The 288,358-nt window shown below is 46.0% G+C and overlaps 1 pseudogene; it reads left to right on the top strand.

Moving 5' to 3' along the window:
- The first annotated feature begins 98,457 nt into the window (after positions 1 to 98,457).
- Positions 98,458 to 225,686, top strand: LOC143803868 (piwi-like protein 1; annotated as a pseudogene).
- The last annotated feature ends 62,672 nt before the right edge of the window (positions 225,687 to 288,358 follow it).

Raw genomic sequence — 288,358 nt, 5'->3', positions numbered from 1 at the left:
ACATGTCAAAAAACTAATTATTTATTTATGACACCTTACCTGGTGAGTAGAGAACTGCCTTGTATAACCTCCAATTTCTCTTCAGTCTACGTAATCTATTTCACACAAACTGAAGAGATGATGGAGGTCATACAAGGCATATCTATACTCACCTGGACAAGTGTCAGAAATAGTGAATTCATGAGGCTGGGTTTTGTGCTCATGAAGACATTATTTCTCACACATGACTTGGTGAGTATAGATCTTCTTTGTATTATACCTCCATGATCTCTTCAGTCTGCGTCCAATAGATACTGCAGAACAGAATCAGGATGTAATGACGTTAACTACCTTACCAGTAGCAACCCAACTGGTTTTTAGAGGAAATACATAGGAGACTCGGTACAGATATCAAAACATGTTTATTGACAAAAAATATTAGTAACATTTAAAACATAACTGGTACAGACCCAAACCCAAAAGCACATTTTACACAATATTATTTTGCCATGCCACACATCCAATATCAGAAACAAAAAAACAGTAAATTGGTTCCGCATGTGGCCAACTTCAACAGTTGATCGCAGCAGGTGATGCTGGTTATCTGGCAATGGGTTTGCAACTGGTTCATCCAGTTCAATGTTGGGTTGCTCCTTAGCCATTATGTAAGGTGGAGAACCACACAGGCTTTGACAACCTCATCAACTGTCTCCAGTTTAAGATTAATGGCTGTCCCAAGAATGCTCCATTTTGAGACAAGAATCCCAAAGATACACTCAACTGTTCTTCAGGCCCTGGTCAGTCTGTAATTATAAATCCTTTTAGTGTGGTTTACGGCCCGACTGTAATATGGCTTCAGTACGTTTTCAAACATCTGAAAGGCCTCATCCCCAACCTTAACAAATGGCATCGGTGGGCCTTGAATGTTGGGGAGAGGTCGTGGCTGGGGAAAATTAAAATTTTTGCCATACAAATGTCGGCCCAAGTCCGATTTCTTGAAAGTCTGGGAGTCATTGCCACGGCCAAAGGCTCCAATATCCACGGTGATAAAGTGACAGTCCGCATCTGCTATTGCCATGAGCACCACAGAAAAATATTTTTTGTAGTTGAAGTACTCAGATCCAGATCTGCCGGGTTTGGTAATCCATATGTGCTTTCCATCCGCCGCTCCCAAACAGTTGGGAAAATTACACACACTCCAGAATTTTTCGGCAATTTCCATCCACATGTCCTCGGTGGGTAGGGGTATAAATTCATCCCGGAGAACTTTCCACAAAGCCTGGCAAGTGTCCGCCACTTTTTCAGACAAGGTGGAAATTCCAAGCCGGTACTAAAAGTGGAGCGATGATAAGCTCTCTCCGGTAGCCAGGAATCTGAAAGAAACAAAGAAAAAAAATTAAGAAAAATTCTATTTATGGTGGTGTTTAGCTAAAGACATAAAGGAAAATAAAAGAATACATGGCAGATCAATAATAATTATGACAGGCATTTGTTTAGAATTATTACATACCTTAGTGTGACCAGGAGATGTTCCTCTGCAGGGAATCGCTCTATGGAGCTGGGTGTCCTGTCTCCAGATGGCTCCTTGGACACGACTAAGTAAATCCCGAAATGTCTCTTGAGACATCCTGGTTTATTCCGGGAATTTGTCTGGGTTGGCATTAAGCTCACCATATAGCGTGTGGTAGGCTCCACGGCTCTCCCGGAGTTCAATAATGGGGCGTCTCCAAAAACGCAGACGCTGTGTCCTTCTCTGTTTTTCTCGATTTCTTTGTTGCTCCCAAGCAAACGCACAGGCAAGAATCAGCTTGATACTTAAATCCAAGTTGAAATAGAAGCTCTCCATGCGAAGATCCATCATGACACAGGATACAGTAGCAATCTGTGAAGATTTCACCAGTCCAAGGGTCTATATAAAGATATCCCATTATACACACCCACTGTAGTCCCAATGGTGTTGTCTATCTAGATTTTTCTCCTGTTAAATTTTCCAGCATGCGCACAGAAACCGCAAATGCATGCAAAACGCATAAAAAAGTGTAAACGTTGCGGTTTTTTAACGCATGCATTACATTATGCGTCTAAAAAAGCACTGCGTTTGCACACGATTGCATGCGGTTTATCGTGCGTTTCAGGTTGCGGATTAAACGCTGTGGATTCTAACGCAAATGTGAAACTAGCCTAATATGGCCACTCTTTCTTCTTAATCAGTAATGTTGAATTTCTCTAGAAAATGCATTGAACAATTCTCTATTTTAAAGAGGACCAGACTTAATGTTGGAAGAGCAGAGAAAAAACGTTTTGCTTATCTCTAATTCAATGCTATTCTATTTATTAGAACCTCAATAATTATAAAATATTAACAGCCACAACTAAAGGGAGTATGCTGCGTTTTGTTTCTACATTTATCTCAATAATGCTACAATATACCGTATCTTCCCTTTTGTAGTCGCTTTAGAAATTTATGGTTTGATGTTTCTACACTTGTGATTAATCCATACAGAAATGTGGATTGAAAATAACAAGAGATCAGTGGATTGATCCTCGAGTGATCGAGTTTGAGTCAAATTTCTTGAAATTCAGTTTCATGTGAATTCGAATATTTTGAGATTCGATTTGCCAATAGCAAAAAATAAAAAACTTGTCCCGTACAATTTCTAACATAGCTGAAGCATCAGAGAGCAGGCTATATGGCTGTGCAGGCCTCCTCATAATGTCCTACAGTTATGACTTCTACTTAGTGATGCGCGAGCACTAAAATGCTTTGGTGCTCATTGATTGAATTGAGCAAATCGCAATGTTCGGATGCTCATTTCGAGTAAGTAGCATAATGTTAGTCAAAGGAAACTCAAGCATTTTTTTACGGTAGACCCTCCCAGGTAGTTTGGGGGGGCGGAGAATCACTGAAATGGATGGAAACACCTCTAAAATGGAAAATGAACAGCATGGAGAAGATACATGGAGGCATTACTGACTCCCAGGTCACTGCTGAGAACAGTGTTGTTAGTTAGAGTATTAATCCATTTTTATGGACTGATAGTAAAACATACAAAACCAGAGATGGTATGGATTTTACAGGAAAAAATGTTAGGAAACATTCTTTCCTGTGTAATGGCTTGTATATAAGGCAAAATAAAAAAGAGAAGAAGAAAAAATTCAATTTTTCACTGTATTTCCCTGTAATTTATAGCAATAAATAAATCATTTTAAAAAATTACATGGGGGTTCCCCTATTTTTAATAACCAACTAAGGCAAAGCAGACTGCTGCAGGCTGCTATTATCAGGCTGGTAAGGGCCATGGTTATTGGCCCCTTCCCAGCTGAAAAATACCAGCCAGCAGTCACCCCAGAACTGGCACATCACATTAGATACACTAATTCTCGCACATTGCCTCAGCTTTTCCTGATTGCCCTGGTACAAAAGGAATTGGGGTAATGAGATGTGGAGTTGGTGACAGTTGTGATTTGCCAAGAATCACAGCTGGAAAAAAATCACAGCGGGTCTCACAGCAGTCTCTCGGAAGCTGTGAGGCCCGGAAAACTTAAAGGAGCCTTTCAGGGTGATTTTAAGGTTACTGGAGTACCCAGCTGCAGGAACACCTGGAGACTGTGAACTCTGGCAACTTTAGTTCAAAGCCTCCATGTGACCTAGTAGCTGGGAACTCCAGTAACTTTAAAATCTCCCTTTATAGCTTCCTTAGGTTTTCCAGGTCTCACAGCTGCCCAAAGACCAAGTGGATGTGAACTGTAACCAGAGTTCACAGCCACTAGGTCTCCTGGCACCTGAGAGGCTCAAAAATCTTAAAGGAGCCTTTAAGGGAGACTCTAAGGATACTGGTGCTCCCAGATACTGGAACACCTGGAGGCTGTGAACTCTGGTAAGCTTACTTAACAGTCTCCAGGTGTCTCATCAGCTGGGAACTCCGATAATCTGAAAGTCTTAAAGGCTCCTCTATGTTTTCTGCGCCTCATAAATGCCAGGAGACCCGGTGACTGTGAACTGTGGTAGGGATCTGGACTGTTTTGCCTTGTTTCTGTCCCTGAAGACAAAAGATTCTTTGTGTGAATACTGTTGTGCAGCTTTATATGTAAAAGTGATGTATATCTTATGTAATGCATTATGGTGATGTACAGTATGTGAAGTGCTACTGGATAATGTGAGTCGAATATAGTACAGGAAAAGATTAGGATAGCATAAGTGCAGCTTATACAGCAACTAGTTTAGTAATAGCATATGAGATAAAGAAAAGGTTAATGATAAAACTAGCCCAGTTGGAGATCACTAGTGTTAATAAAAAAGGGTGCACTTCCTTACAATGGGAGTTCAGTGAGAGACAGTGAATTGCTAAGTGATGGCAAAATTCGGGTGCAGTGGTTTGCTAGAGGCAGCATGTGTCACTTATTCCAGGCATTGGGTGGCATTATTGGAATCCCAAGCAGTCGCTCCTGCCACGTCCAGAGCCTAAGGTCTGGCATAAGGGCTGCTGGACCCATTGCATCATCTGGCATACAGTGGAAGATGGACAAAGACCCGCATAGACAGAAAGTGATTGCAGCTCCCGCGTGCACTGCAGAGGTGGATGATAAATCCCTGAGAATGACAGAATCAATGGGCTTAGGGGTAGTCCAGGCCAAGATAGCAACAGGACTGAAGAGGAGATGTGCTTGGACTGTTTAATAAAATTTGACTCATGAAAGAGAACTTGGTGTCTCATGCATTGTGTGCAGCAGCTCCTGAGGATGGAAGCCTGGAGACAGCGGAGGCCTGTGGTGTACAAGTGAGTGTGATGCACCCCATATCCTACAGCACAATGGGTCACCGCTAGTGTTGAGCATTCCGATACCGCAAGTATCGGGTATCGGACAATACTTGCGGGTATCAGAATTCCAATACCGAGATCCAATACTTTTGTGATATCGGGAATCGGTATCGGGATTAATAGCAATGTGTAAAATAAAGAATTAAAATAAAAAATATTGCTATACTCACCTCTCCGACGCAGCCTGCACCTCACCGAGGGAACTGGCAGCCTTCTTTGCTTAAAATGCGCGCGTTTACTGCCTTCCGTGACGTCACGGCTTCTGATTGGTCGCGTGCCGCCCATGTGACCGCGACGCGACCAATCACAAGCCGTGACGTAATTTTCAAATCCTGAATGCCTAGAATTAGGCATTCAGGACCTGAAATTATGTCACCGCTTGTTGTGATTGGTCGCGTCGCTGTCACATGGGCGGCACGCGACCAATCAGAAGCCGTGACGTCACGGAAGGCAGTAAACGCGCGCATTTTAAGCAAAGAAGGCTGCCGGTTCCCTCGGTAAGGTGCAGGCTGCGTCGGAGAGGTGAGTATAGCAATATTTTTTTATTTTAATTCTTTATTTTACACAGTAATATGGATCCCAGGGCCTGAAGGAGAGTTTCCTCTCTTTCAGACCCTGGGAACCATCAGGGATACCGTCCGATACTTGAGTCCCATTGACTTGTATTGGTATCGGGTATTGGTATCGGATTAGATCCGATACTTTGCCGGTATCGGCCGATACTTTCCGATACCGATACTTTCAAGTATCGGACGGTATCGCTCAACACTAGTCACCGCTTGTCTATAAAGTGCCGGAGTGAAAACGGACAGCAGTCCAGTCATGACTACTACTCTTTTACTAGAGTTCACAGGCACTGGGTCTCCCGTTAGCTGTGAGGTCTGGAAACCTTAAGAGAGCCTTTAAGGAAGACTTTTAGGTTACCGGAGCTCTCAGCTGCTGGAACACCTGAAGGCTGTGAACTCTGGTAGCCTTCAGAGAGCAGGGCTTCATGGGCTGTCACACCAGCACACACTGTCAAATCTCATAGCGCTCCATGATACCTGGCAGTGTCTGTGGTCAGCAGTAACCTTACTGATGTCACTGTCGGTGAGAAAGCCATGTTCTCTGAACTGGGCTCCATGTGCTGGAATTTTGAATGAGGGTCGTCGTGGGACATCGATGCGGATTACGGCAAATGTATTGGACTATCTATCTATCTATCTATCTATCTATCTATCTATCTATCTATCTATCTAACTATCTATCTCTTTCAGCTATCTTTTCTTTTAATTAGTTTTAATAAGCTACAAACAGTATTCATTGCTTTACAAAAATGTTTGAAAAACCACAAGTAAAAATGAACTAAAAAACAAGTCAAAAATGCACATATTGTAAGCTGGGTTTTTCCTGCAAAAAGAGATGCAAAAATGTAAGCCAAAACCAGTGGAAGTGAAATAGTCAGAGGAAAAGTATAATAGAACCACATCACCACTTCTGCATTTTGTACCCACTTCTGGTTTTGGATTGCAAATACTGTGGTAAAAAACTCACCAAATACTCAACAGATCCATGTGGCCTCTTGTATGAATGAATGGGGAAATCTGCATCAAACTTGCTTGTAATAGATGCATAAAAAAACTGTAAAAACACATAACATATTTGACTATTTTAAGCAGCATTTTTCCTGAGAAGAGACAGAGAAATGGTGCAGAAATTTCAGCATCAAAAACTTTGTGTCTGCACAGGTATGTTTTTGCTGCAGATTTCACTGATCCTATTGAGTGGGGAAATCTGCACTAAAAATGCATGTTAGGCTACGTTCACATTTGCGTTGTGCGCCGCAGCGTCGGCGCCGCAACGCACAACGCAAACAAAAACGCAGCAAAACGCATGCACAACGCTGCGTTTTGCGCCGCATGCGTCCTTTTTTTAATTGATTTTGGACGCAGCAAAAATGCAACTTGCTGCGTCCTCTGCGCCCGGACGCGGGCACCGCAGGGACGCATGCGGTGCAAAACGCAAGTGCGACGCATGTCCATGCGCCCCCATGTTAAATATAGGGGCGCATGACGCATGCGGCGACGCTGCGGCGCCCGACGCTGCGGCGCAGACCGCAAATGTGAACGTAGCCTTAAAAACGCATCAAAAATGCAAACAGGGTAAATAGGATTTGTGCACACAGTATTTGGTGCAGAAATTTCTGCACCACTTCTGCTTCTGTTGGCATGAAAATCTCAGCATTTTTTATGCATTTCCGTTGCCTTTTTTGTTCAGTTTTTACCTGGATGTTCTTTCCAAGTGTTTTTTGTAAAGCAATGACTGCCATTTTTAGCTTATTAATCCTAGTTGAAAAAAAGGGAAGAAAGTTTATATATACAGACAAACAGATAGATAGATAGATAGATAGATAGATAGATAGATAGATAGATAGATAGATAGATAGATAGATAGATCGATAGATAGATAAACGGTTAGTAGCTGACCAGCAATTTCTCATTTTTCCAGCAAAATTTACAAAACCATTTTTTTGGGGACCATATCATATTTGAAGGGACTTTGAGCGATCTATGTGACAGAAAATACCCAAAAGTGATGCTATTCTAAAAAGTGCACCCCTGAAGGTGCTCAAAACCACATTCAAAAAGATTAATAACCCTCCAGGTGCTTCACAGGAACTGAATCAATGTCGAAGGAATAAATGAATATTTAACTTTTTTCACTAAAATTTTAATTAAGACACATTTTTTTTTTTTTTTCACAAAGGTAACGAAACAGATGGAGCACGGTTTGGCTTTTTGAATGTAAAATTGGATGGAATTGAGCGGATGCTATGATGCGTTTGGAGAGCCCCTGATGTGCCTTAACAGTGGAAACCCTCAAGAAGTGACCCCATTTTGGAAACTAGACTCCTAAAGTAATTTATCAAGATGTGTGGTGAGCACCATGAACCTTTAGGTGCTTCATAGAAGGTTATAACGTAGAGCTTTGAAAATAAAAAATCACATTTTTTCCACAGAAATTATTTTTAGTCCCAATTTTTAAATTTTCACGAAAGTAACAGGAGAAATTAGATCCAATACATTTTTGTTTAATTTCTTCAGTACACTGATACCCCATATGTGGGGAAAAATCACTGTTTGGGTGCACAGCGGGGCTTGGAAGAGAAAGAGCACTGTTTGACTTTTTGAAACCAAAACTGGCTGGAATTGGGAGAGGATGCCATGTCAAGTTTGGAGAGCCCCTGATGCACCTATAGTCTGTGGAAACTCCTCATAAAAGGTCCATTTTGGAAAATAGACCCCTCAAGGAACTTATCGAGATGCCAGGTGAGAACATTGAACCCCAAGGTGCTTCACAAAACTTTATAATGTAGAGCCATGAACATAAAAAAATCATATTTTTTCCACAAAAATGATTTTTAACCCAATTTTTTTTTATTTTGACAAGGCAGGATAAATTGGACCCCAAAAGTTGTTATGCAATTTCTTTTAAGTATGCTGATACCCCAAGTGTGGAGGAAAACCACTGTTTGGGAGCACGGCAGGGCTCGGAAGAGATGGAACACCGCTTGACTTTTTGAAAGCAGATCTGGCTGGAATTGCCAGGGGACAGAATGCCGGGTTTGTAGAGCCCCTGATGTGCCTAAACAGTATAAATCCCCCACAAGTCAACCCATTTGGAAAGTAGATCCCCCAAGGAATTTATTTAAATGTGTGGTGAGCATCTTGAACCCCCAGATGCTTCACAAAAAATTATAACTTTGAGTTCCATTTGGAGAGCCCCTCAAGTGCCTAAACAGTGAACCCCCTATAAGTGGTCATATATTGGAATTGATCTTGTGTGTCCTGGTGTGTGAATTGTATAATGTTGTGGCATTCATAAATTGTCTATAGGGCATCAGGTTGGCATATGTGAGTTATGTAGTATACGTCAGTTTGGCAAACATAATTTGTGTAGTGTAGCTCAGGTTGGCATAAGCCAGTGGTGTAGTGTATGTCGGAAATTAATTTAGTCGTTCATGGATGTGTGGTACAGTTTAAAGCATTCTTTTATACACAGACCAGATTTGTCGGGGCAAGTGTCTCATCGATAAGTGGTGTCCTTGCTTTTCCCCCATCTGTAACACACTCGGCACCTCTTTTGCGACCTACCTTTTTTTGTGATTTGAGGGACCTCTCCTGGGTAATATGGACCTTGGACGATACGAGCACCTTCAGTTTTGGAAGTATTGGGGCACGCTCATTCCTGGTCTCCAAACATTAGGGCCTTGATTACTACCTTCTGGAACTGAAGGTACTTCATTTCGGTCTGGCCTGCACATCGTGATAGCACAAATTCATTGAACATTGCCATCTGTATGATGTGCATGGACAGCTTCTTGTACCACACCTTGGCTTTTCTAATCACACTGTATGGCTGGAGGACTTGATCAAAGATATCAACTTCCCCCATGTTCTTGTTGTACCCCAGTACCCAGTTTGGTTTGCAGAACTTAGTAGGGATACCTCGTACAGTGCTTGGGGTGCTGCCATCACCATGTATGGTGGTCAGGAAAAGGGCATCCCTCTTGTCCTTGTATTTGACCACCAGCATATTGTCACTACATTGGGCTTTGCTCTCACCACTTCTGAGCGGCTGCTCAATTAGCATCTTAGAGAGACCTCTCTGATTCTTGCAGACAGTACAACAGGCTGCGGCAGCTCGTGCAGAGAGGAACTTGAACAGTGGAATGCTGGTATTAAAATTATCTACATAGAGGTGATAACCTTGATCCAGTAGTGCACCAATTCCCACCCAATTCTCCCACTCACTCCCATGACAGGGGGTTGTTCAGGGGGTTCAATCCAGGTGTCCTTCCCTTCATAAACTCTAAACTTGTGAGTGTACCCTGAGGTACTCTCACACAGTTTGCACAGCTTAATACATACCTGGCCCTTTTACTGTAGATTAACGACTCATCTACACAGATGTCCCTTTGGGCCATGTACACCTCAGCAAACTTGTTGCTGAAGTGTTCAATGACCGGTCAAACATTATAAAGACAGTCAAAGTTGGAGTCATCTCAGGGAGCACACCGTGCATTATCACTATAATAAAGAATTTGCGGATTGCCTCAAAACATTTATGGGTCATGGCTAGGGTTGAGCGACTTTCATTTTTTTAAGATCGAGTCGGGTTTTGTGAAACCCGACTTTGTCCAGAGTCGAGTCGAGTGCAGTCGGCCGATTATCGCTAAAAGTCGGGGATCGACCGAAACACGAAACCCAATGCAAGTCAATGGGGAAGCATAGTCGGCAGTGAGTGGAGGCCAGGAAAACACCTACAGTGCCCATTTTAATGCCAAAAACATCCATTCTTGTTTCTGAAGCTTGTCAATCTTAATTAACTTTATAATAATAGTTGTTCAATGGAACTTGGGGGTCATTTGGCAAATTTGTGGGGGGTAGGGCTGGTTCGAGGTTTTAGTGGGCCCAGGAATCGTGGACTACGTCACGGCGGTGGAGCAGGGAGAGGAAAGTATTTCAACGTTGCAAGTGCTGTGATCCTGAGCAAGCAGGGGGGCACACTTGTTCGCATTGGCACTGGCACAGGGCCCCTCAAAGTACAGCGGTGTGTTTGCATGGCGGGGGCGCCTCCCACCAGCAGCGACACTTTTGCGTACTCTGAGGGGCCCTGTGCCAGTGACGTCACCAACGAGTATGCCCCCCCCACCTGATGAAGGAACCTGCACTTTCATCTGCACCTTCCTCTTTGTCCCTGTGTAAGGTGGTATAACATGCAGGAAGGGGAACCTTACTTTCAGCAGGGTCAGATTCTGGCTGTGTAGAGTGCAAGGGGAATGTAGTGGTCTAGGTCAATGTACCAGCAGACTCATCTAGCAGTGGCTGGGCAATGGGCAGGATGAGGAGGAAACAGATATAGGGCCAAAGAATAAAGTAGGCTAAATGCAGTTCAAAATTGGTAACAGGACAGGACTAAACAGGCGGCATTGCTTTGTTCAGTGGAGTAGCAAACCCAGGAGCAGCAGACACTGTTTTAAGGACCTAACCACACTAGTAGGCTAAATGCAGTTTAATATCTGATACTATAGGCCCAAAGCCAGAAGGTTGAAGCTCAGCTTTATTCAGTTGAGGAAAAACACCAGGGAGGGGCAGACACCGTTAGTAGGCCCTAACCACCAATTTTTAAAAACACAGCACTTAATGAGAGCCAGAAGGATGAAGCTCAGCTTTATTCAGTTGAGGACAAACACCAGGCAGGGGCAGACACCGTTAGTAGGCCGTAACCAAAGTTGAAGGCCAAATGCAGTTTAATATCTGATACTATAGGCCCAAAGCCAGAAGGTTGAAGCTCAGCTTTATTCAGTTGAGGAAAAACACCAGGCAGGGGCAGACACCGTTAGTAGGCCCTAACCACCAATTTTTGAATACACAGCACTTAATGAGAGCCAGAAGGTTGAAGCTCAGCTTTATTCAGTTGAGGAAAAACACCAGGGAGGGGCAGACACCGTTAGTAGGCCCTAACCACCAATTTTTAAAAACACAGCACTTAATGAGAGCCAGAAGGATGAAGCTCAGCTTTATTCAGTTGAGGGCAAACACCAGGGAGGGGCAGACACCGTTAGTAGGCCGTAACCAAAGTTGAAGGCCAAATGCAGTTTAATATCTGATACTATAGGCCGAAAGCCAGAAGGTTGAAGCTCAGCTTTATTCAGTTGAGGGCAAACACCAGGGAGGGGCAGACACCGTTAGTTGGCCGTAACCAAAGTTGAAGGCCAAATGCAGTTTAATATCTGATACTATAGGCCGAAAGCCAGAAGGTTGAAGCTCAGCTTTATTCAGTTGAGGAAAAACACCAGGCAGGGGCAGACACCGTTAGTAGGCCCTAACCACCAATTTTTGAAAACACAGCACTTAATGAGAGCCAGAAGGTTGAAGCTCAGCTTTATTCAGTTGAGGAAAAACACCAGGGAGGGGCAGACACTGTTAGTAGGCCCTAACCACAAATTTTTGAAAACACAGCACTTAATGAGAGCCAGAAGGTTGAAGCTCAGCTTTATTCAGTTGAGGAAAAACACCAGGGAGGGGCAGACACCGTTAGTAGGCCCTAACCACAAATTTTTGAAAACACAGCACTTAATGAGAGCCAGAAGGTTGAAGCTCAGCTTTATTCAGTTGAGGACAAACACCAGGCAGGGGCAGACACTGTTAGTAGGCCGTAACCAAAGTTGAAGGCCAAATTCAGTTTAATTTCTGATACTATAGGCCGAAAGCCAGAAGGTGGAAGCTCCGATTTAGACAGTGGAGGACAATTTGAATTAGGGACTGCAGACAGACTTAGTAGGCTGTCCCCTGTGGACCATGCATCCAACACATTAACCCATTGCGCCGTAATGGACACGTAATCTTCCGTGGCCATGCCTACAGGTCCATGCGTCTGTTGTCAGGTGCACCTTTGTACTCACAGATTGCCAGAGTGCATGGACAATGCGGTCTTCTACATGCTGGTGGAGGGTTGGGATGGCTTTTCTCGCAAAAGAAGTGTCGACTGGTTAGCTTGTAGCGTGGTACAGCGTAGTCCATCATGGCCTTATTAATAGTAAATAAAATATATAACTAGGCTCTATGAACTTTTAAATAGGTTCCAGGGGTACACGGGCAGCATTGGTGTGGTCAGTGGAGAAGTATTGCAAGTAGGGGCCGCAGACAGGCTCACAAAGGCCTAAAATAACAAACAGTAGGCAGTCATGGCAGTTTGAAATCGGTTACATGGATACACAGGCAGGCACTCCAGGCAGCATTGTGGTCAGTGGAGGAGTATTGCAAGTAGGGGCCGCAGACAGGCTCACAAAGGCCTAACATAACAAACAGTAGGCAGTCATGGCAGTTTTATATCGGTTACATGGATACACAGGCAGGCAGCATTGTGGTCAGTGGAGGAGTAATGCAAGTAGGGACGGCAGACAGGCTATCAAAGGCCTAAAATAACAAACAATAGGCTCATGGCAGTTTTATATCGGTTACATGGATACACGGGCAGGCAGCATTGTGGTCAGTGGAGGAGTATTGCAAGTAGGGGCCGCAGACAGGCTCACAAAGGCCTAACATAACAAACAGTAGGCAGTCATGGCAGTTTTATATCGGTTACATGGATACACAGGCAGGCAGCATTGTGGTCAGTGGAGGAGTAATGCAAGTAGGGACGGCAGACAGGCTATCAAAGGCCTAAAATAACAAACAATAGGCAGGCATGGCAGTTTTAAATCGGTTACATGGATACACAGGCAGGCACTCCAGGCAGCATTGTGGTCAGTGGAGGAGTATTGCAAGTAGGGACAGCAGACAGGCTATCAAAGGCCTAAAATAACAAACAATAGGCTCATGGCAGTTTTATATCGGTCACATGGATACACGGGCAGGCAGCATTGTGGTCAGTGGAGGAGTATTGCAAGGAGTGTCTGACACAGTTAGTACTCCAAAAAAATAAATAGATGTTAATGTCTCGCAAAACAACTATAAGTAAAAAAAGGGTGGCATGCTTAGGTACAGGGGTGGGCTCATCTGCAGAGTTTATGACAAAGTAATTTGGCAGTAAATTAGTATTTACTGGTGTCAATATAGGACACTGACCCAGACTACTTTAACTAGCATCATAGATGCAAACAAATTGGTATTGTTTGTCAGTGCCAGGCATTGAATGATGTCAGTGCATAGACTAAACATTGGTGGAGCTGTGCAAGATAATTTTGCACGTGGTACAGCACAGTTTGAGATGGGGGGGGAACTCTCTTGTGGCCAGCGGTACCGCCCCAGGGCCCCTCATGTTACAACGGCGTGTCTGACGTTGGGTGCGCACCACCACCGCCAGAGACACTACATTCTACTATGAGGGAGCCAGTGGCAATGCCGTCTACCAAAAGCGGGCACACCCGCCTCTTCAGACAATCAGCACTGTAACGGGTGCTTGCGCCAAGTGGCGAGACAACGGCCCCGTGGGGGGATTTTTCCCATTGGGGGAGGTGTAAACATGTCGTATGCTGGACAAACAGCTGCTGCAAATTAACAGATTGGAACACTCAGTAAGACCAGTCCACAAGCAAGACCTTTAGAAAGCTAGGTGTCAGCCGGGAAAGGTGGGGCAAAATAATTTGAAATCCAGGAGTGGTTCATTTTAATGAAGGTCAGATCATCCACATTTTGGGTAGCCAGACGAGTCCTTTTTTCGGTTAATATTGAACCAGCAGCACTGAATACTCTTTCTGATAGCACACTAGCTGCTGGGCAAGCAAGCTCCTGCAACGCATATTCTGCCAATTCAGGCCAGGTGTCTAATTTTGATGCCCAGTAATCAAATGGGAATGACGGTTGAGGGAGAACATCGATAAGGGAAGAAAAATAGTTAGTAACCATACTGGACAAATGTTGTCTCCTGTCACTTTGAATAGATGCTGCAGTATCTGTCCTGTCTGCGGTCATTGCAAAATCACTCCACAACCTGGTCAGTAGTGTTGAGCATTCCGATGCTGCAAGTATCGGGTATCGGCCGATACTTGCTGTATCGGAATTCCGATACCGGGATTCCGATACTCTTGTGGTATCGGGTATCGGGTATCGCAACAACATTAATGTTAAAATGTGTAAAAGAGAGAATTAAAATAAAAAATATCGCTATACTCACCTCTCCGACGCAGCCGGGACTTCAGCGAGGGAACCGGCAGCGTTGTTTGTTTAAAATTCGCGCTATTACTTGGTTACGTGAATTCCCGGCTTGTGATTGGTCAGGTCGGCCATGTTGCCGGGACGCGGACCAATCACAGCAAGCCGTGACGAAATTACGTCACGGCTTGCTGTGATTGGTCCGCGTCCCGGCAATATGGCCGCCCTGACCAATCACAAGCCGTGACGTCACGGGAGGCTGGACACGCGCCCATTTTAAAATGAGCGCGTCCAGCCTCCCGGCTTGTGATTGGTTGACCGCGGCGCAACCAATCACAAGCCGTGACGTCACGGGAGGCTGGACACGCGCCCATTTTAAAATGAGCGCGTCCAGCCTCCCGGCTTGTGATTGGTTGACCGCGGCGCAACCAATCACAAGCCGTGACGTCACGGGAGGCTGGACACGCGCCCATTTTAAAATGTAATTTCGTCACGGCTTGCTGTGATTGGTCCGCGTCCCGGCAACATGGCCGACCTGACCAATCACAAGCCGGGAATTCACGTAACCAAGTAATAGCGCAAATTTTAAACAAACAACGCTGCCGGTTCCCTCGCTGAAGTCCCGGCTGCGTCGGACAGGTGAGTATAGCGATATTTTTTATTTTAATTCTTTCTTTTACACATTTATATGGTTCCCAGGGCCTGAAGGAGAGTTTCCTCTCCTTCAGACCCTGGGAACCATCAGGAATACCGTCCGATACATGAGTCCCATTGACTTGTATTGGTATCGGGTATCGGTATCGGATTGGATCCGATATTTTGCCGGTATCGGCCGATACTTTCCGATACCGATACTTTCAAGTATCGGACGGTATCGCTCAACACTACTGGTCAGAAAACCCCTCTGTCCAACGCCACTTCTGATCTGTGCACCCCTAACACCTCTGCCATGTAGCCCCCTGCAGCTTGTCTGAGAACCATCACCGGCGCTGTGTGCTGGGAATGCCTGAATCAAACGGTCTACAAGAGTAGCTTGTTTGGTTGCTAAGATTTGTTCGAGGTTCTCATGTGGCATAATATTTTGCAATTTGCCTTTATAGCGAGGGTCAAGGATGCAGGCCAACCAGTAATCGTCATCGCTCATCATTTTAGTAATGCGTGGGTCCTTTTTGAGGATACGTAAGGCATAATCTGCCATGTGGGCCAAAGTTCCTGTTGGCAAATCTGCGGTTGTGCTGGTCCCGGCCTTGCAACGCCACTAATTTCTGTTGGCCCAGGAGAAGCTTCCTCATTAAAAAAGTACTCATCCCCATCATCCTCCTCGTCCTCCTCCTCCTCGCCCGCTACCGCGTCCTCTACACGGCCCTGACCAGACAATGGCTGACTGTCATCAAGGCTTTCCTCTTCCTCGGCTGCAGACGCCTGCTCCTTTATGTGCGTCAAACTTTGCATCAGCAGACGCATTAGGGGGATGCTCATGCTTATTATGGCGTTGTCTGCACTAACCAGCCGTGTGCATTCCTCAAAACACTGAAGGACTTGACACAGGTCTTGTAGCTTCGACCACTGCACACCTGACAACTCCATGTCTGCCATCCAACTGCCTGCCCGTATATGTGTATCCTCCCACAAAAACATAACAGCACGCCTCTGTTCGCACAGTCTCTGAAGCATGTGCAGTGCTTGTTGAAATGTCGATGATTAGGCGATGCTGGGGAAGGTTCAAAGACAGCTGATAGTTCTGCATACGGCTGGAGTGTACGGGCGAACGGTGGATATGCGAGCAAAGTCTGCGCACTTTGAGGAGCAGGTCAGGTAACCCCGGATAACTTTTCAGGAAGCACTGCACCACCAGGTTTAAGGTGTGAGCCAGGCAAGGAATGTGTTTCAGTTGGGAAAGGGCTATGGCAGCCATGAAATTCCTTCCGTTATCAGTCACAACCTTGCCTGCCTCAAGATGTACAGTGCCCAGCCATGACTGAGTTTCATTCTGCAAGAACTCGGACAGAACTTCCGCGGTGTGTCTGTTGTCGCCCAAACACTTCATTGCCAATACAGCCTGCTGATGCTTGCCACTAGCTGTCCCATAATGGCACACCTGGTGTGCAACAGTGGCAGCTGCGGATGGAGTGGATGTGCGACTGGGGTGTGTGGACGAGCTCTCGCTTCTGCATGAGGAGGAGGAAGAGGAGGACGGGGGGCGAACGCCTACAGCCAACTCTTTCCTTGACCGTGGACTAGGCAAAACTGTCCCAATATTGCTGTCCCCTGTGGACCCTGCATCCACCACATTCACCCAGTGTGCCGTGATGGACACGTAATGTCCCTGGCCATGCCTACTGGTCCATGCATCTGTTGTCAGGTGCACCTTTGTAGTCACAGACTGCCTGAGTGCATGGACGATGCGGTCTTTAACATGCTGTTGGAGGGCTGGGATGGCTTTTCTAGAAAAGAAGTGCCGACTGGGTAGCTCGTAGCGTGGTACAGCGTAGTCCATCAGTGCTTTGAAAGCTTCGCTTTCAACTAACCGGTAGGGAATCATCTCTAATGAGATTAGTCTAGCAATGTGGGCGTTCAAACCCTGTGTACGCGGATGCGAGGATGAGTACTTCCTTTTCCTAACAAGAGTCTCATGTAGGGTGAGCTGGACTGGAGAGCTGGAGATCGTGGAACTAGCGGTGGTGCCGGTGGACATGGGTGACTGAGAGAGGGTTGGAGATGGTATTCTTGCCGGTGCCCTACATGCAGTGTTTCCTACTACTAACCTGGTGATTCCCTGACTGCTTTGGCCTGGCGACGAAAGCTGCACAGATACTGCAGGTGGTGTGGGAAATGGTCGGCTTACAGGGAGGGAAGGGATGTAGCGTTGCTGACTAGTTTCATTGGCCGAGGGTGCTGCAACCTTTAGGGACGTTTGGTAGTTAGTCCAGGCTTGCAAATGCATGGTGGATAAATGTCTATGCATGCAACTTGTATTTAGACTTTTAAGATTCTGACCTCTGCTTAAGGTTGTTGAACATTTTTGACAGATGACTTTGCGCTGATCATTTGGATGTTGTTTAAAAAAATGCCAGACTGCACTGTTTCTACTATCGGATACCTTTTCAGGCATTGCAGACTGAGCTTCTTTAACCGGATGGCCACGCTGTCCTCCAACTGGTTTTGGTTTTGCCACGCGTTTTTGGCCAGATACGGGCCCGGTAGATGGAACCTGTTGTGATGTTGATGCCTGCTGCGGCTCCTCCTCCTCCGCTTCAGAACTACTGCCGCCTGCACCCTGTTCCCCCAATGGCTGCCAATCGGGGTCCACAACTGGGTCATCTATGACCTCCTCTTCTATGTCATGTGCGATTTCGTCTGTGTCACCGTGTAAGCCGGTGGTATAGCGTCCGTGACGGGGCACCATAGTCTCCGCTGGGTTTGATTCTGCCTCAGTACACTGCGAGGGCAATGTTCTGGTCTGAGTCAAAGGAACAGCATAGTAATCTGGCTGTGGCTGTGCATCTGTGCACTCCATGTCCGATTCAACTTCTAATGGACATGGCCTGTTAACTGTTTCACTGTCTAACCCAGGAACGGTATGTGTAAAGAGCTCCATGGAGTAACCCGTTGTGTCTCCTGACGCATCCTTCTCTCTTGTTCTGGGTGAAGAAGACAAGGAAGCGACTTGTCCCTGACCGGGAGCATCCACTGACGATGCACTGCTCTGACATTTGGCACTTTCCGAGGAGGAGGTGAAAGAGCTAGAGGCAGAGTCAGCAATGAAAGCCAATACTTGTTCCTGCTGCTCCGGCTTCAAAAGTGGTTTTCCTACTCCCAGAAAAGAGAGCGTTCGAGGCCTTGTGTAGCCAGACAAGGAACCTGGCTCAACAACTCGAGACTTAGGTGCTGTACTGCTTTTACCACGACCACCTGATGCTCCACCACCACTACCATCATTACCAGCTGACAATGACCGCCCACGGCCACAACCTCTTCCACTAGACTTCCTCATTGCTTGCAAAACGTAACCAAAGTAACACTATTTGTTACTGTAAAACAACTTATAAGGTGAACTCAAACTTCTGTAGGATTTATATATACCTTTATAGGTGCCTGACACTGAAAGGAAAATCAGGCCCAATGTTACACACTAGGTTTTCTGTGGCCCAATAATTTGAGACAGATGGCACACACAGGCCCAGCACTCAAGAAGAAATGCCAATCTTAATCTCCCACTATTTTTTTTTTTTTCTGGGAGAATTTACCCCTCCCCCCCCAAAAAAAAAGGCCCAGTATTACACAGTGTTTTCAGTGGCACACAATGAGAGAGAGATGCCACACACAGCAATGGCACGGAGTCAGACTTGACAATATTTATCTCCCACTAATTTTTTTTGGGAAAAGGGAGAATTTAGAAAAAAAAAAGGAGGACAAGTATTACACAGTGTTTTCAGTGGCACACAATGAGAGAGAGATGCCACACACAGCAATGGCACGGAGGCAGACTTGCCAATATTTATTCCCCAATAATTTTTTTTTTTTTGAAAAGGGAGACTGTACCCCCCCCAAAAAAAATGGCCAAGTATTACACAGTGTTTTCAGTGGCACACAATGAGAGAGAGATGCCACACACAGCAATGGCACGGAGTCAGACTTGACAATATTTATCTCCCACTAATTTTTTTTGGGGAAAAGGGAGAATTTAGAAAAAAAAAAAAAAGACCAAGTATTACACAGTGTTTTCGGTGCCACACAATGAGAGAGAGATGCCACACACAGCAATGGCACGGAGTCAGACTTGACAATATTTATCTCCCACTAATTTTTTTTTGGGAAAAGGGAGAATTTATAAAAAAAAAAAAAAAAAGGACAAGTATTACACAGTGTTTTCAGTGGCACACAATGAGAGAGAGATGCCACACACAGCAATGGCACGGAGGCAGACTTGCCAATATTTATCTCCCAATAATTTTTTTTTTTTTGAAAAGGGAGAATGTGCCCCCCCACAAAAAAATGGCCAACTATTACACAGTGTTTTCAGTGGCACACAATGAGAGAGAGATGCCACACACAGCAATGGCACGGAGTCAGACTTGACAATATTTATCTCCCACTAATTTTTTTTTTGGAAAAGGGAGAATTTAGAAAAAAAAAAAAAGGCCAAGTATTACACAGTGTTTTCAGTGGCACACAATGAGAGAGAGATGCCACACACAGCAATGGCACGGAGGCAGACTTGACAATATTTATCTCCCACTAATTTTTTTTTGGGAAAAGGGAGAATTTAGAAAAAAAAAAAAAAAAGGACAAGTATTACACAGTGTTTTCAGTGCCACATAATGAGAGAGATGCCACACACAACAATGGCACGGAGGCAGACTTGACAATATTTATCTCCCACTAATTTTTTTTTTTGGAAAAGGGAGAATTTAGAAAAAAAAAAAAAAGGACAAGTATTACACAGTGTTTTCGGTGCCACACAATGAGAGAGAGATGCCACGCACAGCAATGGCACAGAGGCAGACTTGACAATATTTATCTCCCACTAAATTTTTTTTGGGGAAAAGGGAGAATTTAGAAAAAAAAAAAAAAGACCAAGTATTACACAGTGTTTTCGGTGCCACACAATGAGAGAGAGATGCCACACACAGCAATGGCACGGAGTCAGACTTGACAATATTTATCTCCCACTAATTTTTTTTGGGGAAAAGGGAGAATTTATAAAAAAAAAAAAAAGGACAAGTATTACACAGTGTTTTCAGTGGCACACAATGAGAGAGAGATGCCACACACAGCAATGGCACGGAGGCAGACTTGCCAATATTTATCTCCCAATAATTTTTTTTTTTTTGAAAAGGGAGAATGTACCCCCTAAAAAAAATGGCCAAGTATTACACTGTGTTTTCAGTGGCACACAATGAGAGAGAGATGCCACACACAGCAATGGCACGGAGTCAGACTTGACAATATTTATCTCCCACTCATTTTTTTTTTGGAAAAGGGAGAATTTAGAAAAAAAAAAAAAAGGCCAAGTATTACACAGTGTTTTCAGTGGCACACAATGAGAGAGAGATGCCACACACAGCAATGGCACGGAGGCAGACTTGACAATATTCAATATTTATCTCCCAATATATATATTTTTTTTTGAAAAGGGAGAATGTGCCCCCCCACAAAAAAATGGCCAACTATTACACAGTGTTTTCAGTGGCACACAATGAGAGAGAGATGCCACACACAGCAATGGCACGGAGGCAGACTTGACAATATTTATCTCCCACTAAATTGTTTTTTTGGAAAAGGGAGAATTTAGAAAAAAAAAGAAAAGGACAAGTATTACACAGTGTTTTCGGTGCCACACAATGAGAGAGAGATGCCACACACAGCAATGGCACGGAGGCAGACTTGACAATATTTATCTCCCAATATTTTTTTTTTTGAAAAGGGATAATGTACCCCCCCCAAAAAAAATGGCCAACTATTACACAGTGTTTTCAGTGGCACACAATGAGAGAGAGATGCCACACACAGCAATGGCACGGAGGCAGACTTGACAATATTTATCTCCCACTAATTTTTTTTTTGGAAAAGGGAGAATTTAGAAAAAAAAAAAAAAAGGACAAGTATTACACAGTGTTTTCAGTGCCACACAATGAGAGAGAGATGCCACACACAGCAATGGCACGGAGGCAGACTTGACAATATTTATCTCCCACTAATTTTTTTTTGGAAAAGGGAGAATTTAGAAAAAAAAAAAAAAAGGACAAGTATTACACAGTGTTTTCGGTGCCACACAATGAGAGAGAGATGCCACACACAGCAATGGCACGGAGTCAGACTTGACAATATTTATCTCCCACTAATTTTTTTTTTGGAAAAGGGAGAATTTAGAAAAAAAAAAAAAAAAAGGACAAGTATTACACAGTGTTTTCAGTGGCACACAATGAGAGAGAGATGCCACACACAGCAATGGCACGGAGGCAGACTTGCCAATATTTATCTCCCTGCAGTTATCTCAGAAAAGTATGGCAGGCAGCTGTAAAAGGACTGCTGCACACAAAAGTGTGGACAAACACACAAGATAGCTATGCAGAAAGGAAGGAAAAACAGGATTTGTGCTTTGAAAAAAGCAGTTGGTTTACACAGCGGCGTACACACAAAACAACGCAGCTATCAGGGAGCCTTCTAGGGCAGCCCAATGAGCTACAGCGCTGAGGAAAAAAAATGCAGCTTCCACTGTCCTGCAAACAAAAGGTGGTATTGGACAGTGGAAATCGCTACAGCACAAGCGGTTTGTGGCTTTATGTACCCTGCCTATCACTATCCCTGCTTACGAAGAAGCTGCAGCAACCTCTCCCTACGCTCAGATCAGCAGCAGTAAGATGGTGGTCGGCGGGAACGCCCCTTTATAGCCCCTGTGACGCCGCAGAAAGCAAGCCAATCACTGCAATGCCCTTCTCTAAGATGGTGGGGACTGAGATCTATGTCATCACGCTGCCCACACTGCGTCCACCTTCATTGGCTGAGAAATGGCGCTTTTAGCGTCATTGAAACGCGACTTTGGCGCGAAAGTCGCGTACCGCATGGCAGACCCCACACAGGGATCGGCTCGGTTTCATGAGACGCCGACTTTGCCAAAAGTCGGCGACTTATGAAAATGAACGATCCGTTTCGCTCAACCCTAGTCATGGCAATTTGGAATAGTGGAGTGTAATACAAAATGTCAACACTCAAAAATTGCCAAAGCTCTGGCTTCTTCACTAGCCCCATGTGAAGGACCAGGCCCTAAAACCCCATCATTTCTACTGCATTTACAGAAGACCAGTTAGAAAATGAGGAAGGGCAGTTTTGTGGAAAAAAATGCTGGGCATACAAATTGGTCTTAGCCACAATGAGCTTTACAATATCCTCAGAGAAAAAGAATTTGGCAAAGTCAATTCCTGTGAGGTTGATGGTGTCAAATTTGATTTCTGACTGTGCCAAAAAATCAGGAATCACAGCGACTCATAATCTTTGGGAGGTGAAGTCCATATTGGGTTAGTAACATCGGACACTGGTTCAGTTTCAGTCCTGGGGCTTCTGCGTGGCGGTTCGGTATCACCAGAGGAAGAGGATGAGAAGGATGAAAAATAAAGGAAGGTGGGATCCTTTCCCTCACTGTCAGTGTTGGAGGTAGGGAAAGCATATGCCTCCTTCTCTGAATACCAGGTTTGGGACGAATGGGATGTTATTTTTCACGCATGCGGTGTGTGCCAAATTTTATTCAGGTGTATGTGTATGTGAGTGTTCAGTGTAAACTTTTTTTAATTTATTTTCTGCTCAGACAGGAACACTAACTCAATTTTTTTCATGTTTTTGCTGCCCTATTCTAATCCTATAAACTAGTCTAATTTTTTTAAATAGTTTTTTCACAACTAGAGGTTATTCACTGATGTGCGTCAGTGACCAGCACTCGACGGCTGTACTAAGGACGCACAGATGTAACTCTTTCTGGGCTATCTGACATTAACACTAACTCAATTCAGTTAAAAATACCATAGTAGATGAAGATTACTATGAATAGTTTTACTGTCTCTAATATAATCCTATCAACTAATCAACATTTTTTTTTTATTATTTTTTTACATACAAAAATAAAAAAGCAACTGCTTGAATGTGATTCTTTTTCCGTACTGACACTAACACTAACTCAATTCAGTAAAAAATTCCATAGTACATGACAATCACTATGGTATATTTTTTCTTTAGTCTAAAGTTTGTTTTTTTCACTCTTTACTGACACTAACCCTAACTCAGTTCAGTAAAAAATACCACAGTAGATGACGATTACTACAGTATATTTTTACTTTCCCTAATCTAGTCATATCAACTAATCTAAATTATTTTATTAGATCCTTTTTTGACAAAAAAACAACAATCAGAGGGCTGTCAGTGATATTAGTAATGACCAGCGCTCAACAGCTGTAAGACGCACGCACGGATGTGGTGCATAAAGGGGAGAAAAATAGGTGGAAAAAGGTCTTGCAAAAAGCAAGCGTTGGTACCACTTAGTGGTGTGCATCTGATCAGAGGTTCAGCAGCTGTAGGATGCACTCATGGAGGTGGTGCAAAGTGTGGATGAGTAATTAGTGACAAAAAATGTCCTGAAAAGCAGCGAGCATGAGTACAGAGTGGTGCAAAGGAGGGGAGAAAAATAGGGAAAAAAGTGTGGAAAACTGCGAGCACGAGTGTGTATCAGTGATTTGCGTCACTTATCAGCACTCGACACCTACAGGATTAATGCTAAACCTACTAAAAATGGAGCGATCAAGTACTGATCAGTGATCAAGTACTGATCAGCGCTCAGGGAGAAAGGAGGGATAAAGCGGTGAAAAGAGGGAAAAAGTGGGGAGAGGGGAGTTGGGGTGGATTAGTAAAGATCAGCAATGAATCAATGAGGAATCAGGAACTCTTTCTTCTTCATCATTCTTTCTTCACCAGCAGCAGCACAATTAGCAATGGTGGCAAATGATTTAAAAAGTCTTTTGTACCACAAGGCCAAGCACACCACATAGCAGCACAGTAGATCTCTATCAGTGACTCAGTGGTCATTGAGAGTTCAGATCGCGTCCATGCACTCTGATTGCTACGATCAATGTTAACATCGATGGCAACAATAAGAACTGGCTAGGCACCAGCCTATGTTTGGTGTCGCATTAAAGATATGACGTATCTATATGACCAAGGTTGGTAAGTACCAGCCAACTTGGACATATGGATTTGTCACAGGTCGTGAAGGAGTTAAAAGGCAATAATACAATAATTATAGAGGACAAAGAAAAGGTTGATATATTAAACAGGCACTTTTCATTGGAGGTCACAAATGAACTGACTGTTCCAGGGATTACTCAACAATGCAAAAAATCAAAGTTCACCACCTGATATACAGTGGGGGAAAAAAGTATTTAGTCAGCCACCAATTGTGCAAGTTCTCCTACATAAAAAGATGAAAGAGGCCTGTAATTGACATCATAGATAGACTACAACTATGAGAGCCAAAATGGGAAAACAAATGCAGAAAATCACCTTGTCTGATTTGGCAAGATCTTTTTTTCAAAATATGGTGGAAAATAAGCATTTGGTCACCTAAAAACATGCAAGATTTCTGGCTCTCAAAGACCTGTAACTTCTCCTTTAAGAGGCTCCTCTGTCCTCCACTCATTACCGGTAGTAATGGCACCTGTTTGAACTTGTTATCAGTATAAAAGACACCTGTCCACAACCTCAAACAGTCACACTCCAAACTCCACTATGGTGAAGACCAAAGAGCTGTCGAAGGACACCAGGAACAAAACTGTAGCCTTGCACAAGGCTGGGAAAACTGAATCTGCAATAAAACAAGAAGAAGTACCCCTGCATCTGAGAAAATTAAACATTTGTCAAATCCTAACATGTTGGGTTTCTATGAGGAGGTAAGTGCAAATCTGGATGTTGCTAATGCTGCTGATGTGATTTATCTGGACTTTACAAAGGCATTTGATACTGTACCACATAACAGCCTTAGGGCTCATACCCATTTGCAAGAAAAAAAACGGTTCGTAATCTGGACCGAAAAAATTGGATGCAAACTATGCGATTGTCATGCAAGTTCAATGCGATTTTTAATCGCACCATCCGTTTTACATCCGTATAACATCCGTTTGCAATGATGTTTTTTACTCAGCAACTATTTTTATACAATCATTTACAGGACCATTTACAATGTTGTATGCCACAGAATGGTAAGGTATCTGTAAAAAACGGACGGAAAATGGATGGTCCGTATTCCGTCCGTTTTTTTTCTCTCACCTAGTGACTTGCATTGGCGAGTCTCGTCCGAGACTCACAGCAAATTGCAGCATGTGATTTCTTTCTCAGTCCGATTTCAGCTGAGAAAAAAATCGCAAATGACATGTCACCTATTGAATAACATTGGTCCGAGCGCAATCCGATTTTTTATCGGATTGCACTCGTCCGTTTTGCTCGCAAATGTGTATAAGCCCTAATACTGAAGCTAAAAAAGCAAGGACTGGGGGAATATATGCAGATAGGTAAGGAATTGGCTAAATGACAGGAAACAGAGTCATCATAAATGGTATGTTCTCTAAATTAAATATAGCCAGTAGGGTTGAGCGAAACGGATCAGTCATTTTCATAAATCGGCGACTTTTAGGCAAAGTCGGGTTTCATGAAACCTGAACCGATCCTAGTGTGGGATTGGCCATGCGGTACACGATCAGAGCGCCAAAGTCGCGTTTCATATGACGCTGTCACCGCCGTTTTTCATCCAATGAAGGAGGACGCAGAGTGTGGGCAGCGTGATGACATAGGTCTCGGTCCCCACCATCTTAGAGAAGGGCATGGCAGTGATTGGCTTGCTGTCTGCGGCGTCACAGGGGGTATAAAGGGGCGTGCACGCCGACCGCCATCTTACTTCTGCCGATCTGAGCATAGGGAGAGGTTGCTGCAGTTAGTCAGAAGCAGGGACAGCGTTAGGGAGGAAATATAAACCCCCAAACCGCTTGTGCTGGAGCGATTTTCACTGTCACACACTACCTTTTTGTGCAGGGACAGTGGAGGTCGTATTTTAGTGCAGCAGCTGCATAGCTGTGTGCACGGTGCTGTGCAAACCAACTGCTTTTTTAAAAGCAAAATTCCTGTTGCTACTTTCTGCACAGTTACCTATCTTGTTTATTTGTCCACATTTTTGTGTTCAGCAGTCCTTTTTATTGCTGCCATACTTGTCCTGAGCTCATTGTAGGGAGCTTGTTATTTATTTTTTTTTAAATAATAATTCCAGCCACTTTCTGGCACGTTCATAGTGTTGTGTTATACCACTGGGCCAGAGTTAGGGTTCAGTGTCTCCCCCCAAAAAAAGGGAGAATAAAATTCACACACAGTGTATATTCTGCTGTAATGCTAGTGTGTCGTATATATCAGGCAGCCACTTTCTGCCACATTCATAGTTTACTGTTATACCACTGGTCCAGAGTTGTGGTTCTGTGTCTCCCCCCAAAAAAAAGGGAGAATAAAATTCGCACACAGTGTATATTCTGCTGTACTGCTAGTGTGTCGTATATATCAGGCAGCCACTTTCTGCCACGTTCATAGTTTACTGTTATACCACTGGGCCAGAGTTGTGGTTCTGTGTTCATAGTGTTGTGTTATCCCACAGGGCCAGAGTTAGGGGTCAGTGTCTTCCCCCCAAAAATGGAGATTCAAATTCTCACACAGTGTATATTCAGCTGTACTGCAAGTGCGTCGTATATCAGGCAGACACTTTCTTACACGTTCGCAGTGTTGTGTTATCCCACAGGGCCAGAGTTAGGGTTCAGTGTCTCCCCCCCAAAAATGGAGATTCAAATTCTCACACAGTGTATATTCAGCTGTACTGCTAGTGTGTCGTATATCAGGCAGACACTTTCTTACACGTTCACAGTGTTGTGTTATCCCACAGGGCCAGAGTTAGGGGTCAGTGTCTCCCCCCAAAAAATGGAGATTCAAATTCTCACACAGTGTATATTCAGCTGTACTGCTAGTGTGTCGTATATATCCTTTATTGGATGCTGCCCTTCCCGTGGTTGTTCCTTCCCGGGGAAAGGTCTGGCTATTCACTGCTTGCGTTGAGAAACACGTGATGGTGTCTTCGCAGCTATCCTACATGCGTTTGCATATTTCCCATAAGGGATGGGGGCAGTGTTCTGGATCACTGCGTTGAGAAACACGTGATGGTGTCTCCGCGGTGTTGGATGTTTTGGTATCCTCGAGGCCAATCATCTGTGCCTTTACAGCCTTTTACTAGGCACTGCTCCTAATAGCCAGATTCCTACTCCACACTGATGAGGGGCAAACACCCCGAAACAGCTGTCTGTGGATGGATACCATGCTTGGCATAGGTGGTTTTCCTGTATTGGATATTTTCCTTTATTGGATGCTGCCCTTCCTGTGGTTGTTCCTTCCCGGGGAAAGGTCTGGCTATTCACTGCTTGCGTTGAGAAACACGTGATGGTGTCTCCGCAGCTATCCTACATGCGTTTGCATATTTCCCATAAGGGATGGGGGCAGTGTTCTGGATCACTGCGTTGAGAAACACGTGATGGTGTCTCCGCGGTGTTGGATGTTTTGGTCTCCCCGAGGCCATTCATCTGTGCCTTTACAGCCTTTTACTAGGCACTGCTCCTAATAGCAAGATTCCTACTCCAAACTGATGAGGGGCAAACACCCCGAAACAGCTGTCTGTGGATGGATACCATGCTTGGCATAGGTGGTTTTCCTGTATTGGATGTTTTCCTTTATTGGATGCTGCCCTTCCCGTGGTTGTTCCTTCCCGGGGAAAGGTCTGGCTATTCACTGCTTGCATTGAGAAACATGTGATGGTGTCTCCGCAGCTATCCTACATGCGTTTGCATATTTCCCATAAGGGATGGGGGCAGTGTTCTGGATCACTGCGTTGAGAAACACGTGATGGTGTCTCCGCGGTGTTGGATGTTTTGGTCACTCCGAGGCCAATCATCTGTGCCTTTACAGCCTTTTACTAGGCACTGCTCCTAATAGCCAGATTCCTACTCCACACTGATGAGGGGCAAACACCCCAAAACAGCTGTCTGTGGATGGATACCATGCTTGGCATAGGTGGTTATCCTGTATTGGATGTTTTCCTTTATTGGATGCTGACCTTCCCGTGTTTGTTCCTTCCCGGGGAAAGGTCTGGCTATTCACTGCTTGCTTTGAGAAACACGTGATGATGGTGTCTCCGCAGCTATCCTACATGCGTTTGCATATTTCCCATAAGGGATGGGGGCAGTGTTCTGGATCACTGCGTTGAGAAACACGTGATGGTGTCTCCGCGGTGTTGGATGTTTTGGTCTCCCCGAGGCCAATCATCTGTGCCTTTACAGCCTTTTACTAGGCACTGCTCCTAATAGCCAGATTCCTACTCCACACTGATGAGGGGCAAACACCCCGAAACAGCTGTCTGTGGATGGATACCATGCTTGGCATAGGTGGTTTTCCTGTATTGGATATTTTCCTTTATTGGATGCTGCCCTTCCTGTGGTTGTTCCTTCCCGGGGAAAGGTCTGGCTATTCACTGCTTGCGTTGAGAAACACGTGATGGTGTCTCCGCAGCTATCCTACATGCGTTTGCATATTTCCCATAAGGGATGGGGGCAGTGTTCTGGATCACTGCGTTGAGAAACACGTGATGGTGTCTCCGCGGTGTTGGATGTTTTGGTCTCCCCGAGGCCATTCATCTGTGCCTTTACAGCCTTTTACTAGGCACTGCTCCTAATAGCAAGATTCCTACTCCAAACTGATGAGGGGCAAACACCCCGAAACAGCTGTCTGTGGATGGATACCATGCTTGGCATAGGTGGTTTTCCTGTATTGGATGTTTTCCTTTATTGGATGCTGCCCTTCCCGTGGTTGTTCCTTCCCGGGGAAAGGTCTGGCTATTCACTGCTTGCATTGAGAAACATGTGATGGTGTCTCCGCAGCTATCCTACATGCGTTTGCATATTTCCCATAAGGGATGGGGGCAGTGTTCTGGATCACTGCGTTGAGAAACACGTGATGGTGTCTCCGCGGTGTTGGATGTTTTGGTCACTCCGAGGCCAATCATCTGTGCCTTTACAGCCTTTTACTAGGCACTGCTCCTAATAGCCAGATTCCTACTCCACACTGATGAGGGGCAAACACCCCGAAACAGCTGTCTGTGGATGGATACCATGCTTGGCATAGGTGGTTATCCTGTATTGGATGTTTTCCTTTATTGGATGCTGACCTTCCCGTGTTTGTTCCTTCCCAGGGAAAGGTCTGGCTATTCACTGCTTGCTTTGAGAAACACGTGATGATGGTGTCTCCGCAGCTATCCTACATGCGTTTGCATATTTCCCATAAGGGATGGGGGCAGTGTTCTGGATCACTGCGTTGAGAAACACGTGATGGTGTCTCCGCGGTGTTGGATGTTTTGGTCTCCCCGAGGCCAATCATCTGTGCCTTTACAGCCTTTTACTAGGCACTGCTCCTAATAGCCAGATTCCTACTCCACACTGATGAGGGGCAAACACCCCGAAACAGCTGTCTGTGGATGGATACCATGCTTGGCATAGGTAGTTTTCCTGTATTGGATGTTTTCCTTTATTGGATGCTGCCCTTCCCGTGGTTGTTCCTTCCCGGGGAAAGGTCTGGCTATTCACTGCTTGCATGGAGAAACACGTGATGGTGTCTCCGCAGCTATCCTACATGCGTTTGCATATTTCCCATAAGGGATGGGGCAGTGTTCTGGATCACTGCATTGAGAAACACGTGATGCTGTCTCCGCGATGTTGGATGTTTTGGTCTCCCCGAGGCCAATCATCTGTGCCTTTACAGCCTTTTACTAGGCACTGCTCCTAATAGCCAGATTCCTACTCCACACTGATGAGGGGCAAACACCCCGAAACAGCTGTCTGTGGATGGATACCATGCTTGGCATAGGTGGTTTTCCTGTATTGGATGTTTTCCTTTATTGGATGCTGCCCTTCCCATGGTTGTTCCTTCCTGGGGAAAGGTCTGGCTATTCACTGCTTGCGTTGAGAAACACGTGACGGTGTCTCTGCAGCTATCCTACTTTGCATCAGCAGACGCATAAGTGGGATGTTAATGCTTATGATGGCGTTGACCACTGCACAACAAACAACTCCATGTCTGCCATCCAAGTGCCTGCCCGTGTATCCTCCCACAAATTTATAACAGCATGCCTCTGTTCGCACAGCCTCTGAATCATGTGCAGTGTGGAGTTCCACCTTGTTGCAACATCGATTATTAGGCGGTGCTGAAGAAGATTCAGCGATCGCTGATGGTTCAGCATACGGCTGGAGTGTATGCGCATCCGGCGGATGTGCGAGCAAAGTCTTCGCACCTTCAGGAGCAGGGCTGGTAACTTTGGATAATTTTTGAGGAAGCCCTGCACCACCAGGTTAAAGGTGTGAGCAAGGCAAGGTATGTGTTTCAGTTCTGAAAGGGCTATGGCAGCCATAAAATTCCTTCCGTTATCACTGACTACCTTGCCTGCCTCAAGATGTACACTGCCCAGCCATGACTGAGTTTGTTGCTGCAAGTACTCCACCAGTACTTCCGCGGTGTGTCTGTTGTCGCCCAAACACTTCATTTGAAACACAGCCTGCTGACGCTTACCACTAGCTGTTCGATAATGGGACACCCCGTGTGCAACACTGGCAGCTGCGGATGGAGTGGTAGGGCGACTGCGCTCTGTGCACGAGCTTTCGCTTCTGGAGGAGGAGGAGGAGGAGGAGTGGCGAACGCCGTATGCCAACTTTTTCCTGAGACTGTGGGATAGGCTGAACTGTCGCACTATGGCAGCCCCCTGTGGACCCTGCATCCTACACATTAACCCAGTGCGCCGTGATGGACACGTAACGTCCCCGGCCATGCCTACTGGTCCATGCATCTGTTGTGAGGTGCACCTTTCCACTGACTGATTGCCTCAAGTCATGGACAATGCGGTCTTTGACATGCTGGTGGAGGGCTGGGATGGCTTTTCTCGCAAAGAAGTGTCGACTGGGTAGGTCATAGCGTGGTACTGCGTGGGCCATCAGGTCTTTGAAAGCTTCGCTTTCAACCAAATGGTAGGGCATCATCTGTAATGAGATTAGTATAGCAATGTGGGCGTTCAAATCCTGTGTACGCGGATGAGAGGATGAGTACTTTCTTTTCCTAACGAGAGTCTCTTGTAGGGTGAGCTAGACTGGAGAGCTGCATATGGTGGAACTAGCGGTGGTGGTGGTGGTGGACATGGCGGATTGAGAGAGTTTGTTATGGTATTCTTGTTGTTGGCTAACATAGAGTCTTTCCTACCAATAACCTTGTGATTCCCTGACTGCTTTGGCCTTACGATGATACCTCCACATTTGCTGCTGGTGGTGTCCTATCCGGTGGGCTTACAGTGAGGGAAGCAATGTAGCATTGCTGACTACCTTCACTCCGAGCAGGTGCACCAATGGTATGGGACGTTTCGTAGTTAGTCCAGGCTTGCAAGTGCATGGTGGTTAAATGTCTAAGCATGCACATTGTATTTAAACTTTGAAGATTCTTCTCTCTGATAAAGGTCTTGGAGCATTTCTTACAGATAACTCTTGACTGATCATTCTGATCTTGGTTAAAAAATTGCTACACTACACTCTTCCTACTATCAAAAACCTTTTCAGGCATTGTGCGCTGTGCTACTTTCACCGAATGGCCACGCTCTCCTAAAACTGTTTTTGTTTTTCGCAAACATTTTTGGCCTGATACGGGCCTGCCAGATGACAGCTGTGGCAAGGTAGATGGCTGATGCGGATCATCCTCCTCCACTTCTGAGCTAGTGGCAGCGGCACCCTCTTCCCCTAATGGCTGCCAATCTGGGTCAACAACTGGGTCATCTATCACCTCCTCCCCAATGTCATGTGCACCTTCCTCTGTGTCACCGTGTAAGGTGCTATAGCGTTCGGGACAGGGAACAATAGTCTCATCAGGGTCACATTCTGGCTCAGTAAACTGCGAGGGCAATGTAGTGATCAGAGTCAGTGGAAAAGCATCACAATCTAACTGTGGCTGTGCATCAGTGCACTCCATCTCCTATTCTTCTTGTAATTGGCAGTGTAAAATTTCCCTTTTGAACCCAGGCACGGTATGTGTAAAGAGCTCCATGGAGTAACCTGTAGTGTCGCCTGCTGCATCCTTCACTTTTGGTTTGGGAGAAGGATACAAGGAAACGTCTTTTTCCTGACCGGGAGCATCCACTGACGACTGGCTGCTCTTACATTTAGAACTTTGGGAAGAGGAGGCGAAAGAGCTAGAGGGTAAGTCAGCAAGGAAAGACAAAACTTTTTCCTGCTTCTCCGGCTTTAAAAGCTGTTTTCCTACTCCCAGGTAAGGGAGCCTTCAAGGCCTTGTGTAGCCAGACGATGACGCAGGTTGAACACCTCCTGCCTTAGGTGCTACTGTGCTTTTGCCACTACCACGAGATGCAGCACAACCAGCACCATCAGTACCAGCTGGCAACCCCCGCCCACCGCATCTTCCACCAGACTTCCTCATTTTTTGGTTATATGAGGGGCCCTGTGCCAGTACCGCCGCCCACGAGAGAGTGTTCCCCCCCCCAGATTGAACTGTGCTCTACCACTTGCAATACTACCTCTCCCAGCTCCACCACTGTGTAGTCTGTGCGGGTAAAACCTGAAATGGCACTGCCAATACGAATTATTTGAAATTATAGATGATAGTTAAAATATACAGAGGCCCTGGACTCCATTTAATACTTTGCGCCTACTACCACTGTCTTTATTATTTGGGCATAATAACGGTGTCTGCCGCTGCATCTTTTTTTTCCTTCACTTAACAAAGCTGAACTTCAACTGTTGTCCGTTTCAAATATTAAACTGCATTTGGCCTACTTGTTGGGTTGGGGCCTACTAACGCTGTCTGCCGCTCCTTGGTGTTCTCCTGGTTTATTTTTCTTGCGCTTCAATCTTCAGGCTTTCATTTAAATATTTTTTATATTAAACTGCATTTGGCCTACTTGTTGGGTTGGGCCTAGTAACATTGTCTGCTGCCGCCTCTTGTTTTCCTCTACTAAACAAAGCTGAGCTTGAAGCTTCAGGCTTTCGGCCTGTAACAACAATATGAAACTACATTTGGCCTAGTTCTTGGTTTGGGCCTAGTAACATTGTCTGCTGCCGCCTCTTGTTTTCCTCTACTACACAAAGCTGAGCTTCAATCTTCAGGCTTTCGGCCTATATTTAGAATATGAAACTGCATTTGGCCTACTTGTTTGGTTGGGCCTACTAACAGTGTCTGCCGCTGATTGTTGTTCTCCTCCACTGAACAAACCAATGCCGCCTGTTTACTCCTGTTACCAATTTTTAACAGCTTTTAGCCTACTTTTTTATTTTGGGCCTATATCTGTGTTTCCTCTTCATTCCTGCCCATTGCCCAGCCACTGCTAGATGAGTCTGCTGGTACATTGACACAGACCACTACATTCCCCTTGCACTCTACACAGCCTGAATCTGACCCTTCTGAAACTCAGGTTCCCCTTCCCGCATACTATACCACCTTACATGGGGACAAAGAGGAAGCTGCAGATGAAAGTGCAGGTTCCTTCAACAGGTGGGGGGGCATACTCATTGGCGACGGCACTGGCACAGGGCCCCTCATAGTATGCAAAAATGTCTCTGCCGGTGGGAGGCGCCCCCGCCGTCAATCACAACGCCGTACTTTGAGGGGCCCTGTGCCAGTGGCAATGCGAACGTGTGTGCCCCCCCTGCTTGCTCAGGATCACAGCACTTGCAAAGTTGAAATACTTACCTCTCCCTGCTCCACCGCCGTGACGTATTCCACATTTCCAGGGCCCAAGAAAAAATTGAGCCAGCCCTCCCCCACAACTTTAACCAAATGACCCCCAATTTTCAATACCTAACTATTATTATAAGGTTAATTAACCCCTTACTGACCTCGGACGGGATAGTACGTCCGAGGTCAGCTCCCCTGCTTTGATGCAGGGCTCCGCGGTGAGCCCGCATCAAAGCCGGAACATGTCAGCTGTTTTGAACAGCTGACATGTGCCCGCAATAGCGGCGGGTGAAATCGCGATTCACCCGCCGCTATTAACTAGTTAAATGCCGCTGTCAAACGTAGACAGCGGCACTTAACTACCGCATCCGGCCGGGCGGCCGGAAATAACGTCATCGCCGACCCCCGTCACATGATCGGGGGTTGGCGATGTGTCAGGACAGTAACCATAGAGGTCCTTGAGACCTCTATGGTTACTGATCGCCGGTAGCGATTGTAGGTCGCCGGTAGGTTGTGCCTGCTTCTAGCCTCCTATGGAGGCTATAGAAGCATAGCAAAAGTAAAAAAAAAAGTAAAAAAAAATGTGAAAAAAATAAAAAATATATAAAAGTTTAAATCACCCCCCTTTCGCCCCATTCAAAATAAATCAATAAAAAAAAAATCAAATCTACACATATTTGGTATCGCCGCGTTCAGAATCGCCCGATCTATCAACAAAAAAAAAAGCATTAACCTGATCGCTAAACGGCGTAGCGGGAAAAAAAATCGAAACGCCAGAATTACGATTTTTTGGTCGCCGTGACATTGCATTAAAATGCAATAATGGGCGATCAAAAGAACGTATCTGCACCAAAATACTATCATTAAAAACGCCAGCTCGGCACACAAAAAATAAGCCCTCAACCGACCCCAGATCATGAAAAATGGAGACGCTACGAGTATCGGAAAATGGCGCAATTTTTTTTTTTTTTTAGCAAAGTTTGGAATTTGTTTTCACCACTTAGGTAAAAAATAACCTAGTCATGTTAGGTGTCTGTGAACTGGTAGTGACCTGGAGAATCATAATGGCAGGTCAGTTTTAGCATTTAGTGAACCTAGCAAAAAAGCCAAGCAAAAAACAAGTGTGGGATTGCACTTTTTTTTGCAATTTCACCGCACTTGGAATTTTTTTCCCGTTTTCTAGTACACGACATGGTAAAACCAATGATGTCGTTCAAAAGTACAACTCGTCCCGCAAAAAATAAGCCCTCACATGGCCAAATTGACGGAAAAATAAAAAAGTTATGGCTCTGGGAAGGAGGGGAGTGAAAAACGAACACGGAAAAATGAAAAATCCCAAGGTCATGAAGGGGTTAAGATTGACAAGCTTAAGTAACAATAATTGATGTTTTTGACATTAAAATGGGCTCTGTAGGTGTTTTCCTGTCCTCCACTCACTGCCGACTTTTATTCCCCATTGACTTGCATTGGGTTTCGTGTTTCAGTCGGCCCCCGACTTTTCGCAATGATCGGCCGATTTCACCCGACCCGACTTTTGACAAAGTCGGGTTTCGCGAAACCCGACTCGATCCTGAAAAAGTAAATGTCGCTCAACCCTAAGAGCCAGCAGTAGGGACCACAGAGATTGGTGCTAGGACTGATTCTTTTTATCCTCTTTATTAATGACCTAGTGGATGAGATTAAGAGTAAAGTGCCACTCTTTGCTGACTACAACACAAAACTATGTAGGATATTAAAATCTGATCTTGACATTACAATATTGAAAACGATCTGAATGAGATGTCTGAATGGGCAAACAATTGGCAAATTGGGTTTAATGTACATAAATATAGACTAATGCATCTAGGACAGAGTAATCCTATAGCGGAATATACAGCGGGTACAGAAAGTTTTCAGACCTCTTTAAATTTTTCAATCTTTGTTTAATTGCAGCCATTTGGTAAAATAAAAAAAAATAAAAAATCTCATTAATGTACACTCTGCATCCCATCTGAAAAAAACAGAAATGTAGAATGTTTTGCAAATTTAATAAAAAAGAAAAACTGAAATATCACATGGTCATAGACTCTTGTCTCAGACACTCATATTTATGTCACATGCTGTCTATTTCCTTGTGATCCTCCTTAAGATGGTTCTACTCATTCATTGGAGCCCAGCTGTGTTTAATTAAACTGATAGGACTTAATTTGGAAATGCACACATCTGTCTATATAACACTTCCCAGCTCATAGTGCATGTCAGACCAAATGAGAATCATGAGGTCAAAGGAATTGGCCAATGAGCTCAGAGACAGAATTGTGGCAAGGCACAGCTCTGGCAAAGGTTACAACAGAATTTCTACAGTACTCAATATTCCTAAGAGCACACTGGCCTCAGTAATCAATAAATGGAAGAAGTTTGGGACCACCAAAAGAATTCCTGACCTGACCATACAGCCAAACTGAGCAATTGTAGGAGAAGAGCCTTGGTGAGAGAGGTAAAGAAGAACCCCAAGATCAATGTGGCTGAGCTCCCGAGATGCAGTAGGGAGATGGGAGAAAGTTTATCAAAGTCAACTATCACTGCAGCCCTCCACCAATCGGGCCTTTATGACAGAGTGGCCTGACGGAAGCCTCTCCTCAGTGCAAGACATATGAAAGCCCACATAAAGTTTGCTAAAAAATACATGAAGGACTCCCAGACTATGAGAAATAAGATTCTCTGGACTGAGGAGACAAAGATAGACATTTTTAGTGATAATTCTTAATGGTATGTGTGGAGAAAACCAGACACTGCTCATCACCTGTGTGCTGTTCAGTTTATTCTGATAGACTTTCAGTCATACATGGACATTTATGTAGTGCTAATACACCTAGTTCTTTCATTTATTGTATTTGTTATACTTTGCTGCCATCTACTGGCCATTGCTGTATCACACTGTAATATTCCTTATGGAACTTTCCCACAATGCCTTTCTGTCTTTAGCTCCTCCTATCTTCTTGCTTCTTTTCCTGTTTTGTACTCCGTGCCATCTTAGATCTCACATGTGCTGCAGAGCTGGAGAAAGGATTCTCTTGTTACCTCTAACCTGGAGCTTCTACTATCTCTATCTGGTGATCCTGTAATACCTCTAACCTACAGTCCTCATCTCACCAAGGTACTGTAAATAAAACCTGTTGAATGTATCACTGCATCATCCTTCTGGATCACCACGCACAGCTGATAAGGACTAGGAGCACAGTTAGTGAGTAACGCTGTTCGCCATTGTTTATATAGCGATTTGTGATCACATCCCTCAGACACATCTCATCCACGTATATCGGTGGCAGAACAGTAACAAGAGACCTAAGTCTACAGTGTCTGTGTGCATATACATTGTCTGCTAGCAAGTCTTAACCGTCCGCCATCCTAGCTAAAACATGTCCACAAAGGGCACCGTGGACCCATTTGCAAGTGAAGCACATCATGTTCCCCACACCATAGATGCTGCAGGAGCAGAGTCCACACTTACTACAGAGCAGGACGTACGACCCAGACGTGTAACCAAGCCGACACATAAGGCCAGAGAGAACTTTGAAACTATTAGAGACGAGTTCCATGATAACCTAGAACATTTATGGGGCAGAGTTGATCACTATTTAGCAGCTCTTCCGCGCTATCACAGTGACGCCGCAGGTTTAACCGCCACATTGAAGAGTTTATCTGCCGCCTATGATCGCTACCAGAGACTGTCTGTAAAGTACATCACATTCCTGAGTAACTGTGACATGGAAGATGCCCCAGCAGAACTAACTGAAAGGGAAACTCTTCTCCAAGAAAAGACCTCATTAGTCCGAGATGCTCAGGATAAAGCAGAACTCCGCATCGCTCACCTCCAAGAGGTTAGGTCACATCGCACAACATCGACCAAAATCACAGCTCGGTCTTCCAGATCATCTCACTCCAGGAAGTCGACATTGTCCAACAAGCTACTGGAGATCCGTGCGGCTGCAGAAGAAGCTAGACTAAAAAGCTCCTTTGCTAAGAGGGAGGCTGAAGTGGAAGTAGAAGCCCAAATGGAAGCTCAAAGAAATGAAATGGAAGCTCAAAGAAACAAAATGGAAGCTCAAAGGAAATTAAAAATACTCCAAGCAGAAAGGGAAGAAGCAACAGCCCTTGCTAAACTGAAGGTCCTTGAACAAGCACTGGGACAAGATGATAATTCGGATTGTCTTATTCCAGAAGAAATGGAAGACGCAGCTGATCGCACTACTGACTACGTGCTAAGACATTCAACATCTGCACCAGCGCCACCTCCAGTTTCTAACACGGATGTGCCCGCAAGTCAAGAAATGTCGCCACCTACTGCCGACAAGGTAACTTCCAGCACTAACCCACAATTTAGGCAACAGCCAACAGAACCTTTAGAGACTAAACCGCAGTTTAACCCTTATGCCGCATCATTTCGTCCTGATTTGTCGCAGTCATATAAGCCAGAGAACTTACATTACCTACGGATACCACAAGTTCATCCTGCAACAATGACTGGGAGATCGGACATGTCTGACTTCGCCAGATACATGATTCGCTGGGAGTTAATAAACATTAGTCTCTCAAAGTTTGATGATCGTGCTGAGAATTATAGAGCCTGGAAATCCACCTTCCAAGCAGTGATCCAAGACCTTAATCTCACCGGCAAGGAACAACTGGATTTGCTTGTTAACTGGTTAGGCCCTGAATCAGCAGAGCGCATAAAGACAATAAGGGCAGTTCATGTAGACTATTCAGATGCAGGTCTTATTGCAGCCTGGGAGAGACTGGAACAAACCTACGGCAGCTCAGAAGCAATAGAAAGTGCCTTATTTAAAAGACTGCAAACCTTCCCAAAGATAACTAACAAGGACAATAGAAAACTTCAAGATTTGAGCGACCTGCTAAAGGAAATAGAATTGGCAAAATTAGACCCACGCCTTTCAGGACTGAGCTACCTAGATACTGCTCATGGCGTTAATCCAATAGTGTCCAAGTTGCCACACGGCATGCAGGATAAATGGGCAGACCACGGCTCACGGTTTAAAAGGCAGTATGATGTGTCCTTTCCCCCCTTTTCATATTTTTCCAGGTTCATCAGTGACCAAGCTCGGAAGAAGAATGATCCCAGCTTCGACTTCACTGAGCCTACTTCACCAGCATCATCATCATCTACAAGGTATGATAACATTGCCAAACGTAGAGATTCAAGGAACACAGTATCTGTGAGAAAGACTGACGTTCCACTTACTACACCTGCCTTCACTAAAACAAATAATGTCGCTCCTAAAGTCATGGACAGTAACCGTATGTGCCCTATCCACAAAAGGCCTCACCCACTCAAAGAATGCCGTGGATTCAGAGCAAGAACTCTGCAGGAGCGTAAAGACACCCTCAAGGAGCTAGGGATATGTTATAAGTGTTGCACCTCCTCAGACCACCTCGCTAAGGACTGTAAGGCCGCCATTAAGTGCACTGAATGCAGCAGTGATAAACACGTCACAGCCATGCATCCCACGCCAGCTCCACACAACTCACAACCTTCTGCAGCATCCGACCCTGCTCAAAAGCATGGCGGGGAGCCACAAGTCCCTGACCCAACTGCAACTGCTGTTTCCTCCTCATGCACTGAGGTATGTGGAGAAGGGATTGTTCCTAAATGCTGTGCCAAGGTATGTCTGGTTAAGGTCTATCCAGAAGGACAACCCGACAAGGCCTCAAAAATGTATGCCATAATAGATGAGCAAAGTAACCGATCTCTAGCAAGGCCCAAATTCTTTGAGATCTTCAACATAAAGGGACAAATGACTCCATACACCCTCAACACCTGCTCTGGTCGCATTGAGACTTCTGGCAGGAGAGCCTCTGGGTACAGAGTCTCTTCAATCAAGGGAAACATGCATATACCCTTGCCAACCATAATTGAATGTGACCAGATACCTGATAACAGGCAGGAGATTCCCACTCCGGAAGCCGCACTTCATCATCGCCACTTGAGGCACCTGACTAATGAAATTCCTCCTCTGGACATGAATGCTGATATTCTAATCCTACTCGGAAGGGACATTCTGAAGGTCCACATGGTATGCCAACAATGCAACGGACCAGATGATGCTCCATACGCCCAAAGACTCGACCTAGGCAGGGTAATCGTGGATGTCTGGATAGGAGTCATAAGGCATCTGAAGTCAACGCCTGTAAAACGTATGTGCTCCAAAATGGTCGCGCAACTCACTTTAAGCCATGCCTTCATCACTACGAAGTGAAAGAAAGGTTCTCTGATTGCATCCAGGAGCCTGACATCATCCCCACTCCCTACGGTGATGACTTAGGGAGAACAGTGTTTCACACAACAAAAGATGATAACAAAGTCGCCTTATCCATAGAAGACAAGGAGTTTCTTAAAATCATGGACAGTGGATTCTTCAAAAATGAATCTGACCGCTGGGTTGCTCCCTTACCCTTCAAGGCTTCAAGGACCAGGCTTCCTAACAACAGAGAACAGGCCTTATCTAGATTCATCTCACTGCAGAGAACATTAAAGAACAAGCCTGAAATGAAGGAACATTTCATAGCTTTTATGGACAAGATTTTTCTCAATGATCACGCAGAGCCAGCTCCACCATTGCAAGCTGATGAAGAATGCTGGTATCTACCTTTCTTTGGAGTGTATCATCCAAGAAAGCCGAAACAAATCAGAGTGGTGTTCGATTCTAGCGCCAAACATGACGGCGTATCTCTGAATGACGTTCTCCTCACTGGTCCGAACCTGACTAATAACCTGGTGGGAGTGCTCATGAGATTCAGAAAGGAACCTGTCGCCATTACCGCTGACATCGAACAAATGTTCCATTGTTTCATCGTGCAACAAGATCACAGAAATTATCTCCATTTTCTATGGCACCGAGACAACGACACCAACAAGGAAATGATCGAATACCGCATGAAGGTGCACGTTTTCGGAAACAGTCCCTCTCCTGCAGTCGCTACATACGGCCTACGTAGGACCGCCTCCGATGGCGCCGCAGAGTTCGGGAAGGATGCCCAACAGTTCGTTGAAAAGGACATCTACGTGGACGACGGTCTTAAATCCATGCCTACAGCAGAGGAAGCCATAGATCTGCTCAAAGGGACACAAGGTATGCTTTCTAAAGCTCATTTAAGATTGCATAAAATTGCCTCCAATAGTGCTGTTGTCATGAAGGCCTTTCACCCTAATGATCATGCCGCAGAATTTAGGGACTTGAACCTAGGCTCAGACAATCCACCAGTACAGAGAAGCCTAGGCCTGAGGTGGAATTTGCTAAAGGACTCCTTCAGCTTTCAGGTTAATGGTGCAGAAAAACCATTTACTAAGCGTGGGGTTCTGTCAGTGGTGAACAGTCTATATGATCCACTTGGGTTTGTCGCACCCCTGACTATACAGTACAAGGCAAGCTCCTGCTGAGACAACTCTCAGAGTGCATTAAGGACTGGGATATACCACTCCCTGCGGACAAACAACTAAAGTGGAAGTCGTGGAGAGAATCTCTTTGCGCCTTGGATAAGATCCACATACCACGTTGTTACACTCCGGCATCCCTAACTATGAGTCAAAGGAAAGAGATTCATGTATTCGCTGATGCCTCCACTGAAGCTATTGCCGCTGTCGCTTACTTGAAGGTTGTAGACTCTAATAATGAAGCCCATGTTGGATTTCTGTTTGGAAAGGCTAAACTGGCTCCTAAACCCGAGCACACCATACCCAGACTTGAGCTCTGCGGGGCTGTACTAGCCATAGAGATTGCAGACTTCATACAGAGTGAACTAGCTATTCACGTGGATGACACAAAATTCTACACAGACAGTAAGGTAGTTCTGGGCTACATATACAACCAGACGAAACGCTTCTACGTCTATGTCAGTAACCGAGTGGAAAGAATCAGGAAATCCTCCAAACCCCAGCAATGGCAGCACGTCCCATCCCATCTTAACCCTGCGGACCTTGCTACTAGACCAGTGTCTATTGGTGCCTTCGCAAGCTCTTCTTGGTTGACAGGACCAGAGTTCCTTCACGAACAGTGCGAAGAGACTGCCGTTGAAGACAGCTTCAGCTTTCAGGATCCAGATGTCGACCCAGAGATCCGTCCTGATGTCAGCACCTTCATCACCAAATTCAAGGAGAAGGTTGGCATGGACTGTCGGCGTTTTGATCGCTTCTCAAGATGGACGAGACTGGTTCGTGCCATTGCAAGGTTAGTACACATTGTACAATGCTATCGCAATAAGGACAGTAACACTGATTGTCACGGTTGGCATATCTGCCATAAGCCTCTCTCTGCAGAAGACATTTCTCTGAGTGAACTCATTGTGATACACAATGTGCAGCAGAATGTTTTTTCACAAGGAACTTCAACCTTTGGATTACAAATGGGTTGGAGACAGTTTGGCCTAGCGCGGCTTCTCCAATCTGAAGATGGGTTACCCGTTGGATTACTTCAGGAACTCGTTATAGACATTTGTCTATCTTGTTATACAATATGTTATTGTTGCATTGCATGCATTGTTTTTATCTTACAGGTTGAGGTATCCCTCCATGCACTTCTGGTTAACACTCCCAATTCGAGACTTATGGTATAGTGAAATCCAAGGATTTCAGACGGGGAGTGTGCTGTTCAGTTTATTCTGATAGACTTTCAGTCATACATAGACATTTATGTAGTGCTAATATACCTAGTTCTTTCATTTATTGTATTTGTTATACTTTGCTGCCATCTACTGGCCATTGCTGTATCACACTGTAATATTCCTTATGGAACTTTCCCACAATGCCTTTCTGTCTTTAGCTCCTCCTATCTTCTTGCTTCTTTTCCTGTTTTGTACTCTGTGCCATCTTAGATCTCACATGTGCTGCAGAGCTGGAGAAAGGATTCTCTTGTTACCTCTAACATGGAGCTTCTACTATCTCTATCTGGTGATCCTGTAATACCTCTAACCTACAGTCCTCATCTCACCAAGGTACTGTAAATAAAACCTGTTGAATGTATCACTGCATCATCCTTCTGGATCACCACGCACAGCTGATAAGGACTAGGAGCACAGTTAGTGAGTAACGCTGTCCGCCATTGTTTATATAGCGATTTGTGATCACATCCCTCAGACACATCTCATCCACGTATATCGGTGGCAGAACAACCTGCCCAATACAATCCCAACAGTGAAACATGGTGGTGGCAGCATCATGCTATGTGGGTGTTTTTCAGCTGCAGGGACAGGACGACTGGTTGTTATGGAAGGAAACATGAATACGGCCAAGTACAGAGATATCCTGGATGAAAACCTCTTCCAGAGTGCTCTGGACCTCAGATTTGGCCGAAGGTTCAGCTTCCAACAATACAATGACCCTAAGCACACAGCTAAAATAACAAAGGAGTGGCTTCAGAACAACTCTGTAACCATTCTTGACTGGCCCAGCCAGAGCCCTGACCTAAATCCAATTGAGCATCTCTGGAGAGACCTGAAATGGCTGTCCACCAACGTTCACCATCCAACCTGATGGAACTGGAGAGGATCTGCAAGGAAGAATGGCAGAGGATCCCCAAATCCATGTCTGAAAAACTTGTTGCATCATTCTCAAGAAGACTCATGGCTGTACTAGCTCAAAAGGGTGCTTCTACTCATTACTGAGCAAAGGGTCTGAATACTTACGACCATGTGATATTGCAGTTTTTCTTTATAGATAAATGAGCAAAAATTTCTACATTTCTGTTTTTTTTTTTTATTCAAGACGGGGTGCAGAGTGTACATAAATGAGAAAAAAAAGAACTTTTTTGAATTTACCAAATGGCTGCAATGAAACAAAGAGTGAAAAGTTTACAGGGGTCTCAATATTTTCCGTACCCACTGTATATACTGTATATACTGTGTGTGTGTGTGTGTGTGTGTATGTGTGTATGTGTGTGTGTGTGTGCATACAGTATGTGTGTGAACATATTTGGTTTGGTTTTGGTTCATGTATGGTACTGTAATTGTAAAAAATAGGAAAATCAACCAGGTTCTTTAAAGGGTTATTCACCAAATAATCAAGTTGTCTTCAATCCAACCACTGCCACCCCCTACCCCCCACCAGAGATTCTGAGAACAGGGGTCAGAAGACTCGTTTTGAGTGGAGCAGAGTTGTGCCTCTGCTTTCTTCATTATCTATAGAACTGCTGAGCTCTACACTCGGCTATTTCTATCAGTTCCATAGACAATGAATAAAGCAGAAGCAGTAGTGTAGCTACCACACTCAGAGGGGGCCCACCCGGAGCTACGCTACTGTAACTGTATCGGTGTGTGTACAGAGCGCTGATACAGTTACATTCTGCGGCAAAGCAGGGAGAATCGATCTATCTTCTCCGCCGCCCGGCCGCTACAGGGCCCCTGAGCAGGAGGGGGTCCCTGATGCCAGCAGTGGACCCTCCGCCTGTCATCGCAGTTTCAGCTGTATCGGCTACATGCCAAAACAGCTGACCGCATTGATGAGAGTAGGAGCGCTACGCTACTTCTCCCATCATCCGCTGTCAGTGTCTGACATCACCGACACTGACAGCGGGCGCTCGGAGCAGCGAATGAGCCAGAAAGAAGAGAGGTGAGTATTTATTTTTATGGGGGCTGCCTTATACTAACAGAGTGTGCCTATGCGGGGCTTTCTTAAACTACATTCTGCCTATGGGGGCTGCCTTGTGCTATAGAGTCTGCCTATGGGGCTACCTTATGCTATAGAGTCTGCTTATGGGGCTGCCTTATGCTATAGAGTCTGCCTATGAGGGTGCATTATACTATATGGAGGCCTATGGGGAGTGCATTATACTATATGGAGGCCTATGGGGAGTGAATTATACTATATGGAGGCCTATGGGGAGTTCATTATACTATATGAAGGCCTATGGGGAGTGCATTATACTATATTGAGGACTATCTGGTGCATTATACTATATGGAGGCTATTTAGGGGGCCATCCACAGTTTGTGGGCTACTAACGGGTCATTATACTGTGTGGATGGTTCTATACAGTGAAGGGGCATTATACTGTGTATAAGAGAGCATCATACTGTGTATAGGGGAGCTGTTCAGGGGGGAGACTTGGGACATTATTAATAGTAACGTGGGCACTATCAAAGGAGCACACAGGGCATTATTACTTTCTAGGGGGCAAAATATGAGCTCTATTTTCTAGGGCACTTGCACCCGGCATTACTATATTATAGAAGGTTGCTTTAGAATTTAGAAGGCACAGAAAACCACAAAGCAGGTGCAGTAATAGCGACACATACGGTAGCAGTGGCTCAGTATTGGGATATCAGCAGGATGAGGAGTTTGTACAGGTTGGGAATACATACATGGTGATGGGGCTGGAATATGAGAAGTGAAATATATGTCTTTGTTGTATTCTCTGCAGGTGAGTCGTGGCTGGAAGAAGTTGTCATGTCGGTCTGGGCCAGTTGGTAAAGACGGGAAAAATGAACGATTCCATCAGAAAGAATGTCAGCAGTAAGACATTATCTGTAGCTGTGCTGTGATCTCTTATATGTTCTGTAGGACTGGTATCTACCACTGACCATATGGCGGTAATATCCATGTTGGTCGTTATATAGAGACTATCTTCACTAACAGCTCGGTCATCTGCTGAGGTTCTCCTCCACTATTAGGGTGCGTCACCCAGTTGCAATCAAGGTTAACTGGTTAGGGGCCTACTCAGAAACTTCCCCCTCCAAACCAAAACCCTAGCTACGTCTCTGAGCAGAAGTCTAACATACGCGCCCCTACAATCCATTCATGGCTGAGCTGTAGATGATTGCGGGGGCTCCCAATTGTCAGTCCCCCAAAAGTCAGTAGGTTGTCCCTCATCATTGGGATTGTGGATAACTTTATTTATATGGGGAATAACCCTTTATCAGATACCAGAGATGTAATGTAATGTAATATATACAGGTTTGGACTCAGCAGAGCCGAATCCTAATGGAGATATACACTCACCGGCCACTTTATTAGGTACACCATGCTAGTAACGGGTTGGACCCCCTTTTGCCTTCAGAACTGCCTCAATTCTTCGTGGCATAGATTCAACAAGGTGCTGGAAGCATTCCTCAGAGATTTTGGTCCATATTGACATGATGGCATCACACAGTTGCCGCAGATTTGTCGGCTGCACATCCCAAAGATGCTCCATACAAGGCAGGATGGATCCATGCTTTCATGTTGTTTACGCCAAATTCTGACCCTACCATCCGAATGTCGCAGCAGAAATCGAGACTCATCAGACCAAGCAACGTTTTTCCAATCTTCTACTGTCCAATTTCGATGAGCTTGTACAAATTGTAGCCTCAGTTTCCTGTTCTTAGCTGAAAGGAGTGGTACCCGGTGTGGTCTTCTGCTGCTGTAGCCCATCTGCCTCAAAGTTCGACGCACTGTGCATTCAGAGATGCTCTTAGGCCTACCTTGGTTGTAACAGGTGGCGATTTGAGTCACTGTTGCCTTTCTATCAGCTCGAACCAGTCTGCCCATTCTCCTCTGACCTCTGGCATCAACAAGGCATTTCCGCCCACAGAACTGCCGCTCACTGGATTTTTTTTCTTTTTCGGACCTGTCACGATTCACACCGTGACTGTCAAGATCCCTTAGCCGCTGCCCACAATATGTCACGGATTGGGGTGACTTTAGACCAGCAGACGGCTATCACATGTGCAGGGGGGCTTATCCTAGTTATCCCACCGCTGCCACCAATTTGTCACGATTCACACCGTGACTGTCAAGATCCCTTAGCCGCTGCCCACAATATGTCACGGATTGGGGTGACTTTAGACCAGCAGATGGCTATCACATGTGCAGGGGGGCTTATCCTAGTTATCCCTCCACTGCCACAATGTGATGAAAAAACACACACGAGGCTATTGACCTCTTGTTTACAGCAGGGGCTTATTTTAGGTATCCCACTGCTCTTCAATATACCATGAACTGCAGGGATTTGTGTCTATCCCGCTTACAGTTCCACTTAACACTTGCAGCTCTCTGGCGCCCCCCCTTACTCTCAGGTCAGATTAGGTACTGCACCTGGGGTAATTAGTCGCCAGAAAGGCTGCCTGCTATGTACTGGCTATTGGGCGCACTACAGCAACGCGATAACTACTCCCACTCAGGCAGGAACAATAATTATCAAGCCGCAGTCGCTACAGTGACCCCCCAACAGCCGGCACACGGTAAGCTGCCACCAGCGCCGATTAACCGGGTTCGGCTGCTAACCCCCAAAATAGTAGCGTAATTCCCTTCAGAGACAGGGTACGGTTTAGGGCAGGAAGAACGAACTAGTATTAAAGAGTATACCCCATAAATGATTTTTAGGCAGTGTTTATAAAATATTTTACAAATATGTTACAAATGAGACAATTGCAAATATGTACAAGGTAATTATGAAAATAAGAGGATTAAATGAAGAAAAGATAACACTCACATATTCTCAGATCATTGCATTGCAGGCAACCAGACATCCCAGCTCATTTGTCGTGCTGCTCAGGCCTCACAGGAAAAGACAAGAAGCAGGAGCTGGGGATCTGGCCACAAACTTAAGACCTACAGCTAGTGACATCACAGAAAGGGCTGGCTTTTCCAGATCCTCCTACCTTTCAGTCTGAGTACTTTGAATACAAATTGGTCTAATGCTTATAACTCCGTTCCAGTACATATCAGAATCATAGCACACCCAGCATTCAGCTTGTATTAACATGAGCTTTCTTATGAGATCAAATATGTCCTATTATTTACAGAGCAATCCCTACTTCTTCACCAGAGGGAGCTACAAGCCTGTGATTAGAGTCATTGATAGATCCACCGAGAGAGAATAAGAACATCTATTTTCGTGTTTTTAACGTAAACGGTTTGCGTAATATCTTACAAAAATGGAACAAAAGACTTTCATGATTCTAGAAGTTTCTCTAACAGTTCCTGCTAACACAAATTTCCCTTGCAGCTATGACCGTCGTAAATACCTTCCGTCAATAAAACTCCCCCACAAGGCAAGCTCTGCTACACAGACAGTTAGAAACACAGGGAAGGAAAGAGAACCAGAGAGAGGGGGGGTTTAGCCCCCGCATGCTAGCAAGAAAACTAACTTATGATATTTCATACCATATCGTGACACCTCCCCCTTTTGGCGTGCGCTACGGCGGCAGGACCTCTCGGTATGCCTCCATGCGCACCTCCGTGGGTTCACCCTGGCGGGAGAGTCCATCTGCATTACCATGCTCTTTGCCCGCTTTGTGTTTAATGGTGAAGTCAAATTGCTGAAGGGCAAGGCTCCAGCGTAGCAACCTGCCATTGGTTCCACACATGGTGCTTAGCCAGCGCAGAGGGTCGTGGTCGGTCACCACAGTGAAGGTGCGCCTGTACAAGTAGGGCTGCAAGCGCTGCAGGGCCCAGACTATGGCCAGGCACTCCTTCTCAATGGTGGAGTAGGCCACTTCCCCCGGCAAAAGTTTCCGGCTCAGGTACAACACGGGGTGCTCTTGGTCCTCCGAGTCCACCTGGCTGAGCACAGCACCAAGGCCAAACTCGCTGGCGTCGGTCTGTACCAAGAATGGTCGACTGCTGTCGACTGCTTTCAACACAGGGGCGTTGCACAGTGCGGTTTTCAACGCCTGGAAGGCCCCCTCACAGCCATCTGTCCAGTTGACGATGTGGGGTAGCTTCTTCCTGGTGAGGTCCGTCAAAGGTTTTGCCAGGCTACTATAGTGCTGCACGAAGCGCCTATAGTACCCTGCAGTGCCCAGGAAGGACATCACCTGTTTCTTGTTCCTGGGAGTGGGCCAGTTCACGATCACGCCCACTTTGTCAGGCTCTGGCTTTAGGGTGTTTCCACCTACCCGGTGCCCCAGGTAGTGAACCTCCCTCATGCCCATCTGGCACTTTCCCGGCTTGATAGTCAGTCCTGCTCGGTGAATTCGCCCGAGCACCTCCTCGAGATGCTGCAGGTGTTCATCCCAGGAGGGACTGAAGATGGCAATGTCATCTAAGTACGCCACAGCGTACTTCTCCAGTCCCTGAAGCAGGAGATTGACCATCCGCTGGAAAGTGGCAGGGGCATTCTTCATGCCGAAGGGCATGACCGTGGACTCGTACAGTCCAAAGGGTGTGATAAAGGCGGACTTCTCCTGCGCCTCGGGGCTCAGGGGAATCTGCCAGTATCCGCGACTCAGATCCATTATTGTTAGGTATTCTGCGCCAGCTAACTTCTCAAGCAGCTCCTCGATGCGCGGCATTGGGTGCGCGTCAGAGGCTGTAATGGCGTTGAGCCCCCTGTAGTCCACGCAGAACCGGGTGGTCCGGTCCTTCTTTGGCACGAGAACTACAGGTGAGGCCCACGCGCTCTTTGACCGTCGAATCACCCCCAGCTGTAACATCTCATCGATCTCCTGGCGCATAATCTGCTGCACCTGGTCAGAGATTCGATAGGGTGTTCGCCGTAGTGGGGCATGATTCCCGGTGTCCACCTCATGGACCGCTAACTCAGTCCTTCCAGGCCGGTTGGAGAACACGACCCGGAAGGGTTCCAGTGTGGTTTGCAACTGCAACCGCTGTGGTTCATCTAGCGAGGCGCTCACCTCCACGTCCTCAATGGACCCACGGGCCTTGGCTTGGGCCAGCATGTCCAGGAGGGTGTCTTCCTCCCCGTCTTTGGGTAAGCTGCAGACCGGTAGGACGAAAGGTTCACGTTCGTGATGAGCCTTCATCATGTTGACGTGAAAGGCCTTTCGCCTACCCCGCGCGTGGTCAAGCGTGACCACGTAGGTGACCGGGTTGAGCTGTTGGTGGACGACGTACGGGCCCTCCCAGGCTGCCTGAAGCTTATCCGTTGGTACAGGAACCAGCACCCACACCTTTTGACCCACGTGGTAGGTCCGCTCCCGGGCGTTCTGGTCGTACCAGTGCTTCTGATCAGCCTGAGCCTGCGTCATGTTGTCATGCACCAACTGCGTCAAGGTCTGCATCTTGTCACGGAAGCGCATGACATACTCCACTATGGACACTTCAGAAGGGTTTGGCTCCTCTTCCCAGGATTCTCTTACCAACCCAAGGGGTCCCCGGACTCGCCTGCCGTACAGGAGCTCGAAGGGGGAGAACCCCGTCGAGGCCTGCGGAACCTCTCGGTAAGCGAATAGCAGGTGTGGGAGGTACCGCTCCCAGTCGCGCCCTTGAGTCTCAACCAGCATGCGTAGCATCTGTTTGAGGGTACCATTGAAACGTTCACACAAGCCATTGGTCTGTGGGTGATACGCACTCGATACCAGGTGCTTCACCTGCATTTTCTTACAGAGAGCCTCCATTAGGTGAGACATAAATTGGGTCCCTCGATCAGTAAGCATTTCCCTGGGAAATCCTACACGTGAAAAGATGGCCAACAGGGCATCCGCCACCTTATCTGCCCTAGTTGACGACAGAGCTACTGCCTCTGGGTACCGGGTAGCGTAGTCTACCACAGTAAGAATAAATCGCTTTCCAGAGCTGCTGGAGACGGCCAGCGGGCCCACAATGTCCACCGCAATCCTCTGGAAAGGCTCCTCTATCACTGGCAAAGGGATCAGGGGAGCCTTAAGAGCAGGCCCCGCCTTCCCCACTCTTTGACAGGTGACACAGGAGCGGCAGTAGTTTGACACATCTGTCCCCATCTTAGGCCAATAGAAGTGTTGAGACAGCCGGGCCTTAGTTTTGCTGATACCCAAGTGTCCAGCTAGCGGGATCTCATGGGCAATCCGCAACAACTCACCCCGGAATTGCTGTGGGACGACCAGCTGTCTTTCCCTCAACCACTCCTTTTGTGATTCTCCGGGTACTGTCTCCCGGTACAACCTTCCTCCTTCCCAGAACACCTTCTCCTTATCAGTCTCGGAGAAGCGCGTCCCGGCGAGTTGTCTCAAACTCTCTAGGCTCGCATCTGTGTGCAGAGCGGCCTGAAACTCCTGGCTAGGGGAAGCCAAAAGCGATGTCAGGGTCCCTTCCCCACGGGAGCCCTCTGGGACCTGCACTGGGTCCACCTCTGGTTCAGTCACACTGATGACTGAGGAGGGTCCGGAAGGCAGACAGGTATCTGCGTTCCGGGCACTCTGACTGCGGGTGACAGCAGCTACGTAGGCTGTCTCCCCGGGGATTTCTACAGACCCAACAGCCGACGCTGCTATGGGCTCTACCTCCTCATCCACCCCCATTACCTCAGGAGCATTGCTACTTATGGGCCAGTTACCTTCCTCGGTGGCACTGGTCAATTGCATGGCATCACCTTGCTCACGGTTCCCATGTATCTCCCCATTTCTTGTAGCACCGACACTTGCCCCTGCTAGGGGTTCCTCAGCCGTCTCACTCCGCAGAGCGACGTGGCTGAGCACTCCTGTACCTATGGACACATCAACTTTCACAGAAACATTATTATCAGATACAGTTGGCACAGGTACAACATTTTCACCATCAATCCTAGGGAAAAAATGGTTAACAGATGCATGACTACAAGATAAAGCATGGTCAGGTAACACATGCGATTTCCCATCATCATCATCATCATCATCATCAGGGTTAACTTTACCCTCATTAGTAGATTGGGGAGGAGGGTCATCCACGAAGTATGCAACCAACCTCCCCAAATCAGTCCCCAACAAAACATCAGTGGGCAAATTATCAGACAGCCCCACTTCCTTCACCCCGCTCCCGGCACCCCAATCAATAAAAACCCGGGCCATCGGTAAGGGACAGCTGATGCCCCCAATCCCAGTGACAGTTAGGGTTTTCCCCGGAATGATTTCTTCAGGGGCCGCCAGTTCGGGTCGGATGAGGGTTCGTTCAGCCCCGGTGTCCTTGAGGCCTGTAGCAACACGACCTCCCACAGTGACGGGCTGTACGTTGTCACACACCCTCCCAACCACACCACCCACCAAAAGAACAGCTGCATTAGGCCCTGGGGCCTGGGATGAGGGGTTCTTCTGCTTGGCTGGACATTGGTGACTGAGGTGGCTGGTGGTGACTGGCTTCCGCACTTCCGATCTACGGTTGGCCTCATAGGCATCGGCAATCTGCACTGCTTTCGTCACGTCTTCGGGTTCTCTGTCCATCACAAACTGTCGCACCTCAGTTGGGCAAAGACGGAAGAACTGGTCTTTGATCATCAGGTCTCGCAGCTGTACAAAGGTGGTCACTGACAGTCCTTGGGTCCACTGGTCAAAGTGGGTCCCCAGTCCATGCACCACATCACTGTAACTGTCGTGTGGGCCACGTTGGAGGGTCCGGAACTTTTTACGGTACACCTCGGGTGTAAGCTGGTACTTGGCTATCAGAGCCTGCTTGATGGCCTCATAGTCACCATCTTGTTCTTGAGGGAGTGCAGCAAACGCTTCCAGAGCTTTTCCTCTCAGCCCTGGTGTCAGGTACCGTGCCCATTCTTGTGTAGGCAGCTGGTACTGCCTGCAGGCTTTCTCAAAGGCCCGCAGAAAAGTGTCCAAGTCCCCATCCTTTTCCATAACAGGAAAGTGGTCGGGCCGGGGCTTTGGCGTCTGAGCGCTGCTGGGCTCACGGCTGGACTGGGACGACCCCTGCATTTGCAGTTGGGCCATCTGCAGCTGGTACTCCCGCTCCGCTTGGGCCTCTCGCTCGGCTCGCTGGGCCTCTCGCTCAGCTCTCTCGGCCTCTCGCTGGGCCTCTCGCTCGGCTCTCTCGGCCTCTCGCTGGGCCTCTCGCTCGGCTAGGGCCTCAGCCTCCTGCCGGTATTGCTGAATCAGCTGCCGACGTCCCTCATGGTCGTCAGTGGGGAATTCTTTCAAGGCTGCCTGCAGGTGGGGGTCCAATTCGCCCGGATTGCTAACGGGGCGAGCATTCAGTGGTTGGACCTCTGCTGCAGCACCATGTTCGCTGGTGCTGGCATCTGCGGCTTCTGGGCTCTGTGAGTGGTCTAGAGCAGCTTCCCATTGCATCAGGACTGCGACCAGTTGGCTTTTGTTTTTGTTTGCATAGTCAATGTGCTGTGACTTGCACAAGGCCACAAGGGTGTCTTTGGTCTGCTGCTCATAAAAGGTTTCTCCCAGCACAACCATGGTTGCCAAATAAAAGATAGGATAGAAAAACGAAAAAAAAGGGAAGGGATAATTACCAGTACACAATTGTCTCACAACTAATAAACACTGAGTTCGTTCTCCAAACTTATTTGTGCAGAGTTCTCGCACGAACTTTCTGCAAGTTTTTAGTGAGAGGAATGATTGCTCAAACCAAATCACTAATGCTCTAATATCCCACCGCCTTGCCACCAATTTGTCACGATTCACACCGTGACTGTCAAGATCCCTTAGCCGCTGCCCACAATATGTCACGGATTGGGGTGACTTTAGACCAGCAGACGGCTATCACATGTGCAGGGGGGCTTATCCTAGTTATCCCACCGCTGCCACCAATTTGTCACGATTCACACCGTGACTGTCAAGATCCCTTAGCCGCTGCCCACAATATGTCACGGATTGGGGTGACTTTAGACCAGCAGACGGCTATCACATGTGCAGGGGGGCTTATCCTAGTTATCCCTCCACTGCCACAATGTGATGAAAAAACACACACGAGGCTATTGACCTCTTGTTTACAGCAGGGGCTTATTTTAGGTATCCCACTGCTCTTCAATATACCATGAACTGCAGGGATTTGTGTCTATCCCGCTTACAGTTCCACTTAACACTTGCAGCTCTCTGGCGCCTCCCCTTACTCTCAGGTCAGATTAGGTACTGCACCTGGGGTAATTAGTCGCCAGAAAGGCTGCCTGCTATGTACTGGCTATTGGGCGCACTACAGCAACGCGATAACTACTCCCACTCAGGCAGGAACAATAATTATCAAGCCGCAGTCGCTACAGTGACCCCCCAACAGCCGGCACACGGTAAGCTGCCACCAGCGCCGATTAACCGGGTTCGGCTGCTAACCCCCAAAATAGTAGCGTAATTCCCTTCAGAGACAGGGTACGGTTTAGGGCAGGAAGAACAAACTAGTATTAAAGAGTATACCCCATAAATGATTTTTAGGCAGTGTTTATAAAATATTTTACAAAGATGTTACAAATGAGACAATTGCAAATATGTACAAGGTAATTATGAAAATAAGAGGATTAAATGAAGAAAAGATAACACTCACATATTCTCAGATCATTGCATTGCAGGCAACCAGACATCCCAGCTCATTTGTCGTGCTGCTCAGGCCTCACAGGAAATGACAAGAAGCAGGAGCTGGGGATCTGGCCACAAACTTAAGACCTACAGCTAGTGACATCACAGAAAGGGCTGGCTTTTCCAGATCCTCCTACCTTTCAGTCTGAGTACTTTGAATACAAATTGGTCTAATGCTTATAACTCCGTTCCAGTACATATCAGAATCATAGCACACCCAGCATTCAGCTTGTATTAACATGAGCTTTCTTATGAGATCAAATATGTCCTATTATTTACAGAGCAATCCCTACTTCTTCACCAGAGGGAGCTACAAGCCTGTGATTAGAGTCATTGATAGATCCACCGAGAGAGAATAAGAACATCTATTTTCGTGTTTTTAACGTAAACGGTTTGCGTAATATCTTACAAAAATGGAACAAAAGACTTTCATGATTCTAGAAGTTTCTCTAACAGTTCCTGCTAACACAAATTTCCCTTGCAGCTATGACCGTCGTAAATACCTTCCGTCAATAAAACTCCCCCACAAGGCAAGCTCTGCTACACAGACAGTTAGAAACACAGGGAAGGAAAGAGAACCAGAGAGAGGGGGGGTTTAGCCCCCGCATGCTAGCAAGAAAACTAACTTATGATATTTCATACCATATCGTGACAGGACCATTCTCTGTAAACCCTAGAGATGGTTGTGCGTGAAAATCCCAGTAGATCAGCAGTTTCTGAAATACTCAGACCAGCCCTTCTGGCACCAACAACCATGCCACGTTCAAAGGCACTCAAATCACCTTTCTTCCCCATACTGATGCTCGGTTTGAACTGCAGGAGATTGTCTTGACCATGTCTACATGCCTAAATGCACTGAGTTGCCGCCATGTGATTGGCTGATTAGAAATTAAGTGTTAACAAGAAGTTGGACAGGTGTACCTAATAAAGTGGCCGGTGAGTGTATATCTCCATTTCAGCAAAAAATATATAAATATATATATTTTTTTAAAGGTGTGGGGGACTATAAATAGAACTTTTGCAATGGGACCCTGTGAAGTCTATGTACACCCCTGTTTGCAGTTAGAGAGCGGTATTAGTGAGGGGAATCTGGTCTGTTGCTCAGACCCCAAGGCTTCGGGGGTCCCATGGCCAGATTGTCCTCACCATAAGCGGGGGAGGAAGCGGAGTCCCAACATATTTCTTGCACAGGGGCCCCAAGCTGTCTGTGTCTGCCCCTGTGTGTATATATATGCACAATGTATACATTATGTAAGTCTATAGTAATTTGTCTTTCCTTTCCTGACTCTTCTCGCCACTCATTGATCTTTGCTACTAAATATAGTAACTCATTTAAAGTGGATCTGTGCATGAACACAACACTGCTAAATTTCAAAAGATTAACGGAAACTCTAATACAGTGTCCCAATTAATCCCTTCACTGCTGGGGAGGCAGCCACGGATGGCACAGGGATTAAACTTTTCAACATGTTGTAATCTTTGATATTTGATCTTCTACTAGAATTACAGCTTCCTTGTCATAAAGCCATAATGAATATCCAGTACAATTTCCAATGCTGTGCTGCATAAAGCCTTAAAACCAATGTAGTTTGTTCCGTAGTGATTTATTGGTGACAACATTTTATTCCTGTATTTTATTAATTCTGCTAATTTAATAGAATTCCAATAACACTGAGTCAGAAGTTTATCAGTGGAAGCCTAAATGCCTAGAATCCCCCTAAACTAAAGCTGCCATAAGATGCCTAAAATAAATATAATACACTGGCAACCATAGATTCTCATTGTAAAAAATATGTACTTTTTTTTACTGAATATTATTGCATCTGATAACATAGTCTACTATACTACTCTATACCCTTTGTGGTATGCTGATGCTGACATGTCAACCATGTACTGTATGACAGGAGCTTTCCAGAAATGTAATAATAGGGAAGTTTAGCAAATTTGATAGCATTGTTATTAATTTCATTTATTTTACTTGCACATACAGCCCTTTTAAATTCAACAGCGCTCTACAGACATCATCACTGTCCCCATTGGGGATCACAAACAAAATTCCCTATCAGTATGTCTTCCAAGTGTGAGAAGAAATGAGAGGAAACCCACAATAACAGAGGGAAAACATAAGTAGCAAGCCTGTACTGCCCTGCAGACTTACCCGATAGACTGATCACTAATAGGGAAGAGCGAACCTGAACTGGAAAGTTCGGGATCCATACCGAACACCTATGGTCCGTTACCGAACCCCGAACACTGACTTTTTACCAGGTCCGGATTGCTAATCAGCTGGAATGGGCAGATGCCTATTGGGCTGGTGGCTCTGTAATACAAAGTGGGCCGCTGGCCCTTTAAATCATCTTACTAAAGGCCTGATGTGTGCGTGCTCTCTTGCTTGCACTTGCTCACAAGGGCCACTGTGGCACTTGACAGTATGTACTTGCGGCGTCCCTTGTCAGCGTGTGTGTGTGCACGGCTGCGGCCCCATCAGTGTGTGCAAGCATGAGAGTAATAAGTAACAAGTTTAGGGCCTCCGCGGCATGCACAGGGCTCTTCTGTCTGACGCTGGCTGGTACCAGCATCAGAGCAGCTTTTCTTTTTGTTTCCTGTGCTACTACTGTGTAGGCAGGATGATGGGCAGTGAGACGCGGATGTACCCCGGAGGACCGGCGCCGAGAGAATTGCACTGCTTTCCGGCTGGGGCCGGCCTACAGACACACATTGTGAGTATAGGGCCCCTGGAGTGCGGCGCCGGTATAATGGGAGGAATACCAGCACCGCCCTCTGCCCGGACCCCTTATAAACCTGCTTGGCCCCATTAATGCTGCATGTGTGCTCCACAGAGGCCACTGTGCCCTGTCATCCCCTCATCATCATCATTCACTGCTTTCAGTTTCATTTTCTGATGCCCTCCTGTGTGCAGGGCCCCTTGCACCCCCTCCCCTCCTTTGCACAGGGCACCATGCACCCCCCTCCTGTTTGCAGGGCCCTGTGATCTCCTCCCCTCCTGTGTGCTGCTCCCCATGCACCCCCTCCCTTTCTGTACGCAGGGCCCCATGCACCCCTTCCCCTCCTGTGCACTACGTCCCATGCACCCCCTCCCTTCCTGTGCGCAGGTCTCTGTACACGCCCTCCCCTCCTGTGCGCAGGGCTCCATGTACCCACTTCCCTCCTGTGCACAGGGCCCCCGTGCACTCCCTCGACTCCTGTGGGCAGGGCCCCAGGCACCCCCTCCCCTCCTGTGTGCAGGGCCCCCTGCACCACTCCTCCTAAGCGCAGGGCCCCTTGGACCCCCTCTCCTCCTGTGTGCAGGGCCTCTTGCACACTCTCCTCTCCTGTGCGCAGGGCCCCTTACACCCCCTCCTGAGTGCAGGGCCCCTTGCACCCCCTTTCCTTCTGCGTGCAGGGCCTCTTGCACCCTCTCCCCTCCTGTGCGCAGGGACCCATGCACCCCCCTCCTGTTCGCAGGGCCCCGTGACCCCCTCATGTGTGCAGCTCCCGGTGCACCCCCTCCCTTCCTGTGTGCAGGGCCCTGTATACCCTCTATCCTGTGCACAGGGCCCCTTGCACCCCCTCTCCTCCTGTGTGCAGGGCCTTTTGCACACCCTCCCCTCCTGTGCGCAGGGTCCCTTGCACCCTCTCCCCTACTGTGTGCAGGGCCCCTTGCAGCCCCTCCCCTCTTGAGCGCAGTGCCCCATGCACCTCCCCTCCTGTTTCCAGGGCCCTGTGCATCCCCTCCCCTCCTGTGAGCTGCGCCCTGTGCACCCCCTCCCCTCCTGTGCGCAGGGCCCCGTGCATCCCTTCCCCTCCTGTGTGCTGCATCCCATGCACCCCCTTCCCTCCTGTGCGCAGTGCCCCATGCACCCACTCCCCTCCTGTGTGCTGCTCCACGTGCATCCCCTCTCCTCCTGTGCTCTGCACCTTGTGCACCCCTCCCCTCCTGTGCACAGGGCCCCGTGCACTCCCTCCCCTCCTGTGTGCATTATATAGGGGATACTGTGACTTATAAATACAATATATCGGTGATACTGCTGTATGTATGTTACATAGGTCACAGTATCACCTATATAATGTATATACAGTAATATCACCTATGTGATGTATGCAACATAATATAGGATATAGTATAATGCTGTCTTAATGTAGAGTATAATGTAGAGTTGAGTGTGTATATGTATAGCACTGTTTGACAATCAATTTCACATTCTATTGTTCAAATGGAATAGACAACATATGGAAATTATTGGCAATTACCAAGACACACTCAATAAAGGAGTAGTTCTACTGGTGGGGTGTTATAGACCTGGTGGTTAGGAGCACCCGGAATGACCTGATGAGTAAACTCAAAATCGGGACTAGCTCTGGGGAAGTGGGAACTCTGCTGACCGCAAACCCTACTCCTATCACACACACTAGAAATAGCCGTGGAGCGTACCTAACTCTCCCTAGACGCCTCTTCACAGCCTAAGAGCTAACTACACCTAAAGATAGAAATAGAAGCCTTACCTTGCCTCAGAGAAATTCCCCAAAGGTAAAGGCAGACCCCCACATATATTGACTGTGAGTTAAGAAGAAAGTCACAAACACAGGAATGAAACAGGTTTTAGCAAAGGAGGCCAGATTTCACTAAATAGTCAGAGGATAGAAAAGGGAACTATGCGGTCAGCACAAAAGACTACAAAAAAACACGCAGAGTAAGCAAAAAGACTCCCCACACCGACTCACGGTGTGGAGGTGCTACTCTGCACCCCCAGAGCTTCCAGCTAGCAAGGGAATATCATGATAGCAAGCTGGACTAGAAATTAGCAGTACTAAGAAATATATTCAGGAAGCAGTAACAACAAATGAACTAGCAAAGACTTAGCTTCTGCTGGAGTAGACAGGTCCTCAGAGAAGTCCAAGAGAGATCTGAACCAATACTGAGACATTGACAGCTGGCATGAAGTAACGATCTGAGTGGAGTTAAATAGGGAAGTCAGCATAGCAATAAACGAGAGCAGCTGATAAAGCCAACCTCAGTGACCAGCAGTTCCGTTCGAAGCCACCAGAGGGAGTCCAAGAGCAGAACTAACCAAAGTACCATTCATGACCACAGGAGGGAGTCCGAGAACGGAATTCACAACAGTGGGGACCACAGACACATCTCAGTACCAATACTTTCTGGCTAATGTTTTGGTCACTTTTGAATGTTCGTTGTGCTTTCACACTTGTGGTAGCATGAGACGGACTGTACAACCCACACAACTGTCTCAAGTAGTGCAGCTCATCCAGGATGGCACATCAATGCAAGAAAGTTTTCTGTGCCTGTCAACGCCTTTCCTGCAACATTGATTACAGCTGTGACCTGGGAGTCAGGAATGCTTCCGGGGTGATCTCCATGAGGTTCCGGTGTCATTTGTGCAGTGTTTCCATCATTTTCAGATGTTTTTAGACCTTAAAAGGACCCCCGGGGGGGATCGCAGTAAAAATGCTTGGGTTTCCCCATTCACTTACATTGGGCTCGTTGATCTGTCTGAGTACTCGACTATTACAAATTGCTCGACCGGAGCAACGAGCACCCAAGCATTTTTGTGCTCGCTCATCACTAGCGGCAATGAACCCTGAGGATTGGACCATCACAACTGGGTACACATTGTCATGGTGAGATGGCTTTTACACTTTTTTGATCAATTTAGTGTTAACTAAGAACCCTATGTTATTTACATGTACTATTACTATTTACTTACTGTCGGGTATATGCTGTTTTTGTATTTTTTTTCTTGGGTTTTGTACACTGGCGCATTGCACGTATACCAACTTATGCTCTGACTTATTTGTTTGGTTTAGCTGTAGTTTCTGTTGTGAATTTGGTTTCTGGGCTCCCCCGGTAGTCACTGGTGGTACTGAACTTGTGTGCTTCATCGCCTCTGTTCACCTGTTTCCATCAGGATGTGGGAGTTGTCTATTTAGCCTTGCTCCTCAGTCATTTCTATGCCGGCCAACAATGTTACCAGAAGCCTTTCTGTTGCATGTTCCTGCTCCTAGACTACTATCAGCTAAGTTGGACTTGTAGTCCTAAGTTTGTTTTGCATTTTTGTTCCAGTTCTCTGTGTTTGAATATTTCTGAGGCTGGAAGCTCTTGTGAGCTGAAATTGCCACTCTGGTGTCATGAGTTGATATTAGAGTCTTAAAGTAATTTCAGGATGGTGTTTTGAAAGGGTTTTCAGCTGACTGTGTAGTTCCCTTTTCTGTCTTCCTACTATCTAGTAAGCGGACCTCAATTTGCTAAACCTATCTTCATACTTCGTATGTCAATTTCCTCTAACATCACCGACATTATATGTGGGGGCTACTGTCTGCCTTTTGGGGAAAATTTCTCTAGAGGTAAGCCAGGTCTGTATTTTCCTCTGCTAGGGTCAGTCAGTTCTCCGGCTGGCACTGGGCGTCTAGGGATAAAACGTAGGCACGCTACCCGGCCACTGTTAGTTGTGCGGTAGGTTTAGCTCACAGTCAGCTCGAGTTCCCATCTTCCAAGAGCTAGTCCTTTTGTATGCTTTACTACGGTCTCTTGCCATTGAGAACCATGACAGTTTGGCTGGCCAAGGGTTAAAATAATTGGCAGAAGAAAGGAGAGAAAAGAAGTCTGCAGAGAATTTTTTTTTTATTTATTTTTTTTTCCCTGAGTTTGCTCATTAGTTGATTCACTAGCATCTCTGCTTACTGCAGCCTTCGTCTCTCTCTCCTTCTAATCCTTGAATGGTTCTGATTTCACCTGATGAAAATGGATCCTCAGAGTTTAGCTACAGGTTTGAATAATCTCGCTATGAAGGTTCAAAGTTTACAGGATTTTGTAATTCATGCTCCTATATCTGAACCTAGAGTACCTTTGCCTGAATTTTTCTCCGGGGATAGATCTCGCTTCCAGAATTTCAAACATAATTGTAAATTATTTTTGTCTCTGAGATCTCGTTCCACTGGAGATCCTGCACAGCAGGTCAGGATTGTAATTTCCTTGCTCCGGGGCGACCCTCAGGATTGGGCATTTGCTTTGGCACCAGGGGATCCTGCGTTGCTCAATGTGGATGCGTTTTTCCTGGCTTTGGGGTTGCTTTATGATGAACCTCATTTAGAGATTCAGGCTGAAAAAGCCTTGATGGCCCTGTCTCAAGGGCAAGATGAGGCTGAAATATACTGCCAAAAATTTCGTAAGTGGTCTGTGTTTACTCAGTGGAATGAGTGCGCCCTGGCGGCGAATTTCAGAGAGGGTCTCTCTGATGCCATTAAAGATGTTATGGTGGGGTTCCCTGTGCCTGCAGGTCTGAATGAGTCCATGACAATGGCTATTCAGATTGATCGGCGTTTGCGGGAGCGCAAACCTGTGCACCATTTGGCGGTGTCTACTGAGAAGGCGCCAGAGATTATGCAATGTGATAGAATTCTGTCCAGAAGCGAACGACAGAATTTTAGGCGAAAAAATGGGTTATGCTTCTATTGTGGCGATTCAACTCATGTTATATCAGCATGCTCTAAACGTACTAAGAAGGTTGATAAGTCTGTTTCAATTGGTACTTTACAGTCCAAGTTTATTCTGTCTGTGACCCTGATTTGCTCTTTATCGTCTATTACCGCGGACGCCTATGTCGACTCTGGCGCCGCTTTGAGTCTTATGGATTGGTCCTTTGCCAAACGCTGTGGGTTTAATTTAGAGCCTCTGGAAGTTCCTATACCTCTGAAGGGTATTGACTCCACGCCATTGGCTAGTAATAAACCACAATACTGGACACAAGTAACTATGCGTATTAATCCGGATCACCAGGAGATTATTCGCTTCCTTGTGTTGTATAATCTACATGATGTGTTGGTGCTTGGATTGCCATGGCTGCAATCTCATAACCCAGTCCTCGACTGGAAAGCAATGTCTGTGTTAAGCTGGGGATGTCAGGGGACTCATGGGGACGTACCTTTGGTTTCCATTTCGTCATCTATTCCCTCTGAGATTCCGGAATTTTTATCTGATTATCGTGACGTTTTTGAGGAGCCTAAACTTGGTTCACTACCTCCGCACAGAGATTGCGATTGTACAATAGATCTGATTCCGGGCAGTAAGTTTCCAAAGGGTCGTTTATTTAATCTATCTGTGCCTGAACATGCTGCTATGCGGGAATATATTAAGGAGTCCTTGGAAAAGGGACATATTCGTCCTTCGTCATCTCCCTTAGGAGCCGGTTTTTTCTTTGTATCTAAAAAAGATGGCTCTTTGAGGCCGTGTATTGATTATCGGCTTTTGAATAAAATCACGGTTAAATATCAGTATCCTTTGCCACTGCTTACTGATTTGTTTGCTCAAATAAAGGGGGCCAAGTGGTTCTCTAAGATTGATCTTCGTGGGGCGTATAATTTAGTGCGAATTAAGCAGGGGGATGAGTGGAAAACCGCATTTAATACGCCTGAGGGCCATTTTGAGTATTTAGTAATGCCTTTTGGTCTTTCAAATACCCCTTCAGTCTTTCAGTCTTTTATGCATGACATTTTCCGTGAGTATTTGGATAAATTTATGATTGTGTATCTGGATGATATTTTGATTTTTTCGGATGACTGGGACTCTCATGTCCAACAGGTCAGGAGGGTTTTTCAGGTTTTGCGCTCTAATTCCTTGTGTGTAAAGGGTTCTAAGTGCGTTTTTGGGGTTCAAAAGATTTCGTTTTTGGGGTACATTTTTTCCCCCTCTTCCATTGAGATGGACCCTGTCAAGATTCAGGCTATTTGTGATTGGACGCAACCCTCTTCTCTTAAGAGCCTTCAGAAGTTTTTGGGCTTTGCTAATTTTTATCGTCGATTTATAACTGGTTTTTCTGATGTTGCTAAACCGTTGACTGATTTGACTAAGAAGGGTGCTGATGTTGCTGATTGGTCCCCTGCTGCTGTGGAGGCCTTTCTGGAGCTTAAGCGCCGCTTTTCTTCCGCCCCTGTATTGCGTCAGCCTGATGTTACTCTTCCTTTTCAGGTTGAGGTCGACGCTTCAGAAATCGGAGCTGGGGCGGTTTTGTCGCAGAAAAGTTCCGACTGCTCCGTGATGAGACCTTGCGCGTTCTTTTCTCGTAAATTTTCACCCGCTGAGCGAAATTATGATATTGGTAATCGGGAGCTCTTGGCTATGAAGTGGGCTTTTGAGGAGTGGCGTCATTGGCTTGAGGGGGCTAGACATCAGGTGGTGGTATTGACCGACCACAAGAATTTGATTTATCTTGAGTCTGCCAGGCGCCTGAATCCTAGACAGGCGCGCTGGTCGTTATTTTTCTCTCGGTTTAATTTTGTGGTTTCTTACCTACCGGGTTCTAAAAATGTGAAGGCGGATGCCCTTTCTAGGAGTTTTGAGCCTGATTCCCCTGGTAATTCTGAACCTACAGGTATCCTTAAGGATGGAGTGATATTATCTGCTGTTTCCCCAGACTTGCGACGGGTCTTGCAGGAGTTTCAGGCGGATAGACCTGATCGTTGCCCGCCTGGTAGAATGTTTGTTCCTGATGATTGGACCAGTAGAGTCATCTCGGAGGTCCATTCTTCTGCATTAGCTGGTCATCCTGGAATCTTTGGTACCAGGGATTTGGTGGCTAGGTCCTTCTGGTGGCCTTCCTTGTCGCGAGATGTGCGAGGTTTTGTGCAGTCTTGTGATGTTTGTGCTCGGGCCAAGCCTTGTTGTTCTCGGGCTAGTGGATTGTTGTTATCTTTGCCTATTCCGAAGAGGCCTTGGACTCACATCTCCATGGATTTTATTTCTGATCTCCCTGTTTCTCAGAAGATGTCTGTCATCTGGGTGGTGTGTGACCGTTTCTCTAAGATGGTCCATTTGGTTCCCTTGCCTAAATTGCCTTCCTCATCCGAGCTGGTTCCTCTGTTTTTTCAAAATGTGGTTCGCTTGCATGGTATTCCGGAGAATATCGTGTCTGACAGGAGAACCCAATTCGTGTCTAGATTTTGGCGAGCGTTCTGTGCTAGGATGGGCATTGATTTGTCTTTTTCGTCTGCTTTCCATCCTCAGACTAATGGCCAGACCGAGCGAACTAATCAGACCTTGGAGACTTATTTGAGGTGTTTTGTGTCTGCGGATCAGGATGATTGGGTTGCCTTTTTGCGCTTGGCGGAGTTTGCCCTCAATAATCGGGCTAGTTCTGCCACCTTGGTTTCTCCTTTCTTCTGTAATTCTGGGTTTCATCCTCGTTTCTCTTCCGGTCAGGTGGAGTCTTCGGATTGTCCTGGAGTGGATGCTGTGGTGGAGAGGTTGCATCAGATTTGGGGGCATGTGGTGGACAATTTGAAGTTGTCCCAGGAGAAGACTCAGCATTTTGCCAACCGCCGTCGTCGTGTTGGTCCTCGTCTTTGTGTTGGGGACTTGGTGTGGTTGTCTTCTCGTTTTGTCCCTATGAAGGTTTCTTCTCCTAAGTTTAAGCCTCGGTTCATCGGCCCGTACAAGATATTGGAGATTCTTAACCCTGTGTCCTTTCGTTTGGACCTCCCTGCATCTTTTTCTATTCATAATGTCTTCCATCGGTCATTGTTGCGCAGGTATGAGGTACCGGTTGTGCCTTCCGTTGAGCCTCCTGCTCCGGTGTTGGTTGAGGGTGAGTTGGAGTACGTTGTCGAGAAGATCTTGGACTCCCGTGTTTCCAGACGGAGACTTCAGTATCTGGTCAAGTGGAAGGGCTACGGTCAGGAGGATAATTCTTGGGTGACAGCCTCTGATGTTCATGCCTCCGATTTGGTCCGTGCCTTTCATAGGGCTCATCCTGATCGCCCTGGTGGTTCTGGTGAGGGTTCGGTGCCCCCTCCTTGAGGGGGGGTACTGTGGTGAATTTGGTTTCTGGGCTCCCCCGGTGGTCACTGGTGGTACTGAACTTGTGTGCTTCATCGCCTCTGTTCACCTGTTTCCATCAGGATGTGGGAGTTGTCTATTTAGCCTTGCTCCTCAGTCATTTCTATGCCGGCCAACAATGTTACCAGAAGCCTTTCTGTTGCATGTTCCTGCTCCTAGACTACTATCAGCTAAGTTGGACTTGTAGTCCTAAGTTTGTTTTGCATTTTTGTTCCAGTTCTCTGTGTTTGAATATTTCTGAGGCTGGAAGCTCTTGTGAGCTGAAATTGCCACTCTGGTGTCATGAGTTGATATTAGAGTCTTAAAGTAATTTCAGGATGGTGTTTTGAAAGGGTTTTCAGCTGACTGTGTAGTTCCCTTTTCTGTCTTCCTACTATCTAGTAAGCGGACCTCAATTTGCTAAACCTATCTTCATACTTCGTATGTCAATTTCCTCTAACATCACCGACATTATATGTGGGGGCTACTGTCTGCCTTTTGGGGAAAATTTCTCTAGAGGTAAGCCAGGTCTGTATTTTCCTCTGCTAGGGTCAGTCAGTTCTCCGGCTGGCGCTGGGCGTCTAGGGATAAAACGTAGGCACGCTACCCGGCCACTGTTAGTTGTGCGGTAGGTTTAGCTCACAGTCAGCTCGAGTTCCCATCTTCCAAGAGCTAGTCCTTTTGTATGCTTTACTACGGTCTCTTGCCATTGAGAACCATGACAAGTTTCTATACTTTGTAAATACAGGGGCATAGCCCTTCTTTTTGAGCCAGTTATTTCAATTACATAGCTTCCCATTGACAGGTGACCAAACAGTTGGGCCCCTGTTCTGCTCTGCCCCTATCAACATTGAGGTCTGCTGATATAAGGTAAAGTTTTAATACCAGAGACAGGACAGGACCATCCCCGTTCAGTAGACCTTGTCGCCGTGGGATATCTTTTACTCTTTATTTATTAAAATAGAGTCAACTATGTACCATATGTTACTTATATGTATATACTATTTATTTATTTACCATAGAGAATATGCTCATTTTATTTTTTCTTGGGTTTTGTCTCTGGAATGTCCACAGTTTAAATGTACTCGTACACGATGCACCCATTTTTGGGGTTTTGCATTTACAGTATACCTGCCCCTTGTTTATAGTCCCCCTATTTTATTACTATCTTAAAGGGAAGTAGTTTGACTATACAGAGGTGAGTAAAGTTGAGCGAAAAAGTTTGGAAATGATCGCCAAATCCGAATTTGCCATATTTGTGCCATATTGTTACCCTATTCTTGCTGAATTTATGTTCGACAATTGCTTCCGAACATTTTTGCTAATTTCTACTCCCATTGACTCCAATGGCGTTCGGTTGTCTTCGGCAAATATTGCATATACAGTACAATATTCGGTGGTGGTCATAATTCGAACCGAATATTGAAAAATGTGCTCAAATCTAGAGGTGAGTCATAAGAACAGTGGACACCCCGGCAATGACATTTTTCTTCTATTCTACGGATCAGTGCTAAATGCATTGGTCATCCATTATGTGGATCAATAGATCAAAGATAAATTATAGTATCACTTTAAAGAGACAGGAAAACATTAGGTAAAAAGATTGCATTTTTGTTTAAGAAAACACATAATCTTTGTTCGTAGGCTTTGACATATCTGAATATGTGCATCTTAATGCACACACCTATTTTTCCTTTATACATTTTATATATATGTATATTTTTCACCTGTTTATATTCCTTATATTTTTTATTTTTTTCTATTGAATTTACATCTTGACTGATGTGTATGTGCATCCACGTGACTAATTACTAATTAATTAACCGCACATCCAAGCTCTCTCCACCTCCTGTTGCCTCCAGCTCAAAAATATCTCCAGAATCCGCCCTTTCCTCAATCGTCAATCTACTAAAATTCTTGTGCATGCCCTCATCATCTCCCGCCTTGACTACTGCAACATCCTTTTCTGTGGCCTCCCTGGTAACACCCTTGCACCTCTCCAGGCCATCCTTAACTCTTCTGCCCGACTAATTCATCTCTCTCCTCGCTACTCATCTCTTCACTGGGTCCCATTCCCTCAGCGTATCCAGTTCAAATTACTAATACTGACCTACAAAGCCATCCATAACCTTTCTCCCCCATATATCTCAGAACTAATTGTTATGATCCCTAGTGGCTGAGGATCACAAATAGATCAGCAAGTGATCAAACTAAGGACGAGCTCTAGGGAGATGGTAACTGGACTGATCGCAAATCTGAACCTATCCAAAACAACTAGAGGTAGCCGGTGAACGTGCCTAAAAAATTCCTAGACGTCTCGAGCCAGCCTGAGGAACTAGCTACCCCTAAAGAGAAAGAAAGACCTCGCTTGCCTCCAGAGAAATAATCCCCAAAGATATAGAAGCCCCCAACAAATATTAACGGTGAAGTAAGAAGAAGGCACATACATAGGGATGAAATCAGATTCAGCAAAAGAGGCCCACTAGTACTAGAAAGCAGAAAATAGAGCAGGGGTCTATGCGATCAATAAAAAACCCTTACAAAATATCCATCCAGAGATTTCAAGAACCCACACACCAACTAACGGTGTGTGGGGAGAAACTCAGCCCACTAGAGCAACCAGCAAGAGAGGGAATTACATTTTAGCAAGCTGGAACAGAAAACATGATAAACACTGCTGATCAAAAAATGAGCAAACAAAACTTAGCTTATCCTGGATGGACTGGGAGCAAGGTAGTCAGAAGGAATCTGAGTAGCACTGATTACATCGACAGCCGGCAACAAGTGGAAGTAAAACAGAGCTATATAGGAACCTCCCAGAGGATAACGAACCAGCTGATAGCCAGAGACCAGCAGGATAACAGGCAAAGCCACCAGGGGGAGCCCAAAGCAAAAGTCACACCATACCACCAGTGACCACAAGAGGGAGCCTGAACACAGAGTTCACAACAACTAATATCCCGATATCTTCCCTCACATAATCTCCGGTACTCTAAAGGCCTCCTTCTCTCCTCCACACTTATTCGTCCCTCATCCAACCGCCTCCAAGACTTCTCCGGAATATCTCCCATCCTCTGGAATTCTTTGTCCCAACATATCCGACTATCAACTACATTCGGATCCTTCAGACGGAACCTGAAAAGCCACCAGAGAGAAGAAAAATAATCCCAAAATATTATTTAACTACGTAAATAGTAAGAAACTAAAAAATGATACTGTTGGCTCCCTTAAAAATAGTCTGGGTGAAATGGTGGATGAGGATGAGGAAAAAGCCAATATGCCAAATTACTTTTTTTCATCAGTATTTACACAAGAAAATTCCATGGCAGACAATATGATCAGTGATAACAAAAAAATTCCCCATTAGGTGTCACCTGCTTAACCCAGCAGGAAGTACGTCGGCGTCTAAAAATGACTAAAATTGACAAATCTCCGGGCCCGGATGGGATACACCCCCGAGTACTGCAGGAATTAAGTACAGTCATTGATAAACCATTATTTTTAATCTTTAAAGAGTCCATAATAACAGGGTCTGTACAACAGGACTGGCATATAGCAAATGTGGTGCCAATATTCAAAAAGGGGACAAAAACTGAACTCGGAAATTATAGGCCAGTAAGCTTAACCTCTACTGTGGGTAAAATCCTGGAGGGTATTCTAAGGGATGCTATACTGGAGTATCTGAAGAGGAATAACCTCAAGACTAGTGTTGAGCATTCCGATACCGCAAGTATCGGGTATCGGCCGATACTTGCGGTATCGGAATTCCGATACCGAGATCCGATACTTTTGTGGTATCGGGAATCGGAATCGGAAGTTCCCAGTGTATGGTTCCCAGCGTCTGAAGGAGAGGAAACTCTCCTTCAGGCCCTGGGATTCATATCCATGTAAAAAATAAAGAATTAAAATATAAAATAGGGATATACTCACCCTCTGACGCGCCCTGGTAGTAACCGGCAGCCTGCTTTGCTTAAAATGAGCGTGTTCAGCACCTTCCATGACGTCATGGCTTCTGATTGGTCGCGTGCCGCTCATGTGACCGCCACGCGACCAATCACAAGCCGTGACGTCATTCTCAGGTCCTAAATTCCTAATTCTATGAATTTAGGACCTGAGAATGACGTCACGGCTTGTGATTGGTCGCCTGGCGGTCACATGAGCGGCACGCGACCAATCAGAAGCCGTGATGTCATGGAAGGCCCTAAACGCGCTCATTTTAAGCAAAGAAGGCTGCCGGTTAACAGCGGTGAGGTGCAGGGGCCTCCGGAGAGGTGAGTATATCAATATTTTTTATTTTAATTCTTTATTTTACACATTACTATGGATCCCAGGGCCTGAAGGAGAGTTTCCTCTCCTTCAGACCCTGGGAACCATCAGGATACCTTCCGATACTTGGTGTCCCATTGACTTGTATTGGTATCGGGTATCGGTATCGGCGATATCCAATACTTTTCGGGTATCGGCCGATACTATCCGATACCGATACTTTCAAGTATCGGACGGTATCGCTCAACACTACTCCAGACCCCATACCAACATGGGTTTACTAGGGACCATTCCTGTCAGACTAATCTCATCAATTTCTATGAAGAGGTAAGTTCCGGACTGGACCAAGGGAACCCAGTGGACATAGTGTATATGGACTTTTCAAAAGCTTTTGATACGATGCCACACAAAAGGTTGATACATAAAATGAGAATAATGGGGATAGGGGAAAATATGTGTAAGTGGGTTAAGAGCTGGCTCAGGGATAGGAAACAAAGGGTGGTTATTAATGGAGCACACTCGGACTGGGTCGCAGTTAGCAGTGGGGTGCCACAGGGGTCAGTATTGGGCCTTCTTCTTTTTAACATATTTATTAATGATCTTGTAGGGGGCATACAGAGTGGAATTTCAATATTTGCAGATGACACTAAACTCTGCAGGGTAATCAATACAGAGGAGGACAATTTTATATTACAAGGATGATTTATGTAAACTAGAAGCTTGGGCTGATAAATGGCAAATGAGCTTTAATGGGGATAAATATAAAGTCATACACTTGGGTAGAAGTAATAAGATGTATAACTATGTGCCTAATTCTAAAACTCTGGGCAAAACCGTCAATGAAAAAGACATGGGAGTATGCAGGGCCGTATTTGCCACTAGGCACTTGAGGGCACGTGCCTAGGGCGGGGACAGGCGGGGGGGCGGCACCTGAGCAAGTGTATTTTTTTTTTTTTGAATACTAGTTCTGTGGGTCCCTTCCTGAAGACAGGGGGCGGCAGAGCGGCAGCCAGAACACGTGGTGCTGGTGCCGACTCTCCCTACTCCCCCTCACAGTGACCTCACTGACCCCCTGCTCACAGCCTCACTGGTGGTACCGGCCGGAATGTGACTGCTGAGGTGGAGCGGCGGCGCCCTGTGTGCCGACCCTGTGTCCTGTCCTGGACTCGCACATTGCTGGCCAGGAGCTGGAGGACTCGCAGACAGTAGAGCAGTACATGCACAGTAAGTAGTGTACTGTCTCTGTGACTGTCTGTAACGATCTCCCTCCTTGCTCCTGCCCGCGCGCTGCCTGCTGCACGGCTGTCTGTGACTCACCTCACGGTGCTCACTTCTTCCCTCACATTCCTCCTCAGCCTCATTTCTTCCTGTAGTGCCTGAGGCTGGAGGAGCCGTGCAAACACAGCAGCCATGAATGGATGATATCTGTTTGATCTTTCCTCCCGGCAGATGGACCCAGAGAGTGAGTGGTGGGGGTGGGGTATAATACACCCTCACTCACTATCTGGGTCCTGGGAGCAATCATTGCCACTGCTGGTGTGCAGAGCTGTGTGTGTGTGTGTAGCTCTGTGTGTGCGGAGCTCTGTGTGTGCGGAGCTCTGTGTGTGCGGAGCTCTGTGTGTGCGGAGCTCTGTGTGTGCGGAGCTCTGTGTGCGCGGAGCTCTGTGTGCGCGGAGCTCTGTGTGCGCGGAGCTGTCTGTGTGTGCGGAGCTCTGTGTGCGCGGAGCTGTCTGTGTGCGCGGAGCTCTGTGTGCGCAGAGCTGTCTGTGTGTGCGGAGCTCTGTGTGCGCGGAGCTGTCTGTGTGTGCGGAGCTCTGTGTGCGCGGAGCTGTCTGTGTGTGTAGCTCTGTGTGTGTGGAGCTCTGTGTGCGCGGAGCTGTCTGTGTGCGGAGCTCTGTGTGCGCGGAGCTGTCTGTGTGTGTGGAGCTCTGTGTGCGCAGAGCTGTCTGTGTGTGCGGAGCTCTGTGTGCGCGGAGCTGTCTGTGTGTGCGGAGCTCTGTGTGCGCGGAGCTGTCTGTGTGTGTAGCTCTGTGTGTGTGGAGCTCTGTGTGCGCGGAGCTGTCTGTGTGTGCGGAGCTCTGTGTGCGCAGAGCTGTCTGTGTGTGCGGAGCTCTGTGTGCGCGGAGCTGTCTGTGTGTGTGGAGCTCTGTGTGCGCGGAGCTGTCTGTGTGTGCGGAGCTCTGTGTGCGCGGAGCTGTCTGTGTGCGCGGAGCTCTGTGTGCGCAGAGCTGTCTGTGTGTGCGGAGCTCTGTGTGCGCGGAGCTGTTTGTGTGTGTCTGTGTGTGCGGAGCTCTGTGTGCGGAGCTGTATGTATGTGTGTCTGTGCGGTGCTGTATGTGTGTGTGTGTGTGCGGAGCTCTGTGTGTGCGGAGCTGTATGTGTGTGTCTGTGTGTGCGGAGCTCTGTGTGCGGAGCTGTATGTATGTGTGTCTGTGCGGTGCTGTGTGTGTGTGTGTGTGTGTGTGCGGAGCTCTGTGTGTGCGGAGCTGTATGTGTGTGTCTGTGTGTGCGGAGCTCTGTGTGTGCGGAACTCTGTGTGTGCGGAGCTGTATGTATGTGTCTGTGTGCGGAGCTGTATGTATGTGTGTGTGTGCGGAGCTCTGTGTGCGCGGAGCTGTCTGTATGCGGAGCTCTGTGTGTGCGGAGCTGTCTGTATGCGGAGCTCTGTGTGTGCGGAGCTGTCTGTATGCGGAGCTCTGTGTGTGCAGAGCTGTCTGTGTGTGCGGAGCTCTGTGTGTGCGGAGCTGTATGTGTGTGTCTGTGTGTGGAGCTCTGTGTGTGCGGAGCTGTATGTATGTGTGTCTGCGGTGCTGTATGTGTGTGTGTGGAGCTCTGTGTGTGTGCGGAGCTGTGTGTGTGTGCGGAGCTGTATGTATGTGTGTGTCTGTGCGGTGCTGTATGTGTGTGTGGTGCTGTATGTGTGTGTGTGCGGGCAGCGGAGCTGTATGTGTGTGTGTGCGGGCAGCAGAGCTTTATGTGTGTGTTGGCTGGCAGCGGAGCTGGCTGTGTGTCTGTGCGGTGCTGTATGTATGTGGGGCTGTATGTGTGTGTGCAAGCAGCGGAGCTGTATGTGTGTGTGGAGCTGTATGTGTGTGGAGCTGTATGTGTGTGTCTGTGCGGTGCTGTGTGTGTCTGTGCGGTGCTGTATGTGTGTGGGGCTGTATGTGTGTGTGCAAGGAGCGGAGCTGTATGTGTGTGTGCGCAGAGCTGTATGTGTGTGTGGGGCTGTGTGTGTGTGGAGCTGTATGTATGTGTGTGTCTGTGTGGAGCTGTACGTATGTGCGGAGCTGTCAGTGCCAGTGTGTCGCCCCATCCCGGACCAACTTTTTACTATTGATGCTGCCTATGCAGCGTCAATAATAAAAAGATATAATGTTAAAAATAAGTAAAAAATTTAAAAATTGTGCTATTCTCACCTTCCGCCGTCCACCGATGCGCACGATGCTGCCGCCAGCTTCCGTTCCCAGTGATGCATTGCAAAATTACCCAGATGACTAAGTCATCTGGGTAATTTCGCAATGCATCACTGGGAACAGAAGCTGGCGGCAGCATCACGCGCATCGGGACAGCTTCGGTGGACGCCGGAGGGTGAGTATATAACTTTTTTATTTTAATTCTTTTTTTAACAGGGATATGGTGCCTATACTGCTATATATTACGTGGGCTGTTATACACTGCGTGGGCTGTGTTATACACTGCGTGGGCTGTGTTATACACTGCGTGGGCTGTGTTATACACTGCGTGGGCTGTGTTATACACTGCGTGGGCTGTGTTACACACTGCGTGGGCTGTGTTACACACTGCGTGGGCTGTGTTACACACTGCATGGGCTGTTATACACTGCGTGGGCTGTGTTATACACTGCGTGGGCTGTGTTACACACTGCGTGGGCTGTGTTACACACTGCGTGGGCTGTGTTACACACTGCGTGGGCTGTGTTATACACTGCGTGGGCTGTGTTATACACTGCGTGGGCTGTGTTATACACTGCGTGGGCTGTGTTATACACTGCGTGGGCTGTGTTATATACTGCGTGGGCTGTGCTATATACTACGTGGCTCTTATATACTATGTGGCTGTGTTATATACTATATAATACAGCACTGAGGGGGTATAGAGCTGGAGTAACAGATCTACTCCCTCATTTGCATATGTATGCAAACTGATTTCAGATGAATGGACTGAACATGTAAAAATATTGCTGGAATTGTCTTTGAAAGAGCTACATGGGCATATACATAGATTTTGGACCCCTTACTGATTCCCTATGGGACTTGCGAACATGTGCAGCACTTGCGGTTTTACACTTACGATGAGACAAAAAAACACTGCTAGCAGCGTTTTTTTCCGTTGCTGCAAGTACCGCATTTATCGGATCGCGGCAAAACTGCAAGTGCGGCACATGTCCGCAAGTCCCACAGGGAATGAATGAGACCGAACGCAGTGTTGCAGTAAGTGATGCGTTACGTGGCAGATGCAGAAAAACTGCCGGATCGGCCACGAATGGTAAAAATCGCTGATGTGAAAGTAGCCCAAGTCACTGCCGACAGTGTCTGCATTAGTCATACTGACCAGTGGGGGAGGCAGCACGAAAAGTGCCTAGGGCAGCAGAAACTCTAAATACGGCCCTGGGAGTATGGGTGGATGACGAACTCACATTTAGCGGCCAGTGTCAAGCAGCTGCTACAAAGGCAAATAAAATAATGGGATGCATTAAAAGAGGCATAGATGCTCATGAGAAGAGCATAATTTTACTTCTATACAAGTCACTAGTTCGACCACACTTAGAATACTGTGTACAGTTCTGGTCTCCGGTGTATAAGGAAGACATAGCTTAACTGGAGCGGGTGCAGAGAAGAGCGACCAAGGTTATTAGAGGACTGGGGAATCTGCAATACCAAAATAGGTTATTACACTTGGGGCTATTTAGTTTTGAAAAACGAAGGCTAAGGGGTGATCTTATGTTAATGTATAAATATATGAGGGGACAGTACAAAGACCTTTCTGATGATATTATTAATCATAGACCTGAGACAGGGACAAGGGGGCATCCTCTACGTCTTGAGGAAAGAAGTTGTAAGCATAATAACAGCTGCGGATTCTTTACTGTAAGAGCAGTGAGACTATTGAATACTCTGACATATGATGTTGTAATGAGTGATTCATTACTTAAATTTAAGAGGGGACTGGATGCCTTTCTTGAAAAGTATAATGTTACAGGGTTTATATATTAGATTCCTTGTTAGTTTGTTGATCCAGGGAACTAGTCTGATTGCCGTATGTGGAGTTAGGAAGGAATTTTTTTCCCCAATGTGGAGCTTACCCTTCGCCACATGTTTTTTTTTTGCCTTCCTCTGGATCAACATGTTAGGGCATGTTAGGTTAGGCTTTTGGTTGAACTAGATGGACTTAAAGTCTTCCTTCAACCTTAATAACTATGTTACTATGTTACCTCTTCAGGAACGCCTACAGCCTGCACTGACCCTGCTGCCTCCTCATCACTACCGGAGATACTGCCTCACCAACACCGGAGCACCTGCAACCCTCAACCTATTGTCTCCTTCCGAATAATCCTGTAGAATGTAAGCCCGCAAGGGCAGGGTCCTCGCCCCTCCGTATCAGTCTGTCATTGTTAGTTTGTTTACTGTAAGTGATAGCTGTAATTTGTATGTAACCCCTTCCCATGTACAGCACCATGGATTCAATGTTGCTATATAAATAAATAATAATAATAATAATAATAATAATAATAATAATAATAATAATTCGAGTTGAGCTCATCAAGAGAATGCCAAGAGTAGAGTTGAGCGACTTTTACTTTTTTAGGATCGAGTCGGGTTTCGCGAAACCCGACTTTGTCAAAAGTCGGATCGGGTGAAATCGGCCGATTATTGCGAAAAGTCGGGGGCCGACTGAATCACAAAACCCAATGCAAGTCAATGGGGAATCAAAGTCGGCAGTGAGTGGAGGACAGGAAAACACCTACAGTGCCCATTTTAATGCCAAAAACATCTATTCTTATTACTTAAGCTTGTCAATCTTAAATTACTTTATAATAATAGTTAGGCATTGAAAACTGGGGGTCATTTGGCTAAAGTTGTGGGGGGTAGGGCTGGCTCAAGATTTTTGTGGGCCCAGGAAACGCAGAATACGTCACGGCGGTGGAGCAGGGAGAGGTAAGTATTTCAACTTTGCAAGTGCTGTGATCCTGAGCAAGCAGGGGGGGCCCACTCGATGGCACTGGCACAGGGCCCCCCATAGTACGGCGGTGTGTTTGACGGCAGGTGGCGCCTCCCACTGGCAGAGACACTTTTGAGTACTATGAGGGGCCCTGTGCCAGTGACGTCACCAACGAGTATGCCCCCCTACCTGATGAAGGAACCTGCACTTTCATCTGCACCTTCCTCTTTGTCCCCGTGCAAGGTGGTATAGTATGCAGGAAGGGGAACCTGACTTTCAGCAGGGTCAGATTCTGGCTGTGCAAGGGAAATGTAGTGGTCTGGGTCAATGTACCAGCAGACTCATCTAGCAGTGGCTGGGCAATGGGCAGGATGAGGAGGAAACACAGATATAGGCCCAAATAATAAAGTAGGCTAAATGCAGTTCAAAATTGGTAACAGGACTAAACAGGCGGCATTGCTTTGTTTAGTGGAGGAAAACTGTAATGAGTGGCAGACACAGTTAGTAGGCCCAAATAATAAAGTGGGCTAAATGTCTGCCAAAAAATTGTTCATAAATACACAGGCGACATTGCTTTGCTCAGTGTCGGAAAATTGTAATGAGTAGCAGACTAAGTTAATAGGCCCAAATAATAAAGTGGGCTAAATGTCTGCCGAAAAATTGTTCATAAATAAACAGGTGGCATAGCTAGGTACAGCGGTGGGCTCCTCTGCTGAGTAGCAGACAGTGGTAGTAGGCACAAAGTATTAACTGGTCTAAATGGAGGCCAGGGCCCCTGTATATTTTAACTATCATCTATCATTTCAACAAATTTGTATTGGCAGTGCCATTAAAGGATTTAACAGCACAGACTACACAGTGGTGGAGCAGGGAGAGGTAAGTATTGCAAGTGGTAGAGCACTGCTGGAGCTGGGAAGGAACACTCTCTCGTGGGCGGCGGTATTGGCACAGGGCCCCTCATATTACGACGGTGTGTCTGACGTTGGTTGTGCACCACCACCGTCAGAGACACTTCATTGTACTATGAAGGACCCGTGCCAGTGCCGTCGCCCAAGAGTGGGCCCACCCACCTGTCTAGGCAAAAGGCACTCGCATGGGTGCTTGTGCCAGGTGGTGACCACGGCCCTGTGGGGGGAGTCAGTCCATTTGGGGAGGTATAAAAATGGCCTATAATGGACATTCAGCAGCTGCAAATGGAGGAATTGGAGAAGTCAGTAAGAGGAGGCCAAAAGCAAGACATTTTTCAGGCACGCTACGTGTCAGCAGGGGAAGGTGGGGCAAAATAATTTGAAATCCATGATTGGTTCATGTTAATGAAGGTTAGATCATCAACATTTCGGGTAGCCAGGCGAGTCCTTTTTAAAGTCAGTATTGAACCAGCAGCACTGAAGACTCTTTCTGATAGCACACTAGCAGCAGGGCAAGTGAGCTCCTGTAATGCATATTCTGCCAATTCAGGCCAGGTGTCTATTTTAGATGCCCAGTAATCAAAGGGGAATGACCTGTGAGGGAGAACATCGATAAGGGAGGAAAAGTAGTTTGTAACCATACTGGACAAATGCTGTGTCCTGTCACTTTGAATCGATGCAGCAGTACCTGTCGTGTCAGCGGTCATTGTGAAATCACTCCACAACCTTGTCATAAAAACCCTCTGTCCAACGCCACTTTGGATTTGTGCACCTCTAACACCTCTGCCATGTTGCCCCCTACGGCTCGTGTGAGAACCATCACCGCCGCTGTGTGCTGGGAATGCCTGAACAAAACGGTCTACAAGAGTCGCTTGTTTGGTAGCCAATATTAACTCAAGGTTCTCATGTGGCAGGATATTTTGTAATTTTCCTTTATATCGTGGATCCAGGAGGCAGGCCAACCAGTAATCGTCATCGGTCATCATTTTGATAATGCGGGGGTCCCTTTTTAGGATACGCAAGGCATACTCAGGCATGTGGGCCAATGTTCCAGGTGTCAATTCACTGCTTGTGCTGGGTTGAGGAGCACTTTCTTGCAAATCAACATCACTTGTGTCCCGCAAAAACCCTGTACCTGAACTTGCAACGCCACCAGTTTCTATTGCCCCCTGAGAAGCATCCTCCTCCCATAAATATTTATCCCCATCATCCTCCTCCTCCTCCTCTTCGTCCGCCACCTCATCCAGGAGAGTTCCCTGATCAGACAATGGCTGACTGTCATCAAGGCTGACTGTCATCAAGCCTCCTCTTTGGCTGCAGACGCCTGCTCCTTAATGTGCATCAAACTTTGCATCAGCAGATGCATTAGTGGGATGCTCATGCTTATGATGGCGTTGTCTGCACTTACCAGCCATGTGCATTCTTCAAAACACTGAAGGGCTTGACAGAGGTCTTGTAGCTTCGACCACTGCACACCAGACAACTCCATGTCTGCCATCCAAGTGCCTGCCCTTGTATGTGTATCCTCCCACAATTTAATTACAGCACGCCTCTGTTCGCACAGCCTCTGAACCATGTGCAATGTGTAGTTCCACCTTGTTGCAATGTTGATTATTAGGCGGTGCTGGGGAAGATTCAGCGATCGCTGATGATTTAGCATACAGCTGGAGTGTACGGGCGACCAGCGGATGTGCGAGCAAAGTCTTTGCACCTTCAGGAGCAGGGCTGGTAACCCCGGATAATTTTTGAGGAAGCACTGCAATACTAGGTTCAAGGTGTGAGCCAGGCAAGGTATGTGTTTCCATTCTGAAAGGGCTATGGCAGCCATAAAATTCCTTCCGTTATCACTGACTACCTTGCCTGCCTCAAGATGTACACTGCCCAGCCATGACTGAGTTTCTTGCTGCAAGTACTCGGCCAGTACTTCCGCGGTGTGTCTGTTGACGCCCAAACACTTCATTTCCAACACAGCCTGCTGACGCTTACCACTATCTGTTCCATAATGGGACACATTGTGTGCAACACTGGCAGCTGCGGACGGAGTGTTCGCGCAACTGCGCTCTGTGGATGAGCTTTTGCTTCTGGAGGAGGAGGAGTGGTGGCAGCGAACGCCTACAGCCAACTGTTTCCTAGACCGTGGGCTAGGCAGAACTGTCCCATTATGGCTGTCTTCTGTGGACCCTGCATCCACCACATTAACCCCGTGCGCCGTGATGGACACGTAATGTCCCTGGCCATGCCTACTGGTCCATGCATATGTTGTAAGGTGCACCTTTCCACTGACTGATTGCCTCAGTGCATGGACAATGCGGTCTTTGACATGCTGGTGGAGGGCTGGGATGGCTTTTCTCGCAAAGAAGTGCCGACTGGGTAGGTCATAGCGTGGTACTGCGTAGGCCATCAGGTCTTTGAAAGCTTTGCTTTTAACCAACTGGAAGGGCATCATCTCTAACGAGATTAGTATAGCAATGTGGGCATTCAAACCCTGTGTACGCGGATGAGAGGATGAGTACTTTCTTTTCCTAACGAGAGTCTCTTGTAGGGTGAGCTGGACTGGAGAGCTGCATACGGTGGAACTAGCGGTGGTTGTTGTGGAGATGGCGGATTGAGAGAGGGTTGGTGATGGTATTCTTGATGTTGGCCTACATACAGTGTTTCCTACCAATAACCTTGTGATTCCCTGACTGCTTTGGCCTTGCGACGATACCTCCACATTTGCTGCTGGTGGTGTCCTAACCGGTAGGCTTACAGTGAGGGAAGCAATGTAGCGTTGCTGACTACCTTCATTCTGAGCAGGTGCACCAACAGTACAGGACGTTTAGTAGTTAGTCCAGGCTTGCAAGTGCATGCTGGTTAAATGTCTAAGCATGCTCGTTGTATTTAGATTTTGAAGATTCTTCCCTCTGCTAAAGGTCTTTGAGCATTTCTTACAGATAACTTTTGACTGATCATTCGGATCTTGGTTAAAAAATTGCCACACTACACTCTTCCTACTATGGAATACCTTTTCAGACATTGCACACTGTGCTACTTTCACCGGATGGCCACGCTGTCCTAAAACTGTTTTTGTTTTTGACACACGTTTTTGGCCTGATACGGGCCTGCCATATGACAGCTGTTGCGATGTAGATGGCTGCTGTGGATCATCCTCCTCAGCTTCTGAGCTACTGGCAGCGGCACCCTCTTCCCCCAATGGCTGCCAATCTGGGTCAACAACTGGGTCATCTATCACCTCCTCTTCAATGTCATGTGCACCTTCCTCTGTGTCACCGTGTAAGGTGCTATAGCGTTCGGGGCGGGGCACCATAGTCTCATCAGGGTCAGATTCTGGCTCAGTACACTGTGAGGGCAATGTAGTGATCTGAGTCAATGGAACAGCATAATAATCTAGCTGTGGCTGTGCATCAGTTCACTCCATGTCCGATTCATCTTGTAATAGGCAGTTAACAATTTCCCTTTCTAACCCAGGCACAGTATGTGTAAAGAGCTCCATGGAGTAACCTGTAGTGTCGCCTGACGCATCCTTCACTTTTGGTTTGGGTGAAGGACACAAGGAAACATCTTGTTCCTGACCAGGAGCATCCACTGACGACTCGCTGCTTTTATATTTTGAACTTTCTGAAGAGGAGGCGAAAGAGCAGGAGGCTGAGTCAGCAAGGAAAGCCAAAACTTTTTCCTGCTGCTCCGGCTTTAAAAGCTGTTTTCCTACTCCCAGATAAGGGAGCCTTCGAGGCCTTATGTAGCCAGACGATGACGCTGGCTCAACACCTCCAGCCTTAGGTGCTATTGTGCTTTTGCCACTACCACCAGATGCACCACCACCACCCACCATCAGTACCAGCTGGCAACCACCGCCCACGGGCTCTTCCAACAGACTTCCTCATTTTTTGGAAAATCTAACCAAAATAGCAACCGTTATATCGTACTGTAAAACAAGGTAGAAGGTGTATATAAACTTGTTGAGAATTTAAATCTCCCTTTTTTTTGGGAGACTGAACCAAAACTCAGGCCCTGTGCATAAAACAACACAATGTAAGTGGCAGAAAGTGGCTGCCTGATATACGACAAACTAACAGGACTGAAGAATATCCACTTTGTGAGAATTTGAATCTCACTTTTTTTTTGGGAGACTGAACCAAAACTCAGGCCCAGTGTATATAACAACGCAATCTAAGTGGCAGAAAGTGGCTGGCTGACATTTGACAAACTAACAGGACTGAAGTATATCCACTTTGTGAGAATTTGAATCTCACTTTTTTTTTTGGAGACTGAACCAAAACTCAGGCCCAGTGTATAAAACAACACAATGTAAGTGGCAGAAAGTGGCTGGCTGATATACGACAAACTAACAGGACTGAAATATATCCACTTTGTGAGAATTTGAATCCCACTTTTTTTGGGGGGAGACTGAACCAAAACTTAGGCCCAGTGTATATAACAACGCAATCTAAGTGGCAGAAAGTGGCTGGCTGACATTTGACAAACTAACAGGACTGAAGTATATCCACTTTGTGAGAATTTGAATTCCCCCTTTTTTTTTTTTTGGAGACTGAACCAAAACTCAGGCCCAGTGTATAAAAAAAACACAATGTAAGTTGCAGAAAGTGGCTGGAAGATATATGAGAAATTACAAGGACTGTAGTACAATTTTAATCTCCCTACAATGATCTCAGGACAAGTATGGCAGCAATAAAAAGGACTGCTGCACACAAAAGTGTGGACAAATAAACAAGATAACTGTGCAGAAAGGAGCAACAGGATTTTTGCTTTTAAAAAAGCAGTTGGTTTGCACAGCAGCTGTCAGGGAGCCTTATAGGGCAACCTAATAAGCTACAGAACTGATGCACAAAAATATAGCCTCCATTGTCCCTGCAAAAAAAAGGTGGTGTTGGACAGTGGAAATCGCTACAGCACAAGCAGTTTGGGGGTTAATCTTCCCTCCCTAAACTATATCCCTTCTTCTGAAGAAGCTGCAGCAACCTCTCCCTATGCTAAGATCGGCAGAAGTAAGATGGCGGTCGGCGTGCACGCCCCTTTATAGCCCCTGTGACGCCGCAGAAAGCAAGCCAATCACTGTCATGCCCTTTTCTAAGATGGTGGGGACCGATACCTATGTCATCACGCTGCCCACACTCTGCGTCCTACTTCATTGGCTGAAAAATGGCGCTGAAGGCATCATATGAAACGCGACTTTTGTGCGCAGATCGGCGATCTCATGGCCGATCCCACACTAGGATCGGGTCGGGTTTCATGAAACCTGACTTTGCCGAAAGTCGGCGATTTTTGAATTTATCCGATCCGTTTCGCTCAACCCTAATAATAATAATTATCAAGACATGTCTGACTTTAAGATACATGGACCTGCACATGTACCCTATTCCTTTTCTTTTTCTCCCTTCCATTTGACCATATGAAAATATTTGATGCATGTTTCCCCTGTATTTAAACACTCAAAATAATTCTTTCTTTTAATCTGTGCTATTGTCCATCTAATGACTTACATATCTGATAGGGTATATTTCCACGTGGCATATTCCTAGTGTTTTGGACGCAGTGGACGCAGCGGACACCCGCCACATCCGAAGCGCTGCCAGCGTTTGCACGCACAATTGGATAGCCCCCGTAGGGCAGTGGGGTACTCGGTACCGGGTCCTTCGGTTCTCAAGGGGGATGTCACGGTGGCTGACCCGGTCCGTGGCCCTTGGGAGGTCCATTGTAAAATGGGGGAAAGGTCTTTAAAGGGATAATATTTATGACGCTACCTGTGGTATTCGGTCAGGGTGACCGACGCTGCTGTGAGGGGTCTGCTGGGGTAATGGTATCCCCAGGGCTTCCCAGAGTGTAGATAGTGGATGGTGTAAGGCGCAGTGAAGAACGAGGACACAAGGTTGCAGTCTCTTTACCTTTACTGAAGGCTTCAGCATCCACAGTCCAGGGTACCAGACCACAGGGCAGGCAGAGTCCAGCCAGTCTGAAGGCAAATCCAGAGTCCCCGTATCCAGGTGGAAATCAGTAGCCTTCCTCTAGCGCCTGGATGTTGTAGTACCTTACTGCTGAGCCACTCATAAGGTCCTCACAACTGTTGTAGATGTTCTAGATGTTATATCTTTCTCTCTGTCCCCCAGATGGATAGAAACAACCCATATGACTGATGGGCTGAGGCTTTTTACAGGGACTCTAGCACGCCCCAGCCCCCACAAGTTGCCACTGTGCCTCCTGGGTATAGGTCGGGCAGGTAACGTGGAATTATCTGTCCTGCCAGTCTCTGGAGCAAGACTTGGAGACGATTGCTTCCTTGATATTCTGGCTACCGGACAGTGACTTAGGCCGGAGTCACACTACTGTAGAATACGGGCGAGTGCTATGCGAGAAAACATCACATTGCACTCAGCCCAGAGTTAATCTGTGGGGCAGCTCACATCACCGGATTTTTTCTCAGGCGTATTCAACGTGCATGTAAAATTGCAGCATGCTACGATTTTACGCATATATCGTCTGAGTCTCGCTAATGAAAGTCTATGGGTGAGAGAAAAAAAAATCGGACACCACACGGACCGTCAGTCTGGCTTGCGAGAAATACGCACACATTTTCCTCATTTCAGCCGATAGAGCCATTAAATTCAATGGGCAAAAAACAGTGAGAAATGGGTGGGAGAAAATCGCATCATTGCTTTGCAAGCGCATTATACATGAATGACCATAAGGAGCACACTTGTGTGACTCTCGGCAGGGAGACTTGGACCGATTTTCCATAAGTTTAATGTGATGCTGACCTTACGCGGAACCTCACACACAGTAAATAATCAAGATAGGCAAATCGCCACTCTGTCTTTGGCCAATGAGGATTCAAACAGCTCCCCCTCCAGCTGCCCATCACCCATGGATGTAGCTTTTCACAACAAAACACGCGTCAGGTGTGGTGGGTTCCTGGTCTCTTCCACGACAGGTAATCCTTGTATATTATTTCAAAACACTCTTTTCCGGTGATCACTTTGCATCTCTGTTCATACTGCACTCACACACACAAATGATACACCATTTGAAAGGTAAACTTGCCCCCTTCAGCAAGAAAATAGCCAAACAAACCACACATCCAAGATGTGATCACAAAATACACTTTAAACATTAATTTTCATAAAACTGCAGTAAGAAAAAATGACCTGCAGGTGGCACCACATAACCCCAAAGCATACTACCACAAAGCTGAAACAAATCCTAACATTTGGTATGATAAAATGTAGGTCACCGCGCTACCTAACTCAAAGAAGAAAGGCTAAGTATATAGTGCCCCCATAAAGGAATAAAAGACTTACTTAAACGCTGTGGGTGCCGAGGATAAGTCTGTGGGAGCAGGTCTTGGTCGAGGTGGAGCTAGGAGAAAGTGGCTGCACCTCCGTGCATGTAGAAGAAAGAATCCGATCAGCGGTGTGGGATGGCAGGGCTGCGGGGAGCGTCCTCCCCTGTTGGCGCCTAGCCACCACGAGCGCCGGAAAGGTAAACTGGCGGCGTCTCAGGCAGAGAACGCTGCTGTGCTGCAGCGGGGGATGAGGGGGCGTGGTCTGGGTGATGTCACCCGGAGCTGCAGAGAATGAGCAGGAGACGGATGCCGAGCAGGACCTCAATTGCAGTTCTCTGCCTGAGACGCCGCCAGTTTACCTTTCCGGCGCTCGTGGTGGCTAGGCGCCAACAGGGGAGGACGCTCCCCGCAGCCCTGCCATCCCACACCGCTGATCGGATTCTTTCTTCTACATGCACGGAGGAGCAGCCACTTTCTCCTAGCTCCACCTCGACCAAGACCTGCTCCCACAGACTTATCCTCGGCACCCACAGCGTTTAAGCAAGTCTTTTATTCCTTTATGGGGGCACTATATACTTAGCCTTTCTTCTTTGAGTTAGGTAGCGCGGTGACCTACATTTTATCATACCAAGTTTTTCCCCCTATATGACAGGCTTGGCACAGTAGCCGTTCAGGCACCAGCAGCTCCGCTCACCCTCACATTCAAACATCTTTTGGAGCGCCGGTGTATTTTATTATATACAAATCCTAACATTTGCCTTGGGGACTTTCCAGCTTGCCGAACTCCTTGCCCAGCCAATTTCACTCAGCAACATGTAAAATATTTGCTACATATGTGGAAATAGAATAAAAGTTAAACTTTACCTGTTTAAGACATCAGCTTTAAAGAAGCTTAAGATATAAATGATTGCAGCCTAAAAGGGACCAGACAGGTTCTGAACCATCAGATTTTCCATATTATTGGACAGTCATTGAAAAGTCTATCTTCCTTCTAAGGTTGCAGCTTATTGGTGACCAGGAGTCACCTCTGGTTCCAAGTAAAAATCTGCAGCATTGACATAGCTCAGACATTGTTTCCCAGTGGGAGAGATTGGTGGAAATAACATTGCAAAAATTGAAAAAAAAATCCAGCAGTAGGGAAAAAAGGTAAACTAATCTGCATATATTACTTTTTTTTTAAAGCGATTTTCCCAATTATTATACAATGGTGTAAATATGCTCAGTTATGGGGTCAATTCTCCTTCATCATTTTTACTGTCAATATGGCACTGCTGTACAGGGAGCTGCTCCATTCACATACATAGGGCTGTGTTGCACTTCCCTACACTGCAGATAGATGGCAGTGCTGCTGTGGAGGGCACAAAGAATGCTGCTGCTCCTGTTCTTTTGCAAGGTCCTGACAATCAGACCCTATCTGATCAGTAATTAAAATACCATTATGTTTAGTGTTGGGGAATCTCCATTAGGCTGGCATCACACACAACGTATAAAAAAAATTGGTCCATTTTACACGGACGAGAATAGCAGAAATGTTCCCTGAACAGTGTTCCGTATGTCATCCGTGTGCGATGCGAGGAGGCGATTTTCTCGCATGTAAGCATCCATGTGACATCCCTACGGCGAATTTTCTCGCTGGCTTGCAAAATGGACATATAATGGATCCATGGGCTCAAGTATTCGTGAAAACATATATATATGCATATATATATATATATATATATATATATATATATATATATATACTGTGTATATATGTCAGTGACACACATACCTTTCTGTGTTCATCATCTTATTAAATACATTTACATTTGACCAGCTTAATTTTCCTTAAATTGCCTGCGCCCTCGACAACCAATGTGCAAAATTTTGCACGGGCGAACTAGTGTTTTCCTTATTATTATTTCTCGCTTTATTGTGTCTGCCTATTAATGCCATTTCATATGTATGTGCTACTTTGGTTCTTACTTTGATACATGGATGTTTAATGTGACTATAAGAGCCTACGAGAACTCTTTCTCTATTTGTATTGATTAACTCTTTGTATTGTTCATGCCTGGTACCATACAGGCCTGTAATGGATTTAAGATTGTTAAAAAAGTTCTTTTTTTTACCCACGGACTCCTCTCTAAGTCCAAATCTGATCTTCGTCCCAAATAAAGAAATACTACAAACAAACAACACCTTATTGAACATAATGACTCTATTATGTGAACGCCCAGAAAGACATTTCTCTCTTTATTCCTCAATTGTAGCCTGTTTTTGAACCGTACTTTGCTCCCACAAGGTCATAGGAACACCTAAAGGTGATTCCAGACATCCCAGGACGTATTTATTTTTCCTTTTGAACCATATTTGACTTTTGAGTAAGCGACAGTTGTCCTGGTTCTATTTGAGTAAGCTACAGTATGTTAAAGTATGGAAGTCCTCTATTTTCTTTCCTCTTTCTTTCCCTATTATCCCATGTATCCTATTTTTCTTTCCTTTTCTTCCTTCCACCCTTTTTTCTCTCCTTTATCCTTCCCCTTCAAAATCTATAAAACCAATAAAGATTATTGGAAAAAAAAGTTTTTTTTTGTGTCATGAACCTGTCATAATGTGATTTACATCAGGGGTCCCCAACTCCAGTCCTCAAGGCCCACCAACAGGTCATGTTTTCAGTATTTCCTTTCTATTGCACAGGTGATGCAATTATCACCTGGGCAAGACTATAAGGAAATCCTGAAAACATGACCTGTTGGTGGGCCTTGAGGACTGGAGTTGGGGACCCCTGATTTACATGGCAAGCTACTTGCATTATTATTAGAGCCCTATTGAGCCCTATTCACCTATTGTGTCCCCCCATTGCCTTGAAGATTGTAAGCTTGCGAGCAGGGACCTCACTCCTGATGTCACTGTTTAAATTGTCTTAACTTGTATTGAATTTTTCTGTGCATGTCCCCACTTAATTGTAAAGTGCTGCGGAATATGTTGGTGCTATATAAATAAAAAAAAAAAAATATATATATATATATATATATATATATATATATATATATACATACATATACATACATACATACATTTATTCTTTTTCATTTTTAATGAATTGAAATAAAAAATATATGTTTTAGCCTTTTTCAAAAAGCATTGTGTTTCAGTGTTTGAATAAGGCAGGAGGTAGAAAGTCCATCATTTGTGATTCATTATATGCAATCATTCCACAAATCCAGTCATGCCGTATATATATATTTCTCCCCCTCACCATTGCTTGGAGCTTGTGCCTACAAAATACAGAAACTACTAGAATCTGTTGAATCTGACACATCTCTAAATTGGTTTCCCATTTCAAGAATGAGACAATCTATAAAAATGTCATATTCTGTCTCTAATGGGATAATTACATACTTATCAAAGTGCACTGTGAACTTTAGAAGAATAAAAATCAGAGAACACAGCCAAGAACAACTCTGCTAAGAGTTATCACAGGCTGTTTTCTATGGAAATCTTTAAAATCAGATTACCCATACAGGAAAGATATGCATATTGGTACCGTGTTAGCAAGTAGATAGAAAAATATTTAGATGTGTGATTCTTCAGAAATTTGTATTAGGCCGGTTTCACACGTCAGTGGCTCCGGTACGTGAGGTGACAGTTTCCTCACGTACCGGAGACACTGACACACGTAGACCCATAAAAATCAATGCATCTGTTCAGATGTCATTGATTTTTTGCGGACCGTGTCTCCGTGTGCCAAACACGGAGACATGTCAGTGTTCGTGGGAGCGCACGTATTACACGGACCCATTAAAGTCAATGGGTCCGTAAAACACGCACCTCACACGGACGGTCTCCGTGTGGCGTGCCGGAGAAAGCGCTACAGTAAGCGCTGTCCCCCCCACTGGTGCTGAATCCGCGATTCATATGTTCCCTGCAGCAGCGTTTGCTGCAGAGAAAATATGAATAATAGTGTTTAAAATAAAGATCTATGTGTCCTCCGCCCTCCCACCCCCTGTGCGCCCCCCCCACTGTTCAGAAAATACTCACCCGCTCCCACGTTGGCTGTCACTCCTTCCTCTCTGCCCCGCACCTTCTACTGTATGCGGTCACGTGGGGCCACTCATTTACAATCATGAATAGTCGGCTTCGCCCCTATGGGAGGTGGAGCCGCTTATTCATGACTGTAAATGATCGGCCCCACGTGACCGCATACAGGAGAAGACGGGGCCAGACCAGGAAGCCGCGACAGCCAACGAGGGAGCGGGTGAGTATTTTCTGAACAGCGGGGGGCGCACAGGGGGTGGGGGGGCGCACAGGGGGTGGGAGGGCGGGGGACACATAGATCTTTATTTTAAACACTATTATTCATATTTTCTCTGCAGCAAACACTGCTGCAGGGAACATATGAATCGCGGCTTCAGCACGATGCAGGGTACCACACGCGTGGGTACCACATGCTCCTTGTGGTACCCACTCGCCATACGGGCGGCACACGTGTGCCGCACGTATGGCCTACGTGAGTTCACAGGCACACGGACACGGATAACTCCGGTACCGATTTATTCCGGTACTGGAATTATCTGGACGTGTGGGACAGCCCTTAGTCTATGCCTGATGAAGGAAACTGAGTAGTCTAGAAAGCTTGCAATTTATTACCATCTTTTCAGTTAGCCATTAAAAAGTATCAACTACTGAGTACTCTCAATTCTAAATATTTTTCTGCTTATCCAAGCATTTGATTAATGTAAAACCAACCTGACAGCTTTTCATGTCTTTTTTAATCTCTGAATAAGATCCATCAATCCATCAATGTTGTCTTTGTTGGACAAATATTTCTATTTCATATACTGTTTTACTAATCCCTTTTTTTTACATTGGATTATGTATATTATCATTAGATTGCAATATCACTAAGATAAAAGTCTAAGGGGCTCAGACCGGGAGACCTTGGTGGCCATTCAACTGGCCCACGACAACAAATCCACTTTCCAGGAAACTGTTTATGTAGGAATGCTCGGACCTGACACCCATAATGTGGTGGTGAACCATCTTGGGTGTCAGGTCCGAGCATTCCTACATGAACAGTTTCCTGGAAAGTGGATTGGTCATCGTGGGCCAGTTGAATGGCCACCAAGATCTCCCGATCTGACACCCTTAGACTTTTATCTTTGGGGTCATCTGAAGGCAACTGACTATACTGTGAAGATACGAGATGTGCAGCATCTGAAACAATGGACACTGGAAGCCTGTGCTAGAATTTCTTCTGCAGTGTTGCTAACAGTTTGTTAAGAGTGGGAGAAGAGGGTTGCATTGACAATCCAACACAATGAGCAGCACTTTGAACACATTTTATAAGTGGTCATAAATGTCATGTCAGACGCTGTTCAGACCAGGTCGTTCGACAGACAGCGGTAATTCCGCTTTTGACCACTATTTGCTCATTGGCGTCGGCTAGGTTTTGTCCAGCTGTTCCAGGGTTAATTTACCTGATCCTCGGATTGGAAGCTGGGCCATGCCCATGGCCTTTAAATAGTTCTCCGGATCATTGGGCGTCGCCGATTATAGCTTCTGTCTTGCGTTGTTATCTCGGTCTGGAGTGGAGAGCTGGTTGTTGGAGAATCGTTGCTGGTGGTGTATTTTCCTTTGTCTTATTTACTCCTTCCTATATTTGTGTTTATTTTGCCCTGCACATTTATAGTGTATTCCTGTGTGACTGCGGCGTGGTGTATATTTTCCTTTATCCTTGTCTGTGCTAACTGTGGGTATTGGTGTATTGCATTCACTGGGTGGAGGGCGAGGGTTTTCAGCTTAGGGTTGTAACAGGAGGCAGGGTGAGGTTCGAGGCCTGGAAATGCACACCATCAGTGTAAACTTCAGGTAGAGGGTCAGTCAGCATTTCCCTAGTCTGAGGGAAATTGCAGGGGCCCGGGTCATTAGCTCTCACCCACCTAGTCTCCCTGTGACAATAAACTTGTAAATAACTCATGAAAGAATAACGTTACGTTAAAACCAATCACACCATTATTTTTCTTGTGAAATTCTCAATAAGTTTAATGTCACATGACCCCCTTCCCTTTGAAAAAATAAAGTTGGATCCAAAATGGCCAACTTCAAAATGGCTGCCATGGTGACCACCAATCTTGAAAAGTTTTCCCCCTCCCGTATACTAATGTGCCAGAAACAGGAAGTTGATATCACCAATAGTGATGAGCGAGCACTGAAATGCTTGGGTCCTCGTTGCTCAGATCGAGCAAATTGGAATACTCGGGTACTCGACCCGAGCAACGAGCCCAATGTAAGTCTAATGGAAACCCGAGTATTTTTACCACGATTCCACCCTGGGGATCCTTTTAAGGTCTAAAAGTGTCTGAAAATGATGGAAACACTGTTCAAATGACACAGGAACATCATGGGGATCGCCCTTGGAAGCATTTCTGACTCCTAGGTCAAAGCAGTAAGCAATGTTATCAGAGTTTCACACCATTTATACAGGTGCACCAAAAAACATACAAAAACTAAATCAAAATGGATTTTGCTGGGAAATATGTTAAGGTACATCCTTTCCAGGGTAATGACGTGTATATGAGGCAAAATAATTTATCCCAGACCAAAATCGTCCTCCACCACTTGGGCTATGTTCACATGCAGCGTTTTTGATGCATTTTACAACTTTAACATTGCTTATGCATTCACTTGGAAATATCTTCGTAACATTTAACAACCCTAGCTGGACATGTGTTGTGTGACATATAAGGAGACACATCTTGTTTCATTTCTGAAGCAGGGACTCTTAAAGTAACAAATCCTATTTTTAGAGGGGCATCAGGGCATTAATATTCTTAAAGGGCCATTGTTAAACAGTTGGTCTCCTATGCTGTTATTGCCTATGCAGTGAGTGGCTGGGCTGCCAAGAATTACAACACACCCCAATACCCTTTTCATGAGAGGTACAGGAGGTCATCCTGAAAAAATGTTGCATTGAATGCGAGGCTTGGCCTGTGTAATAATTATAGGGGATAACTCAGGAGACTCTTCGCATGGAACAAGACAACAACAGGACACAGTTTTATAAGTGGTAAAGTCTATATTATCACACGGTGATTCAAACAGGTGCAGAGAGAAAATCAAGTCCACAACACTTGGTGCAAATAATAAACGCAGCTTAGCAGTCTATAGGAAACTTCAGAGGAAAATGCAATCAAGCAGAAAGTCTATGAAGCACAGTTATTCTTGAGGATACTTGACACGAATAAATCCTTGTCTTAGTCCAGGCACAGATAGATATGTTTATAGGCAGTTCAAATCATATCTTAGCTCAACCAGGGAGGCCTGGGTAATAGTCTCAGGTTATAGCAAAGCAACAGCAGGTTACATGTCCAGCAAATGCAGATGAAGTAAACACGAGCAGCAGATGAAGGAGGATTACTGGAAACTTGTGTATGCAGCAGGAACTCAGAGCAGAGTAGCAGGATCACCACACAGGTTCACAGGAACAGGTGTATAGCCAGGGAGTAATCAGAGGTCAGGAGCTGGATGCAAGGCAGAATACTCTAGCACAGACTGAAGGCTGAGGTGGAGTTTTATAGCAGGAAGACACAGTGCACTTGAGACCAAAGACGCCATCTTGGAAGAGGGCAGTAATGCACAAAAGGTAAAAAATATTCAGAGTCCTGACATTACTCCCTCCTTAGAAGAGGCCTCAGGATGATCCTGGACCTGGTTTCTCAGGGAATCTCTGATGAAAACGAGAAATCTTCTGTTGGGCATTGATGTTTTCCACAGGTTCCCAAGAGTCTTCCTCAGGGGGATATCCCTGCCATCTTATCAGATATTGGAGCCGATTCCTGCGAATCCTGGAATCAATAATTTCCTCCGCCACAAAATTGTTCTTGCCCATCAATCACCACAGGCTGCGGAGGTGGCACAACACATCCCTGGAAGGTATTAGGAGTTACAGGCTTTAGAAAAGATACATGAAAAACTGGATGTACCTTCATAGTCCTAGGCAGCTTCAGCCGGCAGGCAGCTTCAGCCGGCAGACAGCTTCAGCCGGCAGGCAGCTTCAGCCGGCAGGCAGCTTCAGCCGGCAGGCCACAGAGCTCATAATACCGTTGATCTTGAAAGGGCCAATGAATTTCTGTCCAAGTTTTTGTGAAGGAACGTTTAACTTCAGATTCTTTGTTGCTAACCACACGGAATCTCCTACCTTGAACATGGGTGCAGGTTTACGGAATCTATCAGCCGATGTCTTATAACGTTCTTCAGCTGTGGTCAGGGATTCCTTCAGAAACTCCAGATTTTGTCTCATCGCAGTCAGCCTTTCCTCCACTGCTGGAACCGGAGAATTAATTGGAGACCTAGGTAAAATACACGGATGATATCCCAGATTGGCAAAGACAGGTGTAAATTTAGTGGAGGCGCTCTGAGAATTATTATATGAAAATTCGGCTAAAGGCAACAATTCCAACCAATCATCCTGGAGATGGCTGACATAGCATCTTAGATATTGTTCCAGCGTCTGGTTGGTACGCTCAGTCTGACCATTTGTCTGGGGATGGTAAGCAGAAGAGAGACAGACATTAATATTGAGTGCAGAGCAAAACCCCTTCCAGAATCTTGAAGTGAACTGTACTCCACGGTCAGAGATGATCTCATCCGGAACCTCGTGCAACCAAAAGACATTCTGTATGACCAAGTTCACTGTATCTTTAGCTGAGGGGATGCCGGTGCACGGAACAAAATGAGCAGCTTTAGTCAGGCGATCAACTACCACCATGATTGCATTCATGCCCCCTGATGTAGGCAGCTCCACAAAAAAGTCCATTGATATAGATCCCCCAAGGGCGGGACGGAACAGGTAATGGTTGTAGAAGACCCGTAGGTGCCACATGAGGAGTCTTGTAACGGGCACATACCTCGCAAGAGAGAACATAGTCCTTGGTATCCTTCAGGCAAGTTGGCCACCAGAAGAATCGGCTCAGGAACTCTTGTGTTTTCTGTACCCCCCTGTGACCAGACAACTTGGAGTCATGTACCAACTTGAGGATCTGCAGACGGACGACCTCCGGGACGTAGATACGTCGATCTCTGAACCACATGCCACCCTTAAAGACAAGATTAATATCCACAGGTGGGTTAGCCAGAAATACATCACCTTCATAGGCCTCCCTGCACTCCTTCCACAAGTCCTGATCGTGGATAACTCCGATGAAATTGGCATCAGATAGAATGGTCTTGGACAGGGCTCCAGGTACGGAATCCGCAGCATGGATTCGGGATAAAGCATCAGCCTTCCCATAACGAGAACCTGGACGGTACGAGATAAAGTTAAATTGATTTAAAAATAAGTTACAATGAGCCTGACGAGGAGAAAGACATCTAGCGGATCTAAGGAACTCTAAATTGCAATGGTCAGTTAGTACTATGATCTGTTGTGCAGCTCCTTGCAAATGATGCCTCCAATCTTTGAAAGCCGCAATAATAGCCAGCAATTCCTTGTCTCCCACGTCGTAATTCTTCTCTGCTGAGGTTAGTCTACGGGAAAAGGAAGCACAAGGATGTAGCAGACCCTTCTCTCCAGTTCTTTGGGAGAGAATAGCCCCCAAAGCATTATCAGAAGCATTGACCTATACAATGAAAGGTTGTGTTGGACCTGGGTGTATCAATAGTGGTGCTGATGTGAAACAGATCTTAAGCCGATCAAAAGCTTCTTGAGCCTGTGATGACCACTTAAAGGGCTTTTCCTTTTTTGTCAAGGAAGTAATGGGAAGGACAATATCAGAAAAATTTCGAATGAAGTGTCTGTAGAAATTTGCAAAACCAATAAAACATTGGACCTCCTAAACGTTCTTGGGTACTGGCCAGTCAAGGATAGCCTGAATCTTACCAGATTCCATGTTCAGCCCCTGGGGAGAGATGATATAACCTAAGAACTGTATCTCAGAATGATGGAACTCGCATTTCTCCGGCTTAATATACAGATGGTTCTCTTTCAGACGTCTTAAAACAGTTTTGACATGTTCTTCATGTTCCTGTAGAGAGTCAAAAAAGATTAGTATATCGTCCAAATAGATCACTACAAACTGGTCCAACAAATCTCTGAAAATGTCATTAGCAAGGTATTGAAATGTTGCAGGGGCGTTACAAAGCCCGAAGGGCATCACAAGAGATTCAAAGTGTCCATGCCGGCATCTGAATGCTGTCTTCCACTCATCCCCTGGACGAATACGCACCAAATTATAAGCCCCACGAAGATCCAGTTTAGAGAACACCTTAGCATGGCGGACTCTTTCCAGTAATTCGGGAATCAGAGGCAAAGGGTAACGGTTTCGTACGGTTACCTTATTGAGTTCTCGATAGTCAACACAGGGTCTCAGGGTCCCATCCTTCTTCTTTACAAAAAAGATAGGTGCCCCTGCTGGTGAGGAAGAAGGATGTATGAAGCCTTTGGCCAGATTTTCATCAATATACTCTTTTAAGGCTTGAAGCTCAGGTGCCGCCAAAGGGTATACGTTACCAAAAGGAATGGCTGCCCCGGGAAGCAGCTCAATGGGACAGTCATAATGCTGTGTGGAGGAAGCCGATTTGTATTCTTCTTGTCACAGATGTCAGAGAACTCTTTATAAGCTGAGGTAAAGAAAATACCTGTACATCTGGTTCCATAGTCGTGGACTCAGGGACAGCTTCTGTTAACGCTGAGTTGCTCCTTGTTAGGAAGATAATCTCCTTGGTCTCCCAGTTGATAATTGGGTTCTGAAAACGCAACCAAGGAATGCCTAAAATCACAGGAAAATGAGGAGAAGAAATTAGCAAGAAAGAAAGTTGCTCCTGATGCTTAGGCTCCAACAAAATTTCAAGGGGTACGGTCTCCTGATCCACAGGCCCAGAGATTAAAGGTGACCCATCCACTGTTTCCATGGTAATTGGAGAGGCTCTTTGCTGAATTTTAATACCATGTTCCTTGGCAAATGCGATATCCATGAAATTGCCACCTGCACCAGAGTCATTCATAGCCGAACTGGAAATCCTCTGTCCCAAACACAGGATCTTAATAGGGAGAGAACAGTGAGAGTTCTTTTCCTTCAACTCCTTGTGGGGTGAAGTCATAGAAAGTGAATGGAATACAGCGTTTAAAGGCAGGCTACATTCAGAGATTTCAGATTCATCATCACAGTTGTCATACTCCCCTATTGCTGCTAGCACCTTGTTAGGACGTCTAGGACACTTAGGACAATTGATCAAGAAGTGGTCAGACTGGCTGCAGTAGAAACATAGACTTTCACGAAGGCGATGCTCCTGGCGCTCATTGATCTCGTGCCTCTGAATGGAATCAATTTGCATGGGCACCTCCTCCACCTCCTGAGAGGTTTTACCTGCAGCCTCTTTGGAAGGAAGGGAAAAGTTAGAAACATGGTTATATGCAGCAAATTTCTCCTGCCTCCGCTCAGTAAGGCGAATGTCTATGCGCACACAATGCTATATAAATGTCTCTAGCTCTTGTGGTGACTCAGAGCGGGCTAGTTCACCTTTTCAATACTAGACAGACCCCTTTTAAAAATAGGCAATTGTGCATAACTGTCCCAATTGGTATCTACCGCCAATCTCCTGAATTCAGTGGCATACTCAATAACAGAACATTTAGCCTGGCGTAAAGACAACAAAGAAGATTCTGCGGTTGCACGGCGATTAGGGTCATCAAACATTAATGCCATAGCGGCCAAGAAATCATCTAAGTCATTTACCGTGGGTCACGAGACTCAATCATCGGATTCGCCCAGGCGAGCGCTCGTGAGGTCAGTAGCATTATTACACACAATGCTTTGGATCTATCAGTAGGAAAACGGTCAGCATTCACATCAAAATATAGCATACATTGATTCACAAAGCCAAGAAATTTGTCGCGATCACCATTAAATCTGAATGGGGGCAACTTAGGTGGGCTAGCTGGTGGTGGTTGCCCAGAGGGTAAAGTTACTTGTGCAACTATTTGCGTGCTTAAGTCCTGAAAAGCCCGTCCATACTGGGACTCTATGCCAGCAAGTTTGTTTTCCTGGGCTGGCATGCGGTTGCACAAGTCCTGCAAAGTCTGTCCAAACACTTGTTGATTGTGTTCAAAGCTTCCAAACTTCTTTTGCAGACTTCCACATCTTTCTGCAGTGATCTAATTATGGAAAACACCTGCTCTAATCTGCTTTTTGCAGTCATTGTTCCAGCAGTCTCCTTTTTTTTTTTTTTAGGCTAGAGTATCCTGTAATAATTATAGGGGATAACTCAGGACACTCTTCGCGTGGAACAAGACAACTACAGGACACAGTTTTATAAGTGGTAAAGTCTATATTATCACACGGTGATTCAAACAGGTGCAGAGAGAAACTCAGGTCCACAACACTTAGTGCAAATAATAAACGCAGCTTAGCAGTCTATAGGAAACTTCAGAGGTAAATGCAGTCACGCAGAAAGTCTATGAAGCACAGTTATTCTTGAGGATACTTGACACGAATAAATCCTTGTCTTAGTCCAGACACAGATAGATATGCTTATAGGCAGTTCAAATCATATCTTAGCTCAACCAGGGAGGCCTGGTTAATAGTCTCAGGTTATAGCAAAGCAGCAGCAGCTTACATGTCCAGCAAATGCAGATGAAGTAAACACGAGCAGCAGATGAAGGAGGATTACTGGAAACCTGTGTATGCAGCAGGAACTCAGAGCAGAGTAACAGGATCACCACACAGGTTCACAGGAGCAGGTGTATAGCCAGGGAGTAATCAGAGGTCAGGAGCTGGATGCAAGGCAGAATACTCTAGCACAGACTGAAGGCTGGGGTGAAGTTTTATAGCAGGAAGACACAGTGCACATGAGACCAAAGACGCCATCTTGGAAGAGGGCAGTAATGCACAAAAGGTAAAAAATTTTCAGAGTCCTGGTCAAGCCATATGCACCCCAATAAGCCTTTGAACCCAGATACTGGATGGCCACAGGAAAACCCACTTCACAGTCTTCAGTTAGTCCTGCCATGCAGGTTCCTATTTATGCATTCATTGCCATGGCCGCCTTGACCGAAATTTGCATGCACCCCAATCCTCCTTGGAAGATACATGGAGGAGGGCCTCCTAAACAAAACTGTCCCATTACCAAGGAGCGTGTTTCATAGACTCGTACTGCCCATAAACTAAGTGTATGGGCTGACAAACATTTCCCCATGGGGGTTACAGTTTTAAAAATTTATTTATGGGTATCATAGACACCCTTGCCCAAAAATTTAATGGCTATAGCAGCATACAACATGTTCACCATAGTGTTCTAGTGGCGGCGAATGATGATATGTGGAGGAAGGCAGTACTAAAAACTAGGCCAAATGTTAAGGAGTGGGTCTACTAGACTTGTAATGCCCATACATGAAGTGCATGGGATGACAAACATTTCCCCATGGTGTTACAGTTTTAAAAATGTATTTATGGGTATCATAGACACCCTTGCCCAAAAATTGAATGGCTGTAGCAGCATGCAACATGTTAACCATGATGTTCTAGTGGCGGCGAATGATTATATGTGGAGGAAGGCATTATTAAAAACTAGGCCCAATGTAAAGGAGCGGGCCTCCTAGACTTGTAATGCCCATACATGAAGTGCAATTGCAGCACCCCAGAGTCCTGGTCGTTGCAGTACTGATGTTCCGCCACTAAGGGGAGTGTTGGTATGTCTGATGGCACTGAAGGAGTTCACCTGACCAGGTATCATAGACACCAATACACTTCACAGTCTGGCCTCCAGGGGGAGCTAAGGGTGCTATGTATTAGGCCACTCCTCAATCTGGTAAAACTGGGGGTTAGATAGGAAGTTAGACATAAAGGTGACTGGGTTGGAACCAGGCAACATCCTGTGGCAGAGGGTGTTGCAGGGGAAGATTCAAGGGGGTCCCTGTCAGGGGTGGGATCCTGACAGAGGCCTAGAGAACAGAAAGAAGGTTACGGGACCGCGCCTGCACTTCATTGCGGCAGTACCCCAAGAAAGGACAAGAAGTGAGGTTTATTGTGAAGAGTGAGAAAAGAGATCAACGCAACAAGGAGATAACACCAGTAGGAGTCGTGCTGTAAAACCGAGGCAACATCCTACTGAGGTGCGTAGCCGGTGGCCGGAAATGCCGAGGAAGTATTGAGCTCCAGGCCTTACTTCAAACCTACGGCAGGACAGTCAGTTACAGGCGGGCTGTCTCACCCAAATCACCTAAGCAGACATAGGGGGCAACAGTTGGAGAAGGCTCTAGGGTCCCGGAAGAACTCCAGGCCTACCCGTCATGCGGGTGCGTCCTAGCCATATCATCTGGGGGACGGAGAAGAACATCAGAATCAGTTGTGAGGGAACTTCAGAAACAGACACAACAGTTGTGAGGACTATCCCGTGGTGCTAAGCAGGGAAGGACTACAACACACAAGCGCTAGAAGGTAGGCACAGATTTCCACCTGCAAAGGGAACTCTGGAAGTGCCATCGGACCGGCCGGACTCAGACAGCCCTGTTAACCGTACTTCGGATTGAGGATCCCGAAGCCTTCAGTAAAGAGGTAAAGAGACTGCAACCCGGTGTCCTCGTTATTCCTCGCGACCTGCACCACACCACATCATTCTCAAGTTTCACTGGACACCCCTCAGCAGGGTCATGGACGGGGTCTAGCCACCGTGACAATCCCAGAACCGAGACAGAGAGGCCCGGTACCGGGTACCCCTCGGCCCTGCGGCAGTGGGGGCGCTCCACAATGGCTGACAAACATTTCCTCATGGGGGATGCAGTTTTAACATTTTATTTATGGCCATCATAGACACCATTGCCCAAAAATTGAATGGCTGTAGCAGCATACAACATGTTTACCATGATGTTCTATTGGCAGCAAATGATAGGTGGAGGAAGGCATTATTAAAAACTAGGCCCAATGTTAAGGAGCATACGACATGTTCACCATGGTTGATCTAGTGATGAAGAATGAGGAAACATTGATGAAGGCCTCATTAAAAACTAGGCACAATACACACTATTGACTGTTTTTTGTACGAAGTAAAAGATGAGCGGAAGAGCAAGATCCCGGGCCCGTGGCCAAGCTCGTGTGCAGAAGCAGGCCCCACAAAGACCACCTGGACAGGTACAGCAGCCCCAAGGACCCAGGCCAGTAGTCAGATCTCAGCAGCCAGTGCCTGAGCCTTTGCTCATCAGAAGAGGGCGTCAGAGAGGACCGCCGGCAGCGGCAGCAGAGAGACCATCGCCTGAGGTTCTGCAGATGTCAGCCGGACTTGCAGAAGTGTCTATCGGGGAACGGGAAGGCCAAAGGTGTGACTTCCATAATGTCGGGGTGAACACCCAGCAGACTATCGAACATGTCCAAAAATGGAAAGCTGGCACCTCTGGAACCAAGATTGCTCTTGTGACCAACCACATCAAACTGGTGTCCCGACCACAGTGGGCCATGTACCAGTATCACGATGACTTCAACTCTGCCATGGAGTCCAAGAGTTTGCGGCATGGCCTCCTGTACCAGCATGAAGAATCCATCAGGAAGGCGTGGGCGTTTGATGGAACTGTGTTGTTTTTACCAAAAAGACTGAATAAGGTCACCGAGGTGTTCAGCCAAACTCAAAATGGAGAGAACGTGCGGATAACAATCACCCTGACCAATGAGCTTCCACCGACCTGGCCCACCTGCTTCCATTTCTATAACATCATTTTCCAAAGACTCCTGAACAGCATCGGACTGGAGCACCTTGGGCCCACCAGAGAAAATCATTCTTGGGGCCCACTATGCAGCTACCTAGAAATACAAGACCACCAATTGTGTGGTAAAACACGCTAATATCAGGGTATAATATAAGGTAGTACACATCTTAATTATGTAGCAGGTGTTGGGGTAGAATCATAGAGGGGTAGCCCCCTCATAGAATATAATGTCACCCCCTGAGAGAATAATGCAGCCCCACCACAGAATATAATGCAGTCCCCCCATAGTGTACACTGTAGACCCCTCATATAGTAATATGGAGCCCCCCAGAATATAATGTAGTCTCCTGAGAGAATAATGCAGCCCCACCACAGAATATAATGCAGCCCCCATAAAGTATACTGTAGCCCCCTCATATAGTATGATGTAGGCCCTCAGAATATAATGTAGTACCCTGAGAATAATGCAGTCCCCCCACAGAATATAATGTAGCCCCCCCTCACAAAGTATAATGCAGCCCCTCTCCACCGCCATCTTTGTCCACATCACCACCTCCATCATTGCCTTCTTCTCCCCCACCACCCCATCACTGCCAATTCCACTATCTCCATCACTGCCTCCTCCCCCACATCATTGCCCATTTCATCACCTCCATCATTGCCTCCTCCCACCACCATCATTGCCCATCACCTCCATCATTGCCCATCACCTCCATCATTGCCCATCACCTCCATCATTGCCCATCACCTCCATCATTGCCTATTGCCTCCATCATTGCCTCCCCTACCATCATTGCCTCCCCCACCACCATCATTGCCCATCACCTCCATTGTTGCCTGCCCCCCACCGCCATCATTGCCCATCACCTCCATCATTGCCATCCCCACCATCATTGACTCCCCCCACCACCATCATTGCCCATCACCTCCATCATTGCCTAATCACCTCCATCATTGCCCAATCACCTCCATCATTGTCTCCCCCACCACCATCATTGCTTATCATCTCCATCATTGCCTCCCCCATCACCTCCATCATTGCCTCCCCCACCATCATTGCCCAATTGCCTCCATCATTGCCTCCTCTCACCTTCATTGCCCATCACCTCCAACATTGCCCATCACTTCCATTGTTGCCTCCCCTCACCATCATTGCCCCCCCACCATCATTGCCCATCACCTCCATCATTGTCTCCCCCCACCGCCATCATTGCCCATCACCTCCATCACTGTCTCCCCCCACCGCCATCATTGCCCATCGCCTGCACTATTGCGTCCCCCACCAATATCATTGTGCTTCCCCACCAACACACAGACACACTCACGCATGCACACACACGCAGGCACACACACACACACAGACAGGCTGCTGCACACACACACAGGCACACACACAGACACAGGCACACTCACACACACACAGACACACTCATACAGGCACACACACACAGGCACACACACACAGGCACACACACACAGGCACACACACACACACAGGCACACACAGGCACACACACACAGACAGGCTGCTGCACACACACACACACACACACACACACAGGCACACAGGCTGCTGCACACTCACACACAGACACACACAGGCACACTCACACAGACACACAGACAGGCTGCTGCACACACACACACACACACACACAGACACGCAGGCACATTCACACACAGGCACACACACACAGGCTGCTGCACACTCACACAGACACGCAGGCACACACAGGCTGCTGCACACTCACACAGACACACACACAGGCTGCTGCACACACAGACACGCAGGCACACACACACACACCTTCACAAACAGGCACACACACAGACACTGGCTGCTGCACACTCACACAGACACACTCACACAGGCACACTCACACAGACACATGCTGCTGCACACACACACACAGACACAGGCACACACTCACACAGACACATGCTGCTGCACACACACACAGACAGGCACACACACACAGACACACACACAGACAGGTTGCAGACACACACAGACACACAGGCACACTCACACACAGACACACACACACACAGACAGGCTGCAGACACACAGACACACAGGCACACTCACACACAGACACTAACACACAGGTACACACACACACAGACAGGCTGCAGACACACACACAGACACACAGGCACACTCACACACAGACACTAACACACAGACACACAGGTACACACACACAGGCACACTCACACAAAGGCACACACACACACAGGCACACACACAGCACAGCTCACCTCCCTCCCTGCAGCCTCTTCTTTGCCGGCAGCTTTCTGTGCGAGACAGCGTGCTGGATGATGATGTCGTCCAGCTGGGCTGTCTCAGACAGGAAGCCGGGATGTGCTGCTGCTGCCAGGAGGTGAACTGCGCTGTGTGTGTCTGACTCTGTGTGCCTGTGTATGTGGTGCGGACGGTGCGTGTGTGTGGTGCGGTGGTGGGACTTTACATGTGGGCAGCGTAGCCTCACCCTGCGGCTAACGCTGCCCGCTATTAAAAAAAATGGTATTCACGCTTCTCCACGCCCATAGGGGCGTGGAGAAGCGTGAATATTCATTTTGCTTTAGCAGCGGGGACAGGATCCTGTCTCCAGCTGCTGCTAGGCTGGCACAGGACGGGCCCCCTTGACTCAGGGGCCCAATAGCCACTGGCTTGGGGCCCCTGGAGCAGTGGGGGCCCTTGAAGCAGTGGGGGCCCTTGGCAGCTGCTGGCAAGTATGTCAGCAGGTGTCAGTGCCTGGGTGCACCGGAGAATCCTCCGGTTCTCCAGTGGGACAGTCCGAGCCTGCTCCTGAAGATAATGGATATGAAGCAGGTAGGACACAACTATTGCAACCCGAGCGACACCACCAAAGTCAGAGCCCACCGACTCGCCATCTGCCTGGGATTTTCCACCTCCATCCTCCAGTGCAAGTCCAGCATCATGCTGAGCATTGATGTCAGCCATAAAGTCCACAGGAATGAGACTGTGCACGACATCATGAGCAGCCTCTACTCCTTGTGAAGCCCTCAGAGGTTCCAGGATGCCTGCTGCAAGGAGCTGATCGGACAGATCGTCCTCACCAAGTACAACACTAAATCCTACCATATAAGTGAGATCACCAGGAACATGACTACAGCGTCCACCTTTAAGAAGGCAGACGGAAGCGAGATCAGTTTTGTGGAATACTGTAAGAACCAATACAATGAACAAGTGAAAGACATGATCCAGCCGCTAATCGTGAACATCCCCCGTAGGCCCAAGCTGGGAGCCACAGATGGAGCCATTGTACTGGTGCCAGAGTTCTGTAACCTAACAGGTCTATCAGACAGAATGAGAAACAACTTCAACTGCATGAAAGACCTGGTCGTTCACACCCACTTACCACCAGAACAGAGGGAGCAGCAAGTTGGGAAGTTTATGAACTACATACATACACAAGGATGAGAGCATTCAGAAAGGGCTACGTGACTTGGGTCTGAATTTAAATACCAAACTCCTACAATTCGAAGGGAGAATCGCACCTACGGAAAAAATCCTGCAAAAAGACAAATCTGCTGAATATAATCCAGAGTTTGCTTATTGGTTGCGAGAGCTGAGGGGTCCCGTCCTGATCAGCCCCCGAGATATGAATAACTGGCTGCTTTTTACACCCGGAGAAATTAGGACCTGGCGAACGCTCTTCTGCAGAACATGTTCAAGATCACACAGTAAAAGCGCATCAAGATGAACAGGGCAGTGTTGGTTGAAGTTGAGCACTTTTTTGGGGGGTTGGTGAAACAAAAGAGTAGAACAAGGCTAGCAGACATAACTATACAACTTATGCCTGCGAAGGAATATTTTTTCCACCACAGATACACCAGGCCTCAGCCAGACATAACAGACTGCATAATTTTTTTTTTTTTTGCTAGTTTTTTGAAAAAAAAATAAAATGAGTTAAACAAGGCTAGCATACAGATCTATGCAACTTAAGCCTGCGAAGCCTGACATGACAGACTGTATAAATTTTATTTATTTTTTTATTTAAAAAAAATAAATAAATACTTAGTAGACCAAAGGTTGCAGACAGAAGAATGCAGCGAATGCCTGCAAAGCACGGATTTTTACACTACTGATACACCTGAGATAACAGACTGATCAAAATGTGGCCTTGATTTTTTTTGGCACACCAAAATTGTGTCAAAAAGTTGGATATGACACCCAAAAATAAAATTGGAGTACTAACATTTTAAGATATTTAGAGAAATTATATGCGATGCGTGTGGCGTACAACTCACAGTAATAAGTGTAATAACTGTAGCCAAATTTTTGGGGGCCAGCTAAAGTTTTTTAGGGCAGCAAAATGGTGTTCAAAAATATTGTAAGACTTCACAAAATATTAGAGATTACCTCCGAAAAAAGAAAGATTTTTAGGCCAACTCACATCTCTGATGCCTGGGCCCCCCAAAAATAGGTTAAAAATTATATTTTCAACAGCAGAAAAAAAAAAGGCAGCAACACTTACCTGCCCAGATCTTGGAATAAATGCCAGCCAGCCCATAAAGCAAGATGTTGGCAACACAGGTGCAAAATACCAGATCAACAGCCACTCACCACATACCCACTCCTGGAGGGGGTGACTGCCCAGTATACAAGTGCACAATAAAGGCCCACATAGGGCGTTTTTCACACAATGGTACTGCATAGTGTCTGGTTCACAGCCTATTAGTCACGCCCCTACTTTTCGATTAGGCGAGCTGGCCAGCAAACTCTCAATGCATCCCAGTGTGAACACCCCTCATGCGAGACCAAATGTGTTTGGGCTTGGCTGCACCCCAAAAAATATAGTGCAAAAATAGTGAGGTATTGGTTGATATTTTGGCCAAAATACGGAAGCTCGTAACCCGCGCCAAGGGTCCCCACGCTTACGAGTCCTATCACTAAACTAAATAGCAAAACCACTAAAGACTCAAGTGTCATGGTTCCCAATGGCAAGGGAACGTAAGAAACATATAAATAACGAACGAGCTCTCGGGTGATGGAAACTCGAGTTGACCGTGAGCTAAATCTACCACACAACTAATAGTAGCCAGGGAGCATACCTACGGCTTCCTAAATGCCACGCGCCAGCCGGAGGACTAACTACGCCTGGTAGAGGAAGAAACAGACCTGGCTTACCTCTAGTGAAATTCCCCAAAGATGATAGCAGCCCCCACATATATTAACGGTGATTTCAGGGGAAAAGACATACACAGTATGAAAGTAGATTTAGCAAAGAGAGGTCCACTTACTAGATAGCAGAAGGATACAAAAGAGGACTTCACGGTCAACTGAAAACCCTTTCAAAAAACCATCCTGAAATTACTTTAAGACTCCTGTGTCAACTCATCACACAGGAGTGGCAATATCAGACCACAAGAGCTTCCAGCAACAGAAAATGACAAAACTGTACACTGGACAAAAATACAAAAACGATAAGGACAATAAGTCCACTTAGCTGATCAGCAGACTAGTAGCAGGAACATGCAACCGAAAGACTCTGGTTACAATGATGACCGGCAAGGAAATGACTGGAGAACAAGGCTAAATAGGAAACTCCCAAACACTGATGGAAGCAGGTGAACAGAAGCAGCAAAGTGCAAACAAGTCACCAGTACCACCAGCAACCACCAGGGGAGCCCAAAAAGCGGATACACAACACTCAAGGTCTACAAAAATTCAATTTTCAACAGCAGAAAAAAAAAGGCAGCAACACTTACCTGCCCAGATCTTGGAACAGATGCACTGCAGGGTGCAGCCAGCCCCTAAAGCAAGATGTTAGCAACACAGGTGCAAAATACCAGATCAACAGCCACTCACCACATACCCACTCCTGGAGGGGGTGACTGCCCAGTATACAAGTGCACAATAAAGGCCCACATAGGGCGTTTTTCACACAATGGTACTGCATAGTGTCTGGTTCACAGCCTATTAGTCACGCCCCTACTTTTCGATTAGGCGGGCTGGCAAGCACACTCTCAATGCATCCCAGTGTGAACACACCTCATGCGAAACCAAACGTGTTTGGGCTTGGCTGCACCCCGAAAAATATAGTGCAAAAATATACAAAAATAGTGAGGTATTGGTTGATATTTTGGCCAAAATACGGAAGCTCGTAACCCATAATCCGTATTTTGGCCAAAATATCAACTAACATCTTGCTTTATGGGCTGGCTGCACCCTGCAGTGCATTTATTCCAAGATCTGGGCAGGTAAGTGTTGCTGCCTTTTTTTTTTTTCTGCTGTTGAAAATTTAATTTTTGTAGACCTTGAGTCTTTAGTGGCTTTGCTATTTAGTTTAGTGATAGGACTCGTAAGCGTGGGGACCCTTGGCGCGGGTTACTAGCTTCCGTATTTTGGTCAAAATATCAACCAATACCTCACTATTTTTGTATATTTTTGTATTTTTGCACTATATTTTTCGGGGGGTGCAGCCAAGCCCAAACACGTTTGGTCTCGCATGAGGGGTGTTCACACTGGGATGCATTGAGAGTGTGCTTGCCAGCCAGCCTAATGGAAAAGTAGGGGCGTGACTAATAGGCTGTGAACCAGACACTATGCAGTACCATTGTGTGAACAATGCCCTATGTGGGCCTTTATTGTGCACTTGTATACTGGGCAGTCACCCCCTCCAGGAGTGGGTATGTGGTGAGTGACTGTTGATCTGGTATTTTGCACCTGTGTTGCTAACATCTTGCTTTATGGGCTGGCTGCACCCTGCAGTGCATTTGTTCCAAGATCTGGGCAGGTAAGTGTTGCTGCCTTTTTTTTTTTTCTGCTGTTGAAAATTGAATTTTTGTAGACCTTGAGTCTTTAGTGGCTTTGCTATTTAGTAAAAATTATATTTTCACGCTCTTGTATTGCAATGACCTGGCCGCAGTCTGCAGCGTGGCCAAGAAAATAAATGTTGAAAAAAGGGGGCTATGGATTGCTTTATAATAAAATGAGCAGGTACAAGGTGAAAAAAAATTGCCACAGAAAACAGTGGCCGCAGCAGACGGTAATGGAGCCTTTTGATGTATGCAGGGAGATCTATAGACTTACCTGCAGTGCCTGTAAGTCTTGCAGTGATGTGGATATGTGCACATAGATTCCCCTGCCCAACTAGCACAATTAAAAACTAGGCCCAATTTTAAGGAGCGGGTCTACTAGACTTTTACTGCCCATACACGTAGTGCATGGGCTGACAAACATTTCCCCAAGGGGGATACATTTTTAAAAAATATACTATGGGCATCATAGACACCCTTGCCAAAAATTGGACTGCCTGTAGTAGCACAGAACACGTTAAGCGTGGTGATGTAGTGGTGGAGAATGAGGAGACATTGCTAAAGGCCTCCTTAAAAACTAGGCCCAATGTTAAGGAGGGGGTTTACTAGACTTGTAATGCCCATACACGCAGTGCATGGGCTGACAAACATTTCGCAAAGGGGGATACATTTCTAACAATTATACTATGGGCATCAGAGACACCCTTGCCAAAATTTGGACTGCCTGTAGTGGCACAGAAGACGTTAAGCCTGGTGATCTAGTGGTGGAGAATGAGGAGACATAAAAATAAATCATTCTGAAGTCAAACAAATAAATAAAGGATGTGAATCCATCAATGAAAGTAAATAACAAAAAGGAGGGGTGAACACAGTTTCATATATATATGAGGCCAGATTGTGTCCAACGATATATGTTTGTCCCTAGCAACAGCTCAGAGACAGGGATATAAAAAAAATTAAATATAATAGTATTGTATAATAGTATATTGTATTGTATAATAGTATAGTAATAGGGGCAGCACGGTGGTGCAGTGCTTAGCACAGCAGCCTTGCAGCGCTGGAGTCCTGGGTTCAAACCCCACCAAGGACAACATCTGCAAAGAGTTTGTATGTTCTCTCCGTGTCTACATGGGTTTCCCCTGGGCACTCCGGCTAGCTCCCACATTCCAAAGACATACTGACAGGGAATTTAGATTGTGAGCCTCAATGGGGACAGCGATGTGTGCAACCTGTAAAGCGCTGCGGAATATGTTAGCGCTATATAAAAATAAAGATTATTATTATTTTCATATTGTAGAGGTATACACTAGGTCATAAAAGGATGGTGCAGAGATATTAAAACTGGAATATATAAGAATAATTGGGAAAAATATACGTACATCTCATTTTGATGACAGTTCCCCCTGGAGGAGTTTATTTTGGTTTCTAATTAGTAACGGGCAACAGAAAAAAATCCTTGCACAAAAACTGAGTGACTTTTGCATCACGGAATACGTTCACCCTGGTGTTGTACTGGTTGTGGATGATGAGGATAAGGAGGAGGATGACACCAAACAGATCAAATCTGGAAGCAGAGACCCATGTTTTTTTGGCGGAGAGGTGTATGACAATACACCTCCACAAAAAAGACAATGTATTAGAGGTTATGTTTCGCTGTTTTCAATGGTGGTGTACAGAAGTCTTGCCGAATCCAGCCCCTGTTCATTTTTATAAGAGTCAGCCTGTCAGCATTTTCAGTTGACAGGAGGATGCACTTATCTGTTACAATTCCACCAGTGGCACTAAAAACCCGCTCTGACAGAACGCTAGCAGCAGGGCAGGCCAGGACCTCCAAGCGTAGAGAGCCAGTCCATGCCACGTGTCCAGGTTGGATACCCAATAATTAAAAGGCACAGAGGAATGTCGGACGACTTTTGTACGATCTGCAAGTTACTCCCTCGGTATCTTCCCAAACATTGCACTTCTTGTGACAGCACCCCTTGCCTCCCTTGCATGATGGGAGGGTCTGAGAAAACTGTCCCAGAGCTTTGAAATTGTTCCTCTGCCTGATCTGGATTGTACTTCTGTCTCACTCGCTTAGACTCGTTGGTTATACAACAAACTCTGACGTCTGCTGCCAGCATTCTCACATGGGAATTTTCTAAGTAATTCCGCTACAAGGACCCTATGGTACTGCAACATTTTCGTACACCTCTCTGCCACCGGAAAAAGAGATTAAAAGTTCTCCTTGTAGCATGGGGCTAGAAGTGTCACCAACCAGTAGTGAGTGTCACCAAAAAAGTTTATAATGCGAGGGTCACGTGAAAAGTAGCACAACATAAAGTCAGCCATGCTTGCCAGACTGCTAACAGGCAAGACTTCCGTGTCCTCACCAACAGGACGACTGGCCATGCTGTCCTCCTCCTCCTCATCATCCTCCTCCCTGTTTTCAGGCCATCCCTGCTGAACAGATGGTATGACAGCTGTGCTTGTGATACCATCTATAGCGCATGAAAGTAGCTCCTGTTCTTCCTGCTCCTCTTCCTCCTCATTGCCCACCAATCCACATTGGGAAGACATGAGGCAGGGCTGAGTGTAATCCCCCTGTATGGTTCCTTGCTCCATGTCCTCGTGCTCTGCCTGCAATGCATCCTCTTTAATTGTGAGCAGAGAGGTTTTCAGAATGGTGAGAAGCGGGATGGTGATGCTAATTATGGCGTAATTGCCGCTCACCATCTTGATGCAGTTCTCAAAGTTTTATGGGGTGGTAGATATGTCTGACATCAATGTCCACTCCTGAGGTCTTATGTGTGGAGTCTAAACTGAATATTGATGGCCTTGTTGATGTTGGTAGTCAACAACTGCCCTCTTCTGCTCACAAATCCTTTCTAACATATGCAGTGTAGAGTTCTAACGCGTGGGGACATCACACACCAGTCGGTGAGCCAGAAGCTGCAAATGCTGCTGAAGCATGGCAAGGGCAGCTGAAGCTGTATCTGACTTTCTAAAATGGGCAGACAGATGGCATACTTTCACTAGTAGATCCAGCAGCTCCGGGTAGCTTTTCAGAAAATGTTGAACCACGGGGATAAGGACATGGGCCAGGCAAAGTATGTGTATGAGCTCATCTTGCCTCAGAGCCACCACCAGGTTCCGGCCATTGTCACACATGACCATGCCTGGCTGTAGGAACAGCTGTGTCATCCAAATATCTGACTGCTCTTTCAGCGCTGTCCACAACTCTTCTGCATTGTGCGTTTTGTCACCTATGCAGATTAGCTTCAGTACAGCCTGTTGCCGCTTGGCTGAGGCAGTGCTTTAGTGCTTCCAGCTTTTGACTGATATATTAATTTCAGAGATGGAGGCTGAATAGGAGGAGGTGCAGGAGCTGTAGACTGTGGGGGCAACCCTGATTTACATAGGGCCCGCAATCCTCAGTGTGGGGAGGATATGTTCCATCCCAAGGTCCAACTGGGTCCTGACTTCCACTATGTTAGCTCAGTGTGCCATCTGTGAGATGTACAGTCCCTGCTCACAAGCACTTGTCCATGTGTCCGTGGTTAGGTGGACTTTCCCAGTAACAGCATTGTTGAGGGCATGTGTAATGTTGTGGGACACAAGCTAGTATAATGCCGGTATGGCACATTGGGAGAAATAGTGGCGAATGGGGAACGAGTACCTTGGGACAGCCACCGCCATCAGGTTGCGGAAAACTTCCATCTCAATGAGTGAAAAAGGCAACATTTTGAGCGCAAGCAGATGAGAAATGTTCGAATTAAGTACTGTGGACTGTGGGGCATTGGCTTGGTATTTCTGCTTGCGTTCCAATGACTGGGGTATAGACAACTGAAGGCTTGGCTGGGATAAGGATGTGGATGGGCTTGATCATAGTGCTGGTTGACTGTGGGCAACAACAGGTGCAGGGACAGAGGCATCTTCACAGGCACGGTGAACTGGGGATTGGCTTCTACGCAAAACAGTGGAAAAAGCAGTGTTGTCACCTGCAGACAGTGTCCCTGGAATCTGGGGTTTGGCAGACAAAGTCGGGTGCTTTGTTGCCATGTGCCTAATCATGCTGGTGGTGGTCAGGCTGGTAGTTTTGCTACCCCTGCTGATGCGAGCATGGCAAGTGCTGCAAATTGCCTGTTTGGGGTTATCGGCAGAGTCTTTAAAAAATAACCAGAATCGGGAAAATCTAACAGTTGGAATGGCAGCTTCCGTCATGTTGGTGTTACAGGGAGCAGATGCACGCCTTCTGTCTGCGGCCACCACACTGCTTCTTCCTGCCTGTTGTTGTGATATGTCTCCTTCCCCATGTGTGCTGCTGTCCTCGCGCTGCATGTCCTCCTGCCAGGTTGGGTCAGTCACTATGTCATCCATCACCTCACCTTCCACATCCGCACCCTGCTGCTCCTCCTGACTTTCTGGTAATTGTGTCTCAATATCATCCACCTCTTGTGACACTTTCCCACCATCACCTTCGTGCGACCGTGGCTATATAAATGTTTGGGCATCGCTACATGCGATCTCATCTGGCCTCACTTCAGGTTGACAAGCCGAGAGTCCAGAATCTGTAAAGGGAGAAGGGAACAGCTCTTCGGAGTGTCCAAGTGTGAGATCAGTTGTCTCAGGGAACTAGGCATGGTGGGAGGAAAGAGGATCAGGGTGAATAGTATCCGGTCCACAATCACGGCTACTCAGACTTGACCGTGTGGAAGACATGGTGGTGGTGGTGGTGGCTATGTGACTGGAAGCATTATCCACTATCCAACCAAAAGCCATTTCACACTGCACTGGCTTCAATAGTGGTGTGCTGCGGTCACCTAGAAACTGGGACAGAAAGGTCAAGCATGAAGATGTGGGTCTTTGTTGTGGCCCACTTTCAGCTTGGCTACGGTCTTCCTCTCCATGCACCATCACATCAACTTCCCCGTCCCTTGCCACCTGCCTTGCCCATTTTGAAAATAAGGTGAATGCAAGCCTCTAATGCCGCAATTTGTAGAGCACAGATAGACCAGGCGTCTGACATAGATAACAGACTGTTCAGCATCACGTCCGCTTCCCCGTCCCTTGCCTTGCCCATTTTAAATGGACTACTGAAATATGTGAGAAACTCAATACACATGGATTTATTTGTAGAAAAATTATATGTAGTCAGTATATGCCTGCTGAGCGAAGATTTTTCCACCACAGATACACCAGGCCTCAGCCTGAGATAATAGACTGTATTAATTTTTTTTGTATGTTTGTTGGTAATTTAAAAAAAAAAATAACAAATGAGTAGATCAAGGCTAGCAGACAGAACTATGCAATGTATGCCTGCCAATAAAAGATTTTTCCACCACAGATACACCAGGCCTCAGATAACAGACTGTTTTAATCTGTATTAATATTTATTTAAGCTTGTTGGCAATTTAAAAAAAAAAAATAATAAGTAGAACAAGGCTAGCAGACAGAACTATGCAAGGTATGCCTACCAATAAAAGATTTTTCCAGCAGAGATACCACCGTTCTCACCCTTAGATAACAAAACATATATTTTTTTGTGATTTTTTTAAAACAATAAAAAAATGAGTAGAACAAGGCTAGCAGACAGAACTATGCAATGTACAGTATGCCTTCGAACAAAAGATTTTTCCACCACAGATGCACCAGCCCTCATCCTGAGATAACAGACTGATCTAAATGTGGCCTTGATTTTTTTGGGCAAAGCAAAATTGTGTCAACAAGTTGGCTATGGCACAAAAAAAAGAGTACTAAAATGGAAATATATTTTGCGCAATGATATGCGATGCATGTGGCGTATAACTCAGTGATATATCTATGAACTGTAGCTAAATATTTTTGGGCCAGCTACAGATTTTTGGGGCAGCAAAATGGTGTCCCAAAATGTTGTAAGACACTACAAAATATTAGATAGCACCAAAAAAAGGACAATTTTTTGGCGCACTCACTTCTGATGCCTGGGACAAAAAGAAAATTATAATATTTGCACACTCTTCTATTACAATGACCTGGCTGTAGTCTGCAGTGTGACCAAGCAAATAAATGTAGAAAAAAGGGGGTTATGGATTCCTTTAGAATAAAATGAGCAGGTATGAGCAGCAAAATAAAAAAATTGCCACGGATAACTGCAGCTAGGTATATAGAAAATAAGGAGCAGCAGCAGACAGGAATGGAGCTTTTGGATGTATGCAGTGAGATCTATGTACTCATATACAGTGCCTGCAGGTCTTGCACTGATGTGGATATGTGCACATAAACATAAGGATGAATGACCTCGGGGAGATCAAAACATCCAACACCGCGGAGACACCATCACGTGTTTCTCAACGTAGTGATCCAGAACACTGCCCCCATCCCTAAAGGGAAATATGCAAATGCATGTAGAAAAGCCACGGAGACACCATCACGTGTTTCTCAACGCAAGCAATGAATAGCCAGGTCTTTCACTGGGAAGTAAGAACCACGGGAAGGGCAACATCCAATAAAGGAAAACCACATATGTGCACATAGACACCCCTGCCTACCAAGCGCTGCAATCTAAGGACCCCCAAATTAGCCCTAAAAAGGACTGTTGGTTTCTCAGTATTTGTGGACTGCACACTAGCAGCCCACACGATTAGGCCGGTGTCACACTGGAGAGTTTTACGGACGTATGAGAAGCGCAAAAACTACTCATTGCACACGGACCAATGATTCTCTATGGAGCAGCTCCTATCTGCCGTATATTTCACAGCCTTATTTTACGGGCGTAGAAAATCGCAGAATGCTGCGTTTGTCAGCGTAATGCACAAAATATCCGCCAATGAAAGTCTATGGTTGCACAAAAAATACGGATTACTCACGGACAGCAGTGTGACTTGCGAGAAATACGCCAGACATCTCCAGGTGCCAGGAAATGTGCCAAGCCCTCAATCTGGAAGCTGAGGCATGCTAATTAGCTGAAATAGCCAGACAGACATCCCGGAAGTCTGGCGCACGCTTCCACGGAGTTGCAAGCAGCATGGCAAACATCATCAATGTTGATATGCTCCTGGTCCAGGAAAGGCCCAAGATTTGGGACCAGCATGATGCCAATTATGCAAACCGGGCAAGAAAAGAGGCTGCTTGGAGGAGCATTTGGGGGATCCTTTTCCCAAATTATGAGCAACGGCCACGTGAGGGACAGAGGCAACTAAGTAAGTACAGTCATGATTATCAAGTCTTTTATGTTGCCAACTGCAGAAATAACAATGTTTTGTCACTATTTTTATTTATGTTATTCAGATTTTGTATGTATATTGCACCATTTATTTAATGGTGCTGGACATGAGAAAGGGGTTATTTACAGCGTTTATAGATGTCTCTTACAGTAAGCAAATTGACTGGTATAGAGGGGAGAGGACCATGTCCTTGTGTACTTACATTCTATTGTGTCCCCCTTTTATGTGATTGAGGTATTTGTGTGTTTCATTTTCTTACTGAAGATATTTTTGAAGAAATGCTGCTTACTAGGGGATCTTAAAATCTGTGAACTCACTGACACCTTACGTTACCACTGTGCACAATGACCTTATACATTATTTTCTTCTCTGTCATTACAGTGGAAGATGTTATGAGACGTTGGAGAAGCATTCGGGACCAGTACTGAAGAGAAAGGCAGCAGTAAACGAAAGTATATATACTTTGACCGGCTGTCCTTTCTGGATCCCAGTATGGATCTCAGACCGTAAGTACAAACCTCACACCAAATTACACATATGTTAGAAATGCTCATAGATGAGTATTAAAATCTAATTTTTAAATTTTCCTAACAGAACAAAATCCAACCTCACTGAGAGGGAGACAACAGGGTCTGAATCAGAACCATTGATAGATCCTGATGGTGAAGGAGAAGAGGTGGCTGGCCCATCTACGGATCCTTCCATGTTTCTCCCTCCGGATCCATCTTCGGCTTCCTCTCTTGTTTCACAACCACCTGGTCCAGATGCTGCAACCCCACCCACAGATGCACCAGCTTCTCTGATGCCCGAAGATACTGGCCACAGCAGCAGCCCCACTGTTCCACTTGAGGCCTCCCCACAGCCTGCTGTGACCTCATGCCGTGGCCACAGAAGGAGAGAGATTACTGCAGGCTGAAGGAATGTTGACAGTGGTGTCTTAAATTATTTTGCCAAGGCTACTCAGGATGAGGGTGATGAGGCCTATGCGAGGAGCCTGGCCCGGTATCTCCATCCCATTCCTCGTGAGGTGAGGCTACGTGTGAGAGGGTGCATTCAAATCCTTCTTGATGCATGCACCCCCCCAAATGACCCTAATAATTTGTTTGAGTACATTGAGAGGTGGCAGCTGTCCCAATATAACCTCTTATGTATGCCAAGAAATCAACCAGTGCATGCTCAAGAGGGATCTGAAGCACCTCCTCCACCTGGGCCTACACCTCAACCCTCCCCAACAGTACCCACCAATGGCTACATCACAACCCTTGCCCCAACAGAACCCACCAATGGCTACATCACAACCCTTTCCCCAACAGAACCCACCAATGGCTACATCATACCAAATGGCATCCTTCCAGCAACCTTACCAATATGGCCACTTGTCTATACTCAGTGTTGGAGGCTGGTCCCAACCTGCGTTAGGACAACATGGCCATATTGGTGGGGGTTATGACTGACGTGACTTCTACTATCGTCTTGATGCCCATAGTAGCAACCCTTATGGCCAGTACTCAACTGGGCAATCTGAGCAGGGCCACATTTTTAAGCATGCCCAACAGAGATCACAACAACAGAGTGTAGGCCAATTGGGCCAACAAAGGCCACAAGAGCAGCAACCCGAACTGCTGCCATCACCTCCACCAACACATCAAAATCTTTATTTTTTTTTTGGTTTATTGTTGCAAATTGTGTGTGATATACACAAATTGATAATCTGCTGTGATAGCAATGGTTTTTTGTTTTGAAAATAACTCTGGCCAAGTTATAATAGCCACAAAAGCCATATGATGGCAATATGGTGTTTAAATTTTAAAAAATGCCTCAAAAAATCGTTTATAAACAAGAGTTTAAAAGCCAATTTCTTTGTGTTTGTCCAATCATTATTACATCATACACAATCTGTTCAAAAACATCTATTTATTAAGTCAATACAACACACAGAGTTCAATAAGTAAAGTAATTTTCGATTACGTTTCTGAAAATATAGAAATAGCATAATCTTGCCAGGGAGTAGCACCCTGAGGAGAAAAAATAATTTGTGTAAATATCCCTCACTTTTAGGTCAGAAAGGGGACGGCGCGGAGGAAGGCCATTTGATGTAGGGCTACCCACATTGGTCAACATGTCTTCACCACTAGCAGCTGAGGAGCAATCATGAAATCTCGTAAAGTTGTGTAAAACACACACTTTTATTACCTCATTAACATTAGCCTCACTCAGCTGAATGGCAGACTGGAGGACACGCCATTTGGCACACAGAATGCCGAAGGCACACTCCACCAGTCGCCGCGCCCGGGAAAGCCTCAAATTAAACACCCGCCGCCGGTGGCCTGGGTTGCATTGGGGATAAGGGCTCATGACATGTCTGGTCAATTGGAAGGCCTCATCTCCCACAAGTACATATGACACTGCTTCAGCATTGGAGCCTGGGAGTTGTCGTGGTGGTGGGAGGTCAAACTGGTTTTCACGTAGCCGCCGACCGATAATGGATGAATTGAAGATCCTAGAGTCTCCAGTTCGCCCATAGGCCCCAATATCTACAATTATAAACCTGTAGTTACTGTCAACTACAGCTAACAGAACTAAAGAGAAAAACTGCTTATAATTGAAGAATTGGGAGCCCGAGTTCGGCGGTTTGAGCACCCTGATATGTTTCCCATCCAGGGCTCCAATGCAGTGAGGGAAATCGCAAGTGTCATTAAAGCCGCTATTTTGATCCAATCATCCATTTTGGGCTCCGGCATCACAAGTTCGTGGAGTTTAGACCATATTTCCATACATGTTGCCTGCACAATGCCAGAAATAGTGGATCGTCCAATGAGAAACTCCAGATGTAGTCCGGCATAAGACAATCCAGTTGACAGGAAGCTGAAAGCACAGAACAAATAATATTAGATAGGTAAAAATACTTCACAAAAACCAGAGTAAACACAAGTAATTTGTAGATGTAAAAAGGCAGGATTAACAGTGTAACTTTAAAAATCTACACTGGGTATGTAAATTGAACATTTAAACTTCATATTTTGTATCAGCTTTTGTTATAATTTACACATATAATTTAAATTGGCTGCTAAGATACCACATAAAAAAAACATCATCAACATACAGTATGTGAGGATGGTGAATGCATACCGTAAGGTAAGGAGAAGACGCTCCTCTGCGGGTATGCATTTTCGCATCCTGGTGTCCTGAAACGTTACTACTGGACATACTGTCTCCAACAAGATGTCAAAGGTTGGTATTGTCATTCGACAGTATAGATAACATTTTTCAGGATGTGCCCGCAGAGCTGTATAGAGCCTCTGAAAATGGCCTTCAGTGACGCATTGTCTCAAAAGTGGATGCACCCACATTCTTCTCCTCCTTCACTGGTCCACTATCACGGGGTATGGCTGGCCAAAGTGACGAGACAAGACCCAGTTAAATAACACTCGCTGAGTTGGGGTAAAATACAGCAGCTCAGACATGGTGGCAACGTAACAACAATACACCAACAGATGCACACCAACAAAATGGCCAGATGGGAGGGTGCCACCTGTTGTCGAGGCTTTAAATAGGGTTGGTGATGTTGATTTAAATACATTTCAGGCCAGAAAACAGTTAAATGTCCATTTTGTAAGGTTGCGAGAAAAAAACGCATTATAGATGTCATACAGATTACATACGCAGAAGTACATGCGCAAAATACGCTGCCACACCCTGCCTACGGATGACATACGAATCACTGTTTTGGGATAATTTCTGCATATTACGCATGTTAATCCGGACCGTATTTCCCTACGCTGAGTGAGACGCCAGCCTTAAAAGGACGATTGTGACCCTATCTCAGCTGCAGCTCTCCCTACACTTGCTAAGTCCGGAGCAGAATGCGCCGAGCAGGGCAGCACCAGGTCTCTCATAGACCTGATGATGCTGTGCGGCCAGCCAATCACTGTAATACCACAACAAAGATGGCTGCGCATTACAGTGCATGGCTGACAATACCTGCATTGTCATTGGTGCTCTAAAGAGCGCCAGAATTGTAGGGCAGAGACCTGAGCTCCTGCCGAATAATCCCGGAAATACTCGGTGCTAGCCGAGTACACCGAGCATAGTGATACTTGGGCGAGTACAGAGTAGTGGCAAGCACGTTCGCTCATCACTGTTAAATACATGTACAGTAAGCTGCACAAACTTTACTAATTGTATTTGTCACGAACATCTGTATATCTACCTATTCTATATGTATTTACTGTTTACTGTGTGTAATCCATCTATTCTATGCTGTCAGCTCCCATTGTGATTTTACACTACGTGGCTGCTGAATTGCTGGCTTTTCTTCTAACTATCTATGTATTTGTATAAATATATGTGTGTGTCACTGACATCTATATATCTATGTGTATATATGCTATCTATTCTATTCTATAACCTGTCAGAGTGATTTTACTGTATGAGGCACATGAATTGCCGGCTTTTCAAATGACACCGATGCGTAAAAATCAGACAACACTCGCATGGGCTTGCATTGGCGAGTCTCCGCTGATATACGCATGCTGCGATTTTACACGCACGCTGAATACGTACGAGAAAATAAACACTGATGTGAGCTGCCCCATAGATTAACACTGAGCCGAGTGCTATGCAATGTTTCCTCGCATAACTCTTGGGTATATTCTATGGTAGTATGACTCCGCCCTTAGAGTAACATACAGATATATAAATAAAAACAAATGAGAAAAAAAATATTCATCTACAAAAAAACAGCAAAATAATAAAAAAAAAAAACTACTGTTAGGGCTAGCGGAACGCACCAAATAATTGGAATAGATAGAGTAAGGTGCGTTCGCAGCCCTGGGTCCACCGTGCAGAGATGGAACCTGCTGCTAAGTAATGGCGGACTATATGGCGGTACAATGTGGATACACACAGGGGTTAACTTCACCCTGTGTGGAGGAAGCGAACCCTGTTGTGTCACAGGGCCGCGGTACCGCTTCAAGAGCGCAAGCAATGAGTCCCAGAACTCAATCCCAAGACACAGGATTTTAGTTCATATAGACATCTTGCGCTCGGCACCGCAACTGGGGTGTCAGAGAGAAAGAAATAATATTAATAAAGATGCACGAGAGTGCGTGTGGTGCCGCACTGGCAGACGCCACTAAGCACTCAGGCTTGGGTCAGGAAAGCGCTGTGGAAGCGCACGGCGCCGCACTGGCGGTCACAGCAATAGACGCTGTTTTGTGTGTTACGTGCTGATGGCTTAGTCGGGCGCTAGATATCAATCATCCACCTTACGCGAGAAGTCATTCAATAGGGATGGAATATTTAAGGACGACTTGCACTCATCAACACACACACATATACAAATGTACACTAGCGCATGGCCGTGCGGTCATGCGAACCTTTTATAGCTGCAGCATGTACAGGACCTTCCCAGAAGGACCAATGGGAAGCTGCCACAGAAGTTGAGCACCTTCAGGACCTTCCTGGAGGACCAATGGGATCTGCTGCAGTATCTGAGCATGTGACCCTCGATCTCCAATGGGAGATCTTGCCCTGGGCATGCTCAGAAGGGGAAAAGCAGGACTTAGTCCCAAAAGCGTCTGCTCGCCGCTGCCCAGCACTGGCTTCAATGGCAGAAGCTGGAACAGCAGCAGTAACCCTCGGCACAGTGTGAGACTGAGCAAGATGCTGGGACCGACGTCTCTGCTGAGCAGACTCCACTGCGGCTGGAGAAGAATGGGAGACCGTAGCAGAGATGGTTTGAGATTCCCCCTGTGCAGAGGCAGGAACTTTACACCTAACATTACACCCCCCTCCTTGGACCTCGCTATGCTCGAAGGCAGCAATGAGCTGTGGAGCTCAAATGTGTTGAGCAGGCTCCCAGGACCTGTCCTCTGGGCCATAACCCTTCCAATCCACCAATTAGAATTTTTTGCCACGTACCACCTTGCACCCCAAAATAGCGTTCACCTCGTAATCGTCCGTAGGTGAACCCGATGTCCCGGCAGATGACTCGGAAAACCGGGACATGTATACAGGCTTCAAGAGGGACACATGAAAGGTGTCGGTGATACCCAGGTGTGGAGGAAGAGCCAGACGGTAGACCACAGGGTTAACCTGTTCGAGGACCTTGAAGGGAACCAAGTAGCGAGGAGCAAACTTAGTGGACTCAACACGCAGCCTAATGTTATAGGCGGAGAGCTACACTAAGTCACCAGGAGCAAAGGTCGGAGAGGGGCGCCGATGAGCATCAGCGGAGGACCTCATTCTCTCCTTGGAGGCCCGAATGGCATCCTGAGTGCGGTCCCAAATGTCCCGTGCCTCCACAGCCCAGTCTGCCACCCTGGAGTCGACGGAAGACACCGGCATGGGCACAGGGACATGCGGATGCTGGCCGTAATTCATCCTGCCTGGCAGAAACAAAATGTCGGTCGTAAATATGTGACCACGGTCTGATTGGCCCTCTCTACCAACCCATTCATCTCGGGATGATATGCTGAAGAGAAATTCAACTCAATACTGAGTAGACGACAAAGCTCTCTCCAGAATCGAGACGCAAACTGGGGACCCCGGTCACTGACAATTTTGTCCGGCATACCGTGTAGGCGAAAGATATGTTTGATGAACAACGCAGCCAGAGCCCGTGCAGAACGTAGCCGTGGAAGAGATACCAAGTGCACCATTTTGGAAAAATGGTCGGTGATCACCCAGATAATGGTGCAGCTACGAGACATGGGTAAGCCCACCACAAAGTCCATCCCGACCATCTCCCTGTCTACCACCGGCAGGGGGTAAAGCAACCCAGCTGGCCGTTGCCAAGTAGACTGTTGTGAATTCCGTTCTTGGGCTCCCTCCGGTGGTTGTAAGTAGCATTTTTGTGAATTCTGCTTTTGGGCTCCCTCCTGTGGATTTGAGTGGTATAGCTGCTTCTTGGATTTAGCATCAGCAGCTGCTTCCACTGATCGTCTTTCTGGCTCGGCTATTTTGGTCTGGCCTTATCCCTCAATCAATGCCAGTTGTCAATTGTTCCTGCTTGGAGCCACTGCTCTTTTGGATTTCCCTGACACTCTGTCCAGTTCAGCAAAGAAAAGTCCTTGCTTGTCCTTTTGCAGTCCTCTTGTTGTGGACTTTATTGTTCAGCACATTCTATGTTTTGCTCATTTGTCCAGCTTATCAGTATGGATCTATTCAGCTAAGCTGGAAGCTCTGGGCAGCAGATTTTGCTCTCCACACCTTTAGTCAGGTGTGGAGATTTTTGCATATCTCTGCGGTGGACCTTTTCTAGTTTTTATTACTGACCGCACAGTGTTCTTTCCTGTACTATCTATCTAGCTAGAAGTGGCTTCCTTTGCTAAATCTTGTTTCATACTACGTATGTCTTTTCCTTCTCCTCTCACAGTCATTATTTGTGAAGGGCTGTCCTATCCTTTGGGGATTTTCTCTGAGGCAAGATAGCTTTCCTGTTTCTACCTTTAGGGTTAGCTAGTTCTCCGGCTGTGACGAGGTGTCCAGGGAGTGACAGGAACATCCCATGGCTACTGCTAGTGTTGTGTTAAGATCAGGAACTGCAGTCTGTATAGTTACCACCTGCTCAGAGCTAGTCGCATGTCGCTCCTAAATCACCAGTCCATAACAGGAGACTTGTTCTTGGCGCAGGAGACACATGCCCGAACATAGTTTGCGACGTCACGAGCCATATGCGGCCACCAGTACGTCCTCACCAAGAGCTCAGATGTCCTCTTGGTCCCAAAATGTCCACCCACCCTGGACGAGTGAGCCCAAGAGAGAACCTCCAGTCGCAAATTAGATGGAACGAAAGTCTTCCCTGGGGGCACAGACTTTAGCGAAACAGAAGCCACAGTTCTCAGGCTTTCTGAAGGGACAATAAGCCGAGGCTCCTCCTCCTCCTCTGAATGCACTACAGAGCAAGAGAGAGCGTCGGCACGAATGTTCTTCTCCCTGGAAAGAAAATGGAGGGTGAAATGGAACCGGGAGAAGAACAGGGACCATCTAGCCTGACGAGAATTTAGCCGCTGGGCTGTCTGTAAATACACCAAGTTCTTGTGGTCTGTGAACACCTGGAAGGGAAAGCGAGCTCCCTCCAGAAAAAGTCTCCACTCTGAGAAATCCAACTTCAAAGCTAGCAACTCCCTGTCCCCAATGGAATAATTCCTCTCCGCTGGTGAAAAGGTCTTAGAGAAGAAGCAAGGATGCTTCCGACCTTGAGCATCCTTTTGGAAGAGGACTGCTCCAGCACCAACGGATGAGGCATCCACCTCCATAATAAATGGCCTATCTACATCAGGGTGATGTAGGATGGGAGGGCTAGCGAAGTGTGACATAATCGAGAGAAAGGCCTTGGAGACCTCCTCCGACCACAACTTGGGATTTGCCCCCTTCTTGGTGAGGGCAGCCAAGGGAGCTACCAAAGTGGAGAAGTCGGGAATGAACTGGCGATAGTAATTAATGAACCCCATAAAGCGCTGCACCGCTTTGAGAGAATGGGGTTCCTGCCAGTCCATCACAGCCTGTAGCTTGGCAGGATCCATAGCTAATCCCTGGGCAGAGATGACATAGCCAAGGAAAGGCAAGGATTCCTGCTCAAACACACACTTCTCCAACTTGGCATAGAGGGAGTTAGCCCGCAGGAGGTCGAAGACCTTGCAAACATATCTCCGGTGGGAGTCTATATCTGGAGAGTAGATGAGAATATCATCCAGATAAACTATGACCGAAGTGGAAAGCATATCCCGGAAGATGTCATTTACAAAGTCTTGGAAAACGGCTGGGGCATCACCAGATATTCTTAGAGCCCATCCCTGGTGTTAAAAGCCGTCTTCAATTCGTCCCCCTCACGGATGCAAATCAGGTTGTAAGCACCCCACAGATCTAATTTAGTAAATACCCTTGCTCCCCGTAGCCTATCAAAGAGCTCAGATATTAGGGGTAGTAGGTACTTATTTTTAATGGTGATGGCATTAAGACCCCTGTAGTTTATGCATGGACGTAGTTCTCCACTCTTCTTCTGTACGAAGAAGAACCCAGCCCCTGCAGGTGACACTGACTTCCTAATGAATCCTCTTGCCAGATTCTCTCGGATATACTGTGACATTGCCTCCGTCTCCGGGAGAGACAAAGGATAGACTCGACCCCGGGGAGGCTCAGCACCAGGCAAGAGGTCAATAGGACAGTCATAGGGGCGGTGAGGCGGAAGGGTCTCCACAGCCCTTTTGGAGAACACGTCCGCATAGGGCCAATATTGCTTGGGAAGAGAGGATAAATCTGCGGGTATCTCAGCAGTAGTAGCAACCTGTACGCTCTCCCTCTGACATCTACCCCCACAAGATTCACCCCATCCTAAAATTCTGCCTGTGGACCACTCTATATGAGGAGAGTGATACCGTAGCCATGGCATCCCTAACAGGATCTCATCAATTCCCTCAGGAATGACGAGCAGAGATATAATCTCCTGATGAGATGGCAACAAAGACAGAGTGAAAGGGATGGTTTGCTGTGTTATCTGTGAGGGCAGTGTTGACCCATTCACCACTCGTACAGTTACTGGTTGAGCTAGCATTACCAGGTGTATTGCGTGACACTGGGCAAAGGCAGAAGACATAAAATTGCCCTCCGCTCCAGAATCCACGCAGAGCTCTACCGAGTGAGTGAATGAGCCTATTGTAATTGTCCCCTTAAAGGACAATTTGGAGGCAAACGTCGCCGTGCCTAGTGTACCACCTCCACCTACTACCACTAGATGCTGACGTTTCCTCGACCACTGCGGACATCTGGTGGCAAGATGTCCTGACTGCTGGCAAACATGACAAACCTGGAGTGCACGAGCGGTCCGGGACTTAGATCCCGCTTGTGACACTTCCATGGCCTCATGTGTTGTGAATTCTGTTGTGGGTTCTGCTCTTGGGCTCCCGCCGGTGGTTATAAGTGGTAGTGCTGCGGTTTGTCCTTCACAGCAGTCATCAGGTGCGTCCACTTCGGACGGGGCTATTTAGTCTGGCTTCACCCTTTAGTGAGTGCCAGTTGTTCATTGTTTCTGGAGGATTCACATCCCTTCCTGGTCGCTCCTGCTTGCAGTTCATTTCTACAAGATACGTTCTGCTTGTTTTTCTGCCCACATGTTGTGGGCCTCATTGTTCAGTGCATTGCATGTTTTTTCTTGTCCAGCTTTATCTGTGTAAGGATTTATGCAGCCAAGCTGGAATCTCTGGAGAGGCAGATTTACCCTCCATGTCTTTAGTTAGATGTGGAGTTTTTGTATTATCTGTGGTGGACATTTCATAGTATTTTAATACTGACCGCATAGTTCTCTGTTGTGAATTTGCTTTTTGCTCCCTCTAGTGGTTACTAGTTTTTTGACTCTGGTTTTTCTGTCATTCCTTTTATCCGCACCTGGGTCGTTAGTTAGGGGTGTTGCTATATAAGCTCCCTGGACCTTCAGTTCAATGCCTGGCAACGTAGTTATCAGAGCTAGTCTGCTGTGCTCTTGTCTACTGATCCTGGTTCCAGTTATATCAGCTAAGTCTGCCTTTTGCTTTTTGCTATTTGTTTTGGTTTTGTATTTTTGTCCAGCTTGTTCCAAATCTATATCCTGACCTTTGCTGGAAGCTCTAGGGGGCTGGTGTTCTCCCCCCGGACCGTTAGACGGTTCGGGGGTTCTTGAATTTCCAGTGTGGATTTTGATAGGGTTTTTGTGGACCATATAAGTTACCTTTCTTTATTCTGCTATCAGTAAGCGGGCCTCTCTGTGCTAAACCTGGTTCATTTCTGTGTTTGTCATTTCCTCTTACCTCACCGTCATTATTTGTGGGGGGCTTCTATCCAGCTTTGGGGTCCCCTTCTCTGGAGGCAAGAAAGGTCTTTGTTTTCCTCTACTAGGGGTAGCTAGATTCTCCGGCTGGCGCGTGTCATCTAGAATCAACGTAGGAATGATCCCCGGCTACTTCTAGTGTTGGCGTTAGGAGTAGATATATGGTCAACCCAGTTACCACTGCCCTATGAGCTGGATTTTTGTATTCTGCAGACTTCCACGTTCCTCTGAGACCCTCGCCATTGGGGTCATAACAGTTTGCCAGGCCTGTATTAAATGTTTAATGCATTGCAGAAGAGGGATTATAAGAAAGAAGATTCTGAGTTTTTTTTTTTTTTTCTTTCTCCTTCCCCTTTACCTCAGAGTGGCTATGCTTGCTGCAGACATGAATGTCCAGACCTTGATTACAAGTGTGGACCAGCTGGCTACTCGTGTGCAGGGCATACAAGACTATGTTATCAGAAATCCTAGGTCAGAACCTAAAATACCGATTCCTGAACTGTTTTCCGGAGACAGGTTTAAGTTTAGGAATTTCGTGAATAATTGTAAATTGTTTTTGTCCCTGAGACCCTGTTCATCTGGAGATTCTGCTCAGCAAGTAAAAATTGTTATTTCGTTCTTACGGGGCGACCCTCAGGATTGGGCTTTTTCGCTGGCGCCAGGAGATCCGGCATTGGCTGATCTTGATGCGTTTTTTCTGGCGCTCGGTTTACTTTATGAGGAACCCAATCTTGAGATTCAGGCTGAAAAGGCCTTGCTGGCTATGTCTCAGGGGCAGGACGAGGCTGAAGTGTATTGCCAAAAATTTCGGAAATGGTCCGTGCTGACACATTGGAACGAGTGTGCACTGGCCGCTAATTTTAGAAATGGCCTTTCTGAAGCCATTAAGAATGTTATGGTGGGTTTTCCCATTCCCACAGGTCTGAATGATACTATGGCACTGGCTATTCAAATTGACCGGCGGTTGCGGGAGCGCAAAACCGCAAATTCCCTCATGGTGTTGTCTGAACAGACACCTAATTCGGTGCAATGTGATAGAAAAACCGCAAATTCCCTCATGGTGTTGTCTGAACAGACACCTGATTTAATGCAATGTGATAGAATCCTGACTAGAAATGAGCGGAAAATTCATAGACGCCGGAATGGCTTGTGCTACTACTGTGGTGATTCTACACATGTTATCTCAGCATGCTCTAAACGTATAGCTAAGGTTGTTAGTCCTGTCACCGTTGGTAATTTGCAACCTAAATTTATTCTGTCTGTAACTTTGATTTGCTCACTGTCATCTTATCCTGTCATGGCGTTTGTAGATTCAGGTGCTGCCCTGAGTCTCATGGATCTCTCATTTGCTAAGCGCTGTGGATTTACTCTTGAACCATTAGAAAATCCTATTCCTCTTAGGGGTATTGATGCTACACCATTGGCAGCAAATAAACCGCAGTATTGGACTCAGGTTACCATGTGCATGACTCCTGAACACCGCGAGGTGATACGTTTCCTGGTTTTACATAAAATGCATGATTTGGTTGTTTTAGGGCTGCCATGGTTACAGACCCATAATCCAGTCCTGGACTGGAAGGCTATGTCAGTCTCAAGTTGGGGCTGTCGTGGTATTCATGAGGATTCCCTGCCTGTGTCTATTGCTTCTTCTACGCCTTCGGAAGTTCCGGAGTATTTGTCTGATTATCAGGATGTCTTCAGTGAGTCTGAGTCCAGTGCACTGCCTCCTCATAGGGACTGTGACTGTGCTATAGATTTGATCCCAGGCAGTAAATTTCCTAAGGGAAGACTGTTTAATCTGTCGGTACCTGAACATACCGCTATGCGTTCATATATCAAGGAGTCTCTGGAAAAAGGACATATTCGTCCGTCTTCTTCCCCTCTTGGTGCGGGATTCTTTTTTGTGGCAAAAAAGGACGGATCTTTGAGACCTTGTATTGATTATCGGCTTTTGAATAAGATCACTGTCAAATTTCAGTATCCTTTACCGCTGTTGTCTGACTTGTTTGCCCGGATTAAGGGTGCCAAGTGGTTCACCAAGATAGACCTTCGTGGTGCGTACAACCTTGTGCGCATTAAGCAAGGTGATGAATGGAAAACCGCATTCAATACGCCCGAAGGTCATTTTGAGTACTTGGTGATGCCTTTTGGGCTCTCCAATGCGCCTTCAGTTTTTCAGTCCTTTATGCATGACATTTTCCGGAAGTATCTGGATAAATTTTTGATTGTTTATCTGGATGATATTTTGGTTTTTTCTGATAATTGGGATTCGCATGTGGAGCAGGTCAGGTTGGTCTTTAAAATTTTGCGTGAAAATTCTTTGTTTGTCAAGGGCTCAAAGTGTCTCTTTGGTGTACAGAAGGTTCCCTTTTTGGGGTTCATTTTTTCCCCTTCTGCGGTGGAGATGGACCCAGTCAAGGTCCGAGCTATTCTTGATTGGACTCAGCCCTCGTCAGTTAAGAGTCTTCAGAAGTTCTTGGGCTTCGCTAACTTCTACCGTCGTTTTATCGCTAATTTTTCTAGCATTGTGAAACCTTTGACGGATATGACCAAGAAGGGCTCCGATGTAGCTAACTGGGCTCCTGCTGCCGTGGAGGCTTTCCAGGAGTTGAAACGCCGGTTTACTTCGGCGCCTGTTTTGTGCCAGCCTGACGTCTCACTTCCCTTTCAGGTTGAGGTGGATGCTTCGGAGATTGGGGCAGGGGCCGTTTTGTCGCAGAGAGGCCCTGGTTGCTCTGTTATGAAACCTTGTGCCTTTTTCTCTAGGAAGTTTTCGCCTGCCGAGCGAAATTATGATGTGGGCAATCGGGAGTTGTTGGCCATGAAATGGGCATTTGAGGAGTGGCGTCATTGGCTCGAGGGTGCTAAGCATCGTGTGGTGGTCTTGACTGATCACAAAAATCTGATGTATCTCGAGTCTGCTAAACGCCTTAATCCGAGACAGGCCCGCTGGTCATTGTTTTTCTCCCGCTTTGATTTTGTTGTCTCGTATTTACCAGGTTCAAAGAATGTGAAGGCCGATGCTCTTTCTAGGAGCTTTGTGCCTGATGCTCCTGGAGTCGCTGATCCTGTTGGTATTCTTAAAGATGGAGTTATCTTGTCAGCTATTTCTCCGGATCTGCGACGTGTGTTGCAGAGATTTCAGGCTGATAGGCCTGAGTCTTGTCCACCTGACAGACTGTTTGTCCCGGATAAGTGGACCAACAGAGTCATTTCCGAGGTTCATTCCTCGGTGTTGGCAGGTCACCCGGGAATTTTTGGCACCAGAGATCTGGTGGCCAGGTCCTTTTGGTGGCCTTCCTTGTCAAGGGATGTGCGGTCATTTGTGCAGTCCTGTGGGACTTGTGCTCGAGCTAAGCCTTGCTGTTCTCGTGCCAGCGGTTTGCTCTTGCCCTTGCCTGTCCCGAAGAGACCTTGGACACATATCTCCATGGATTTCATTTCTGATCTTCCGCTATCTCAGGGCATGTCCGTTATCTGGGTGATATGTGATCGCTTCTCCAAGATGGTCCATTTGGTTCCTTTGCCTAAGCTGCCTTCCTCTTCCGATCTGGTTCCTGTGTTTTTCCAGAACGTGGTTCGTTTGCACGGCATCCCTGAGAATATTGTGTCAGACAGAGGATCCCAGTTCGTTTCCAGGTTCTGGCGATCCTTTTGTAGTAGGATGGGCATTGATTTGTCGTTTTCGTCTGCTTTCCATCCTCAGACTAATGGACAGACGGAGCGAACCAATCAGACTTTGGAGGCTTATTTGAGGTGTTTTGTCTCTGCTGATCAGGACGATTGGGTGACATTCTTGCCGTTGGCTGAGTTTGCCCTTAATAATCGGGCTAGTTCCGCCACCTTGGTTTCGCCTTTTTTCTGCAACTCTGGTTTCCATCCTCGCTTTTCTTCGGGTCATGTGGAGCCTTCTGACTGTCCTGGGGTGGATTCTGTGGTGGATAGGTTGCAGCAGATCTGGAATCATGTGGTGGACAACTTGAAGTTGTCACAGGAGAAGGCTCAGCGCTTTGCCAACCGCCGCCGCGGTGTGGGTCCCCGACTACGCGTTGGGGATTTGGTGTGGCTTTCTTCCCGCTTTGTTCCTATGAAGGTCTCCTCTCCCAAATTTAAACCTCGTTTTATTGGGCCTTACAAGATATTGGAAATCCTTAATCCTGTATCTTTTCGTCTGGATCTTCCTGTGTCGTTTGCTATTCACAATGTATTTCATAGGTCCTTGTTGCGGCGGTACATTGTGCCTGTAGTTCCTTCTGCTGAGCCTCCTGCTCCGGTGTTGGTTGAGGGCGAGTTGGAGTACGTGGTGGAGAAGATCTTGGATTCTCGCCTCTCCAGGCGGAGGCTTCAGTACCTGGTCAAGTGGAAGGGCTATGGTCAGGAGGATAATTCCTGGGTGGTCGCCTCTGATGTTCATGCGGCCGATTTAGTTCGTGCCTTTCATGCCGCTCATCCTGATCGCCCTGGTGGTCGTGGTGAGGGTTCGGTGACCCCTCACTAAGGGGGGGGGTACTGTTGTGAATTTGCTTTTTGCTCCCTCTAGTGGTTACTAGTTTTTTTACTCTGGTTTTTCTGTCATTCCTTTTATCCGCACCTGGGTCGTTAGTTAGGGGTGTTGCTATATAAGCTCCCTGGACCTTCAGTTCAATGCCTGGCAACGTAGTTATCAGAGCTAGTCTGCTGTGCTCTTGTCTACTGATCCTGGTTCCAGTTATATCAGCTAAGTCTGCCTTTTGCTTTTTGCTATTTGTTTTGGTTTTGTATTTTTGTCCAGCTTGTTCCAAATCTATATCCTGACCTTTGCTGGAAGCTCTAGGGGGCTGGTGTTCTCCCCCCGGACCGTTAGACGGTTCGGGGGTTCTTGAATTTCCAGTGTGGATTTTGATAGGGTTTTTGTGGACCATATAAGTTACCTTTCTTTATTCTGCTATCAGTAAGCGGGCCTCTCTGTGCTAAACCTGGTTCATTTCTGTGTTTGTCATTTCCTCTTACCTCACCGTCATTATTTGTGGGGGGCTTCTATCCAGCTTTGGGGTCCCCTTCTCTGGAGGCAAGAAAGGTCTTTGTTTTCCTCTACTAGGGGTAGCTAGATTCTCCGGCTGGCGCGTGTCATCTAGAATCAACGTAGGAATGATCCCCGGCTACTTCTAGTGTTGGCGTTAGGAGTAGATATATGGTCAACCCAGTTACCACTGCCCTATGAACTGGATTTTTGTATTCTGCAGACTTCCACGTTCCTCTGAGACCCTCGCCATTGGGGTCATAACAGTTCTCTGTCCTATCTTTCCTATTTTAACTAGATTGGCCTCCTTTGCTAAATTCTGTATTCTGTTATGACCTGGTGGCTAAAATGCAACATGGGATGAGCTCTGAGGAGGTGGTAACTCTACTGACCGCAGTTCCTAATCCTAACAACAACACTAGTAATAGCCGTGGGATGTTCCTGACTCTCCCTAGACACCTCGTCACAGCCTAAGAGCTAACTACCCCTAAAGTAGGAAATAGAAAGCTATCTTGCCTCAGAGAAAACCCCCAAAGGAAAGACAGCCCCACACAAATATTGACTGTGAGTGGAGAGGGAAATGACGTACACAGAAATGAAATCAGATTTCAGCAAAGGAGGCCAATACTAAACTTGATAGACAGAGAGAAAAGGATACTGTGCGGTCTGTATTAAAAACTACAAAATCCACGCAGAGTTTACAAAAATGAACTCCACACCGACTCACGGCGTGGAGGGGCAAATCTGCTTTCCCAGAGCTTCCAGCTAGCCTGAATATGACATAGTGACAAGCTGGACAAAAAGAGACATATTTGCAGAGCAATAGAGTCCAAACAAATGGACAAACAAGAACTAGCAAAAACTTATCTTTTGCTGAAAAGGACAGGCCATATGAGAAATCCAAGGAGAGAACCAAATCCAACCAAGAACATTGACAGCTGGCATGAACTAAAGCCCAGAGCAGGTTTAAATAACAAACCCAGGCAAGGCGATCAGTGGAGGCAGCTGCTACAGCTACCTAAAGGAGCAGCAGTTCCACTCGAAACCACCAGAGGGAGCCCAAGGGCAGAACTCACAAAAATACCATTAGCAACCACAGGAGGGAGCTCCAGAACGGAATTCACAACAGTACCCCCCCTTGAGGAGGGGTCACCGAACCCTCACCAGAGCTCACAGGCCGATCAGGATGAGCCAAATGGAAAGCACAAACCAAATCGGCAGCATGAACATCAGAGGCAACAACCCAAGAATTATCCTCCTGGCCATAACCCTTCCACTTGACCAGATATTGGAGCTTCCGCCTCGAAAAACGAGAATCCAAAATCTTCTCCACCACATATTCCAATTCCCCCTCCACCAACACCGGAGCAGGAGGATCAACGGAGGGAACCATAGGTACCACATATCTCCGCAACAAGGATCTATGGAACACATTATGAATGGAAAAAGAAGCTGGAAGGGCCAAACGAAAAGACACCGGATTGATAATTTCAGAAATCTTATAAGTAGTGTTGAGCGATACCTTCCGATATCGGAAAGTATCGGTATCGGAAAGTATCGGCCGATACCGTCAAAGTATCGGATCTAATCCGATACCGATACCCGATCCCAATGCAAGTCAATGGGACGAAAATATCGGAATTAAAATAAACCCTTTCTTAAATTGTAGGTTCATTCTACATGAAGGAAAACAACTAAGAATAATGTAGGATGTAATGGGGGAGGTGGCGGAGACATTAAAGGCACAGAGGTTTAGCCCAATCTAATAGAATAGCAGGATTTTGTTTTGTTTTTTATGACGTTCGGCGTTAGAAAGATTTTGACTGTTAATTTTTTTTTTATTTTGTCAGATATTGATGTTTCACTACTTCCACGCCCTTCACCTTCTTTTTTACTTCTCCCACACTTTCTTCTTCATTATCCTCATCATCAGCTTCTTTGACATCAACTTCTTCACCTTATTCATCTTCTTCTTCATCTTCTACCTATTATTTTTTTTGTTACATTGTTCATATTCTTTTTATTTTACAATTATCTTCTTCATATTCAACTTCTTCATCATATTCTTATTTGTGACAGGCATTCCCGTAGTTATCTATAAAAGTTTGAAGATTACACCTTCCGTTCTGCCTGTCACAAAACAGTTACATTTGTCCGCGTTCAGTTTGGCCTGCAGCATCAGGCTTTATCCAGGGGCACCACGAGGAGGAACGGACTCACCCCCATACACATATACATATACATAGTCTTCTTCTGCTTATAATTTAGATAATATCTTTTGCTCTGATATTTAGTCTTATGCTTAATGTTCTTCTGCTCTTTGTTCTGCAGCCTCTTGTTCTTCTGCTTCTTGGTCTTCCAGGTCGTCGTCGTCTCCAGGGTCGTCGTCTCCGGGGTCATCGTCATCGGGGTGGTCTTCAGGGTCATCGTCTCCAGGGTCGTCGTCATCTCAGTGGTTGTCGTCTCTGGTGTCGTCATCATCTTAGGGGTGGTCTTCCGGGTCGTCGTCTTTAGGGTCTTGAACTTGGAAATGTAGCAGAAGGTACAAGAAGGCTGAGAAAATGCCGAGAAACAGCTGATGGAACTGGAACTCGGATGGCTACCCGAAGGTCCAAGAGCCAATGGAACTACCGAGGACCAGATGACGTTACTGGAACCCAGTTACTAAGCAGGAGGTACCCGTGCCTGAAAGCACTACCAAGGACCACCTGACGTTGGTGGAACTCGGATACCCAGAGGGAGGCACCTAAGCCAAAGGCTCTGCCCGGAACCAGCTGATGGTACTGGAACCAGGATGGGGAGCAGAATGTACAAGAGCAAAAGATACTGCCGAGAACCAGCTGACGGTACTGGAACCCGGATGGGTAGCCGAAGGTCCAAGAGCCAATGGAACTACCAAGGACCAGCTGACATTACTGGAACCCGGTTACTAAGCAGGAGGTACCCGTGCTGAAAGCACTACCAAGGACCACCTGACGTTGGTGGAACTCAGATACCCAGAGGGAGGCACCTAAGCCAAAGGCTCTGCCCGGAACCAGCTGACGGTACTGGAACCAGGATGGGGAGCAGAAGGTACAAGAGCAAAAGACACTGCCGAGAACCAGCTGACGGTACTGGAACCCGGATGGGTAGCCGAAGGTCCAAGAGCCAATGGAACTACCGAGGACCAGCTGACGTTACTGGAACCCGGTTACTAAGCAGGAGGTACCCGTGCTGAAAGCACTACCAAGGACCACCTGACGTTGGTGGAACTCAGATACCCAGAGGGAGGCACCTAAGCCAAAGGCTCTGCCCGGAACCAGCTGACGGTGCTGGAACCAGGATGGGGACCTATTCAAGCTTGTCTTCCTAGAGCCCCAACTAGCGGTGTTGGAGCAAAGGGTCAGCAGGGGGAGCAGAGTGTAGGCCGAAGCCTGCACTGGAGGCATTTGTAGGTCTGTTGTGTCTGCGTGGCTGGAGGAGAGAGGAGGGATTGCCACACACACAGCTGGGGAACAGCTGACGTTACTGAACCCCAATAACAGAGGAGCGACTGTTGACTGTGCGTACAGCACTACCAGGCAACAACTAGCGGTGTTGGAGCCCAGGGACAGAAGGAGGAGGAGGTGGAGGAGAGAGGAGGGATTGCCACACACACAGCTGGGGAACAGCTGATGTTTTTGAACCCCAAAAACAGAGGAGCGACTGTTGACTGTGCGGACAGCACTACCAGGCAACAACTAGCGGTGTTGGAGCCCAGGGACAGCAGGAGGAGGAGGTGGAGGAGAGAGGAGGGATTGCCACACACACAGCTGGGGAACAGCTGACGTTACTGAACCCCAATAACAGAGGAGCGACTGTGGACTGTGCGGACAGCACTTCCGGACAACAACTAGCGGTGTTGGAGCCCAGGGACAGAAGGAGGAGGAGGAGGTAGAGGAGAGAGGAGGGATTGCCACACACACAGCTGGGGAACAGCTGATGTTACTGAACCCCAATAACAGAGGAGCGACTGTGGACTGTGCGGACAGCACTTCCGGACAACAACTAGCGGTGTTGGAGCCCAGGGACAGAAGGAGGAGGAGGAGGTGGAGGAGAGAGGAGGGATTGCCACACACACAGCTGGGGAACAGCTGACGTTACTGAACCCAAATAACAGAGGAGCGACTGTGGATTGTGCGGACAACACTTCCGGACAACAACTAGTGGTGTTGGAGCCCAGGGACAGAAGGAGGAGGAGGAGGTGGAGGAGAGAGGAGGGATTGCCACACACACAGCTGGGGAACAGCTGACGTTACTGAACCCCAATAACAGAGGAGCGACTGTTGACTGTGCGTACAGCACTACCAGGCAACAACTAGTGGTGTTGGAGTCCAGGGACAGCAGGAGGAGCAGAGGAACACAGTGTAGGCCGAAGCCTGATTGGACAAAGTCGAAAGGGAACCTTTAACCCCCCCAAGGCGTTTGTAGCTGAAAGAGCCAGCTTGTGCAGCACAAAGGATGCAAAAGGAAAAGGTGGCTCTTTTCATTATGCTCCTTGCAAACACAGAACTAAACACTTATAAAATGTGTCCCCTGATACCGTGAGACCGTCCCGGAGGTGGGACTTTCCTTCGTAATATGACGCAGCACAGCTGTCATTCCTACCCCCTTGGCGCCGTGCCCCGGCTCCTCAGCGTTGTTTGATTCCGTCCCGGAGCCTGCGCTGTTATGTTATGCAGTGAGAGGCGAGGATATGCACTGCGCATGGCCACGGATCCCAGGCCCCCAGTGGGATTAAATCAGAAGACACTGCGAGGCGGGCTCTCGGCCAGCGCGGCTGCACAGGAGCAGTCAGCCTGACACCAAATGATGTCAGAAGAGGGGCAGCGCTAAGTGTGCCTGGCCAAGGGATTACATAACAGCGCAGGCTCCGGGACGGAATCAAACAACGCTGAGGAGCCGGGGCACGGCGCCAAGGGGGTAGGAATGACAGCTGTGCTGCGTCATATTACGAAGGAAAATCCCACCTCCGGGACGGTTTTATGGTATCAGTGGACACATTTTATAAGTGTTAAGTTCTGCGTGTGCAAGGAGCTAAACAAAAATAGCTACCTTTTCCTTGTGCAGCATTACTGCTGCACAAGATGGCTCTTTCAGTAACAAACACCTTGGGGGGGGACAGGTTCCCTTACATTTCAGTTGTTGTGTCAGCGTGGCGGTCGCAGGACACATTGCCAGCTACACAGCTGGGGATCAGCTGACGTTACTGAAACCCAAGAACACAGGGTCGTATGTTTTGACTGTGCAGACGGCACTTCTGAGCCTCAACTGGCGGTGTTGGAGCCCAGGAATTAAAGTTCAGGTGGTAGAAAGATGAACACCTAATTATTTAATCAGGAAGAGGAGTGGCAAATTCCTGCGAGATCCAGGCCTTGTTCATTTTCAGGAATGTAAGCCGGTCAACGTTATCGGAGGATACCGCATGCGACGGTCAGTTAGTACACCACCTGCAGCACTAAAGACGCATTCCGATAATACATTAGCCGCAGGGCAAGCCAGCACCTCCAATGCATACTGGCTTAGCTCTGGCCATGTATCCAGCTTTGAGACCCAAATCTTGAAAGGGGAAGAGCCGTCTGGGAGTACAGCAAGAGGGCAAGACATGTAGTCTGTCACCATCTGACGGAACCGTTGCCTCCTGCTGACTGGAGCCGTCTGTGATGGTGTAGACTTTTGTGGCGGGCACACAAAACTGTGCCACAGTTGGGCCATACTGGTCTTGCCTTGGGCAGAGGCACTGCTTCTGCTCCCTCTTTGTGCAGAGCCTCCTCCACTGCCTGGACGCACTGAGCTGCTTTTTAATGCACTAGCAGCACTTCTCTCAGTTGGAATGGAGAAGATGATGGAATTCACCAGGGTGTCTTGGTACTCCCGCATTTTACGCTCCAGGTGCAACGGTGTGATGAGGCTTTCTACGTTGTCCCGGTAGCGAGGATCGAGGAGGGTGAACACCCAATAATCAGACATGTTGAGAATGTGGGCGATGCGGCGGTCGTTTCTCAGGCACTGCAGCATGTAATCCACCATGTGCTGCAGACTGCCAACTGGCCAAGAAACGCTGTCCCCTGCTGGAGGCGTGATCTCTGCCCGCTCGTCATCACCCCACCCTCGCTGTACACACTGAGTACTGGACAATTGTGTAACTCCCTCCTCTGGACGGATGTCTTCCTCCTCCAATGACTCCTCCTCATCCTCCTCACAAAGTGTCCCCTGCCTACGCGTTTGTGAGGAACCACGTGGCGCTGACTGTCCAGAAGATGATGGAAATGGTGAATCCTCATCCTCCACCTCTTCCACAACATCATCCCTTAGCGCTTGCAGTGATTTTTCAAGCAGGCAGATAAGGGGGACAGTCATGCTGACTAGTGCATCATCTGCACTCGCCATCCGCGTGGAATAATCGAAGGGACGCAAAACCTGGCAGACGTCCTTCATAGTGGCCCACTCTGTGGTTGTGAAGTCTGAACGGCGCGGAGTGCGACTTCTTTGCGCCTGATGCAGCTGGTACTCCATTACAGCTTGCTGCTGCTCACACAACCGCTACAACATATGTAACGTGGAATTCCACCTGGTAGGTAGGTCACATATGATGTGATGTTCCGGCAGGCGGTGTCGGTGCTGCAGAGCCGCAATGAGCGATTTTGCCGTGCTGGAACGCCGCAAGTGAGCACACTCTAGGTGGACCTTGTGCAGCAGTGCATCAAGATCCGGATAGTCCCTCAAAAAACTCTGCACAACCATATTGAGCACATGTGCCAGACATGGGATGTGAGTGAGGTTGCCGAGGCCCAGAGCTGCCACCAGATTTCGGCCATTATCACACACCACCATGCCTGGCTGGAGATTCGCTGCCACAAACCACACATCGCTCTCCTGCTTGATGGCATTCCAGAGCTCCTGCGCTGTGTGGCTTCGATTCCCCAAAGAAATTAATTTCAAGACGGCCTGTTGACGTTTGGCCACGGCTGTGCTCATGTCGGTCGTAACAGGTAAACGTTCATCACGGGTCCATGTGGAGGTGGACTGTGACGGCTCCTGCAGCGATGATTCTGAGGAACTGGTGTAAGAGGAGGAGTCAATGCGTACAGAATGGATTCCTGCAATCCTTGGAGTGGGCAGGACACGTCCTGTGCCACTCGCACGATCTGTACCCGGCTCAACGACATTAACCCAATGGGCAGTGAGGGAAAGGTATCGCCCCTGTCCATGTTGACTGGTCCACGCATCGGTGGTGAGGTGGACCTTGCTACTGACGGCGTTCAGTAGCGCGTGTTTTATGTGTCCCTCCACATGCTTGTGCAGGGCAGGGACAGCTTGCCTGCTGAAGTAAAAGCGGCTGGGCACATTGTACTGTGGGACTGCCAATGACATCAAGTCACGGAAGCTGTCAGTCTCCACCAGCCTGAATGACAGCATTTCCAGTGACAGAAGTTTGGCAATGCCTGCAGTCAGAGCCTGTGCTCGTGGGTGGTTTGACGAGAAAGGCCGCCTTTTCTCCCATGCCTGTACTACCGATGGCTGTAGACTGGGCTGGGAGTGTGTGGATGACTGGGAAAGTGGTGCTGTGGGTGGAATTACAGTGGGTCTCTTGACAACAGGGCCAGAGGTTCTTCCACGGCGATCCTGGGAGGAAGCCGAACCAGATGCGTGTGAGCTGCAGGAAGAGGCAACACGAGCTGAAGAGGTGGTAGCTGCCGCTGTTGGTTGGCCTAGCTCTTCAGTGTGTTTTTCTAACTCCGCCGTGTGTCTGTTGCGCACATGTTTCCACATGTTGGAGGTATTGAGGTTGCTGACATTTCGACCTCTTTTGACTTTGTGATGACACACCTTGCATTTGACATAGCATATATAATCTGCAACTGTGTCAAAAAAGGGCCAGACACTGCAAGTCTTGGGAGCGCCCTTTTTGGCTTTTGGAACAGATATGCTCCTAATGGGTGCCAAAGTGGAGGCTACAGGCTGCGCAGTCTTCCCCCTCCCTCTACCACCTTCCTGTCCCTCACGCCACGATGGGCCAAGGACCTCATGATCTACACTACCCTCTGCCACCAACTGCTCCTCCTGGGTAGTCTCAGCAGCAGAGCACACACCAGAAAGTGGCACCTGAGTGTCATCATCAGCGGATGCAGCCTGCGATGTGGTGACCGGAGGCACTGGCCCACCCGCCTCTTCAGACTCAGAGAGAAAAAGCTGTTGGGCATCACTGCACCCTGCCTATTCTTCCATTTCTCCAATGCTGCTTGGCTGGCCCCCTGTTTCCAAGCCAAGAGATTCAGAGAACAGAAGTAGAGACGGCTCCTGTCCTGGGCTCTGTCTGCCTGGCCAATTTGGCAGGTGGTGAAGAGACAGATGGCTGCTCTCCAGTGCTCTGTGTCTGAGAGGATGTGGCACTAATTGAAGTCGATGCGTTAGCTGCCATCCATCCGACAACGGCTTCAATTTGGTCTTCACGCAGCAGCGGTGTACGGCGCTCTGCGACAAAGCTGCACATGAAGGACTGTTCCCTGGTGAAACTGGGTGCTGAGGAGTCACCGGTGCCCGCAGCAGGCACAGAATCCCCACGTCCTCTCCCTGCTCCGCGCCCACGCCCACGTGCCTTACTCCCTGCCTTCTTCATCTTGGTTGACTGATAAAGATAAGCAGAAAAGTACTAACGGCTTTGTGTGCTTATTCCTGAACAGCTTCGAGTCCTAACAGGTATAGGAAACACTAATTTTCTAAAGTGTGGACTAGACTTTAATATGAGCTAATGTGGCCTACACAAATGTAAAGTGGTGTGTTTGGTGAACTTTATTATTTATTTATTTTTTTTGGGCTGAACTGACAACAGAGAGAGCTGCAGTCACACGGAGACCGTGCAGACAGCCGTAAACGGCGCTGCAAGGCCCAAAAAACCTCCTCTACTTTATCCTATGTAGTGTTTTTCCACAAGTTAGCTGGATACGGGTGGAAAGACACTAATAGGAATTTTTAGAAAAAATATGCAGCAGCCTGCACTACTTAAAACAAAAGGAAAATTTATTTTACGGTATGACGCAGTGAAGAACCCTGAGCTGGATACAACCAGGCTATGGCTGCTCACAGACTACAGGGCGAGCTGCAGTCACACAGAGACCGTGCAGACAGCCGTAAACGGCGCTGCAAGGCCCAAAAAACCTCCTCTACTTTATCCTATGTAGTGTTTTTCCACAAGTTAGCTGGATACGGGTGGAAAGTCACTAATAGGAATTATTACAAAAAATGAGCAGCAGACTACACTACTTGAAAAAAAAAAAAAAAAAAAAGAACAGTATGAGGCAATGAACCACCCTCCCTGAACTGAATACAACCAGCTATGGATGGCCTATGGCTGCACACAGACTAGAGAGTGGGCTGCACTCACACACACACACACACACACACACACAGACCTTGCAGATCGCTGTGAAAACAGCGCTGCAAGGCAAAAGCAAGGTGATTAGTAGGTGAACACAGCGGTTGCTAAATTAGCCTTGGAAAAGCACAAAGAAGCAAATCGCTATCTCTAAACTGGCCCTCAGTCAGCAAACAGCGTCCTGTCACTAACTGAATTCACAGCAGAGTGAGCGAAAAATGGCGCCAGCGACTTTTAAACTGCATCATGACATCATTTCAGCAGCCAATCACAGCCTTGCCAGTAGTTTCATGCCCTCCATGCTGAACAGGATGTGCCCACACTTGGAATCATTCTCATTGGCTGATTTCGTGCAAATTTGTGCAGTTTGAATCCTGGGAACTTCCGATTCCGGTATCCGATACGCGGCAAGTATCGGATCTCGGTATCGGAATTCCGATACTGCTAAGTATCGGCCGATACCCGATACTTGCGGTATCGGAATGCTCAACACTACTTATAAGGCCCAATAAAGCGAGGCTTGAACTTAGGGGAAGAAACCTTCATAGGAACATGACGAGACGACAACCAGACCAAATCCCCAACACGAAGCCGGGGACCAACACACCGACGACGGTTAGCAAAGCGTTGAGCCTTTTCCTGAGACAACGTCAAATTGTCCACCACATGAGTACAAATTTGCTGCAACCTGTCCACCACAGAATCCACACCAGGACAGTCAGAAGGCTCAAGCTGCCCCGAAGAAAAATGAGGATGAAAACCAAAGTTACAAAAAAAAGGCGAAACCAAGGTAGCCAAACTAGCCCGATTATTAAGGGCAAACTCGGCCAACGGCAAAAAGGTCACCCAATCATCCTGATCAGCAGACACAAAGCATCTCAAATACGTTTCCAAGGTCTGATTGGTTCACTCTGTTTGGCCATTTGTCTGAGGATGGAATGCTGAAGAAAATCAATGCCCATTCTAGCACAAAAGGACCGCCAAAACCTAGAAACGAACTGGGAACCTCTGTCAGACACAATATTCTCCGGAATACCATGTAAACGAACCACATGCTGAAAAAATAATAGAACCAAATCAGAGGAGGAAGGCAACTTAGGCAACGGTACCAAATGGACAATCTTAGAAAAACGGTCACAAACCACCCAGATGACAGACATCTTCTGAGAAACAGGAAGATCAGAAATAAAATCCATGGAAATATGCGTCCAGGTCCTCTCAGGAATAGGCAAAGGCAAAAGCAACCCACTGGCACGGGAACAGCAAGGCTTAGCCTGAGCACAGGTCCCACAGGACTGCACAAACGAACGCACATCCCGCGACAAGGAAGGCCACCAAAAGGACCTAGCCACCAAATCTCTGGTACCGAAAATCCCAGGGTGACCAGCCAACACCGAACAATGAACCTCAGAAATTACCCTGCTAGTCCATCTATCAGGAACAAACAGTCTCCCCACTGGACAGCGGTCAGGTTTATCAGCCTGAAACTCCTGAAGTACCCGCCGCAAATCAGGGGAGATGGCAGAAAGAATCACCCCCTCCTTGAGGATCCCAGCCAGCTCAAGAATTCCCGGAGAGTCAGGCAAAAAACTCCTAGAAAGGGCATCAGCCTTCCCATTCTTAGATCCTGGAATATACGAGACCACAAAATCAAAACGGGAGAAAAACAGAGACCACCGAGCTTGTCTAGGATTCAACCGCTTAGCAGACTCGAGGTAAATCAGATTCTTATGATCAGTCAAGACCACCACGTGATGCTTGGCTCCCTCAAGCCAATGTCGCCACTCCTCAAATGCCCACTTCATAGCCAACAACTCCCGATTGCCGACATCATAATTACGCTCAGCAGGCAAAAACTTTCTGGAGAAGAAAGCACATGGTTTCATCAAAGAGCCATCAGAATTTCTCTGAGACAAAACGGCCCCTGCCCCAATCTCAGAAGCATCAACCTCAACCTGAAAAGGGAGCGAAACATCTGGCTGACGCAACACAGGAGCAGAAGTAAAACGACGTTTAAGCTCCTGAAAGGCCTCAACAGCCGCAGAGGACCAATTCATCACATCAGCGCCTTTCTTCGTCAAATCGGTCAGAGGCTTCACCACACTAGAAAAATTAGCAATAAAGCGGCGATAAAAATTAGCAAAGCCCAAAAATTTCTGAAGGCTCTTTACAGATGTGGGTTGAGTCCAATCATGAATGGCCTGGACTTTAACAGGGTCCATTTCAATAGCCGAGGGAGAAAAAATGAAACCCAAAAAAGAAACCTTCTGAACTCCAAAGAGGCACTTAGACCCCTTCACAAACAACGCATTAGCACGAAGGACCTGAAACACCATCCTAACCTGCTTCACATGAGACTCCCAATCATCGGAAAAAACCAAAATATCATCCAAATACACAATCATGAATTTATCCAGATAATTCCGGAAGATATCATGCATAAAGGACTGAAATACCGATGGAGCATTAGAGAGCCCGAATGGCATCACAAGATATTCAAAATGGCCTTCGGGCGTATTAAATGCTGTTTTCCATTCATCACCTTGTTTAATACGCACGAGATTATACGCCCCTCGAAGGTCGATATTAGTAAACCAACTGGCACCCTTAATCCGAGAAAACAAATCAGAAAGTAAAGGTAAAGGGTACTGGAATTTGACCGTGATCTTATTGAGAAGGCGATAATCTATGCAGGGTCTCAAGGAGCCATCCTTCTTGGCAACAAAGAAGAATCCAGCCCCCAACGGTGACGAAGACGGGCGAATATGCCCCTTCTCAAAGGACTCCTTTACATAACTCCGCATAGCGGCATGCTCTGGCACAGACAGGTTGAAAAGTCGGCCCTTAGGGAACTTACAGCCAGGAATCAAATTAATGGCACAGTCGCAGTCCCTATGAGGAGGCAGGGAACTGGACTTGGGCTCATCAAATATATCCTGGAAATCCGACAAAAACTCAGGAACTTCAGAAGAAGGGGGCGAGGAAATTTGACATCAAAGGAATATCACTATGTATCCCCTGACAACCCCAACTAGTTACAGACATAGATCTCCAATCCAGCACTGGATTATGTACCTGTAACCATGGAAAACCCAGCACAACAACATCATGCAAATTATGCAACACCAAAAAGCGAATATTTTCCTGATGTGCTGGAGCTATGTACATGGTTAACTGTGTCCAGTACTGAGGTTTATTCTTGGCCAATGGCGTAGCATCAATCCCCCTTAAGGGAATAGGGCTCTGCAAAGGCTCCAAGGAAAAACCACAGCGCTTGGCAAATTCTAAGTCCATTAAGTTCAGGGCAGTGCCAGAATCCACAAATGCCATAACAGAAAAGGACGACAATGAGCAAATCAGGGTAACAGACAAGAGAAATTTAGGCTGTACAGTACTAATGGTAACAGACCTAGGGACCCTCTTAGTACGCTTAGGGTAATCAGAAATAGCATGAGCAGAATCACCACAGTAAAAACACAGGCCATTCTGACGTCTGAATTTCTGCCTTTCTGCTCTAGTCAAAATTCTATCACATTGCATAGGCTCAGGACTCTGCTCAGAGGACACTGCCATATGGTGCACCACCTTGCGCTCGCGCAGGCGCCGATCGATCTGAATGGCCAAAGACATTGACTCATTCAGACCAGCAGGCGTGGGAAACCCCACCATAACATCTTTAAGGGCTTCAGAAAGACCGTTTCTGAAAATCGCTGCCAGGGCATACTCATTCCGATTTGTGAGCACAGACCACTTTCTAAATTTCTGGCAGTATACTTCTGCTGCTTCCTGACCCTGACACAGAGCCAGCAAAGTCTTTTCTGCCTGATCCACAGAATTAGGCTCATCATACAGCAATCCGAGCGCTTGAAAAAATGCGTCAATATTAAGCAATGCAAGATTTCCTGGCTCAAGGGAGAATGCCCAGTCCTACGGGTCGCCACGCAGCAAAGAAATAACAATCTTCACCTGCTGAATGGGGGTCACCAGAGGAACGGGGTCTCAGAGCAAAAAAACAATCTGCAATTATTTTTGAAGTTCAAAAATTTAGATCTATCCCCAGAAAACAAATCAGGAATAGGAATTCTAGGCTCTAATACCGGAGTCTGGACAACATAATATTGGATACTCTGTACCCTTGCAGCGAGTTGATCCACACGCAAGGACAGACCCTGAACCTCCATATCAGCACCAAAATCCTGAACCACCCAGAGAGTAAGGGGAAAAAAAAGACAAAACAAGCTACAAAGGAAAAAAAAATGACTCAGAACCTTCTTTTCCCTCTTTTGAGATGCTTTTAACACATTGTGGGCCAGCTGTACTGTTATGACCTGGTGGTTAAGAGGCCACACTGATATGACCTGGTGGCTAAAATGCAACATGGGACGAGCTCTGAGGAGGTGGTAACTCTACTGACCGCAGTTCCTAATCCTAACAACAACACTAGTAATAGCCGTGGGATGTTCCCGACTCTCCCTAGACACCTCGTCACAGCCTAAGCGCTAACTACCCCTAAAGTAGGAAATAGAAAGCTATCTTGCCTCAGAGAAAACCCCCAAAGGAAAGACAGCCCCCCCACAAATATTGACTGTGAGTGGAGAGGGAAATGACGTACACAGAAATGAAATCAGATTTCAGCAAAGGAGGCCAATACTAAACTTGATAGACAGAGAAAAGGATACTGTGCGGTCAGTATTAAAAACTACAAAATCCACGCAGAGTTTACAAAAATGAACTCCACACCGACTCACTGTGTGGAGGGGCAAATCTGCTTCCCCAGAGCTTCCAGCTAGCCTGAATATGACATAGTGACAAGCTGGACAAAAAGAGACATATTTGCAGAGCAATAGAGTCCAAACAAATGGACAAACAAGAACTAGCAAAAACTTATCTTTTGCTGACAAGGACAGGCCATATGAGAAATCCAAGGAGAGAACTAAATCCAACCAAGAACATTGACAGCTGGCATGAACTAACGCCCAGAGCAGGTTTAAATAACAAACCCAGGCAAGGCGATCAGTGGAGGCAGCTGCTACAGCTACCTAAAGGAGCAGCAGTTCCACTCGAAACCACCAGAGGGAGCCCAAGGGCAGAACTCACAAAAATACCATTAGCAACCACAGGAGGGAGCTCCAGAACGGAATTCACAACAGTTTTCAGCCTGTGCATGTTTTTTCCTCTCCTCTCACAGTCAATATTTGTGGGGGGCTGCCTATCCTTTTGGAATTTTCTCTGAGGCAAGATAGTTTTCCCTTTTCTATCTATAGGGTTAATTAGTCCTCCGGCTGTGACGAGGTGTCTAGGATTGGTAGGTACATCCCACGGCTACTTCTAGTTGCGGTGTTAAGTCCAGGGTCTGCGGTCAGTACAGTTACCACATTCTCCAGAGTACGTCTCATGCCGCTCCTAGGCCACCAGATCATAACACTCATGTGACTCAGGAGCCTGGACTGGAGATTCCAAAGGTTTGGTGAAGGTGGGAGCCAGCTGAAACCTCTGCCTACACTGGGCTCGCTCTAACCTCCGCTCGTGAAAACAGTGGACACTGCTATTAACTCCTCCAGTGTGGTGGGAATCTCCCTAGTGGCCAGGGCGTCCTTCACGTGATCAGCCATCCCCCTCCAAAATATCGGAATAAGGGCTTTATCCGACCACTCCAGCTCAGATGCTAGGGTGCGGAAGTGGACGGCAAAATGGCTGACCAAGGATGAACCCTGAGTCAATGCCAACAGTTGGAGCGCCGTATCATGGGTGACACGAGGTCCTAAAAAGACCTGCTTCAGAGTGCTCAGAAACAATGAAGCACTCTGCACCACATGATCACCATGCTCCCACAGCGGCGTAGCCCACTCCAACGCCCTGTCTGACAGGAGAGACACAATAAACCCCACCTTAGCCTGCTCTGTAGGGAAACGAGAGGCCAGAAGCTCGAGATGTGTAGAGCACTGACTCACGAAACCCCTACAAGACTTACTATCACCAGAAACTTTTTCTGGCAGCGGGAGGCGCGATAGAGTCGGTACAGGGGTGGCAGTGGACAAGGTTGCTGCAGCCACGCTAGCAGCCTGAACAGCAACTGCAGTTACATTCACAGCTGAGGTTGTGCGCTCGAGAGCCGCCACCCTAGCCTCCAGCTGCTGGATGTACAGCAAGGATTGCTGTTTGTCCATTATTACTAGCCAGACCCTGGCGCTAGTGTAATGTTAGGGCTAGCGGAATGCACCAAATAATTGGAGTAGATAGAGTAAGGTGCGTTCGCAGCCCAGGGTTCATCGTGCAGAGATGGAACCTGCTGCTAAGTAATGACGGACTATATGAAGGTACAATGTGGATACACACACGGGTTAACTTCACCCTCTGTGGAGGAAGCGATCCCTGTTGGGTCACAGGGCCGCGGTACCGCACCAAGAGCGCAAGCAAGGAGTCCCAGAACTCAATCCCAAGACACAGGATTTTAGTTCATATAGACCTCTTGTGCTCGACACCGAAACTGGGGTGTCAGAGAGAAAGAAATAATATTAATAAAGATGCGCGAGAGTGCGTGCGGTACCGCACTCACGGACGCCACTAACCACCCAGGCTTGGGTCAGGAAAGTGCTGTGGAAGCGCATGGCGCCACACTGGCGGTCACAGCAGTAGATGCTGTTTTGTGTGTTACATGCTGATGGCTAAGTCGGGCGCTAGATATCAATCATCCACTAGGGTTGAGCGACCTTCATTTTTTTAAGATCGAGTCGGGTTTTGCGAAACCCGACTTTGTCCAAAGTCGAGTCGAGTGCAGTCGGCTGATTATTGCTAAAAGTCGGGGATCGACCGAAACACGAAACCCAATGCAAGTCAATGGGGAAGCATAGTCGGCAGTGAGTGGAGGCCAGGAAAACACCTACAGTGCCCATTTTAATGCCAAAAACATCCATTCTTGTTTCTGAAGCTTGTCAATCTTAATTAACTTTATAATAATAGTTGGGCATTGGAAATTGGGGGTCATTTGGCAAAAGTTGTGGGGGGTAGGGCTGGTTCAAGGTTTTAGTGGGCCAAGGAAACGTGGACTACGTCACGGCGGTGGAGCAGGGAGAGGTAAGTATGTCAAGTTTGCAAGTGCTGTGATCCTAAGCAAGCAGGGGGGGCCCACTCGTTGGCATTGGCACTGGCACAGGGCCCCTCAAAGTACAGCGGTGTGCTTGCACGGCGGGGGCGCCTCCCACCAGCAGCAACACTTTTGCGTACTCTGAGGGGCCCTGTGCCAGTGACGTCACCAACAAGTATGCCCCCCCACCTGATGAAGGAACCTGCACTTTCATCTGCACCTTCCTCTTTGTCCCTGTGTATGGTGGTATAACATGCGGGAAGGGGAACCTTACTTTCAGCAGGGTCAGATTCTGGCTGTGTAGAGTGCAAGGGGAAAGTAGTGGTCTAGGTCAATGTACCAGCAGACTCATCTAGCAGTGGCTGGGCAATGGGCAGGATGAGGAGGAAACACAGATATAGGGCCAAAGAATAAAGTAGGCTAAATGCAGTTCAAAATTGGTAACAGGACTAAACAGGCGGCATTGCTTTGTTCAGTGGAGTAGCAAACCCAGGAGCAGCAGACATTGTTTTAAGGGCCCAACCACACTAGTAGGCCAAATGCAGTTTAATATCTGCTACTATAGGCCAAAAGCCTAAAGACTGAAGCTCAGCTTTATACAGTGGAGGACAACAGCATGGAGCGGCAGACACCGTTAGTAGGGCGTAACCACCAATTTTTTGTTAAAAAAGCACTTAATGAGAGCCAGAAGGTTGAAGCTCAGACAAGGCAACCTGGAGGAGAACACCAAGGAGGAGGAGAACACTCAGGAGGAGGACAACACCAGGGAGCAGCAAATAGAGTTATTAGGCCCCAACCACCAATTTTTTTTAAAAAAGCACTTAATGAGAGCCAGAAGGTTGAAGCTCAGATTTATTCAGTTGAGGACAACACCAGGGAGCGGCAGACACCGTTAGTAGGCCCCAACCACAATTTTTTTTTAAAAAAGCACTTAATGAGAGCCAGAAGGTTGAAGCTCAGCTTTATACAGTTGAGGACAACACCATGGAGCGTCAGACATCGTTAGTAGGCCGTAACCACCAATTTTTTGTTAAAAAAGCACTTAATGAGAGCCAGAAGGTTGAAGCTCAGATTTATTCAGTTGAGGACAACACCATGGAGCGGCAGACACCGTTAGTAGGCCGTAACCACCAATTTTTTGTTAAAAAAGCACTTAATGAGAGCCAGAAGGTTGAAGCTCAGACAAGGCAACCTGGAGGAGAACACCAAGGAGGAGGAGAACACTCAGGAGGAGGACAACACCAGGGAGCGGCAAATAGTTATTAGGCCCCAACCACCAATTTTTTTAAAAAAAGCACTTAATGAGTGCCAGAAGGTTGAAGCTCAGCTTTATACAGTTGAGGACAACACCAGGGAGCGGCAGACACCGTTAGTAGGCCATAACCAAAGTTGAAGGCCAAATGCAGTTTAATATCTGATACTGATAGGCCGAAAGCCTAAAGACTGAAGCTCAGCTTTATACAGTGGAGGACAACACCAGGGAGCGGCAGACACCGTTAGTAGGCCCCAACCACCAATTTTTTTTTAAAAAGCACTTAATGAGAGCCAGAAGGTTGAAGCTCAGATTTATTCAGTTGAGGACAACACCAGGGAGCGGCAGACACCGTTAGTAGGTCCCAACCACCAATTTCTTTTTAAAAAGCACTTAATAAGAGCCAGAAGGTTGAAGCTCAGCTTTATACAGTTGAGGACAACACCAGGGAGCGGCAGACACCGTTAGTAGGCCGTAACCACCAATTTTTTGTTAAAAAAGCACTTAATGAGAGCCAGAAGGTTGAAGCTCAGACAAGGCAACCTGGAGGAGAACACTCAGGAGGAGGACAACACCAGGGAGCGGCAAATAGAGTTATTAGGCCCCAACCACCAATTTTTTTTAAAAAAAGCACTTAATGAGAGCCAGAAGGTTGAAGCACAGATTTATTCAGTTGAGGACAACACCAGGGAGCGGCAGACACCGTTAGTAGGCCGTAACCACCAATTTTTTTTAAAAAAAGCACTTAATGAGAGCCAGAACGTTGAAGCTCAGCTTTATACAGTTGAGGACAACACCAGGGAGCGGCAGACACCGTTTGTAGGCCGTAACCAAAGTTGAAGGCCAAATGCAGTTTAATATCTGATACTGATAGGCTGAAAGCCTAAAGACTGAAGCTCAGCTTTTTACAGTGGAGGACAACACCAGGGAGCGGCAGACACCGTTAGTAGGCACCAACCACCAATTTTTTTTTAAAAAGCAGTTAATGAGAGCCAGAAGGTTGAAGCTCAGCTTTATACAGTTGAGGACAACACCAGGGAGCGGCAGACACCGTTAGTAGGCCGTAACCACCAATTTTTTGTTAAAAAAGCACTTAATGAGAGCCAGAAGGTTGAAGCTCAGACAAGGCAACCTGGAGGAGAACACTCAGGAGGAGGACAACACCAGGGAGCGGCAAATAAAGTTATTAGGCCCCAACCACCAATTTTTTTAAAAAAAGCACTTAATGAGAGCCAGAAGGTTGAAGCTCAGATTTATTCAGTTGAGGACAACACCAGGGAGCGGCAGACACCGTTAGTAGGCCGTAACCACCAATTTTTTTTAAAAAAGCACTTATTGAGAGCCAGAACGTTGAAGCTCAGCTTTATACAGTTGAGGACAACACCAGGGAGCGGCAGACACCGTTAGTAGGCCGTAACCAAAGTTGAAGGCCAAATGCAGTTTAATATCTGATACTGATAGGCTGAAAGCCTAAAGACTGAAGCTCAGCTTTATACAGTGGAGGACAACACCAGGGAGCGGCAGACACCGTTAGTAGGCCCCAACTACCAATTTTTTTTTAAAAAGCACTTAATGAGAGCCAGAAGGTTGAAGCTCAGCTTTATACAGTTGAGGATAACACCAGGGAGCGGCAGACACCGTTAGTAGGCCCCAACCACCATTTTTTTTAAAAAAACACTTAATGAGAGCCAGAAGGTTGAAGCTCAGCTTTATACAGTTGAGGACAAAACCAGGGAGCGGCAGACACCGTTAGTAGGCCGTAACCACCATTTTTTTAAAAAAAGCACTTAATGAGAGCCAGAAGGTTGAAGCTCAGATTTATTCAGTTGAGGACAACACCAGGGAGCGGCAGACACCGTTAGTAGGCCGTAACCACCAATTTTTTTAAATACAGCACTTAATGAGAGCCAGAAGGTTGAAGCTCAGATTTAGACAGTGGAGGACAATTTGAATTAGGGACTGCAGACAGACTTAGTAGGCTGTCCCCTGTGGACCATGCATCCACCACATTAACCCATTGCGCCGTAATGGACACGTAACCTTCCGTGGCCATGCCTACAGGTCCATGCGTCTGTTGTCAGGTGCACCTTTGTACTCACAGATTGCCAGAGTGCATGGACAATGCGGTCTTTTACATGCTGGTGGAGGGTTGGGATGGCTTTTCTCGCAAAAGAAGTGTCGACTGGTTAGCTTGTAGCGTGGTACAGCGTAGTCCATCATGGCTTTATTAATATTAAATAAAATATATAAATAGGCTCTATGAACTTTTAAATAGGTTCCAGGGGTACACGAGCAGCATTGGTGTGGTCAGCGGAGGAGGATTGCAAGGAGGGACCGCAGACAGGCTTACTAGGCCTAAAATAGCTAAAAATAGGCTCAATGCAGTTTTAAATCGGTTACATGGATACCCAGGCAGCATTGTGGGCAGTGGAGGAGGATTGCAAGGAGGGACCGCAGACAGGCTTACTAGGCCTAAAATAACTAAAAATAGGCTCAAGGCAGTTTTAAATCGGTTACATGGATACACAGGCAGCATTGTGGTCAGCGGAGGAGGATTGCAAGGAGGGACCGCAGACTGGCTTACTAGGCCTAAAATAACTAAAAATAGGCTCAAGGCAGTTTTAAATCGGTTACATGGATACACAGGCAGCATTGTGGTCAGCGGAGGAGGATTGCAAGGAGGGACCGCAAACAGGCTTACTAGGCCTAAAATAACTAAGAATAGGCTCAAGGCAGTTTTAAATCGGTTACATGGATACACAGGCAGCATTGTGGTCAGCGGAGGAGGATTGCAAGGAGGCACCGCAGACAGGCTTACTAGGCCTAAAATAACTAAAAATAGGCTCAAGGCAGTTTTAAATCGGTTACATGGATACACAGGCAGCATTGTGGGCAGTGGAGGAGGATTGCAAGGAGGGACCACAGACAGGCTTACTAGGACTAAAATAACTAAAAATAGGCTCAAGGCAGTTTTAAATCGGTTACATGGATACACAGGCAGCATTGTGGTCAGCGGAGGAGGATTGCAAGGAGGGACCGCAGACAGGCTTACTAGGCCTAAAATAAATAAAAATAGGCTCAAGGCACTTAGAGTTATCTCGCAGGGGTACACAGGCAGCAGTGTTGTGGTAAGTGGAGGAGGATTGCAAGGAGTGTCTAACACAGTTAGTACTCACAAAAAATAAATAGATGTTAATGTCTCGCAAAACAACAACAACAAAAAAAAGTGTGGCATACTTAGGTACAGGGGTGGGCTCATCTGCTGAGTTTCTGACATAGTAATTTGGCAGTAAGTATTACTGTTGTCAATATAGGACACTGACTCAGACTACTTTAACTAGCATCATACATGTCAACAAATTGGTATTGTCAGTGCCAGGCATTGAATGATGTCAGCGCATAGACTAAACATTGGTGGAGCTGTGAGAGATAATTTTGCACGTGGTAGAGCACAGTTTGAGCTGGGGGGGGGGACTCTCTTGTGGCCGGCGGTACCGTCCCAGGGCCCCTCATGTTACAACGGTGTGTCTGACGTTGGGTGCGCGCCACCACCGCCAGAGACACTTTATTGTACTATGAGGTACCCAGTGGCAGTGCCGTCGACCAAAAGCGGGCACACCCACCTCTTCAGACAAACGCCACTCTAACGGGTGCTTGCGCCAAGTGGCGAGACAACGGCCCCGTGGGGGGAGTTTTCCCATTGAGGGAGGTGTAAACATGTCGTATGCTGGACAAACAGCTGCTGCAAATTAAGAGATTGGAACACTCAGTAAGACCAGTCCACAAGCAAGACCTTTTTATAGGAAAGCTAGGTGTCAGCCGGGAAAGGTGGGGCAAAATAATTTGAAATCCAGGAGTGGTTCATTTTAATGAAGGTGAGATCATCCACATTTTGGGTAGCCAGACGAGTCCTTTTTTCGGTTAATACTGAACCACTAGCACTGAATACTCTTTCTGATAGCACACTAGCTGCTGGGCAAGCAAGCTCCTGCAATGCATATTCTGCCAATTCAGGCCAGGTGTCTAATTTGGATGCCCAGTAATCAAATGGGAATGACGGTTGAGGGAGAACATCGATAAGGGCTGAAAAATAGTTAGTAACCATACTGGACAAATGTTGTCTCCTGTCACTTTGAATAGATGCTGCAGTACCTGTCCTGTCTGCGGTCATTGCGAAATCACTCCACAACCTGGTCAGAAAACCCCTCTGTCCAACGCCACTTCTGATTTGTGCACCTCTAACACCTCTGCCCTTTAGCCCCCTGCAGCTCGTGTGAGAACCATCACCGGCGCTGTGTGCTGGGAATGCCTGAATCAAACTGTCTACAAGAGTAGCTTGTTTGGTTGCTAATATTTGTTCGAGGTTCTCATGTGGCATAATATTTTGCATTTTGCCTTTATAGCGAGGGTCAAGGATGCAGGCCAACCAGTAATCGTCATCGCTCATCATTTTAATAATGCGTGGGTCCCTTTTGAGGATACGTAAGGCATAATCCGCCATGTGGGCCAAAGTTCCAGTTGTCAAATCTGCGGTTGTGCTGGTTTGAGGGGCAGTTACAGGCAAATCTACGTCACTTGTCTCCCTTAAAAAAACAGAACCCGGCCTTGCAACGCCACTAATTTCGGTTGGCTCAGGAGAAGCTTCCTCATTAAAAAAGTACTCATCCCCATCATCCTCCTCGTCCTCCTCCTCCTCTTCGCCCGCTACCGCGTCCTCTACACGGCCCTGACCAGACAATGGCTGACTGTCATCAAGGCTTTCCTCTTCCTCGGCTGCAGACGCCTGCTCCTTTATGTGCGTCAAACTTTGCATCAGCAGACGCATTAGGGGGATGCTCATGCTTATTATGGCGTTGTCTGCACTAACCAGCCATGTGCATTCCTCAAAACACTGAAGGACTTGACACAGGTCTTGTAGCTTCGACCACTGCGCACCTGACAGCTCCATGTCTGCCATCCAACTGCCTGCCCGTGTATGTGTATCCTCCCACAAAAACATAACAGCACGCCTCTGTTCGCACAGTCTCTGAAGCATGTGCAGTGTGGAGTTCCACCATGTTGCAACATCGATGATTAAGCGATGCTGGGGAAGGTTCAAAGACCGCTGATAGTTCTGCATACGGCTGGAGTGTACGGGCGAACGGCGGATATGCGAGCAAAGTCTGCGCACTTTGAGGAGCAGGTCGGGTAACCCCGGATAACTTTTCAGGAAGCACTGCACCACCAGGTTTAAGGTGTGAGCCAGGCAAGGAATGTGTTTCAGTTGGGAAAGGGCTATGGCAGCCATGAAATTCCTTCCGTTATAACTCACTACCTTGCCTGCCTCAAGATGTACAGTGCCCAGCCATGACTGATTTTCTTTCTGCAAGAACTCGGACAGAACTTCCGCGGTGTGTCTGTTGTCGCCCAAACACTTCATTGCCAATACAGCCTGCTGACGCTTGCCACTAGCTGTCCCATAATGGCACACCTGGTGTGCAACAGTGGCAGTTGCGGATGGAGTGGATGTGCGACTGCGGTCTGTGGACGAGCTCTCGCTTCTGCAGGAGGACGAGGAAGAGGAGGAGGGGGGGCGAACGCCTACAGCCAACTCTTTCCTTGACCGTGGGCTAGGCAGAACTGTCCCAATATTGCTGTCCCCTGTGGACCCTGCATCCACCACATTCACCCAGTGTGCCGTGATGGACACGTAACGTCCCTGGCCATGCCTACTGGTCCATGCATCTGTTGTCAGGTGCACCTTTGTAGTCACAGACTGCCTGAGTGCATGGACGATGCGGTCTTTAACATGCTGTTGGAGGGCTGGGATGGCTTTTCTAGAAAAGAAGTGTCAACTGGGTAGCTCGTAGCGCGGTACAGCGTAGTCCATCAGCGCTTTGAAAGCTTCGCTTTCAACTAACCGGTAGGGCATCATCTCTAATGAGATTAGTCTAGCAATGTGGGCGTTCAAACCCTGTGTACGCGGATGCGAGGATGAGTACTTCCTTTTCCTAACAAGAGTCTCATGTAGGGTGAGCTGGACTGGAGAGCTGGAGATCGTGGAACTAGCGGTGGTGCCGGCGGACATGGCAGACTGAGAGAGGGTTGGAGATGGTATTCTTGCCGGTGCCCTACATGCAGTGTTTCCTACTTTGAACCTGGTGATTCCCTGACTGCTTTGGCCTGGAGACAAAAGCTGCACAGATACTGCAGGTGTTGCGGGAAATGGTGGGGTTACAATGAGGGAAGGGATGTAGCGTTGCTGACTAGCTTCATTGGCTGAGGGTGCTGCAACCTTTAGGCACGTTTGGTAGTTAGTCCAGGCTTGCAAATGCATGGTGGATAAATGTCTATGCATGCAACTTGTATTTAGACTTTTAAGATTCTGACCTCTGCTTAAGGTAGTTGAACATTTTTGACAGATGACTTTGCACTGATCATTTGGATGTTGTTTAAAAAAATGCCAGACTGCACTCTTTCTACTATCGGATACCTTTTCAGGCATTGCAGACTGAGCTTCTTTAACCGGATGGCCACGCTGTCCTCCAACTGGTTTTGGTTTTGCCAAGCGTTTTTGGCCAGATACGGGCCCGGCAGATGGAACCTGTTGTGATGTTGATGCCTGCTGTGGCTCCTCCTCCTCCGCTTCTGAACTACTGCCGCCTGCACCCTGTTCCCCCAATAGCTGCCAATCGGGGTCAACAACTGGGTCATCTATGACCTCCTCTTCTATGTCGTGTGCAACTTCGTCTGTGTCACCGTGTAAGCCGGTGGTACAGCATTCGTGACGGGCACCATAGTCTCTGCTGGGTTTGATTCTGCCTCAGTACACTGCGAGGGCAATGTTCTGGTCTGAGTCAAAGGAACAGCATAGTAATCTGGCTGTGGCTGTGCATCTGTGCACTGCTCTGATATTTGGCACTTTCCGAGGAGGAGGCGAAAGAGCTAGAGGCAGAGTCAGCAATGAAAGCCAATACTTGTTCCTCCTGCTCCGGCTTCAAAAGTGGTTTTCCTACTCCCAGAAAAGAGAGCGTTCGAGGCCTTGTGTAGCCAGACGACGAACCTGGCTCAACAACTCGAGACTTAGGTGCTGTACTGCTTTTACCACGACCACCTGATGCTCCACCACCACTACCATCATTACCAGGTGACAATGACCGCCCACGACCTCTTCCACTAGACTTCCTCATTGTTTGCAAAACGTAACCAAAGTAACGGTATTTGTTACTGTAAAACAACTTATAAGGTGAACTCAAACTTATGTAGGATTTATATATACCTTTATAGGTGCCTGACACTGAAAGGAAAATCAGGCCCAATGTTACACACTAGGTTTTCTGTGCCCCAATAATTTGAGACAGATGGCACACACAGGACCGGCACTCAAGCAGAAATGCCAATCTTAATCTCCCACTATTTTTTTTTTTCAGGGAGAATTTAAAAAAAAAAAAAAAAGCCCAGTATTACACATTGTTTTTCGGTGGCACACAATGCACAGAGGCAGACTTGCCAATCTTTATCTCCCACTATTAATTTTTTTTTTTTTACATTGAGAATTTACCAAAAAAAAAAAAATGGCCCAGTATTACACACTGGTTTTCGGTGGCACACAATGAGAGACAGATGCCACACACAGCAATGGCACAGAGGCAGACTTGCCAATCTTTATCTCACACTATTTATTTATTTTTTTAAAGGGAGAATTTACCAAAAAAAAAAAAATGGCCCAGTATTACACATTGGTTTTCGGTGGCACACAATGAGAGACAGATGCCACACACAGCAATGGCAGAGAGGCAGACTTGCCAATCTTTATCTCCCACTATTATTTTTTTTTTTTACAGGGAGAATTTACCCCCCCAAACAAATGGCCCAGTATTACACACTGGTTTTCGGTGGCACACAATGAGAGACAGATGCCACACACAGCAATGGCACAGAGGCAGACTTGCCAATCTTTATCTCCCACTATTTATTTATTTTTTTACAGGGGAAATTTACCCCCCCCAAAAAAATGGCCCAGTATTACACACTGGTTTTCGGTGGCACACAATGAGAGACAGATGCCACACACAGCAATGGCACAGAGGCAGACTTGCCAATCTTTATCTCCCACTATTATTTTTTTTTTTACAGGGAGAATTTACCCCCCCCAAAAAAAATGGCCCAGTATTACACACTGGTTTTCGGTGGCACACAATGAGAGACAGATGCCACACACAGCAATGGCACAGAGGCAGACTTGCCAATCTTTATCTCCCACTATTTAATTTTTTTTTTTTTTAAGGAACAATAAAAAAAATAAATAAATAAATAAAGGACCAGTATTACACACTGGTTTTCGGTGGCACACAATGAGAGACAGATGCCACACACAGCACTGGCACAGAGGCAGACTTGCCAATCTTTATCTCCCTGTAGTAATCTCAGAAAAGTATGGTAGGCAGCTATAAAAAGGACTGCTGCACACAAAAGTGTGGACAAACAAACAAGATAGCTGTGCAGAAAGGAAGGAACAACAGGATTTGTGCTTTGAAAAAAGCAGTTGGTTTGCACAGCGGCGTACACACACAGCAACGCAGCTATCAGGGAGCCTTCTAGGGCAGCCCAATGAGCTACAGCGCTGAGGAAAAAAAAATGTAGCTTCCACTGTCCCTGCAAACAAAAGGTGTTGTTGGACAGTGGAAATCGCTACAGCACAAGCGGTTTGGGGGTGAATGTACCCTGCAAAACACTATCCCTGCTTCTGACGAAGGGGCACCCCTCCCTACGCTCAGATCAGCAGCAGTAAGATGGCGGTCGGTGGGAACGCCCCTTTATAGCCCCTGTGACGCGGCAGAAAGCAAGCCAATCACTGTAATGCCCTTCTCTAAGATGGTGGGGACTGAGATCTATGTCATCACGCTGCACACACTCTGCGTCCACCTTCATTGGCTGAGAAATGGTGCTTTTAGCGTCATTGAAACGCAACTTTGGTGCGAAAGTCACGTACCGCATGGCCGACCCCACACAGGGATCGGGTCGGGTTTCATGAGACGCCGACTTTGCCAAAAGTCGGCGACTTATGAAAATGAACGATCCGTTTCGCTCAACCCTATCATCCACTTTATGCGAGCAGTCATTCAATAGAGATGGGATATTTAAGGACGACTTGCACTCCTCAACACACACACATATACAAATGTACACTAGCGCATGGCTGTGCGGTCATGCGAACCTTTTATAGCTGCAGCATGTACAGGACCTTCCCAGAAGGACCAATGGGAAGCTGCCACAGAGCACCTTCAGGACCTTCCTGGAGGACCAATGGAATCTGCTGCAGTATCTGAGCATGTGACTCTCGATCTCCAATGGGAGATCTTGCCCTGGGCATGCTCAGAAGGGGAAAAGCAGGACTTAGTCCCAAAAGCGTCTGCTCGCCGCTGCCCAGCACTGGCTTCAATGGCAGAAGCTGGAACAGCAGCAGTAACCCTATGCACAGTGTGAGACTGAGCAAGATGCTGGGACCGACGTCTCCACTGCGGCTGGAGAAAAATGGGAGACTGAAGTGGAGATGGTTCGAGATTCCCCCTGTGCGGAGGCGGGAACTCGACACCTAACAACTACTTTAAAAAAGAACTTTCTTCTTTAAAAAAAAAAAAATGCAAAAAAAAGAAAAGTATCTCTTGCAAAAACACTGAAGAAAATAGTTTACAGATTTTTTCATTAGAGAAATTGATTCAATCATGTTTTTGACACTATCATTCAATCCTTCAGGTGCCAAAAATTGCAAGTTTTAAATATCCAAAAGGATTCCCAATTTATTAAGCTTTGGAATAATTTTGGAATATTCTCAGGTATTTGTTTATTTTCAGATGGCTAGGATCTTTGTGATGTTCGATTAAAAAATGCTTATATGGGCTGTAATTAAAGGGAACCTGTCACTAGAAAAAATTCTATTAATCTGCAGATATTGGGTTAATCTGCAAGTTAATAGCATTATTAACCTGTCCGGAACCTGCATTTAGCCAATGTTGTGGGGAGAAAATTTACTTTATTCCTCCCGGCAGCATTTGGGTTTTAGTCACCGGGGAGGCTCTGGTGCAGGTTCAATCACTGCTCTGAGTATGCAGAAGAGCAGCTGTACCGCGCCCCTGGCACAGACTGGCAGCCGGCCCTAATGCAGAGCCAGTGCCAGTCTGGCCTGGGGGCGCATTTACAGATACCGCAATACTGACTGAAAAAGTGCCACCCCCAAACAGTGCTGGCGGAAACAAAGGTCATTTTCTCCGCGCAATGTTCGGATAAGTGCGGGCACCGGGTAGGTTAGTAACACTATTAACCTGTAGATTAACCCCATATCTGCAGGAAAGAGCGTTTTTTTGGTGACAGTTTCCTTTTAATAAAACATTGAATACATATGCAAATGAGGCTGAAGAACTATTTGGAGATTTGATGCCACCATCACTCCGACTGTTACACATGGCTATCCATACAAAGAACGTGTTATTACACAGTTGATAATAAAATTTAAAGTAAAAAATCCAATGAATTATTTTTTTTTCAAAACCTCAAAACTCACAATAAGATTTTTGCATTATAAACCTAACGTCCTTTCTTTCCTGCATGTTTTATTGCTGAAAGCTAAGACATCTCATTAGTTCTGCTTCTGTGAAATGAAATGTGGACAAAACTCTGGAAACACACAATCAGTTTCTTTTGGACACAGTAGACTTTCTATTGAGAAATACACATACTTAGCCTGATTTAGAATATTCCAGAAATGCGTAAGTAACATCCAAGAAATGTGTTTGTTGTTGAGCCTTGATATCATGAAAGTAATGAAAGCTCTTATTCTGCATTGTGGGTGGGATGGAGGAGGGTGCTGTCAAAAAGTAACGCAGGCAAAAGACAACATTAAGATAATGTCAAAGGTAAAACTCAAATTACACTTAAAAAAATTGAATAAAGCCCATTATGACTTTCTTTCCATCTCAGAGCCAAAAATTCACAAATTCATGTTTCCTGTAGTCAGTGTGAGAGATATTTAATATAGTATATTAAAGCAGACCTGAGCAAAGTACGGCCCTTGGGTCACATTCGTCCCTCTGACCGAGATAGGTAAAGTGCTGAAAACAGCAGCCCACAGACTGCCCAAAATGGCCGCCCTCTCCTGCTCATCAATGTCACTGTTATCTGCATTCTCAGGATACAGGTCTCGAGCTTCTCCTTCTAACACCCAACCTGTGCATATGACACAACAGACATGATTATATCACTATTTCATATCTCCTGTGTGACTGGAGCAAAGCACGGGGGAGCAGGAGCAAGATGAGTAGACAAAAGAAAAGACAAAAAAGGGGGAAAAAAGGGCCAGCTCACCGAATACTGCAAGTATGGAGACTGCTTAGGGGCTCATACTATATACAGGAGGCTGTGCGTGGGCTCATGCTGTTTATATGGGGCCATGTTGGGACTCATAGTGTGTATATACAAAGGCTATGTGGTAGCTCATACTGTACATAGGGAGGCTATGTGGGGGTCTCAAACTTTGTATAGGGGGCTATATGGGGCTTACACTGTACAGTGGCTTGAAAAAGTATTCACCTCCTTGACATTTTTTGCATTTTGCTACCTCGCAACCTGGAATTTCACTGGGTTTTTTTGAGTTTGCATCAGTTCATGTAAAGAACATTCCTACAACTGTAAACATTTTAGTTTTCTTTTTATTGTGAAGCAAACACAAAAAAGGACAAAATAACTGAAAACTTCAGTCTGCATAACTATGCACCCCCCTAAATTCAGTATTTTGTAGAGCCTTCTTTTACGGCAATTACAGCTGCCAGGGGCCTTGGCTAAGTCTCTATGAGTTTTCCACAACTCGCCACTAGGATTTTTGTCCATTCCTCAAGGCAAAACTGCTCCAGCTCCTTCATGTTAAATGTTTTCCTCTGGTGAGCAGCAATCATCAAGTCTGACAACAGCTTCTCAATTGGATTAAGGTTTGGGCTTTACTAGGGCCACTCCAAATTTACACATTTCCCCTTAAACCACTCAAGTGTTGCTTTAGCATTATGCTTTGGGTCATTGTCTTGTTGGAAGGTGAACTTCTGTCCCAGTGTCAAATTACTGACAGACTCAAACAGGTTTTGCTCAAGAATATTCCTGTATTCCACGCTACCATCTTGCTCTCAACTCTGACCATTTTCCCTGTCCCTGCTGTCAAAAACATCCCCACAGTTTGATTCTGCCACCACCATGCTTCATTGTAAGGATCGTGTTCTTGGGGTGATGAACTGTGTTGGTTTGGCGCCAGACATAGCATTTATCTTGGTGACCAAAAAGTTCAATTTTGGTATCATGTGACCACAGCACCTTCCTCCATACATTTGGGGAGTCTTTTTGTCAAACTCAAAATCAGCCTTACCATTTTTTTGTGTGAGTAAAGACTTTTTTTCTGCCCATTCTTTCATAAAAGCCACCTCTATGGAGTGTACGGGTTATTGTAGTTGCATGGATAGATGCTCCAGTCTAATTGGGAACTCTGCAGCTCTTCAGGGTTACCTTGGGTCTCTGTGCTGCCTCTTTGATTAATGCCCTCCTTGCTAGAACTGAGAGTTTTGGTAGGAAGTCCACTCTTGGGAGGTTTTTTGTGGTACCATGTTCTTTCCATTTGATGATAATGGATTTGATGGGGCTCTGGTGTGATTATCAGAGATTAGGATATATTTTTAATAACCCAACTCTGACTTGTATTTCTCAAGAACTTTGTCCCTGACTTGTTTGGAGATCTCTTTGGTCTTCATGGTGGTGTTTGATTAGTAGTGCCATTTGCTTAATGGTGTTGCAGCCTCTATGGCCTTTTAGAAAAGGTGTGTATATACTGACAGACCATGTGATACATAGATGGCACACAGGTTGATTTCCTTTCACTAAGTATGTGACTTATGAAGGTATTTGCTTGCACAAAATGTTTTTAGGGGCTTCACAGCAAAAGGGGTGAATACATATGCACTTGCCAATTTTTAGATATTTGTTCCCGTAAAATTAATTTACGCCTATGTTTTTCTCACTTTACCAACTTAGACAATTCAGTGCTGATGCATCACGCACAAATCAGATTACAAAAATGATTAAACACAAGTTGTAATGTAACAAAATAGGTAACAAGCCAAGGGGGTAAAAGCTTTCGCAAGCCACTGTATACAGGGGCTTTGTGCATATAGCTGCGGTTTCAACATACTTAATTCTGCTCAATATTAAGTGATACAATTAATAATAATATAAAACAAAAACATTATATAATGTGTTTATGTTAATAATTAGCCGAACTAATTTCAGCCTATCAATATGGCCCTCAACAACAGTCAGTCTTACATGTGGCCCCTAGAGAAAATTTTATTGCCCACCCCTGCATTAAAGGCATAAAAAGTATTAGGCCCCCTCTTAGTGGTGGCTGTAGGCAGCTAGAATATTATGCTTTATGCCTGTGTATAAACATAGGCTGTGAAACCCTTTATCAAAAGGACTGAGGTTTAACCTCTTTAATGATAGAATGTTTTAAATGATATCATTTCCATAATTACCACAAAAGGGTAGACCTAAAAAGACATAACGTTAAAAGGTGAAGGTTCAATTTAAATTTGATGGTCTGTGCAGGGAGGAAGAAGCATTTATCAGAAAGTTGCACCTTATCCTGTAATGTTGTGTGGCTATTTGTATATGTTTTTATGTAATAGGGTACAGTGTATGGAAGAGTTAAAGGGATTCTCCATTTAAAACAAGTCTATGAATCAGTTAGGTGATAACTTCTAGATTGGTCAGAGCCTGATCACTGGGACCCTGAGCAAGTGGCAGAATAAAGAACTTTTAGAATGGAGGGTCCGTGTGCTTGCTCGATCGCTGCTGCATTAATTCATTATAGGGCGACCGAGCCCTGTCTGTCTCTCTGTAAAAATCTGGCAACCTAGAGAGAATGCATAGAGAAGCAGTCATGCGTCTGACCTGCCACTCCATTTTTGAAAAGTTCCCCGTCGGAGATGAAAATTTCCTGATATGCCAATTGGTGTAAATCACAGCAATGGAACACACAGCGACCAGCAAGTTATCATATATCCTACGTATAGGAGACCTTATTTTCACTGACCAACCCCTGACCTTATTTTCACTGACCAATATCTCTTCACATATAAAAATGCCTGTGAGTGACATATTAATATTCCATTTTTATTGATTGGATGCACAAAGAGAACAAGAAAGAAACAACAATTACATCTCACTGGGGACAAATAAACTTTCTTGATCCATTCATTGACTCCCGGAATCAATATTTCTCTTGTGTATTAAACTGTTCATTATTCCCACAATTTCCTCCACATCAATTAACAAGGAATAATAGTTTTAATTATGCTTTATGTGCTGTAAATAGCCTCAGTAAAGACATAAATGTGAATGGTTACATTTAATCTATATGGATGTTACATAAATCCAATTCTAATAGCTGTAATAAATTATGTTCTGTGCTCAGAGAGAAATTGGGTGGACATATTTAGTAGCATAGTCTTTTGTGAACAAGATATTACAGTTTGGAGAGATGCCTATAACTGCTAATACCTCACTCCAGAGCCTCTCACCTAGCCAAATCAGTTCTCATGCTTCACACTGACAAGGGCCAACAGCCTGAAACACCGTGTCTGCGAACTGAGATACTGATTTGGCTCTTATCCTAAGTCATATTGCACGACTCATTAAAGGGTTGATTGTGACTTGTAGGATTGATACTTCCAATAGGTGGTGCTATAGAATTCAAGTCCTCTTTTTCTCTGACGAGTAGTGTTGAGCATTCCGATACCGCAAGTATCGGATATTGGCCGATATTTGCGGTATCAGAATTCCGATACTGAGTTCCGATATTTACCGCATATCGGATACCGGAATCAGAAGTTCCCAGAATTCAAACTGCACGAATTCAGCCAATGAGGAATGATTACAAGTGTGGGCACATCCTGTTCTGCATAGTGGGCATGTAACTACTGGCAAGGCTGTGGTTGGCTGCTGAAATGATGTCATGATGCACTATAAAAATCGCTGCCACCATTTCGGGCTCACTCTGCTGTGAATTCAGTTAGTGACAGGATGCTGTGTTCTGACTGAGGGCCAGTTGAGATAGCGATTTGCTTCACTGTGCTTTACCCAGGCTAATTTAGCAACCGCTGTGAGAGAACCTTGCTTTTGCCTTGCAGCGCTGTTTTTACAGCTGTCTGCAAGGTCTCTCTGTGTGTGTGTGTGAGTGCAGCTCACTCTGTAGTCTGTTTGCAGCCACAGCTGGTTGTATTCAGCTCAGGGTGCTTCACTGCCTCATACTGTTCTATCCATTGTCCTTTTTTGCTATTAGTGCAGCCTGCTGCACTGTTTTTTCAAATATTTCCTATTAGTGGCTTTCAACCCGTAGCCAGCTAAATTGTGGAAAAACACTACATAGGATAACATAGAGGAGGTTTTTTGGGCCTTGCAGCGCCGTTTACGGCTGTCTGCATGGTCTCCGTGTGAGTGCCGCTCACCCTGTAGTCTGTGTGCAGCCACAGCCGGTTGTATTCAGCTCAGGGTGCATCACTGCCTCATACCCTAAAATACATTGTCCTTTTTTGCAAATAGTGCAGCCTGCTGCACATTTTTTCAAATATTTCCTATTAGTGTCTTTCCACCCGTATCCAGCTAAATTGTGGAAAAACACTACATAGGATAACATAGAGGAGTTTTTTTGGGCCTTGCAGTGCCGTTTACTGCTGTCTGAACGGTCTCCGTGTGAGTGCAGCTCGCCCTGTAGTCTGTGTGCAGCCACAGCCGGTTGTACTCAGCTCAGGGTCCGTCACTGCCTCATACCGTAAAATACATTGTCCTTTTTTGCTAATAGTTCAGCCTGCTGCACATTTTTTCAAATATTTCCTATTAGTGGCTTTCCACCCGTATCCAGCTAAATTGTGGAAAAACACTACATAGGATAACCTAGAGGAGGTTTTTTGGGGCCTTGCAGCGCCGTTTACGGCTGTCTGCACGGTCTCCGTGTGAGTGCAGCTCGCTCTGTAGTCAGTTCTGCCCCCCAAAAAATAAAAAAATAGAGTTCAACAAACACACCACTTTACAGTTGTTTAGGCCACATTAGCTCATATTAAAGTCTATTCCACACTTTAGAAAATTAGTGTTTCTTATACCTGTTAGGAGCTGTTCAGGAATAAGCACACTAAGCCCTTAGTACTTTTCTGCTTATCTTTATCAGTCAACCAAGATGAAGAAGGCAGGGAGTAAGGCACGTGGGCATGGGCGCAGAGCAGGGAGAGGACGTGGGGATTCTGTGCCTGCTGCGGACACCGGTGACTCATCATCACCCAGTTTCAGCAGGGAACAGTCTTTCATGCTCAGCTTTGTAGGAAAGCGCCGTACACCGTTGCTGCGTGAAGACCAAATTGAAGCCGTTGTCTGATGGATGGCAGCTAACGCATCGACTTCAATTAGCGCCACATCCTCTCAGGCACAGAGCACTGGAGAGCACCCATCTGTCTCTTCACCACCTGTCAAATTGCCCAGGCAGTCAGAGAGCCCAGGACAGGAGCCATCTCTACTTCTGTTCTCTGAATCCCTTGGCTTGGAAACAGGGGGCCAGCCAATCAGCATTGGAGAAATGGAAGAAGAGGCAGTGTGCAGTGATGCCCAACAGCTTTGTCTCTCTGACTCTGAAAAGGCGGGTGGGCCAGTGCCTCCGGTCACCACACCGCAGTACGCATCTGATGATGACACTCAGGTGCCACTTTCTGGTGCGTGCTGTGCTGCCGAGACTACCCAGGAGGAGCAGTTGGTGGCAGAGGGTAGTGTAGATGATGAGGTCCTTGACCCATCGTGGCGTGAGGAACAGGAAGGTGGTGGGAGCAGCTCTGAGGAAGAGATTCCCCTAATGTGCCAAAGAGGGAGAGGGAGGGGGAAGACTGCGGAGCATGCCTCTTCCAAAAGCCAAAAAGGGTGCTCCCAAGACTTGCAGTGCCTGGTCCTTTTTTGACACAGTTGCAGATGACATTTGCTTTGTCAAATACAAGGTGTGTCATCAGAAAGTCAAAAGAGGGAGAAATGTCTGCAACCTCAAGACCTCAAATATGTGGAAACATGTGCGGACCAGGCACGCGGTGGAGATACAAAAACACACTGAAGACCAAGTCCAACTAACAGCGGCAGCTACCACCTCTTCAGCTCGTGTTGCCTCTTCCTCCAGCTCACACACAGCTTGTTCGGCTTCCTCCCAGGATGGCCATGGAAGAACCTCTGGCACTGTTGTCCAGAGACCCACTGTAATTCCACCCACAGCACCACGTTCCCAGTCATCCTCACACTCCCAGCCCAGTCTACAGACATCGGTAGTACAGGCATGGGAGAAAAGGCGGCCATTCTCGGCAAACCACCCCAGAGCACAGGCTCTGAATGCTGGCATTGCAAAACTACTGTCCATTGAAATGCTCTCATTCAGGCTGGCGGAGATTGACAGCTTCCGTGACTTGATGGCATTTGCAGTCCCACAGTATAATGTGCCCAGCCGCTTTTATTTCAGCAGGCAAGCCATCCCTGCCCTGCACAAGCATGTGGAGGGACACATAAAACACGCGCTATTGAACACTGCCAGTAGCAAGGTCCACCTCACCCCCGATGCGTGGACCAGTCACCATGGACAGGGGCGATACCTTTCCCTCACTGCCCATTGGGTTAATGTTGTTGAGCCGGGTACAGATCGTGCGAGTGGCGCAGGACATGTCCTGCCCACTCTAAGGTTTGCAGGAATCCAGTCTGTACGCATTGACTCCTCATACACAGGTTCCTCAGAATCATCGCTGCAGGAGCCATTACAGTCCACCTCCACATGGACCCATGAACGTTTATCTGTTACGACCGACATGAGCACAGCCATGGCCAAACGTCAACAGGCCGTCTTGAAATTAATTTCTTTGGGGAATCGAAGCCACACAGCGCAGGAGCTCTGGAATGCCATCAAGCAGGAGAGCGATGTGTGGTTTGTGCCAGCGAATCTCCAGCCAGGCATGGTAGTGTGTGACAATGGCCGAAATCTGGTGGCAGCTCTGGGCCTCGGCAACCTCACTCACATCCCATGTCTGGCACATGTGCTCAACTTGGTCATGCAGAGTTTTTTGAGGGACTATCCGGATCTTGATGCACTGCTGCAAGAGGTCCGCCTAGAGTGTGCTCACTTGCGGCATTCCAGCACGGCAAGATCGCGCATTGCAGCTCTGCAGCGCCGATTCCGCCTTCCGGAACATCGCATCATATGTGACCTACCAACCAGGTGGAATTCCACGTTACATATGTTGGAGCAGTTGTGTGAGCAGCAGCAAGCAGTAATGGAGTAGCAGCTGCATCAGGCGCTAAGAAGTCGCACTCCGCGCCGTTCAGACTTCACAACCATAGAGTGGGCCACTATGAAGGACGTCTGCCAGGTTTTGCGTCCCTTCGATTATTCCACGTGGATGGTGAGTGCAGATGATGCACTAGTCAGCATGACTGTCCCCCTTATCTGCCTGCTTCAACAAACACTGCAAGCGCTAAGGGATGATGTTGTGGAGGATGTGGAGTCACCATTTCCATCAGCTTCTGGACAGTAAGCGCCACGTGGTTCCTCACAAAGGCGTAGGCATGGGAAACTTTGTGAGGAGGATGAGGAGGAATCAATGGAGGAGGAAGACATCCGTCCAGAGGAGGGAGTTACACAATTGTCCAGTAGTCAGTGTGTACAGCGAGGGTGGGGTGATGAAGAGCGGGCAGAGATCACGCCTCAAGCAGGGGACAGCATTTCTTGGCCAGTTGGCAGTCTGCAGCACATGGTTGATTTCATGCTGCAGTGCCTGAGAAACGACCGCCGCTTCGCCCACATTCTCAACATGGCTGATTATTGGGTGTTCACCCTCCTCGATCCTCGCTACCGGGACAACGTACAAAGCCTCATCACACCGTTGAACCGGGAGCGTAAAATGCGGGAGTACCAAGACACACTGGTGAATTCCATCATCTTCTCCAGTCCAACTGAGAGCAGTGCTGCTAGTGCTCTACAAAGCAGCTCAGTGTGTCGAGGCAGTGGAGGAAGCTCTGCACAAAGAGGGAGCAGAAGCAGTGCCTCTGCCCAAGGCAAGACCAGTATGGCCCAACTGTGGCACAGTTTTGTGTGCCCGCCACAAATGTCTACACCATCACAGGCGGCTCCAGTCAGCAGGTGGCAACGGTTCCGTCAGATGGTGACAGACTACATGTCTTGCCCTCTTACTGTACTCCCAGATGGCTCTTCCCCTTTCAAGTTTGGGTCTCTAAGCTGGATACATGGCCAGAGCTAAGCAAGTATGCATTGGAGGTGCTGGCTTGCCCTGCGGCTAGTGTATTATCGGAACGCGTCTTTAGTGCTGCAGGCAGTGAACTAACAGACCGTCACATGCGACTATCCTCCGATAACGTTGACCGGCTTACTTTTCTGAAAATGAACCAGGCCTGGATCTCGCAGGAATTTGTCACTCCTCTTCCTGATTAAATAATTGGGTGACTGTCTACAGTATCCAGGTCTCCTGTTGTGTTCATCTTTCTACCACCTGAACTGTAATTCCTGGGCTCCAACACCGCCAGTTGAGACTCAGAAGTGCCGTCTGCACAGTCAAAACATACGACCCAGTGTTATTGGGTTTCAGTAATGTCAGCTGATCCCCAGCTGTGTAGCCGGCAATGTGTCCTGCGACCGCCACGCTGACACAACAACTGAAATGTAAGGGAACCTGTCCCCCCCCCAGGTGTTTGTTACTGAAAGAGCCACCTTGTGCAGCAGTAATGCTGCACAAGGAAAAGGTAGCTCTTTTAGTTTAGCTCCTTGCACATGCAGAACTTAACACTTATAAAATGTGTCCCCTGATACCGTAAAACCGTCCCGGAGGTGGGACTTTCCTTCGTAATGTGACACAGCAAAGCCATCATTCCTAGACCCTTGGTGCCGTGCGCCGCCTCCTCAGCATTGTTTGATTCTGTCACGGAGCCTGCGCTGTTATGTTATCCTTTGGCCAGGCACACTTAGCGCTGCCCGTCTTCTGACATCATTTGGTGTCAGGCTGGCTGCGCCTGTGCGGCCGCGCTGCCCAAGATCCCGCCTCGCAGTGTCTTCTGATTAATCACACTGCGGGCCTGGGATCCATGGGCATGCGCAGTGCATATCTTCACCTCAGGCTCTCACTCATCTCCCTCTGCCTTCTTCAAACTGTGCGCCGTTGATCCCTAATAGCATGCCACGGCCGTGATGCCGCACAGTCTGAAGAAGCCAGAGGGAGGGGAGTGAGAGTTGAGGATATGCACTGCGCATGCCCATGGATCCCAGGCCCGCAGTGGGATTACATTAGACGACACTGCGAGGTGGGATCTCGGGCAGCGCGGCCGCACAGGCGCAGCCAGCCTGACACCAAATGATGTCAGAAGACGGGCAGCGCTAAGTGCGCCTGGCCAAGGGATAACATAACAGCGCAGGCTCCATGACAGAATCAAACAATGCTGAGGAGGCAGCGCACGGCGCCAAGGGGGTAGGAATGACGGCTGTGCTGCGTCACATGACAAATGAAAGTCCCACCTCCGGGACGGTTTTACGGTGTGAGGGGCCACATTTCATAAGTGTCTAGTTCAGCGTTTGCAAGGAGCATAATTGAAAGAGCCACCTTTTCCTTTTGCAGCATTAGTGCTGTACAAGAAGGCTCTTTCAGCAACAAATGCCTGGGGGGGGGTTAAAGGTTCCCTTTCAACTTGCTCAAAGTAGGCCTCAGCTTACACTCAGCTCCTCCTGCAGACCCTGGGCTCTAACACCGCCAGTTGGTGCCCGGAAGTGCTAGCTGCACAGAGAAAAACACCAGCCAATGTGTCAGTGGGGTTCAGCAACGCCAGCTGTTCCCCTGCTGTGTAGCCGGCAACGTGTCCTGCAAATGCCACGCAGACACAAAGCTGCCGCCAGTGCAGGCTTTGGCCTACACTCTGCTCCTCTGCTCCTCCTGCTGACCCTGGGCTCTAACACCGCCAGTTGGTGCTCGGAAGTGCTAGCTGCACAGAGAAAAACACCCGCCAATGTGTCAGTGGGGTTCAGCAACGCCAGCTGTTCCCCTGCTGTGTAGCCGGCATCGTGTCGTGCAAATGCCACGCAGACACAAGTGACCTAAAACTGTCTCCAGTGTAGGCTTCGGCCTACACTCTGCTCCCTCTCCTCCTCCTGATGTCCCTGGGCTCTAACACCGCCAGTTGGTGCTCAGAAGTGCTGGCTGCACAGAGAAAAACACCAGCCAATGTGTCAGTGGGGTTCAGTAATGCCAGCTGTTCCCCTGCTGTGTAGCCGGCATCGTGTCCTGCAAACGCCATGCAGACGCAACAACTGAAATTAAAGGGAACCTGTCCCCCCCCCAGGCATTTGTATGTATAACAGCCACCTTGTACAGCAGTAATGCTGCATTTGTACAAGGTGGCACATTAAGTTATTCTCCTTGCACACGTGGAACTCAACACGTATAAAATGTGTCCCCTGATACCATTAAACCATCCATGAGGTGTGACTTTCCTTTGTAAAGACATGCAGCAACCCCCTTGGCGCCATGCGCCGCCTCATCATCAGCGTTGTTTGAATCTGCCACAGACCCTGCGCTGCTATGTTCAACCTAGCCCATGCGCAGGAAGCGCTGCCCGTCTTCTGACATCATTGGTTGGCAGGCTGGCTGCGCCTGTGCGGCTGCCCTGCCCGACACAACACCCCTCGGTGTCTTATTTATTTTGACTGGGAGGGTGTGATTGATGGGCATGAGCAGTGCATATCTTCGCCTGTCACTCATCTCCTTCTGCCTTCTTCAGATTGTGCGGGTTCATGGCTGTGGCATGCGATAAGGGATCAGCTGACGCAGCACAGTCTGAAGCAGGTGTAAGGACATGAGTGAGAGGCGAACATATTTACTGCGCAAGGCCATGAATTCCAGCCACGCAGTGTGAATAAATGAAGACACTGTGGGGCTGGGATTCATGTGCATCGCGACCGCACCGGCTGACATTAAGTGATGTCAGAAGACGGGCAGCGCTAACAGCGCATGGCCAAGGGATAACACAATAGAGCAGACTCCTGGACAGCAAAAAGCGACGCTCAGGAGGCTGCGCCCAGCACCAAGGTGGTATTTTTGACAGCTGTGCGCATCTCATTAAGAAGGAAAGTCCCGCCTCCAAGACAGTTTGACTGTATAAGGGGCTAAATTTTATACGTGTTTCATTCAGCGTGTGCAAGGAACAAAATTAAAACAGCAATCTTTTACTTGTGCAGCATTACTGCTGCACAAGGTGGCTCTTCCAGATTGTAACACCTGAGGGGGGTTTAAAGGTTCCCTTTAAAATTGGTTCAGTTAGGCTTCGGCCTACACTCTGCTCCTCTGCTCCTCCTGCTGACCCTGGGCTCTAACACTGCCAGTTGGTGCCTGGAAGTGCTGGCTGCACAGAGAAAAACACCCGCCAATGTGTCAGTGGGGTTCAGCAATGCCAGCTGTTCCCCTGCTGTGTAGCCAGCATCGTGTCCTGCAAACACCACGCAGACACAAAGCTGCCGCCAGTGCACGCTTCGGCCTACACTCTGCTCCCCCTGCTGACCCTTTGGTCCAACCCCACTAGTTGGGGCTGTAAGAAGACAAGCTTGAATAGGTCCCCATCCTGGTTCCAGTACCGTCAGCTGGTTCTCGGCAGTGTCTTTTGCTCTTGTACCTTCTGCTCCCCATCCTGGTTCCAGTACCGTCAGCTGGTTCTGGGCAGAGCCTTTGGCTTAGGTGCCTCCTTCTGGGTATCCAAGTTCCACCAACGTCAGGTGGTCCTTGGTAGTGCTTTCTGGAATGGGTGCCTCCTGCTTAGTAACCGGGTTCCAGTAATGTCAGCTGGTCCTCGGTAGTTCCATTGGCTCTTGGACCTTCGGGTAGCCATCCGAGTTCCAGTTCCATCAGCTGGTTCTCGGCATTTTCTCAGCCTTCTTGTACCTTCTGCTACATTTCCAAGTTTAAGACCCTAAAGACGACGACCTGGAAGACCACCCCTAAGATGACGATGACACCAGAGACGACAACCACTGAGATGACGACGACCCTGGAGACGATGACCCTGAAGACCACCCCGATGACGACGACGACCCCGGAGACGACGACCCTGGAGACGACGACATGGAAGAATGAGAAGCAGAAGAACAATAGGCTGCAGAACAAAGAGTAGAAGAACATTAAGCATAAGACTAAACATCAGAGCAAAAGATATTATCTAAATTATAAGCAGAAGAAGACTAAGCAGTGTATGGGGGTGAGTCCGTTCCTCCTCGTGGTGCCTCTGGATAAAGCCTGCTGCTGCAGGCCAAACTGAACGCGGACAAATCCTGTTTTAACTCTTTTGTGACAGGCAGAACGGAAGGTGTAATCTTCAAACTTTTATAGATAACAACTACAGGAATGCCTGTCACAAATAAGAATATGATGAAGAAGTAGAATATGAATAATAATAATAGTTGAATAAAAATAATATGAAAAATGAAGAATGTAACAAAAAAAAATAATAGGTAGAAGATGAAGAAGAAGATGAATAAGGTGAAGAAGAAGTTGATGACAAAGATGCTGCTGCTGAGGATGATGAAGAAGAAAGTGTGGGAGAAGTAAAAAAGAAGGTGAAGGGCGTGGAAGTAGTGAAACATCAATATCTGACAAAATAAAAAAAATCTTAACATAGTCAATATCTTGGTAAATCCGAACGTCTTAAAAAAAAAAAAAAAAAAAAAAAAAAAAATTCCTGCTATTCTATTTGATTGGGCTAAAACTCTATGCCTTTAATGTCTCCGCCACCTCCCACAATATATCCTACATTATTGTTAGTTGTTTTCCTTCATGTAGAATTAACCTACGGAAGGAAAGGGTTTATTTTAATTCCGATATTTTCGTCCCATTGACTTGCATTGGTATCGGGTATCGGTATCGGCGATATCCGATATTTTTGGAATATCGGCCGATCCAATCCGATACTGATACTTTCCGATATCGGAAGGTATCGCTCAACACTACTGACGAGGCAATTTGCATATTAACTTTCCCAGAGGAGCTTTGCATGGCGAATAAGCCTCCTTACCATGACAAGCCAGAGCTGGTATGTCACTCTCCTCAAGGAGAAATGTTACCCCTTAGACCCCAGTCCAGAGCCTCTCACCTAGCCAAATCAGTTCTCATGCTTCATGCTGACGAGGGCCAACAGCCTGAAACACGTCTGTGAACTGAGATACTGGTTTGGCTCTTATCCTAAGTCATATTGCAAGACTCATTAAAGGGTTAATTGTGACTTGTAGGATCGCTACTTCCAATAGGTGGCGCTATAGAGTTCAAGTCCTCTTTTTCTCTCATGAGGCAATTTGCATATAACTGCTAATACATACTCAAGGCATGTCTGGCTCTTTTAGACAATCTGTGGAAAGCTCCTTGACTTTCTTAAGACTCTCTTATCCAATAGACAAATTTGGCTAATCCACTGATTTTGCTGGGACTAGCTGGACATCTTATGTTTATGAGGGGGCTCCCAACAGATTATGTGAGGGTACATAAGGATCAGGCAGTTGGACATCAATTGACTGATCCTTTTGTTCAGCAGGGTGATAAAGAGCTGCCAAATGATTCTGGCAGTGGCCCTCACATACAGAACACAGCAATGTTTGTCGAAGTCGAGGGTTTCTGTTGAGATAGCTATCAGACAAATGAAAATTCACCAACAACTGTCTAATTTGCATGGCTAGATTCAGATGTCAAGAATTGCATTTAGAGTTCATTTCTCATAAATTATACGATTAGTATTGATCGACAAAGAAAACTGAGTTAAAACTTTTCTCCAAGACCACCTCTTTGAAAAGATCACCCTGTCTCTAGATAAGATTTCTTGTAACAGACTATCAAATCATCCACACAATATCTGTATTGGCCATCTTTGTTGAACAGATCACTTTCTAGAAGACCACTTATTAAATACAATTTTGAGCAATCGCCTCCAATCTTACAATTTAATCCTTTCACCCTGAAGCCTGTTTTCACCTTCTGGAACAAATCAATGTTTTTCAATTCTGACCAATATCACTTTGTGAGGTAATAACTCAGGAAACGCATTTAACTTTTTTCACAAATATTTTATTTTAGACCCATTTTTTTATTTTGACAAGGATAACAGGAGAAAATGGACCACAAAATTTGTTGTGCAATGTCTCCTGAATACGCTCATACCCCATATGTGGGGGACAAATACTGTTTGGGCGGACAGCAGGGCTCAGAAGCGAAAGGTCACCTTTAGACTTCTTGAAAGCAAAATTGGCTGGAATCGAGGGTGGACGTGATGTTGCATTCAGAGAGCCCCTGATGTGCCTAAATAGTAGAAATCCTCCACTCAAGTAACTTATCTATATGTGTGGTGAGCACCTTTAACCCCCAGGTGCTTCACAGAAGTATAAACTTCTGTATAAACTTCTGTGAAGCACCTGGGGGTTAAAAACGTAGAGCCGTGAAAATAAAAAATCACATTTTTTCCACAAAAATTATTTTTAGCCACAAATTTCTTATTTTCATAATGGGAAAAGGAGAAAATGGACCTCAAAAATTGTTTTACAATTTCCCCTAAGTTTACCGATACCCCATATGTGGGGAAAAATCACTTTTTGGGTGCATGGCAGGTCTCGGAAGGAAAGGAGTGACAGTTTGGATCGCAGACTTTGATGGAATGCTCTACCAGCACCATTTCACATTTGGAGAGCTCCTGATGTGTCTAAACAGGGAAAAGCCCCTATATGTGACAAAAAATGGACCCCGGAAATTGTTGTACAAGTGCGCCAATACCCCATATGTGGTAGAAAACTACTTTTTGGGCATATCTCAGAGGGAAAGGAGTGACAGTTTGGAACGCAGACTTTGATGGTATGATCTGTGCATGCCATGTCGCATTTGAAGAGCCCCTGATGTGCCTAAACAGTGGAAATCTCCACAAGTGACCCCATTTTGGAAACTACACCCCTCAAAGAATTTATATAGAGGCATAGTTATAATAGTTATAACAATGCTTTTGGTTTTACTGGTGTATGAAATTATAATGTGGTGGTATGTGAAAGTTGTGCAGAGTACATCAGATTATAAAAGTGTGTTGTGTCAACAGGGTAAAAACAACTTTTATTAATTCATGGACGCGTGGCAACTTTGAAACAATCCTTAATGCAAAGGCCTTGTTTCTCAGGGCAAGTTTCACTATGGTACATTGTTTCTTTTCAGATTTCCCTCTTAGAGCTCACCTTTTTTGTGATCTTCCCTTTTTCGCTGTTTTGGGGAACCGCTGCTGGAAAATGTTGACCTGGGAAGATACGGGCACTATTAATTTCAGAACTACTGCGACCCTCACCTTCCTGAGGGCCTTGATGACTACCTCCTGAAACTGAAGGAAGGTTCCCATATTGTCTGCAGATCGAAAGAGCACAAAAGCATTGTACAGTGCCATCTGTACCATGTGGAAGGCCAATTTTTTGTACCATACTTTAGCTTTTCACATGGCACTGTATGGTGTGAAGACCTGATCTGAGATATCTACACCCCTCCATTTGCTTATTATAATCCAAGATACAATCTGGCTTTGGGTCATGTATTGTGGTACCTCAGAAAATGATAATGGAGCTGTTGCACGGTGTATGGTGGTCATCCCTTTTGTCCTTAAACGGTGGGGAAAAAGTATTTATATTTAGTGAGCCACCAATTGTGCAAGTTCTCACTAGGGTTGAGCGACTTTCATTTTTTTAAGATCGAGTAGGGTTTTGGGAAACCCGATTTTGTCCAGAGTCGAGTCGAGTGCAGTCGGCCGATTATCGCTAAAAGTCGGGGATCGACCGAAACACGAAACCCAATGCAAGTCAATGGGAAAGCATAGTCGGCAGTGAGTGGAGGCCAGGAAAACACCTACAGTGCCCATTTTAATGCCAAAAACATCCATTCTTGTTTCTGAAGCTTGCCAATCTTAATTAACTGTATAATAATAGTTGGGCATAGGGAATTGGGGGAAAGTTGTGGGGGGAGTAGGGCTGGCTCAAGTTTTTCGTGGGCCCAGGAAATGCGGACTACGTCACGGCGGTGTTGCAGGGAAAGGTAAGTATTTAAACGTTGCAAGTGCTGTGATCCTGAGCAAGCAGGGGGGGGGCCACTCGTTCGCATTGCCACTGGCACAGGGCCCCTCAAAGTACGGCGGTGTGTTTGCATGGCGGGGGCGCCTCCCACCAGCAGCGACACTTTTGCGTACTCTGAGGGGCCCTGTGCCAGTGACGTCGCCAACGAGTATGCCCCCCCACCTGATGAAGGAACCTGCACTTTCATCTGCACCTTCCTCTTTGTCCCTGTGTAAGGTGGTATAACATGCGGGAAGGGGAACCTTACTTTCAGCAGGGTCAGATTCTGGCTGTGTAGAGTACAAGGGGAATGTAGTGGTCTAGGTCAATGTACCAGCAGACTCATTTAGCAGTGGCTGGGCAATGGGCAGGATGAGGAGGAAACAGATATAGGGCCAAAGAATAAAGTAGGCTACATGCAGTTCAAACTTGGTAACAGGACTAAACAGGCGGCATTGCTTTGTTCAGTGGAGTAGCAAACCCAAGAGCAGCAGACACTGTTTCAAGGGCCTAACCACACTAGTAGGCCAAATGCAGTTTAATATCTGATAGTATAGGGCGAAAGCCAGAATGTGGAAGCTCAGCTTTGTTCAGTTGAGGACAACACCAGGGAGGGGCAGACACCTTTAGTAGGCCGGAAAAGCCTATTGCATTTTTTAAAATGGTAATTTGGAGCAGAAGGTTGAAGCTCAGCTTTATTTAGTTGAGGGCAACACCAGGGAGGGGCAGAAGCCGTTAGTAGGCCCTAACCACCATTTTTTTTTTTTAAAACCACTTAATGAGAGCCGGAAGGTTGAAGCTCAGCTTTATTTAGTTGAGGACAACACCAGGCAGGGGCACACAGACAGACACCTTTAGTAGGCCGGAAAAGCCTATTGCATTTTTTAAAATGGTAATTTGGAGCAGAAGGTTGAAGCTCAGCTTTATTTAGTTGAGGGCAACACCAGGGAGGGGCAGAAGCCGTTAGTAGGCCCTAACCACCATTTTTTTTTTTTAAAACCACTTAATGAGAGCCGGAAGGTTGAAGCTCAGCTTTATTTAGTTGAGGACAACACCAGGCAGGGGCACACAGACAGACACCTTTAGTAGGCCGGAAAAGCCTATTGCATTTTTTAAAATGGTAATTTGGAGCAGAAGGTTGAAGCTCAGCTTTATTTAGTTGAGGGCAACACCAGGCAGGGGCACACAGACAGACACCTTTAGTAGGCCGGAAAAGCCTATTGCATTTTTTAAAATGGTAATTTGGAGCAGAAGGTTGAAGCTCAGCTTTATTTAGTTGAGGGCAACACCAGGGAGGGGCAGAAGCCGTTAGTAGGCCCTAACCACCATTTTTTTTTTTTAAAACCACTTAATGAGAGCCGGAAGGTTGAAGCTCAGCTTTATTTAGTTGAGGACAACACCAGGCAGGGGCACACAGACAGACACCTTTAGTAGGCCGGAAAAGCCTATTGCATTTTTTAAAATGGTAATTTGGAGCAGAAGGTTGAAGCTCAGCTTTATTTAGTTGAGGGCAACACCAGGCAGGGGCACACAGACAGACACCTTTAGTAGGCCGGAAAAGCCTATTGCATTTTTTAAAATGGTAATTTGGAGCAGAAGGTTGAAGCTCAGCTTTATTTAGTTGAGGGCAACACCAGGCAGGGGCACACAGACAGACACCTTTAGTAGGCCGGAAAAGCCTATTGCATTTTTTAAAATGGTAATTTGGAGCAGAAGGTTGAAGCTCAGCTTTATTTAGTTGAGGGCAACACCAGGGAGGGGCAGAAGCCGTTAGTAGGCCCTAACCACCATTTTTTTTTTTTAAAACCACTTAATGAGAGCCGGAAGGTTGAAGCTCAGCTTTATTTAGTTGAGGACAACACCAGGCAGGGGCACACAGACAGACACCTTTAGTAGGCCGGAAAAGCCTATTGCATTTTTTAAAATGGTAATTTGGAGCAGAAGGTTGAAGCTCAGCTTTATTTAGTTGAGGACAACACCAGGGAGGGGCAGAAGCCGTTAGTAGGCCCTAACCACCATTTTTTTTTTTTAAAACCACTTAATGAGAGCCGGAAGGTTGAAGCTCAGCTTTATTTAGTTGAGGACAACACCAGGCAGGGGCACACAGACAGACACCTTTAGTAGGCCGGAAAAGCCTATTGCATTTTTTAAAATGGTAATTTGGAGCAGAAGGTTGAAGCTCAGCTTTATTTAGTTGAGGGCAACACCAGGCAGGGGCACACAGACAGACACCTTTAGTAGGCCGGAAAAGCCTATTGCATTTTTTAAAATGGTAATTTGGAGCAGAAGGTTGAAGCTCAGCTTTATTTAGTTGAGGGCAACACCAGGCAGGGGCACACAGACAGACACCTTTAGTAGGCCGGAAAAGCCTATTGCATTTTTTAAAATGGTAATTTGGAGCAGAAGGTTGAAGCTCAGCTTTATTTAGTTGAGGGCAACACCAGGGAGGGGCAGAAGCCGTTAGTAGGCCCTAACCACCATTTTTTTTTTTTAAAACCACTTAATGAGAGCCGGAAGGTTGAAGCTCAGCTTTATTTAGTTGAGGACAACACCAGGCAGGGGCACACAGACAGACACCTTTAGTAGGCCGGAAAAGCCTATTGCATTTTTTAAAATGGTAATTTGGAGCAGAAGGTTGAAGCTCAGCTTTATTTAGTTGAGGGCAACACCAGGGAGGGGCAGAAGCCGTTAGTAGGCCCTAACCACCATTTTTTTTTTTTAAAACCACTTAATGAGAGCCGGAAGGTTGAAGCTCAGCTTTATTTAGTTGAGGACAACACCAGGCAGGGGCACACAGACAGACACCTTTAGTAGGCCGGAAAAGCCTATTGCATTTTTTAAAATGGTAATTTGGAGCAGAAGGTTGAAGCTCAGCTTTATTTAGTTGAGGGCAACACCAGGCAGGGGCACACAGACAGACACCTTTAGTAGGCCGGAAAAGCCTATTGCATTTTTTAAAATGGTAATTTGGAGCAGAAGGTTGAAGCTCAGCTTTATTTAGTTGAGGGCAACACCAGGGAGGGGCAGAAGCCGTTAGTAGGCCCTAACCACCATTTTTTTTTTTTTAAACCACTTAATGAGAGCCGGAAGGTTGAAGCTCAGCTTTATTTAGTTGAGGACAACACCAGGCAGGGGCACACAGACAGACACCTTTAGTAGGCCGGAAAAGCCTATTGCATTTTTTAAAATGGTAATTTGGAGCAGAAGGTTGAAGCTCAGCTTTATTTAGTTGAGGGCAACACCAGGCAGGGGCACACAGACAGACACCTTTAGTAGGCCGGAAAAGCCTATTGCATTTTTTAAAATGGTAATTTGGAGCAGAAGGTTGAAGCTCAGCTTTATTTAGTTGAGGGCAACACCAGGCAGGGGCACACAGACAGACACCTTTAGTAGGCCGGAAAAGCCCATTGCATTTTTTAAAATGGTAATTTGGAGCAGAAGGTTGAAGCTCAGCTTTATTTAGTTGAGGGCAACACCAGGGAGGGGCAGAAGCCGTTAGTAGGCCCTAACCACCATTTTTTTTTTTTAAAACCACTTAATGAGAGCCGGAAGGTTGAAGCTCAGCTTTATTTAGTTGAGGGCAACACCAGGCAGGGGCACACAGACAGACACCTTTAGTAGGCCGGAAAAGCCTATTGCATTTTTTAAAATGGTAATTTGGAGCAGAAGGTTGAAGCTCAGCTTTATTTAGTTGAGGACAACACCAGGCAGGGGCAGAAGCCGTTAGTAGGCCCTAACCAAAGTTGAAGGCCAAATGCAGTTTAATTTCTGATACTATAGGCCGAAAGCCAGAAGGTGGAAGCTCCGATTTAGACAGTGGAGGACAATTTGAATTAGGGACTGCAGACAGACTTAGTAGGCTGTCCCCTGTGGACCATGCATCCACCACATCAACCCATTGCGCCGTAATGGACACGTAATCTTCCGTGGCCATGCCTACAGGTCCATGCGTCTGTTGTCAGGTGCACCTTTGTACTCACAGATTGCCAGAGTGCATGGACAATGCGGTCTTCTACATGCTGGTGGAGGGTTGGGATGGCTTTTCTCGCAAAAGAAGTGTCGACTGGTTAGCTTGTAGCGTGGTACAGCGTAGTCCATCATGGCCTTATTAATAGTAAATAAAATATATAACTAGGCTCTATGAACTTTTAAATAGGTTCCAGGGGTACAAGGGCAGCATTGGTGTGGTCAGTGGAGGAGTATTGCAAGTAGGGGCTGCAGACAGGCTATCAAAGGCCTAAAATAACAAACAGTAGGCAGTCATGGCAGTCTTACATCGGTTACATGGATACACAGGCAGGCACTCCAGGCAGCATTGTGGTCAGTGGAGGAGTATTGCAAGTAGGGGCCGCAGACAGGCTATCAAAGGCCTAACATAACAAACAATAGGCTCATGGCAGTTTTACAGCGGTTACATGGATACACGGGCAGGCAGCTTGGTGGTCAGTGGAGGAGTATTTAAAGTAGGGACCGCAGACAGGCTATCAAAGGCCTAAAATAACAAACAATAGGCTCATGGCAGTTTTACAGCGGTTACATGGATACACGGGCAGGCAGCTTGGTGGTCAGTGGAGGAGTATTTAAAGTAGGGACCGCAGACAGGCTATCAAAGGCCTAAAATAACAAACAATAGGCTCATGGCAGTTTTACAGCGGTTACATGGATACACGGGCAGGCAGCTTGGTGGTCAGTGGAGGAGTATTTAAAGTAGGGACCGCAGACAGGCTATCAAAGGCCTAAAATAACAAACAATAGGCTCATGGCAGTTTTACAGCGGTTACATGGATACACGGGCAGGCAGCTTGGTGGTCAGTGGAGGAGTATTTAAAGTAGGGACCGCAGACAGGCTATCAAAGGCCTAAAATAACAAACAATAGGCTCATGGCAGCTTTACAGCGGTTACATGGATACACGGGCAGGCAGCTTGGTGGTCAGTGGAGGAGTATTTAAAGTAGGGACCGCAGACAGGCTATCAAAGGCCTAAAATAACAAACAATAGGCTTATGGCAGTTTTACAGCGGTTACATGGATACACGGGCAGGCAGCTTGGTGGTCAGTGGAGGAGTATTTAAAGTAGGGACCGCAGACAGGCTATCAAAGGCCTAAAATAACAAACAATAGGCTCATGGCAGTTTTACAGCGGTTACATGGATACACGGGCAGGCAGCTTGGTGGTCAGTGGAGGAGTATTTAAAGTAGGGACCGCAGACAGGCTATCAAAGGCCTAAAATAACAAACAATAGGCTCATGGCAGTTTTACAGCGGTTACATGGATACACGGGCAGGCAGCTTGGTGGTCAGTGGAGGAGTATTTAAAGTAGGGACCGCAGACAGGCTATCAAAGGCCTAAAATAACAAACAATAGGCTTATGGCAGTTTTACAGCGGTTACATGGATACACGGGCAGGCAGCTTGGTGGTCAGTGGAGGAGTATTTAAAGTAGGGACCGCAGACAGGCTATCAAAGGCCTAAAATAACAAACAATAGGCTCATGGCAGTTTTACAGCGGTTACATGGATACACGGGCAGGCAGCTTGGTGGTCAGTGGAGGAGTATTTAAAGTAGGGACCGCAGACAGGCTATCAAAGGCCTAAAATAACAAACAATAGGCTCATGGCAGTTTTACAGCGGTTACATGGATACACAGGCAGGCAGCTTGGTGGTCAGTGGAGGAGTATTTAAAGTAGGGACCGCAGACAGGCTATCAAAGGCCTAAAATAACAAACAATAGGCTCATGGCAGCTTTACAGCGGTTACATGGATACACGGGCAGGCAGCTTGGTGGTCAGTGGAGGAGTATTTAAAGTAGGGACCGCAGACAGGCTATCAAAGGCCTAAAATAACAAACAATAGGCTTATGGCAGTTTTACAGCGGTTACATGGATACACGGGCAGGCAGCTTGGTGGTCAGTGGAGGAGTATTTAAAGTAGGGACCGCAGACAGGCTATCAAAGGCCTAAAATAACAAACAATAGGCTCATGGCAGTTTTACAGCGGTTACATGGATACACGGGCAGGCAGCTTGGTGGTCAGTGGAGGAGTATTTAAAGTAGGGACCGCAGACAGGCTATCAAAGGCCTAAAATAACAAACAATAGGCTCATGGCAGTTTTACAGCGGTTACATGGATACACGGGCAGGCAGCTTGGTGGTCAGTGGAGGAGTATTTAAAGTAGGGACCGCAGACAGGCTATCAAAGGCCTAAAATAACAAACAATAGGCTCATGGCAGCTTTACAGCGGTTACATGGATACACGGGCAGGCAGCTTGGTGGTCAGTGGAGGAGTATTTAATGTAGGGACCGCAGACAGGCTATCAAAGGCCTAAAATAACAAACAATAGGCTTATGGCAGTTTTACAGCGGTTACATGGATACACGGGCAGGCAGCTTGGTGGTCAGTGGAGGAGTATTTAAAGTAGGGACCGCAGACAGGCTATCAAAGGCCTAAAATAACAAACAATAGGCTCATGGCAGTTTTACAGCGGTTACATGGATACACGGGCAGGCAGCTTGGTGGTCAGTGGAGGAGTATTTAAAGTAGGGACCGCAGACAGGCTATCAAAGGCCTAAAATAACAAACAATAGGCTCATGGCAGCTTTACAGCGGTTACATGGATACACGGGCAGGCAGCTTGGTGGTCAGTGGAGGAGTATTTAAAGTAGGGACCGCAGACAGGCTATCAAAGGCCTAAAATAACAAACAATAGGCTTATGGCAGTTTTACAGCGGTTACATGGATACACGGGCAGGCAGCTTGGTGGTGGTGAGTGGAGGAGTATTTAAAGTAGGGACCGCAGACAGGCTATCAAAGGCCTAAAATAACAAACAATAGGCTCATGGCAGTTTTACAGCGGTTACATGGATACACGGGCAGGCAGCTTGGTGGTCAGTGGAGGAGTATTTAAAGTAGGGACCGCAGACAGGCTATCAAAGGCCTAAAATAACAAACAATAGGCTCATGGCAGTTTTACAGCGGTTACATGGATACACGGGCAGGCAGCTTGGTGGTCAGTGGAGGAGTATTTAAAGTAGGGACCGCAGACAGGCTATCAAAGGCCTAAAATAACAAACAATAGGCTCATGGCAGTTTTACAGCGGTTACATGGATACACGGGCAGGCAGCTTGGTGGTCAGTGGAGGAGTATTTAAAGTAGGGACCGCAGACAGGCTATCAAAGGCCTAAAATAACAAACAATAGGCTCATGGCAGCTTTACAGCGGTTACATGGATACACAGGCAGCTTGGTGGTGAGTGGAGGAGTAGTGCAAGGAGTGTCTGTCCCAGTACTCCCAAAATATAAATAGATGTTAATGTCTCGCAAAACAACCAAAACAAAAAAAAAGGTGGCATACTTAGGTACAGGGGTGGGCTCATCTACTGAGTTTCTGACATAGTAATTTGGCAGTAACTATTTAATGGTGCCAATATAGGACACAGACACAGACTACTTTAAGTTGCATCATAGATGTCTACAAATTTGTATTGTCAGTGCCAGACATTGAATGATGTCAGCGAATAGACTAAAGATTGGTGGAGCTGTGCGACATAATTTTGCACGTGGTAGAGCACATTTTGAGCTGGGGTAGGGGGGAACTCTCTTGAGGCCGGCGGGACCGCCCCAGGGACCCTCATGTTACAACGGTGTGTCTGACGTTGGGTGCGCACCACCACCGCCAGAGACACTACATTGTACTATGAGGGACCCAGTAGCAATGCCGTCAACCAAAAGCGAGCACACCCACCTCTTCAGACAAACAGCAGTCTCACGGGTGCTTGCGCCAAGTCGCGATACCACGGCCCCGTGTGGGGAGTTTTGCATTTAGGGAGGTGTAAACATGTCGTATGCTGTACAATCAGCTGCAGCAAATTAGACATTAGAAAAGTAATTCACAGGCAAGAGCTTTTCATAGGAAAGCTAGGTGTCGGCCGGGCAAGGTGGGGCAAAAGATTTCGAAATCCAGTTGTGGTTCATTTTAATGAATGTTAGATCGTCAACATTTTGGGTAGCCAGACGAGTCCTTTTTTCGGTTAATATTGAACCTGCAGCACTGAATACTCTTTCTGATAGGACACTTGCTGCCGGGCAAGCAAGCTCCTGCAATGCATATTCTGCCAATTCTGGCCAGGTGTCTAATTTGGAGGCCCAGTAATCAAATGGGAATGACGGTTGAGGGAGAACATCGATAAGGGATGAAAAATAGTTAGTAACCATACTGGACAAATGTTGTCTCCTGTCACTTTCAATTACATAGTAACATAGTAACATAGTAACATAGTTAGTAAGGCCGAAAAAAGACATTTGTCCATCCAGTTCAGCCTATATTCCATCATAATAAATCCCCAGATCTACATCCTTCTACAGAACCTAATAATTGTATGATACAATATTGTTCTGCTCCAGGAAGACATCCAGGCCTCTCTTGAACCCCTCGACTGAGTTCGCCATCACCACCTCCTCAGGCAAGCAATTCCAGATTCTCACTGCCCTAACAGTAAAGAATCCTCTTCTATGTTGGTGGAAAAACCTTCTCTCCTCCAGACGCAAAGAATGCCCCCTTGTGCCCGTCACCTTCCTTGGTATAAACAGATCCTCAGCGAGATATTTGTATTGTCCCCTTATATACTTATACATGGTTATTAGATCGCCCCTCAGTCGTCTTTTTTCTAGACTAAATAATCCTAATTTCGCTAATCTATCTGGGTATTGTAGTTCTCCCATCCCCTTTATTAACTTTGTTGCCCTCCTTTGTACTCTCTCTAGTTCCATTATATCCTTCCTGAGCACCGGTGCCCAAAACTGGACACAGTACTCCATGTGCGGTCTAACTAGGGATTTGTACAGAGGCAGTATAATGCTCTCATCATGTGTATCCAGACCTCTTTTAATGCACCCCATGATCCTGTTTGCCTTGGCAGCTGCTGCCTGGCACTGGCTGCTCCAGGTAAGTTTATCATTAACTAGGATCCCCAAGTCCTTCTCCCTGTCAGATTTACCCAGTGGTTTCCCGTTCAGTGTGTAATGGTGATATTGATTCCTTCTTCCCATGTGTATAACCTTACATTTATCATTGTTAAACCTCATCTGCCACCTTTCAGCCCAAGTTTCCAACTTATCCAGATCCATCTGTAGCAGAATACTATCTTCTCTTGTATTAACTGCTTTACATAGTTTTGTATCATCTGCAAATATCAATATTTTACTGTGTAATTGATGCCAGTACCTGTCCTGTCTGCGGTCATAGCAAAATCACTCCACAACCTGGTCAGAAAACCCCTCTGTCCAACGCCACTTCTGATGTGTGCACCCCTAACACTCCTAGTCTGCTGCCCCCTGGAGCTCGTGTGAGAACGATCACGTGCGCTGTGTGCTGGGAATGCCTGAAGCAAACGGTCAACAAGAGTTGATTGTTTGGTTGCTAATATTAGTTCCAAGTTCTCATGTGGCATAATATTTTGCAATTTGCCTTTATAGCGTGGATCAAGGAGGCAGGCCAACCAGTAATCGTCATCGTTCATCATTTTCGTAATGCGTGTGTCCCTTTTTAGGATACGTAAGGCATAATCCGCCATGTGGGCCAAAGTTCCAGTTGTCAAATCTCCGGTTGTGATTGGTTGAGGGGCAGTTGCAGGCAAATCTACGTCACTTGTGTCCCTCAAAAAACCAGAACCCGGCCGTGACACGCAACCAAATTCCTGTGCCCCCGGGAAAGGTTCGGCATTAAAAATATACTCATCCCCATCATCCTCCTCGTCCTCCACCTCCTCTTCGCCCGCTACCTCGTCCTGTACACTGCCCTGACCAGACAATGGCTGACTGTCATCAAGGCTTTCCTCTTCCTCTGGTGCAGACGCCTGCTCCTTTATGTGCGTCAAACTTTGCATCAGCAGACGCATTAGGGGGATGCTCATGCTTATTACGGCGTTGTCTGCACTAACCAGCCGTGTGCATTCCTCAAAACACTGAAGGACTTGACACATGTCTTGTATCTTAGACCACTGCACACCTGACAACTCCATGTCTGCCATCCTACTGCCTGCCCGTGTATCCTCCCACAAATAAATAACAGCACGCCTCTGTTCGCATAGTCTCTGAAGCATGTGCAGTGTTGAGTTCCACCTTGTTGCAACGTCTATGATTAGGCGATGCTGGGGAAGGTTCAAAGACCGCTGATAGGTCTGCATACGGCTGGCGTGTACAGGCGAACGTCGGATATGTGAGCAAAGTGCACGCACTTTGAGGAGCAGGTCGGAGAACCCAGGATAAGTTTTCAATAAGCACTGCACCACCAGGTTTAAGGTGTGAGCCAGGCAAGGAATGTGTTTCAGTTGGGAAAGGGAGATGGCAGCCATGAAATTCCTTCCGTTATCACTCACTACCTTGCCTGCCTCAAGATCTACTGTGCCCAGCCACGACTGCGTTTCTTGTTGCAAGAACTCGGACAGAACTTCCGCGGTGTGTCTGTTGTCGCCCAAACACTTCATAGCCAATACAGCCTGCTGACGCTTGGCAGTAGCTGGCCCATAATGGGACAACTGGTGTGCAACAGTGTCATCTGCCGATGGAGTGGTTGGCAGACTGCGTTCTGTGGAAGAGCTGTAGCTTCTGCAGGAGGACGAGGAGGAGGAGGAGGAGGGGGTGCGAACGCCTACAGCCAACTGTTTCCTAGACCGTGGGCTAGGCACAACTGTCCCTAAATTGATGTCGCCTGTGGACCCTGCATCCACCACATTCACCCAGTGTGCCGTGATGGACACATAACGTCCCTGGCCATGCCTACTGGTCCATGCATCTGTAGCCAGGTGCACCTTTGTACTCACAGATTGCCTGAGTGCATGGACGATGCGCTGTTTAACATGCTGGTGCAGGGCTGGGATGGCTTTTCTGGAAAAAAAGTGTCGACTGGGTAGCTCGTATCGTGGTTCAGCGTACTCCATCAGGGCTTTGAAAGCTTCGCTTTCAACTAACCGGTAGGGCATCATCTCTAACGAGATTAGTCTAGCTATGTGGGCGTTAAAACACTGTGTACGCGGATGCGAGGATAAGTACTTCCTTTTTCTAACCAGAGTCTCATGTAGGGTGAGCTGGACTGGAGAGCTGGAGATCGTGGAACTTTCGGGTGTGCCGGTGTACATGGCAGACTGAGAGACGGTTGGAGACGGTATTGTTTCCGCCGGTGCCCTAGATGCAATATTTCCTCCTACAAAACTGGTGATTCCCTGACCCTGACTGCTTTTGGCTGGCAAAGAAACCTGCACAGATACTGCCGGTGGTGCGGAAAATGGTGGCCTTACAGTGACGGAAGGGATGTTGCGTTGCTGACTAGCTTCATTGGCCGAGGGTGCTACAACCTTGAGGGACGTTTGGTAGTTAGTCCAGGCTTGAAAATGCATGGTGGTTAAGTGTCTATGCATGCAACTAGTATTTAGACTTTTCAGATTCTGACCTCTGCTTAAGCTAGTTGAACATTTTTGACAGATGACTTTGCGCTGATCAGTTGGATGTTGTTTAAAAAAATGCCAGACTGCACTCTTCCTAGACTCGGATCCCTTTTCAGGGATTGCAGACTGAGCTTTAACCGGATGGCAACGCTGTGCTCCAACAGGTTTTGGCTTTGACACGCGTTTTGGGCCAGATACGGGCCCGGCAGATGGAACCTGTTGCGATGTTGATGCCTGCTGCGGCCCCTCCTCCACCTCCGCTTCTGAACTACTGCCGCCTGCACCCTGTTCCCCCAATGGCTGCCAATCGGGGTCAATAACTGGGTCATCTATTACCTCCTCTTCGAGCTCGTGTGCAACTTCGTCTGTGTCACTGTGTCGGTCGGTGGTATAGCGTTCGTGGCGGGGCAACATAGTCTCATCAGGGTCTGATTGTGGATCTGTACCCTGAGAGGGCAATGTGGTGGTCTGAGTCAAAGGAGCAGCATAGTACTCTGGCTGTGGCTGTGCATCAGTGCACTCCATGTCAGAATATACTTGTAATGGGCATGGCCTGTTAAATGTTTCACTTTCTAAGCCAGGGACGGTATGTGTAAAGAGCTCCATGGAGTGACCCGTTGTGTCGCCTGCTGCATCCTTCTCTCTTGTTGTAGTTTTTGCTGAGGAGGACAAGGAAGCGACTTGTCCCTGACCGTGAACATCCACAAGCGACGCGCTGCTTTTACATTTACCAGTTTCGGAAGAGGAGGCAAAAGAGCTAGAGGCTGAGTCTGCAATGTAAGCCAAAACTTGCTGTTGCTGCTCCGCCTTTAAAAGCGGTTTTCCTACTCCCAGAAAAGAGAGCGTTCGAGGCCTTGTGTAGCCTGACGACGAAACTGGCTCCACAGCTCCAGACTTAGGTGGAATATTTTTATCCCCACGACCACCTGATGCTCCACTACCACTACCATCATTACCAGCTGACAATGAACGCCCACGACGACCTCTTGCACCAGACTTCCTCATTGTTTTAAAATCTTAACCAAAGTAACTTTATTTGTTGCTGTCAAACAACTTACACGGTGAGCTATAACTTCAGTATGATTTCAATATCCCTTAACAGGTTGGTGAGACCACAAGGAAAATCAGGCACAATGTTACACACTCTGTTTTCTGTGGCACAAAATCACAGAGATGACACACACGCAGGACTGTCACTCAAGCACTAATGTCAATATTAATCTCCCACCTAATTTATTTATTTTTTTTTCTCAGGGAGACTTTAGAAACCAAATAATATTAAAAAAAAAAAAAAAAAAAAAGGCTTTCTATGGCCCACAATTAGAGAGAGAGAGGTGGCACACCCAGGAGTCAAGACTGGCGCACAAGCTGAAAGGGCAATATTACTCTCCCACTGTTTTTTTAAGTTTTTTTTTTATTTCAGGGAGACTTTAGAAACCAAATAATATTAAAAAAACCAAAAAAAAAAATAGCCTTTCTATGGCCCACTGAATGAGAGAGAGAGGTGGCACACCCAGGAGTCAAGACTGGCACACAAGCTGAAAGGGCAATATTACTCTCCCACTGTTTTTTTATGTATTTTTTGTTTTTTAAGGGAGACTTTAGAAACCCAATAATATTTTAAAAAAAAAATAAATAGGCTTTCTATGGCCCACTGAATGAAAGGGAGAGAGGTGGCACACCCAGGAGTCAAGACTGGCACACAAGCTGAAAGGGCAATATTACTCTCCCACTGTTTTTTGTATGTTTTTTTTTTTTTTTTCAGGGAGACTTTAGAAACCAAATAATATTAAAAAAACCAAAAAAAAAATAGCCTTTCTATGGCCCACTGAATGAGAGAGAGAGGTGGCACACCCAGGAGTCAAGACTGGCACACAAGCTGAAAGGGCAATATTACTCTCCCACTGTTTTTTTATGTATTTTTTGTTTTTTAAGGGAGACTTTAGAAACCCAATAATATTTAAAAAAATAAATAAATAGGCTTTCTATGGCCCACTGAATGAAAGGGAGAGAGGTGGCACACCCAGGAGTCAAGACTGGCACACAAGCTGAAAGGGCAATATTACTCTCCCACTGTTTTTTGTATGTTTTTTTTTTTTTTTCAGGGAGACTTTAGAAACCAAATAATATTAAAAAAAACAAAAAAAAAATAGCCTTTCTATGGCCCACTGAATGAGAGAGAGAGGTGGCACACCCAGGAGTCAAGACTGGCACACAAGCTGAAAGGGCAATATTACTCTCCCACTGTTTTTTTATGTATTTTTTGTTTTTTAAGGGAGACTTTAGAAACCCAATAATATTTAAAAAAAAATAAATAGGCTTTCTATGGCCCACTGAATGAAAGGGAGAGAGGTGGCACACCCAGGAGTCAAGACTGGCACACAAGCTGAAAGGGCAATATTACTCTCCCACTGTTTTTTGTATGTTTTTTTTTTTTTTTTCAGGGAGACTTTAGAAACCAAATAATATTAAAAAAACCAAAAAAAAAATAGCCTTTCTATGGCCCACTGAATGAGAGAGAGAGAGGTGGCACACCCAGGAGTCAAGACTGGCACACAAGCTGAAAGGGCAATATTACTCTCCCACTGTTTTTTTATGTATTTTTTGTTTTTTAAGGGAGACTTTAGAAACCCAATAATATTTTTTTAAAAAATAAATAGGCTTTCTATGGCCCACTGAATGAAAGGGAGAGAGGTGGCACACCCAGGAGTCAAGACTGGCACACAAGCTGAAAGGGCAATATTACTCTCCCACTGTTTTTTGTATGTTTTTTTTTTTTTTTTCAGGGAGACTTTAGAAACCAAATAATATTAAAAAAAACAAAAAAAAAATAGCCTTTCTATGGCCCACTGAATGAGAGAGAGAGGTGGCACACCCAGGAGTCAAGACTGGCACACAAGCTGAAAGGGCAATATTACTCTCCCACTGTTTTTTTATGTATTTTTTGTTTTTTAAGGGAGACTTTAGAAACCCAATAATATTTAAAAAAATAAATAAATAGGCTTTCTATGGCCCACTGAATGAAAGGGAGAGAGGTGGCACACCCAGGAGTCAAGACTGGCACACAAGCTGAAAGGGCAATATTACTCTCCCACTGTTTTTTGTATGTTTTTTTTTTTTTTTTCAGGGAGACTTTAGAAACCAAATAATATTAAAAAAACCAAAAAAAAAAATAGCCTTTCTATGGCCCACTGAATGAGAGAGAGAGGTGGCACACCCAGGAGTCAAGACTGGCACACAAGCTGAAAGGGCAATATTACTCTCCCACTGTTTTTTTATGTATTTTTTGTTTTTTAAGGGAGACTTTAGAAACCCAATAATATTTTTAAAAAAATAAATAGGCTTTCTATGGCCCACTGAATGAAAGGGAGAGAGGTGGCACACCCAGGAGTCAAGACTGGCACACAAGCTGAAAGGGCAATATTACTCTCCCACTGTTTTTTGTATGTTTTTTTTTTTTTTTCAGGGAGACTTTAGAAACCAAATAATATTAAAAAAACCAAAAAAAAAATAGCCTTTCTATGGCCCACTGAATGAGAGAGAGAGAGGTGGCACACCCAGGAGTCAAGACTGGCACACAAGCTGAAAGGGCAATATTACTCTCCCACTGTTTTTTTATGTATTTTTTGTTTTTTAAGGGAGACTTTAGAAACCCAATAATATTTTAAAAAAAAATAAATAGGCTTTCTATGGCCCACTGAATGAAAGGGAGAGAGGTGGCACACCCAGGAGTCAAGACTGGCACACAAGCTGAAAGGGCAATATTACTCTCCCACTGTTTTTTGTATGTTTTTTTTTTTTTTTTCAGGGAGACTTTAGAAACCAAATAATATTAAAAAAACCAAAAAAAAAAATAGCCTTTCTATGGCCCACTGAATGAGAGAGAGAGGTGGCACACCCAGGAGTCAAGACTGGCACACAAGCTGAAAGGGCAATATTACTCTCCCACTGTTTTTTTATGTATTTTTTGTTTTTTAAGGGAGACTTTAGAAACCCAATAATATTTTAAAAAAAAAATAAATAGGCTTTCTATTGCCCACTGAATGAAAGGGAGAGAGGTGGCACACCCAGGAGTCAAGACTGGCACACAAGCTGAAAGGGCAATATTACTCTCCCACTGTTTTTTGTATGTTTTTTTTTTTTTTCAGGGAGACTTTAGAAACCAAATAATATTAAAAAAACCAAAAAAAAAAATAGCCTTTCTATGGCCCACTGAATGAGAGAGAGAGGTGGCACACCCAGGAGTCAAGACTGGCACACAAGCTGAAAGGGCAATATTACTCTCCCACTGTTTTTTTATGTATTTTTTGTTTTTTAAGGGAGACTTTAGAAACCCAATAATATTAAAAAAAAAAAATAAATAGGCTTTCTATGGCCCACTGAATGAAAGGGAGAGAGGTGGCACACCCAGGAGTCAAGACTGGCACACAAGCTGAAAGGGCAATATTACTCTCCCACTGTTTTTTGTATGTTTTTTTTTTTTTTTTCAGGGAGACTTTAGAAACCAAATAATAGTAAAAAAACCAAAAAAAAAATAGCCTTTCTATGGCCCACTGAATGAGAGAGAGAGGTGGCACACCCAGGAGTCAAGACTGGCACACAAGCTGAAAGGGCAATATTACTCTCCCACTGTTTTTTTATGTATTTTTTGTTTTTTAAGGGAGACTTTAGAAACCCAATAATATTTAAAAAAAAAATAAATAGGCTTTCTATGGCCCACTGAATGAAAGGGAGAGAGGTGGCACACCCAGGAGTCAAGACTGGCACACAAGCTGAAAGGGCAATATTACTCTCCCACTGTTTTTTGTATGTTTTTTTTTTTTTTTTCAGGGAGACTTTAGAAACCAAATAATATTAAAAAAACCAAAAAAAAAAATAGCCTTTCTATGGCCCACTGAATGAGAGAGAGAGGTGGCACACCCAGGAGTCAAGACTGGCACACAAGCTGAAAGGGCAATATTACTCTCCCACTGTTTTTTTATGTATTTTTTGTTTTTTAAGGGAGACTTTAGAAACCCAATAATATTTTTAAAAAAAATAAATAGGCTTTCTATGGCCCACTGAATGAAAGGGAGAGAGGTGGCACACCCAGGAGTCAAGACTGGCACACAAGCTGAAAGGGCAATATTACTCTCCCACTGTTTTTTGTATGTTTTTTTTTTTTTTTTTCAGGGAGACTTTAGAAACCAAATAATATTAAAAAAACCAAAAAAAAAATAGCCTTTCTATGGCCCACTGAATGAGAGAGAGAGGTGGCACACCCAGGAGTCAAGACTGGCACACAAGCTGAAAGGGCAATATTACTCTCCCACTGTTTTTTTATGTATTTTTTGTTTTTTAAGGGAGACTTTAGAAACCCAATAATATTTTTTTAAAAAATAAATAGGCTTTCTATGGCCCACTGAATGAAAGGGAGAGAGGTGGCACACCCAGGAGTCAAGACTGGCACACAAGCTGAAAGGGCAATATTACTCTCCCACTGTTTTTTGTATGTTTTTTTTTTTTCAGGGAGACTTTAGAAACCAAATAATATTAAAAAAACCAAAAAAAAATAGCCTTTCTATGGCCCACTGAATGAGAGAGAGAGGTGGCACACCCAGGAGTCAAGACTGGCACACAAGCTGAAAGGGCAATATTACTCTCCCACTGTTTTTTTATGTATTTTTTGTTTTTTAAGGGAGACTTTAGAAACCCAATAATATTTTAAAAAAAAATAAATAGGCTTTCTATGGCCCACTGAATGAAAGGGAGAGAGGTGGCACACCCAGGAGTCAAGACTGGCACACAAGCTGAAAGGGCAATATTACTCTCCCACTGTTTTTTGTATGTTTTTTTTTTTTTTTCAGGGAGACTTTAGAAACCAAATAATATTAAAAAAACCAAAAAAAAAATAGCCTTTCTATGGCCCACTGAATGAGAGAGAGAGGTGGCACACCCAGGAGTCAAGACTGGCACACAAGCTGAAAGGGCAATATTACTCTCCCACTGTTTTTTTATGTATTTTTTGTTTTTTAAGGGAGACTTTAGAAACCCAATAATATTTAAAAAAAAAATAAATAGGCTTTCTATGGCCCACTGAATGAAAGGGAGAGAGGTGGCACACCCAGGAGTCAAGACTGGCACACAAGCTGAAAGGGCAATATTACTCTCCCACTGTTTTTTGTATGTTTTTTTTTTTTTTTCAGGGAGACTTTAGAAACCAAATAATATTAAAAAAACCAAAAAAAAAATAGCCTTTCTATGGCCCACTGAATGAGAGAGAGAGGTGGCACACCCAGGAGTCAAGACTGGCACACAAGCTGAAAGGGCAATATTACTCTCCCACTGTTTTTTTAGGTATTTTTTTTTTCAGGGAGACTTTAGAAACCAAATAATATTAAAAAAAAAAAAATAAAAAAATAGGCTTTCTATAGCCCACTGAATGAGAGATAGCACACACAGCAGTGGCACACAAGCCCTGACTGAGGCCAATATTTTTCTCCCACTGATTGATGTAGTGTTTTTGTGTTGAGGTAGAATTTAGAACACAAATCACGGAAAAAATAAATAGGCTTTCTATGGCCCACTCAGTGAGAGATGGCACACACAGGGATGGCACTGTAGCAGAAATGCCAATCTTAATCTCCCACAAAAAAAAAAAAAAAAAAACAGGGACTGTCCTACAATTACTATCTCCCTGCAGTAATCTAAGCCAGGTATGGCAGGCAGCAATAGGAGTGGACTGATGCACAAATTAAATAAAAAGTGTGGACAAACAAAAAAGATAGCTGTGCAGAAAGGAAGGAACAAGAGGATATGTGCTTTGAAAAAAGCAGTTGGTTTCCACAGTGGCGTACACACAGCAATACAGCTATCACGGAGCCTTCTAGGGCAGCCCAATGAGCTACAGCGCTGAGGGGAAAAAAAAAAAAAAATAGCTTCCACAGTCCCTGCACACCGAAGGTGGTGTTGGACAGTGGAAATCGCTGCAGCACAAGCGGTTTGGTGGTTAGTGGACCCTGCCTAACGCTCTCCCTGCTTCTGACAAAGCGGCAGCAACCTGTCCCTAAGCTCAGATCAGCAGCAGTAAGATGGCGGTCGGCGGGAACGCCCCTTTATAGCCCCTGTGACGCCGCAGACAGCAAGCCAATCACTGCAATGCCCTTCTCTAAGATGGTGGGGACCAGGATCTATGTCATCACGCTGCCCACACTCTGCGTTCACCTTCATTGGCTGAGAAATGGCGCTTTTCGCGTCATTGAAACGCGACTTTGGCGCGAAAGTCGCGTACCGCATGGCCGACAAGCACAGGGGTCGGATCGGGTTTCATGAGACGCCGACTTAGCCAAAAGTCGGCGACTTTTGAAAATGATCGACCCGTTTCGCTCAACCCTAGTTCTCACACTTAAAAAGATGAGTGAGTGTAATTGACATCATAGGTAGACCACAACTATAAGAGTCAAAATGAGAAAACAAATCCAGAAAATCACCTTGTCTGATTTGGCAAGATATATTTTTCAAATTATGATGGAAAATAAGCATTTGGTCATTAACAAAAGTTCATCTCAATATTTTGTTATATATCCTTTGTTGGCAATGACAGAGGTCAAATGTTTTCTGTAAGTCTTCACAAGGTTGGCACACACTGTTGGTAGTATGTTGGACCATTCCTCCATGCAGATCTCCTCTAGAGCAGTGATGTTTTGGACCTGTGGCTGGGCAACACAGACTTTCAACTCCCTCCAAAGGTTTTCTATGGGGTTGAGATCTGGAGACTAGCTACACCACTCCAGGACCTTCATATGCATCTTATGAAGCCACTCCTTCATTTCCCTGGTAATGTGCTTGGGATCATTATCCTGCTGAAAGACCCATTCACATTTCATCTTCAATGCCCTTGCTGATGGAAGTAGGTTTGCACTCAAAATCTCATGATTTATTCTTTCATGTACATGGATCAGTCAACCTGGACCCTTTGCAGATAAATAGCCCCAAAGCATGATGTTGCCATCCCCATGCTTCACAGTAGGTATGGTGTTCTTTGGATGCAACTCAGCATTCTGTCTCCTCCAAACACGACGCGTTTTGTTTCATCAGACCATATGACATTCTCCTAATACTCTTCTGGATAATCCAAATGCTCTCTAGCAAATTTCAGATGGGCTCGGACATGTACTGGCTTAAGCAGGTGGACACGTCTGGCACTGAAGGATCAGAGTCCCTGGTGGCGTAGGGTGTTAGTGATGGTAGCCTTTGTTACGGTGGTCCCAGGTCTGTGCAGGTCATTCACTAGGACCCCTGTGTGGTTCTGGGATTTTTGCTCACCTTTCTTGTAATCATTTTGACCCCACAGGGCAAGATCTTTCATGGAGCCCCAGATCGAGGGAGATTATCAGTGGTCTTGTATGTCTTCCATTTCATTATTATTGCTCCCACAGTTGATTTCATCACACCAAGCTTCATGCCTATCGCAGTTTCAGTCTTCCCAGCCTGGTGCAGGGCTACAAATTTATTTCTGGTGTCCTTTGACAGCTCTTTAGTCTTCACCATAGAGGAGTTTGGCGTGTGATTGTTTGAGGTTGTGGACTGGAGGTAATAACTGGACGACAGAGGAGCCTCTTAAAGAAAATGTTATAGGTCTGTGAGAGCCAGAAATCTTGCATGTTTTTAGGTGACCAAATACTTATTTTCCACCATAATTTTCAAAATATTGCCAAATCAGACAAGGTGATTTAATGGATTTCTTTTCTCATTTTGACTCTCATAGCTGTGGTTTACCTACGATGTCAATTACAGGCCTCTCTCATCTTTTTAAGTGGGAGAACTTGCACAATTCGTGGCTGACTAAAACCTTTTTTTCCCCACTGTACTTGACCATCAGCATTTTGTCCATGTATTGGGCTCTGCTGTCGCCTTTTCTCAGCAGTTGCCCAATTATCTGCTTAGGGAGGTTGAGCGCCCCCTAGGGACGTGGGGTACTCAGCACCGGGCCGGTCAGATCTTAAAGGGGTTGTCACAGCAGCAGTGATCCGGTCCGTGGCCCAGGGTGTCCATTGAAAAATATGTGTGAAGTAAGGGGAATGAGGATTGTGGAGGATTAAGGGGATAGTATTTGTGACGCCACCTGTAGTATTTAGTCAGTGTGACCAACGCTTGCTTGTTCAGATCCTCTGGAACTGGTGGTATGGTAGCGAGGTTGGTTCAGCTCCCCACAGGCAGCGCTTAGTCCCAGGGCAAATGTTAAAAAAGCAAAATGATAGTGATTTGTAGTGGTGCTGAGCAGATGATACAGACATAACCTTCAGGACACAGCAGGATGCATTTTTCTAGATTTTAGTCACAGGTTCCAGGGTGCGCACGCCTGCTTTGTGCTGTGTCCTCCAGGCAGGGGGTCCAGCCAACTCCCAAATAGATTGGTGACACTTGACCAGGACTCCTCTCTATGTCTCTCTCCTGGCTGTCTTCCTACACTGGTGTCTTCCTCTCCTGCACAGTGTCTTCACCCACAGGGTCCCAAGCCAGCAGCCCCGAACCTGGTCGGGTGTCGTCTTCTGCGTTCCCTGCGTCCTATCCAGCTGCCTTTTTGGCTAAGTATGGGTGGTGTTTGGGTGTAGCACTTGAAGATACTACACAGCCAACGGCTTGCTATCTGGGCCTGATGGCTCCCAACTAGTCTTGGGGGATGGTTCCCCCCTGCAACCTTGTCCCTCCACCCGATGGCTGTTGGTGTGGAACGAGCCCTTTCAGTCCTCCCGAGAGCTTCCTTCCATTTCTCTCTCGCAATTCTCTCTTCAGGCTGTCAGGAGCTGCAGACCCTCACATCTGCTCAGCTGCCATTCCCCTCACAGACTCCTCATTTCCCTGTTCTTCCCACCTTCTAAGCTCCACCCTTTTCCTACCTCCTACACCCATCCCCACATTTAACCCCCTGCAGCCCGGGATGAGACCTTCCTCCCATAGGGTACGTCCAGGTGCCCTGACTGCAGTGCTAAGTGTTGGATGCGAGTGTAGAGTCCCGGGCAGTATCCCCTCCTTACCTGAGAGTGGGATACCACACTTCTTGGTGAAGTACAGTACCTCTGTGGTGACTGGACCTTCAGGGGTGCCACATTCCCCCCCTGTTGAACACAGCACATCCACGGGCTGGAACAGAGCAAAAACAGGTTTTACACAGAAAACAGAATTTTTTTTTATATGCATCATAACGGGTAAACTATAACATAAGTGAAAACCCTTTTTCCCTTTAATGGGAGGCACTTATTACTTGAACGTTACATTACACGAAAAACATTACTTCCTATGACATATCAATAATATCTTTTATAAAACATTAACATTTACTTTCAGTAGGGATTCGTTTTAAATGCTAGCATACACGGCATACTATTCTCTGTCAGACACTAACATTTTTCCCCTTAAAATTCTAGCATTTCCCTCTATAACCATTAGCACTACTCTTAACTTACTAACATACACTCTCCATAGACTTTTTTTTTTGAGCCTACCAGGTCACATGCTCTAAAATATTCTTTACTAAACTCACTAAACCTTCCAATAAGGCATTGTTACAATAAGACATTCACTATAAGGTCCATGAGAACATCTTTCCATTAAGTGCAACTTGCTGTGAAGTGTAACAAACTTTAGTGGTATCCCCAGCCGGGATGTCCCTCTCTTTGGTGTGAAGTGGGGGAACCATCCCAAACCCCCAACGTAGGTCTTGGGTGTGACTACAAGGCATTGTTGATCATCTTTCGGACCACATCTTCGGTCACACCAGACGGTTTTGCTTCTGTGATAATTTTAGCATGTAAAACCAATAGAAAGCACATAAGGTGCTAACTACTGTATATACAAGGAAAGTTTTGATCATGCATTGTTCATGATTCTTCAGTCATTTCAACTTGCAAAACCTAACCAGGTAACAGTAACTTTCAACTTTTTACATTTTCCTCTGGTGACAATGTCGGTTTACTTTTTCTTCTCCCAGGGCAGGACCTGAGTACTGCCACCCTCTGGATGTGCAAGCACGGGGTCATATCTGGCCATGGGCACATTGTAATAAGCCAGAGAGTTGATTCCACAATGGGTGTCTGGGTGGACTGATAACTGGCTTGGCCGAGCCTGTTGCTGCACCTACAGGGACTGATGCTGCAGTTAGGGGGTCTGATGTTGCAGCCGAGTCTGCAGCCTTTGGTCGCTTTTGTACTGGGATGCACTTTGTACAGTCAAGGGCGTACCATCCTTTGTCGCTGGTGTAAGTGTCATGAATCCCAATGGCTAGGGATAGCAAGGGACAAGCAAAGAATACAAAATATCGAACGAGCTCTAGGGTGATGGAACCTGGGCTGACCGCTGCCCTACGCCTGACAAACGCAACTAGAGATAGCCAGGGAGCGTGCCTACGTTGGTTCTAGACGCCACGCACCAGCCTAAGAGCTAACTAGTACTGCAGAGAAAATAAAGACCTCACTTGCCTCCAGAGGAATGAACCCCAAAAGGTATAGTTGCCCCCCACATGTATTGACGGTGAAATGAGGGGAAGGCACACACATAGAGATGATATATATAGGTTCAGCAAATTGAGGCCCGCTGTAAACTAGAAAGCAGAACGATACAAAAGGGGTCTGAGCGGTCAGCAAAAAACCCTAATCAAAAAAACATCCTGAGATTACAAGAACCCATGTGCCAACTCATGGCACATGGGGAGAACCTCAGTCCACTAGAGCTACCAGCTAGCATAGAGACATAATAAGCAAGCTGGACAAAAAACCAACAACTGAAAATCAGCACTTAGCTTATCCTGAAAGATCTGGGAGCAGGTAGGCAGGAACCAAACAGAGCACATCTGAATACATTGATAGCCGGCAAGGGAATGACAGAAAGGCCAGGTAAAATAGGAAACACCCAGCCTCTGATGGACAGGTGGAAACCAAAGGCCGCAACCCACCAAAGTCACCCAGTACCAGCAGTAACCACCAGAGGGAGCCCACAAACAGAATCCACGACAGTACCCCCCCCTTGAGGAGGGGTCACCGAACCCTCACGAGAACCCCCAGGGCGATCAGGGTGAGCTCTATGGAAGGCGCGGACCAAATCAGTCGCATGAACATCGGAGGCGACCACCCAGGAATTATCCTCCTGACCATAACCCTTCCACTTAACCAAATACTGGAGTTTGCATCTGGAAACACGAGAATCCAAGATCTTCTCAACAACATACTCCAATTCTCCCTCCACCAGCACCGGAGCAGGAGGCTCAACCGAAGGAACAACGGGTACCTCATACCTCCGCAACAACGACCGATGGAACACATTATGAATAGCAAACGATGCTGGGAGATCCAAACGAAAAGATACAGGGTTAAGAATCTCCGAGATCCTATAAGGACCGATGAACCGAGGCTTGAACTTAGGAGAAGAGACCTTCATAGGGACAAAACGAGAAGACAACCACACCAAATCCCCAACAAGAAGTCGGGGACCCACGCGGCGACGGCGATTAGCAAACTGCTGAGTCTTCTCCTGAGATAACTTCAAATTGTCCACCACCTGATTCCAAATCTGATGTAGCCTGTCCACCACCACGTCCACTCCAGGACAATCCGAAGACTCCACCTGACCAGAGGAAAAACGAAGATGAAACCCCGAATTACAAAAAAAAGGAGAGACCAACGTGGCAGAACTAGCCCGATTATTAAGAGCAAATTCGGCCAGTGGCAAAAAAGCAACCCAGTCATCTTGATCAGCAGAAACAAAACACCTCAAATAAGTTTCCAAGGTCTGATTAGTTCGCTCCGTCTGGCCATTCGTCTGAGGATGGAATGCAGACGAGAAAGACAAATCAATGCCCATCTTGGCACAAAACGTCCGCCAAAATCTAGACACAAACTGGGATCCCCTGTCAGAAACGATATTCTCCGGAATCCCATGCAAACGAACCACGTTCTGAAAAAATAAAGGGACCAACTCAGAGGAGGAAGGCAACTTAGGCAAGGGCACCAAATGAACCATCTTAGAAAAGCGGTCACACACAACCCAGATAACGGACATTTTCTGTGAAACCGGGAGATCAGAAATAAAATCCATGGAAATGTGCGTCCAAGGCCTCTTCGGGATGGGCAAGGATAACAACAACCCACTGGCCCGAGAACAGCAAGGCTTAGCTCGAGCACACACTTCACAAGACTGCACAAAGGTACGCACATCCCTAGACAAGGAAGGCCACCAAAAAGACCTGGCCACCAAGTCTCTAGTACCAAATATTCCAGGATGACCAGCCAACACAGAAGAATGGACCTCGGAGATGACTCTACTGGTCCAATCATCCGGAACAAACAGTCTTTCTGGTGGACAACGATCCGGTTTATCCACCTGAAACTCCTGCAATGCACGTCGCAAGTCTGGGGATACGGCGGACAATATTACCCCATCCCTAAGGATACCAGTAGGCCCAGAGTCTCCAGGAGAGTCAGGCACAAAACTCCTGGAAAGAGCATCTGCCTTCACATTCTTTGAACCTGGCAGGTATGAAACCACGAAATTGAAACGAGAAAAAAACAACGACCAACGAGCCTGTCTAGGATTCAAACGCCTAGCAGACTCAAGGTAAATGAGATTCTTGTGATCAGTCAAGACCACCACACGATGTTTAGCACCCTCAAGCCAATGACGCCACTCCTCAAATGCCCACTTCATGGCCAAAAGCTCCCGATTACCCACATCATAATTGCGCTCGGCGGGCGAGAATTTTCTAGAGAAGAATGCACATGGCTTCATCACCGAGCCATTAGAACTTCTCTGTGACAAAACCGCCCCCGCTCCAATCTCGGAAGCATCAACCTCAACCTGAAAAGGAAGTGAAACATCTGGTTGACACAACACAGGAGCAGAAGAAAACCGGCGCTTAAGTTCCTGAAAGGCCTCCACGGCCGCAGGAGACCAATCAGCAACATCAGCACCCTTTTTAGTCAAATCAGTCAAAGGTTTAACAATACTGGAAAAATTAGCAATGAACCGACGATAAAAATTAGCAAACCCCAAGAACTTCTGAAGGCTCTTAACAGATGTAGGTTGTGTCCAGTCACAAATCGCCTGAACCTTGACGGGATCCATCTCAATAGTAGAAGGAGAAAAAATGTACCCCAAAAAAGAAATCTTCTGGACTCCGAAGAGACACTTTGAGCCCTTCACAAACAGAGAATTGGCCCGCAGAACCTGAAACACCTTCCTGACCTGTAAAACATGAGACTCCCAGTCATCAGAAAACACCAAAATATCATCCAAATACACAATCATAAACTTATCCAGATATTCACGGAAAATATTGTGCATAAAGGACTGAAAGACTGACGGAGCATTGGAGAGTCCAAAAGGCATTACCAAATACTCAAAATGGCCCTCAGGCGTATTAAATGCGGTTTTCCACTCATCACCCTGTTTTATCCGCACCAGATTATACGCACCGCGAAGATCTATCTTAGTGAACCACCTAGCCCCCTTAATGCGAGCAAACAAATCAGTCAATAATGGCAGTGGATACTGATATTTGACAGTAATCTTATTCAGAAGGCGATAATCAATACAAGGCCTCAGGGAACCATCTTTTTTTGCCACGAAAAAAAAACCTGCTCCCAGAGGGGACGAAGATGGACGAATATGTCCCTTTTCCAAGGACTCCTTAATATAATTCCGCATAGCAGTATGCTCTGGCAGTGACAGATTAAGTAAACGACCCTTAGGGAACTTACTGCCAGGAATCAACTCTATAGCACAGTCACAATCTCTATGAGGAGGGAGCGAATTGAGCTTAGGCTCCTCAAAAACATCCCTATAGTCAGACAAAAACGCAGGGATCTCAGAAGGAGTAGATGAAGCGATTGAAATCGGAGGTGCATCATCATGAACCCCCTGACATCCCCAGCTTAACACAGACATTGTTTTCCAGTCCAGGACAGGATTATGAGTTTGTAACCATGGCAGACCAAGCACCAGTACATCATGTAAATTATACAGTACAAGGAAGCGAATCACCTCCTGATGAACGGGAGTCATGCGCATGGTCACTTGTGTCCAATACTGCGGCTTATTCATAGCCAATGGTGTAGAGTCAATTCCCTTCAGAGGGATAGGAAATTCCAGAGGCTCCAGACTAAAACCGCAGCATTTAGCAAATGACCAATCCATAAGACTCAGGGCAGCGCCTGAATCCACATAGGCATCGACGGAAATGGAAGACAGTGAAAAAATCAGAGTCACAGACAAAATGAACTTAGGCTGCAGAGTACCAATGGCAAAAGATTTATCAACCCTTTTTGTGCGTTTAGAGCATGCTGATATAACATGAGCTGAATCACCACAATAAAAACACAATCCATTTTTCCGCCTATAATTTTGCCGTTCACTTCTGGACTGAATTCTATCACATTGCATAGTCTCAGGTGCCTGTTCAGAAGACACCGCCAACTGGTGCACGGGTTTGCGCTCCCGTAAACGCCGATCAATCTGAATGGCCATAGCCATCGACTCATTCAGACCTGTAGGCGTAGGGAACCCCACCATAATATCCTTAATGGCCTCGGAAAGACCATTTCTGAAGTTTGCAGCCAGGGCGCACTCATTCCACTGAGTAAGCACCGACCATTTCCGAAATTTTTGACAATATATTTCCGCTTCATCATGCCCCTGAGAGAGGGCTAATAAAGCCTTTTCAGCCTGAATCTCCAGGTTGGGTTCCTCATAGAGCAATCCCAATGCCAGAAAAAACGCATCCACATTGAGCAATGCAGGATCCCCTGGTGCCAATGCAAATGCCCAATTCTGAGGGTCGCCCCTCAGGAAAGATATTACAATCTTGACCTGTTGAGCAGGGTCTCCAGAGGAGCGAGATTTTAAAGAAAGAAATAATTTACAATTGTTCCTGAAATTCAGGAAGGTAGATCTATCTCCAGAAAAGAACTCTGGAATAGGAATTCTAGGTTCAGACATGGGAGTGCGAACAACAAAATCCTGTATGTTTTGAACTCTTGCCGCGAGATTACTCAGGCTGGAAGCCAAACTCTGGACATCCATGTTAAACAGCTAATATCAGAGCCATTCAAGGGTTAAGAGGAGGTAAGAAGCAGCTAGACAGCAATTAAGGGCTAGGCAGCAAAACTCTGAAGGAAAAAAAAAAAAAAAATTCCCTTAAACACTTTTTTTTCTCCTGCTTCAGCCCAAACAATTAACACTTTGTGGGCCGGCTATACTGTCATGAATCCCAATGGCTAGGGATAGCAAGGGACAAGCAAAGAATACAAAATATCGAACGAGCTCTAGGGTGATGGAACCTGGGCTGACCGCTGCCCTACGCCTGACAAACGCAACTAGAGATAGCCAGGGAGCGTGCCTACGTTGGTTCTAGACGCCACGCACCAGCCTAAGAGCTAACTAGTACTGCAGAGAAAATAAAGACCTCACTTGCCTCCAGAGGAATGAACCCCAAAAGGTATAGTTGCCCCCCACATGTATTGACGGTGAAATGAGGGGAAGGCACACACATAGAGATGATATATATAGGTTCAGCAAATTGAGGCCCGCTGTAAACTAGAAAGCAGAACGATACAAAAGGGGTCTGAGCGGTCAGCAAAAAACCCTAATCAAAAAACCATCCTGAGATTACAAGAACCCATGTGCCAACTCATGGCACATGGGGAGAACCTCAGTCCACTAGAGCTACCAGCTAGCATAGAGACATAATAAGCAAGCTGGACAAAAAACCAACAACTGAAAATCAGCACTTAGCTTATCCTGAAAGATCTGGGAGCAGGTAGGCAGGAACCAAACAGAGCACATCTGAATACATTGATAGCCGGCAAGGGAATGACAGAAAGGCCAGGTAAAATAGGAAACACCCAGCCTCTGATGGACAGGTGGAAACCAAAGGCCGCAACCCACCAAAGTCACCCAGTACCAGCAGTAACCACCAGAGGGAGCCCACAAACAGAATCCACAACATGTAAGTTACCCTGTCTCCGGGGTAAAGGTCTCGGTCGAGGTGTCCTTCCATCAGGTGGGACTATGTCTCTACGGTTGATAAAGATCTCATTTAGCATTCCAGACTCCTTCATCAAGCCCCTTTCTTTAAATTAAAGAAGACTACTTCTCCCTGCTGTAGTGGTCCCCTGTCTGCCCTAGGGATATTACGGGCTTGGGCCTTTGCTTGCAGATTCCTTTTCTCATACTCTGCCTGCTGGGCCAGGTACTGTTATCTTTTCTGCTCCTCCCCCGTATGCAGTGCTCCCACCAGCTCATGGTGCGGATTTCCTCCTGGAGCTCTATCATATTTGCCCCGGTTGGTCCCCCTGCGAACACTACGGGTTTGGTGTATTTAACCCAGGGCCCACTGATTGTAGTTAATGGGAGTGTCATTTGGTCAAGGCTGCCATCCTGTTGATCCCCGCGAAGTCGATGAATCACTCCTCTGGGCTTCAGAGTCGCATGGGGCAGTAAGGGACCTACCAGGGCATAGTCTGGCACAGAAGCTGCATCGGGACTTGATGCCTGAGAACCCTCGGTGTCCGGTGACAACTCACCAAGGAACTCAAAACCCTGTCTGGGAGTGTATAGTGTGGAGGTGACTGGGGCCTAGCTGCTGGTTCCTCAGCCACCAGGGTCAGGTCCACACCCCTTACCTTCTCTCCCAGGGTGCCGGATCTTCTCCCCTGCTACAGGACGGGTGATGTTACTGGTGGCCGCCCGGTAAGCTTTTCCAGGAAGGTCTCCTTCCATCCTGCCACTGCCGCCAGCTGCGTCCTCATGAGCTGATGGGTGAGCACCTCCACTTCCATGCATAGGAGGTTCGGTTCCAATGCCAGAGGCTGAGAAGGATCATCCGAGGATCGGCTGGGGGAGTCTCCTTGCTCCATCCCACACATTGGTGCTGCTCCTCCTTCCCCCGCCATGTTGCTTGCCAGGTCTCCTGCATTAGTCCCATTTCCCGTGGTTTTGCTGTACCACACCCATCTTCCTGGGTGGTCCTTTGGTCTGGATGGGCGGTTTCTCTTCCTCTTTCTGCCATTGTGGGCCAGGAGGCAAATCCCATTGACCAATGTGCCTGTTGTTTTGTATGGCATGGGCGGTTCTTTGGTGCCATCTAAAAATACAGTCCAAAACAGGCACACAGGACCCATTTTTAAAGATTGGTCTATCCTGTTCGTGGCACGAAAATTGGAGCGCACCCTAGGGCCGTGGGGTACTCAGTACCAGGCCAGTCAGGTCTTAATGGGGTGGTCACAGCAGCGGTGACCCGGTCCGTGGCCCAGGGTGTTCATGGAAAAATATGTGTGAAGTAAGGGGAATGAGGATTGTGGAGGATTAAGGGGATAGCGTTCATGATGCCACCTGTGGTGTTTGGTCAGTGTGACCAATGCTGCTTGTTCAGACCCTCTGGAACTGGTGGTATGGTAGTGAGGTTGGTTCAGCTCCCCACAGGCAGAGCATAGTCCCAGGGCAGATGTTAAAATGCAAAATGATGGTGATTTGTAGTGGTGCTGAGCAGATGACACAGAAATAACCTTCAGGACACAGCAGGATGCAGTTTTCCAGATTTTACTCTCACAGGATCCAGGGTGATCATACCTGCTTGGTGCTGTGTCCTCCAGGCAGGGGATGCAGCCAACTTCCAAGTAGATTGGTGACACTTGACCAGGACTCCTCTCTCTGTCTCTCTCCTGGCCGTTTCCCTACACTGGTGTCCTCCTCTCCTGCCCAGTGTCTTCACCCACAGAGTCCCAAGCCAGCAGCCCCTGAATCTGGTCGGGCGACGTCCTCTGCATTCCCTGGTTCTTATCCAGCTGCCTTTTTGGTGAAGTATGGGTGGTGTTCAGGTGTAGAACTTGAAGATACTACACAACTTCCGGCTTGCTAGCTGAGCCTGATGGTTCACCACTAGACTTGGGGGCTGGTTTTCCTCCTGCCACCTTGTCCCCCACCCAACAGCTGTCAGCACGGAACGAGTCCCATGGGTTGTTTAGTCGCTACCCATGCCTCTGGAACCCTTTCAGTCCTCCCGGGAGCTTCCTTCCATTTCTCTTTCGCAATTCTCTCTTCAGGCTGTCAGGAGCTGCAGACCCTCACATCTGCTCAGATCCCGTTCCCCTCACAGACTCCTCACTTCCCTGTTCTTCCCACCTTCTAAGCTCCTCCCCTTTTTCTACCTCCTACACCCATCCCCACATTTAACCCCCTGCAGCTCGGGATAAGACCTTCCTCCCTTAGGGTACATCCAGGTGTCCTGATTGCAGTGCTAAGTGTTTAATGCGAGTGTAGAGTCCCGGGCAGCATCCATTCCTTAACTGAGAGTGGGATATCACACTTCTTGGTGAAGTGCAGTACCTCTGTGGCAGCTGGACCCTCAGGGGTGCCACAGAGGCCTCTCTGATTTTTTCTTATGGTGCCGCATGCAACTGAGGTTATGACAGAAAGGGTCTTGAAGAGTGGGATGCCTCAATTTCAGCGAGGCCTGTAATATCAAATTGGATTCCCAAGTTGCCCATGAAATTCGTAATAACAGGCTGAGAATTTTCTGGGGGTGGTTTCCAAATGAGATTGATTGCTGTAAGGGTTGTCTGGGTCATACGACGCCTTACAGGGGGTCCCTCCTCACTAGATGAGTAGGAGGAGAAAGAGGAATAGAGGAATGTGGGATCTTCCTCACTGGCTGAATCTGTGTCGGAGGCAAGGAAAGCATATGTCTCCTCATCATCATCTTGATGAATGGACCATTTTCTTTTTGTTGTTCAAAACACTGGGGATGTCTGTGTAAGTGGTACTTTCACAATTGTATTGTCTGAAACATGTGTAAAGGGTACGATTTATGAAAAAAAGTAGAGAAGAAAGAAACAGAGAATAAAAAGTAAAAAGGAAAAATTTAGAAAAACACTTAGAAGAAAAAAATGAAAAGAAAAATCAGCAGATTTGTAAAAAAAAAATTCCAGTGACAGTCACTACACTAATGTTCTACCTCTAAAGTTATTCGGAACTAACTATTCTTTTTATTTGTAATAGAAACACGAACATCACTAACAATGCGAAGTACACTCCCCTAATGCATTAGGTAAAAATTTACTTGACGCAAATAATTGTTTTTTGCCAAAGAAAAACAGACGTAACTAACAATGTGATGTACGCTCGCTCCCCTAAGGCACTAGCTAAAAATTTACTCAGCGCAAACTATTCTTTTATGTTTGCAAAAGAAAAACGGACATCACCAACAATGTGACAGTCGCTCCCCTAATGCACTAATCTAAGAAATTACCCGGTGATAAAAATCTTTTTTTTTTTTTGCAAAACTAATAACTACTAATTACTAATTTTTTCCTAAAAAAAAGTCGGACGTCACTTACGCTGACGTCCGCTATTCTAATGCGCTACCTTCCTACGTAAAAAACGACACTGTACTAACTAATATTTTTTTGTTTCTAAAAAAAAAATCAGATGTCACTTACACTGCAACGTCCGCTACTCTAACTACAGTAGATAAAAAAATGAAACGTCCCTTAGCACAGTCTCTGATCACCAATTATACTGAGCAGAGTGCTGCGGCAATGGGAAGAGCACAAATGTTCGGTGCAGGTAACTACACACACGGAAAAAGCACAAAAACATTGCTCAAAACTTGGGAGAGGGGGGATTGGGGAGAGGACGTGGGTGATGAAAGAATATATATATATATATATATATACATATATATATATATATATATATATATATATATATATATATAGTATATACTGTCATGATTCTCAATGGCGAGAGAACATAGCCCAGCATATATGAGAACTAGCTCTTGGAAGATGGAAACTAGACTGACCATGAACTAAACCTGCTGCACAACTAGAAGTGGCCGGGTAGCATGCCTACGTTTTTTAACCCTAGATGCCCAGCGCCAGCCGGAGAACTACCTAATCCTAGCAGAGGAAAAGACAGTCCTGGCTCACCTCTAGAGAAATTTTCCCAAAAGGCAGACAGAGGCCCCCACATATATTGGCGGTGATTTCAGATGAAATGACAAACGTAGTATGAAAATAGGTTTAGCAAAATCGAGGTCCGCTTTCTAGATAGCAGGAAGACAGAAAGGACACTTTCATGGTCAGCAGAAAACCCTATCAAAACACCATCCAGAAATTCCTTTAAGACTCTAGCATTAACTCATAACACCAGAGTGGCAATTTCCGATCACAAGAGCTTTCCAGACACAGTAACGAAACAGCAGCTGTGAACAGGAACAAAATGCAAAAACACACAAGGACAAAAGTCCAACTTAGCTGGGAGTTGTCTAGTAGCAGGAACAAGCACAGAAGGCTTCTGATTACATTGTTGACCGGCAAGAAACTGACAGAGGAGCAAGGTTATATAGCGACTCCCACATCCTGATAGGAGCAGGTGAACAGAGGGGATGATGCACACAAGTTCAATTCCACAAGTGGCCACCGGGGGAGCCCAGAATCCAATTTCACAACAGTACCCCCCCCTCAAGGAGGGGGCACCGAACCCTCACCAGAACCACCAGGGCGATCAGGGTGAGCCCTATGAAAGGCACGGAACAAGATCGGAGGCATGAACATCAGAGGCAGTGACCCAAGAATTATCCTCCTGACCGTATCCCTTCCATTTGACCAGATACTGGAGTCTCCGTCTGGAAACACGAGAGTCTAAGATCTTTTCCACAACGTACTCCAACTCACCCTCAACCAACACCGGAGCAGGAGGCTCAACGGAAGGCACAACCGGTACCTCATACCTGCGCAACAATGACCGATGAAAAACATTATGAATCGAAAAGGATGCAGGGAGGTCCAAACGGAAGGACACAGGGTTAAGAATCTCCAATATCTTGTACGGGCCGATGAACCGAGGCTTAAACTTAGGAGAAGAAACCCTCATAGGGACAAAACGAGAAGACAACCACACCAAGTCCCCAACACAAAGCCGAGGACCAACACGACGACGGCGGTTGGCAAAAAGCTGAGTCTTCTCCTGGGACAACTTCAAATTGTCCACCACCTGCCCCCAAATCTGATGCAACCTCTCCACCACAGCATCCACTCCAGGACAATCCGAAGATTCCACTTGACCGGAGGAAAATCGAGGATGAAACCCCAAATTACAGAAAAACGGGGACACCAAGGTGGCAGAGCTGGCCCGATTATTGAGGGCGAAATCCGCCAAAGGCAAAAAAGCAACCCAATCATCCTGATCCGCAGACACAAAACACCTCAAATATGTCTCCAAGGTCTGATTAGTCCGCTCGGTCTGGCCATTAGTCTGAGGATGGAAAGCAGACGAAAAAGACAAATCTATGCCCATCCTAGCACAGAATGCCCGCCAAAATCTAGACACGAATTGGGTCCCTCTGTCAGAAACGATATTCTCAGGAATACCATGCAAACGAACAACATTTTGAAAAAACAGAGGAACCAACTCGGAAGAAGAAGGCAACTTAGGCAAGGGAACCAGATGGACCATCTTCGAGAAACGGTCACACACCACCCAGATGACAGACATCTTCTGAGAAACAGGCAGATCCGAAATAAAATCCATCGAGATGTGCGTCCAAGGCCTCTTCGGGATAGGCAAGGGCAACAACAATCCACTAGCCCGAGAACAACAAGGCTTGGCCCGAGCACAAACGTCACAAGACTGCACAAAGCCTCGCACATCTCGTGACAGGGAAGGCCACCAGAAGGACCTTGCCACCAGATCCCTGGTACCAAAGATTCCAGGATGACCTGCCAACGCAGAAGAATGAACCTCAGAGATGACTCTACTGGTCCAATCATCAGGAACAAACAGTCTACCAGGTGGGCAACGATCAGGTCTATCCGCCTGAAACTCCTGCAAGGCCCGCCGCAGGTCTGGAGAAACGGCAGACAATATCACTCCATCTTTAAGGATACCTGTGGGCTCAGAATTACCAGGGGAGTCAGGCTCAAAACTCCTAGAAAGGGCATCCGCCTTAACATTCTTAGAACCCGGTAGGTACGACACCACAAAATTAAACCGAGAGAAAAACAACGACCAGCGCGCCTGTCTAGGATTCAGGCGCCTGGCAGACTCAAGGTAAATTAAATTTTTGTGGTCAGTCAATACCACCACCTGATGTCTGGCCCCCTCAAGCCAGTGACGCCACTCCTCAAAAGCCCACTTCATGGCCAAAAGCTCCCGATTCCCAATATCATAATTCCGCTCGGCGGGCGAAAATTTACGGGAAAAAAAAGCACAAGGTCTCATCACGGAGCAGTCGGAACTTCTCTGCGACAACACCGCCCCAGCTCCGATTTCAGAAGCGTCGACCTCAACCTGAAAAGGAAAAGCAACATCAGGCTGACGCAACACTGGGGCGGAAGAAAAGCGGCGCTTGAGCTCCCGAAAGGCCTCCACAGCATCAGGGGACCAATCAGCAACATCAGCACCCTTCTTAGTCAAATCAGTCAATGGTTTTACAACATCAGAAAAACCAGCAATAAATCGACGATAAAAGTTAGCAAAGCCCAAAAATTTCTGAAGACTCTTAAGAGAAGAGGGTTGCGTCCAATCACCAATAGCCTGAACCTTGACAGGATCCATCTCGATGGAAGAGGGGGAAAAAATGTATCCCAAGAAAGAAATCTTTTGAACCCCAAAAACACACTTAGAACCCTTCACACACAAGGAATTAGACCGCAAAACCTGAAAAACCCTCCTGACCTGCTGGACATGAGAGTCCCAGTCATCCGAAAAAATCAGAATATCATCCAGATACACAATCATAAATTTATCCAAATAATCGCGGAAAATGTCATGCATAAAGGACTGGAAGACTGAAGGGGCATTTGAAAGACCAAAAGGCATCACCAAATACTCAAAATGGCCCTCGGGCGTATTAAATGCGGTTTTCCACTCATCCCCCTGCTTGATTCGCACCAAATTATACGCCCCACGGAGATCAATCTTAGAGAACCACTTGGCCCCCTTTATACGAGCAAACAAATCAGTAAGCAGTGGTAACGGATATTGATATTTAACCGTGATTTTATTCAAAAGTCGATAATCAATACACGGCCTCAAAGAGCCATCTTTCTTAGACACAAAGAAAAAAACGGCTCCTAAGGGAGATGACGAAGGACAAATATGTCCCTTTTCCAAGGACTCCTTTATATATTCTCGCATAGCAGCGTGTTCAGGCACAGACAGATTAAATAAACGACCCTTAGGGTATTTACTACCCGGAATCAAGTCTATGGCACAATCGCACTCCCGGTGCGGAGGTAGTGAACCAACCTTGGGTTCTTCAAAAACGTCACGAAAGTCAGACAAGAATTCAGGAATCTCAGAGGGAATAGATGATGAAATGGAAACCAAAGGTACGTCCCCATGAGTACCTTTACATCCCCAGCTTAACACAGACATAGCTCTCCAGTCGAGGACTGGGTTATGAGATTGCAGCCATGGCAATCCCAGCACCAAAACATCATGTAGATTATACAGCACCAGAAAGCGAATAACCTCCTGGTGATCCGGATTAACACGCATAGTCACTTGTGTCCAGTATTGTGGTTTATTACTAGCCAATGGGGTGGAGTCAATCCCTTTCAGAGGTATCGGAGCCTCCAGTGGCTCCAAATCATACACACAGCTTTTGGCAAAGGACCAATCCATAAGACTCAAAGCAGCGCCAGAGTCGACATAGGCGTCCGCGGTAATAGATGACAAAGAACAAATCAGGGTCACAGATAGAATAAACTTAGACTGTAAAGTGCTAATTGAAACAGACTTGTCAGGCTTCTTAGTACGCTTAAAGCATGCTGATATAACATGAGTTGAATCACCACAATAGAAGCACAACCCATTTTTTCGTCTAAAATTCTGCCGCTCGCTTCTGGACAGAACTCTATCACATTGCATATTTTCTGGCGTTTTCTCAGTAGACACCGCCAAATGGTGCACAGGTTTGCGCTCCCGCAGACGCCTATCGATCTGAATAGCCATCGTCATGGACTCATTCAGACTCGCAGGCACAGGGAACCCCACCATAACATCCTTAATGGCATCAGAGAGACCTTCTCTGAAAATCGCCGCCAGGGCGCACTCATTCCACTGAGTAAGCACAGACCATTTGCGGAATTTTTGGCAGTATATTTCAGCTTCATCTTGCCCCTGAGACAAGGACATCAAGGCCTTTTCCGCCTGAAGCTCTAAATGAGGTTCCTCATAAAGCAACCCCAAGGCCAGAAAAAACGCATCCACATTGAGCAACGCAGGATCCCCTGGTGCCAATGCAAAAGCCCAGTCTTGAGGGTCGCCCCGGAGCAAGGAAATTACAATCCTGACCTGCTGCGCAGGGTCTCCGGCAGAGCGAGACTTCAGGGACAAAAACAATTTGCAATTATTTTTAAAATTTTGAAAGTGAGATCTATTCCCCGAGAAGAATTCAGGCAAAGGAATTCTAGGCTCAGACATAGGTGCATGAACAACAAAATCTTGCAAATTTTGTACCTTTGTGGCGAGATTATTCAAACCTGTAGCTACACTCTGAAGATCCATTTGAAACAGGTGAACACAGAGCCATTCAAGGATCAGAAGGAGAGAAAGAGAGGAAGGCTGCAGCATAGGCAGACTAGCAAGTGATTCAATTAAGAGCACACTCAGAACTAGAGGAAAAAAAAAAAAAAAAAAAAATTGTAGCAGACTTCTTTTTTCTCTCCTTTCTCAGCCAGTAATTTAACCCTTTTTTGGGCCGGTCAAAACTGTCATGATTCTCAATGGCGAGAGAACATAGCCCAGCATATATGAGAACTAGCTCTTGGAAGATGGAAACTAGACTGACCATGAACTAAACCTGCCGCACAACTAGAAGTGGCCGGGTAGCATGCCTACGTTTTTTAACCCTAGATGCCCAGCGCCAGCCGGAGAACTACCTAATCCTAGCAGAGGAAAAGACAGTCCTGGCTCACCTCTAGAGAAATTTTCCCAAAAGGCAGACAGAGGCCCCCACATATATTGGCGGTGATTTCAGATGAAATGACAAACGTAGTATGAAAATAGGTTTAGCAAAATCGAGGTCCGCTTTCTAGATAGCAGGAAGACAGAAAGGACACTTTCATGGTCAGCAGAAAACCCTATCAAAACACCATCCAGAAATTCCTTTAAGACTCTAGCATTAACTCATAACACCAGAGTGGCAATTTCCGATCACAAGAGCTTTCCAGACACAGTAACGAAACAGCAGCTGTGAACAGGAACAAAATGCAAAAACACACAAGGACAAAAGTCCAACTTAGCTGGGAGTTGTCTAGTAGCAGGAACAAGCACAGAAGGCTTCTGATTACATTGTTGACCGGCAAGAAACTGACAGAGGAGCAAGGTTATATAGCGACTCCCACATCCTGATAGGAGCAGGTGAACAGAGGGGATGATGCACACAAGTTCAATTCCACAAGTGGCCACCGGGGGAGCCCAGAATCCAATTTCACAACAATATACTGTAAGAGTCATGTCGGTCTGGTAGTCGGGGGCAGGTATATCTCGCCCAGGTATTTGTCCTATGTGAATTAGGCCGCTCAGTATCTTCAGGATACCGAGGGGTTAATAAGTGCAGGAATAAAGGCTGACCAGCTGGAGGTTTCAGGTGTCAGCCTGGGGCACACAGAATGCCTGTCTGTGTGATACAAACATGAGTGAGAGCTGTGCTAATGATCTGTGTAATGTTAGCTGGGAGGGAGAAGCCCCCCCAGTTGTTAGATAGCAACGTATTTGTTTAGTTAGCGCCGGACAGGCTAGGATTTATTTTTATGTTTTGTTTTCTGTATTTGCTTTCACTTTAATAAACCTGACCTGAGGTCAGTCAACTTGGAAACCTGCTGTCGCCTCGTGACCTTTGACCCCAGCAAAGGCGATCCCGGAGTGTTTTGTCACATTGAGGTGGAGAATTGCGGGCAACACGTGGCACAGGCGACAGTATGGAAGACGTGGTGAAAGCCCTAGTGCAGGCCACTGCCACACAGCATGAAGCTAATCGCTTGATGGCCGCACAGCTGAAGGAGTTAGTGGACATGACGGCTGCAGACCGCCACCTTCTCCAACAGGTGGCGCAGCGCCTGGTGAGCATGCCTGAGGTGGACCCGGAAGCAGAGTCCAGAAGGATCCATGTGATTCGATACTGGCAAAAGTTGACTGCGGAAGATGACGTCGAGGCGTACCTGACAACGTTTGAGCGGACGGTGTTGAGGGAGAAGTGGCCGAAGGCACGATGGGCCGATTTATTGCTCCGTTTCTCTCCGGGGAGGCCCAAAAAGCTTACCATGACTTAGACCTGGAAGTCGCACAGGACTTTGAGAAGCTGAAAGTTGAGATCCTGGCCCGGCTAGGTGTAACGACGGTTGTCCGTGCGCAGAGGGTACACCAGTGGACATACCAGCCTGATAAACCGCCGCGGTCTAAGATGTTCGACCTGATCTACTTGACAAAGAAATGGCTGCAACCCGAGGTACTGACAACCCCAGAAATAATCCAGCGGGTTGTCCTGGACAAGTACCTGAGAGTGCTACCTCCAGCGCTGAAAAGGTGGGTAAGCCAAGGAAATCCCACAACAGCGGATCAACTTGTGGAGTTGGTCGAGCGTTATTCCGTGGCAGAAGGACTTCCCGATGAAACCGCTAGCACCCGGTCTGTGCCTTCTCCTCGTGGAACCGGTAAGACTGTTCCAGCAACTACGGGTGAAGGAAAATCACCAAAAACTGTGGGGGAGGAACCCGGGACTGCTCGCACCCCGAGACCGAGAGTATGGGATGGTGGTCTCAGTAGGGGGCCTGTTAGGTGTTTCCGCTGCCGTGAGAAGGGCCATGTTTCTGCGAACTGTCCTGTTACCACTGAACCCATGCAGTGTGATGTTATAGACTCTAAGAAACGCATGTCTTTGGTTACACGGCTGGTGAATGTGAATGCGGGTCAAAGTGATATAGCAAAACACCTGTGTGAATTATCTGTTGATGGGAAAAGTGTTGTGGCGTTACTAGACTCCGGAAGCGTGGTGACTCTGGTGAAAGCTAGTCTGGTGGCACTTCCGTCTGGTTCGTCTGACAAATTTTCTGTAACGTGTGTGCATGGTGACACCTGCTCGTACCTAACGGCGGTCATATCGATTTCCACTCCCTATGGGTCTGTGCAACACAAAGTGGGACTTGTTCCCGCATTGTTACAGGATGTAATCCTGGGCAGGGATTTTCCCCATTTCTGGCAGTTGTGGGAGAATCAGTTGCTCCTTCACCGTAGCTGTGAATCTGTTCCCATGCCATCTGGAGGTCCCGAACTCCTAGAGGAGGTCCCACAGGCAGACGTTACTGGGGAGGTTATTGAATCTAACCTTCAGTTCCCCTTCTCAGTTATGGCGGGGGAAACTGAGGAAACTGAGGAAACTCAGCGAGAGGCGGAGGCAGACAGTCATCCAGCACCCTGCCTACCAGATTTGGGAGTCCAGTTGGATGACTTCCACAGCGAGCAAATGAGAGATCCTACCCTGACTCCGGCTAGGAAAAATGTAAAAATGATAGATGGGGTACCCGTAGAACCTGACACTAGGCTAGCGTACCCGTACATGGTTCTTGAAAATGATTTACTCTACCAGGTAGAGAAAAAAGGGGAAGATATTGTGCAACAGTTAGTGGTACCCAAACCTTATCGGCGGAAGGTACTGGACCTGGCCCACGGACATATAATGGGGGGACATCTGGGGGTACAGAAAACCACAGAAAGGATATCGCATTGTTTTGTGTGGCCCGGAATACATAATGATGTGCGTAACTATTGTGAGTCCTGTCCAGAGTGCCAAGTCTCTGCGCCTAAAACTCGGTTCTGTAGCCCTTTGGTACCCCTCCCTATCATTGGGGTCCCTTTTGAGAGAATTGGGATGGATCTGGTTGGGCCCCTTCCCCGGTCCGCACGTGGGCACCAACATATCCTCGTCATCATGGACTATGCCACTCGTTACCCAGAAGCCATCCCTTTGCGTAACACTGTTACCAAAACGATCGCCAAAGAGTTGGTACAAGTGTTTAGTCGGGTGGGAATTCCAAAACAGATACTCACCGACCACGGGACTCCCTTTATGTCAAGGGTGATGAAGGAGCTCTGCAGGCTCTTACAAATAGACCAGTTGCGTATGTCTGTCTATCACCCTCAAACAGATGGGTTGGTTGAGCGGTTCAATAAAACCTTAAAGCAGATGCTCCGGAAGGCGATAGACAAAGATGGGAAGAGCTGGGATTACTTGTTACCCTATTTGCTGTTTGCCATTAGGGAAGTTCCCCAGTCTTCCACAGGGTTCTCGCCTTTCGAGCTATTATACGCCCGTCGTCCCCGTGGACTGTTGGACGTCGCAAAAGAAACCTGGGAAGGTCAAGTCACTCCCTTTAAAACGGTGATAGACCATGTAACGCAAATGCAGGACCGTATTGCTGCTGTCATGCCCGTTGTTAGGGAACATATGTTACAGGCCCAGGGAGCCCAGAGGCTAAGTTATGATAGAGGCGCCAAGGTCCGTACGTTTGCACCCGGGGATAGGGTGTTGATCCTAATCCCTACGGTGGATAGTAAATTTCTGGCGAAATGGCAGGGCCCCTTTGAGGTCATGGAACGAGTTGGAGAAGTGAACTATAAAGTGCACCAGCCTGGTAAGAGAAAACCAGAACAGATTTATCATGTGAATCTGATAAAACCCTGGAAAGACCGCGCTGCCCTAACAGCGGATCTGCCCCGTCCGGTTTGCTCACCTACCGTACCGGAGGTGCAGATTGCCGAGACTCTCTCTGAACGACAAAAATCTGAGGTTAAGCAGTTTTTGTTACAGAACCAACAGTTTTTCTCGGAAAAACCTGGCCAGACTAGGCTAGTGAAACATGAGATTGTCACAGAGCCTGGTGTCACAGTTCATGTGAAGCCATACCGGATTCCGGAAGCACGCCGTGAAGCCGTCTCCCGGGAGGTGAAGGCAATGTTGGACTTAGGAGTAGTGTTGAGCGATACCGTCCGATACTTGAAAGTATCGGTATCGGAAAGTATCGGCCGATACCGGCAAAGCATCGGATCCAATCCGATACCGATACCCGATACCAATACAAGTCAATGGGACTCAAGTATCGGACGGTATTCCTGATGGTTCCCAGGGTCTGAAGGAGAGGAAACTCTCCTTCAGGCCCTGGGATCCATATAAATGTGTAAAAGAAAGAATTAAAATAAAAAATATCGCTATACTCACCTCTCCGACGCAGCCTGGACCTCAGCGAGGGAACCGGCAGCATTGTTTGTTTAAAATTCGCGCTTTTACTTGGTTACGTGAAGTCCCGGCTTGTGATTGGTCCGCGTCCCGGCAACATGGCCGCCCTGACCAATCACAGCAAGCCGTGACGAAATTACGTCACGGCTTGCTGTGATTGGTCCGCGTCCCGGCAACATGGCCGCCATTAACCAATCACAAGCCGTGACGTCACGGGAGGCTGGACACGCGCGCTTTTTAAAATGGGCGCGTGTCCAGCCTCCCGTGACGTCCCGGCTTGTGATTGGTTGGCCGCGATCAACCAATCACAAGCCGGGAGGCTGGACACGCGCGCATTTTAAAATTTTAAAATGGGCGCGTGTCCAGCCTCCCGTGACGTCCCGGCTTGTGATTGGTTGCGCCGCGGTCAACCAATCACAAGCCGGGAGGCTGGACACGCGCGCATTTTAAAATTTTAAAATGCGCGCGTGTCCAGCCTCCCGGCTTGTGATTGGTTGATCGCGGCGCAACCAATCACAAGCCGGGACGTCACGGGAGGCTGGACACGCGCCCATTTTAAAATGCGCGCGTGTCCAGCCTCCCGTGACGTCACGGCTTGTGATTGGTTGCGTCTCCCATGTGACTGCGACGCAACCAATCACAAAGCCGGGACGTAATTTTAAAATCCTTAAGGACCTGAAATTACGTCACGGCTTGCTGTGATTGGTTGCGTCGCCCATGTGACTGCGACGCAACCAATCACAACGCCGGAACGTAATTTTAAAATCCTGAAGGACCTGAAATTACGTCACGGCTTGCTGTGATTGGTTGCGTCCCGGTCACATGGGCGGCACGCAACCAATCACAAGCCGGGACTCACGTAAAGGAAAGAAAAGCGCGAATTTTAAACAAAGAACGCTGCCGCTTCCCTCGGTAAGGTGCAGGCTGCGTCGGAGAGGTGAGTATAGCAATATTTTTTATTTTAATTCTCTCTTTTACACATTTTTACATTAATGTTGTTTCGATACCGATACCCGATATCACAAAAATATCGGATCTCGGTATCGGAATTCCGATACAGCAAGTATCGGCCGATACCCGATACTTCCAGTATCGGAATGCTCAACACTACTTAGGAGTCATTGAAGAGTCGCACAGCGCCTGGTCCAGTCCAATCGTGTTGATACCTAAGCCGGATGGCTCTATACGGTTTTGCAATGACTTTAGGAAACTGAATGCGGTTTCTAAATTTGATGCCTACCCTATGCCCCGGGTCGATGAGTTGATCGATCGGCTGGGTAAAGCCCGATACATTACGACCCTGGATCTAACAAAGGGGTACTGGCAGATCCCTCTGGCCGAGGTGGCCAGAGAGAAGACGGCATTTGCTACACCGGAAGGGCTGTTCCAGTATATCTACATGCCGTTTGGACTTCACGGAGCCCCAGCAACGTTCCAGAGATTGATGGATCGAATCTTGAGGCCCCACAGGCAGTACGCTTCTGCCTACCTAGACGACATCATAATTTACAGCGTGGACTGGGAAGCTCACCTCCGGAAGGTACAGGCGGTGATTGATGACCTGAGAGAAGCAGGCTTAACGGCGAATCCCAAGAAATGTCACATCGGCCTTGAAGAAGCCCAATACTTGGGCTACGTGATTGGCAGAGGAGTGGTTAAACCCCAGATCGACAAAATACAGGCAATTCAGGGCTGGCCGCAACCAGTGAACAAGAAACAAGTTCAAGCTTTCCTGGGCATTGCCGGCTATTATCGCCGGTTCATACCCAACTTTGCGGCCATGGCTACCCCCTTGACGGATCTTACCAAAGGGAGGGATTCCGTCATGGTAAAATGGTCCTCAGCGGCTGAAGAGGCCTTCCACAGTCTGAAACGGGCTTTGTGCTCTCAGCCCGTACTAGTAACTCCTGATTTCAGCAGCGAGTTTGTGGTGCAAACTGATGCTTCTGATACTGGTGTCGGAGCTGTACTTTCCCAGGAAAGGGACGGAGTCGAACACCCGGTCCTCTACCTCAGTCGGAAACTGAATGTACATGAGCAGAGGTATGCCGTGATTGAAAAAGAGTGCCTAGCCATCAAATGGGCTCTCGACTCCCTCAAATATTACCTGGCAGGTATGAAGTTTAGGCTGGTCACGGACCATGCCCCTCTCAAGTGGATGCATCTCCACAAGGACCGTAATAGTCGGGTAACCCGGTGGTTCCTTGCCCTGCAGGCTTACTCTTTCATGGTGGAGCACCGCCCCGGGGTGCAGATGGGGAACGCTGATGCCCTGTCCCGAGTACACTGTTTTGAGAGTATTCTTGCTCGACCTGAGTGGTCTGAGCAGGGGGGGAGGATATGTAAGAGTCATGTCGGTCTGGTAGTCGGGGGCAGGTATATCTCGCCCAGGTATTTGTCCTATGTGAATTAGGCCACTCAGTATCTTCAGGATACCGAGGTGTTAATAAGTGCAGGAATAAAGGCTGACCAGCTGGAGGTTTCAGGTGTCAGCCTGGGGCACACAGAATGCCTGTCTGTGTGAGACAAACGTGAGTGAGAGCTGTGCTCATGATCTGTGTAATGTTAGCTGGGAAGGAGAAGCCCCCCCAGTTGTTAGATAGCAACGTATTTGTTTAGTTAGCGCCGGACAGGCTAGGATTTATTTTTATGTTTTGTTTTCTGTATTTGCTTTCACTTTAATAAACCTGACCTGAGGTCAGTCAACTTGGAAACCTGCTGTCGCCTCAGAGTTCAATGCACAAACCACGTGACCTTTGACCCCAGCAAAGGCGATCCCGGAGTGTTTTGTTACAATACACAGTATACGTCTGTGAAAGGACTGAGCAGGGATAATTTGTAATCATTTATAAATTTATGGGCTATCCACAATAATTCGAAATTATTAGACAGTGTGAATAATACATAAAATAAATATCTTTAGGATTGATCAGTTCATTTTCAGAGTTCCCATGTTCAGACAGGACATAAATGACCTACAAGAATTAATTATATTGGAGGCTGCTATATATTTCTTTATTTTTTGCTTTTTTAGAAACAACAAAACTCTTATAAGGTTTGCAAAAATCCCATTGGCTAATACTCAAAACATGAGAAGATATTTTTCCCAGGTTTCATGTATTTTTTAAGCTACAATCCAACAACGAATCTCTATTAAGGGTCATTGGTCACCTTTTTCAGCCTTCACCAACTAAGTAAAAAGGATGAATTTGTCAATGTGCCCCTTGTGAGAAATTCTGTACAGTTACAGCTGAGAACATGGGAGAAAAAGGTCATTGAAGTGTGATTTGCACAACCCCAGGGTGAAATGTTGCTTCTTATCAGTTATATTTGGAGCTGTCACGTCTTAAAGCGCTGTCATCTAACATTAATTTACAGAAGCCGTTTTGCCTTCCATATGCCCCTGAGCACTTATGTTGTATTGTTAATAGAAAGCCAGAAATGAAAGAAATTCCTAATTATATGACATAAATATTGAAATGCTGAAATGGCTCCATGGGAATATCACGCTAATAAGCACTCGTAAGCTGGTGATTGCAATCAAGCCACTGCATGGCACAGTACATTATGCATAAGAGTCATTCTGTGCCAAAATATTGCACATTGCTTAATAAGAAAAACATGCCACTGGAATACCAAGGGCTTTCTACTTAGAAGTGCTCTTCATGATTTGTCTCATGTGCAGATGTACATACAGCAGCTGCCTGACACTAGTCCACCCATACATATAAGCAGGGGTGGATTAAGGGTAGCCAGGGCCTCGGGCTGTTCAGACTCTGTGGGCCCCCGGTCATGTGACGGGTCATGCGACCGGGTCATCATATACCTGAACCAGATTATTCCAGAAAAATAGTTGCTGAGTGAAACTCCACTTCTCACCTATCACACTTTAAGAGTTCCCATCACCAGATCACATATATAGCCAGCAGCTTTTGTTTTGGCCAAAAGATAGCACTGTAGACACTTTTGGCTGGGCCCTACTCTACTGTAACCTATTAAATGTTTGTTAAAATATGGAATACAATTTAGGTATATTTTTATTTATTTTTCAATTTTTAAAATGACCAAAATGACCAATAATATCACATACAAGGAACAAATACCACCACACCATGACCAGACCACATATTGCCACCACAGTGACAAATAATATCACATACAAAGAACAAATACCACCGCACCATGACCAGACCACATATTACCACCATAAAGTGACCAAATAGCACATACAAGGGACAAATACCGCAACACGATGTCCAGACCACATATTACCACCATATAGTGACTGAATACTACAATGTTGATCAGTAATAAAAAAAGAATCACAATACTATCACCATAAGTGCCATTATACACAGGAGATCTGTACTTAGTACGCAGTGTCTGTGTACAGGTAATACAGTGATCTCTGGTGATAATATACACAGGAGCTCTGTATATAATGTATAGGTAATACAGTGATCACTGGTGACATTATACACAGGACCTCTGTATATAGTATACAGTGTATAGTGTCAGTGTATAGGTAACACATTGACTCACCAGTGACGTCTCTAGGTGAAGTCCTTCATCTTTCTTCTTTCATCCAGCAAAGATTGCCATCACTTCTTCCAGCCAGGGCTTGTCTCTGCAGGAAATAGCACAGTTATCTCGAGCTCCGCTTGCAGAACACATTACTTAATTTTTGCCAACTTCTACATTAGACCACATGAAGAAAAAGAGGCGACATAGTATCACTCTACACAGTAACAGGACCGCCTCCCCATTTAAAACAGTATACTCAATAAATACATGACTGCAGTAATAATTTCCCTTAATTAGCCCCTATGATAATAATATTCCCCATCCTGGCCCCCATGTGTCTCATTCCTGGCTTCAGCTATGTTCTCCCATCCTGCTCTCATGAGTATCCATTCTGCCCCATATGATCTCCCCATCCTGCCCCATCTGTCGCCATCGTTTCCATCCTGCCCCATGATCCTGCATGATCTGTCTCCAATCCTGCCCCCCGTGTGTCCAATCATGCCCCATCTGTTTTTAATCCTGCCCCATCTGTCTCCATTCTGCCCCTTATGTCTTTAACCCTGCCCCATCTGTCTCCATTCTTGCCCTATCTGTCTGCATTCCTGCCCTATCTGTCTCCAATCCTGCCCCATCTGTCTTCAGTCCTGCCCCTTCTGTCTCCAGCAATCTGCCCCAGTGTGTCCAGCATTTCTGCCCCCAGTGTGTCCAGCATTTCTGCCCCCAGTGTGTCCAGCATTTCTGCCCCCAGTGTGTCCAGCATTTCTATCCCCAGTGTGTCCAGCAATTCTGCCCCAGTTTATCCAGCCCCCCCCCCCATGGGCCATTCTGCCATGGGCCCCCCGCATTGCTGTTCTCAATAAAAAAAACAAACGAGTTCTTCTTACCTTGCCGCGCTCCTGCGGCGAAGCTTCCTCCACGCAGCTGAAGCGCGCACTCGCTGGCAACTGACAATGAGGTCAGATGCCTGCGATGTGCGCTCTGAGGCTGACATCAGCTGCCAGCCTCCGATTGGCTGGCGGCTGTTAACTATTGACGTGTGGGCACACATCAATAGGGTTAAACTGGCGCAGCGCCGGTAGGGGCCTGGTGAGCAGATGAGATTAGGCCCAATGCAGGCCCCCTCTGTCCACCGGGCCCAATACTCCAGTCAGGGCAGTGATGCTCTGATGGTAGCTGAGGTAATTCTGAGCGGTAGCCCAGGGCCCCCCACACCACTGGGCCCTGGGATACAGCCCAGATTGACCTCATTATAATCCGCCACTGCATTTAAGTATTTTTCAGTGACATTTTTATAATTATACATTTTATTTCTTTGACCCAAGTGCACGATCTTACATTTATATAAATTACATTTCAACTACCATTTTTTAGCCCAAGCTATCAGCTTACATAAATGACATCTCTGTGTTGACTACCTTGTAGAGGTTAGTATCATATGCAAATATTGAAATTCAATTCTGTAAATCCTTAACCCCCTAGTGACCGAGACAATTTTGACCTTAATGACCAAGCCAATTTTTACAATTTTGACCATGGTCACTTTGTGTGGTAATAATTCTAGAACGCTTCAATTTATCCCACTTATTCTGAGAATGATTTTTTGTGACATATCGTACTTTGTGACAGTGTTAAAATTTCTTAGATATGACTTGCGTTTATTTCTGAAAAAATGGAAATTTGGCCAAAATTTTGAAAATTTAGCAATTTTCAAACTTTTATTTTTTGTGCCCTTAAATCAGAGAGAAATAAGAGAAAAAAGGTCAGCTCACCCCTTAGATGTCCAGGAACCAGAGCACTTAGAGTTTCTGGTGCAGCAGTATTAGTAATCGAAAGAGAAGATAATCCAGCTCTTTGTTCTTTTAAAATCCATAATTTATTGAAGCAATACTTTAAAATCCAGCATCATATCATGCAGCATAAGTGTCACCAGCTTCCCCAGGGATCCTTAAGCAGACGTGTTTCGAGCTCAGTGGCTCTTATGCATTGCTTCAGTCTGAGATATTACCTCCTCACCGTCCCTATGACTGTGCAATTAATCTCATTCCTAATGCCAAATTACTCAAGGCTCGCTTGTATAACTTGTCTGGCCCTGAGCAGTGTATATTAGCGAGTGTTTTCAAAAAGGTCATATTCGCCCTTCCTCGTCGCAGGTAGCTGCCAGATTTTTTTTTTGTTAAAAAAAAAAGATGGAGGTCTTCGTCCCTACCTCGATTTCCGAGAATTATACAAAATAAAGTTAAAAATACTTATCCAATTCCACTTATCCCCGATCTACATAATGTACTTTTCGGGGCCAAATGGTTTTACAAACTGGATCTTAGAGGGGCATATAATTGGATTCGTGAGGGTGATGAGTGGAAGACTGCATTTTTAACATCTGAAGATCTCTTTGAAAATCTCGTCATGCCTTTTGGTCTAACAAATGCACCTGCAGTTTTTCAAAATTTTATGAATGATATTTTTTCTGACTATATTGGGAGATTTATTGTGGTTTAATTGGATGACATTCTGATTTTCTCACCTGACCTGTATTCACATTATAAATATGTCCGTTTGGTTTTGCAAAGGTTGAGGGATAATTGTTTGTTCGCTAAAATTGAAAAATGTACCTTTTCTGTTCAAGAAATATCATTTTTGGGTTTCATTGTGTCAGGCTCCGGGTTTAAGATGGATCCTAGGAAAATTCAAGCCATCATTGATTGGGTTCAACCCAGTGACCTTAAGACTCTGCAGCGCTTTTTAGAGTTCGCAAATTATTACAGAAAAATGACAATTACTTACGGGTAATTTGATTTTCCAGAACCATGACCGCACCGCACGTGAGAGATGGCATCCGCCCCCAGGAACAGGAAACCTGCAGCAGAGATAAAAAAATGGGGTGGCCCCTCTCTTCTCAGTTTGTTTCAGAGTATGGAAGATGACCGCTGTGTTAGTACACAATCATATATTATATTTACATTGTATAGTCTTTATTAGTTTCTATCTATACATATATCTCCTTATATATATATATATATATATATATATATATATATATATATATATATATATATATAGTAAAACTTCTCCTTTTTTTTTGTGAATCACACAACCATCACCAAGATAGGGCGGGAATTAATGCGGTGCTGTCATGGTTCTGGAAAATCAAATTACCCGTAAGTAATTATCATTTTTTCCCTTCACCATGACAGCACCGCACGTGAGAGGAAGAAATAGAAGACTCCTAGGGTGGGACAACAGCAGATAATACCTTTCTCCTGAAAGACAAGTTTGATAGACCTAAGTCTAGCCTAAAATGTCGGAAGAAGGTAGAGGGTGAAGACCATACTGCCGCTCTACAAATCTGTTCCACCGAAGCGTTTGCCCTTTCCGCCCAGGATGTGGCAATAGCATGAGTGGAGTGGGCTGTAACACCCTGTGGGGGAACTTGGCCAGAAGAAGAATATGCAAGTGAAATAGCCGTACGCAACCACCATGCAATAGTTGCCTTTGAGGCCTTTTTTCCCCGGTTTGTCCCCTGGAAGGTGACAAAAAGGGCTGATGACTGACGCCAAGATTTTGTGGCTTCTATGTATTGAAGCAGGCAGCGTCTGACATCAAGACAATGGAAGGTTTGTTCTCCCTGGGATTTTAATTGAGCACAGAATGAGGGCAAAATAAATTCCTGGTCCCTATGAAATTTTGAGTTGACCTTTGGTAGGAAGGCCGGGTCGGTTTTGATAACTACTCTGTCATTCTGGAAGATAGTGTAAGGGGGGTTCACCAAAATAGCTTGCAGCTTGCAGGTACGTCGGGCTGAAGTTAAGGCAAACAGGAGGACAGTTTTTAGGGTTAAGGATTTTATTGAAATGGAATCGAGAGGCTCAAAGGGGGGAACCGTCAGGGTATTTAAAACTAAATTTAGATCCCAGGGAGCCACCTTAGGTAACAATTTTGAGGGTCTAGATGTAAAGGAGGCTCGGATGAACCTATAGACCCAAGGGTGGTCAGCAAGTTTCTGATCAAACAGTGCACCCAGGGCGGAGACTTGCACCTTTAAGGTGCTAATAGATAGACCCCTCTCTAGCCCTTTTTGGAGAAATTCTAGAATTTCTTTTACCGTGACTTCTTGGCTTGTCTCGGACAACTGTCGCCCCGAGAACTCCAGGAATTTTTGCCAAATCTTTTGGTATTTCTCTGAGGTGACCTTTTTCCTGCTAGCGAGCAATGTGGTCACCAAAGGGTTTGAGAATCCTTTTGCTAATAGAAGCCCCCTCTCAAGTTCCAGGCGGTGAGATGTAACCTGTGTACTTGAGGATGTTGAACTGGTCCCTGGTGTAGAAGATCCCAGGTATCCGGGAGGATCCACTGGTCCGAGATAGACATGCGTCTGAGCCATGTGAACCATGCCCTTTTCAGCCAAAAGGAAGCTACGAGGATCACTCGTGCCTTGTCTTCCCGAATTTTCTTGAGGACATCTTAGCAGGCAGATTGCTTGCTGTAAAGGACCAGCGATTTCTTTGGTTGCTCCTATTATATAGATGGAGCGGTGTGCGCGCCACTGGAACAACTTCCGCCCGGAAGTGTCCAGCACACCGGCTCCCCCGGCGTGTGCAGTCACTTCCCCGCGACCGGCAGTCGTCATCCTTCACTTCGGCGGCCAGCGTCAGTGAAGGACATGCCCCTTATCCCCGGACCAGCCTCCTGCACAGAGCGGTCACCGGGGAGTCCAGCGAGGGGGAAAGGAGGCGCGGACATAGCAGCCTCTTCACCCGGACACCACCACAAGCAATGCCGCCGAGTATGGCTGGCCCCCCCGCGGACCTCGGCCTCCGGACTGGTATCATCAGAGGGGGATCCCTCGGGAGGTAGGAGCTCTGTGACAGGCGTCCACCTGCAGGAACAGGAAACCAAACTGAGGAGAGAGGGGCCGCCCCATTCTTTTATCTCTGCTGCAGGTTTCCTGTTCCTGGGGGCGGATGCCATCTTTCACGTGCGGTGCTGTCATGGTGAAGGGAAAACATTTATTAGAGGATTTTCTCAAATCATCAAGCCTCTTATGGACCTCACTAGAAAAGGGGCGGAGCTAAAGGTTTGTTCGTTGGAAGTGGTTGGGGCTTTTGAAAGTTTTAAAAAATGTTTTATGTCTGCTCCTGTTCTTGTGCAACCAGACTTCCAGAGGCCGTTTATTGTGAAGTTAGACGCTTCTGAGGTTGAGGTGGAGGCTGTATTTTCTCAAGATCCTGAGACTTTAACCTGCGACCATGTGCCTTCTTCCCTAAAAAAATGTTCTCCTGCTGAGAGAAACTATGTTGTGGGTAATCGGGAGGTGCTTGCGGTCAAGTTGGCCTTTTAGAGTAGAGGCATTTCTTGGAAGGAGCTGTTCATCCAGTCACCGTGGTGACGGATTACAAAAATCTGGCTTATATTGAATCTGTCAAGCGGTTGACACCTAGACAGGCCCGATGGTCTTTCTTTTTTTCACAATTCAATTTTTCTACTACGTTTAGACCAGGGTCTAAAAAGGTGAATGCTGATGCCATGTCTCATAGTCTAGATTCTGTGTCTCCTCCAGAAACTCCTTCCTCCATTCTTCATCAGGGTGTTGTTGTGGCCATGGTTTTCTCTGAGCTGGAAGCTGAGATCTGTACTGTTCAGTCCTTGGCTCCTTCCAATACCCCATGAATGCAAGCTGTTTGTCCCTGTGTTTCTCAGATTATGCCTCTTGCAGGAATTCCATGATTCTGTGTTGAGTGGTCATCCTGGAGTCACTGCCACCCAGAAGGCAGTTGCTATACTCTTTTGGTGGTCCGCTGTGCATAAGGATATTAGAGATTTTGTGTCTGCTTGTGAAACTTGTGCACTCGCCAAAGTACTGCATTGCCAGCCGGCCGGGGAATTTGCTCCTTTGCCAGTTCCGGAAAGATCATGGACTCATTTGTCTATGGATTTCATTGCAGATTTACCGCGGTCTGGGGGAATAACTGCTATTTGGGTGGTAGTCGATCGCTTCAGGAAACAAGCTCACTTCATCCCATTATCTGGGTTACCCAATGTAATATAAATATTATATCTGATAGGGGAGTACAATTCCTCTATAGATTTTGGAGGGCTTTCTGCAGAAAACTGGGGATTGACTTGTCCTTTTCCTGTGCTTATCACCCTGAGGGCTCATTTCCACTTGCGAGGAAAACGGACGAGTGCAATCCGATAATAAATCGGATTGCACTTGGACCAATGTTATTCAATAGGTGTCTTTTCATTTGCGATTTTTTTCTCAGCCGAAATCGGACTGAGAAAAAAATCGCAGCATGCTGCGATTTGCTGCGAGTCTCGGACGAGACTCGCCAATGCAAGTCAATGGGTGCATGAAAATGCAATGCAAGTCAATGGGTGCGTTTTTTATGGATACATTACCATTCTGTGGCATAGAACACTGTAAATGGTCCTGTAAATTACTGTATAAAAATAGTTGCAGAGAAAAAAAATGGATTGCATACGGATGTCATACGGATGTAAAACGGATGGTGCGATTAAAAATCGAATTGCACTCGCATAACACTCGCATGACAATCGCATACGCTACATCCGTTTTTTCAGATTACGGACCGTTTTTTCTCTTGCAAGGGGAAATGAGACAGAGAGGACAAATCAGTCTTTGGAGCAAATTTTAAGATGCTTTGTCACCGATCAACATGAGCATTGGTCATCATTTCTTCCGCTGGCTGAGTTTGCCTTTAACAGTCGGGTTAATCAGTCCACGGGGACCTCGCCATTTTTCTGTAATTATAGGTTTCATCCTCTTTTTGGTGAGTTTTCCAGGATAAGTTCTGGGTGTCCTGGGATGGATGTCACTATTCAAGAGCTGGGGGATGTTTGGAGGAAGTTTAAAAAAGAACATTGGGGTGGCTCAGCATTGGCAGAAGCGGAAGGCCGATAGGTGGCGCTTGTCAGGGGTTGCCTTCAAAGTGGGAGATAAGGTATGGCTTTCCTCTAAGAATATGAAGTTGAAGGTGCCCTCGCTAAAGTTGGGTCCTAGATTCATTGGTCCGTATGAAATTCTAGAGGTGGTCAATCCAGTTGCCTTCCGGTTAAAGCTCCCTTGCCCTTTCCATATTTCCAATGTGTTCCACAAGTCTTTGTTGAAGGAATTTATTCCCCCTGTTATGTCTTCTTCACCCTCGCCTCCTCTGGTGTCTATTGAGGGAGGCTTGGAATATGAGGTGCAAAGGGTCATTGATTCCCAAATGGTCTGGAATTCCCTTCAATACCTGGTACATTGGAAGAGGTATGGACCTGAGGAACGATCCTGTGTTCCAGCTCATTCTGTAAGTGCTGATCGGTTGGTCCGGGCCTTTTATCGGAGGTTTCCAGGGAAACCTGGGGGTCTGGTTGCCCCCCTTGAAGAGGGGGTACTGTTACAATTTCCACTCTGTTTCTATCTTTCTGTTATTTTATGTCTGGGCTGTCAGTCTGTGCTGGGTCTGTGCGGCAATCACCTGTGTTCATTTTCCTTAATCAAGCTTCTACTTAAGCATGCTAGTTCCTCCCCTCAGTGTCAATCATACACTTACTGTTGTCTGTGTAACATTGATCCCTCAGTGCTCTATGCCTGACCCAGCTTGACTCAATTCTCTTCCCGGACTCTGACCCCTTTGCTTGTGACCTGATTTTGCTTGTGCCTGCTCCCTGTAAACTGTGTTGTGTCTCTGGCTTTCCGGACCTCGGCTCATGTATTGGACTTCATCTCTGACTCCCCTTTGTTGTACTGCGCCATTTCCTGGACCTGACCTCGGATTGTTTGACCTCCCTTTACTTACAGTAAGTAGTATTTATATTTACTAGCGTGACTCGCATGACATAAATATTGTAATAATTATAGGGGATAACTCAGGAGACTCTTTGCATGGAACAAGACAACTACAGGACACAGTTTTATAAGTGGTAAAGTCTATATTATCACACGGTGATTCAAACAGGTGCAGAGAGAAACTCAAGTCCACAACTCTTGGTGCAAATATTAAACGCAGCTTAACAGTCTATAGGGAACTTCAGAGGAAAATGCAATCAAGCAGAAAGTCTATGAAGTACAATTATTCTTGAGGATACTTGACACGAATACGGTAAGTCCTTGTTTTAGTCCAAACACAGATAGCTATGCTTATAAGGCAGTTCAAATAATATCTTAGCACAACCAGGGAGGCCTGGGTAAAAGTCTCAGGTTTAAGCAGAGCAGCAACAGCTTACATGTCCAGCAAATGCAGATGGAAACAAACACAAGCAGCCAGCTAGAGGATTACTGGAAACCGATGTATGCAGCAGAAACTCAGAGCTGAGTAGCAGGATCTCCACACAGGTTCACAGGAGCAGGTGCAGGTGCAAAGCCAGGGAGTCGTCAGGAGCTGGATGCAAGACAGAATACTCTAGCACAGACTGAAGGCTGGGGTGGAGTTTTATAGCAGGAAGACACAGTGCACATGAGACCAAAGACGCCATCTTGGAAAAGGGCAGTAATGCACAAAAGGTAATCAAAATGTTCAGAGTCCTGACAAGTATATTAAAAAGAAGAGAGCCCAATACAGATGCTTGGGGAAATCCACTGTTAACTATGACCCAATCAGAGTGTGTTTCATTATTTACTTCCCTCTGATTCCTATCACTGAGCCAACTGTTAGGGTATGTGCACACGTCTGGATTTCTTGCAGAAATTTCCTGAAGAAAACCGGAAATTTTCTGCAAGAAATCCGCATTTTTTTTTTTGCGTTTTTTTTTCCGTTTTTTTCGCAGTTTTTTTAGCATTCTGCAAGCATAATTAGCTTGCAGAATGCTAAAGTTTTCCAAGCGATCTGTAGCATCGCTTGGAAAACTGACTGACAAGTTGGTCACACTTGTCAAACATACTGTTTGACAAGTGTGACCAACTTTTTACTATAGATGCTGCTTATGCAGCATCTATAGTAAAAGATAGAATGTTTAAAAATAATAAAAAAAATTAAAAAATGGTTATACTCACCCTCTGCAGACAGCCGATCTCAGCGGCGTCCGTTCCTATAGATGCCGGTGTGGTTCAGGACCTTCGATGACGTCGCGGCTTGTGATTGGTCGCGTGAGTCACATGAGCGGTCACGCGACCAATCACAAGACAGCGACGTCACCACAGGTCCTGAACCACACCATCTATAGGAACGGAAGCGAGAGCATGCACCGGAGAGGCGGGAACACTTCGGGGGCCATCAGAGGGTGAGTATAGGACTATTTTTTATTTTAATTCTTTTTTTTTTACCAATTATATGGTGCCCAGTCCGTGGAGGAGAGTCTCCTCTCCTCCACCCTGGGTACCAACCGCACATAATCTGCTTACTTCCCGCATGGTGTGCACAGCCCCGTGCGGGAAGTAAGCAGATCAATGCACTCCTAGGTGTGCGGAATCCCCGCAATTCCGCATTTTAATGAACATGTTGCTTTTTTTTCCGCGATGCGATTTTTTCGCGGAAAAAAATGCAACATTTGCACAAAAAATGCGGAATACCCTGTAAATAATAGGAGGCATATGTTAGTGTTTTTTTCGCGTTTTTATCACGTTTTTATAGCGAAAAAGCGTGAAAAAAACGCAAAAAATCCTGAACGTGTGCACATGGCCTTACAGTCACACATATTTTCCCTAGTCCCATTACTCTCATTGTATGTACCAAACTTGTGTGTGGCACCTTATCAAGCGTCTTTGAAAAGGCAAGATACCGGACATCCATAGCGTTACCCTGACCCAGTCTGGAACTTACCTCATCAGAGAAGCTGGTCAGATTAGTCTGACCCAGAAGCCGAAAAATACAGCATGTGCAGCTGGTGCATCTGTGTTGGGGCCACTGCAGGGCGGTTAACCTTGAGGGAAATTTGACCTGTTGATTAGATCTCAAGGCTCTGGTTGGTCCCTGGCCAAATTGCCCTCATATGCAGCAGGCAAGGAGTGATCCCTGCAGCTCTGCTGCTTACAGGAGAAAATGGTAGCGGAGCTGAGCTGTATAGATCCATCCTGCTTCCTACCTGCTTCCTGTGTGGTGGGAAGAAGGCAATGATGGAGGTGATGGAGAGGGCAATGATGGAGGTGGGAGAGAGGACAATGAGGGATGTGGGGATTGGGATGGGAGGAAAGGGGGCTTATAATGCACTAACATACAGGAGGAGGGGCAAACACATTAGATATGGATGTAAAATCAAATGGGTGGTGGAGGAGGGTGCTAAGCCCCTGATGCCATCCTCCCCATCTCACAATTCATTGGGACTTAAAATTTATTGTGGAGTGGGAGAGGAGGCGATAAAATGCATAGGACCCTTTATAATGAATTGATAGGTGGGAGAAGACGCTGTCAGGGACTTGTGGCGCAGGATGCTCAGTGCCTGATAGTATCTTCTCCCACCCCCAAATTCATTATGATGCTATTCCGTGTGCACATAGCCTTACAGATAATTGGGGAGAGTCACAAACTGAATAATTTATGTTATTGGGAGTCAGAGATCACAGTGAATGGGGTCACAGTGCTGCTTATGTCTTCATATTTTTAATGGTGGGGTACATATCAATATTCGGGGGGGAGACACATGTATGTATATGCAGCGCCCCAGAGTCCTGGTCGTTGCAGTACTGTGGCTCCGCCACTAAGGGGAGCTATGGTACGTCTGATGGCACTGAAGGAGTTCATCTGACCAGGTATCACAGACACCAATACATTTCACAGCCGGGCTTCCAGGGGGAGCTAAGGGTTCTATTCATTAGGCCACTCCTCACATACTGGTAAAACTGGGGGTCAGGCAGGAAGTTAGAACAGAAAGCTGACTGGGTTGGAACCAGGCAACACCTTGTGGCAGAGGGTGTTGTGGGAGAAGATTCTGTAGGGTCCCTGTCAGGGGTGGGATCCTGACAGAGGCCTGGCAACTTGAGCGAACGTAACGGGACCGTGCCTGCTCAGCATAGCGGTGGTGCCCAAGGAGGGATTGGAAGCGAGATAGATTGTGCTGAGTGAGAAACGAGATCAACGCAAGAAGGAGAATACCAGTAGGAGTCGTGCTGTGAGACCGAGGCAACATCCTACTGAGGCGCACAACCGGCGGCCGGAACGCCGAGGGAGTATTACAATATTCAGCTTCAGGCAATACTCTAAACCAACGGCAGGACAGTCAGTCTAAGGCGGGCTGTCTTACCTAAATCACCTATGCAGTCTTGGGGGGCAACTTGTGGAGAGGGGCGACTCTAGGGTCCCGGAAGTGCTCCGAGCCTACCCGTCATACGGGTGCCGTCCTAACCGTAACATCAGGGAGGGACGGAGGATTAGCAGAACATCATCTAATCGAGTTGTGAGGGAACTTAAGAAACAGACACAACAGTTGTGGGGACTTTCCGTAAGCACAGCAGGGAAGGACCGCAACACCTAACGCTAGAAGGAAGGCACAGATTTCCACCTGTTAAGGGAACTCTGGAGGTGCCATTGGACCGGCCGGACTTGCGCAGCCTGGTTATCTGGATTCCGGACTGAGGACCCAGAGATCTTCAGTAAAGAGGTAAAGAGACTGCAACCTGGTGTCCTCGTTATTTACTACAACCTACACTGCACCGCAACATCACCATCTACATCTATCACTGTACGCCCCTCAGCAGGGTCACGGACCGGGTCTAGCCACCGTGACAACCCCAGAGCAGAGACTCAGAGGCCCGGTACCGGGTACCCCTCGGCCCTGCGGCAGTGGGGGCGCTACATATACAATGTATGTGACCTTGTTATTTTCAGGGCTGCGAAGATCATTGTGGCAAGACAAGTCATTGCTGGGAGATGTCAATATGAAAGGCTGACCAGATGGAGAAGAAACAGCAGAGAAAGGCTCTAATCAGACGAGACGTCAGTGGTAAGTGCCTGCATGTAGATATTATTCTGTATCTGCACTCTGTGATGTGGAGTGATTTTAGCTGTAAAATCCCTTATTCTACATTCTCACATTTGTGTGAAATGTCCGTGTGCTTCCAGGCTTTTTTATCGGATGGCACACGGATCCATAGAGTTTTATAGGTCCTTTCACACATACATGAAAATCATGGATCTGAGAATGAGATCCGTGAGGGTTAGAGAATGTTCTGTTCTGATCCGATTTTGAGGTTCAGAATAGGACATGTTTAATGCGTCTAAAAGTTTGCAGCACATCGACACTGCACACGGATACAGGAATGTAGCCTTATTATGTATAGCACAGTCCCTTAATATATAGTGTACTCACTTATTATGTATAGCAAAGTCCCTTAGTATACAGTATAAAGTAGTGATTTATTATGTATAACACTGTGGTTAGTTACATAGTTTCCTCTTTTATTTTGAATAGCACCGTCCCTTATTGCATACCATCCTCTCTAGTAATATATAATGCCATCCCTTAATACAGTGGTTCCCAACCTTTCTGACCTGGAGAGCCACATTCAGCTTAGAGAGAGGGTCGCGAGCCACATTCAGCACGGAGAGAGGGTCGCGAGCCACATCCAGCTCCCACCCCCTTCAAAGTAGTGTCAACCAAAGCCCCCATTACAGGTATAATGATAACCAAAGCTTTTGCACAGAAATCACTCCAAAGCAGTAAACTGAGAACCATGGGTTCCCACAATACCCTCATTCAGTATTCTCCCATCAAGGACTCCCAACACACTGTCACATCCAGCTTTGAGCATCTCCTCTAACAGGTTGTACCATCTTCTAGTGTACCATACGTAAAACATCTCTAAACCCCTAAGACCAGTAAATGTGCATCCAGATCTGCACTTCTGTGCAGGGCTACTCACAAAATTCACCATTTTGAGATGTGCTCTTCATACCAGTTTGCTAGACATGGAGCTAATGCACCAAGCTAGTAGACAGTCGCGAGCCACAATTCATGGGACCGCGAGCCACATGTGGCTCCCGAGCTACAGGTTGGGGACCCCTGCCTTAAAGGGAACCTGTCACCACGTTTTTGGAAGATGGGATAAAAATAGCGTTAAATAGGGGCAGAGGTGGGCGTTACATTAGTGTGTTTGTTATGCGTTTATTACCCACCTAAGTTGCCGAAATACCTTTGCAAAGTCTCCGTTTTCGCCTGTCAATCAGGCTGGTCTGGTCAAAAGGGCGTTGTCTTCCCCCAGATTTTGCGTAGTTTTCCGTTGGTGGCGTAGTGGTGTGCGCATGCCCAAGGTCCCGAATCCTCTGCCAGGGGATTTAAAAGAGCGCGCTGTTCGTTTTCATTGGTGATCGGTGGGCGCGGCCATCTTCCTTTGGCCGCGCGTGCGCAGAATTGGCGCTCTGCTGGCCGCGGCTTCAGGAAAATGGCCGCCGCGATATCCATCTGCGCACGCGCGGCATCCCGCGGCCATTTTCCTGAAGCCGCGGCCAGCAGAGCGCCGCTTCTGCGCACGCGCGGCCAAAGGAAGATGGCCGCGCCCACCGATCACCAATGAAAACGAACAGCGCGCTCTTTTAAATCCCCTGGCAGAGGATTCAGGACTTTGGGCATGCGCACACCACTACGCCACCAACGGAAAACTACGCAAAATCTGGGGGAAGACAAGACGCCCTTTTGACCAGACCAGCCTGATTGACAGGCGAAAACAGAGACTTTGCAAAGGTATTTCGGCAACTTAGGTGGGTAATAAACGCATAACAAACACACTAATGTAATGCCCACCTCTGCCCCTATTTAACGCTATTTTTATCCCATCTTCCAAAAACGTGGTGACAGGTTCCCTTTAATATATAGCTTCTTCTGCTATTATGTACAGTGCTGTCTCTCACATAGTGTATTCTTGTTATTTTTGTTATTCACAGTGCCCTCCTTTATTACATAGTCCCCTCTCTTGTTAGGTATAAAATGACTGCTGATGGCGTAGCCGGTGACCAGAGGACCAGTCAATCAGCTCCTCCACTAGAAAATAAGCTTTCCCATGCTACATCAGCCATCATTGCATTATACATCTAACAAGATAGGATGGTATGTAATAAAGACAGGGCTCTATGTAATCCAATATGTAAGGGACGGTGCTGTATATAACAAGAGAGAGCACTGTGCAATATGGGATGACAATATACATAATAACGGAGAAAATGTAATATATATATATATATATATATATATATATATATATATATATACACATGTATGTGTGTGTGTGGCTATACATATTGTGATGCAGCGGTAGGACCATACACAGTGAAATGGCAGTGACCCAAGCAAGTTCAAACAAAACGTTCTTTTATTGTGTTACTTCACACAGTCAATATAGTATATAGCTCCTTCATACAGTCCTTCAATAGTGCATGGCTATATGATGCAGTCAATACACAGGCTGAACTTCTCTCTGTCTAGTTTCCCTGGGTGACCGCACGCCGGTAATAATTCTCTGTACTCACTCAGCAAACTGCACTCTTTATCCTCTGGAGTGCAGCTGGGTACACATAAGACAGCCCAAGACGCAGGGTGTCAGTCTCTCTGGTTCCTTTAGCCTCTGTGTTGCTTCACACAGAGAGAGCTCTGCAGACAACTGCCATGTCTGCTTCCAAGAACACACTGACACTCCTCCCCCACTACTACAGGGCTACGCTACAGCACCCCCTAGCTGTTCCAGGGGTCACTGCCTCACATATCCTCCCCCCTGTTCATACCTGTGGGGTTGAACATTTGTTACCCCGTAAGGGCAAAAGACAGGGCATCGGTATGCCCCCTGACATCCCCGTACACTACATTAAGAAACCAAAGTAGGAACCGGTACCATCGATCAACGCACGCATCCCTCCCCTTTGCGTTTCTCCTCCATATTTCATTACGGGACCACCCACCCCGATCACCATTGCAGAAGCCAAACCCTCTTTTCTGATTAACATCAGATTTGGGCCAGTTTTGGGTGGTCTTTACTTTGTTTACTTTAGGTTCACTAACCCCACGGGTCATCCTGTCACCTAAGTATCTGCACTCGGGCCCCTGGTACCATTTCCTCTGTACCCTTACCGGTGCCTCAGAGACTATATCACGCTGAAACACCGCGGACTGCGCTGGCAACTCTAAGCATATATCTGTACTATGCCACACCCGAACCTGAGCCTCCCGACACCGCTGTCTAGCGAGCGCTCTATCTAATTTACCCTGACCCCCGGCCCCATCCTTGACCGATGCCAGAGGGTTCCTCGTGCGCATGTCCTCAGTCGCCTCTGCGACCATACACTCTCGGCTCTTTTCATACCTGCGTCTTTTATATCTGCGTCTCCGAAAGGGACCCTAGATCTGAGCTGTCCCAATCTTATCAAGGAACACCTCCAGCTCAGGGTTCAATGGGGTCCCCCGCGACCTCTACTGCCACCACCTCTAGAGGGAGCCTATTGGGATTACACTCTGTCCCTAGGTTGGTGACCCCTATGGCAGGTATCTCAATATCTTTGGGTTCTGCACCCGGTACAACACTTTCCTTGAGAGGGTTGACCCTGGTCTCCCACAGGGACCAGAACAGGGGCAAATCTCTCCCCAACACAGCCCCATATGGAAGCGTCTTCACCACTCCCACCACATGTTTAATGTCCCCACATGGTGTGGAAAAATTAACCTCCATGGTCGGGTACTCCCGGATTTCCCCATGGATACCCATCACCTCCACTTTCGGTCCATTGGGGTTGTCACCGGCAACAAGGGACCCATGAACCAAAGTCACTATGCTCCCTGAGTCAAGGAGGACCTCTGTTTGGTACCCGTTCACAAGTACCTGGCACAGCTGGGGTTCGCTATCGATGGTGCCTGTAGTGGTGGTACCGACTGGCTGAGCATACATAGAAATACAGCGACCATACCTGCAGTCCAAGGGTTCAGACACCAACGGGCAGTTAGCAGCCACATGGCCAGGCCCTTGGCAGCCCCAACACCTGAACGCTGTGGCCCCACTGTGCCCAGGAGCTGATTTAGTTTTCCCCGGCTCCTGGGCTGGGGAAACCTTACGTGACAGCCGAAATGGAGCAGTGTCCCGTATAAAGTCCTGAGTGGCTGTATATCGCTCTACCAGTCCCACTACTTCATCCAGAGTGCCTGGGTCCCCTTGTCCCACCCAACACTGTATGGCTGCTGGAAGAGCCCTCACCAGGCAGTTAACCACCACCCTCTCTACCATCTGGAACGGGGTTAATGTCTCAGGCTGAAGGCATTTTTAACCAGTTGCAGCAAGTCATGCGCCTGAGATCGGGCAGGGCGAGTCTCGGAAAAGGACCACTGGAACACCCATTGGGCCCGCACATATGTATTAACCCCCAGTCTAGCAAGGATCTCACCTTTCAGCTTCCCATAGTCCAGGGCATCGTCCCGACTGAGGTCTATGAAGGCTTTCTGGGCATCTCCCGTCAGGAAATTGGACACCACCTCAGCCCACTGAGTCACCGGCAAGCTCTCCCGCTCCGCAGTACGTTCAAAGATGGTGAGAAAAGTCTCCATGTCGTCCTCAGGCTCCATATTCCTCAGCGCCGACCGGACCTTGTACCGAGCCTCAGACCAGAACGCTGTCCCTGGTGGACCTGCCTCTCGCATAGCCGCGATCTGCTGCATCAATAATTCAGTAGTTTGCTGCTGTTGCTGCTTTTGTAGCTCCAACTGTTGCCGCTGTAACTGCAGCGCCTCTTGCTGCAGCTGCTGTGAGCGGGCAAACTGCTTCAAAAGCTCCTCCATTTTATTAGCTGGCTTAAACTGTAGCTTTGCAGGCTTAATCACTGACATGCAGAACGCTTCGGGTATGCCTCAGTTCACATGGCCCGCATTCTTTCCACCATATGTGATGCAGCGGTAGGACCATACACAGTGAAACGGAAGTGACCCAAGCAAGTTCAAACACAATGTTCTTTTATTGTGTTACTTCACACAGTCAATATAGTATATAGCTTCTTCATACAGTCCATTAATAGTGCATGGCTATATGATGCAGTCAATACACAGGCCGAACTTCTCTCTGTCCAGTTTCCCTGGGTGACCGCACGCCGGTAACAATTCTCTGTACTCAGTCAGCAAACTGCACTCTTTATCCTCTGGAGTGCAGCCGGGTACACATAAGACAGCCCAAGACACAGGGTGTCAGTCTCTCTGGTTCCTTTAGCCTCTGTGTTGCTCCACACAGAGAGAGCTCTGCAGACAACTGCCCTGTCTGCTTCCAAGAACACACTGACACACCTCCCCCACTACTACAGGGCTACGCTACAGCGCTCCCTAGCGCCCCCTAGCTGTACCAGGGGTCACTGCCTCACAATATACACTGCTCAAAAACGAAGAGAACACTAAAATACCACTTCCTAGATATCACTGAATGAAATATTTCAGTTGCAAATCTTTATTTATTACATAGTGGAATGTGTTGAGAACAATAAAACATTAAATTGGTCAATGTAAATCAAAACTAATATCCCATGGAGGTCTGGATTTGGAATGATGCTCAAAATCAAAGGGGAAAATAAAATTACGGGCTGATCCGACTTCAGTGGAAATGCCTCAAGACAAGGAAAATGATGCTTAGTAGTGTGTGTGGCCTCCACATACCTATATGACCTCCCTACAAATCCGGGGCAAGGTCCTGATGAGGTGAAGGATGGTCTCCAAAAGGATCTCCTCCCAGTCCTTGACTAAAGCATCCGCCAACTCCTGGACAGTCAGTGGTGCAAGTGATGTTGGTGGATGGTGCGAGACATGATGTCCGAGATGTGTTCAAACGGATTCAGGTCTGGGGAACAGGCAGGCCAGTCCATAGCTTTAATGACTGTATCTTGCAGGAACTGCTGACACACTCCAGCCACATGAGGTCTGACATTGTCCTGCATTAGGAGGAACCCAGGGCCAACCGCACCAGCATATGGTCTCACAAGGGGTTTGAGGATCTCATCTCAGTAACTATTGGCAGTCAGGCTACCTCTGGCAAGCACATAGAGGGCTGTGGGCCCTCCAAAGAAATGCCACCCCACACCATTACTGACCCACTGCCAAACTGGTCATGCTGAAGGATGTTGCATTCAGCAAATCGCTCTCCATGGCATCTCCAGACTCTGTCACAGCTGCCACATGTGCTTAGTGTGAACCTGCTTTCATCTGTGAAGAGCACAGGGCACCAGTGGCGAACTTGCCAATCCTGGTGTTCTGTGAAAAATGCCAAGCGTCCTGCATGGTGTTGGGCTGTGAGCTCAACCCCCATCTGTAGACGTCGGGCACTCAGACCCTCCTCATGGAGTCGGTTTCTAACCGTTTGTGCAGACACATGCACATTTGTGGCCTGCTGGTGGCATTTTGCAGGGCTCTGGCAGTGCTCCTCGTGTTCCTGCTTGCACAAAGGCTGAGGTAGTGGTCTTGCTGCCAGGTTGTTGCCCTCCTATGGCCCCCTCCATGTCTCCTGGTGTACTGGCCTGTCTCCTGGTAGCGCCTCCAGCCTCTGGACACTATGCTGACAGACACAGCATTGATTTGCCATTCTGGATAAGGTGCACTACCTGATCCACTTGTGTGGGTTGTAGAGTCTGTCTCATGCTACCACGAGTGTGAAAGCACAACCAACATTCAAAAGTGATCAAAACATCAGCCAGAAAGCATTGGTACTGAGATGTGCTCTGTGGTCCTCACCTGCAGAACCACTCCTTTATTTAGTGTGTCTTCATAATTGCCAATAATTTCCATCTGTTGTCTATTCCATTTGCACAAAAGCATGTGAAATTGATTGTCAAACAGTGTTGCTTCCTAAGTGGACAGTTTGATTTCACAGAAGTTTGATTTGCTTGGAGTTATATTCTGTTGTTTACATGTTCCTTTAATTTTTTTGAGCAGTGTATATTAGTGATGAGCGAGTATACTCATTGCTCGCGTTTCCCCGAGCACGCTTGGGTGATCTCCGAGTATTTGTTAGTGCTCGGAGATTTAGTTTTTGTCTCTTCAGCTGCATGATTTACAGCTGCTGGACAGCCTGAATACATGTGGGCATTCCTCACATATATTCAGCCTGTCTAGCAGCCGTAAATCATGCAGCTGCGGAAAGGAAAACGAAATCTCTGAGTACTAACAAATACTCGGAGACCACCTGAGTGTGCTCGAGAAAACCCATGCAACGAGTATGCTCGCTCATCACTAGTGTATATATATATATATATATATATATATATATATATATATATATATATATATATATATATATATATTTTTATATATATATATATATATATATATATATATATATATATATATATATATATATATATATATATATATATACACAGTACAGACCAAAAGTTTGGACACACCTTCTCATTTAAAGACTTTTCTGGATTTTCATGACTATGAAAATTGTAAATTCACACTGAAGGCATCAAAACTATGAATTAACACATGTGGAATTATATACTTAACAAAAAAGTGTGAAACAACTGAAATCATGTCTTATATTCTAGGTTCTTAAAAGTAGCCACCTTTTGCTTTGATGACTGCTTTGCGCACTCTTGGCATTCTATTGCTGAGCTTCAAGAGGCAGTCACCGGGAATGGTTTTCATATCACAGGTGTGCCCTGTCAGGTTTAATAAGTGGGATTTTTTGTCTTATAAATGGGGTTGGGACCATCAGCTGTGTTGTGCAGAAGTCTGGTGGATACACAGCTGATAGTCCTACTGGATAGACTGTAAGAATTTGTAATATGGCAAGAAAAAAGCAGCTAAGTAAAGAAAAACGAGTGGCCATCATTACTTTAAGAAATGAAGATCAGTCAATCCGAAAAATTTGGAAAACTTTGAAAGTGTCCCCAAGTGCAGTGGCAAAAACCATCAAGCGCTACAAAGAAACTGGCTCACATGAGGACCAGCCCAGGAAAGGAAGACCAAGAGTCACCTCTGCTTCTGAGGATAAGTTTATCCGAGTCACCAGCCTCAGAAATTGCAGGTTAACAGCAGCTCAGATTAGAGACCAGGTCAATGCCACACAGAGTTCTAGCAGCAGACACATCTCTACAACAACTGTTAAGAGGAGACTTTGTACAGCAGGCCTTCATGGTAAAATAGCTGCTAGGAAACCACTGCTAAGGGCAGGCAACAAGCAGAAGAGACTTGTTTGGGCTAAAGAACACAAGGAATGGACATTAGACCAGTGCAAATCTGTGCTTTGGTCTGATGAGTCCAAATTTGAGATCTTTGGTTCCAACCACCGTGTCTTTGTGTGACGCAGAAAGGTGAACGGATGAATGCTGCATGCCTGGTTCCCACCGTGAAGCATGGAGGAGGTGGTGTGACAATGTGGGGATGCTTTGCTGGTGACACTGTTGGGGATTTATTAAAAATTGAAGGCATACTGAACCATGCTATTCCATCCGGTTTGCATTTAGTTGGACCATCATTTATTTTTCAACAGGACAATGACCCCAGACACACCTCCAGGCTGTGTAAGGGCTATTTGACCAAGAAGGAGAGTGATGGGGCTACACCAGATGACCTGGCCTCCACAGTCACCACACCTGAACCCAATCGAGATGGTTTGCGGTGAGCTGGACCGCAGAGTGAAGGCAAAAGGGCCAACAAGTGCTAAGCATCTCTGGGAACTCCTTCAAGATTGTTGGAAGACCATTCCCGGAGACTACCTCTTGAAGCTCATCAAGGCAATGCCAAGAGTGTGCAAAGCCGTCATCAAAGCAAAATGTGGCTACTTTGAAGAACCTTGAATATAAGACATAATTTCAGTTGTTTCACACTTTTTTGTTAAGTATATAACACTGGAAGAAGTGGGGTCCGCTGTGAGTATAGCAGCATCATTGTGTTATCACAGATTATGAACAGTGCTTCTAACAGATGTTCCGGCGGGGACTCCCTCACCAATGATATATATATATGGACTTGTAAATGTCTCACCAGGGACATTCCAGTATTATCCCTGCATTTTGACTATTGTTGGACTTATTAATATTTTATCTCATCACCCCATAATCTGACTGTGATTGTTTATGTGCTTACATGTAATGTGATTGGATATTATTTAACCTACTGAAATACATGATATCAGGTTCATCACTATTTATTTGTGAAATCAGATCCAGTCAATGAAGCTCTATTAAAGGGTAGATTTGACATCGGAAGCCTAAATAGAAGCACGTACATGACCTAATGTTGTTATAGTAATATTGTATGTTACTCACTGGGTGAACTTTAGGGATTATTTTTCCCTTGGGTGTCTGCTGTTTTTCATATCCCCATATTCAGGGGATATTGAATACATGTGTGAGGGTATGTTTTACATGTTTTAAAATGTTTTTATGTTAATATGCACTTTATCTTTATCTCAATAAAGCATTTTTCACATTAAATATTATGGCTATATGTGCACCTCTATTGCACTTCTTTCTTCTTTCCTTAATGGCACTACTAACACAGTCATGGCGGGCAGTGAGTGGGCACTAATAACTCAGCACATGGCGGGCAGCGAGTGGGCACTCCTAGTGTGATGCTGCACCTTAAGCTGGAGAACACATCATGGGCCCAGTTTTCAGCCCTGTCTCTCGTTTATTGTATGTAGGTAGTGTGACTGACTGGGGACACAGACCTTGCAGTTTTCTGCACATAAACTTATGGCTGCAGGCAGTTTATACTAGACCTACATATATATATATTTTCTTATGATGTATGTGCAGCTGGTGGTTAGAGAGCCTTTCTGTAACTGCTGTAGAGGAGCAGGCGGCTTCTTTATTGTTACAGCATATAACACAGCATTGCCCATCATCGAATTTATCTGACCTTATGATGGGACATTTTCCAGTATCAACCTGTAATATACCTCGGTTGTAAACTTACTTGGTGTTTTCATCCTCACTTATCCCACATCTTGTGCAGTTGGGGTGGGGGGGTCCTTGAAGTTGGTTATAAATTGGTCTGGGGGATCCATTGGGATATGGATTCTTCTTTTTGGAATTTAACCCCTTTCTGCCATTGGACGTACTATTCCGTCCATGTGGGGTGGGCCCTAATTCCCAGTACGTCCAGTGCGATCGGCCGCGCTCACGGGGGGAATGCGGCCGATCGCGGCCGGGTGTCAGCTGCCTATCGCAGCTGACATCCGGCCCTATGTGCCAGGAGCAGTCACGGACCGCCCCCGGTACATTAACCCCCGGCACACCGCGATTAAACATGATCGCTGTGTGCCGGCGGTACAGGGAAGCATTGCGCAGGTAGGGGGCTCCCTGTGGGCTTCCCTGAGACCCCCGGAGCAACGCGATGTGATCGCGTTGCTGCGAGGGTCTCTTACCTCTCCTCCCTGCAGCAGGCCCGGATCCAAAATGGCCGCGGCATCCGGGTCCTGCAGGGAGGGAGGTGGCTTACCGAGTGCCTGCTCAAGCAGGCGCTGGTAAGCCTGCAGCACTGTGAGTCAGATCGCCGATCTGACAGTGCTGTGCAAACTGTCAGATCAGCGATCTGTGATGTCCCCCCTGGGACAAAGTAAAACAGTAAAAAAAAAAAATTTCCACATGTGTAAAAAAAAAGAAAAAAAAATTCCTAAATAAAGAAAAAAAATATATATTATTCCCATAAATACATTTCTTTATCTAAATAAAAAAAAATCAAACAATAAAAGTGCACATATTTAGTATCGCCACGTCCGTAACAACCCCACCTATAAAAGTATATCACTAGTTAACCCCTTTAGTGAACATCGTAAAAAAAAAAAAAAAAAAAAAACGAGGCAAAAAACGCTTTATTCTCATACCTCCAAACAAAAAGTGGAATAACACGCGATCAAAAAGATGGATATAAATAACCATGGTACCACTGAAAACGTCATCTTGTCCCGCAAAAAATGAGCCACCATACAGCATCATCAGTGAAAAAATAAAAAAGTTACAGTCCTCAGAATAAAGCGATGCCAAAATAATTATTTTTTCTATAAGATAGTTTTTATCGTATAAAAGCGCCAAAACATAAATATCCAAAAAGGAAGAGAAAGAATGGACTAATAATGGCTTGCACACCACCAAATATAGAAAAGTAACAAACTTTATTAAACACCACAAAAAACATACAAACACTTAAAATACCACAATCATGTGTAGAACACCCCTATATAAACATAATATGTCTGCCAGAGCAATATGAAAACAGGCTGCCATGCATAAATGTTAAAAGTAACATGGCTCAGTAGATCCTAAATGGTAGAACAATGGAGTCCTGGTGAGATAAAGACTCACTGGTGGGATAGAGTTAATCCCTTAGCCACCTATGCAGAGGTGCATGCAAGATGGTAATGCAGAAACATGTCATAAAATATAAAAAAGCATGCAGGATTAGCTGAAAGAACCACTCATGAGATGAAAAACCAGGGCTCCTGAGGAGTCAGTGAGTAAAACATAATGACATGAATACTCAACTGAATCAGAACCCAGAGAGATAAAAGTAGTGAGAGTCGCAACTTTTCTTGGCTAAAATAGCCAGGCAGACCCACAAGCCATAAGTGGCCGGCATAGGAAGATGAAGGGGTGCTGGGAGAGAGACCCCACGCGTATCGCTGCCGCAGCAGCTTCGTCAGGGGAAGTGACGATATGGTGAGTAGTATGAGTTTAAGTATCAGTCATAATCAAGTAAAATGCATACCACTGTGTTGCCACAGGAGAGGGGGGTGTGTACCAGAGGAACGGCCGGGCGTCATTCAGAGAAGATGAAGTAGAAGTGTGCGGCGTCTCCATGGAGAAGGTTTACGCATGCGCAATCGCGGTTCAGATAATTTGAGCCGCATTGCGCATGCGTCGGAAATAGAGAATAATAAAAGAAGAAGTGGCCGACGTGCAGTATAGCAGGGGCAAAAATGCACCAGAGGTGGCTATGTAGAGAAAGGTACCATTGCGGTTAGCCTATTAGAAAGAATGATATTAAGCAAATGGCTAGATGAATGGAGAAAAAAAAAAAAAAGGGGAGGGGGTTTGTTTTATATACAGAATAAGTGTATAAATGCCTCTAGCAATAAATGCAAAAGACTGAAGAACACAAGAAATATAAACATATAAATATTAATATACAGCATCAATACCTGTTCAAAGCAAAAGGGTTAATATAATTAGTAAACATAACACGAGCAGGTATACATATAACAGTAGTGTTATGCAGCAACCGTATCAAAGGGCCACAAAGACATAAGAATTGAGGTAATATATAGTCCCCGTTGCTGGACTCACACAGGAGTTCTATCCACAGTATGCACAAAAATATAGTCTTCTTGCCAGACAAGTAGTGCATATAGAAAAAAAAACAACAAAAAACAAAAAAATAAAAATAAAATAAAATAATAATAATAAAAAAAAAAATTAAAAAAATTAAAAAAAAGTTTTTTATAAAAAAAAAAATATATAAAAAAAAAACGGTACAGGGGTCACACCCCCCCACGTTTCCACAAATACCCCACCAGGCAGAGGTAGCTGATTCAGATACCACCTCTCATAACATATCGGTGCATGAGCCCAGCTCAACAACTTTGCAGGTAATAAATCTCTCTGACCATAACCTTACATCTATTGAGTTATCTGTCCTTCAGAGGGGTTTGTCTTTCGTGACCACACATTTGGCAGATAAGTTCACCCTTATCAAAGACCTTTACCTCTTTTGCAGAAAATTAACTTTCCAGGTCATGTACAGGAGACCCGACATCTTGCAGACGTTTCCGGAGGATGAACTTCAAACCTTCCAGGATCTTCTAGAACTATTGGAGGAAAATGATTCAGTCTCCAGCAGGAAGAAATTCCCCTACAGGAACAAGTCTCTGAAATCACCCTCTTTTTCCTTGGTACCAGCTATCAAAATATTTTTTGAAATTGTCAAGCAGGAAATTCTAGCCATGCCTATTCGGGTAAGTGGTCCTTCAAATTTGAATACAGAGGAAAAACGAGCCCTATCCGCCTTACAAAATAATAAAGCGTTCACTATCAAAGAGGCCGATAAAGGAGGTAACGTGGTGTTGTGGCCCATCCAACTGTATGAAGCTGAGGCTAAACGCCAGCTTAATAATGTTCAGTACTATCAAAAACTTCCCTCCCCTTTTTTTTTTTTTTCTCCATTCATCTAGCCATTCGCTTAATATCATTCTTTCTAATAGGCTAACCGCAATGGTACCTTTCTCTACATAGCCACCTCTGGTGCATTTTTGCCCCTGCTATACTGCACGCCGGCCACTTCTTCTTTTATTATTCTCTATTTCCAACGCATGCGCAATGCGGCTCAAATTATCTGAACCGCGATTGCGCATGCGTAAACCTTCTCCATGGAGACGCCGCACACTTCTACTTCATCTTCTCTGAATGACGCCCGGCCGTTCCTCCGGTACACACCCCCCTCTCCTGTGGCAACACAGTGGTATGCATTTTACTTGATTATGACTGATACTTAAACTCATACTACTCACCATATCGTCACTTCCCCTGACGAAGCTGCTGCGGCAGCGATACACGTGGGGTCTCTCTCCCAGCACCCCTTCATCTTCCTATGCCGGCCACTTATGGCTTGTGGGTCTGCCTGGCTATTTTAGCCAAGAAAAGTTGCGACTCTCACTACTTTTATCTCTCTGGGTTCTGATTCAGTTGAGTATTCATGTCATTATGTTTTAGTTGCTGACTCCTCAGGAGCCCTGGTTTTTCATCTCATGAGTGGTTCTTTCAGCTAATCCTGCATGCTTTTTTATATTTTATGACATGTTTCTGCATTACCATCTTGCATGCACCTCTGCATAGGTGGCTAAGGGATTAACTCTATCCCACCAGTGAGTCTTTATCTCACCAGGACTCCATTGTTCTACCATTTAGGATCTACTGAGCCATGTTACTTATAACATTTATGCATGGCAGCCTGTTTTCATATTGCTCTGGCAGACATATGTTTATATAGGGGTGTTCTACACATGATTGTGGTATTTTAAGTGTTTGTATGTTTTTTGTGGTGTTTAATAAAGTTTGTTACTTTTCTATATTTGGTGGTGTGCAAGCCGTTATTAGTCCATTCATTCTCTTCCTTTTTGGCTAATACAATATTGGACTAGGCATTGCACCCCCATATTTATTTAACCTACAGCCAGGGTGCACCTCTTTTTGTTTTCATTGTGCCAAAACATAAATATATGATATAAATGAGGTATCGCTGTAATTGTACTGACCCGAAAAATAAAACTGCTTTATAAATTTTACCAAACGTGGAACGGTATAAACGCCTCCCCCAAAAGAAATTTATGAATAGCTGGTTTTTGGTCATTCTGCCTCACAAAAATCGGAATAAAAAGCGATCAAAAAATCTCCCATGCCCGAACATGTTACCAATAAAAACGTCAACTCGTCCCGCAAAAAACAAGATCTCACATGACTCTGTGGACTCAAATATGGAAAAATTATAGCTCTCAAAATGTGGTAACGCAAAAAATATTTTTTGCAATAAAAAGCGTCTTTCAGTGTGTGACGGCTGCCAATCATAAAAATCTGCTAAAAAACCTGCTATAAAAGTAAATCAAATCCCCCTTCATCACCCGCTTAGTTAGGGAAAAATTAAAAAATTTAAAAAATGTATTTATTTCCATTTTTGCATTAGGGTTAGGGTTAGGGTTAGAGCTAGGGTTAGGGCTAGGGTTAGGGCTAGGGTTAGGATTAGGGCTAGGGTTAGGGCTAGGGCTAGGGCTAGGGTTAGGGCTAGGGCTAGGGTTAGGGTTAGGGCTAGGGTTAGGGTTAGGGTTAGGGCTACGGTTAGGGCTAGGTTTAGGGTTGGGGCTAGAGTTAAGGCTACAGTTAGGGTTGGGGCTAAAGTTGGGGTTAGGGTTTGGATTACATTTACGGTTGGGAATAGGGTTGGGATTAGGGTTAGGGTGGTGTCTGGGTTAGAGGTGTGGTTAGGGTTACCTTTGGGATTAGGGTTAGGGGTGTGTTTGGATTACAGTTTCAGTTATAATTGGGGGTTTCCACTGTTTAGGCACATCAGGGGCTCTCCAAACGTGACATGGTGTCCGATCTCAATTCCAGCCTATTCTGCGTTGAAAAAGTAAAACTGCTCCTTCCCTTCCGAGCTCTCCCGTGTCCCCAAACAGGGGTTTACCAACATATGGGGTATCAGCGTACTCGGAAAACATTGGAGAACAACTTTTGGGGTCCAATTTCTCCTGTTACCCTTGGAAAAATAAAAAACTGGGGGCTAAAAAATAATTTTTGTGGAAAAAAAATATTTTTTATTTGCACGGCTCTGCGTTATAAACTGTAGTTAAACACTTGGGAGTTCAAAGCTCTCACAACACATCTAGATGAGTTCCTTAGGGGGTAACTTTCCATAATGGTGTCACTTGTGGAGGGTTTCTACTGTTTAGGTACATTAGGGGCTCTGCAAATGCAATGTGATGCCTGCAGACCATTCCATCTAAGTCTGCATTCCAAATGGCACTCCTTCCCCTCCGAGCCCTCCCATGCACCCAAACGGTGGTTCCCCCCCACATATGGGGTATCAGCGTACTCAAGACAAATTGGACAACAACTTTTGGGGTCCAATTTCTCCTGTTACCCTTGGGAAAATACAAAACTGCGGGCTAAAAAATAATTTTTTGGGGAAATTTTTTTATTTTTATTTTCATGGCTCTGCGTTATAAACTGTTGTGAAACACTTGGGGGTTCAAAGTTCTCACAACACAACTAGATAAGTTCCTTGGGGGTCTAGTTTCCAATATTGGGTCACTTGTGGGGGGTTTCTACTGTTTAGGTACATTAGGGGCTCTGCAAAGGCAATGTGACGCCTGCAGACCAATCCATCTAAGTCTGCATTCCAAATGATGCTCCTTCTCTTCCAAGCCCTGCCATGCGCTCAAACGGTGGTTCCCCCCCACATATCAGGTATCAGCGTACTCAGGACAAATTGGACAACAATATTTAGGGTCCAATTTCTCCTGTTACCCTTGGAAAAAGACAAAACTGGGGGATAAAAAATAATTTTTGTGGGAAAAAAATTTTGTTTTATTTTTACGGCTCTGCATTATAAACTTCTGTGAAGCACTTTGTGGGTAAAAGTGCTCACCACACCTCTACATAAGTTCCTTAGGGGGTCTACTTTCCAAAATGGTGTCAATTGTGGGGGGTTTCAATGTTTAGGCACATCAGTGGCTCTCCAAACGCAACATGGCGTCCCATCTCAATTCCTGTCAATTTTGCAGTGAAAAGTCAAACGGCGCTCCTTCCCTTCGGAGCTCTCCCATACACCCAAACAGTAGTTTACCCTCACATATGGGGCATCAGCGTACTCAGGACCAATTGTACAACAACGTTTGGGGTCCAATTTCTTCTCTTACCCTTGGGAAAATAAAAAATTGGGGGTGAAAAATAATTTTTGTGAAAAAAATATGATTTTTTATTTTTACGGTTCTGCATTATAAACTTCTGTGAAGCACTTGGTGGGTCAAAGTGCTCACCACACCTCTAGATAAGTTCCTTAGGGGGTCTACTTTCCAAAATGGTGTCACTTGTGGGGGTTTCAATGTGTAGGCACATCAGGGGCTCTCCAAACCCAACATGGCGTCCCATCTCAATTCCAGTCAATTTTGCATTGAAAAGTCAAATGGCGCTCCTTCGCTTCCGAGCTCTGTCATGCGCCCAAACAGTGGTTTACCCCCACATTTGGGGTATCGGCGTACTCAGGACAAATTGTACAACATCTTTTGGGGTCCATTTTCTCCTGTTACCCTTGGTAAAATAAAACAAATTGGAGCTGAAGTAAATTTTTTGTGAAAAAAGGTTAAATGTTCATTTTTATTTAAACATTCCAAAAATTCCTGTGAAACACCTGAAGGGTTAATAAACTTCTTGAATGTTGTTTTGAGCACCTTTAGGGGTGCAGTTTTTAGAATGGTGTCACACTTGGGTATTTTCTATCATATAGACCCCTCAAAATGACTTCAAATGAGATGTGGTCTCTAAAAAAAATGGTGTTGTAAAAATGAGAAATTGCTGGTCAACTTTTAACCCTTATAACTCCCTAACAAAAAAAAAATGTTGGTTCCAAAATTGTGCTGATATAAAGTAGACATGTGGTAAATGTTACTTATTATGTATTTTGTGTGACATATCACTGTGATTTAATTGCATAAAAATTTAAAGTTGGAAAATTGCGAAATGTTCAAAATTTTCACCAAATTTCCATTTTTTTCACAAATAAACGCAGGTAATATCAAAGAAATTTTACCACTATCATGAAGTACAATATGTCACGAGAAAAAATTGTCAGAATCACCAGGATATGTTGAAGCGTTCCAGAGTTATAACCTCATAAAGGGACAGTGGTCAGAATTGTAAAAATTGGCCTGGTCATTAACGTGCAAACCACCCTTGGGGGTGAAGGGATAAAATTTGGTTCGTGATCTGGTGAATGGTAGAGGGTATTTTCAGCAAGGGTTTGTTGAATCCTCAGGAAGTTCAAGTGCACATTGGAACCCTGTGGTTGTGGTGCTCCCGAGCTAGTGGGGTAATGGCTGGGAGTAATTGTTGGTACATTTTATGTTCACTTTTTGTTTGGTAATCACCAGATCTTATAAGCTTCAAGGACTCCTCCCAGCATGTTAATGTTCTTTATGCTTTGATATTTTATTGTATGTTCTTTAATTCTTATATTGTCCCCTTCATATATTTGCAGGAATGATGTATACCCACCGAGTGCTTAATTTTATATTACCTAAGATGGTGGATAGCATAGACTGAGTGGATTACCTGGAGCTGGGCAGTTGGGAGGGTCCTTGAAGTTGGTTACAAATTGGTCTGGGGGACCAATTGGGATATGGATTCCTCCTTTTGGTATTAAGTATGGTTCTGGATCTGGTGAAATGTGGAGGGGAGTTTCGGCAAGGGTTTGTCGGATCCTCAGGAAGTTCAAGTGAACATTGGAACCCTGTGGTTATGGTGCTCCCGAGCCAGTGGGGTAACGGCTGGGAGTAATTGGTACTTTTTATGTTCACTTTATGTTTGGTAATCGCCAGATCTTATGAGCTTCAAGGACTCCTACCAGCGAGCTAAGGTTATTTATGCTTTGTTGGGTTATTGTATGTTTGTTTTAATGAAGGTGTGTATTTAAAAAAAGCACTTATTTGTTTCTTTTTTAGTGGGTCCTTGAAGCTAAATATAATTTGGTCAGTAGGGGTAACCATCTCAGGTATGGATGGTTACCCCTCTGTTTAGGGGGGGGTATTCATCATAGTATGACCCCTTGTGTGGAGGAGTAAGCTTCTCGGGTGTGGCCCCTGGATGGAGGGGTGTACATCATAGTATGACCCCCTGGTATGGAGGGGTAACCATCTTTGTTATGGCCCCCTGGTGTGGAGGAGTGACCATCACGGTATGGCCCCCTGGTCTCCAGAAGCATTTATATCTTACAAGACCCTGTTAGGGTAAAGTCCCTGTGGTCATGGCAATCATATTTTACATGCCTACAAATTAAATTGGGTCCTATGAGCTAGGAACAATAGCTGAAAAAAAATAGGCATGCATTTCAATACAATCGGTAGCTTCAAGGATGCTCTCTTTTTTCATGTGACTTGAGAATGCTGAGGCACAGATTTTGACTCCTGTTTCTTTCAAGGTTGTCGTCTGGACAATGCAGTAATATGGGGCATTAAACTGAAGAGCAAGGTACCTAATATGGGTGCCCTGGAGTCAGTTGTAGTGACTATGGGAAAAGTAATAAAGTGCATCCCGATGCCCTTGAGCCAGTGGGAGCAGCTAAGGGTGAAGTAATCAAGCACATTAACATGAAGGGCAATGTGCCTATTCCCAATGCCTTTGTCCCAGTTGGAGAGGGTCAATAATATATGTTATCGAGTGCCTGTAAAGCAATTAAAAATGGTGTAGCAAGGTTATTAATAATGCCTTTGTAGACTTTTCTGCTATAGTCTTATTTCATTTACTATGTCCAAATATTACATAAATTATTTAATGATTGGTTATACTGTCGATATTATATTGTGTATGGCTTTTAATTACTCCTTGTTTATAGCATTGTTAGAAAATGGATAATGAGCACCTTTTTGAGGCATTTACTGGTGTCACAGGTAGGGATCACTGTATGCTCTCCCCAGGATGTGCATGGAGGCATATAGAGGCCATGGGGGTGCATTGCAGTCACAGGCATAGCTGTGATTTCAATTGTGAGGCAGTGACCGATGTCACAGGTAGGGGTCGCTGTGTGTTCTCCCCAGAATGTGCTCGGAGGCATATGGAGGCCATGAGATTGCATTGCAGGCACAGGAGTAGCTGTGATTGCAATGCAGACTAAAAATAAGTGTTAGTCTTGGGCATGTTAATGTCCAAAGCAGAGTTGGTAAAACCGGCTCTGGGGTTTTTGTATTTTGAAACAGACGCAGGATGGTTAGCGTTGCTGTCCATTTCATTCCAGGCCCAGGTTTTCCATGTGGCTGAAGGCCACAGATCCTAGTTAAAATCCCTGCAGTAAAGGGTTTGGGTGTGCCAGTATCAGAGTGGAGTTTGCAGCAAGCAAAACAGATGGCTCTGCAAAAGCTCAGCTATGTGTGAGAGTAACACAGAGCCCAGCAGAGTGAACTCCTGGCACCTACAGCGTGTACGGCAGTGCAGTTTGCCCAAGGTAACTGTTCAGAGGTGGACTGGCATGTTTAGTTACTGTAAACTGAAGGATATTGTGTACTGTGGAAAGCTGTGAGTAAAGAGACAGTAACATGGTGGTGCAGTCACCCACAGCAAATGGTCAGAGGTGGACTGACATGTTTAGTGACTGTAATCTGGAGAATATGGTTCCCGGCAGCGATCCGGAGGATACTAAATATTATGTAATGCTGTGAATTGGACTTATTGACACATACTTGTGTGAACTGGACATTAATGCTGTGAAGTAACTGCATTGAAGAGACTTTGTGTTGAAACTTTTTTGGGTCACTGCCTCCTCACTTCATAAGTGTGCTACCGTTACACTACAGTTCCAATACAAAATAAGTGTGTGCAGTACAAACTGCAGAGATTCGCTATGTTAAAGTGAACCTGACAGCTGATTCATGCTGCCTGATTCACTGGCTGTACAATTTCATCCAGATCCATCTAACTCAGAAATGCTGAAGCGATTCAGATATAATTATACTTTAGAAGCAGCCAGAGCAAAGACTCACAAGAAACTAGTTGATCGAGAGGGGTGCCGATGGCTTCCCCCCTTCCTACTGCTCTGGAATGACAAGGTTTCTCCCTGAATGCATGCATGAGGAAAGACCTGACTTTCCAGGGCAATGTTTAAGCAAGAACCTTCGGCACTCAAATAAGTGTTCAAAATGAAACAAAGGAGAAAGCAAAAATATTAGTAGGCACAGATATACTTCAGCTGCGACGTTTCAGCAACAAGATGCCTTTCTCAAGCCAAATCTGTGTAGGGAGATTTTGCGGTGTAGAAATCACCATGGCTGTAAAGCCTGTAACAAATCTGTGCCCTGGTGGTGTGGTGGACGGCTGGAAACACACTGCGTGTGTCACGTGTCTTGTTGCCGAAACGTCACGGCTGAAGTATATCTGTGCATACCAACGTTTTTGCTTTCTCCTTTGTGTCTGGTGGATGTTTTGCCTCTTTGTTTCATTTTGAACACTGAACAATAAATTGTTCTTATTTGAGTGCCGAAGGTTCTTGCTTAAAGTCTACATTATTTTTTCCTTCAGAGCACCACTTTGCATATATACAGTGAGCACCCCTTATACCAGGACCGGCTCCAGGTTTTTGAGGGCCCCGGGCGAAAGAGTCTCAGTGGGCCCCCCCTTTAACACATACCACGATTCATGATCGCATATAACACAGCCATGTAGTATATAACACAGCCCACGTAGTATATAACACAGCCACGTACCATATAACACAGCAATGTAGTATATAACAGCCCACGTAGCATATAACACAGCCACATAGTATATAGCACAGCCCACATAGCATATAACAGCCCATATAGCATATAGCACAGCCACATATTATATAACACGGCCCACATAGTATATAGAACAGCCATGTAGTATATAGCACAGCCCACGTAGCATATAACAGCCCATATAGTATATAGTACAGCCACATATTATATAACACAGCCCACGTAGTATATAGAACAGCCATGTAGTATATAGCACAGCCCACATAGCATATAACAGCCCACGTAGTATATAACACGGCCCACGTAGTATATAGAACAGCCATGTAGTATATAGCACAGACATGTAGTATACAGCACAGCCCCCCTCCCCCCAAGAATGGCCCCATAGTCCAGTACTCACTGCTATAGTTACAAAAAAACCACTCCTCACCTCTCAACGTGCCCGCGCTGCTCCCTGCTCTTGTCTCGGCGGCTGCCGCTGCACTGCCTGACACACAGCGAGTGCGCAATGATGTCATTGTGCACCCGCAGCAGCAGTGTCAGAGGCAGAGTGGGGAATGATGGGAGAGGGAGCGTCAGGTGACGCTCTCACCTCCATCATTTGCTTTGAACTTTACCGACAGATGCTGGTATAGTTCAATGCGGCGACGGGGGAGTTGGCGCTTGCGACAGGCGGGCCCCCTACCTCACAGGGGCCTCATAGCAGCTGCGTGATGTGCTGCTAGCTGAGGGCCCCTGGGGGAGCGGGGGCCCTAGACACTGGCAGCTGCCTTCCCCTAACGCCGGCCCTAAATGGGCCCCCCTGTCTCGCCAGGGCCTCGGCACTTGCCCAGGTATGCCGGGTGCTGACGCTGGCCCTGCCTTATACTCTATATATTTTCCAGGGCAGTGGACATGGAGATGCTGCCTGCTGATTAGTCTGTTTTACTCTGAAATGTCTTTAATGTCTTTAGCACACCTGCAAGGTTTGTTTGGCGCTTGCTATATTTTGTAGCAACTTGTTTTCAGCAACTCCAACATTTTTATAACCACAAAAAGAATAAAAATACTTACTTTTAATAGTATGCCTTAACTTAAATCTTACAAATTGAATATTGATAGAACTCAGAATGCTCAAAATATGGTTTTCTGATTTACACCTTTTTTGAGCATTAGCTACTTTACAATATATTTTTATCATGCAACAACTATTCCAAATAATAAATGTTTCCTCTACAAGATGTTTATTGTTCCTGTTAAAATACAGATTTATTAGATGGATGAGTTGAGTGAGAGTTTTCCATGATCTTCCAGCCCCTCTTTTTATTGAAGGTCATAAAATCTCAGTTAACCTGACCTGAATATCTTCTTAAGCAAGATATAGAGTCAGCTCTTTACCAGCTCATGGGACGGCTCTGTATTATTTAACCTGATACTAAATTCTTGAAATGGTAGTGTCTTCTTAAAGAGTAGATTAAACAAGGAACCAAGGAAACATGGAGACGTTTCTGTGTCCATGTTAGTTTGCTTAATATTTTTGTGGACGAGTGATATTTTCTACAGTTCAGCAGGACGTCATTAATATTTAGTGGTTTGACGCTCAAATGAATGGTTGTTCTGTCTCATGCTGTTGTGTTTATGGATCATTATTTTTCTAAGAACCTGACAACATATCACACTTACTTACATTTGGTAGTCTATTCATTCATCTAGCTTGACAGTAAGGCTGATGCAGGTAGTTTTGAAAAACAACTAACCAAAACTAATAGAAGTCACGAGAAACCTGAGAGCTTGCTAGTGTCAAATGTAATGGACCTAAAAAGGACTGAGAGCATGGGACTAGTTTGAGTTCCAAGCGGTAGATTCAGGGTGTCCATTGTAATGGTCGGGCAACCGCTGAGCGAGTAGAGAGAAACTGTAGCCTAGGAAAAAAAGGACAAAAAAATTGCCTTGGTGAAATACATAATTAATCATTGACAAAATGGGGACAACCCTATATAGAAATTGTTCTTTATGAAGCCATAAAACTTTTATTCTTATTTATGCTTAAAATGCATAGAAGGTAAAACATTGTCACTAGTTTGCCTATATAATTCTATTCAAAGTGACCACTTATTTATTGATCTGATGACACCCTGGCGTGTCACCATTAATGGCTGCATAGGACAATTGTCTATAGCAGCACACGTCCCTCCAACACATTTCATTACTTGTGCGGCATCACAAAGGGATGGGACAAAATCTATTTTGTGGTATTCCTGAGGAAGAAGTTTGCCCAACTTCGAAACGAGTTGATATTAAAATGCACTGACTATCCTCTACACTGTCTTCTGCATTTTATTGGAATTACAGCACCAGCAGTGCAGATCACCAGCTTCCTTCCAATACTTGATAACCACGTTGGGCTCCTCAAACCTATTGGTGTGGCAGCAGCTAGAACATTTTGGTTTTAAAACCCTTTCCTTCATTGTGAGTCACACAACCTTTCAAGGTGAGCAGTCTCCTTAACTCTTTGTCACGGGGAGACTAGGTGAGCGAGAGCTAATAACCCGGGCCCCTGCAGTTTCCCTCAGACTAGGGAAATCATGACTGACCCTCTACCTGAAGTTTACACTGATGGTGTGCATGTCCAGGCCTCGAACCTCACCCTGTCTCCTGTTTCAACCCTAGGCTGAAACCTCTGCCCACCACCCAGTGAAGAGGTAATACACCAATACCCACAGTAAGCACAGACAAGGATAAAGGAAAATATACACCACACCGCAGTCACTCAGGAATACACTATAAATGTGCAGGGCAAAATAAACACAAATATAGGAAGGAGTAAATAAGACAAAGGAAAATACACCACCAGCAACGAATCTCCAACAACCTGCTCTCCACTTCAGACCGAGATAACAACGCACAAGACAGAAGCTATAATCGGCGACGCCCAATGATTAGGAGAACTATTTAAAGGCAATGGGCATGGCCCAGCTTCCAATCCGAGGATCAGGTAAATTAACCCCGGAACAGCTAGATAAAATCTAGCCGACACCAATGAGCACATAGTGGTCAAAAGCGGAACTACCGCTGTCTGTTGAATGACCTGGTCTGAACAGCGTCCGACTTGACAGTACCCCGCCTTCTACGAGGGAGCCCAGGGCCCTCACGGCTTATAGGACCTGGCTTGTCTGGATGGCGATGATGAAAAAACCTGACCAGCCGATCCGCATGAATGTCCGAGGCTGGTACCCAGGACCTCTCCTCAGGCCCATAACCACGCCAGTGTACCAAGTACTATAAAGTGCGGCACACTACACAAGAGTCAACCACCTTGGAGACTTCAAATTCCAAATTACCATCCACCAAGACTGGAGGTGGCATAGGCGCCGAGTCCACAGAACCCACCACCTTCTTTAAAAGAGACCTGTGGAACACGTTGTGTATCTTATACAATGTAGGAAGCTCCAATCGGTACGCTACTGGGTTAATGACGGCGGTGACCCTAAATGGACCAATAAACCGTGGACTCAATTTAAGGGACGGTATTTTGAGTCTTATGTTTTTTGTGGATAACCACACCCAGTCATCCACACTCAGGTCCGGACCTGGCACACGCCTACTGTCAGCCACACGTTTGTACCTAGCACCCACACTCAACAGGCGCTGTTTAACTCTCCTCCAGACTGACGACAATTGTGCTCCTAACTGGTCCTCCTCTGGAACGCCGGAAGAGCCGCTCTGACTCAAAGTACAAAATTGAGGATGTAGCCCGTAAACACAGAAACACGGAGACTCCCTGTTATGACCTGGTGGTTAGGAGCACCTGGAATGACCTGATGGTTAAACTAGACGACAGGACAAGCTCTGGGGAGTGGGATCTCTGCTGACCGCAAACTCTAATTCTATCACACACACTAGAAATAGCCGTGAAGCGTACCTAACTCTCCCTAGACGCCTCTTCACAGCCTAAGAGCTAACTACCCCTAAAGATAGAAAAAAAAGCCTTACCTTGCCTCAGAGAAATTCCCCAAAGGAAAAGGCAGCCCCCCACAAATATTGACTGTGAGTTAAGAGGAAAGTCACAAACACAGGAATGAAACAGGTTTTCAGCAAAGGAGGCCAGACTTACTAAAAAGACTGAGGATAGGAAAGGGATCTATGCGGTCAGCACAAAAAACTACAAAAGCCACGCAGAGTGTGCAAAAAGTCCCCCGCACCGACTCACGGTGCGGAGGTGCCACTCTGCACCCCAGAGCTTCCAGCTAGCAAGGCAATATCATGTTAGCAAGCTGGACTAGAACTTAGCAAGTACTAATAAATATATTCAGTTCACCATGAACAACAATTGAACTAGCAGGGACTTAGCTTCTGCTGGAGTAGACAGGTCATCAGAAAGATCTGAGAGAGATCTGAACCAGTACCGATACATTGACAGCTGGCATGAAGTAACGATCTGAGTGGAGTTAAATAGAAAAGCCAGCCTAGCCGCAAATGAGAGCAGCTGAGGAAGCAACCTCAGAACCAGCATTTCCACTCACAGCCACCAGAGGGAGTCCACGGACAGAACTCACTGAAGTACCATTCATGACCACAGGAGGGAGTTCGAGAATGGAATTCACAACAGTACCGCCCCCCTTGAGGAGGGGTCACCAAACCCTCACCAGAGCCCCCAGGCCGATCAGGACGAGCCAAATGATAGGCATGAACCAAATTGGCAGCATGGACATCGGAGGCAACAACCCAGGAATTATCCTCCTGACCATAGCCCTTCCATTTGACCAGGTACTGAAGTTTCCGTCTCAAAACACGGGAATCTAAAATCTTCTCCACCACATACTCCAACTCCCCCTCGACCAACACCGGAGCAGGAGGGTCAACGGAGGGAACCATAGGCGCCACATATCTCCGCAACAACGACCTATTGAACACATTATGGATGGCAAAAGAAGCTGGAAGGGCCAAACGAAACGACACAGGATTGAGAATTTCAGAAATCTTATAAGGACCAATGAAACGAGGTTTAAACTTAGGAGAAGAAACCTTCATAGGGACATAACGAGACGACAACCAAACCAAATCCCCAACACGAAGTCGGGGACCAACACGACGACGGCGGTTGGCGAAACGTTGAGCCTTCCCCTGGGACAATGTCAAATTGTCCACTACATGAGTCCAAATTTGCTGCAACCTGTCCACCGCAGAATCCACACCAGGACAGTCCGAAGGCTCAACCTGCCCTGAAGAAAAACGAGGATGAAAACCAGAATTACAAAAAAAAGGTGAAACCAAAGTAGCCGAACTGGCCCGATTATTAAGGGCGAACTCAGCCAATGGCAAGAAGGTCACCCAATCATCCTGATCAGCAGAAACAAAGCATCTCAGATAGGTCTCCAAAGTCTGATTAGTGCGTTCGGTTTGGCCATTTGTCTGAGGATGGAAAGCCGAAGAAAAAGACAAATCAATGCCCATCTTAGCACAAAAGGACCGCCAAAACCTTGAAACAAACTGGGAACCTCTGTCCGACACGATGTTCTCCGGAATGCCATGCAAACGAACCACATGCTGGAAGAACAATGGAACCAAATCAGAGGAGGAGGGTAATTTAGGCAAGGGTACCAAATGGACCATCTTAGAGAAGCGATCACAAACCACCCAGATGACCGACATCCTTTGAGAGACAGGGAGATCTGAAATAAAATCCATGGAAACATGCGTCCAAGGCCTTTTCGGGACTGGCAAGGGCAAAAGTAACCCACTGGCACGAGAACAGCAGGGCTTGGCCTGAGCACAAGTCCCGCAGGACTGCACAAAAGAACGCACATCCCGTGACAAGGAAGGCCACCAAAAGGACCTAGCCACCAAATCTCTGGTACCAAAAATCCCAGGATGACCAGCCAACACCGAACAATGAACCTCAGAGATAACTCTACTAGTCCATCTATCAGGGACAAACAGTTTCTCCGCTGGACAACGGTCAGGTCTATCAGCCTGAAACTCCTGCAGCGCCCGCCGCAAATCAGGCGAGATGGCAGACAGAATTACCCCCTCTTTGAGAATACCAACCGGCTCAGGAACTCCCGGAGAATCAGGCACAAAACTCCTTGAAAGGGCATCGGCCTTCACATTTTTAGAACCCGGAAGGTATGAAACCACAAAATCGAAACGGGAGAAAAACAGCGACCATCGATGCAACCGCTTGGCAGACTCGAGATAAGTCAGATTCTTGTGATCCGTTAAAACCACCACGCGATGCTTAGCTCCCTCAAGCCAATGTCGCCACTCCTCGAATGCCCACTTCATAGCCAACAACTCCCGATTGCCAACATCATAATTACGCTCAGCAGGCGAAAACTTTCTAGAAAAGAAAGCACATGGCTTCATCACAGAGCCATCAGAACTCCTTTGAGACAAAACAGCCCCTGCTCCAATCTCAGAAGCATCAACCTCGACCTGAAAAGGGAGCGAAACATCTGGCTGACAACACAGGGGCCGAAGAAAAACGACGTTTCAACTCCCGAAAAGCCTCAACGGCCGCAGAGGACCAATTCACCACATCAGCACCTTTCTTGGTCAAATCAGTCAACGGTTTAACAACACTAGAAAAATTAGCGATGAAGCGACAGTAAAAATTAGCAAAGCCCAGGAATTTCTGAAGGCTTTTCACAGATGTAGGCTGAGTCCAATCAAAAATGGCCTGAACTTTAACAGGATCCATCTCAATAGTAGAAGGGGAAGAAACGAAGCCCAAAAAGGAAACCTTCTGAACTCCGAAGAGACATTTAGACCCCTTCACAAACAAAGAATTAGCACGAAGGACCTGGAACACCATTCTGACCTGCTTCACATGAGACTCCCAATCATCCGAAAAGACCAAAATATCATCCAAATATACAATCATGAATCAATCCAAATACTTTCGGAAGATGTCATGCATAAAGGACTGAAACACAGATGGAGCATTAGAAAGCCCGAATGGCATCACCAGGTACTCAAAATGGCCCTCGGGCGTATTAAATGCTGTTTTCCATTCATGTTTAATACGCCAAGATTATACGCCCCTCGAAGATCTATCTTGGTGAACCAACTAGCCCCCTTAATCTGAGCAAACAAATCAGACAGTAGAGGCAAAGGGTACTGAAATTTGACCGTGATTTTATTAAGAAGCCGGTAATCTTTACAAGGTCTCAGAGAACCATCCTTCTTGGCCACAAAAAAGAACCCTGCACCCAACGGTGACGACGACGGGCGAATATGCCCTTTCTCCAAGGACTCCTTTATATAACTCCGCATAGCGGCGTGTTCCGGCACAGATAAATTGAAAAGTCGTCCCTTAGGAAATTTACTACCAGGGATCAAATTAATAGCACAATCACAATCCCTATGAGGAGGTAGGGCACTGGATTTGGGCTCATCAAAAACATCTCGGTAATCCGACAAAAACTCAGGGACTTCAGAAGGAGTAGAGGAAGAAATTGACAACAACGGAACATCACCATGTACCCCTTGACAACCCCAACTGGACACAGACATTGATTTCCAATCCAATACTGGATTATGGACCTGTAGCCATGGCAAACCCAACACGACCACATCATGCAAATTATGCAACACCAAAAAGCGAACATCTTCCCGATGTGCAGGAGCCATGCACATGGTCAACTGAGTCCAATACTAAAGTTTATTCTTGGCCAAAGGCGTAGCATCAATTCCCCTTAATGGAATAGGATACTGCAAGGGCTCCAAGAAAAAACCACAGCGCCTGGCAAACTCCAAGTCCATCAAATTCAGGGCAGCGCCTGAATCCACAAATGCCATAACAGAGTAGGACGACAAAGAGCAAATCAGAGTAACGGACAAAAGAAACTTAGGCTGTACAGTACCAATGGTGACAGACCTAGCGAACCGCTTAGTGCGCTTAGGACAATCAGAGATAGCATGAGTGGAGTCACCACAGTAAAAACACAGCCCATTCTGACATCTGTGTTCTTGCCGTTCAGCTCTGGTCAAAGTCCTATCACATTGCATAGGCTCAGGCCTCTGCTCAGAGGATACCGCCAAATGGTGCACAACTTTGCGCTCACGCAAGCGCCGATCGATCTGAATGGCCAAGGACATTGATTCATTCAGACCAGCAGGCGTGGGGAACCCCACCATAACATCCTTAAGGGCTTCAGAAAGACCCTTTCTGAAAATTGCCGCAAGGGCACACTCATTCCATTGAGTAAGCACAGACCACTTTCTAAACTTCTGGCAATATACCTCCGCTTCATCCTGACCCTGACACAAAGCCAGCAAGATTTTCTCTGCCTGATCTACAGAGTTTTGTTCGTCATAGAGCAATCCAAGCGCCAGAAAAAACGCATCTACATTAAGCAATGCAGGATCTCCTGGCGCAAGGGAGAATGCCCAGTCTTGAGGGTCGCCACGTAACAAAGAAATAATGATTTTCACTTGCTGAATGGGGTCACCAGAGGAGCGGGGTTTAAAAGCAAGAAACAGTCTACAATTATTTTTGAAATTCAGAAATTTAGATCTATCCCCAGAAAACAAATCAGGAATTGGAATTCTAGGCTCTAACATCGGATTCTGAACTACATAATCTTGAATGCTTTGTACCCTTGCAGTGAGATGATCCACACAAGAGGACAGACCTTGAATATCCATATCTACACCTGAGTCCTGAGCCATCCAGAGGTTAAGGGGAAAAGAAAGACAAAACACACTGCAGAGAAAAAAAAATGGTCTCAGAACTTCTCTTATCCCTCTATTGAGATGCATTAACACTTTGCTGGCCAGCTGTACTGTTATGACCTGGTGGTTAGGAGCACCTGGAATGATCTGATGGTTAAACTAGATGACAGGACAAGCTCTGGGGAGTGGCATCTCTGCTGACCGCAAACTCTAATTCTATCACACACACTATAAATAGCCGTGGAGCGTACCTAACTCTCCCTAGACGCCTCTTCACAGCCTAAGAGCTAACTACCCCTAAAGATAGAAAATAAAGCCTTACCTTGCCTCAGAGAAATTCCCCAAAGGAAAAGGCAGCCCCCCACAAATATTGACTGTGAGTTAAGAGGAAAGTCACAAACACAGGAATGAAACAGGTTTTCAGCAAAGGAGGCCAGACTTACTAAACAGACTGAGGATAGGAAAGGGATCTATGCGGTCAGCACAAAAAACTACAAAAGCCACACAGAGTGTGCAAAAAGACCCCCGCACCGACTCACGGTGCGGAGGTGCCACTCTGCACCCCAGAGCTTCCAGCTAGCAAGGCAATATCATGTTAGCAAGCTGGACTAGAACTTAGCAAGTACTAATAAATATATTCAGTTCACCATGAACAACAATTGAACTAGCAGGGACTTAGCTTCTGCTGGAGTAGACAGGTCATCAGAAAGATCTGAGAGAGATCTGAACCAGTACCGATACATTGACAGCTGGCATGAAGTAACGATCTGAGTGGAGTTAAATAGAAAAACCAGCCAAGCTGCAAACGAGAGCAGCTGAAGAAGCAACCTCAGAACCAGCATTTCCACTCACAGCCACCAGAGGGAGTCCACGGACAGAACTCGCTGAAGTACCATTCATGACCACAGGAGGGAGTTCGAGAACGGAATTCACAACACTCCCCAGACGACTCCTGGCGGTGATTAGGTGATTATTGATGGCAAACTCAGCCAAAGGAAGAAAGGCAGACCACTCCTCCTGGTTATCAGAGACAAAGCAGCGTAGGTACTGTTCCAAATTTTGGTTCATACGCTCAGTCTGACCATTTGACTGAGGATGAAACGCCGAAGAATGAGACAACTTCATCCCCAGCCGTAAGCAAAATGCTTTCCAAAATTTTGCCACAAACTGAGACCCCCTATCAGACACGATGTCAGATGGAATCCCATGAAGTCTGACCACCTCCTGCCAAATACCTGAGCCAGAGACTTAGCATTAGGCAATGAAGGCAAAGACACAAAGTGCGACATTTTTGAAATCCGATCAACAATCACCAAGATGACCATGTTCCCAGCTGATGAGGGCAAATCAGTGATGAAATCCATGGCTTACTAGGTACCTCGAGAGGAAGTAGTGTGCCAACAGGACGGGAGCGGAGCGTCTTAGCCCTAGCGCACGTGGTACAAGCTGACACAAATGAGACCACATCCTGTCGGATCTTGGGCCACCAAAACCGACGTGACACCAACTCCAAGGTTCCTCTAACCCCTGGGTGGCCAGCCAGGACAGCATCATGATGCTCCGCCAAAACCTTAAAGCGGAGATGAAGCGGTACAAAAGATTTGTTGATGGGAAGCTCAGATGGTACCTCCTCCTGAGCCTCGGCAATCTCAGCCTCAACCTCGGTAGTGAGAGCCGAAACCACAACACCCTTTTGGAGGATGGGTACTGGATCCTTCCGAGGTTCTCCCCCCGGAAAACACCTGGACAGAGCATCCGCCTTAGTGTTTTTAGACCCCGGTCTGTAAGTGACAACAAAATTGAACCGCGTGAAAAACAATGCCCAGCTAGCTTGCCTGGGGGACAGACGCTTGGCTGACTCCAAATACAGCAGAATCTTATGATCGGTAATAACAGTAACCTGATGTACTGACCCCTCCAAGAAGTGTCGCCATTCCTCAAAGGCCAACTTAATTGCCAACAACTCCCAGTTGCCGATATCGTAGTTACGTTCGGCGGACGACAGTTTCTTGGAGAAATAGGCGCATGAACGTAAACCACTCAAAGATGAGCCTTGAGATAGTACCGCCCCCACACCAACCTCAGACGCATCAACTTCCACAACAAAGGGTTTTGATACGTCAGGCTGCACAAGAATGGGGGCTGAAACAAGACTGTTCTTAAGAAATTCAAATGCGCGCACAGCAGCCTCAGGCCAAACGGAGAAATTGGTACCCTTTTTAGTCATGTCAGTTAGCGGTTTAGCAATGATGGAAAAATCCTTGATAAATTTCCTATAGTAGTTAGAAAACCCAAGGAACCGCTGAAGTGCTTTCAGGTTATCAGGACGTTCCCAATGCAGCACCGCTTGCACCTTAGCGGCGTCCATTTTAAAACCAGAAGCAGACACAATATAACCCAAGAAAGGCAACTCTTGAACAAAAAATACACATTTCTCAAGTTTAGCATACAGCCTATTCTCTCTGAGAAGCTGTAACACCTGCCTGACATGATCTAGATGAGCATCACGGTCGCAAGAATATATGAGAATGTCATCTAGGTACACGATAACGAATTTCCCCAAAACATGCGAGAACACATCATTGATGAAATGTTGGAACACTGCAGGTGCGTTAGTCAACCCAAATGGCATCACCAAATTTTCAAAATGACCCTCAGGGGTATTAAAAGCCATCTTCCACTCATCACCTTGACGGACTCTTATGAGGTTGTACGCCCCCCTGAGGTCAAGCTTGGTAAACCACTTAGCATCTGCCACCTGGTTGAACAAATCTGGTATCAGTGGCATAGGGTATGGATCACAAACCGTAATCTGGTTCAGCTCCCTGAAATCCAAACACGGGCGTAATCCGCCATCTTTCTTCTTCACGAAGAAGAACCCTGCTGCCACCGGCGAGGATGACGGCCTGATGTGCCCTTTGCTCAAGCTTTCAGCAATATAATCTGTTAACGCTTGTCTCTCCGGACCGGAGATGTTAAACATCCTTGCTTTAGGCAACTTGGCCCCTGGTTTAAACCTGATAGAACAGTCATAGGGACGATGTGGCTGCAACTCTGAACAACCCTTCTCAGAGAACACATCCACAAAATCCAGAAGTGACTCCGGAACGCTTGAAGTCACCGCAGCTACACATGTGGCCAGGCAATTCTCCTGGCAGAACTCGCTCCACTGAATTATGTCCTGAGTTTTCCAGTCAATTACCGGGTTGTGCATAGACAACCAAGGAAAACCCAAAACCACTTGAGCAGGAAGATTCCTGAGCACCTTACATGTAACCCGTTCGGAATGTAGAACCCCAATGTGGAGTTTCACCTCAGCAACAAATTCAGTAATCTCCCCCTGAGAGAGAGGAGCAGCATTGATGGTGACCACACGGATAGGATGAGACAGTTTTTCAATCCTAAAACCTGTTGTGCGCGCAAACTCCTCATCAATGAGATTTGTGGCTGAACCACTATCCCCAAAAACAGTAATTGGCAGCTCACTGCCAGCGATAAAAACCTTAGCAGGGAGCATGCATTGAGAAACCACCATGGAGGATATACATAAGCTCAGATTGGTCTCCTCCACACCCTCTGAGCTTAGAAGTTTTCCGCCGTTGCGTTTTTCTTAGACAGCAGAGGACAGATGTTAATAAAATGACCAGTTTCACCACAGTAAAAAAAGGCTCCCTGCTTCCGGAGCTCAGGGGCTCGACGCTTCACATGTGACACCCCTGCGATTTGCATAGGCTCCATGGGCTCACCTGCAGCAACCTCACGTGAACCTAAACCCTCTCCCATAGGCGATGTCTCATGCTCCCCCTCACGAAAACGGCGATCAATGCGGACAACCAGACTCATAGCGGAATCTAGAGAAGCAAGAGTCTCGTACATCAGAAGGGCTTTTTTAACCCTTCCAGAAGTCCCATGTATAAACTGACTCCGCAATGCTGGATCATTCCATTGTGTATCGATCGCCCAGCGACGAATTTCAGAACAGTAATCCTCTGCAACTCGCTCCCCCTGGTGAATAGTGCGTATCTTAGATTCTGCTAGAGCCATTCTGTCAGGTTCATTGTAGATTTTCCCAAGAGAAGAAAAAAAACTCTCCACAGAGTCAAATGCAGCAGAATCAGATGACAAAGAAAACGCCCATGCTTGGGGATCCCCGCTTAACAATGACAACACCAGGCCCACACGCTGAGCCTCATTACCCGAGGAGATCGGGCGCATACGGACATATAGTTTGCAAGCTTCACGAAAAGAAGCAAATTTACTGCGTTCCCCAGCAAATTTGTCAGGCAAAGGAAATTTAGGCTCAGCAACTCTTCCTGTCACTCCAGCTTGCACATTAGATACTGCTAGTCCCTGTTGCTGTACTGCCCCCCTCAACTCAGTGACCTGTAGGGACAGCGCCTCCAACTGGCGGGTTATGGAAGTCATAGGATCCATGACAAAACACAAAAAAAAGAGAAACCCCCTTGTTTTTTTTTTTTTTTTGTTGGGCCGATTATAATGTCACGGGGAGACTAGGTGACCGAGAGCTAATAACCCGGGCCCCTGCAATTTCCCTCAGACTAGGAAAATCCTGACTGACCCTCTACCTGAAGTTTACACTGATGGTGTGCATGTCCAGGCCTCGAACCTCACCGTCTCCTGTTTCAACCCTAGGCTGAAACCTCCGCCCACCACCCAGTGAAGAGGTAATACACCAATACCCACAGTAAGCACAGACAAGGATAAAGGAAAATATACACCACACCGCAGTCACTCAGGAATACACTATAAATGTGCAGGGCAAAATAAACACAAATATAGGAAGGAGTAAATAAGACAAAGGAAAATACACCACCAGCAACGAATCTCCAACAACCTGCTCTCCACTCCAGACCGAGATAACAACGCAGAAGACAAAAGCTATAATCGGCTACGCCCAATGATCAGGAGAACTATTTAAAGGCAATGGGCATGGCCCAGCTTCCAATCCGAGGATCAGGTAAATTAACCCCGGAACAGCTAGATAAAATCTAGCCGACGCCAATGAGCACATAGTGGTCAAAAGCGGAATTACCGCTGTCTGTCGAACGACCTTGTCTGAACAGCGTCCGACATGACACTCTTTTAACCTTTTGTTCATTGTATATGTATGTCCCCCTATCTTTCTATTGGGGGTAAAATTACAGTGTTTGGCACCTGAAAACACACCCACCTGATTGAAGCTTCACCTACCCAGAGCTTTAATTAGCTGGCTTCAGGTGGGTAGGGTTTTAGCTGTGGTTATTTTATCCTAAAGACCCAGCTCTTTTTGGTGAATGGAGCCAAGTGATCAAGATGACCAAATAAAAGTGGACTGCCCGTCATTGGTGGAGTGTGCTAAACTGTCAGAAGGAGACTTATAGACAGTACAATACTTCTCTGGGAATTTAAATATGCAAATAGCCTCTTGACAGATGAAGAGGGCAGTCAAATTAATGCCACCTACTGGATGTAGCAATCGTGAGCACATGTTGTGAAGCAGTGACTGGTGTTAAATGCAAGGGTTAATATGGGTCCCCCAGGATGTGCAAAGAAGCATATGGAGGCCGTGGGAGTGCATTGCAGTCACAGGCTTAGCTGTGATTGCAATGCAAAATAAAAGTGAGTGTTGGTCTTGGTCAAGCTATTTGTCCAAGGCAGATTTAGTAAAACCTGCTCTGGGCTTTGATTTTTGAAAAGGACTACATGATCATAGTGGGGCAGTCCATTTCCTTCCCGGACGGGTTTTCCTTGAGGCCTAAGACCACAGGTTCCTTGTAAAAAAAAAAACCCTGCAGGAAAGGGTTTGGTGTTGTGAATTTACTTTTTGCTCCCTCTAGTGGTTACTAGTTTTTTGACTCTGGTTTTTCTGTCATTCCTTTTATCCGCACCTGGGTCGTTAGTTAAGGGTGTTGCTATTTAAGCTCCCTGGACCTTCAGTTCAATGCCTGGCAACGTAGTTATCAGAGCTAGTCTGCTGTGCTCTTGTCTACTGATCCTGGTTCCAGTTATATCAGCTAAGTCCGCTTTTTGCTTTTTGCTATTTTGTTTTGGTTTTGTATTTTTGTCCAGCTTGTTCCAAATATATATCCTGACCTTTGCTGGAAGCTCTAGGGGGCTGGTGTTCTCCCCCCGGACCGTTAGACGGTTCGGGGGTTCTTGAATTTCCAGTGTGGATTTTGATAGGGTTTTTGTTGACCATATAAGTTACCTTTCTTTATTCTGCTATCAGTTAGCGGGCCTCTCTGTGCTAAACCTGGTTCATTTCTGTGTTTGTCATTTCCTCTTACCTCACCGTTATTATTTGTGGGGGGCTTCTATCCAGCTTTGGAGTCCCCTTCTCTGGAGGCAAGAAAGGTCTTTTGTTTTCCTCTACTAGGGGTAGCTAGATTCTCCGGCTGGAGCGTGTCATCTAGAATCAACGTAGGAATGATCCCCGGCTACTTCTAGTGTTGGCGTTAGGAGTAGATATATGGTCAACCCAGCTACCACTGCCCAATGAGCTGGATTTTTGTATTCTGCAGACTTCCACGTTCCTCTGAGACCCTCGCCATTGGGGTCATAACAGTTTGCCAGGCCAGTATTAAATGTTTAATGCATTGCAGAAGAGGGATTATAAGAAAGAAGATTCTGAGTTTTTTTTTTTTTTTTCTTCTTCCCCTTTACCTCAGAGTGGCTATGCTTGCTGCAGACATGAATGTCCAGACCTTGATTACAAGTGTGGACCAGCTGGCTACTCGTGTGCAGGGCATACAAGACTATGTTATCAGTAATCCTAGGTCAGAACCTAAAATACCGATTCCTGAACTGTTTTCCGGAGACAGGTTTAAGTTTAGGAATTTTGTGAATAATTGTAAATTGTTTTTGTCCCTGAGACCCTGTTCATCTGGAGACTCTGCTCAGCAAGTAAAAATTGTTATTTCGTTCTTACGGGGCGACCCTCAGGATTGGGCTTTTTCGCTGGCGCCAGGAGATCCGGCATTGGCTGATATTAATGCGTTTTTTCTGGCGCTCGGTTTACTTTATGAGGAACACAATCTTGAGATTCAGGCAGAAAAGGCCTTGCTGGCTATGTCTCAGGGGCAGGACGAGGCTGAAGTGTACTGCCAAAAATTTCGGAAATGGTCCGTGCTGACACATTGGAACGAGTGTGCACTGGCCGCTAATTTTAGAAATGGCCTTTCTGAAGCCATTAAGAATGTTATGGTGGGTTTTCCCATTCCCACAGGTCTGAATGATACTATGGCACTGGCTATTCAAATTGACCGGCGGTTGCGGGAGCGCAAAACCGCAAATTCCCTCATGGTGTTGTCTGAACAGACACCTAATTCGGTGCAATGTGATAGAAAAATCGCAAATTCCCTCATGGTGTTGTCTGAACAGACACCTGATTTAATGCAATGTGATAGAATCCTGACTAGAAATGAGCGGAAAATTCATAGACGCCGGAATGGCTTGTGCTACTACTGTGGTGATTCTACACATATTATCTCAGCATGCTCTAAACGTATAGCTAAGGTTGTTAGTCCTGTCACCGTTGGTAATTTGCAACCTAAATTTATTCTGTCTGTAACTTTGATTTGCTCACTGTCGTCTTTTCCTGTCATGGCGTTTGTAGATTCAGGTGCTGCCCTGAGTCTTATGGATCTGTCATTTGCTAAGCACTGTGGTTTTACTCTTGAACCATTAGAAAATCCTATTCCTCTTAGGGGTATTGATGCTACGCCATTGGCAGCAAATAAACCGCAGTATTGGACACAGGTTACCATGTGCATGACTCCTGAACACCGCGAGGTGATACGTTTCCTGGTTTTACATAAAATGCATGATTTGGTTGTTTTAGGGCTGCCATGGTTACAGACCCATAATCCAGTCCTGGACTGGAAGGCTATGTCAGTCTCAAGTTGGGGCTGTCGTGGTATTCATGGGGATTCCCTGCCTGTGTCTATTGCTTCTTCTACGCCTTCGGAAGTTCCGGAGTATTTGTCTGATTATCAGGATGTCTTCAGTGAGTCTGAGTCCAGTGCACTGCCTCCTCATAGGGACTGTGACTGTGCTATAGATTTGATCCCAGGCAGTAAATTTCCTAAGGGAAGACTGTTTAATCTGTCGGTACCTGAACATACCGCTATGCGTTCATATATCAAGGAGTCTCTAGAGAAAGGACATATTCGTCCGTCTTCTTCCCCTCTTGGTGCGGGATTCTTTTTTGTGGCAAAAAAGGACGGATCTTTGAGACCTTGTATTGATTATCGGCTTTTAAATAAGATCACTGTCAAATTTCAGTATCCTTTACCGCTGTTGTCTGACTTGTTTGCCCGGATTAAAGGTGCCAAGTGGTTCACCAAGATAGATCTTCGTGGTGCGTACAACCTTGTGCGCATTAAGCAAGGTGATGAATGGAAAACCGCATTCAATACGCCCGAAGGTCATTTTGAGTACTTGGTGATGCCTTTTGGGCTCTCCAATGCGCCTTCAGTTTTTCAGTCCTTTATGCATGACATTTTCCGGAAGTATCTGGATAAATTTTTGATTGTTTATCTGGATGATATTTTGGTTTTTTCTGATAATTGGGATTCGCATGTGGAGCAGGTCAGGTTGGTCTTTAAAATTTTGCGTGAAAATTCTTTGTTTGTCAAGGGCTCAAAGTGTCTCTTTGGTGTGCAGAAGGTTCCCTTTTTGGGGTTCATTTTTTCCCCTTCTGCTGTGGAGATGGACCCAGTCAAGGTCCGAGCTATTCTTGATTGGACTCAGCCCTCGTCAGTTAAGAGTCTACAGAAGTTCTTGGGTTTCGCTAACTTCTACCGTCGTTTTATCGCTAATTTTTCTAGCATTGTGAAACCTTTGACGGATATGACCAAGAAGGGCTCCGATGTAGCTAACTGGGCTCCTGCTGCTGTGGAGGCTTTCCAGGAGTTGAAACGCCGGTTTACTTCGGCGCCTGTTTTGTGCCAGCCCGATGTCTCACTTCCCTTTCAGGTTGAGGTGGATGCTTCAGAGATTGGAGCAGGGGCCGTTTTGTCGCAGAGAGGCCCTGGTTGCTCTGTTATGAAACCTTGTGCCTTTTTCTCTAGGAAGTTTTCGCCTGCCGAGCGAAATTATGATGTGGGCAATCGGGAGTTGTTGGCCATGAAATGGGCATTTGAGGAGTGGCGTCATTGGCTCGAGGGTGCTAAGCATCGTGTGGTGGTCTTGACTGATCACAAAAATCTGATGTATCTCGAGTCTGCTAAACGCCTTAATCCGAGACAGGCCCGCTGGTCATTGTTTTTCTCCCGCTTTGATTTTGTTGTCTCGTATTTACCAGGTTCAAAGAATGTGAAGGCCGATGCTCTTTCTAGGAGCTTTGTGCCTGATGCTCCTGGAGTCGCTGATCCTGTTGGTATTCTTAAAGATGGAGTTATCTTGTCAGCTATTTCTCCGGATCTGCGACGTGTGTTGCAGAGATTTCAGGCTGATAGGCCTGAGTCTTGTCCACCTGACAGACTGTTTGTCCCGGATAAGTGGACCAGCAGAGTCATTTCCGAGGTTCATTCCTCGGTGTTGGCAGGTCACCCGGGAATTTTTGGCACCAGAGATCTGGTGGCCAGGTCCTTTTGGTGGCCTTCCTTGTCAAGGGATGTGCGGTCATTTGTGCAGTCCTGTGGGACTTGTGCTCGAGCTAAGCCTTGCTGTTCTCGTGCCAGCGGTTTGCTCTTGCCCTTGCCTGTCCCGAAGAGACCTTGGACACATATCTCCATGGATTTCATTTCTGATCTTCCGCTATCCCAGGGCATGTCCGTTATCTGGGTGATATGTGATCGCTTCTCAAAGATGGTCCATTTGGTTCCTTTGCCTAAGCTGCCTTCCTCTTCCGATCTGGTTCCTGTGTTTTTCCAGAACGTGGTTCGTTTGCACGGCATCCCTGAGAATATTGTGTCAGACAGAGGATCCCAGTTCGTTTCCAGATTCTGGCGATCCTTTTGTAGTGGGATGGGCATTGATTTGTCGTTTTCGTCTGCTTTCCATCCTCAGACTAATGGACAGACGGAGCGAACCAATCAGACTTTGGAGGCTTATTTGAGGTGTTTTGTCTCTGCTGATCAGGACGATTGGGTGACATTCTTGCCGTTGGCTGAGTTTGCCCTTAATAATCGGGCTAGTTCCGCCACCTTGGTTTCGCCTTTTTTCTGCAACTCTGGTTTCCATCCTCGCTTTTCTTCGGGTCATGTGGAGCCTTCTGACTGTCCTGGGGTGGATTCTGTGGTGAATAGGTTGCAGCGGATCTGGAATCATGTGGTGGACAACTTGAAGTTGTCACAGGAGAGGGCTCAGCGCTTTGCCAACCGCCGCCGCGGTGTGGGTCCCCGACTACGCGTTGGGGATTTGGTATGGCTTTCTTCCCGCTTTGTTCCTATGAAGGTCTCCTCTCCCAAATTTAAACCTCGTTTTATTGGGCCTTACAAGATATTGGAAATCCTTAATCCTGTATCTTTTCGTCTGGATCTTCCTGTGTCGTTTGCTATTCACAATGTATTTCATAGGTCCTTGTTGCGGCGGTACATTGTGCCTATAGTTCCTTCTGCTGAGCCTCCTGCTCCGGTGTTGGTTGAGGGCGAGTTGGAGTACGTGGTGGAGAAGATCTTGGATTCTCGCCTCTCCAGGCGGAGGCTTCAGTACCTGGTCAAGTGGAAGGGCTATGGTCAGGAGGATAATTCCTGGGTGGTCGCCTCTGATGTTCATGCGGCCGATTTAGTTCGTGCCTTTCATGCCGCTCATCCTGATCGCCCTGGTGGTCGTGGTGAGGGTTCGGTGACCCCTCACTAAGGGGGGGGTACTGTTGTGAATTTACTTTTTGCTCCCTCTAGTGGTTACTAGTTTTTTGACTCTGGTTTTTCTGTCATTCCTTTTATCCGCACCTGGGTCGTTAGTTAAGGGTGTTGCTATTTAAGCTCCCTGGACCTTCAGTTCAATGCCTGGCAACGTAGTTATCAGAGCTAGTCTGCTGTGCTCTTGTCTACTGATCCTGGTTCCAGTTATATCAGCTAAGTCCGCTTTTTGCTTTTTGCTATTTTGTTTTGGTTTTGTATTTTTGTCCAGCTTGTTCCAAATATATATCCTGACCTTTGCTGGAAGCTCTAGGGGGCTGGTGTTCTCCCCCCGGACCGTTAGACGGTTCGGGGGTTCTTGAATTTCCAGTGTGGATTTTGATAGGGTTTTTGTTGACCATATAAGTTACCTTTCTTTATTCTGCTATCAGTTAGCGGGCCTCTCTGTGCTAAACCTGGTTCATTTCTGTGTTTGTCATTTCCTCTTACCTCACCGTTATTATTTGTGGGGGGCTTCTATCCAGCTTTGGGGTCCCCTTCTCTGGAGGCAAGAAAGGTCTTTTGTTTTCCTCTACTAGGGGTAGCTAGATTCTCCGGCTGGAGCGTGTCATCTAGAATCAACGTAGGAATGATCCCCGGCTACTTCTAGTGTTGGCGTTAGGAGTAGATATATGGTCAACCCAGCTACCACTGCCCTATGAGCTGGATTTTTGTATTCTGCAGACTTCCACGTTCCTCTGAGACCCTCGCCATTGGGGTCATAACAGTTTGGTGTGTCAGTTTGGTTTTTGCAAGCGTGCAGAGCAGAAGGCACTGCAGAGTTCCACCTGTGGGAAGCAATACAGAACCTAAGCAGAGCCAAATGTCCTGGCACCCTCAGCGTAAATGGCAGTGCAGTCACCCACGGTAACAGGTATCCTGTTTCCCGGCTGTGATCCAGAAGATCCTATTTACTTTGTTCTGTTTGTGAGTATGCTAACCATTAAAAAGAGACAATGTTTTTGAACTTTTCCTGGGTCACTGCCTGTCTGTCACACTGTACCAACCCCGCTGCACTACAATGTGTACACAAAGGGCCTGATTCATCAAAGGTTTAACACCAACATTTAGGCACAAGCCTAAATTTTGCGATCTTTAGGGTCTTCATGCTAGTTTCTCTTAGCTCTGCAAAAATGGGCAAAAAATGGGGAGGAGCTGAGGTGGGATGGGCATGGCAACCATCAATCGTCAAACTCATGACAAGCGGTGGCATTTTCTATGCCAGAAATCTTACTCCAGCAGGTGCTTGGGTAGGATTTGTGGCAAGGCGCACATATATCCTTTCGCCACTCGTCTAATGCTCCTGCCTCTTCATTAATCTGGAGCGTCTGACTCCAGCATGCTTCCCTCATGACACACGCTGGTCTTGATAAGCTGGGTCCAATGTCTTTTTTATTATGCAGGAACGTTGTTTAATGTGCCTGAAATAGTGCTAAATAAACAGTATAAATATTCAATATATACATTTCTATATAACAATGCAATAACTTGCTTTTCATATGTTTAGTCTTTGAACATCTTTCAACTGCATCCGATTTTCCAAAGATAAATCGTTAAAAGAAGTGACTTGACTATTGTGCAGGCTATTTTATACATAAAAGTAAAAGAACAAAAAACAACATTCAGCGAATACCTCAAAAAAGCAAAGGACATGTTACTGTAATCTAATATTACTATTATTATTTACACCAGTTAGTGACCATTGTGGGCATCACCCAGCTTTGCAAATGCCCGGAATAGTAAATAAATCTGAATTGTTCCATAGATTTATCTCCTATTTCCCTCTGTTCAACTGCTTTGTCTTGATGTTAGTGACGTCTAATGTGTAAATCCACAGCATAACTGGACAAACATAAGGATTTTGTTATTGATGAGGATTTTTCAGCCTGAAAAGTTAAGGTAAATAAATTGTGAACTAACAGATTTAAAATCTGCAGCTCAAGTAAATTTACGCATCTGATATGTAATGTGAGTGCATAAGATTTGTTAAAATCTCATCCGTGATTCTGCCATTGTAATATGCTGCTGACTTTGTGGTTATAATTCCATGACAGAAAATCTACTGTATATTTCCAACATGGGAGCATAGTCTAGCGGGATGGATAATCTAATGAGATTCATTGTATGTGCTTAGGAGGAACTGCAATTGACAGTCAAAGTTGTTTGCAGCGCTGTACTTCAGTTTCAATAAGAGCTGGGATGAGCTAAGGTGCTACCTCCTGCTTACCACAGTGATGGCCAGGGTTGCGGGAACACAGGGAAGCAGTGTCAATTACTGTCACTTACGTCTTTTTCAGCCTGCTCTCCCACAGTTCTCAAAACTCATCCGAATCAAACATACCCAAATAAGTCGACCAGTATTCACCAACTTTGGGAACGTGTGGAACTTTGGGGTCAGGTTTCTGTCGAGACATGCTTAATCTGATAGAGACCATGCCCAGAAGGATTCAGGAAGTGTTTGAAGCAAAATAGTAGATTTACAAAATACTATAAAAAAATAACGAAAGTTCCAATTTAGATTTTTAGGAGCAAAACAGTAACAATTTAGTGACATGACAAGAATCTGCATAACAAATCATATACAAAATAGTTGCAAGTCAATGTATGTATGTGATAGCCAAGATGATTGTCTATAAAATAATGGTAGTCTCACGTTAGAAGTATTAATGGATGGTGAGATATGAAGCCTAAAAATCAAAAGCTCAAAACAATGTTACCCTTTTGCTCATCAGAGTATGAAGTTAGGGTGCTGTTAGGGACATTATACTATACACTGTATTAATTTACTGATAGTTCTGGTGCCATTTTTTATATACTGTTAATGGGTCTGATGATGTATTCATGTACTCATAATAGTTCTAGCGATGAACACAGCGCCAGAACCATCATCACTACATGAATGCCTCAACAGATTCAGTAAAAATAAAAGAATACAGCACTAGAGCAACCAACACTACACGAAGATGTCGCCACAACGACCATTAGTACAGAAATACGAGACCAGAACCATCGTCAGTACATGAATATGTCACCAGAACCACTATTCGTACAGATATATGGCACCAGAACCACTATCAGTTTTTTTGCAAACTGTATTTGTTGATTGAAAGATATTAAAACCATTTTACGTATCTCTTTATAATGGGGTCTATTTAGCTTCCATTGAGATATCCGCCAAATGCTACACTCTTTAATTGAAACCAAACAGTCTCCACTATATTTAAACAATATTATTTTCCATGACTATCCTTTGGTTTGACATTTAAAATATAGGATGTCAAGGATGAACATTGCTATTTTTCCCTGGTATCGTGTAAATGGTCTTTAACCCCTTAACAACCACCGATATGCCTTTTAACAGCGGTAGTTAAGGGTAATTAAACCACAGCACCATTAATTAACGTCGCTGTGGAAAAAGTGTATAGCGCCTCCAAAGTCAGATTTTCTCCAGGGTCTTGGCTGCCAGGGGTAGCCGAAACCCTAGAGCAGAGGTGTCAAACTGCATTCCTTGAGGGCCGCCAACAGGTCATGTTTTCAGGATTTCCTTAGCATTCCACAAGGTGTTGGAATCATTCTGTGCAGGTGATTAAATTATCACCTGTGCAATACAAGGAAATCCTGAAAACATGACCTGTTGGCGGCCCTCGAGGAATGCAGTTTGACACCTCTGCCCTAGAGAACATGATTTGGGTCGGTTTTTACTGACCCCTGGGTTGTGATCACCGGTATTAACCATATACCGGCGACTGCAAAAAAAATAAAGTCTGTTGTGCCATTTAATTTCTCTGTCCTCCGATGTGATTGCACATCAGAGGAGAGAGAAATAGGCGGATTCTTTAGGAGCGCTGGATAGGTAGCCCTAGTGAGGGGAAGGCGCACTCTCCCTGCGCAGCTCCAGCCGAACACCTCCGAAGGAGGACAGAAACAGGAAAAGGGTGAAACTCAGTCAAAGGAGCGCCAAAAGGAAACTCTGACACTAGAATGACGTTTAAGCCACAACGCTTTTCAACGGAAGTACTGTCTTCATCAGGTGGATATTCTTCATCAGGTGGGCATAAACTTCTGTGAAGCACTTGGGGGTTCAAAGTGCTCACCACACATCTATATAATCTCCATGGGGGATCTAGTTTCCAAAATCTGGTCAGTTGTGGGGGGTTTCTACTGTTTAAGCACATCAAGGGCTCTGCAAACGCAACATGATGCCCACAGACCATTCCATCAAAGTCTGCATTCCAAAACATCACTACTTCTCTTCCAAGCCACGATGTGTGCCCAAATAGTAGTTTTATCCCACATGTGGGGCATCAGCATACTCAGGACAACTTGAACAACAGCTTTTGGGGTCCAATTTCTCCTGTTAACCTTGGGAAAAAAATTGGGTACTAAAAAATTATTTTTGTGGAAAAAAAAGATTTTTTATTTTCACGGCTCTGCATTATAAACTTCTGTGAAGCACTTGGGCATTAAAAGTGCTCACCACAAATCTACATAAGTTCCTTGTGGGGGTCTACTTTCCAAAATGGGGTACTTGTGGGGGGTTTCTACTGTTTAGGCACATCAGGGGCTCTGCAAACGCAACCTGACGCCCGCAGACCATTCTATCAAAGTCTGCATTCCAAAATGGCACTCCTTCCCTTCCGAGCTCTGCCATGCACCCAAACAGTGGTCCCCCCACATATGGGGTATCAGTGTACTCAGAACTAATTGCACAGCAACTTTCATGGTCAAATTTCTCCTGTTACCCTTGTGAAAGTAAAAATTTTGGGGTGAAAAGTTTATTTTCACGGCTCTGCATTATAAACTTCTGTGAAGCACTTGGGGGTTCATAGTGCTCACCAAACATCTATATAAACTCCTTGGGGGGTCTAATTTCCCAAATGCGGTCACTAAAGTGGGGCTTCTACTGTTTAGGTACATCACAGCCTCTGCAAATGCAACATGATGCATGCAGACCTTTCCATCAAAGTCTGCATTTTAAAACGTTACTACTTCCCTTCTGAGCCCCGATGTCTGCCCAGAAAGTGGTTCCCCCCATATGGGGTATCGGCATACTCAGGACAAACTAGAGAACAACTTTGTGGGTCCAATTTCTCCTGTTACCCTTGTGAAAATAAAAAATTGTGTGCTAAAAAATAATTTTTGAGGAAAATAAAAATATTTTTTATTTTCATGGCTCTGCGTTATAAACTTCTGTGAAGCACTTGTGGGTTCAAAGTGCTCACCACACATCTAGATAAGTTCCTTAAGGGGTCTAGTTTCCAAAATGTTGTCACTTCTGGGGGTTTCCACTGTTTAGGCATGTCAGGGGATCCCCAAATGTGACATGGCGTCCAATCACTATTCCAGCCAATTCTGTATTTAAAATGTCAAGCGGCGCCCCTTCCCTTCCGAGCTCTGCCATGCACCCAAACAGTGGTTTATCCCCACATGTCAGGTATCGGCGTACTCAGAACAAATTGGGCAACATCATTGGTTGTCTAATTTCTCCTGTTACCCTTGTTAAAATAAAAATTTTGGGGAGAAAATATAATTTGTGGAAAAAATATGATTTTTTTATTATTATAGCTGTACGTTATAAACTTCTGTGAAGCACTTAGGGGTTTAAATTGCTCACCACCCATCTAGATAAGTTCCTTAAGGGGTCTAGTTTCCAAAATTGTGACACTTGTGGGTCTCCCCAAAAGCAACATGGCATCCGATCTCAATTCCAGCCAATTCTGCATTGAAAAAGTCAAACGGCGCTCCTTCCCTTCCAAGCTCTGCAGTGCACCCAAACAGTGGTTTACCCCTACATGTGGGGTATCAACGTATTCAGGAGAAATTGCACAAAAAATTGTATGGTATATTTTCTTTTTGCACTTGTGAAAATAAAAAAAATTGGTTCTGAAGTAAAATGTTTGTAAAAAAAGTTAAATGTTCATTTTTTCCTTCCACATTTCTTCAGTTCCTGTGACGCACGTAAAGGGTTAATAAACTTCTTGAATGTGGTTTTGAGCACCTTAAGGGGTGTAGTTTTTAGAATGGTGTCACATTTGGGCATTTTATTTCTTCCACACCCCTCAAAGTGACTTTAAATGTGAGATGGTTCTTAAAAAATGGTTTTGTAATTTTTTTTTGTAAAAATGAGAAATCGCAGGTCAACTTTTAACCCTTATAACTTCATTACAAAAACATTGTTTCCAAAATTGTGCAGATATAAAGTAGACATGTAGGAAATGTTATTTATTAAACTATTTTGTGTGACATATCTTTCTTATTTAAGAGCATAAAAATTCAAAGTTTGAAAATTGCAAAATTTTAAAAATGTTCACCATATTTCCATTTTTTTCATAAATAAATGCAAGTAATATCGAGGAAATTTTACCACTTACATGAAGTGCAATATGTCACGAAAAAATAATCTCAGAATCAGCGGGATCCCTTAAAGCGTTCCAGAGTTATAACCACATAAATTGACAGTGGTCAGAATTGTTAAAATTGGCCTGGTCATTAAGCTGCAAATTGGCTCCGTCACTAAGGGGTTAAGCAATGAATGATTCTATATCTAACTATGAAAAAACACTCCCTTTTGAGCATCACTTCTAAAGTACACCACTTTTTTCACTTTTGCTGGTATTTTTTTGGTGAAACGGGTAATAATTCCAGTGGAAGTGGTCATCGGTGCTTATTACCATTGGAAGGGTGGTGGGGTGCCTTAGGGATCCTGTAACCTTAGTCACTGACCCATTCTTTTACATGGGGGCTGAGAGTTCATGTGTGGGGGGGGCGGTTGTTAGCCATGTGCATCATCTGTCTAGGACACTAAAATGCGTTGCTTGGCATATCGAATGTATGACATTTTGGCTGCAATTTATCCATGTTGACTACTTCTGTAAAGACTTCTCTGAACAGTTGAAGAGTATAGCTGGGTCCCATTGTTTGTTGTCAGTTTTGAGCTGATGGCATTGCTGGACATCTGAATTTGAAGAAAAATTTGCAAAATGTGTCTGTCATGTGCTACACTAAGTTTCCACATCTATAGTCTTCAATTATGCCTATTTCTCGGTTTCCCTCTCAAAAATGTTAAATAGCACATCTAGAAATTCCAGTTTATTTTAAAATACTTGCCTGGGACGTTGCTGATGCAGTATAACTGCTGTGTGTGTTATTGCTGCATTGCCTTGTTGCATAATCTGTGAGATGAAACCATTTTCCACAACCTCATTTTTGTTTCAGAGTTTGGGCGTTTGCAACTCAGTTTTAAGCCTCCTACACAGCTGTTTCTGTTTTAATTAATGACTGTCTTCAAATCTTCATATGAAAATGATGATCATTATTTCCTGTTTGGAATAATTGCTTTGTCATACACCTGACAATAATCCTAAAAAATCCCTAACTTTGTGCATGTACTTAGAAGAATTGATGTTGTTTTGAAGGCATTTATCGTGCTTCCATAAAATATTGATTCCATTAAAATTTTTGTTTTGTTCATTATGACATCACACCAGGCTGGCTTATCAAAAGAGGTGCTAGGAATGCAGTCAGGTAACGGAGGGTTCATAGGCCTCCCATCTGACAACCACAGATTGCTGATGTAGCTGCTAAACTTAATCAATTAGCATAATCTCACCTTACTATGTTATACATGTGCTGTCCATGATTTTCCCAGACTCATAAACTTGTATCAGTGATTTACCCTATTTAGGATGGTGCATTATTGTGCCTGACCACGACTTTCATTTGTGGTTGACTGAAAGGTGTGTTTTTTAAAAATCATTTACCAATATTGGATGTATTGGTACATCCTATTTCTAATGATCACTGTATTTAAAAGATTGTGAAAAATAATGGGCTTCTGTTCTGTCACCCCACACAAAGGTCATATAATGACCTCTCAGTCTGCTAGATGCGGTGGTCAAAACTATATTAGCCAAATTATCACATCAATGACAGTTGAAGTTCTATAGAGGGAAAAAGTGAAAACGTAAAAAAAGCTAAAAGGGCAAAACATTTTTACCAATAAATAGGCATTTTTATGATGCAAGAATCTGCCTGGATCCAAGAAACTCACTCAGCTTTTATGCACACACACTGATTACAAGCAAACAGGTCACAGGTGAGGATATTACCTTTAGTAGCCATTCAAACACATTTGTGTCAACTTCTGTGCATGTTATCAGGCCAAAATCACCAGGGTATGTTAATTTTTGATGAGGGTCATTTGGATGTTTTGTGTTGTCATTATGATTTAAAAAGAGAAAATACAGTGGTTTGACAATAAATGGCTTCACCCAACCACTAACCATGAGTGGAGAAAAAGTTTTGGTTTTATCATTCACATTCTCAGGAAAAAGGCCAAGAAAGCAAAAATTCTGCAGAGGTATGTAAGCTTTTGAGCACAACTGTACGTCTGTGTGTGGTGGCTCTTGAAGCATTGACTCCAGAAGCAGTCCACTCTTTGTGAATCTCCCCAAAATTTTTGATTGGCCTTTTCGTAATAAGGCTATTCATCTCCCGAGATCTTGGTGCCAAGATCTCCATTTGCACATGCGCCCTCCCAGCAGTCATTTTCCCCGAGTCCACCACATAGTAAAACATGTAAGTACAGGGACTCTGGGCTTTCACAAAATGTCGGCAGAGCCCCAGCACCAATGAACACTGGCAGTGGCGCACCTCCAAACACCCCCTCATCTCAGCTTGCTGCCTGCAGCAATACTCCACTCTTGCTTCCTCCAGCAGCAACCCTGGGACCCTGCTCCACCATGGTCGGTAAGGTATATCCACATTATAAGGCGCAAACACATTTCCCCCCCAAATTTAGGGGAAAAAAAGTGCGTCTTATAATCCAAAAAATATGGTAAATAAAAAAACTTATACATATTTGGTGACTATGAACTCATAATGACCTGGAGAATCATAATGGCAGGTCGGTTTTAGCATTTAGTGAACATGGAAAAAAAAAACAACTGTGGGATTTCACTTTTTTGAAATTTCCCCTCACTTGGAATTTTTGTACCGTTTTCGAGAGCAAGACATGGCAAAACCAATGGTGTCTTTCAAAAGTCCAACTCGTCCCACAAAAAACAAGCCTTCACATGGTCATTTTCATAAAAAACTAAAAAAAATTATGGCTCTGGGAAGAAGGGGAGTAAGAAATGAATTTGTAAAACCAAAAATACCTCTGGTCATTAATAGGATAAAGGTATGTGCTTTAGACACCAAAGTAACTGTAAAGTTTTTTAGCAGAAAACGGTTCAGGAAAACACTGGAGGTCTTTTCCGGAAGCTCCCATGCAGAAGGCACTTGAGGAATGGTCAAGTCACTATGTTTAGCAGCTTGATGGTTCTCGGAACTTGATGTGGTTGAAGTAAGTTGAAAAAGAAAGAACATGTACAACAAGTAGAGATGAGCGAACATGTGAATGCTCGGTTTCGCCGGGTACAACAAATATGCTGTACAATAAAAAGTTTTGTTTGGGCCGAACTTGACCTCGACCTTGACCCCAGACCTGAACCGAATAGAAGTAAATGGGGACCTCTGCTGTAAAATGATCATAGTCAGGACTAGGAGGCTGCAAAAGGAAGCCAAATAGGAATAAGAGCAGGACAGTTGCTTTGCAAACAAATGTGGATAGTGAAATGATTTAAAATAAGTAAAAAGAAAAAAAAAAAACTTGAACCAGGAGGTGGAGGTCCAAGGGGAGGAGGTGGACGTGGTGGTGTACATGAAAGAGGCAGGGGAGGAAGTATCCAAAACTGTCTTAGTGTTTCTTTTTCTGTTTTAGTTATGGAACAGACTTAAACCCTTAATGACAGCCAATACGTCTTTTAACTGACCTGAGATATAAGAAAATAACATCCACATACAGGTGACAATCCAGCAGCTGTTGACTGTACACTATAGCTGACAACTTGCTGCATAAGCCACGATCAGTGTTTGCACCTTCCAAATCTGTTTAACCCCTTAGATGCTGCTGACAATAGTGACTACATCATTATAAATGGTTAACAGAATGTGGGGGCTTCCTCTTTATCCAAACTGGTGCCCTCAGATCATTATTTTGTGGTCCTGATGTTTGCTATGGCAATTCACGACCAAATAGCGGCCTTACAGTCTGACAGCTGTAGTAATCTGCTCAGAAGTTAGAGGCATTTAGGTGGTAAAAATGCACATTTTCATTTCTGTCATACCACTTGCATTAATTCCTGTAGAGCACCTGAAGGGTTAATAAACTAGCTGACAGCAGTATTCAATATGTCTAGGGGTGCTTTTTTTTAAAATGGTATCACATTTGGGGGTTTCCCAATATATGGGACCTCTAAAGTAACTTCAAACATGGATAAGTCCCTAAAAAATAAATTTTATAAATTTCCTTGAAAAAATGAAAAATTGCCGCTACATTTTTAAACCTCCTAAAATGCTAACAGAATAAAATAACATTTTACAAATGGTGCTGATGTAAAGCCGACATGTGGGGAATGTTATTTCTTAATGATTTGCTGTGGTATGACCATCCGGATTAAAGGGATAATCATTCAAATTAGGATATTGCTCTTTTTTAACATTTTTCTCAAATTTTTGATATTGTTTTATAAATAAACACAAAACGTATTGACCTAAATTTGTCATTATCATAAAGTATAATGCGTCATGAAAAAACAGTCTCAAAATCACTGGGATTTGTTGAAGCGTTCCAGAGTTATTACCACATAAAGTAACACTGGTCAGATTTCAAAAATTTGGCTCCATCACTAAGGGGTTAAAAGAACATAGAATAAAAAAAAAAACAAGAGGCAGAAGTCCAAGTGGTGGAGGAGGTTGAGGTGTAGAAGCAAAAAGAGGGGAGAAGCCAGCACTGCTGAAGGTCAAAACGCAATATCTAAAGTGCACATGCACATAATGAATTCTGACTGTATTTCAAATATGAGATATTTAGCAAATAATTGATCAATTCTTTGAGCTACCCCGCCACTTCACGGCAATCTCATAATGGGGCAGTCCTAACTCTACGTTTTTTATTTACATTGTGCCATTACGGCCTCCTAAATGTATAGAGAGTGAGAAAAAAAAAAAAAAGGACAGACCACATTAAATAACTTTACATGACAAACTGTACCTGGAGCATTGACAGAATCACTCCCTTAGTGCCAGGAAGGCGAGCGCGGATAGAGGCCGATCAGGTCCTGTGCGGACATATCAGATCTGGCCTCCACACTGCCAAACCAACACCAAAGTTAAAGGATGAAACTGGCTGAGGCACAGCTGCCTAATTAACTAGAGCCTGAGGCAGGGCAGGACTGCTGTGTGTGTGTGCACAGCAGCCTATCAATCATAGTGAACCCAGACAGAATGGCACATATGACCCAGCGTGCACGGCAACAGTGGTGGTCAGCCACATACCAATACAGAAGCAAAAAGAGGGGAGAAGCCAGCACTGCTGAAGGTCAAAACGCAATATCTAAAGTGCACATGCACATAATAAATTCTGACTGTATTTCAAATATGAGATATTTAGCAAATAATTGATCAATTCTTTGAGCTACCCCCACACACACACAGCAGCCCTGCCCTGCCTCAGGCTCTAGTTAATTAGGCAGCTGTGCCTCAGCCAGTTTCATCCTTTAACTTTGGTGTTGGTTTGGCAGTGTGGAGGCCAGATCTGATATGTCCGCACAGGACCTGATCGGCCTCTATCTGCGCTCGCCTTCCTGGCACTAAGGGAGTGATTCTGTCAATGCTCCAGGTACAGTTTGTCATGTAATGTTATTTAATGTGGTCTGTCCTTTTTTTTTTTTTTTCTCACTCTCTATACATTTAGGAGGCCGTAATGGCACAATGTAAATAAAAAACGTAGAGTTAGGACTGCCCCATTATGAGATTGCCGTGAAGTGGCGGGGTAGCTCAAAGAATTGATCAATTATTTGCTAAATATCTCATATTTGAAATACAGTCAGAATTTATTATGTGCATGTGCACTTTAGATATTGCGTTTTGACCTTCAGCAGTGCTGGCTTCTCTTCTTTTTTTGCTTCTGAGGTTGAGGTGTAGGTGGATGTGGAAAAGGTGGAGGAGCTATCCAACAGTGGTCTTGGTTTGTTTGTTTTTTTATAGAAGGGGTTAATCTGAAAACATGTAGTGTAAAATTCTACTTGCCACTGTCTGTATGTATACAGGCCGTGTAATACTCTGCACTTTTTTTGGATTGGAAACAACGAGGAGAGTATCAAGTAGGGGATGTGGCTATGTTGCTGCTGGTGGTGGTGTAGCTGCTGCAGGAAAAGAGAGGATGTGGTAGATCTATATCTGCTACCAGGGCTGTGGAGTCGGTTTCCATTTTGGTGGAGTAGGAATCAGTATAAAATGGACTGACTCCAACTCCTAATATACCTACTGTGATAAATTGGATACAGTAGTAAAATGCAGTACATTCTGTACAATTTTTAATAAGAATTTGTTAGGGTTATGAAACATCCTATAAATGTCTGTTCTGTTCCTGATCTAAGGATCTCGGCCTTTAGTTGAGATAAACCTGTGCTGTACTTTATGCACATGCTCAGTAGTGAGGAAGCGCTTAGGGGCCAGAGTCATGGAGTCTGGAGTCAGGGAAATTGAGGAGTCAAAGGTTTAGCTTATTGACTCCACCCACGGCCCTTCCTGAAATGTGCCCAAATGACACACTTTCCTCTGGTACATGCAGGCATCAGGGAATTCTGCGTAGTTTCATAGGCATGGGTGCCGCTGGATGAAAAGTGAGGCCAAAACAAGTAGAGGTAGTTTTAAATTGGTTGGCCGAGAGTGCCTTCAGTTTGTCTACTTGGTATTTCACCAAGTCCTCTGTTTAAAGTGCAGATTTTACACATGAGGATTTATCTATCTTCCACCTCACCACCTTGCACATCAGGCAAAGAGTCTGAGTAATATATTAAAGCCAAAATTATATGAATATAAAGGAATGAAAAGGGGTTGTCCATGTTGTGGACAACAGACTTAACTGTGTTGTGATGTTCCATAGGACTGCATCTACTATATTATCTGTCCTGAGAGAGTTATCACTATCAGAACTGCATCTGACATCCATGCTTGCAGAGGGTTGTGTTCCTCTAATTTTGCTTAAAGGGAACTTGTCACCCCCAAAATCAAAGGTGAGCTAAGCCCACCAGCATCAGGGGCTTATCTACAGCATTCTGTAATGCTGTAGATAAGCCCTGATGCATTCTGAAAGATGAGAAAACAAGGTTAGATTATACTCACCCAGGGGCGGTCCGGGTTCGGTTCTGGTCCGATGGGCGTCGCGGTCCGGTCCTAGGCCTCCTTTCTTCATAAGATGACGTCCTCTTCTTGTCTTCCTGCTGCGGCTCCGGCACAGGTGTACTTTGCCCTGTTGAGGGCAGAGCATAGAACTGCAGTGCGCAGGCGCTGGGCCTCTCTGACCTTTCCCGGTGCCTGCGCACTGCAGTACTTTGCTCTGTCCTCCACAGGGCAGACAAAGTACGCCTGCACCGGAGCCGCAGCATGAATACAAGAAGAGGACGTCATCGGAAGAAGATGGGAGGCCCCGGACCGGACCGCGATGCCCATCGGACCAGAACCGGACCAGGACTGCCCCTGGGTGAGTATAATCCAACCTCTTTTTCTCATCTTTCAGGATGCATCGGGGGCTTATCTACAACATTGCAGAATGCTGTAGATAAGCCCCTGATGCTGGTGGGCTTAGCTCACCTTCGATTTTGAGGGTGACAGGTTCCCTTTAATGTTGCTTTTATTCGTGAAGAAGGGGTTAGTGAGACCTGCAATAGGTGGCATGGTTTGTCTAAAAATAATGCGGCAGTATACTTTGTCTTGCTAAATCTCCCTGAATGCAGTTTTTAAAAGTTGCCAAACATATCAGTACAAGATTTGGTTATGTGGGTTGAAAGTGAGGAGAAAAGCACATCAGGTTTAGAATGTTTGATGTTCAGGTATAGAAAGGACACCGCACATACGTAAGTTATCTGACACCCACCCACTGGTGTTCTTCTTTATATACTCAGCTTTATCTCAAGATATTTCTCTTTAGTAACTGTCATGTTGATAGAATATGTTTGATATCTTCCCCACTCACAAAACATGCCTCATGAAATGATCCTCTCAAAATATGATCTATAACAACATGACACCAAATGACATGGCAAAGTGTCACAGATAACTTTTATAGTCGACCTTCAAAATCTCTGCTTTAATCTTGAATATTGTTAACGTGAAGGAACATATCTTACATAATGTGCTGAATTTAGAAACCTAATAAAAGATAACTTAACTTGATGTCACCTTCGAGCATGACTCAGTGATGCACAACTGAGAACTACAGTAGAACAATGCCATTATACAGAAAAGAGGAATGTTATTTAGGGAGAAATAACGTTAGACCTCTATTAAAGGGCTCTTCCACTTTATAAAACCCATTTTATATAGACTGTACCCTATTTGGGAATTCTGAGTTGTGGGAACCCTCTAAAGTTCGCCATGACATAGGCAGTGGGCTTATACATTATGACCACAATGTTAACTAAGAATGTTGTGTTGAGTTTTGTAATTTTGTTTTCTGCAGCAGATTTAGGTATAAGATATTAATGCGCAGTCCATGACTTTTTTCTACAGCTATGATATATTGCACGGTCTGTCACCTCATTTATTTGTTTGGTGCCAGCATTCCACCTATTTGGACCAGGTGTTTTTAAATTATTGGGAGACTACAAAAAGTGTCCCGCTATTTTCATCTCAGCTTTTCATATGAGACCACATTGAAGGTTGTTAGCCATTGTTTGGCATCAATTGTTGCTGTAATACTGTGCCTGTAGGGTTGGTGTTGCCCAGAACTGGGGGGGCTTTGCCTGGCATCATGGGTGCTGTGATGCACTATTGTCGCCAATAGTGATGAGCGAATGTGCTCGCCACTACTCGGTACTCGCCCGAGTATCACTGTGCTCGGTGTACTGGGTTAGCACCGAGCATTTCCGTGATTATTCGGCGGGAGCTCAGGTCTCCGCCTTTAAATTTTGACGCTTTTTAGAGCGCCAATGAACATGCAGGGATTGTCTGCCATGCACTATAATACCGCAGTGATTTTGTGGTTTTACAGTGATTGTCTGGCCGCACAGTGTCATCAGGTCTATAAGAGACTTGGTGCCGCCCTGCTCACTGCATTCTGCTCCAGACTCAGCTAGTGTAGGGAGAGCTGCTGCTGAGATAGGGTCAGATTCATTCTTTCATTAGTTAGTGTGGGTCTGCTAGTCTTCAATACACAAATCCTGATAAACCGACAGTCCGTTTTCAGGCTAATTAGGGGGTACATAGATTGCAGTGCTAGGTAGGCAGGGGAGTCTATGTGCACATATCCACATCAGTGCAAGGCATGCAGGCACTTGACCCTGGTAATGTCGAGCAGTTGGGGTACGGTAACATAGCCAACTCTCACTCGTCGATGCCCTCCCCAAGCCCTTGACTCCAAATAAAGACTATGACTACATATTCTTTAGAATAATATCGGCTACAGCAGCCTTTTTATTTAAATACAAACATACAAAATGAATAATAAACATCCAATAATTTTAAACTAGGAGGGGTCCTTGGAGCTCCCAGGAATCTGGTGATCAAAACACGTTAACAAAACCAAATTACTCCCAGCCGTTACCACCTGGCTCAGGAGCACCAAAAACCTCATCGGGTTCACTGTTCACGCTAAAAATCCCGGGGAACCGACCAACCCTGCCGGAACCCCCCAAAGTCACCAGATCCAAAACAAGTTTTACCACAAAATACAGGGGAGCCATAAGCCAATGAATCCCCCCAACCCAATTTCCATCAACTCCAAGGACTCCCCCCAGCCACCACAATGAGGGACTTTGAACACCTCAAAGACCCGAGACCCCACCACAACGAAACGCTATGGCCTTCTCCACACCTTCTTGAAGCCCAAGCGCCCAAAAATCAATCCCAACGGCATTCAGATGCACCCCGTCTGC

Source organism: Ranitomeya variabilis, chromosome 2, assembly GCF_051348905.1.
Source record: "Ranitomeya variabilis isolate aRanVar5 chromosome 2, aRanVar5.hap1, whole genome shotgun sequence".
Taxonomy (NCBI): Eukaryota; Metazoa; Chordata; class Amphibia; order Anura; family Dendrobatidae; genus Ranitomeya; species Ranitomeya variabilis.
This window is presented reverse-complemented; position numbering and strand designations above follow the sequence as displayed.